The sequence below is a fragment of the Desmodus rotundus genome, chromosome 4 (assembly GCF_022682495.2).
Source record: "Desmodus rotundus isolate HL8 chromosome 4, HLdesRot8A.1, whole genome shotgun sequence".
Classification (NCBI taxonomy): domain Eukaryota; kingdom Metazoa; phylum Chordata; class Mammalia; order Chiroptera; family Phyllostomidae; genus Desmodus; species Desmodus rotundus.
In genome coordinates, this window is record NC_071390.1 from 154,322,467 (window position 1) to 154,610,824 (window position 288,358).

General features: G+C 37.1%; 1 protein-coding gene across 1 annotated transcript; it reads left to right on the plus strand.

Moving 5' to 3' along the window:
- The first annotated feature begins 5,735 nt into the window (after positions 1 to 5,735).
- Positions 5,736 to 206,858, plus strand: KCTD8 (potassium channel tetramerization domain containing 8). Its single transcript, XM_053923235.2, has 2 exons — positions 5,736 to 7,121; positions 204,727 to 206,858. Exons 1-2 carry the CDS (start codon positions 6,170 to 6,172, stop codon positions 205,185 to 205,187), a joined length of 1,413 nt encoding a protein of 470 aa, XP_053779210.1. The 5' UTR covers positions 5,736 to 6,169; the 3' UTR covers positions 205,188 to 206,858.
- Positions 206,859 to 288,358: the final 81,500 nt, after the last annotated feature.

Consider the following 288,358-nt stretch of genomic DNA (forward strand, 5'->3'; position numbering starts at 1 on the left):
CATTTATGTTAAAATTTTGATTACTTCTTTTCGGATTTAAGATAGTTGTCAAGCATTTTGCTAAGTGCAAACCTTAGATTGAAAGGTTAAGTTTTAGTTTTATGTTTTAAGTTTTAAGTTTATAGTTTTATGATATAGTCAAACTCATCAATCAATAGTCAGTCACTGGTCCAAATAACAAAATAAAAGAAAACCTTTGGAATGAGGGCATTCCAAAGGAAACTTCCGTTAGTGAGCGGAAATTAACATTACCATGCTTTATATTTCAAATTGTTTTCTAACCAATGAAACTTTTTAAAGTACGGCACTGAATTGATTATATCTATATATCATCTATATGTTTATCTATATATAATGCATATGAGATTACCAGTTTTAGGTTCTTGGTTTATGTTACCTGAAAGGGCTTAGAATCCATCCTGGATCAGAATATTATCTTCATTCTCCAGACTAGATTTTTTCCTCAGATATCTTAATGTTATGAGAAATTAGGTTGTCCTTTACCCCTTCGCAGAGCTAAGCAGTGTTTCAAGGAGATGACCAGTTGGGTAAGATGAAATACTAGACCATATTTTACTAAAATATCCTCAACACATATATTCCCACCTGCATACAATTAAATAGCCACCTCCCAAAACATGATCTTTACATCCTACATATCGATATGAAAATGGTTTATAAATGATTATAAACATCTGTTGATTACCTTTTATGTGCCAGGCATTATATTAAGCACTCGGATATACTGAATCATAACCTATACAAGCTTTCATTAATTTCTTTGGGTATTTAATGTCCTAGATTTTTACCAAATATCACCCTAACCTTTAATAGTGCTTCTGTAATCATTGTCATATAGGACAAGAGCTCATATCACGTTATATTAAGATATCTAAATTGCTGGAATATGCCATATCACATGTATGTCAAGCACTGATACTCAGTCTCCTAAATACCTCATTTGCAAAGGTTTCTATTTCAGCGCACCATTGAAATTCTCAAAACTAGTATGTGAGATTTTTAGGTAAAGTAGATTCTACAGCAGTTGTCAAATTTATAGAAGGTCATTTCCATCTTATATTCAGCCTCATTTGTACCAATGTTGGCCCTGGTCTGGCAGCAAACATTTTACTTCTTACTTTGCAAAAAGCAATAGGCTTGGCCCACTTGTCAAAAGAATAAAAAGTAACCTCACTCAGATTTCACTGTTATGGGGAGTGTGATGTATGTGAAAGGGAAACAAATCAAAATTCTTCCACTGAAAGTGTATGTATCATTTTCTTTAAAGCTTTTCCTCGCTTTTTTGTCTGGGGGCTTTCGGGGGAGGTGGCTAGAGGAATGCCTCAAGGTCGCCCTTCCATGTGTTAATGATTCTTTTCAAGTGTGAAATTCCAGCCTCCTCTCATTACAAGTCCTGTCATAAACCTTTTAAAATGCATGTTACCTCTCCTAATTCTCAAGACAATTTGGTATTTAAGAGTCAGAGCTCAAGAACTGGGCTGTACAAAACAATAGCCACTAGCCACAGTGGCTATCGAGCATGTGACGTATGGCCAGTCCAAATGGAGCTGTGTTAGAATTGTAAAGTACATGATCTAGTGTGGAAAAATCTAACTTACATCAACACGTTGTCCTCTTGATTATATGTTGAAATGATAATATTTTGGATGGGCTAAGTAAAATATACTATAAAAGTAAACTTATATCTATTTCATTTTTACATTTTTAATGTGGCTACTAGAAACTTTAATTTTGGATATGTGGTTCACACATTTTTACAGGACAGTAGTGCTCTAAAAACTGCAAAGCTTCTTATATGGAAAAAAAATCAGGCTCCTTAGAATTATAAATACTTGAGGATTTTTTTTGTAACACTTCCAACTGCCTTGTCCAAGATAAATAGTTACCAGATGGGTTTCCGAAAATTAAAAGTGCGGTTGGCCTTGTACATAAGCAAAATACAGGGATAATTAGACCATAGTCCACAGACTGAACAAAGTAAAAAAGAAAACAGGACCAAGGTAAATTATGTCAGTGAAATTATATCAATGTCTAGGGTGATAACGTGCAACAAGAGAGATGGCTCCAGGCAGCAAAGGGCATGCTGGGGGGACTGTGGAGATGTCTGTGATGGTGGGGTCGTGTTACCTCAAACCTTAGGGGCGAGACAACTGGGAGGAAGGTAGGTAGAGTTACTGTAATCAGTCACCTGCTTTTGGATCTTAGATCTATCTGCGTAAGATGTGGCCCTGTTCTCATCCCCCTGGAAGAATGGTATAAAAGAGACATAATAAATACAGTACACTCCATCAAACTTGAATGGTACTCTTACTGTGGCATCATCCCGGTGAGAAGTCTATGGTATTCATTATTTCCATTGTACCCACAGGAAATAGGTTCAGGGAGGTTAAGCAAATTTCAGATCACAAAGCTAGTAAAAGACACAGATTTTAACACAGTTCTCTACCAGAGCCTCAGCCTCACTGTTATCTTCCATGTTCTCCTTGCCCTAATCAAACAAGGTAGTCTCTGCCTTTAAGTAACTCTCAGCCTAGAGAAAAATATTAAATGTACTTTAAATTACAAATTATTTGTTAAAACCTGGACTCAGTATATCCTTTTTGGTGAGTTGGTGGTACTTGTAGAGATACACAGGTTTGACTATGTTATTTTAAAGTGTGTTGGTTATGTAGAATGATCTAGTATAGTTTGTAGTCAGAGAAGTTTGATTATAGTATTTGGTGTTGATTACTGAGTTCAACAAAAATAATTGTCTTAAAAGAGCCTCTTTCTTGCTTTCCCTTCTATTTTGGATCTGAGCTTTTATTTATCTTTAATTAAATGTATTAAAGTGACATGGATTAATAAAATTACGTAGTTTTCAACTGTGCAATTCTATGATACATCATTTGTGTATTGCATTTTGTGCACACGACCCAAAGTCAGATCTCCCATCATCATATATTTGATCCCCCTTTGCTCTTTTATTACCACCCAAGCCCTTCCCTCTGGTACCACCACACTGTTGTCTGTGTCTATGAGTTTTTGTTTTCTTTTCTTGTTTTTTCATTTGTTGCTGTCAGTTTTATATACCATGCCATATTAAACCAAATGAACATAATTGACATTTACAGAACCTTTCACCCCAGAACACCAGATTACACATTCTTCTCCAGAGCACATGGAACACTCTCAAGAATAGACCATAAGTTGGGACACAAAACTAGCCCCAACAAATATAAAACTGAGATTGCTGTAATCAGATTCTGTTCTCACTTTTTCTGACTTTAATTGTGAAAGGCGGAGTCTTACTCATCTCTGCAATCTCATCACTTAGCCAGGTGCTAGCACATAGCTCATGATTTGTCATGCCTTCCTGACATGAACACATGTCTATGCAGTAAGCATCCAATGAACAGAAACTGTTTCCGATTGGATAGGCCCCTAACCATGGCATATCCTTGTGATAAACATTATCCATGGGTAGCTGTAGGTGCTGGGACACCTTAGGATGGAACTTAACCCAGTTTGGTAAAAAGATGTCCAGAGAAGTGTTATTCAAGCTGAGGCCTAAAGGAAGAAGTGAAAAAAGGAAAAAGATTAAAGAATTTGTGGAAATTGAAAGACATTTCTAGCAGAAAGAAGAATGACAGGTAAAGACATGCTGGACCTGCAATTTGTTCAGTTTGCAGTTTGGTTGGAGGGTATAGTTGGGGGAAGGGGTGAGAGTAAGAGGACTATGGGGAGGGAGGGAGGAGGGAAAAATGTTCAGTCAATGTTAAAGGGATTATTTTAAGAAGTAATGTATCACACAAAGCAATCCATTAAGAATTTTTAAGATGAATCATTTAAAATATAAATTTTGGGCCATTTTATCTTATAACACATTTTATGAACTTAAAAAAATTAAGATGGATTTCCCCCTGTTAATTTTGGAGACCTGATATTTGTGTATGCATATGCATATATATTATATATCCATTTTGTTACAATTCTATGGTCTGTGCCATGCTTATCATTAGGGATATTTGCCTGATGATCAAAGGGCTTTATTAGTGGTTTGAGCTATTATTATTTATTCATCTATAAAGGTTATAAAGCTCCTATTAATTCATTTTTCCAGTAACTAGTATTTTAAATCCCAAAAGGTTTCTGATTTTAGCTTTTAAATAAAGAAGGGTAAAGTCAGTTCTCCTTATTAATTTGATCAATCATTTTCTAAATTTGGGGAGACAATATACTTAAATGAAAGGATTGCATGAAGATACTAATCACAAACCCACTTTTAAGTCTTAGTTCTTTGGCAAATATACAGTGTTTTTTGATTGGTAATATAATTTCACAATTGGTGTAACATCTTCTGTTGAGGTAGGCAATAAGGGTTATTGAATTGAATATAGTTTGTAAGGCTTGAAAGAATAATGTGCTACTTATAAAAATTTTTATCACAAATCCAGTATTGTTTTTAATGGATTCAAAGAGAAGGAATCCAAGGTAGACATTAAAATTATTTTTAAAAAACATTAAAATCTTTGTATTACTTTAGTCGTTTATGGATAAAGTTTATCTCTATTATTATTATCATCTATATTATTATGATAATGTTTGAAGAAACTTTGTATCACAGTATACTGTTCTCACTTTTGCACTTTATAAATGAATGGTTCTTTATTCTATGAACACAGAAGGATGGATAGTAGGTTTGATTCTCCCACGCCATAAAGAAAATTATCATTTGCATTTTTACCATCATTCTTTCTGACAAATAATGCTAATCTTGCAGATTGAACCTTTGCCATATACAGTGGAAATTAAGTTTAGCTTAGATTCATATAATTTTGATTTGTGACTTGATCCGTGGGGTTAAAAGACCAAGAAACAGAAGCCCTTTCTCTTGTTCTATGGAGTTGGAAGGGGAGTGGGGAGATTAACAAAGAATGATGAGTCCTGGAAGCTAGGAACAAATAGAGTTGTGGATCCCTGGCTCTGGCCCTTCCTCCACAAACGTTTACTAAGCGTCTCCTATGGATCGAAAGCTGAAAAGATGGAAGAATAACCACGTTACATACAGTCCTTTATTCGTTTTGGGAACCAAAACCAGTTTTTAGTTCTAAAAATTCTTCAACTGTATGTAGCACCTGTAGTTAAACATCTAATCGTGACATATGATTGTAATAGACCTGCCCTGCCGGCATTTCGCACTGCACTTTAAAAACTACGGTAAATCCACTGTAAAGGATTCACCCCCACTGGGTCTTTTTACAATCACCGCTCTCAGCCAACATAGTAATTAAAGATAGAAGATTGGCTTTTTTTGTTAGAATCCAACGCTCCTCCCCTGCACGCCCCAGACCACTTTACACTATAATGTAAGAGGGAAAAAAACAAACAAACTAGTTTTACTGGGGGAACGGGGAGGAGGGAAGAAAGGACGGGAGAAACGTGGAAGAAGGAGCGGGGGAGGGAGGGACGGACTGACCGAAGGTGGGAATGGAACGTGGAGGGGCCCCGTCCTTTTCCCCATTTGTTTGGTAAATTCCCGGCTCGCCTCCCTGCCCCCAGCCCGGAGCGCCTCCGCCCGGCCCGGACCCCGGCGCCGCCCCCTAGCGTCGCGGCCGGGCGCTGCAGCTGGCGCGGATCTCTTTAAATGACAGCGGTGGCTCGGGTCCCGGTCCGGGGCCTGACGTCAGTGCCGCCTCCCCGGCTGCGCGGAGTAGTTAGCGCCACCGTCCGCGCTCGGGACTCGCGGCGCGCGGCGAGCGGCTGGCGCGGCGAGTTTTTCTTCGCTCCGACCCCTCCCCCCGCCCTCCCCGCGGAGAGCCGAGCGGCGGCGATCGGAGCCCTCGCAAGTCTCTCCCGCACTTCCCCGCCGTCGCCCCGGAGGAGCAGCCGCTCCTCCCCGCGCCCTCACCGCCGTCGCCTCCGCCGCCGCGGCTCCCGCGGAGCTCCTCTCCCGCGCTTCGCTCCCCCGATGGAGCCCGAGCGCCGCCGCCGCCACCGCCGCCCCGAGCCCTGAGCGCGGCCGCCCCGGCGCGAGGAACGCGCGGTCCGGCCCGAGGGCGCCCCAGGCGCACGCCAAGGCCGGGGGCCTCTGGGGGTGCAGGGCGCGGGCTTCGGGAACCAGAAAGTGCGGCTCTCCCGGGTCCCCTGGCCGGCGGCGGGGCGGACCATGGCTCTGAAGGACTCGGGCGGCGTCGGCAGCACCATCCTGCCCATTAGCGAGATGGTCTCCTCGTCCAGCTCTCCGGGCTCGTCGGCGGCCGCCGCCCCCGGGCTCTGCGCGCCCTCGCCCTTCCCGGAGGTGGTGGAGCTGAACGTGGGCGGCCAGGTGTATGTGACCAAGCACTCGACGCTGCTCAGCGTCCCGGACAGCACCCTGGCCAGCATGTTCTCGCCCTGCAGCCCCCGGGGCGGCGCGCGGCGCCGGGGCGAGCTGCCCAGGGACAGTCGGGCGCGATTCTTCATCGACCGGGACGGCTTCCTTTTCAGGTACGTGCTGGATTATCTGCGGGACAAGCAGCTGGCGCTGCCCGAGCACTTTCCGGAGAAGGAGCGTCTCCTGCGCGAGGCCGAGTACTTCCAGCTCACCGACCTGGTCAAGCTGCTGTCGCCCAAGGTCACCAAGCAGAACTCGCTCAACGACGAGGGCTGCCAGAGCGACCTGGACGACAACGTCTCGCAGGGGAGCAGCGACGCGCTCCTCCTGCGGGGGGCGGCGGCCGCCGCGCCCTCGGGCTCCGGAGCGCCGGGCGGCGGGGGCGCGCTGGACAAGCGCTCCGGCTTCCTCACGCTTGGCTACCGTGGCTCCTACACCACGGTTCGCGACAACCAGGCAGATGCCAAGTTTCGGCGGGTGGCGCGCATCATGGTGTGCGGTCGCATCGCGCTGGCCAAGGAGGTGTTCGGTGACACGCTCAACGAGAGCCGCGACCCCGACAGACCTCCGGAGAAGTACACGTCCCGCTTCTACCTCAAGTTCACCTACTTGGAGCAGGCGTTCGATCGCCTGTCCGAGGCCGGCTTCCACATGGTGGCGTGTAACTCCTCGGGCACCGCCGCCTTCGTCAACCAGTACCGGGACGACAGGATCTGGAGCAGCTACACGGAGTACATCTTTTTCCGTAAGTTCGCGGTCTCCGCCTTTCCCGGGTGCTCCCGGAGTCGGGACGGGCTGGTGTCCCAGCGGGAGCTGGTTAATTAATAAACGCCGGAGGTTTTCCCCGCACGCCCCTGTCGCCTAGCAGACAAGGTTTGCGCTTTCTCCCTTTGCGATCTCTCCCCTCTTGCCCTTCAGAAGCACTCAGTTCCCACTCAATCCTCTTTCTCATCTTCACTGATCTTGCCCTCTCCCCGCCCTGCATCTGGAATCTCTGGGCTCCCTTCTACTGCGGAGGGCAGGGAAGGGGCCTGGGAGCACTGGCTGGGAGCATAGGTCCTCCTCTCCGCTTCTGCGGGACTCCTGGGGATCAACTTCTGTGAATCTCAGTGCTTCCTCCCCAGGGGGCAGGTTGGCATGGAGGCACCGCCGCGCACCGCCAGGATAACCTCCTCTTAGTGCTGGTCTGGGTCAGGAGAATCCGATTACCGGTGCTTTCGGAAGGGGGCAACTTGAGAAGCGATAAGTGTGCCTCCAGAGTCCCTCCGTGGGCCGGGGTATGAGAGCGGCTGGTGGGAAAGAGGTCTCCATCGACCCAGAGAAACCTCGTATTTTCCCCGCGCCACTCGTCATCTGTAATTGCTCTGTGGTTTGGACAGGGGAGGGTGGAGGGAACTGAAGAGTTTGGGTGGCTGTTGCCAAGCAAGGACATGGTGTGTGCGTATGCCTGCGTGTGTGTGTGAGAGAGGGAGGCGGGGGGGTGGGGGGAGACAGAGAGAGAGAGAGAGAGAGAGAGAGAGAGAGAGATTAAGATTGCGTTTCCTTCTGGGCGTCTCGAGTGCGAAAGGGAGTTGAGTCTCCTTTCCCAGGGGAAATAATCCTGGGATACTCTGAACCAAGGGAAGGAGGGAGAGGATTTAGAAAGCGTTTGGCTGATGCTCTGTGCAGTGCACTTAGGGAGGGGGCCCTGTGGATCAAGTTCAAGAGCTCAGCCAAAAATCACTGGGGCTTGGGGGATGGGGAGGCGGGGCAGGCTCAATTCTCAGTGGCGTTTGAGAAAGCGAGTAGGACCACATCTAGAGAGCTATTTGGGAAAATGAAAAGCCAGCTGGGATGCAGCATTTGGCTAATGGATTTCCTTCTGCAAGACACAAGAAGCTTTGAAATTTGCTATTAGGGAGAGTAGCATTGACCGCTTATGAAACAGACCAGCTTTAATTGCATTTATGTATTTTGGTAATTTACTCGTTGTTTTGGAACTAGACAATTTTCTGCACTTTATTCTGACTTGAGAAGTGGAACAAATGTCTCCTTGCAGAGCCGCCAGCTGGACTGGAAGGCGCTCACTGTATATTCCAGTGGCCCCGGAGGCAGGGTGACAGAACGCGGCAGGCTTGGCCTTGCAGTTAGGTTGTCTCTTACAACAGTGCTGGATATTTTGAGAAAGCCATTTCAACAGAGAAAGTGTCCCCTGAAGTGGTAGCTAAGAATCCAGTTGTCTTAATTATATCAAAGCATTATTTGTTGTTTGCACGATAAAAAGAAAAACCACCAAAACAAATGTAATATTTTACTGCTTATATATAAAAAGTTCTCTCTAATATATATTAAATAATTAAACTCAACTATATCATTACTCTTTACATTTTATCTGTTATCAGTGAGACCTTTACTAATATTTTAGATCTTAAACATTTATGTGATTTCAACCTGGATGTATTTTCAAGCATTTCAGAAGATGAGATGAAACGAGCTTTCGACTTTCTTGTGGTTAGTGACTTTTGTTAGAGGAGGTAAGCATAAGTGTGCTGCAGTTTAGTTTCTTGCACATAGCAATCTTCCAGTTTGGGTTTTTCTTGTTCCTTGAGAAAGGTATGGGCTTAAAAATGTTCATTAGTTTGGTTGTAAAGAGGTAATAACCGGTTATCTCTAAATTATGAAAAAAATGCTGTAAGATAGTGTGCTGAAGTTGGAAACTTAGTCAATTTAACTAATGAGATAATTTGAGAGATATTTGGAATTCAGAATATTTCACTTCTGGAGCAAATAAAGAGCATGTAATTATCTTGTTTAGTGGTCTCTATTTAAAATGAATATCAGTGTTATTCATTAGACACAAAATTATTGGATGAACTTCCCTTTTGGCACAGTACTTTCAATACATACTTATGTAGTATATAGCATGCATAGTCATCTTAACACCTTTTTACATTCAGGCTATGTGAACTTAGTTTGAGCCTTCTCTAAAATCTATGGGATTGTAGTTTATACACTTGCTATTTGCCAAATGTGTGATATTGGTTCAATTATTTATTTGTTGTATGTCTCAGTTTCCTCATCTGTCTAATAGTACCAATTTAATAGTATTTGAGAATACATGTAAAATGCTCAGAACAGTGTTTGACCTGTAATAAAATCTTGATAAAGGTTAACTGTTAAGAATTATAATTAAGAGAGTACAGGCTTTACTATTCTTATTGATATTAAATTTTAATTTTTATAGTAAGTATAGTTGATTCAATTGTAAAGTTAATTGGAAATTTATTTGGCAACTAAACGACAGCATAATAAACTTTCAGAAGTGTGAAACATGCAATTTAATACTTAATTTAATATTTGGAACTGTGATTTTTCAGGCCAACTTCAAGACACCTAGCTTTGCCAATCATATTCCAGTTAGATTTTTTGGATTAACTCCAGCAGAATTCTTTCCTGATTCAAGGCCAAGAAGTGTTTTAATACTCTCCACCAGAACCTGGAACTTTGGCAGTATTTTCTGACAAGCACTGAGCTAGATTTACATCTCCTTAAGTGCTTGTATCCAAGTCACTGGGTTCTAATGTTAAAGGTTATATACAGGCTATTAAACATTTCATACCAGCTTCATTTGGCTACATGGACACATCCATTCTGAGTCTTGATTACAAAGATTTATTTATATATTTTTTAAAAAAGAGGGGAAGGGAGGGAGAAAGAGAGGGAGAGAAACATAGTTGTATGAGAGAAACTTCCATCCATTGCCTCTGGCAAACCCCTAACCAGGCATGTGCCCCAACCAGGAATTGAACCACCCACTTTCAGTTTGCTGTATGATGCCCAGCCCTCTAAGCCACACCAGTCAGGGCTATTCTGAGTCTTACCTCATTATTTTACCAAGTCTTTTAGACTCTGCAACATACACTAGTACTATTGCACTTTACATTACTCTTCTAACACTTAAGATGGATTGTCCTTTCTTGAAGAAAAATAGTGATTTATTGGGCTTTTTTTTTTAGTGTGTCTGTTAAATGTATTTAAGGCTGTTTTTAACAATATCTGGGAGACAAAACATTGCCATTCTATTACATAGACAATACATAGTTATCGGCTTGGAATGTGATACATGGGCCACTGATACTTAAAACTAGCATTGCACGTATCCTTTTTGTCTCACTCAGTAAGCTTACAGACACATAGTCCTGATTAATTGGTCTTCTCGTAACAGTGCTTCGGGTTTTGTTGGCTGAGTAATATGTTGTGCGAAAGTACACTTTTCTTTAGCATTGCTCTTCATATTCTTTAAGTTCAGTGTATCCTCTTTGTTGTGATACATGAAATTAATTAAAAATTCATACTATTACTGAACTAGGCTGTGAAATCTAATTTGTCTTACTACATTTTTATGTCCTCTCTTTCAAATTCCGATTTAATTTATTCGGTTGGGTTGAAGAAATCCAGTCAAGTTGGAAACGTTAAAACAGCTATTCAATCCTATATTAAGAGGGCTGTTGACTTAAAATCTTTCTAAGAAACATCTTAAAAATTACAATGTTTCTAAGAAACGGTCTATTTAGATGAATACGTTTAAAATTACTTACTATTTTCCAGTTTAAAAACACATCTACTTTTATCACTATACATTGTTTTATGGAAAACAACTTTGTTAATCACTTTTTAAGTTGGTTCTTTTCCTCCTGAAAATGTATTAGCTATTTTTATAATCATAATGTAAAAATTTCTTCTGCAACCACATGGTTGAATGACCTTTGGATCAGAGGAGAATAAGAAAAAGGAAAAGACAACTTTATAAAACACCAAGACTCTTGTTTCATGTAAATAATTTCAATAATAAAGCAAACAAAAATGACAAAAACCTTGGAGTACAAAAACTTTGTTGGCTGTGCTATGACATTGCTTCCTATGTGAGGGTATTACACTTTTCTGTCTGGCATAGTACTGTCTCTAAAGTTGACCTTTTTTATAGTGTTGGGTGTTACCTTTCCCTGCTGCCATGTATACAGCTTCTTGCTGGTCCATTGTTGTGCCAGTGGAGAAGCTGAAAGACTGAATGGTATTGCAAGCCGTATTTGGCAAAGTCCTTTCTTTTATAGCTTAGCATACTAGGACTCACACTTTGTGTGTGTGTATGTGTGAGGGTGTGAGTATGAAAATGGCACAGGCAGTTTTAGGAATTTTACGCAAGAAAAGTAAAATTTTAAAAATGATCACCAGTAATTGCTAATAAAATCTTGGTTCATTTCCTTCCAGTCGTGTTTATATGCATGCATAGATGATAAACACTTTTTAAAAGTCATGGTTTATACTATGTCGATGGTTTGTCTGCTTTGTTTTGTTTTATACTTGATACATTTAATAAGTTGATGCATTTAATGACATTTCCTCCATGGTATTAACTCCTTTATTATCTTCGTATATAATAAAGTATAATACAAGTCTTTTTGCCACAGACAGTATTATAAATATTAGTATTGAGTATTTTCCCTGCAAGGTTAGGAAATATTTGGTCGCTTTTAAAGTACAGAATGTGTAGTAAAAAGAACACTTACTAAGTACCTAAATTGGTGATGTGTTTTATGTACAACTTTGTTTACTTTTTGTAACATTCCACTCAAATTTAAAGTGTTGAGGTAGTTGTATGCTTTTCTTATGCATAAAATTAATTTTACCTTGTGTAATGAAACACATTTTTTTAGAAGGTGGTGAAATAAAGAGGGTATTTTAGTTGAAATCAATTTTCTTAATTATATACTGTTTATCAGCCCTAAATATTCATTAATGCCATTCAATTATATACTCAGTATCGTTAGGTTCAAAAATGTATCATGTACCCGTTGAGCATTGGGATTGGCTTTAATAGTTCTGAAGCCTTGAATTATTGTGGAAAAATATATATTTACATTTATAATGCAATGTATATGTATAAACTTGAAATACTTGAAAATTAGCATTTTGGATTACTGTTTAATCTATATTTAATGACACGTATTTTAAAAGCCCCATATAAATTAACTTCAGGGTATTTGAGTGAACGTTTAGCAGTTAGCAGCTGGAATGCTACGGGACATCCTGGTGGCATCTCTAATGAGTTCCTTCTTTCAGTAGTGGGGCTCTACCACCTGAGGTTTTGCAAGGACTCACCTAAAGAAGAGAGCAGTTTTATTCCCAGGGTTTCAAAGTCAGTACAACCGGAAGTTAAGTACGTGAGCTCCAAGGGTAAAGGTGAACTTCCAGCTGCTGACTTGGATGCACATGCTCTGTGCCCGTCGTCTGTACACTTCTCACCATTCGATTCCGCAAGCGAGCATTTCATAAAATGTAATTATCCTGCGAAGTGAACTGTACTTTACACTTCAAAAAACAAAGTATATATGAAGTATTTTATGATGAGCTGTACAAACCCATTGGTTTTTAAACATGTAGCCAAGCCATATAATACTAGGTGACCCCATGCTATAGTCTCTGTCTACATTTAACCTCTGCACTCCTTTCTTTTTAATAGTATACTGAACATAGGGCCTCACTGCATTTGCTACAATTTGAAATTGTCTCTGCTTCTCTTTCTTGATGTATCTTACCTTTTCCAGCTTTATTGAGATATAATTGACATATAACATTGTTTAAGTTTATGTAATACATGATAATTTATCTGTTGTGATATGAGGACCACTGTAGTGTTAGCCGACACGTCTACCACATCAAGTAATTACCGTTCCTTTTTTGTGGTGAGTACATGTAAGATTCACTCTCATAGCAACTTTCAAATACATACTACAGTATTATTCACTGTAACCCTGATGCTGTGCATCAGGTCCCCAGAAATCACCCCTCTTTCTACTGCATGCTGTGTCCTTTAGCCACCCCTGTGTCCCCCCAGACCACTTCCTGTCCTTTGGTAACCACCATTCTTACTCTGCGTCTATGAGCTCAGCTTTTGTTAGATTACACATGTAAGTGATATCACTCAGTGTGTGTCTTTCTCTGTTAGACTTATTCCACTGATAATGCATTAAAGTCCATCATGTCATCACAAACGGCAGGATTTCCTTTTTTCTCACAGCTGACTAATATTCCATGGTGTGTGTATCACATTGTCTTTATCCATTCAGTCCTTGATGGGCTCTTGGCTGTTTCCTTATCTTAGCCATTTTGTGTAACACTGCTATGAACGCAACAGTATAGATATCTATAAGTGATCCTGTTTTCATGTCCTTTGGGTATATATACCCAAGTAGAATTGCTAGATAATATAATTATCTATTTTCATGTCGATGTTTCTGCTCAGCTTACTCTCCTTGAGAGTTGGCACCGGGTCTTACTTTTGTGTTCTCAGCTGCTAGTGTAGTGGCTAGTAGCACAGTAAGAACTCAGTAAGTATTTGTTTTTCAAATGAAAGTGAAAACTAATGACTGAACCAGAGGTGTTGGAGGTTCCATTAAGGTAGTTATTGAATTGAGATTTAGTTTCACTTTGATTTAAATTGTACTTATTGAGCAATTACCAGGCTGCAGCTTGGGGAAGACATATAAATATGAATGACAGAGCCCTTTTCTTTAATGTGACCACAGTAGACTTTATGTCATAGTGAATTATGTTATGAGGAGGTATTCTGTGTATTAGTAAAAGCAGAGTAATGGCATAAGAAGTTGTTACACAGGTGCCTATAAAAGTGAAAATAAGTGAAATGTTAGCTAAAATATGGACAAATTAAAATAATGTTATGAATGAAGTTGTTAGAATTATAAACATATGCGTGGATTCATACATGCAGGCACATCCATGCATTTATTTATAGTTAAATGGTTGGTGGAATAGAAGGTATAAGAGATCCAGAGTAGCTGACCTATCTTTTTAGTGTATGCAAGATGTTGGGCAAATGCCTAGTGCTGTAGCCCACCTGCAACCGTGTTGTCCAGTACTTGCTTTTCAAAGAATCGTAGAGTGTGGAGTGGCTGCTGCCCTGCGACATGGCCAGGTCTTCTTGCGGTGTGACATAAGCTCAGGAAGTATCTGGCTATCCTGACGGGTATTTGCAAAGGTGAGGATTGTTAACATTATGGTGTTATCTCTACTCTTATTTTTTTGAAAAGTACCTTAAAATAAACCTAACAGGTATTACTGTTCCATGATCAATAATACCATATCAAGTTCACTTACATCCATTAACCTCGTATTGAGTCTTGTTGGCAATAAGAGCACATAGTTTCATGATAACCAGTAGGATGCTCATTAGTTCGTTTATTCACTAGTTAAACTTCGAATGCTATTTCTAACATACTGCAAAAAATTTCATATGGGGACAGCTGTAATTGAACAGCAATAAAAAAAATTAAAACCCCTATTATATAGGAAAAAACATGTTAAAGACAATAAAATAATGTAATAAAGAAATATGTAGTGTGGACTTCAGGTACTAGAATAGTAAGTGATTTAACCATTCAATTATGCTACTTTCAGCAGTTATAATAAAAAAAAAAAAACCTTGAGCAAAATGAAATTGATAGATATTGCTCTTTCTCATCATTTTGTATGATTGGGCGTGTCTGACTTCTGGTACAAGCAGACTAGGAAAAGCTGTGTTACACTGAAGGAGCGACAATACCAGAATCTATGGGCCTTATGCCTAAGAAGCAAAACCTCTCAACACTATGAATAGTTTAATATTTCTTAGTCAGATTGCTGCTCAGATTCTGGCTTGAGCTTTGAGATATTGGAAAAATAATTCAATCTCTCTCCTGAAGGGAGAGTGAGGAAAAATACAGCATGCATCTCAAAGGTTTGTTATGAGGATTCAATGATGTAATACATATATATAACACTTAGAAGAATATCAAACACAAATTAAGTGCTTGATAGGTGTGAGCTATTGCTATTTATTAACTTAAAGGACTCAAAATACATAACTAATTGAATTTCTGTACATGGTAATTCACTGTACCACATTTTACTTTTTCTTTTTGAGGAATTTGGTAGCTCTATCTATTCAAAATTGCTCTATAGCATTATTGGTTTCCATTATCATTATCATTAGTACAAATTTCAAAAAGTCATTCACCTACCAAATGTAAAGGCAGTTGTAATTTATTATTAAAATAAATTTGTTCTAGTTGGATCATCACTGCTTAGGGAAAAAATGCATCATCTAGGTCTAGTGCTGGGTAGTCCTCAGTTTTGATATAATTAACAGGAATACTGGTATTCAGTGGTTATTGTGTCAAACCATGGGTTGTATTTAGGCAAATCACCTCTCCATCATATTCTATATATTTCTGATGAAGGCTTTTAGCTTTGATTGTTAGCAGTTTTGTGCAAGAGAACAAATTGTCAAAGGGCCAGGTGGGCTCACACATTGCTCAGAGTTTGGGCATTTCGCCAAAAGTCTCAGGCTAGGTTTTTGGATTTGAGTACGTACGTATCTCCACAATCTTGGGAATACTATGTTAGGTATCAACTCAATCAGCTCCTATTGAAACTGTGCTACCCACTTTGAATATAAGTTTTCTAATTGCTGGAAGTCTAGGTATCTGAAGAAAGATATCCAAGGCAAATGCTGGCAGCCTTTTGGAGATAATTCTTGGATGTTTTGACCTGATTCGGTTGGTGAAGGCTGCATCTAGAATGTCTCTTTGCAGAGGGTAAACATTTTCATGCATGTAATTGAGTTCTCTTTTTCTAAAATTTAAGGTGTACTGCATGTTACTTTGATATATTTATGTATTGTTATATGATTGCTGATGTAGCCATACTTATTACATTACATAGTAATCGTAAAATAGTATTGTCTATATTCATCACACTGTGCATTAGATCTCTGTGGCTTATAACCACTTGTTACAAGCTTGTACCCTTAAACACTGGTACAATTATCCCTGCCCCCCATTCCACTGATAACTGCCACTTTACTCCCAGCCTTTTACGGGTTTAACATTTTTAGATTCCACATGTAAATGATATCATACGGTACTTGTCTCTGGGACTAACCTCACAGGTGTTGGTTGTCCCATTTTTAGTGATAGTTAATCCAAGGGCATGAGGCGTGTCCGCCTGATTCTCATCAACATTTTCTAGCAGTTTCATCACTGATGATCATTGCCTGGTGCAGATATTACGTTAGGGACAGCAAAACATTGATTTTTCTATTTTTGTCATTTCTTCCACACTTCTGGGTGGAATTTTATAATGAACTTTTCCTGAAAAAAAAACCCTTAAAGTATAGTTCATAGAGGGAATACAGGGAAAATGCACAATTCTTTCTTATGTTTTGCCATTTTTCACAATAAAGAACTTGGTTCTCTAGGAACTTCTAATGATACTCAGTTAGTTGTGCCTATTACTTTGGTGTTCCGATGGTTCTTTTTCTTTTTTCCTGTTGTGTAGTTTTCATCCTTGTTTCCCTCTTTTGTTGCTGCTTATTTTTCCGATCTCTCTCTCTCTCTCTCTCTCTCTCTCTCTCTCTCTCACGTATGCTGTGAAATCATGGATATTTTGTGTATTTGAGCATTTCAGTCAATGATGGTTATTGTTTTGGATGCTATACTGTTCAGTCTTTGACCAGTGAGAGACTGTTCTTTTGAAGCAACATAGTAACACCTTGGTACATTACTTGCTACTATGTAGCCACAACCTTTAACTGCTTGGGTTTGAGATATAGAAATAGTTGGATTGGTCAGCTCCCTAAATTTCCAAATTTCTCCTTCCCCTTCTCTTACAGGCTGCAGGCAAAGGGATTAAAAAGCGCCTCCTTGAGAAGTGCTGTGTTCTCTTCTACTTCTTTTGGTGGGTTTGCTAGGTGGGTCTTTGTCCCTTATTAGACTCTGCTGAAGAAGCAGGAAGAAAACACTACACACAAATATTCTGAAATTCCCTGGCATTTTCTCTCATGCTATAGCTTTGGTTGGCATGTGCCTACCTTCTAAACTACAACAGATCATAATGTGACCAAATGGTCACCATCATATAATAGACGTTGCCAGTTTTTCCATCTGCAACATCATTATCCTGTGGCCAACCACCTGACTGCATCCCTGCCACATTAAACTGGTACCATATTTTAGGTTTTGTTATTACAGGAAGGATCCATATTCTCTAATCCAAGTTATATTTCTGAGCTACATAAAACTAAATGCACCCTAGTTAAAGCTGAAAGGATTTGTTAAGGATCTAGATATCTTATGGAATCATAGGAAGAGTTAAAAAAATGGACTCTAGACTGAGTTTGTAAGACTTCAAATCACTCTGGAGAACTGCCTTTGCCACAATTAGGGAACTCAGAGTAAAGAATCTACCAGCATAGCTACAGGCCACTTCCCCCACACCGCCATGATGCCCCGTGCCCACGCTCCCCGGAACAATGAATGAAAGTCCGTGGGAGGCTGAGTGGAAGAACGGGGACCAGATCCGGAAGCCCACTGCATTGGAATCAGGAAACTTAGTGTTCAGCTGTCTAGCCTCTTCACGCCGGTATATATATAGCAGGCCCATTCACTGCATATAGCACATCCTGTGTCTCATTTGAATTTGAAAAGAACATCTGAAAGATAATATTTTTATAAAAATACCTGCAAATATAGTACTCATACACATCTCAGTTTTGCAAAGACATCATCGCATAACTCTCTTTATGCCTGTTCCTTTATATACTGATGTGTGTAAAGTAGAAAGGAGACTAGTAATTTTGTTCTCATCACTTCAGTGCAAATTGTCTTTCAGGAAAAAGTACAGGAAGTAGGATCAGACCCCGGATAACAAAAAGTACCTGAGGAGTGTTTGTACTGTGCAAGCATGTAGTTCTAAATGGGAGAGTCTCGGATAAATGAATGAATGCTAAGTTGTTAGCTGCTGTTGTAGTGATGTTCTAGGGTAAGTGGATTCTGGCAAAGGCTAGAGAAAATCAGAGGATTTGGGGACACCTTTTGCTTCTGTCCCTTTCTAGTTATTGACTCCATGAAAATCACTTAGGTATTCTGAGATTTTTCTCCCATCTCTCGTCTGAAGAATGATCTGAGAGTAAAGGAGATGATACTTGTCAGGGGTTTTTAGCACCTCAGTTGAACTCTATGGTGTAAATTGAACCAGTAGTAACAACACAAATTATTTTGAGGTAAAATATGAAGAAAAATCTGCTTCAGGAAGAAACTGTCTCATTTTTCTGGATCAGGTAAGATACAAGCTGAGATTCTGCCCCAGCTATTTATTTGCCACATGAATGACTTCTGCCTGGCATGAAATGTGAATTTAAGTTTGAGGTGTAGGACAGGTATAGGAAAATTATAGGCAACAGTAATAATGCTTGTGCATTGTAATAAATATTCCCACAAAAACTCATGAATGAGAGCAATTACTAGTGACTTCAACTCCCCAGAGAAGTTTTCTGTTAAACCTGATGCAGATGTGGCCAATCAAGTTAAGGGGATGGTTTTGTAGTAATAGCTCTGCTCAGTCTTTCCTGTGCAGTGTTGCTCTGAGTCTGGTGCTCCGTCCCTACTTCTTGATTGAAGTAGTGAAAGGTGTGATGGACTAAGTAGGTCTTTTAAAATGAAATTGAAACTCGTTCTTCAGTTAGAGAGGGTGATGTTTTAAACATTTTATTTACTCTCCATGCCTTGTTCAGGGAAGCCTCACACTGTCTCTGGCACCAAATTGTCACTTAGCAAATGTTTATTGATTTTAATTAGGGAGGCTGTGTGATGGGTGAGTAGAGACATATTATGATGCGGTTAAGGACGAGGGCTCTGGAGTAATCCAGGGCTACCTTCACATCTAACCCTTTTAGTTCATAATTGTGCTTTTGGGTAAGTCATTTATTGTCTCCAAACCTTGGCTTCCTTTTTTTGCAAAATTAATAGAATGATAGTATATATTTCAGAAGGTGCTCTGAGGATTAAATCATATGATTCACATAAGCCACTTGGCTCAGCAACTTGTTCAAAGTCAAGGTTTTCTAAAGTTAACTATTTTAATTGTAAATAACAATGGGAATACAGAGGAGTTGTTTATTACCTGAACTAAATGGAGAGAGAGTTCAGGGAGATGTTAGGGAAAGGGGGACATTGCCGATCAGTGACAGAATAGTAGGCATCCCACGTGAGTGCTTGGGAGTGTCACCAGGCACAGCTTGATAGAGACTAGTTTGATTTGGCTAGAAAATGAAGAGTGTGTTGCGGGGGGACCTGGAAATGTAGGCAAGGGAAAGCTGATGCAGTGCATTTTCTATCAGGCAAAGGATTTTAAGACAGAAAGGGACATAATCAAATATGTTTATTCAGGAAGCAACTGTGGCAGCAAGTGACACAAGGAGTTGGGGAAACTGAAGTTACTCCGCTAGTTGGTGGTTATTGCAAAGGTTCAGGCCAGCCAGGAGCCACCATGTTCTGGTAGGGACAGGGAAAAAGAGATGAATTCTAGCACTGTGTAGGTGGTACAATCAACTCAACTTTGAGGGGAAGGAGTTAAACCATCTGGCAGTCATGATTCATTTATTTCTTTTACCTGGAGGAAACTTTGGGAGACAGAAAAAGGAGGCAACCTGGTCTAATCTCCTTGTCAACTGGCTCTCTAAATAAATAGATGAATGCTATTTCTTGGAAGAGGAGGTCCTATCTAGTAAGGGCTTTTACCAGATGACCCTGGCTAAAGGATGACTTACAGTAAATAAGTACAAAAGGCTTCACTCCCTGGAGGATACCATGTAAGTTATTCTTTTCTCTGAGTATATAAAATTTAGAAGCTTTATAACTTACATGTTTTTGTCCATGTGAAGAGCCCCATAAAACCTCCCTTTGATTCTTCATCTATCATTCTAGGGCAGAGAGTGAATATCCCATGTGGAAAAGAAGGAACTGGAGAGCCACGCGGGAGGTCCCAGACCACTCTTTGTTTTATCCATGTCTGTAGCCTCTAATTTATTGATGAAACTTGATAGTCTGATCTCTTTCTCCTGGGAATCAGTTGTGATGATCTAATTTTGTGTCTTAGCTCAACTTTGTAACCTGTTGGATGTAAAGGATGGGGAGGAAGTGATAAAGAGGGTGACTCCAGAGTTGATGTGATTGGGTATACTGGAGGGGTCAGGCCCTGCCCGTGTCTGAGAAAGGAGAAGGTGATAAGGTCAGTGTTAAACCTGTTACATTTGAGGTATCTGTGTAACTTGCAGGTGGAGGTGTCTCAAATGTAAGTACTAGAGATCAAATGAATAATCAGTGAGTTTGGAGAGGGAGGGGGCTGTGTTGAGGCTGTTGAATGAGTAGATACAGAGGAGCCAGGGAATGGTTTTGAGAAGGGCCAGGTGGATATTGCAAATATCAGAAGAGAGAAGTGTTTGTGCAGTGCATAGGAAAAACAAATTTTAAGCACAGAGAAGTGAGTTTTAAGCATGTCAATGTAATGCTGCAAAGGGTTTACCATAGATTTAGATTGAAAACATCAATTAGATTGACCAATTAGGAGCTCATTAGTGATTTCAGAGATGATTGAAGAAAATTATAAATTTATAGTGGTAATGAATTGCGTGACCGGAAGACAGTCCCTGGTGTGGATGTAGAAGTAGAGAGGGTAGATAACGTGATTCATTCAGGCTCGTGGATTCTTAGTGCGGTGCTATGAGCAGAGCATAGCTGGGTAAGGATGATGGTGAAGGAGTAGTAATGCAACCAGTTGCTTGTGCCACGATGGGTCAAGAAATCAATAAGCTTTTCTTGTCTAAAGAACTTGTAGTAGTATCAACTGGGATGTTGGTTAAAACAGAATATTTGTTCCCAACTGAATTAGAATCTCTGGGGGGATAGTGCTTGAGAATATTCCTTTTAAAGCAGCTTTCCAGCTTAATGTTCTTTATTGTATTTTATTTTTTTATGCAATTACAGTTATCTTGATGTTTCTCATTTGCCCAGCCACCCCCGCCGTCCCTCAGGCAATGCCTGTAGGGTTGTCTGTGTCCTTGGATCACAAGTATCTGTTCTTTGGCTGATCCCTTCCCCTTCTCTTATCCAGCCCCACACCCTCGACTCTGACATCTATGAGTCTGTTCCATGGTTCTGTACTTCTATTTCCATCAGATTAATGTTTAAGAAACTTTTTAGTTATAAACAAGAGAGTTCTGAGAAAAATTATGGTCTTGCTGAAATATTAAATGAAAAAACAGCAGATCTGTATGCCTAGAATGCTGTTAATTATAATAAAAAATATGCAAGTAAATGGTTATACATTAAAAAGGCTGGAAGTAAATGCACTTAGTTATTTCTAGATTGTAGGATTTTAAATAACTTATTTATTCCTTGCAGATCTTTTCATCACAGACTATATTTGTTTTATGATTAAAATATACTTATTAAAAATTAGTAGATATTAAATTATATATATTTTTTAAAAATTGTATATTTCTATATACTGGAGTTTAGACACAGATATAGAGAGACAAGACAGTGCCTTAAATAGTATATTTTGGTAACAATAGAAAAAAAGAGAGAACATAAAGGCATTGTATAACTGAATTAGATTTAGAGAGAATGATATCTGAAAGAAACGAAGGAAAAGCACAGCTTTGTGAAAAACAAATTCCACGTACTTCGTAATTCTGCCCAGGGTGGTCCTTCCTCTCCCACCCTAGAGACTACAGATGTTCAAATAAAATTACAGATCGCTCGGTGGAGTCAGTACACTCATTTAGTGGAACCTAAGTCTGAGAAAAGCCTGGATTCATGGATCCAGCTGTATTAGGAAAATCCCAAAGGCTATCTCAGAGAAACGGCTGAAGTCTGGCATAGATTCCCAGGCACCTAGGAGTAAATCTTTCAGAAGCTATCCTGATAAAAATTAAGTATGGGAGATCAGAATACTATTCGCAAGACTTAAACTAAAGAATCTGGTTTTTTTTAAATTAAGGTTTTTTTACAAGGCTGGTATTATACACAGCACTGTGAGAGCCAGCTGACTGTGTCAAATTCATAGATGTCTATTGAGTAATTATGATAGGCTAGACTTTTTAATGAGGGATATCAAAAGGTATATGTGTGATACTTTACTTCAGGGAGCTTACAACATGGGTAGGGAGACGGAATAAATGAGACCTCCATTCTGAAGATAATGGCAAATGTTAAAGACACGGAATCAAAGGAAGACACAAAGGGGTAGATTGTAGCAAGAAAGGTCTTTGGGAGGTGATTGTAAGAGTCTAGGCATGAGACAGCCCCAGCGTGACCTGAGTCGATGGTAGCGAGACTGGAGAAGAGGAGGTGGACATCGTGAAGAAATAATCATTAGGGCTGTGGGCTGTTTGAGTACTTACGAGAGAGAGAGAGAGAGAGAGAGAGAGAGAGAGAGAGAGAGAGAGAGAGAGAGAGAGAGATCCAGTTTTACTGCTGGAAACTCACAGGAATGTGGAGGATGAGAAGAATGACTAATGAAGGGGAGGAGGGAGATGATGAGTCTAGTTTACTATGTCAAGTTGGTCATTGCGGTCATTAGCCCTATCCAAGAGACTTTGTACTTCTCTCTTCAAAGCCCGCCTTTAAGGAAAGAGGATGATCAATAAACATGTTAAATAGCTAGATCACCAGGTGAGACACAAAGGTTGGGGATGGGGCAAATGTTGACTCCGAATATTTTTCTGGTCATTAACTCAGGACAATAAAGATAAACCACATGCCATATTCACGTAGTTTCTCTACCTCCAAACTGTTAATTCAAAATCTCATGGAGCATAGCATTCTCTCCTACCAGCTTGTGGGATCACTCTATTATTCCTGCCTTCTCTCAAATCCTCGGCCTTCTTTTGTTCATTGCCCTCATTTTCTTGTTTAGGTTACAGGTTTATAATTGCAGTCACTTTCCTGGAAATATTCTGAACATTCTTTTTTCTTTTTTTTTAGCTGAATTATTTATTTATAAAGACCCAAACACTTGTACACTTCTAATCTTTATGGTATTTTTCTGTTACCATTTAGTCTCTTTGTACTCTCCTTCTTATTCCTCGTATTCTTTTCAGTCCCTTTTGTGACTCTAGTGGACCCAACTAGCAACTTTTCCCTGCTCTAACCAAACAGCCTAAAACTGCTGGAGAAAGTTATACAATAGAACAGATAATTTCTACTAAAAAATCCATGGACACCAGTTTCTTTTTTCTATTATTGACACTATTACAGATGTCTCTCATTTCCCTCCTTTTGTCCCCCTCCACTCAGCTGCCTGCCCCCCACCCCTGGCCTGGAGCCTTCACCTCATTGTTTTCTTTGTCCATGGGCTATGCCTATATGCATATATGTTCTTCGACTAGTCTCTCCCAGTCCCTCCCACAGCCCTTTCCTCTGAGATCTGTCAGTCTGTTCCATGTATCCATGCCTCTCGTCCTATTTTGATCACCAGTTTATTTTGTTATTAGATTCACAAATAATTGAAATCACTTGGATAGGGGAGGAGGGACTAAGCAAAAAGGGAAAAGGACTCATGGACACGGACAACACTATGGTAACTGCAGTGGGGAAGGGAACATAAGGGGACTAAATGGCAATGGAAAAAATGTACAATAAAAGAAAAAAGAAAAAGACACACACACACAGAAATCACATGGCACTTGCCTTTCTCTGACTGGCTTATTTCATTTAGCATAATAATCTCCAAATCCATCCATGTTGTTGCAAAGCATAAGAGTTCCTTCTTTTTTACAGTCTGTATTTTGATGTCAATATTTTCCTGTTTTCACTTTATGTTTGCAGCACAGCGCACTCCAGTGTGGCTTTTGGTCCTCAGCACATCTTTAAAAGAGTTGCTTCAAAGGTCTCTAGTGTTTTCCATCTACGCGTTAAAATCAGTAACTATCTTTCTTTCCTCATTTATTTCCTCATCTTATCAGCATTTGCCATGTTGACTGTTCTAATAGTTTTGAAATATATTTTCTTGGCTTGTGTGCATATGGCTGTTCAGCTTGTGCCAAACTAGAGGACAAAATCTAATGTGTGACTCTCTACCCCAGCCTTCTACAAAAGCATGGACCAGTGTCAGAACAGAAGAAAGAGGACATTTTTTGTACAATAATTCATAAAGGACGCTTTTACGGTTCTTAATTTTATGAAACTACAGTATGCTTATCTGTTTGGCTCTTCCTTTTATTTCCTTTGTGGGTTTGTCATTCTCTACCTAGCATTTAAATATTAGAATTGTTTTGTTCTATTTCTCCTCTCACCTTTCCCATGTTACTCAGAGATCTCATCACCATGACGCACTGACCACTTACTTACATGCTAATGGCTCTCAAATTTAGGTCCATAGCGTAGACCTCCCCTTTGTGTGACATACCTACCCAGCTCCTATCTGGAATTTCTGTGTGAACACTGCGAGCAACGTGTCTGATTCATTATGTCCAAGTTAACAACAAGTGCAAAATTCACAATCTTCTTCCTTCTTCTTTCCCACTCCTACCAACACATTGCTATTTGCGTTGTCAGTAAATGGTCATCTTATGCACTCTAATACACAAGCCAGAAACCTCATAATCCGTCTTGGCACGTTCCTTGTTTTTCTTTTGGAGTTGAAAGGAATTGTAGCTATTCGCTCATTTAGAGATGTTTAATCTGAATGAATCCTCTGACATTTGATTCTCAATTTTGTTTGCATAATCTCTGAACTTTTTTAAGAGAGAAGGAAGTCCCTAGTATTCATGAGATTATCAAAGGGATATATGTATCATTATTATATACATATATATACATTATCATAATAATGATAATCAGTGTTTTGCTTAACTTCTGCATTCATGGATGAGGAAATTGAAGCCCCGAGTGGTTTGCCAAGGTCACTATACTGCTGGAGTCGGAGCAGGACCTGGAGCCACAGCTCCTAAACTCCAGACCACTGCTCTTTTCTGCCACTACTCTTTAGTGGCCAAAATCAAATTACTTTCAGTGGGATTATCAGAAATGAAACTGCACTGATAGTAATGCAAGCCTGAAGGTACCTGTTTTTACTGTGCATGAGCGTTGGAAAATTCTGTCAATAACGCATTTCAAATTCAAGCAGGTTATACTTATATGCAAAATAAGAAAAAAATGTGTGATGTATTTTATCAAATTTTATATGTATATTTAAAAAATATGATAGCAGGAGCTTCTTCTTAACTTGCTTGGGCAAATTAGTTCCCATTATGTATCATATGTACTGATCTGTTTCTGACTTAGGATTCCACTGTCACCCAGCCTAATTGCCTAGGTCTGTTGTACTGTTCTGTAACATCTGGGCTTCTCTCCCATCACAGGATGTCAAAAATGACAAGGGGAACATTGTACAAGGTGCTTTTTTTTTAATTCAGTTTTAATTTTTATATTAAGGTCCTTTAACCATCTGGAGCACCGTTTCATATGTGGTATTCAAAGGTAGGAATGCATTTTTATTTACTTTTCTATCTACTACATATAAAATATATCCATTATTAATACAAAGAAATTTATCCTTTCTCCCTTAATTTCAGCTACCACATTACTCATCACTGGATTTGTGATATGGCCTCGTTTGTATATCGTCTTCCATACTTCAGAGTCTTTGAGTCTCTTTACTACATTCCATTTGTTTAGTTTTTTCATAGCATAGTATTTTTATTATCATGGTTTTATATATATACTCTTCCTTAATTTAATGTTTACTTTGTAGGTTTTAGTTTTCTATTATGAATGGTACTTTTCTTCATCAATTTTGTATTTGATTATACCCTTGTTAGTTTTAATAATTTGTCTATCTTTTGGGGGGTATTTTAAACCACCATATTATCTAAAGGACAGTTTTATTCCTTCCCTTCCAATATTTGTACTTTTATGTCTTTGTCTTTTTTAATTGCAGTTTTGTATGAATGCCTATCTTAATTGAAAAATGAATGTGTCTAAAGTTTTCCCCTTAAATGTAGTGTTTGAACATAAGGTTTGCTTTAGATATTTGGTTCATAACTATAACCAAGTTTAAGCTATTTCCTTCCATTCAAAGATTTATATGAGTGGATTACTTTTTAAATCATAAACAGTTTTTAAATTGTATTCAATTTGTTCTCTTTTTATCTCTTAAAATAATTATACATTCCTCTTTGTTATGTATTGATATACATAGCATGTAGATAGTATTAATTGCTTAGTTGGTACTAAATATTCTCACCATTCTGGGATAAATCTTACTTGATCATACTAAATTTTACTTTAATATACCCTTCACTTTTTAATACATTATTTTGATACTTGCACATACATTGGTAATTGAATGGGCCTATCATTTCCTTTCTGTACCGTCTTTACCTAGTTTTGGATTTACAACTACACCAGCCTTGTGGAAAGGGCAGCTTTCTCTTGTGCCGTTTTTCCTTGAAAGGTAAGAATCACCCGTTCTTTGATAGTTCGGTGCACCTAATGCACCTAAATCACCTAAAAATGCCCGTAAGAATCAGCAAAGGCCTGGAATTTTGTGGAGGAAGAGATTTTGCCTTTTAAATTTCTTTAATACTAACTAATTATTCAAATTTTCTCTTTCCTTTTATACTAATGTGGCATTTTGTATTTTCCTGAAATATGTAGTTTGCCTATGTTTCCAAATTTAGTATCATATGGGTGCTCATAATATTTTTAAATTATCATTTTAATATCTTTTTGTGTCAATAGTTATTTGTCACACTTTTTCTGCTATCGCCTCTTCCTTCTTTCTCTCTCCCTTCTCCTTCCCCCATTTGCCTCTCTCCTCTCCTTCTTTCTCCTTTTCTCTCCTTTTCTCTCCCAAAACTAATTGCCAGAGTCTATTTATCCATTAATCTCCTTAAAGATTTTAATTTTTCTCTTTTCCCTAATTTTGGTGGGGTGGGTTTGTTCTCTATGCATTGATTTTTGTTAGTGTGTGTGTATGTACATATGCATGTATGTGTGTGTGTACATATGTATTCATTTCTACTTTCTAGGTTCAATTGATTCATTTTCCCCCAATACTTCTTCTTACTTTATGAATGTATTTAAAATGTGTTCTCACTTAAATCGTACTTTATAAGTGTCTTATACAGGTTGAAATGTATTATTCAGTATAAATTATTTTATAATTTTTCTTTTCTTTTTTAGTATATGTTAGTAGTATTTTACTTGGTTTCCAGACATTTTTGTATTCCTCTTTTTTGTTGATTGATGATTTTTATGATTTTTGGTCAGGCACCTTTGATAGAGATATGTTATTACTGCTGGTTCCTGTTTGGTGAATGGTGTGGGAAAGACAATGATTCTTCCAAAACCATGTTTAGGAGAAGCAAGAGCAGAGTCCCTCCCCAAATTATCCTCTGACACCCTGCCCAGCCACACTGTAGGTGTTAACAATCCCTCCTCAGTTTTTTCTCAGTTTTTACTGTGGTTCTGCTTAATTTTCTGTCTTTTGTCCTAAGGCTAATTTGTGGGGAAGCAGCAGCAGCATTTTGTCAGTAACAAGTAGAAGCTGTTCTTTGATTCATTCAACATTCAACTGTTAGACGATCAGTGACAATGTCCAGAATAGTTCTAGGTGCTGAGGATTAAGTGGTAAAAAAGACACAGTAAACCCCACCTGTTAGAACTTACACTTTTACTGAAAAAAAGTTTCCAAACCAAAATGAAACATTTTCTTATATGTATGAACACAAAACCAACCGATTTGTCAGACTGACTTTACTGTGAGCACCTTGCTGTGGCGTGCGGTGCTGAAAAAAGAGGGAAGACCTGCTGAGGGCGGCCCTGCTTCATCGCCCTTTGTCCTTTCAGACGCAGGCAGGCCAAAATGAGTAAATCACAGTTAATTGTGGAAGTGGGAACTTTTCTTTCTTTTTAAAATTTTTCCAAAATCAGAATGTTTAGGCTACCTGCATGTATTATTTTGCTAGTGCTCTCTTAAGAAAGCACCACAGACAAAGTGGCTTAAACAACAGACATTTATTGTCATTGTGCAAGGCGGAAAGTCTGAGGTCAAGGTGTTGGCAGAGTTGGTTCCCCCAAGGACTCTCTTTTTGTCTGGGACATGGGTGTCCTCTTCTGGAGTCACCCCTCTCATATGTCCGTGTCCTGGTCTCTTCTTCTAATGGGAAGACAATCATCTTATTAGTATCAGATTCGGGCCTACCCTAATAATCTCATTAAACCGTAATTACCTCTTTAAATTACCTCTTTAAAGACACTGTCTCCAAATATAGTCCCATTATGAGGCATTGGGGGTTAAGACTTCATCATATGCCTTTGGGGGTCAGGTGGGACACAGTTCAGTTCTTAATGGGAATCATGTAACAATCAAGTGTTCCTTTTATTTCCTTTTTATTTTCCAATTACAGTTTGCATTCAATGTTATTTTGAACTAGCTTTAAGTGTACAGTATAGTGGTTATACAATCACATGCTTCACAAAGTGGTCCCGATATTTTGAGTACCCACCTGGCTCCATACATAGCTCTCACAGAATTGTTGGTGATATTCCCTATGCTGTACTTTACACCGCCATGACAGCTCTGTAACTACCAAGACACACTTCTCAATCCTTTCCTACTCTTTTTATAACAAGTTTTACTGGGAGATATTCTCTATGATTACATGTTAACTTGAGTTAACTTTTAGGGGTATTTTAAATGATATGACTATGTGTTCAGGTTTTCAGGGATAAAGTGTGAATAAGTTGCTGAACTTATTTTTGATGGACAAACCTGATTTGCAGAGCGAACATCTTTACACAGTAACATCAAACAGGATTGTTCCCAATTGATGTTTCTCGAACAGTATTTAGGGTCTTTACTGTTTGTGGAATGTTATTCTGTTCTGAATTTCCCATTCCTCTGTACTATTTTTTGCCTAGAAGTGTAGAGGTGACATTGACACAGAGGAGAGAATGGCTATTTACATTGTGTGTGTATGTGGGAGCCTATCGGATTATGTAGAAAAGCAGCATTGTTCAGTAGAAACAGCCCTGAGGATGCTGCGCGGGGAGTGAGAACAATAGGTAAGACTCCAGGAGCTGGTATTATGGACAAAGACAAATACAGACAAGTGGCCCCGCTGGTGGGTGACCAAAGGAAGAGTTCGGGGAGTTCGTGGAAGACGCCAGATAGTCAGTCTCCTTAAGGCCATAGATATATGTACATCTTTAGAAAATAATGACCAGCTCTTTTTGGTTTAACAGCATCTCCCTAGACCTGAAGAGTAGACAATGTTTAGTGCATAAAATCAAACTGAAACCATTTGACTGGGTTCAATGTGGAGAGTGTTAGATAAAATCTATAGGAACTGTCTTAGTACTACTTTATTAGGTATAATTCAATATGAAATTATGATATCATTTCATATTGTTTTTACCATCAGCACTTGAAAATGTGTACACTCTCTGAGTGAGTTGTACTATTATCAAGCAGCACTGATTATTCAGAAGTCTCATTAAACTTCTCTTTATGATACACCTTCAGAGTATATGAAAGGTGTATGCATACGCATCTGCCAATTAGGCACTCTTTTTTTTTTTTAATGTTTGAAGCAGTTTACCTTCTGTTTGTAGCTCAGTGGGATTAAAAAAGTTTACGTATCTTCATCATTGTTGATTGAAGTAAACATAACCTCATGGTACATTTAGTACTTACTCCCCTTCCCTGCTAAATTTCTATCTCCCTTTATTCTAGTCTAACTTTCTGTAGAATCCTGGATTTGCCTTTAGAAGGAGATGAAGTTCGTTGTCCCCTGTGGACTGTTCTCCGCATCAAGAACTTTTTTCCAGCTTGAATTAACAGAAGAATTGGGTCACATTTTATTAAGCAGGCAGATTTGTAGACATTCTCTGGAATCACAGCTGTGTCAGTTAATGAACTGCAGAGAAGCTCTTATTTCACTGATGTCTTGACAATTCACGAAATAATTAACAGCAGGGCTGCTTTACTAATGGAATATGTTGTGTTCAGGGCGTTATGACTGCTTACTTCAAAAGTTGCTGAAGGATGGGAAAGCATGCCCCCTGCTCTGTGTGGGGTGTGCAATGAGGACGCAGTGCAAGCGCATCAACTTGACTAATGTAGGTCAGGGGTTCTCAGCTTCAGGTCTATTGGCACTGTGGGTCCACTGATGCTCTGTCATGGGAGTTGACCTCTGAAAGATGTTTAGTACTAGTTCTGGCTTCTACCCAGTAGATTGCAGTAGCACACCCATCTTGCTCCCTTCGCCCATTGTGACAACCAAAAATGTTCCATGATGTTGCCAAATATCTGGGTGTAACAAACCCCTCCTGTGAGTCCTATTGCTCTGGTTCTTCTGCTCACTGCCAAAAAGAACTGTGGCTCTCAATGCTAGAGTTTGGTAAAAAAGAAAGGTACTATTTATTCAAAAGTTATACAGGTTCAGAATAATGGCAGAATACCACCATTAAATCCCAAAGTCCCTTTAAAACACCCACAAACACACACACACAGTCCTGCCTCCCCTTGCCAAACCAGGCCAGTCAGTGTTACTGTATCTAAGGAAGAGCAATAGAAGTCTGTAGCTTAGCTTCGCAGATTCCTGTGTGCATTCTGGCTTCCTCCAGCAGTCTGTGGTCCGCTACTTGGGCTCCTGTTCTTAATCCCAAGCTGCATCTTCATGGTGGACCAGTGAGTGAATCCTTCTGCATCCTTTCAAACCACATGACCAAGACCCTGCATTGCTGCTATGTGGTCAAGAGGCTTCTCCTTCCCCAGCCACAAGGTCAAGAAGAGAAAGTGAGTAAGAGAGAGAGAGAGAGAGAGAGAGAGAGAGAGAGAGAGAGAGAGAGGTGGGGTGGGGAGAGGGAGAGTGCGAGCTTGAGCTTCTCATAGCTCTCCTACTTTCCTTCCCTCATGGTCCAGAGCTCTAGCATGGCTAAGAGAGAGCATGGCTAAGAGAGAGAGGGAGCTCCCTTTCTGCTCCCAAACCACATGGTGAAGCCCACGCATGGCTGCCATGCCTGGGCTTAAATCCCAGCTCAGATCTTCCTCTGTAACCCCATTTCCGACTCCTCCTACGCTGCGTTACACCTATCAGTAGTCTGGTTTCTTCTGCCTTTCTCCTCTGCCATTGTTAGTCAAGGCTAGTGTGGCCCTGGTAATGGAGGAGCTGCCTCCCAGCTACTCTGGCTCACGCAAGAAGCCGTCTGGCTATATCGCATCCCAGGTTAGAGTCACGCCCATCTCCCCGACTCTGAGCAGGCACAGCTTTAAACATAACTAAAGAAACCTTGCAGGCAAGAAGGGGCTGGAAAGAAGTATTCAAATTCATGAAAGGCAAGGACCTGCAACCAAGATTACTATATCCATCAAAACTATCATTTAAAATGGAAGGGCAGATAAAGTGCTTCACAGATAAGGTCAAGTTAAAGGAATTCATCATCACCAAGCTATTATATGAAATGTTAAAGGGACTTATCTAAGAAAAAAAAGATCAAAATTATGAACAGTTAAATGACAACAAACTCACAAGTATCAACAACTGAACCTAAAAAAGCAAGAACAAAAATGAACTAAGCAAACAACTAGAACAGGAACAGATTCACAGAAATAGAGATCACCTGGAGGGTTATCAGCAGGGAGGGGAAGGGCAAATGGGGGAAAAGGTACAGGGAGTAAGATGCATAAATGGTAGGTACCAAACAGACAGGGGGAGGTTAAGAATAGTATGGGAAATGGAGAAGCCGAAGAACTTATATGTATGACCCACAGAAATAGACAGGGGGATGCTGGTGAGAGGGGAGTGCAAGGCAGAGGGGAATAAAGAGGAGAAAAAATAGAACAATTGTAAGAGCATAATCAATAAAATATATTTTAAAAAATATAACACTGGCTAAGTTCTTCAGATACGCAGAGTAGCTCTCAATGGCCCTGCTCTGCATCCTTGAAGGGATAGCTGTGGGGGTTTGGGGAGTTGGAGGGAACTCTAGCTCAGCACCCTGTTACATGGGAAAGGGACAAAATTACCCTAATTAAGAGCCGCTGACTTAGATCAGTGTTAAAATTTACCCTGCTGATTGCAGTAGTTAAATATATGGTAGTTAAAATGGAGTTGTGGTAGGGTCCAAGTCTTTCTTAGCCCAAAACAACAACAAAAACAACAGCAGCCATCACTACTGCCCTTGGACTGAGGGGATGGAAAGGAACATTTGCTGGATATAAACTAAGTGCCAGGTCCTAGGCTTTGCATTTTATTTCATTTACTCCTCCTAATAGCCCCACGAAGAGGGCATTTTGGTTCTCATTCTACTACCCTGAGAATTGAGGCTCAGCATGCCTGAGCTACCTCCCCAGGGTCAAATACCTGACAGGTAGTGCGGGCAGGAAGAAATGTAGCTGACCCATCTCTAAACCCTGCTTTTTCCACCTCTTTCCACTGTGCCCTTAAGCCATCTTCTGTAAGTCTCGCTATTTCTGTCAATGATAACATGGTTCTAAGTATTCAGAATTCTGTTCTCTTTTTTTACAGTTTTTATGTATTAACAAAATAATTAGCTCTACTTTTAATGTGATATGGCTTTCTGTTTCAAATGAATGCATAAAAACTTTGCGATAACTTTTTCAAACATCACCTCTCCAAATAAGTCTCATACAGATTCTTTCATGGCTGTGGGGTTGCTTCTAGCTTCTTCCCCCACTCCTGTATACCAAAATTGAAAATCACCCTAACAGAGGTATCTCAAAGATATTTCTCTTCAACAATTGACAATGAGGAAAAAAAAATCTCATACTACAAACACCTCAGTTTCTATATTTTAAGACCTTCTTTCTAATGACAAAGTTTGACGGGGTTAAATTCAATACTCTTTATTGTTCCCTTGGAGAGAGGGGTCTGATCAAGAACCAAATATCTAATGAGTAGGTAGAAACACTAAAGAGGGGTAAAATTCTAAGGTAAAGTTTAAAGATATAAATGTCAAGTTTGAGATTTCTATTCCACTTTAAAGAGTGCAGTGCAGTACATTAAGCATAGACATATAGAAAGAGATCGTTAAGTAACGAAAGTAAAATAAGAATAAATGGCACATATTTTAGGAACAGTTAATTAATGCCCATGCTTGGATCATATAATTGCTTTTAAGTACAAAATAATTTCAATGAGGAAAAAAAGGAGATTCATAGTTAAAATTGGAAACCATAAGCATTATTATGAACAAGCCATTGTGACTTTTTTTTTAACATTATAAGAATTCTGGGCTTTCTCCCAATAATTGCTACATCAAACACTGAAACATCTGAAACAGATGTTGCATCTTTTTTTCCATAGTTTACGAGGATTTTATCTATCACAAAACGTAGCTGATGGTAGAGAGTTATCCAATACCTCTGTCATACGTATATTGTGATTGTGCTTTTGTGAATCTATTTGGATGGTGCTCTTGAAGTCCAAGTCTCAGAAGTTTATTCCATTCTTTGGAAGAAAATATATACTATGTCACACTCAGTAAATATCATAAAATCAGAGGTTATGAAGAAACATTTTGCTTTCAGGAAAATCCACTTCTGCTATATCAGTTTTTGGAATTAAACAAAACATAAAAATGACCCCCCAAAAAAAAAGAGAGAGAGGAGAGAGAGAGAGAGAGAGAGAGAGAGAGAGAGAGAGAGAAACAGTTTTAAAAACACCTCCACAAAGGGATTCCACACGTCTCTTGCCTTTCTGTTGGAAATTCATTACCTTCTTCTAAAAAGCAGCTTAACTTTTGTCTCTGGATGAGGGTCATTCTAGATACTAAAGACCACTTACTCTGTTTTAAACTATTAAATTGTAATTCCTTTACAGCCGTTATTTTCTGACTCTGCTAATTAACTTCCTGACAGTTTTATAATCCTTCCTTATATCTCTTTAATATTACCTGAACTGTTCTGTTAGGAATTATTGCTTATTTCATGAGAGAGCGCTTGTCAGGATTTTCCCGCTCTTTTCTCTGAATTCCTGGGGAGATGCCTGGACAAGGATACACACTCACCTGTATTTACAGCTCACAGGGGCGTTATGCTTCCCTGCTAGCACACACGGTCTCCAGCAATTCACCAAACGTCGAGACTAGGGTTGGCAAACTGTAGTCTATTGTGATTTTTTAAAAACTAAACTTCTATGGGAATGCATCCATGCTCATTCACTTCCTTATTAACTATCTGTGTTTTTAACATAGCTGAGTAGTTGTGACCCAATCTGTGTGTCCTCCAAAGCTAGAAATACTTACTTTCTTGCTCTATGAAGAAAACATTTGCTGACCCCTGATTTCTTCTTACCAGTGCCTGGGTGTATTTTGGCCAGGCAAAATTAAATCACTGCTCACCACTTGTCTCTCCTTTGATTTGGGCCAGTTGGTGGCTCTGTGATAGTAGCTCTCGAATAAGTTCATGTTGTTAACCTGCTGTTTGTTCCCTGCTATAGACTGAATGTTCGTGTCCCATCGAAATTCATGTGATAAAGCATAATGGCCAATACATAGTATTTGAAGGTGGGGTCTTTGGGAGAGATGGGTACATAAAGGCGGGACCCCCATGAAGGGGATGAGTGCCCGTACATTGAATAAGGGTGGTGAAAGTGGATATCCCTGTCTTGTTCTCACTCTGAAGGGGACATTAGTGCCCTTCTAAAAGAGGCCCCAGAGAGCTCTGTCACCTCTTCTGCCATGTGAGGACGCAGTAAAAAGAGGGCTGTCTATGAACCAGGGAGCTGAGTCTCACTAAACACTGAGTCTCCCAGCACCTTGGTCTTGGACTTCCCAGCCCCCAGCAGCGTGAGAGAGAAATGTCTGTTGTTTATAAGCCATGCCGACTGTGCTGTTTTGTTACAGCAGACCAAGTAAACTGAGACATTTGCCATTTTTTTGCTGTTGTTCACAGTTGGAGGGAAGTTCTATCAACCCTCTACATCCTCAAGTGATATCCCAAAGCCTCCATTTCTCCCTTGCTCGTTTTTTTCACCCTTACAATTTACCTGTTAAAGAACTTGGGTTATGTGGTAGACTTTCTCTCTATATGTTGTTTTTTGTAGCATTAACATAATTTGGTTCCTTTCTTTTCTGGAAGCTTTTTTCTAGCTTGGTTCCCAAACTCTACTTTTTTTGTTTTCTAGGCCTTCTCATTTCTTCCTCCCCTTTGTCTCTATTCTGCTGTATTATGATTCTACCTCCAGCAGCTTTTTCTCTCTATGGAGTCCTGTCTAGAAAGACAGCTTGGAAGATTTCTTTTTAGAAGTCACTTGGAGATACATAGTATTCCTTTTTACCAATTTACACATGAGGGGACCAGGCTTGAAGAAGTTGAATATGATTGGCTCAAGGCAATACACTAATAATTAGGAAGATGGAATTCTGTCCATTACAAATACAAAAACCATGCCTTGGTCGCTGTAATACACTTGCAGTTGTTCAGCAAGACTTGTTTTTATTCTCTTCTCTCTTCTCCATGCTCATACCCACTGCCTTAATCCTAAGAACTTCTAAAAATAACCCCTGGCTCTTTCCCAGCTGCCTCCACGATGCTGATGCTGATCTGATCCATTGCTTCACCAATAGAATACAAAACAAGAGATGTTAAAACCTCTGTGATAAGTTCTAACTGGTCAGAAAGGTATGTGAATGGACAACATTTCAATTCACATTTTATTGCCATAGAAGAAATGCCAGCAGTTACACCACTGGTGTTTGCTTATTTTGTGCCCTGTTTCCGTGACTGCCCATTAGACATTATTTGTTCTAGCCTCATCCATCTGTTCACTTTCTGTAGTAATGCCATTTAGCTTCACCCTTGTTTGTGCTCATGCTGCCCTCTCTTTATATAATGTCCCCTCTTTCCACTGCCATTTTAAAGCCAGACGCTTAGGTGGCCTGTTTTGTGAAGCCTCCCTTAGTTTCTTTCAATGCTGAGTTAGAATTTATGGCTTTTTAATGGGCCTCACATGGTCATTCGAAAAGATCTATATCATAGCATTCATCAGAGTGTGCTTAGGTGATTTATTTGTGCATCGTCTGTTCTGCTAGACTCTGAGTTTACGGAGGAATGGGGCAATACCTTACTCATCTTGTAATCCCAGAGCCCCACACTACTTGGAACGTAGTACTTACTTAAAGCAGTTTTGTTACATGAACCCTATTAGTATCAGTGGTATTATGTTGCTATCGTAAGACAAGTTTTAGCCTCTTGGTTAGAAAACATACATAAAAATTGCATACTCGTTTTGTTTTTCTGTTTTTACGTATCTAATAACATATACTCAAAACTATAGCTAAGTAAGCATAGATAAGCAGGCGGACAGCATTTTGTTTTCTTATATTTGCTCCCAAATTAACCTTCCATTTTGCATGCCAGTTCTCTGAGAGTTATCCGAGTGTGAATAATATTTCTTCATGTAGCTCATCAAAACCAGCAAAATTAAATATTTTAATTAACATTTGTAATCAGCTTTTCCTGTTCTAGGGTCTAGTGGTTTATATTCATTTAAACAAATTGAATTTTAGAGATCAACTAAACATTGCTTTTATAAAGCCGCATTCAGACTGATCTTCTTTTCTCTAACCTCGCATACTGCATACACGTACACTTCCATCATTCATTTATTCATTCACTCACTCAATAAATCACATACGTATTGACAGCTAATAGCTGTCATCTCTAGATGGGTCTAGGATGTGCCCAAGTCAGGGGTGATGGACCCCTTTGGAAAAGACTGTGCTTTAATTTCTTTAAGTCACAATAAGACAGATGTTTAGGACATTAAGAGACACAGACTATACAACATTATTTTACTATTCATTTATTTTCCAATCAAATACAATCTCAAGCAATATTCAGAAGTTAATTGAACTGCTTCTGGTCCTCCACCTAAAGGTCAGAGTATTCAGTTACCCCCGTGGGTCTAGACTCCAAGTTATCTCTGTTCCCTCAACGACTGGCAGCGATGAGAGAGGATGTCTCACCTTACAAATGTGTTGAATAGTTTGCTGGCTTAGAGGCTCTTGTTTCAAATGGATGGTCTTTTGGGTCCTTCTCAGGGAAGAAGTTATGGGTCTTTGGATGACATTCAGACATAATTTTCTTACTTCACTTGTGATATTTCACAGAAAATATATCTCTTTTTTAAATAAAAATATAACAGCGAACAATTTCTAGGAAACTAGAGGATACTTGAGGTTCTTCTTCCTTATGGCAACATGCAGTCCCTAGTTTTGGAATAAGACCCGTAGACCTTAGGGAGACTGGTTCAGGGAAATAGGTGCAGTATACACCGTGTGCTGAAGTCACCAGGTTCCCATGACAAGAGGAGGCTTGTTTCTGGTTGGTGGTGGTGTTGAGTTGTTTTACACAATGTTGAATTTCTCCAACATTGTCAGAGGTTCTCCATGAAGATATGCCAAAGACTGGGATACAAACCCAAATCATGCATGCTTCTTTCCCCAGGCAGTTTACTATCTAACCGGTAAAACATATCACCAATGGTTATAAAAGAATGTGGCAAGGTCTTCTGAGCCAGTAAATTGCTAGAATAGATGTTATCATTATGTATTTTAAACTGGTTTTGAAGGCAAATGTTTTCACAAAACATAATTTGTAGATAAAGTGTTCTCCTATAGAATAAAATTTTAAGTTATGATTTGGACATATTTTAACAAGGTTATTTTTTTTCCTAATTTTTGTGGGATATATAATTTAGAATCTGAGAAGTTAGCAAACTCCCATAAGACACCATTCAGGAATTTTTAAAATCTAGCTTTTCAGGACAATTCGCTGTGAGAGTGCAAAGTCACAAGGACTTGAAACCCCAACAACATGGTTGTGTCGTAGTTCAGAGATTGGTGATCACAGTTCAGAGACCGGGGCTTTGAGGTCAGACACACGGGGACTCAACTTCTGTCTCCTTATTAGTGCTATGGCCTTGGACAGGTTACTTACCTGCATTAGGTATCATTTTACCTGTGTGTGATGCCTCCGAAATTATCTTGAGGATTGAGAAAAGATTATAATTGTAAACATTCATAGTATATTGCCTGGCAGATAGCAAGCTCTCCAAGTACATATACTATCTATGTTACTAGAATACTGTCCCTGAATCAGTTTTGAAATATTTCAAATAACTTGCAGTACATCTAGTCAAGGAAGTGTCACAAGAAGAGAGAGACAGAGGTGGTACAAAGGGATGGTGGCAGGGCACCCAGAGGGGCCATCAGTCCAATACTCAGCCACGAGGGCCAGCACTCAGTTTTGTAAAGATACATCTCTGCGGACAGATTTGGGTTTATCACTAGATGCTCGCTCCTTCGGGCTCAATTTTATAATACAGTTCACCACCTAGAGCACTTTCTTCCTATTTTACCTCCTATGAACCAATTTGGTCCTTACAAGTTTTCATTGTGGGCTCAGAAGTTGATCAAAGGAAATTACATTGTTTTGTGTGCTTTGTCTCTTGAGCTGCTTGAAAACCCAATGAGGTCTCCTGACTAAGAAGCATATACTTGTCCAATAGCTAGTGTACCTTTTCTTTAGGTCAGTGTCAAGTAAAAAAAAAAAAAATCTAACCAGTCTTTTGCTTTACTTCAGTGCTCTTTTTCAGTACCGTGTGAAGTTCACCATATCAGTCTATTCCTGGCCCTCTTCCCACTTCAAAGCCCGCAGAGTAACACTGCCACCGGTCTGTCTGTCTCCGCCTCTTTCTCCCTGTCTGACTCTCCTGGCACTCTCTTTCACCGATAATGACCCTGGTGACTATATTGGGCCCATCTGAGAAGTGCTGGAGTATTGTCCCCTTCTCAATATCCTTAATCACATTTGCTAAATCTCTTTTGTCACATAAGGCAACATATTAACAGGTTCTATGGGTTTGGAGGTGAACTTTTTTAGGGGGGCTTTATTCTGCCTACACTAATACCTAGATAGTCTTTCTCGGGGTATGGTCATGCTGTTCATTACATCATGACCTTTTTCACTTTTAACAATGATGCAGTCAGATTTTCAGATTGCTGCTTAAGTACTGACTAGGGAGAAATCTAGTTCTTTAGGCAGGTTACAAGTTCATCTTACCCCTTAAGTGTTAAATTTACTAGTTCAAGTATTTTTTTTTTATTTTTTAAAATTTTTTATTGTTTTTCAATTATAGTTGTCCCAATTTTCCCCCTATTACTCTAACCTGCCCTACCCACCTCCACCTGCCACATTCCATCCTACATGCCCCCATTGGCTTTGTCCGTAGGTCCTTCTAAACAAGATCCTGACGACCCTTCCCCTTCTTTCCCCATTATGTTCCTCCCCTCTGGTTACTGTTATTTTGATCTTTATTTCCATGTCCCCATTTCTATTTTGCTCTCTTGTTCGTTTTGTTGATTAGGTTCCACTTATAGGTGAGATCATATGGTATTTGTCTTTCATCGCCTGGCCTATTTCACTTACCATAATGCTGTCCAGTTCCATCCATGCTGTCGTGAAGGGTAAGACTTCCTTGTTTCTCTCTGATGAGTAGCATTCCATGGTGTAAATGTACCACAGTTTTTTGATCCACTCATCTACTGGTGGCATTTAGGCTGTTTTCAGCACTTGGCTATTGTACATTGTGCTGCTATGAATGTACAGGGCGCATAAGTTCTTTTGAATTGGTGAGTCAGGATTCTTAGGGTATAAATCCAGCAGTGGAATTACTAGTTCAACTCTTAACAACTAATATTTTATTCAAGTTCTAATACTTCTTTTATTCACCAATTAGAAATCACAAAACTATAGTAATACATTAATATTTAGAGGTTTCCATCTATGAGGATGAGGTTTGTCTTTTAAAATGGAAAGTTTCAGTTACCTCAGACATTTGCTTCCATGGAACGGCTCATTTGCTAAGGCTGCTAACCCAGTTAGATATTGCTGTACCTTGTATAGGAATCCCTTAAATTCGACCAAGTACTTGAATCTGTCTTCTCACTTTAATGTACTCTTGCTTTTCATTGTCAGTTTAGGTAAATGATGCAATGAGTTTTTCTATCTGAATGGCTTTTACATGTGGATGCAATATTTTTGAATTGACTTGATGTGACACAGTAGGAACTGTTAGATAGAATTTCCTATATTAATCAGCAAACTATAAACACAGAGTGGGCATCTTTTACCCGGGTGTGACTTCCAGGAGGCGCGCACTATCAGTGCATTTTACAGACCCTAAACTAATGAAACGAATTGCAGTAGCAGGGCGGCGTGGTCATACCAAGTGTGGGAAACTGGGAGAACAGGCTCAGGAGAAAGTAAATAAATATATGTTTGCGCTTTGTATCAGCTCTTTGAATAATTAAAAATTATCTACACTGAATATTAAGGAGATAGCTTTGTATTACATTAGATAATTTAATAAATTGACAATATGGCTCTAAAATTATAGCATTAATTTTAAATAGTATTTTGAGTATCATTGTAGTAACTGTTTTTATTTTTCCATTCCTTTATCTACTTGGAATCTGTTCTGTTCAATTAGATACTCTTAACATCCGTAGTCTTAGGCCAAGCTTTGCCTGACAAATTTATCAAAGAAATTGAAATCTTCTAGGATCACTTTCATGGAAGGCCAACTTTCAAAGACGTATGGCTCTATGCTGTCTTCTTATAAATGTGGTGTTTGCAGAAGTTGTACTAACTCTTTGAGCCCTTTAGCTAATGCATAGTATCTTACGGATACTATGTTTGAGATATTGTAATTTGGGAACCTATTCATAACATCAATTCTTTCTTTGCTAGAATAACACTTTTGCAGCGACTTTGGAGTTCTCTGAGATAATGCACAGAAGGGGTCAGCAAAATGTCCATGGCTAGAGGTGGCTGGAGAGATAATTTTGGTAATATGAAGTAGCAAGTGTAGTAATTTATCTTGATTGCTTCCTGATATGCTATGTATCTTAGTTAATCATCATCATAATCTGGTAAGGTAGGAGCTGGTAACTCCATTTTCCAGATGAGAAAGTTGAAGTTCAAACTGATGTTTAATTAGTTACTGTAGATGAGTTTTCAAATGAAATTTATGCCATAGCATTTGTTAATAAGATAATGTAGGTTTCTAGTGTACATTTCTATGGTACATCATTTGTATATGGCACTGTGCACTCACCACCCAAAGTCAAGTCTTCTGTTACCATGTATTTGATTCCCTTTACCCTTTACTACCTGCCTCCCCCTTCCCTCTGGTAACAACCACACTATTGTAGTCTGTGTCTGTTTTGCTTTGTTTTCCTGTTTGTTCATTTGTTCTTTCAGTTTTATGAGTATATACCACATGTGAGTGAAATCATATGGTTCTTAACCAGATGATTTTTTAAAATTAATAGAAACAAGTAGATCTCCATTGACCACATGAATATCTACTCTCAAGTCTTTTCCCACACTGTTTACTCTGTCCAATTATTACACAGTGCTTTACTCTAAGTGCTCTACATTCTATTCCACATTCAAGGTATTGGAATTTTATCCTCTTATAAACCATACCTGTTATTTGTCTAAGGCTACTGTAACAATGTACCACAAATCAGGTGGCTCAAAACAGCAGAAATGTATTCTTTCATAGGTCTGGAGAAGTCAAGGTATCTCTAGGACCATGCTCCCTCTGAGACTGCATGGGGCCCTCTCTTCCCAGCTTCCGGGGCGGCTCTCAGTCCTCGGCATCTCTTGCAGCTGCATCGCTCTGGTCTCTGCTTCTGTCATCTCACAGACACACATCTCCTGATGTGTCTGTGTGTCTTCGCATGGCATTCTCCTTCCTCCCCTTCTTGTAAGGACACCAGCCCTATGAGAATAAGGGCCTACCCTAATGCAATGTAACCTCACCTCAACCAGTTACAACCTTATTTCCAAATAAGGTAATATTCTGGAGGTTGGGGAGGATTTCAACATGTCTTCTTTGGGGGTCACAATGCAACCCATGACACCATGTGTACCACATTTGGAAAAATATAGAGTTATGTTCATAAGTTGTATATTTCGACACTGTTTTCTCAGATTTATATTAAAGGATGTCACAAATAAGGCTTGTATAAAAATAACTATGTGCTTTCTATACATAAGTTGCTTCTCCAAGTTTGTTTCAAGAAATACATGTTTTTCAAGATGCTCTAATAAAAATGGAGTGTTATTAAATAACTGTGGGATATTCTGAACATTATTCTACATTTTATGTAGCCTAGTGCACCTTAGGTTTTTAAAGTCACTGAGAAGTCCTGTGTAAAATCAATGAATCTAATCCTAAATTCCACAAATATGTTTAATGTTGGAAACCCTTTATCTTGTAACAATTGTTGTTCTGTACAACTATCTTAGGAAATGCTGAATTACAAGATCACATCATAAATACTATTGTCCCTTTTTATCAAGAACACGGGCAGATTACTTAACCTTTGTATGTTCAGTTTTCTGAACTGCAAAATGAGAATAATTGCAGTAATATCATAAAAATTGTTGAGACTATTAAATGAGATAAAGCAGGCAAAGAGCAGGATGCAAAAAGAGCTTGATGCATCTGTTGTTATTTTGACTAGTATTATAGTCAAGTTTCTCATAGGCATTGATCCAGAGTGATGTTGAGATCCATCAAAACAGAGTGCCGTACTTACTAGATTGAACACAATTTGTATACGGTTTACAGAATAAAGAGATCATATATTCTACAAGTATTTAAGCTTTTTGGTTGTTTTATAGCAATACTCAGGAAACAGGAAAAAAGGTTACATTAGAATCAGTTTACTGGGTATAATAAGAGAGGGAACCATGCAATACATTTTAGAAATAGTTTCATGGAAATGATGCAATTAAGAAGGTTCCTTATTAAGAATACTAGTCATATTAGTCACATACTAGTCAAAATGATGCCCTGGAGCCATTGGAATGTATACACTGAGAGAACTTGCAATAAAAGCCCCAGAATGCCATGCTTTGGATTTTTGTCTGTTTACTTTTTGTGTGTTTACTTTATCTCAGGTGATCAGTTGAGATTTTTTTTTTCTGTTTCCTGGGTATTTATTCTATCACTTATTACAACCCTTGCTTTTTAAAAATATCCAATAAACTGGAAAGCTGATGATGAGTTGTTTTTAAAATTATAAAAATGGCTGAAAGGTTTTTTCTCTCCTGCAAATCTGTGAGCATATGTTTCTACATGGTTTAAATTGCCAGCTCAGTGGATAACATGTTACTGCACTGTGTCCCATAAAAGGAATTTTTTTGTGTGTAAGCTAAAGAAAGCTCCTAAGTTGCCACTTCACCCTCGTTTGTGAATCTCTAAATGCCCCTCTTTCTCCTTCAGCTCCTCATAATTTCTCTGAATGAGTGCCAGCCTGGATACCACCACGCCTCTTTCAGGTCCACCACTGGAGTCCACTCCCGCCTGTTTCAGCATACAGACTGCTTTCCCAGTACAGCTTTAGGCTGTGTGACAGCTCTGTCTTAGAGGCACTGCAGGCTATGCCTAGGTCTCTCTTGGATGTGTGAAAGTGTCACTCTATTCTTTGTCAGTCATTTTACTCAGAAAAATTATAATGCTAAAAGGAGTGTTAGAAATTTTCCATACAGGTAGGTCTGCATGAATTCAAAAATCTTCGCATTCATTTCCCAACTTTAAACTATATATAGCTCTTTCTAGCTGCTTGTGGCTATGCCTTTTAAGGGGATGGTTTAATGTCTTGTTAATGAAGAATTCTACTTAAATGCAGTATATATGCCAAGTATATATTATCAATTTTCAAATAGCCCATAATACCGAGACTATGTGGGCAGCAATTAAAGTATGCCACAGAGACTTCCTTTTGGTGTAATATTTAGGGGTCATTTACTGAGTCAAGGTCATAATTTTAACAACTGCCTTTTGACTGTATTTAGAAGCATGGGTTAGTATTTCATAGACTGCTTACCCATTCTTGTGCTTCACAAAGACAGTTTCATTAAATCTTTCATTGGCCTTATGAGTTTAGCTTTATATTTCAGACATGGAAGCTAAGGCCCAAGGACTTAACTTGTCCTTCATAGTAGATGGATGATCGGGCTGGGATTTGATCTCAGATTTGCCGGAAAACTCAGAGTTTGTATTTCCTACTCTATTACACTGCTTCTGGTGCCACAAAGGTAAAGAAAACTCAGAGAAGACCTAAGACTGGATTAACTCTTATGAAGTACGAGAATTCCGTAGGCAATGGAAAAGTAGGAGAGAGACCATTGCTTGTGCACAGTGTGGGGTGTGGGATAGAAAATGAGGAAGTAAGAGAATTAGGGTTGTCTGCAGTATTTGAAGAGAATATTCAGATCATCATTGTAGGGTTTGAGAGGACAACATTTTCTGTAGTGTTAGCTTCAATAACAGACTGGGAAGCAAAACATTGTTTCAGTAGGTGACGGAGAATCCTTGAAGGATTTGATCTTGGGTGATAGAATATCATGATGAAAGTGGTGAATAAAAAGACAGGATGGCTATATCAGTATAACTGGAAAGTGGTAGACTTTGACACATTCAATGATTAGGAGTTTATTGTAGTAATTGAGATGGGAATGATGAGAACTTAGGCTAGGTTGATAAAATAGGAGATTTTTGAAGGCTGTCTCTTTAGAACTTGTTTGGGAGTGAAAGAGAAGAATGAGAGAATGATGATGCTGATTGGAAGAATTGTGGTAATATTGATTGACGCAAGGACAATGCAGAGCAGTACATTTTTGAGGACGAAAAAGTGATGCATGTAGGGAATTGTGGCATTATGGGAGGACAATGATACGGCTATGTCTAGTGGGCTGTTACACAGATGGACCTGAACTCATGTTGGCCGAGGCTTGAGGAGAAAATTAGATAGTCATCTATATTCATTTAACATCCAAGATTTGTGTTCTCATGTTTATTTAGTTGTCATGATTAATTAAAACATTTAACTACCCAACTTGAGCTCTTAAAATTAACCTGAGAACAGAAACATTTGTAAATACAATATGTAAATTTGAGGATGAAAATAATGTGACAAGAAGCACAGATGGGATCTTCTTCACTGGAATCATGAATACTTTTTCTCTGAAAATTTTTCTTCGCTTTTCCTGTGAAGCTATCATTTCCATAGATATTTATGCTCTTAAATCCTTTTCTTAGACTTGATGTTTTATAGATCTTATTTGAGTTCAGAGAAGAGCCATATCTTTTAATACATAAAATTATGCTTTGAGGTTGACTGTCCAAGTTATATTTAACTCACAAAAGATATTTATTATATACTCTGGATGTTGTGCTGACTACCAAGACTTGTCCCTTTTCTACCTTCACTCCAGAACTGATAGTCACTGCATCCACCTCCTCATCCTTGGATGCTCTCCCAGTGCCGAAGAGAAAAAGGGTATCCAGAGCAATATAAATAAAGCGGGATTGTCTCAATCTACAGGAGACATGATACATTTTTCTACTGGCTGTAACTTTCCAAAGAATTGCCTAATGCAAATGTTGATTTCAAAGAAAGCAAAGTTGCCAAAATAATCATAGCTGTCTTGTAGCATGGCCACCCATGGCTGCTACTCTTGTCCACTTCCCTCAAACCAAAACTGGCTAGAGGAACGGCTCAGAATGTAAAGACATGCTTTGGAACGAGAACCACTGTACTAGTGCTTGTGCTGTGGAGGGAACAAGCCCTTCACAATACTCAGTTAGAGGAGTGACTGACGGATCTGATTCCTTGGTCCAGAACTGAACACTAACCACCGTTTGACTTTCTAGTTTTCATCTGGGGTTAAGATAAAAGTGGATAACATAGTTTTTCCTTGGCATTCGGGCTACTTGAATAGCATCACAGGGAAGAAAACAGAAAAGAATGAGAAGAGTGACACTAACTAACTGTGGCCATGCCTTTCTCTACTCTTCAGTGACTTTAAGGACGTGGCTGGTCAGATCTTTGACCCTTGGTAAGAACATGTTTTGCAAGTGAGGTTTTTTAACTCAAGACCATGTATGAGTGTTTAAAATCCTTTTTCTTTTTTCAGATGGAACAAAAAATGTAGAAATCCAGATCAAAATTAAGAAGCCTCATGAAATTTAAATTTAGAAAAAATAACATTGCAATTATTTACTTTGAACCATAATTTCATTAGGCTTTTCAAAAGAGCTTTGTCCTAAGAAACCCAAACAAAATATTTTCCTTCAAACATTGCCAAGTGAAGGTGAATTGCAATTATTATGAAACAAAATAGGCATTTAGCACCTGAAAGTTTGACCTAAATTCTCAGCGTTTCAGAGAACCTTCAAGGCGAGATTGCTCGACATGCTTGGTTACATTGATGTGACTTCAAACATAAAGTAAAATGTAAAATGATAAAATCTAGAATGAGTGTGAGGTAGGGGATTTCTGGAAATGAAAAACATGAGGATTTTATAAGTTAGATAACCAGTTAATTTATCTCATTATCCTGAAAGGTATCTGACAAACAGGCCAGCTCTTGAGGTCATTCAGCTTATTTTCTCCTCTGGATTCTATCTGTTCAGTCCCGAGGCAAAACTCGGATCCTGCTGAAGGGCATGCTGATGTTCCAGGAGAAAGAGCGTGCACGGGGTTTCCCCAAGTAGTGCCCCATTTAAAATGATGTATGGACTTTAATGTAGAAATATAAAATGTCATACTTAGTTGTCCTCTTGCCAAGGTCAGACTCATGTAGATATGGTTGGTATTACTAAACAAAATTTTCCTGATTGGTACTGAAAAACATTTTCCCACATATGACATTTACATATAGAAATAGGAACAAAATGTGACATATGATATGAACAGAGTAAGGAATTTAGTATTGGGACTTTAAGGAAGGTTGAGTAGTAGGATAAAAAGCCACCTTTTTTTGGTCTTTGTAAGGAACAGATTTATTACATGACATTTTAAAGGTGGCCATTTCTTTTCAAAATATCACTTTATATTGAAATGGAAACTGTGTGTTCCTCAATGTCAAAATGATTTTGATTTTAGAGATTAATCAATTGAATCCTGACACTTTATAAAGATATAGAATTTATGAGCCAATTGTGCATCCTGGTTTTGTAGGGACTGAATCCAATACAATATGAGGGTGACAGCTCTTCTAAAAGAATACAAAACAAATTTTAAATATAATATTAGTACAAAAGTGAACGTATCTTCCACATGAGGCAATAAGTTGAAACAAATGCACATTTAAAAACATGACAACTGCCAGAAACCCCACAAAATCTATAAAAAACATCATAGTTTAACAAATTATTAATTACCTGCAAAATTTACTTTTTTCACTACATTTTATGTCTGTGTATTCTTAGTGTCTCCTATGGGCTGAATTTTGTTCCCCTCGAATTCAAATGTTGAGACACTCACCCTCAGTATTTCAGAATAAAAGTGGGTTTTTAAAGATGCAATTAAGTTAAAACGAGGCCGTTAGGGTTAGTTAGGGTGGGCCCTAGCACAGACTGACTGGCGTCCTTCTGCTGAGAGGAGACAGGACACAGGCAGGGAGACCAGGGACGCGTGATTACGGTGAGAAGTGGCCACCGGTCAGCCTGGGAGAGAGGCCTGCGGAGAAGCCAACCCCGCTGCCTCCTGGGCTTGGACTCCTGTCCTCCGGATGGTGAGAAAATGAGGTGCTGCTGTGCGTGCCACCCAGTCTGTGGGTTTCGTTATGGCCGCCCCAGCAGTCTAATGCAGTAGCTGTGGCTTCTCCCTACTGAGATGATATCGTAGCTTTTTCTACAGAAAAAATAGAAAGATAATTCAGCTTTTTCTCCTGTAGGATTGATTAAGTATATATTTTATTATTGGGATGCCTAAACCACGTGACTTTACACACAGATGTGTTTGCTTTATGATCAGCAAAGAGTAATTCGGATAAATTCTATATTGCTGAACTCCAACCCCTCCAAAATTATGCATTTATAAATATATATTCTTCCCTGTTGAGTATCTTGACAAAAGAGAAATTCAGTTTTAATCATGTGCTGATACATTTTTAATTTTCAATTTTACATTACAATGTTTGATAAATGAAAGAATTTCTCACAGACTAGCCCCGGCTTCATTCATTTCCAGTCTTGTTTCTCATTCACTGACCACACACTTTCAGTGCTGGATTCCAAAAGACAGAATTATATCATGGTGTAATCTTCCGCCTGTGCCTTTGTGTTCTGAAGATATGTGTTCTTAGAAGTCATTTCTACACGGGGATAACTAATAAAATGGAATCTACTCAAAGTCATTTCAGTGTGCCCAACTACATGTATCCCCAATTCAGCCTCCTTTCGCCAGACTCCTGAAGTGTTAACGACACGGTAGTAGCCAGCCGACACGGGAAGGGTGACAGAAATCAACATGTAAGAAGATAGCGATTATAACCAATTGCCGTTAAAGTATCTCTTGCAAATGTTATGAAAAACTAAATGTACATATCTTTCTAGGGCTTCTTGGGCCAAGGAGAGAGCCTTGAAGCTTAAGCTTCTCTGGTTAATTTGGCTTTGAGGATGCAAGGGGTTTGCCTAAATTCACACAGTGGTTAACCAGGACACTACCGTAGGTCATCCTCTGTGTAGTTTTTATTGTCTTTTTTAAAGCATGGATTTATGCATTTTTATTCTTTCTGATATAATTAAGTGTCACAGCAGCCAATGTCAATTATATGATTAAATACTGCTATCCTTTTAAAGAGGAAGTTGTTGGAATATTTGCATTAATAGTTTATTGTTTATGTATCTCTGTTCAGCTAAGGTTTTCTGTGCTTAAAAGAGAAAACCAACATTTGAGGTTGCACAGCTTAAATTTGGCTGACACTACAGTGAGAAATCAAACAGCAGCAGGACTGCAATCTAAGAAGCAAACATGTAACCACCTGGACTGTCCTTCATCCGGTGCTCCTCCCCGGGACAGCTGTGTGCTCATTCCACATAGTCATTTCTTTTTGCTGTAGAGTTATTAAAAACCAGGTTTACTTTACCTTTGTGAATTCAATTCTTGCTCTAGAGTATGGATTTGCATACTAGAATTTAGGATTTAAAAATATGTTGGGCTTGAAATAACTAAAGGAATCTTTGTGGACTACCTTGTGCTTTATCGTGTATTTTGGTTTGTGCAACTTCACGGCCCTCTGTATAAAATATTTGTAGATGTTTATGTTGCTTTCGGAAATATGAAAAATAGAATTCCTTTTTCAATACTGTAAAAACATTGCAATGTCTGGATGGAGCAGTGTAGGCATTTTGAGTAATAAGAGGAAATGCCTACCGAGACTAGTAATTGTTTCCATTTATTTGAGATTTAGTGTCCTCTCTCCTGTGTTAAAACATTCTACATGTGTTAACTCATTTAATCCATAAAACAACATCAGCATAAGTAGTATGTCCATCTCCATTTCATGGATGAGGAGTCCAAGGCTCAGACAGGTAAAGTAACTTGTCCAAAGGTGATCAATCCAGCTATTTCTGACTTCAGAGCCCTTCAGAGTGTGCGTAGCCTTTGACCTACACTGCCCCTTTGTCTTTGAGAATGAATCAGTGACAGCTACAAGACGGGGCACACCAGCAAAACACACTCAAAACAAGCAAGGATGAAAACTCCAGTCCTTCCACAGACTTCTAAAGGATTCATGATTCTCTGATATGGTGATTTAGAAGAAAAGTATTGAAAGTAGGAATTGAAAAGTCGTCTTTGAAAGTACTCGGCTCCATAAGACTGTGGCATTTACTTATCCCACCAAACTGTACCTTAAGAAACACATGATCAAAACAAATCATGAAATATATTAATCGAACTAAAATAAAATAGCTGCATAGTGAATTCCCATGAGAAGAGTTGAGCTTGTGGAGTTGAGGGGGCTGGAAGGACAGCGTTTGACGTGTCATATTTCCCCCTTCTCTCAGGTCTGAGCAGGGGGCACAGCATGCTAGAAGAGAGGGAAACCAGGGGACAGGAATATGGTGGTTTAGACCTGACATCACTGTCTATTGAAGCAATAGGAAAGTCGATGAAATTCTATGCTTCAAAAGATTTTTAGGTGTTTTATGTCTGATTCAGACACTCAACAGATGCTACTGGGTAGACAATATAGGTCTTTATTTTAGCATTTGAAGAAACTTTTATAAAGTTATTCTCAGAAATAAAATATGACTTGAGAAATTTGAGCCTATGTTCTGCCAGTAATGAAATAATGCAGATTTATTTGAACAGAAACAGGTATCTGAAATGTCAATCACACAATTTCAAAATGTACTGTGAACAGTAGAGTTGGTAGTATAGTAAGTTTTCTAGTTTCTAGGTAGTAAGGACTCTTTATCACCAAAAAATAACGCTGGGTTTAAGAATGATAGAGGGAAATTCAAAGTTGTTTCAGAGCCCACCTGAAATGTGATGAGCTGGCCTAACTAGGAAGGTTATATTTATTTGCTGTGCCATCTAGCATAAACTTACCCCATCACAACTGAAGAGAGAAACATCTTTCCTCTTGAGTTTGGGCCGTTTTCTTCTGCTGTGTGATTATTTGTTAGGCCTTTACTCTGACTAGATTGCTTTAAAATCATCTTGTGAGGGAGCCTGTGATATTTCATAGCACATTTTCTCCTTGGGTCCCCAAGCCATATACTCTCTGTTGCTTTATTATATGACCTTCGTCCTGCTGGGGGACCATCACTCCTGAATTGTACTAGCTTTTTCTAATCCTTTAAAAATGGCCATTGGTCTTCTCTTCCCTTGAACCTTGCCCAGAGCAATTCTTCCTCCGCTGATTCAGCGCTCCTCTCCTTCTGCCTCCTCTGTGATCTAGCTTACATCCTCCGTCCCTCCCTGCGTCACTGGTTCTTTGGCTCTACCTGCATTCAGACTAAAATTTCTGCATGCCCACAAGTGTTTCCCCACCATTACTTCCATCTGAGTGGTGCCTCTTCACTGTTTATTTTATTACCTTCACTTGCAAAAGCCAGTTTCCTCAATTATTTGAGTAATCAATTATCTTTTACTTCTCTCCAATATAGCTTCTGCTTGTTCAATGTTTTATTGAAACTGCTCCATGGGAACACGGAATGATCGCCATGATGAACCTGTAATGGGTGGCAGGGTAGATCAGCTCCCTTGTCCCCACCGGAAATTCTCTTCTCCTTAAACTCTGACATAGGTGTGCAGTGGTTAACTGTACAGTGCCTGGGCTCCTGGGTTCCTTTTCCTTCTCCTCTGTACCAGAACTATGAAGGCACTCTTGAAGGGTTTATCATCAAATCTCTTCTCCCATTTGTTTATTGACTTAAAAGTAAGTCCAACCTCCTTCCCATGATCTGGTCCTGGCTGCCTTCAGACAATCTCAGCTCATACTTCTCTTCTTTGGCATCGATAGGCTTCCATCAATCACTCTGGCCTTTGCTCTGTTCCGAGAACCACGTGTGGTCTTTCCTCCACATGTGCTTAGTAAAAGCAGTCCCTGGCTGCGCCCATGCTTCTGTTTCTTCGGGCGTCAGTTTAAATGGCTGTCTTACACAGAATAGGCCTGCTTTCTCGCTGCCCAGTGAAAGCAGCTGTAAAGTGAACTTGCGCAAGATATCCTCTAGAGTTGTTCTGGGTCTTTAGTTCTGTGGTAGCCCTTAGCGACCTAAGATGATAGGTTTGAAAGGCCACTATAATGTCCATCAGGTGAAATACCTTCAAGGATCCCCATCACCAACTCTGTGTCCCCTGCAGACAGAATATAGCTGAAGCACAGTGGATGCGGAATGAATAAATCACTCGTCACTGGGTGACTTATAATAAGTCACTTCTCTTTGGACTCCATCTTTGATGTTTATGCTTTAATTTTGCTTCTTTAATTTTGGGGGAGAACTGACAGAGAGAATCTGATCCTTTCAGGACTAAAGGTAGCAAGTATTAAACAGGACACATTAATTCCGGTAATTGGCACCATCTTCCTAAATCTCTGATTTAATGGACTGCAGTGGTTGACTTTGCACACTTACTTCCAGGGAATAACTCTTAGGCAATAAGGAAAACAGATGAAAATAGTTTGGCAACTAAAGGCACAGAGCTATATAAATTCCAGTTATTTACCTGAAACACGTCATTTAAAAAATTTTATGACTTTTATAAAATGAAATATATTTTCTAGTTTCATTCTCTGAATCTAAAAATAAATGTTTTAATTTTCTATCAGTGATTAATCTACAGGAACATGGCAGTGAAATGTGTCCTTTGTATTAAAAAATACACATATGCAAAAGGAAATTTAGTTTTTCTTTTTAAATGTCGATTTAATTGTAATTCATTGTGCCAGAACTGCTTTGTAACCATAAACAAATTAATTCCACTTGTTGGATATATAATTGCAATAAATTGTGTTTGAAAAAAACAGTTCAAAATTCTTGTGCTGTTTTCTCACATAGTAAGAACATTTGCCAGTCAGTATATTTTAGTTCTTACACATTAGCCATAATAAATCCTAACTTCTTTTTTTCTAAAGAATGACTTAATTCCTTTTGTAAGAAAAAGATACAATCTCATTAATAAAAAATAGATAAGCAATATAGAAACACTCAAGAATAATAATAAAAGCTATTCAAATGTAACCACTCAGAAAATACTATTACAAAAATTGTGCAGATGACATTCTAGTCATTTCTTTGTAAGACTTGACTGCTTAACTTCATTTCTAACCACGAACATAAATTCCTATGTTCCAACTAATTGTTGTCTTCTACATATTTGTATATATGTTTATATGTGTATGTCAGTGGGTGTTTATACTACACACAGATGTGTACTTTCTATCTGCATATATACGAGCATGGATAAATATATGTGCACATATTATCAATGTTTACACATATAAATATTAGAGAAATGGGCTTCATATGTGCTACTTATGGTCAAGGTACTTATAAATCAATAAAATTTGTTTCACTGATAGGTATCTGACCTATAAAATGGGCTATTGATTCTTTATATTTCTGTGGTCTCCTTTTTATATAAACTGATTCATTTAGATTTGGCCCGGTATCTTTATTTTATGTTTGACTAATAACAACTAATAAGCTGGCTAAAAGAACCTGAAAACTCACGGCTTAAACAAATTAAAGGTTTTTAAAAAATATTCATGTATAAGGTCGAGATAGAGGCACCTAGGAATGATATTGAGACCCTGTTGTGCCCCCAGAAAGCAGACTTCTCCTAGTTTTCTCAGCCTCTCCCCTTAGAGCAGGAATCTTCTCCTGTTTGTGAATTGGCTGCTAGAGTTTAGCTACTGGGTTTTCACTGCAAGCTGTAAATCAGAGGAAGAAAAGGGGGAAAATGGGACACACCAGCTGAGTAGGTGCCTTTCGTTTGAGAAGCGGTCTTAACTTACCCCAACAATGTACATGCCATTGCTTAGTCTTGCAGCATGTCATAAGGCCATTCCTGGATGCTAGGGAAGGTGCCTCTCCTAGTATAGAGGTGGGAAAAGAAGACAATCAGTCTGAAAGTAGTAGACTCAGAGTCAGATATTTGCCTAGTGGTTGGGGACAAACAAAAATTGACATATTTTTTCCCTTTTGAAGTTAATGAAATTGTTCTTTGTGTTAATTTCTTTGGAAGTTGCATGTTAAGAGAAGATCCATACAAAATTGATTAGGTTGTCTAAGATTTCTGTGACCTGATTTTTAGGATAAATAAAATTCCAGGTATCTCTTTGAGCCTAGCACATTTAAAAACCCTCCCTTGTAGTTGTCAGGCAAACACTGTACTTGGGTCACGTATTGACCCTTTGTCACTTCCTTCTCTGCTTTGTGTCTTTTCTAAAGGGTCTGGAAAACCGAACATTCCTTTTTCCCACCTTTTTTGCTGGTAGGGTTGGAAAACTCACAGTTCTGGCTAATAAACATTGGAGGAATTTGGCTAGCACCGTGTTCCGGAAAGCTTTAGTTTCCTATTAAAGGGGGAACATGCAGGGGACTTACCTCTCTCTCCCCGTTCTTGCCATAAGCTCAACGAAGATGCCTGAAATCTGAGGAGCCTTCTTGGGAACATGCAGGACCATTCATGAAGGAAAAGACTAGATAATGACAGATTTAAGCCCTAGTAATGTTGAGCTACTGGGCCAAGCCTGTGTTAAATACAAATGACTTCCTAATGTAAGAAAATGTTTGTCATTGCAAGTTTTTCCATTATTTATAGGTAAACTTCTGCCCAGTTGATGCAGTATCCAATTTTTTACTGAAAGAAACTAAAATTTTTATTTTTGAGACTTTGGCCTGGTTTAGAATTATCATCAAAAGCCCCTAGAAGAAATGCTTCATTTATGTTGTGATGCATTCGATAGCAAACAGGTATTTGTACAAGTTACCTGACTTGAGGTCACTGTGCTTTTATGTTGTTAGACAGACTTGAGTTTGAAGCCAGGATTTGATCTTGAGGAATTGAATTTACAATAGGAATAATAATGACTACATCATGGGGTTTTGTGACACGAAATATGATAATACGGGAACACATTTGCACAAACATTAGCTTTTTCTTGGAGCCTTTGCAAAAAGACCAAAAATTTTTCTTTTTTTTTTCTTTCTGAGTTTGAGGGGGTTTTTTGGGTTTTTTTTTTTTTTTGAGACATATGATATTTGTGTTGGTATCATGCAATTTGGCAGCTCAAAAAAAGAAACTACTTAAATCCCACTTCTCTGGATTGTGTACTTGGGCTAGTTACTTGATCTTTCTGTTTCCTCTGTTTCTTTGCTTGGATGAGAGGGCATAAAAGCACATACTCTCAACCAAATGAAATGATATATGTGAAAACTAGTCCTTGCCATACTATTGCTCAGTCAGTAGATGTTATTTTCTGATTCATTTGAATTTGATACTCGTAATTATATTTTAGAAGAAATATCCTATATTTTGAAATAAATATCACTTTTGATGCTTTTAATGACTTGAGAAAGTAAACTGACAGTTAACTAAACACACAGAATAATTGCAAACTATTATGATCTCTTGAATTCTATATTCTCCTTGATAAAACTGTATTACATGCTATCAAATTCAAAGTATTGGAGAACTATAGGTAATAATACTGGCATACTAAATACCATTATTTTTCAATGAATAATTCATAAGACACTTTAATGTGCTGATAATAGCATTCAAAAACTACTTTGCTCATCACAGTGGTTTTTAAAAACATTCTCACTTGAACTTTATGCCTGGATTTTTAAAAATTTGAGTTTAGTATTTGTAATGTTAGGTAGATAAGATATATATATATATTAGAGTGATCATAATATATATTAATATACTATATATTAATATATAATATATATTAGAGCAATCATTTAGTAGCTTCTCTGTTTTGAAAATATAGTACATTAACTAACATTACTGATGTGATTTTAATTGCCTATTTTTTGTGGGGGTTTTTTGCATTTTTTTATTGTTGTTCAAATGCAGTTGTCTCCATTTGTCCCCCCACCATTCTCCCCTTCCCCACCTACCCCCACCTCCCACCCTCAACCCTACGCCCTTTGGCTTTGTCCATGGATCCTTTATACATATTCACATACCTGTAGGGCTAAAAATAGGTAACTAAACAAACATAAAAAATAATTGCCTATTTTTTGTTTAATTACCTATTTTAGCCCTACAGGTATGTGAATAACTGTAATGTAGTTTTAGAAATTTTTCACATTTTTGTAAGGATTATGTTATTTGCAAGACCAAATCTATATTCTTCTTTTAACTTTCTTTGTAACTATAGGAAAATAGCATAATCTTTGGTTTTGTCCTTACCATGCCCCCTTTACTGAAACCTGATCCTACATTTGAACAGCCTGCGAAGCTGTAGTTGGTCGCGGTGATGCTCCTGTTAATACTGTACTCACCCAGGGCCACAGGGCTGTCCTCACTGCAGCCAATGCTCATCTGTAGGAGGAGGAGGACTCTGCTGTTGTCACGATGTGGCATTTCCCCCACATTTAGTGCCACAGTATTTTCAGCAGGAACGGGGACTCAGTGTCAGCACTTTCTCAGCTATGACTTAGCAGAGATCAGTGTTCTTGCTTTGAAGGCTGAGAGGAAAGTGCTTCTTTGCCCTTATCTGTTCTGACAATCTGATATATTTAGCTTTATCTCATGAATATCATCAGATGATATTTTTGGCATTTCATAAAAATAGCTGTTTTTTCAGCTGGATAGAGCTATAGTTTATAATAAACTTTATATTGCAGTGTTCAAGAAAGAAATTATAATGAATCAAGACCATCCCCTGCCTGTAAGCCAAATGTCACCATTTCTATTTCTCACATAACCTGGAAAAGAAACTGTATCCACTATTTGGCATTATATCAACTGGCTATTTCTAGCTTCCAAGGTTTTTTTTTTTATCATCAGCATGATCAAAAATACTTATTAAGCATCTTTTTATGGTACTTATGTGAGTGAATCAGCTGCTAACCTTTAGATGCTCATGAATATTGGCAGAAGAAACCAAGGTGCTTTGGAGCAGTTCAGTCTTCCCCAAGTACACTCAAGCCATTTAACTAAGGTTTGACTTTGAGGTCGTGAGTGATCTCCCTCAATGATGGTTGAAACTGTAATGACAACTAAAATCTCAGCCCACCAGCTCAACTTGTGTTTTCTAGGATTTAGTGCCTTGTTTTGCAGGTCACGTTCATCACTGTAGAAGGTTGCTGTACCACTTCCAAGACAGGAGAGGGCCACATGATAGACCCACTCAGAGGACCAACTCCCTCTCCTCCCGCAAATCTTAGTGTCCTTTCTCTGCATCCACTTAAAATAAGGATGAATTTTGAGTCAAAACCTATACATCCAATTTTATTGGTTAGTGGAATGAACACCAGTCTAAATAATAAGATCTGTGTGGTTTTAGGCAAGATAAATAGGGGTGCTTGACCAAAAATTTGTTCTTAACCTGCCTGCCAAAGATTCTGAAATTTGCACTATTGGCAAGACTGTGAGAGTCTTCTTTTTGGATCGTACTGAGGTTTGGCATAGACCTTGAAAGTTAGACTACACCTGCTGTTTGGCTTTTGCTTCAGGCTCAGGTTTTGGAAGACTGATTTGCTAAATGCCGTAGCTGTGTCAGTTTTGGCAACCCTGAACTTGTGTGGGATCACGAAGATTATTAGCATGTACAATGGTAATTCAAACAAAGTACAACATTGATGTTGATTTTAAAAATCTGAACATGTTTCATTATTTAAAAATTTTAATTGTAAAATATATATCACAAAATTTATCATCTTTAATTATTAAGTAAACAATTCAGTAATATGAAGTTACTCACATTTTTGTTCAACTAGCTCAGTCCATTTTGGCTGCCATCACAAACTACCATAGACCAAGAGGGTTATAAAACACCAGAAATTCATCTCACACAGTTCTGGAGCCTGGGAAGTCCAAGATCAGCAGCAAGCAGAAGTCAGATTCAAGTGGGGCCTAGGAAAAAAGTAGGCAAGAGAGGCAGGAAAACTGAAAGGAATGAGATGGGAGAAAAAATCCTCTCATTTATTTTCTTTCATTTATTCAAAATATATTTATTATCTGTTTGGTGCTAGGAATCTCATTAGTCTTGGGCAAACACTGATGATTAAATAATATTTAAAAAACCAGTTAAACTTGTATAGTACTTTCTATGGGCCAAGTCCCAGAATAAATACTTTAAAAATATTAAATCATTTATCTCCATAACATCCTGTGAGAGCTATTGTTAAAGTTCTCATTTTATAAATGCAGAATCTGAGGAGTAAACAGACTATGTGCAAATAGTCACCGAGCGTCAGGGCCTGGATTTGATCCAAGGCAGCCCTGCTCTGGAGCCCTTGCTGTTAATCACAGTATTGTACTGACCCTTCTTGAGGATCTGTAGTCCATGAGCACTATAATGAGAGGGACATGAAGGAGAGGGACACTTAATAGACATTTGTTTGCATGGAGAGCATGGGAAGATAAGGGAACAAACAGGAAAGGTTTCTCTCCCCGGGTTCCAGACTTGGGAAAGGATTTATTCCAGAGGAAGTGAGGTTTATGCCTGCTGATGGTTAAGTGGAGTTCAGTCAAGTGAGGGTAGGAGGAAGGAAGCCCCCCCACAAAATGAACCCTGTTAGAAAGACATTTGTTTTTTGCATTTACATTATATAAAGGAAATAGTATTTGCAACAGCTGCATCATTCTATATTATGGAATAAAAAAGTTTCCCTCCATATTTTACATGAGCTGCTAAAAGCTATCATGTGGATTTCAAAAGCCATTGATACAGCTGGGATTTTAAATATAGTTGTGCTATAATAACAGATAATGCATTATATCTCTGCACCAAGCATGCAACTTGTAATGGTGTCTCAGGGTTTTTTTGTTTGTTTGTTTGTTTTTTAATTGAAGCAGTATCTCTGAAATGTGACCTGATTTTCAGAAGTATAAGTCAAGCATAAATCTGTGCCTGGGAAGACACCCTATTATTGGCTTTAAGACTTTTTCTTTCCAACATAGTGAATGATGTTTATTAATCAGAACTTGCTGGATTTTGAATTGGGTTTGGGAGTAAAGTGACTGAGGGAAAAAAATAACTCAGATTTTGTCTATAAAAATGAATAAATGATGGATGGTCTCTTTTTCTTCTTCTTAAAGGCTTTACCTCCCTTCCTTTCCCTTTAATGTCTACCTGTTTCTGTAACGTGTCTGCTCTGCCATCGCCCCCTCCATAAAGCTGCCTTGATCTCTGTCTCTTTGCCTCTAGGTGGACCTGTAGCCTTTCTCCTCACTTGTACCCATGCCCTCATAATGGCTTTAGTATCACCAGTGCATCTTCCCTATAATTACACATAATTCTTAGTACAGCTTCCTGCATTTTTTCTAAACTGTGAGCCCCTGAGGGTAGGGATTGTATTATATTCAGTATAATGGATTTCATGACAGTCTGTCCTTACTAAAAGACTGGATCACCTGATACCATTAAACTACTATCTAGTGGGAAATAATGCTATTTTAACTAAAAAATCAAATGCATGGCTCCCTAGAAATACAAAGATCATCACCAATATTCACCAATATTTTGTCTTTTTCTAAAGCCATTTCATGGTCAGGGTCGGCCTTATGTATGCAGAATATAACTTTAATCTTCATGTATATTATCTGGAGCAGAAATTGGGGGAACCGTGTGGGAAAACAAAGATAAATCACAAACAAAATTTAAAAACTAGGCAAAATCTTTTCAAAGAATAAGGAAGGGAAGAAAACAGAGTCATTTGGGTAACTAACAAGTAAGATGTACTCATTTCATCTCACTATCATAAAGACATTGTGTGTAGAACTTGTTACCATTGTGCAGTGTAAACACTAAAGCCCAACAATGTTGTAATGCATAGTAATACTAACTAGAGAGAACCACGCACTGATCTGGAATTTATTTTCCGACTTGTTTGTATGAGGTCATACAAGTTCCCTTTCTTCATATAATATTTATTGGGAGCAAACTCCAGTGGCCTTAATGGTCTTTGAAAAAATATTTTCAATGACTGTCTATATCCCACTCATTTATCAATCCATTCACTCATCACTCACTTAATGAGCACTCAGTGTGCCAACCAGTGTGTATCCCAGGGATACACAGCCAAGTTCCTGTTGTCGTGCAACTTATTTCAAAGATAAAATTTCTGCGGTCAGTCCTGTTGGTCAGTCCTATCCCAACAGTTATTTCCACTTCCTTCTCTCTATCTCCAGGAATTAAGGCTGGAAAAGACATACTTTCTATACTTCTCTTCCAGCTAGGGTTGGTGGGCAATGTAGCTCATTTTAGCCTGTGAGATTTAAGTAGAAGTCTCCTGTTGGATTTCTGGCAGATTTTTGCTTTTTTGATGAGAAGGACTGATATATATTGAGATTTTGACCATTTTTTCTGCCATAAAAGATGATGTCTGACATCTTTCAACTACAAGGATGCAAGCAACATTCTAAGACTGTCAGAACCCAAGTATGGAAAAATGTCTGGGATCCTTGTGGCATTGTTGTGAACTTAAGGCCATGTCAGACACTATTTATCAGTACACTTACCACGTGAGAAAAACAAACTCTTATTTGCTCCAGTCTACTTTGGTTACATTTCCTTTTGCTAGAGTCATAATACTACCTATTATTTAGCCAACTTGCTATTTTGGTGTCTTTTCATTTTTTCCAATTTTTAAAAATTATGCTAGAATGTCTAATAGTATAGGCAACATTTTAAGCCCACTAGTAATTATTTTGATAAGGTTAATTTCTAGATATATAATTACTGGCTATAAGGACATGACTTTGGATGCCTTTTGGCCATATTTCTATCTTGACAACCTGAGATATTTCATAATCTAAAATATAGGAGAGCGTCAAATTGAAATGAATGGTACTTCTTAACTATACATTTTCAATTCATTATGTCCTTTAAATGATAGTAGAAATAGATTTGAGTTCTTAAATACCTAGGTAATTTTTAACCCAGACAATGTGATGAGAATTTGTGTAAATTCCAGCCAATGATATGATATACTTATTTAAAAAACCTTGCAAGAAAGAAAAGAAATGCCAGTGAATGAAAATGTGTTCATCTGTCATCGACTCTTATTCCTTTTATTGAAAAATAATGGTTATCAAATAAGTCTAGCAAAACTCTGTGGAATAAGTGCTCTACAATTTCTATCTCCAGCACATAAAATGTGTACATCCTACTAGCAGGTTGGAATGGTTGCTGTCTCTTAAACATGCTCTTCTGATTTTGAGCTATGGAGACTAGTCATTCATGTCCAGCTCACTTATGTAGAAGGGAAAACAAAAACTTTCCTTTGGGAACTGTTTTCTAGCACACTGAAAGTTACCTAGGTAGAAGTACAGATACTCTTAAAGGAGCTTAAATGACCTGTCTCCAATCAAGTACAGAAATTATGTTAAAGGAATACTTCTTCTTTAATGTATTTCTTTTCCAATACAGAGTCATTTTATGCCACTAAGTATTCCAAATTTTCCCCTCAACTATAAAGGAACATTTTCATCCTATGTTCTTTATGCTCATGTATATTCAGCTACTACCTGAGTTGAGTCCTGGGTATAGAAAACCGGGATGACCAGTTTACATATAACTTTGCAAGAAACAACAGAAGGAGCTGGTCAGTGTCTATAGTGATGACTCACTAAAGCCCGGTCAAGTGTAAAATCAAGTTAGAAACATTCCAGTCCAGATACCAAAATGTATCGGGAGGTGAGATTTCTAGAAATTGTGTTTTCTTACCTTTAATCTTTTCTCAAAATATCATCACTGCCCTTCCTATTTATTATATGGTTTATAGTTGCTTTCTCTGAAGCAAGTGATTTTGGAAATACTGAGGTATGAAGATGAGTCCAACAGGATTTATTGTTTGTTGTTTCTGAGCTTACCTCTTTATTTTATAATTTACATAACAGCTTTTCCCCTTAAAAAAAGACCTGTTCCCAGTCTGGATGCCAAAATTCATATTTATCTTTCTTCTGCCGCCTAATGCCAATGTAAAGGGATCTGAAGCACAGTGTGCCCTATCTGTATTTACAGAGGTTCTTCTCATGCTAAATGTGGACCTCCACTTAATCTCACCAAAAAATAATTCTGTGTTTGAGCAGCCTGCTGTTAGTTTAATGTCAAGAGTTTCAGCAGTCATTGGCTGAATTCAGAGTATGGCTCATGCAGAATCTGATTTGACTTCAGAAAGATAGAAACCAGACACTGATGAAGCTGTTGAAGAAGCTGCATGTGATGTTTTTGAAACACTGCTTTTATCTTTAATCTCAAAGATTGGGCATGGCCGCCTATATCAGGATTTTGGCTCAATGCCATCTTGATAATGCAACCAAAAGATTTTCTTAAGAAAAAAATTTTTCCTACTGTGTCAGTTCATTTTTTTTAGATCCCTATCATAATTTAAGGCAACAACCTACAGTGATGGCTTTAAAGATTGTATAAAGTTGTAAATATATTTGGATGGTTGATGGGTTTTATGGTGCCATTTGCTGCATTTTATACATCCAATAGCTGGACAAATATTTAAACATCATCTGCCTACATCATCAACTACATTAATGTGTGGTTGCCTCTCACATGCCCACCACCAGGGTCCTGGCCTGCAATCCAGGCATGTGTCTTGACTGGGAATCGAACCAGCAACCCTTTGGTTCATAGGCAAACACTCAATCCACTGAGCCATACCAGCCAGGGCCAGAATTTATTTAGTAACTTCCCATTTTGATGAACATGTGTGTTACTTCTAATTTTCCCTACTATACAAGAGTGGAATAAATATCCTTACATATAAATATTTTATCTTTATTTAAAATTTTAGATGAAATTATGGGTGTACACATTTAAAATTTCAATATATTTGTGACTTATCTGCCCTTCAATAATTTTTAAACAATTTAATATTTATCAGATTTGGAGATCATGTCTGTTTTACAACATCTTTCTCGAGTGGATAGATGAATTATACTCAGATTATTATTAGTATGTTTTGCTATTCTGAAAGTTTATGAATGATAGTTTTACTGGTTTTGATATTTTTTAATGGAAAAAGGGACTCATGGAATGAACAGTGTGGTGATTGTTGGGGGGAAGGGGGAATAAAGGGACCAAATGGTAATGGGAAAAAATACAATAAAGATTAAATGAAAAAAATTGATGTCATTTTTCTCAACAGCTTTGTGTCATATTTTTGTGTACTCATTTTATTTTAGGAATTCACTTGAAATCATTCAATATTGTTAAAATATTTCAGTGTTTAATATAAGATATGTTTGTGGATTTGGAGTTATTTTTTTTATTATTCAGGAATTCTATAAAATTTTTGGTGGAACCAGATGCAATTAACATTATAAACACACATTTTCCTTGATGCTGTTCTGCAAAGTCCTATATTTCTCAATAGTAAACAATTTACAGATGTTTCTTTCTAACCTTTTAAAAATTAATAAAATTTATTTTTCTAAAACTGTTATACAGGTTTGCAGAAAAGTTGTGCCCACCACCATCCCTGCAGTTTCTCTATTACTAATATTTGCATTAGTGTGATGTATTAGTAGTGTTATAACTGATGCATCAATATTGATACATTGTTGTCTGTGCTTCCTAGTTTACATTAGGCTTCGCTGTTTGTGTTGTACGTTCTATGGATTTTGGAAAATATATAATTTCACACGTCTACCATAACATTTTCATACAGAATGGTTTGCTGCCCTAAAAGTCCCCTGTGCTCCACTTGTACATCTCTCCTCCCTTCCCTCATTCCTTGCCTTAACTCCTGGACGCCACTGAAATTTTTACTCCTTGTTGTATTGACTTTTCTAGAGTGCCTTAGAGTTGGAATCCTAGTATGTAGCCTTTCAGTCTGGCCTCTTTTCCTCAGCCATGTGTATGTAAGGTTCTCCCATGTCTTTTTGTGGCTTGATAGCTTAGCTTTTCTTACTGCTGAATAATATTGCAAACCAGAGTTTGTTTATCCAGTCACCTATTAACCCTCTCGGTTGCTTCCGCACTTGAGAAATCATGAACAGAGTTGCTATGAACATGTGTATGCAGGGTTTTGTGCAGACATGCCTTTTCAACTCATTTGGATACAGTGCTGGGTCATATGGTAGGACCACGCTTAGCTGTGTAAGTAGCTGCCACACTGTCTTTCATAGCGGCTGTTACCATTTTGTTTCTCCACGATCAATGAAGGGTTCTTTGCCCATGTCCTCCATGTCCTTACCAACATTTGGTTTTGTCTGTGGTTTGGATTTTGGCCATTTTAATAGGTGTCTGGTGGTATTGGTATCAGGTTATTTTAATCTGCAATTTCCTAATGACGTATGCTGAGCACATTTTCATTCACTTGTCACCTGAGTATCTTCTCTGGTGTAATGTCTGTGAAAATATTTTTACCAATTTTTGACTGTTTTTTTATTGTTGGACTTTGAGGGTTTTTTGTATCTTTTCAAAACCAGTCTTTATCAGACATGTGTTTTGAAAATATTTGCTATGGCTTGCCTTTTAATTCTTTTAACGGTGTCTTTCAGAGAGCAAACGTTTTTTTTGATTTTAATGAAGTTGAAATTTTCAAATTTTTCTTTCATGGACAGTCTTTTGGCATCAGATCTAAAAAAGCCATTGTCACAACCAAAGTCATCTAAATTTTCTATTTTATTTTTCAGGCATTTTATAGTTTTGTCTTTCACATTTAGCTCCATGATTCATTTTGAGTTGATTTTTACAAAAAGTGTAAGTACTGTGTTTATATTCGCTTTTTCACATGTAAATTTTTAGTTGTTTAAGCACCACAAATGTTTTGTGTTTATGCTTGAAACCCTCAAACATCCCTGTGTAATTGATACTAAGTTATACATGTGGCTATAGATGTAGGTATAGTTGTGAGTATTTTGCTACTTTTCAATAGTTTGTTTGAAAACCAATAAAGTGATTTCAGTTTATTCTAAGAGTCTTCAAGTGAGGATGCAATCACTGGCAGGAACACTTCCATAATATCCAATTTTCATAGAGCTGGTGTGTTGTTTAGGGATACACTGAAAACTATTCAAAAGTTGGTGCCTCATCTTCCTTATGAAATGATCTGTCGAAGGACTTCTAGTTTTCTTCTGTATCTTGGCTGTTGTGAGTAGTGCTGCAGTGAATGTAAGGTACACATGGCACCAAATAGACTACAGATGCATTATACAGTTGTACCGCTAAAATTTATATACTGTTATTAGCCAATGTTACCCGAATAAATTTAAGAAAAATGCTATCTAATATGTCTTCACACATACAATTTTTTTTAAAAGTTGGTGAAAAGTTATAGGTGTGCCTAGAGGAGAAGTTCTGCTTATTGTATCTTGCCTCCCTGCCCCTGTCCTCCTTGAAGCTTCTCATTTCCCACAAGCCTGTAATCTTCGTCTTTGGTGGCTTGCAGTGAACTTCGTTCTCTGATGCTGGAAGCAGGAAGTTTTTAGTTAACGCTCTAGCTCCTGCTCCATGCCCCTGGAGACTAGCTGTAGACTCAGTATTAATATATGCAGGAATACATCAAAGATATGTTTTTTCCATGTCCTCCTTTAACCTTAGAATAAATAAAATGGGAGTATTTCTCTTAGTTTGTAAGCTTTGATGTGACTTACAATGGAATAAAAGACCTAAGAGTGCCAGTTCTTTAATGCTTCTCTTTAATGGTTCTGTGGTTTGATACCATGGTGACAAGCGTCGAGGAAATACTTAAAATTAATGATGTTTTCAGTTGATTTGAAAAAGAAATGTATTTTTAATTCCTCTAGCATCTTGTTTAAATTATCATGTTTCATACATATTCCTTTTACAGCATAAATGAAATAAACACAAATTTCAAGAATTATTTTAATTAATTTAACACCATGCTTATTTTTTGCCTAGTTTTACCAGGTTATTTTAACCCAAATTATAGAAACATTGAAAAAATAAAACATATGGCTTAAATATTATAAATACATCTTATAACCCTATGGTGTTTACAGAATTATGTTAGGAATTTGCTGAGCTGTTTCTTAGTATTTAAATATCTACTATTTCTTACTTATATATTTACTTATTTTTATTATTGGTCTTAACTGGGCTAGAGTTTTAAAGAATTTTTTTCATGGGAAAATCTAGCCACTTGAAGTTATTCTGGTATTTCCTTTATAATTCAGTAAAGAAACTCTGTAGCTTCTTTGGGGCATTATTTGAAAAATCTCTCTTCTACTGCATTTATTGTAGGTTTCCATTTCATCTCACCTAGACTGTTTTTGATAGTAGCTTCGTGATATCCCTGACTTCAGCCTTTTCCTTCACTGTTTTGCCCCACACCGTACACAGTATTTGATCTTTCACAAGCACGGCACAGCTCATAGTAGAGTAACTGTTCTGCATTCCAGTGTAGAAACAGTGTGGGTTCAGAATAAGTACCACTTACTATCTCTGTGATTTGGGGCACACTCTCTAATCTCTCTAAGGTCCAGTGTCCTTAGTTATAGAATGGACTATTATTAGCAAACTCATAAAAGTTGGGATTATGATGAAGTGCATATAATTCTTGTTCACTTAATACTTTTCATCTGCCTAAAGAATAAATTCCCAAAACTTGGAATACGAAATGAATGAAAATGGGGCTCAGACAACTCCGAACACTTAAATAACTCACCTTATGTGGCCAGCATTTTAGCCAAAGCCCATTCAGAGATCTCCTACCCTGTCCTTGGCTTCTCTATTCCTGGACCTCCGCTTCTATTTATAATTCTGCTGTCTAGAATTTCTGTCCTGCCCACTCATTGAAGCCAACAGATTGACAGGTCCAAACTCCGAGTCTACGACATTGCCAAATCCAATCAAGTGCAGCCAGCCTAGTGTGACCTTTTTTCTTCCTGATATTTGTGGGGCACTGATTTTTCCTTTCTTATGACACTTAACAGTTACTGCTTTGAATGGTAGTCATTTGTGTACATATTTTCTAGAACATCGTGAGGTCCTCAACATCAAGGCCCATGTTATGCCTATGCATGCTTCTGGCCCTTAGAACTGTGACGTGGACATGAGGAAAGTTTTCAATAACTTATGCTGAATTAAGGTATCGTTTACTTTTGTAATACTCATAATTATCTTCAGGATTACCTCTCATATGGATAATTTTTAACTCATTAAACCATTAAAATCTGGTATATTTGTATTCTTCCCATATTGGCCTGAGAGGACTTATTTGACCATTTCAACAATGCAGAGTGCGTACGTATCACTGAATATTTGTATTGCTATTATCCAGAAAATTAGCTCAGTTGTCTCATAGCAAAAAGGTGTCCCCCCAATGTGTCAGTTTCTGACACATCTGAGGCATTTTTGATGAATACTTTATATTTTTAAAAAGTCCAGGTTATTTCTGACCCCAAACATCTGGGCCTATGTGGTTCTACTGTGTTGCTACATGAGTATGTTTTTGTGTAGAACATGTTGAACAATGCCCAAAAGAATGCTTAACATCTCATTATACACCATGAGGCTAAGAAAAGCTTCTTAACTTGTCTAGTATTTTTCCATATTTTCTAGGCAAGTGTTACCTAAACCATTTCTGACAGGAAGATAACTCTTCTAGTCTTAATTACTCCAAGGGAAGTTGGTTTCATAGCCTCCCTTATAAAATGAGGATCTTCACAAATGAATGTGGTAAATGACCCCTAGAGCCATCGCAGTGCCAGATGCAATGTGTCAGGGAGAAACTTGGAGTGAGTAAGATCAAGGAACAAATTCCCCCCTTGCCTGAGATTAGGTAAGCATGAAGCAGGTGTGTGGGCTCTTAATGATGCCTCACAGGAAAATTCTGCTTTGAGGTAGAGGATGAGGAGATAATGAACTGCGATGGAAGGGGAGAGGAAAAGAGAAGAGCATTTGAGAAAACTAAAGAAGAAATATTGAGAGTTAAATGGAAAAAAGCCATGTGGAAAGAAATACTCTATCTATGAGTAAATGAAATAGAAAGGGCGCAGAAGGGTGCCCAAATAGGAGGGTTTTCCAGATTGCATCTTTAAGAGATATTTGATATCTATTGATATGAAGCTTAAAAACTGTGACCTGTGAATTTATATTGTCTGGTCAATCTTGAAAATTTTTAAATCTATAAATACTAAACCTTTATGATGGCTTTCCTCAAAGGATTCCTCAAGCATTTCTCTACTTTCACTTTGGTTAATTTTTTAACAAATGAATTAAATATAAGGATTGCCTTGTATTCTGCTTTCTTGATACTCCTGGCTGTTTGAAAAAACAAACAAAGCTTTGATTCATTTAATAAGAAAACACTTGTTCATTGTTCCACCTCCCGAGACCCCCAGCAGATGGAAGGGTAATTAAAACCATCCGCTAGCATAGTTGTTCTTTTCCTTCTGGCCGCTTCAATTCTATTTTTATTTGTCTGCCTCTAAGTTTTCTTTAAGAACTTCATGAAGTTGTCCATGAAGGATAACTCAATGACCCTGAATGGAACTGAAGTTAGTGGGTTACGTTCGCTACATGCCCAAAGCAGAACAGGGAGCAGGGCTTTTAAAAATTCTTTTTATCTTGCCATTTAGGCCAGGTGTACAGAAAATAAATAAATATTTTCTAGTTTTTTAGAGAATTTGGATGGTGTGTATGAAAAAAATCTGGATAATCTACCTTTCCATTATGTTTTTAGAATAAACTAGTTTATTGAAATATAAAAGAAAACATTAGTTGTTGAATTGCTGTTAACTTCTATCTACTGAAAAAAACTCAGCGCAACATCCCCAGCCCCCTGTGCCCTAGGGTAAATAGTTTTGCTCCTGAGAAGTGTGGGTATGTTCCATGTCAGCATAATCATCAACTCTCCTTTTAACCTTGCTGAAATAACTCATTCCTCGTTTTTTAAAAAGTCACTTGTGTATGTATTTTCACACTGCAAGAATAAAAAGATATCTGATTTGTTAAATGATAATGTCTCAAAAATACTTAGGAGAGAACTACGTGCAACTTTTTAAGTAATAAATCACTTATCTGGTTTCAATCTTGCAGTATCTGATCTTGATCTGATCAGCACCGAATTTATTCAGGATGGTGTTTGGTGCTAGAAATATTGTCAAATCCTAGAGGTAAGATAACTGCTCTACCTGGGCTTACTTTGAGTGAAGTCTCCAAAGCAGTAAGAATAAAAGGAGAGGTCAGTAACTAAAGAAGTCAATGGTATTTGGCGTAAAATGAGTTAATGATGTTGGGTGTTTTGAATATTATGTTACTGCAGTACAGGAGAATGTATTTTCTATGTATTTTATCTCAGTCTCGGAGGTATGCTTACTATCCAGTCTACAAATACTTGATGCTTTGGGTGATCATTCGTTTTGTAAATGACATATTCAAACCTTAATTTATTTTATTCCAATGACAAATTTTATCTTGCCATTAATTTCAATAAAATATCAACAAGGTAAGAAAGTCATATAATTTTATATGCTAGGGAAAGCCAGTTAGCAAGAGCAGGAACAGTATTAAAATCTTGCTAAGTGCATGATTCTAGGCAGGAAAGTCAAAACAAAACAGGCATGTAAAAAATTATACAATCTATTTCATTAGTATACATGGAACTTTGAGACTTAAAAAAATTGTAATTTAGAAAGTAATATTTCTCATTTTATTTAATTTTCATTTTTATTTTTATTGTTCTTACTAGAGCATGCATTCAGAATAGTCTCTAAAGCAAAATTGTATACATGATGTCACCGTTGTAAAGCCAGGACCTACAGAACCGCATCTGGGACAGAACATGGACCTTGGCCCTCTCCATCCCTGTCTGTGCTTCAGTCTCCGATGAATTTCTGTGTTGACTTTGTTACTTATTTATCGGCTAATTTTCTTGCTTTTTCTTTAGAGTTTTAACTCTTAGGTGTGCATCCCTAACCATTTTTAGTTTACCATCATTTAAAAAAATGGAATGCGTGCCCAGCTTCTTTCCCCCAGCATGATGTTTGTGATATTTAGTAGAGATGTTTCATGTGGCTGAATTTTTTTTTCATTTTCATTGCTTTATTGTATTTACTCTACGGCTCTTTCACAATTGTTAAATCCATACTACCACTCATGGACATTCCAGTTGCATCTAGTTTTTATCTTTCTATCCCTTGGGCTTTTGTTCAGGTGTGGAACTGCTAGGTTATGTATATTTTCAGCTGTAGTAGATAATGTTGAACCGTTCTCCAAAGTGGTGTAACTATCTACTCCCATCTCGTGTGTGATGTTTTCCCACTGCTTCACCTCCTTAGTGACCTTTGGTATTTGTCAGGTTTTTGTGCTCTCGCCATTCTGATTGGTGTGTTTTAGTGGCTTAGTGTACTTTTTATTTGTTCATCTGACTAATTAGGTTGAGTTCCATTTGGCCATGGGTGAGGGATTTCTTTAAATTTCTTGCCATATTTTCCATTTGAGTTATTTTTTCTTTTTCTATTGATTTGTGTGATTGACACATACAGAGAGCTTAAAAATCCTGTGTTGGTTGTTATTTGTAAATTTCTTCTCCTAATGAGTGGTTTATCTTTTAATTCTCTTAACACTATCTTCTGAGAACATAAATAATTATTTTTATGTGGTCCAATTGATCAATCTTTTTCTTCATAACTATTGTGTCTGTTTAAGAAATCTTTCCCTGTCCTAGCATAAATATACTTTTCTATATTCTAGAAGCTTTATTATTTTGCCTTTCACATTTTGCTCCATAGTTTACCTGGAATTGATTTTTATGTATTTTGTAAGGTAGATGTCAAGTTATTTTATTCCTAGAATTGTCCTAGAGTCATTTACTGAAAATGTCCTTCCCCTCTGTGTAAAGTGGTAACTTTGTTTACACCATGTCCTGATACGAATGCGTCCAGACATGAACTGTCCACTTTGTTTCATTTGCTCACCACTGCGTCCTTGTGCCATGGACATCGCCTTACAGATTGTATTTCTGTAACTCCTGATATCCTGTAGAGCGTGTCTTTCTGCCTCGCTCTTCCTCAGTAGTGTCTTCGCTATTTTTGGCCCTTTGCAGTTCCTGAGGTTTATCTTTCCACCCATGCTGTACACGATGGGAAAGAGAGCAGAATACAATTCCTCAAAGAAAACCTGGGTGCTTTTTAAGGTTTGAATGTTGGAGAACAAAATCAACAAAAAGTCACTCCTCCTTAGAAGATAATAGATGACAGTTTGGCACCCACCAAGGGGTGATGTGTGAAGTTTAATAGTAAATGCTGTTGCTAAATGTGGATACGTAATGTAGAGGGTTTGGGGCCCGCTATATTGCTCTCTCTCTCTCTCTCTCTCTCTCTCTCTCTCTCTCTCTCTCTCTCTCTCTCTCTATATATATATATATATATATATATATATATATATATATAATTTTATATATATATATAAAATTAATGTTAATGTGCCAATACGTGATACTTTATAACAAAAGGCTTTAGTGAAGCAGAGGATTAGAGAAGTAAGAAGTTGTCTTGGTATAACTGTTTTGCGTTATTAAATGAACTAAGAGAAATCTACCCTGTAACTTATTTTCTCCAGGAGTTCAAGGTATATAAATTGTATGTTTTTTGACAGAGCAATGAAGTTCAGTTAGGGTTGGTACTTAACCCTTTTTTCATTCCCAAGGGTGCCCCCAACTTCAGCTGCGTTCGTCACAAAAGGAGCAACTCCCTGTGCAGGTGTCCAGATGTGTTAAGCTTGTGGAGATTAACTGCATTTAGAGTAATGTTCATATATGTGCAGGACTCAATGGTAGAATGGCAAGGGAGTCTATTGTACTTCCACGAGACTTCAGAGATCTTTTAGTTCAACCCCTACCTGAAGGAGGAGCTTGGCCTATATATGTCTGGAATATAATTGCCTAGTCTCCATTCGAAGCTTCCCAGGATGACAAATGCTGGTCTCTGAGAGAGACTGCTCCATTACTAGGCAGTACTAAAGTCACTTTCTTCATCAATTCTTTAAGATTTCACTACTTTACTTACCTTTTATCACCTTTTTTCCGCAGTGATTTTTTTCATTCTAAAAACACCTTTTTAAAGAAATGTACACAGGTAGTATTGTGTGAAACAGGAAGTGAAAGCTTTGAAGTTTATTCTACTGCTCAAGTAATTCCCCCCCTGTCAGCCCCACTTACCTGTCTATGTTTGGCCTTCGGAGGCAAGACATGTGTGTGTCTATTTCCTTTTCATGTGGCGACACTGCAGGGGGTCCACCAACAGCTATCATGATCTCCTTTAGTGTTTTTTTTTGTTTTATGTGTCATGTATTTTTAGTTGTTACAATAAATGTGTTAAGTATAAATCAGGTATCTTTAAAGGAGAAAATGGAATTGTTTAATATGCTTTCATAGTAGCACTTGTAAGACATTTGTGGAATTTGATGTTATTACTAAAATTCAGGACAGACCTGAAGAGATCGGCTTGACATTCTGAATTAGGTTTCAGCTACTCCTGAATTTTTACTTGAATTCTCGATATGAATACCTGTGTCAGTAGAGTATATGTACACAGATGCCATTTTTGTTAAGGACACTGATGCCACAGAAAGGAACATCAATTTGTCATTAAAACGTTATGTGCTTATTGTAAAAGTTTTCTAAATAATGAAAGCGGTAATCATAACTCTCCTTCTGATAAAAGACAAGCGAAAGGAAGCATTATTTAAATTTGTAAAATCACTGCATTGGAAGCTTTTTAGAGAGCCCATGTCAGTAGGTGCCTCACCTTGTTGATGAAGAGAAATGCCATTTCAAGGTCACATGCACGGAATCAAGTTCCCATGTAAACAGCTAATAACACATATTGCCCACTCTTCTAAATAACAAAGGTTTTTATTGAGTATACAACATAATAATGGAATTAAGAAAAAATAGTTATGTCATTGAGATACATTTCTTAATATTGCCCTCCTAGTTGTAGAATTTGTAAGAAGATGCTCACAGTATATAACTATTAGGAAATGTGTTTTTAAAACAGTGATGCATATTTGTATTGGTAGAGATATGCTGCAAAAAATAACTGCTTGTTTTTGCATAGCTTGAGTGTTCTACAAACTCACTATTTTCTGGTTTTAATGAGCATATTGGTCTTTTGATTATTTATAACAAATAATATTGCAAAAACTTCTTTGTATTTCCATAACAGATTTCTCGAAGTGGAATTGCTGGGTTCAAAGTGTTTGATTTCAGCTTCTGACATACAAGGTCAAATCGTTCTCTGATGACTTTGTGGGTTCCACTCACACCGGCATGGGGCTTCGCACACTCATTTCCTCACATTCTCTCCAACACTGAGTGATAGTCACAATCTAGTAGTTCCCATCTTTTTATTTTGGGAAAATCAATAGTCAAAAAATGACATCTTGTTTTAATTTGCAAAAATTTTTGTTAAAGAGATTGTAATTTGGGGCCATTTTAATATCTTTTCCTCGAAATATCCTTTCCTCATTTTTAATTGTATTTGTCTGTTTATTATGAAATTATTAGAACCCTTTTAAAATTAGGACTGTTATACTTTGCTTATTATGTACGATGCAAATATCTTACTCCATGTGGTATTTGTTCTTTAACTTAGTTTATGGAGGTATTTCTTGCAGAATACCTTTTTTTCCCTATACTCTAATAAGCTTATTTTTTACATTATGATTTTCTGTCATGTTTAGGGCAGCTTTTTCTACCCCAATATTATAAACTGTTATTCTATTATTTCTCTTTTTTATAGTATTTCTTTTTTTAAACTGGACGCCGAAACAAATAAATGGAATATAATAACTGTTAGTACATATTATGGGCTGCTTACTGCATGGCAGGAGATGTCCTAAGATCTTTACAAACCCTAATCTATTTAATCCTCAAAACTATTTGATAAATTAGGTTTTCCCCCCTTGGTGGGGAAGGACACGGAAACAAGAAAGATTAAGAAATTTACCAGAAGTCACTCAGCGGGTTGGTGGCGGGTCAGGAATCAACTCCCTGCAGTCGGCCCCTTGAACCTGTCCAGTGAACCATAATTAATTACTTGCTAAGAGAAATTAATTACTCACTAAAGAATTACATTTGAATATCTCTTTGTTTCCAGTACTCTATTGCATTCTGTGGGGAATATAGTAGACATTTAAGTGCTCTTGTCTTTTACATGAACTGCAGAACAAAGAAAATTGTGTAGTAACTTGAGAAAGTAAAGCAAAACAAATTATTAGATCAAACAATCAAGAAACAAATTGTGCACTTCAGAAATGAGAAGCTCTTGGTGATAAAATTAATTGGTTATATATAACAAAATTTTGTTTTTAAATGTCCTCCTTACCTCCCTCTGAAACATCAAATATATGTTGACTCAGAGAGGAACTATGGAAGAACAGAACTCACTTATTTGGAATATTTTTTTAAAAACCTCAAATAAGAAAAAAATATGACAATTCAACCCAGTACCTCATAGCACCTTAGAGATTTTCTGAAATCATCACTTTATCTTAGCAAAGAGCAAAGGAAACTCAGGAAAGTGCTGTTTGCATGGCACTTGGCTGCGATTCTGGGACGAGAACTCAGTTCGAGAGCTCCTGAATCAGCATACTTTGCACTGCTTCCTGTTATTCTGCTACATACTGTTTATACTGTAATGACCTTGACTGAAATAATTTTTGACCTGCTAATTAAGCAGTGACCCTCCCTTGAAATTGTAAGCAACATGTTTATGCTCATATAAATTACAAGAGTGTTGCTTCAAAGGGATGGGTGGGAACCCTGACCTTGGGAAGCCCTTCCTCTATGGATTTGGTAGAAATTTCCAACTGAGTTTCATCTTCTATATTTAGATACTTTAATAGCATTCAAGGTTACCATAACAAACTATTTCTGGCACTATTTATTTCCTCTCACCTATTGTTTTTTTTTATTCTTTTTTCACTTTACTGCAAACTAAAAAAAAATAGAACAGATGAAATCCAGAATATCTATTTAAAGAATATTTAAATGTTTAGACAGGATCTTGAATCTTATGCCTGATATAATTATTGCTTAACTTTCACATTTTCTCTTAGTTTGGTGATATTTATTTCGATTGCATTTATTCAAATGGAAGGTATAATGCAAAAATAATATATATACTTCCACATATATACAGCATTTGATTTTTTTCTCTTTCACTTTTAGGTAAGTTACAGAATCATGAACTGCTCCCACTCACACCCTCTCTCTGATATCCTCCATTCTGGTGATTCCTTTGAGCAGAATCTCCCACACTTGAACTTAATGTCCTTGTTCCCATTTGTCAAGGAATTTGCTTTAGGAGGGGAATCCTCTGCCATTAAATAGTGATGGTAACGGACCCGTCCTCAGTCAGAAATATTCTCGTAACACATTTCAGCTACTTGATCTTTTGTGTTGAGAGCAAGTATAGTTATTTGATGGAATTATATGGCCTTTGGATTGATCTTAAGAGCAGAAGAATGCTGTATTCATTCATTCATTCACTCAAACTTATTCCTCTGAGCTGGCAATGATGGAGGAGGTGAGGAGAAGGAGAGGGGGTAGACTGGTGAAAAAGGGACAAGTGCTGGCCCCCAGTACGGTCTCTGAAGTCAGGCTGCCTGAGTTCCCCCACTTTACGAGTGTTGCGTTTATCCAATTATTTAACCTCTTTGCTTCTCCGTTTCCTCATCTTTAACAGGAGGACAGAATGGCATGGCAGGTGTTAATTCAAGCATGTAAATAATAACTTCTGATACCCTTGTTTTGAAGATGTTTTTGTTTTAAATGCCTTTTCTTTAGGTTGAGTTCTGTGAAACAGCATGACATCTACAAAGGAAGCCGTACATTATCTACAAACCATACAGTTTATATGAATGTATTAAAATATCTACATTTTATACTGTTCCAAGCTTTCAAAATATTGTTCTAAACACAGCATTACTGAGTCTTATGACACTTTTATGTCATATCCATTACAGTCATTAATATCCTCCTGCAGACAAAAACTCTTATTCAAAGTTACAGAAACCACGAGCGGCTAAGACAGAAATGGATTAAGCATAACATAAACTGTAGTACTCTGCTCTTTTTATTTGATACTTCCTCGCTCAGGATCTAGGCACTTGATAACAGGTAGACAAAATACAGATTTAAGATCATGTTAAGAGATCTATGGATTGGAGCGATCACTCTTTAATAATTGTCAACTAATAATGCTTAGTGGGGTTTTTTTTTTTCGTTTTTGATTTTCAGGAAGAAATGAAATGGTGCAAAGAAATGTAAGGAGAGAGAGTACATCTGTTATTCACTCAGAACCAACTGGTTGAGATGTTTAGGATCTTAATCAATTTTAGGTAAAGTAAAGAGATAAAAATTGAGTGAGGGGCATAAAAAGGCTTTTGATGTCAAATTAGACATTCTTAAGCTGTCATCAGAAATCTGAAAATTATGAAGCATTGAGAGTAAGTTAGAAGGATACATACAACTGAAGCGTGAGGGGCAGAGACAGTACGGGGGGAAGCTCTCCGCGGTGTATCTGAACACATTGGGTTCAGTGTGTGTTCATGTGTTTGTGTAATTATACCCCAAGTTTAGACAGTGAAGAGTTTGCAAATTATTGTTGATGATAATATTCAGATTTTGTATTTCCTTGACTTTTCTATAAATTGTATTATTTTCTACACTTCTGTGAATTTTCTTCAATGGTTATATTTAACTTTTTAGTAGCTATGTTCACTTATTAAATATTTTAAGTAACTACACTGTGCCATATAGAAGACAAAGATGAACAAATCACATTCTTGGTTGGAGATTGACATTATTGAATGGTGAGAGTGCTAATCTGCATTTTTCAATTGATAATGTTTATGCCCTCAACACATAGACCAAATAATTTTCTCTAACATACTGGATGATAATTTATTCTAGTTATATACATATTCTATTTGTATGAGTCATATTCTGAAATTCTGACAGAAAAAAACAAATTTGCCAGGAAATAAATGATAACAATTCCTCAGTGAAAACGTATTGCCAAGTCCATATAGGATTATAATAGAGTAGAGCCACCCATAATGGCAGAGATTATTTTTTAAGTTATTTGCACGGTTGTGTTGCCTAGTTAATAAATTTGACATCACAAAATATTAAAAGCAAGACCTGAGTTACTGGCAGCTGAAACCCTGTATCTTGGTTCCTAATGAGGACAAGACACCAGAAGCAACATGCTCAGCAATAAAGCGAATGTTTTCATCAATCTCATTAACTCCGGATGGCATGGTCTTCTCACTGCAGAGTTTAGCAATCAGTATTTCTAGTAAGTATATTATCAAGACAAAGGCTAAACTACATTTTGTTATTCCTGATTTAAAAGACGGAGGAAAGCATACACGTTTCAAGAATTTTCTCAACAATAGAAAAATTTTAAATAATGTTTTGTTGAATAAAGGGATAAACTTTATCTCTGAAAACAATTTCCAACAAAACTGTCAGCTTTTGAGGTTTTCTCAATTGACTCATTTTTTCATAATTTTCTATTCCAGTTTTTATCTGGAGTAAAAACAATTATGCAAGATAAAGTGTTGAGGCAGCTAAAAATATTATTTACTAACTACTTCCTAATTCATGTTCTTATTTATTTTGCCACAATTATATCAACTTTTAAAAAGAGACTAACGTTTCATGGCCATTATTTATCACCCTTTCTGTTTTCCAGAGCATGAGCCAATACTTACTGTAGTATACCTGTCATATGCAAGGCCTTTGCTATGATGCTTTGCAAAGCTGCTGCCCTCATGGAGTTTATATCTATGGTACTGTGAGGGCGTACTAAATAAAGCAACACAGCATAGTGCTTATAAGTAGAGTAACATTAGACAACTTGTTCATCATCCCTGTGTCTGTATTTACCCATTTTCAAGGTAGGGATAGTAATAGTACTTACCTAGTTGGAGTTTATGAAGCTCGAATAAAATACTTTTCCCTGAATACTTAGACAAGTAAGTGGCACATGCTCAGTGCTTAATAAGTTAGTAAAATAAGATTGTATTATAATGGTTCAAAAGAAAGTGGTTACATCTTCAGGCTTCAGGAAAAGCATTTCCTGAGATGGACTGTAAGATGTGATTTTGACAGGTGGAGAAGGCAGGGCTCTGGCAGAGAAGGGTGTTTCAGGTGGGAGAGCCAAGATTTGCAGATGGGACTTTGTGTCACACTTAAGGAAAAGTCATCAGTTGCATGGGTGTGAAGAGGAAGCGTGAAAGCATGTGGTCAAACTAGATAGATGCATTACGTTGGGATCAGGAAGTGGGATTGCTAGGCCAATCTAAGATTTTAATTAATTTAGAAATTACCACAAAAAAAGATGTGATTAAACCTGGAGGCTGATATGATTAGTTTTTTATCTTAGAAAATGAATATGTTTAGTTTGTTTAAAAAAAAGATTGGAGAGAAACATGGTGTATGTTATTGCTAAAAAACAAAGAAGATGAGTGATATTACAACTAAAAAACTGGGCATTATGGAAGGATATTATGAAATTACCTTTTGTGTGTATTGGGTATCTACTAGAATTTTCAAAAAAGGTTGGTTGTGGAGTGACCAATAAAAATGCTTGGAATACAGCAAGTTTTCCAACCACGGTCGCATAACTGGGTTTGATGTAGTTGTGTTTCTGTGAACAGTGAGGACACTGGCTCAACAGGTTAAACAACTGCTTTTGAATGTTAAGCAGTGGGAAATCTGGGATTTCAATCACAAAGAGAGAGAAGAAAAGGAGGATGGCTCCATGATTACTTTGGCTTTTTTTTTTTCCTTGAAAACACTTTCTTAACCTTGAGGCAAGCAGGAAAAGCCAAGGGTCCAGTAGTCTCTCTGGGGTGAGGTGACAGAAATAGAGTTTGGGGAAGCCCAGATATCTGGAATTTTGAAGGCAGGAGGGAGCTATGGAGAAAAACGAGCTCCAGAAATCTGAATAGTGGGTCATTGAGACTGTCGTTGAATACTAAGCCAGCCCGGTGTGGAGGGAAATTCCACAAGGCTGTTAGGGAAGGAGTAAGGGGCTATACAACATGATCAATTTTGGAGACCATATAAGGCTAGAAGATGTTTGAGTTTCAGCAGTCTAGAGTACGAAGAACTGTTAGAAAACCTTAGCCATCTATAATGGACCCCATAAGGGTCATGCCTTAGAAACAGAATTCAATCTACCATAAAATAAAGTCTACATGAGACCTGCTAGCCCCTCCCCCCGAAATCCATAAAACAACCTCAAAAGGGTAAGGCTGCCCATTGGAAGAAAAGTCTAACAAACTTTTTAAAAAGTCAACAAAACATGGTACTCAACAACATTCACGATGTCCAGAAACAAATTACTAAGTATTCGAAGAAATATCTAACCCTAATCTCTTCAAGAAAAAATGTGGTAAAAGAAGGTAGAAATTATAAAAGTAGTGAAAATATCAAAAAATCACTTAAGTCACGTGTTATAAACATGCTCAGGACTTAAATAGAAATAGGAACAAAATAACAATAGATGAAAAACAGGATTAAATGGGACTTTTAAAGCCATAATGTAAAATAACTGAAAAGAAAATTCAATTAACTAGATTAATAGCAGTTTACAGAATGCAGAAAACAGCAGTGAATTTGAAGACATAGAAATAGAAACTTCCAAACTGAAACACAAAAGTAAAATGTTAAAATAAAAATATAAGGAGATTCTCAGGAATCTTATGGAACCTGTGAGACAATATCATGCGGTATAAAATGGAGACAGGGCAGAGAAATTTTTGAAAAATTCATGGTCAAATTCTTCAAATATGATCACAATTATAACCAACAGCACAAAAACAAAATGAAATAGGATAAAGGAAAGCCAAATAAGGCCATCATAAGCTAATTATTGAGAACAGTATTAAAGAGATAATTATATATATAATTCTTGTAGAAACTGACAAGCTAAATATAAAATTTATATGGAAATGTAAAGGATCTAAAATAATGAAACCAATTTTGTAAAAGAAGCAAAATGGAAATATTTAAACTACGAGATTTCAAGAATTATTATAGTCACAGTAATCAAGAACAAGTGGTATTGTTACAGAACAGATGGGGGGTGGTTCACAGTATATTATTACAGGAAGGATCCCCCCTTTCTCACTCTAGGGTCCCCCCCACACACACACCTACTGGTTCGAAATGCCCGCCGCCAGAGGAAAGACGTCTCTCAATGCCAGAGACTGGTGAAAAGGAAAGAAATTATTTATTTAAAAGTTACACAGACTTAGAGTAATGACTTAATGTCTTCATTAAGATACTAAAGTCCTCTAGAATACCCGCAGAAGCACAGTCCTTCCCTCTCCCTGTGCCCAGTCCGGGGTACCGTATCTCAGGAAAAGGAGTAGAAGTCTGTGATTCAGGCTCCCGGCACCATCAGCTGTGTGGCTGCTGCAATCTCCAGTTAATCCAAAGCCATGTGGCACCTTCTCATGGCCCACCAGCAAGAGTCCTTTCTTCTTGTCCTTTTCTTCCCAGCAAAGTCTCTCCTGCTGCCTAAGCCACATGGCAAAAAGGAGCACCCCAAAACCACATGGTCCTCCTTCCTCTCCTCCAAAACTGCATGGTCTTCTCTATGGCTGCCATGCCTGGGTTTAAATCCCAGTGCCTGTTTTCCTCTACAGCCCTATTTCTGACTTCTCCCACAATCAGTTACACCTGCCAGCATTCCCTATTCCTCCAGCTTTACTGGGCTACCATAGTAAGTCTGGGCAGGTGTGGACCCATGGCATGGAGCCAATTTTCTCCAAGCTCTCACGCAGGCCCTGTAACCAGGGGAAGTTGCTTACCATCTTGGGTGGAAGTCACTCCCATCCCCCAGGCTCAAGGCATAGCTACAGCTATTTAACATATGTATGAAACCAGTTAAAGGTTATAGATATGTTAAATCATCACACCAGGGGTTAGCTGCAAATCTGTTGCTATACAAAACAGCTCTGAATGGCCCTGCTCTATGTGTCCCTTCCCCCAGCTCAGGCTTGTGGGGGTGAGGGCATCCTATATATTATTTTTCTAATATTTCTAGGACACCTTGAGTTCTGGACCCCATGATAAATCCCTGTTTGGGGCCCCCTCTTGGCTGCACCCTGTTTCAGTATTAGTACAAATATGGACACAAATATTATTGGAAGAAAATGGAGAGTCCAGAAATGGACCTGCAAAACGTCGCTAAGGCAATTCAGTGGAGAAAGAGAGTGGGAAAATAGTGACAGGACAATTGGATAGACGTGCCAAAAATGAATCGGAACCCTTATGTCACACCTCAAGGGGGTGGAAGGATTGGGCAAAACAGAAAAAGGACTCATGGACGTGGACAACAGTGTGGTGATTGCTGGGGGGAGGAGAGTATAAGGGGACTAAATGGTAATGGGAAAAATACTATAAATTTTAAATTAAAAAAATCAAATCGTTCATATAGCCAAATGTAATAGTGAAAACAGAAACTTTTAAAAGAATGATTTGGAGAAATCTTAATGATAATGGATTTAACAAAAATTTCTTATAGGAATTTTTGACATAAAAGTCATGAAGTACAAATAAACAAATTGACAAATTTGACTTCATCAAAATTAGACACTTTGCCCTTCAATACTTACAGATACTTACAGAAATGAGAAAACAAGCCAAAATCTGGGATAAAACATTAACAAAGTATAAATCTGACAAGGACTTTATAAAAAATATATAGCGATGTTATAAGTAAATAATAAAACCCAACTAACTTGGAAAAAAGACTTTGAGATATTTAATTCATATATATTTATGCACTCATACAAATACATACATTTTATATGTGTACATATATATCTCATATGCATACACACACACTCACACACACACACACACTGCTCCTTTCTAGTCCCCTTATTAGTGAATTTCCTGTCCTGTGGATCAGTGGAGTAGCGCCTGCCCCTTCCTAGTCATCACCCTGTACATCACATCACAACTTAACCACGTCAGCATCAGCACTTCACAGGCAGCCAACAGAAGAGTGTGATGTCAGTGTCAGCCAAAAAGGTCCGTTTAAAATGGCTAAGGAAGTACTCAGTTGGGTAAGCTGGCTTCATTTAATGAAAACTGGGCTGCATCCAGGGTAGTTACCCACAGTAAATGAGCAAAAGCGCCAGGGTTCACAGAATGGGAACACAATGCCTTTGTCCCTAGTGGTGAGGAGGTGAGACATCTACAGCTATACCCTCAGTCCCCTTCTTTTCCTTTCAACTATGTATTACAAAATGTAAAAATACGATACATAAACAATTAATTTTTTTTCTTTTTAGACCATCAGTGTATAGGCAGAGGTGAATGGACATTTAATGGAGTTTGAATGTTGACTGTATAAATTGAAACTAAAATGTTTAATCAAGAAAAATGATTATTTTCAGCTCAATTAAACAGCTGTAACTAATGCCGTCCCTCTTACTCAGCAGTGTTCTAGGCAGAGACATGATGTAAAGTTACTGAAAGGTCAGATCCATGATTTCAAATGTTTTTGTCCTATTATGTAGCATTTTGATGCTTTGCATCAATGACAGTTCCTGGATTGTTACAGTGTTAAAGTAATGAGCCCTTATTTTATACCACCTCATCTAAAATAAGTATAGGATAGTACTGCAATGTATAAATTATTTTTAAAAGGGGGAGTGGAAGGGGGTGTGATCTGGAAGACCTTCAAACTCAGAACTCAGTGTTTTACTCATTTCAGAAATTTGTAGAGAGTGATGTTCCTGCTGAGAATCTCAGAACTCCTTGGAATTTATGGTCCATGAGCAAGCAATCTGAAAATCAATGGAAAAAATAATTTTTCAGCAATCTATATTACGGTTTTTAAAATTTTTTCTGAAGAAACGTAGCAGAAACAATAGGAACATCTAACTTGGTTGTAATACTAACTAAATGGATCTGTTCGGGTAATTTTAATGTGCAAAACTCCTTTTTAATAACTAAAAATTAAACTAATTTAGTCTTATGTTGAAAATATCGAATCAGCTAACCCATAATGTTATTCTCAGAACATCATTTATTCATGCACGACAGTTAGTTGCTGGCAGCCTGGAGCTGTTGTAAGTGCTGAGGATAAAACAGTGAATAAGGTATAGCCTGTGTCCTTATGAAATTGGCCTTTTCAAGGGAGAGAAAAAATATCAAACAATTTAGAGTTGATATGTAAATTGTCAGAAATTATCAGTATGTAAAAACCAAACACAGTAAAGGAATAGAGTAAATGGGGAAAGTTCTATTTTAGATTGAGGATCAGGGGAGCCGATGAGCTATATTCGGAGAAAGATATGAATGCAATTGAGATATGGAATGAGTTAGAATTTACCCTGCAAGTGTTCTGGGAAGCCAACAAGGGGCCCTCGGGATCGGTGTGTTGTGGCTGCAATGGGCAAATTCACATGGACTATGGAGTCCTGTGGAGGAAAAGGTAAGGCACAGGCAGTCTCTCAAGAGGAGAGAGCACGAACTCCTGCCTTGACAGGCTTTTATTGCTTTTCTGGGCACATTACATTGAGGATGGTCCTCACTTACTATGCATGGGTTCACTTTAGGTGGTTACCTTTTACAGAAAACAAAGGAGAGGATGTTGCTAATTACATCAAAAAGGAAGGATATTTACAAATGTAAAGGGAAAAGTGGTTGAACTGGTTACACTGGTCCTTGGAAGGTTTAGCATAGATTTTAGGAAGTTACTTTATAGATATGCAGTAAACTTAATTCAGGGTGAGGGAATTTTAGCAAAAGCAAGCCTCATAGCAGCCTAGGTAGAATGCAGGCCTGATTCCCCACGGGAGAACCTATCCATGGGTGTGGGTCCTGTGTGCCAGACCCCCCTCCCCACTGGCCTTTCTGAGTGGGAGCTGGGCCCACACCACACTGAAGGGTCTCCTGTAGATGATGTTATATTGAAATATTTATTGAGGATCTGCTATTGTAAAAGGAGTGCTAGAAGCTCCAGTCTTTATGTTTCTGCAGAAAAACTGAACTTGACCTCTTGATCTACATATTCTAGAAATAAATGAAAACAAATGAGCATAAAAATGAACACATGGCAGATCATGAATAGCCCCCAGAATGGTTTGTTTTGTTTGTGTTTCAGTCTGAGTGATGGGTTAACATCTGCCTGGGGTGATGAGAAGGTTTGGACTTCAGAGGATGGGTAGGATTTTAATAGGTATTGGGATAATGGTATTAATAGGTATTGGGGTAATGGTATTAATAGGTATTGGGATAATGGTATTAATAGGTATTGGGACAATGGTATGGTGCAGAGAAAGATGTTCAGAAGGGCCAGAGGTAAAGCATAGGCAGGAAAGTATGAGGCATACTCAAGGCGTGAATGATCTGTTTGGACACATGCAGGGAGAAAGAACTGTGAAGGGGAATTAAAATGTATTAAGGGCTTTTTGTGTCTTAAAATTATCTTGGTAGACTTTTGCACAATCCACTTTAAGTTTTCTTGTTTCACTAATGGGGCAATTGTGGTGAAAAATTATACATCTAGTAAGTAGTGAATAAAGGCAGCATTTCAAAGCTTATGTCTCTGCCTCTAAAGTGTCTATCCCACTGCAGTTTACTGTCTCTTTCATAAATACTTAAAGGATATTAATTTCATTACTAAATAATAAATACACAGTTTGAACTAGGCAAGTCCACACATACACGGCTAAATTAAATATACACTTCATGTCTCAGAGTTTCACATCTGCGGATTCAACCAACTGTGGATCAGAAATAACATTTTCAATCTGCAGTTGTGGAGGGATGACACACGTTAACGCAGATTTTCGATTGGGCAGGTGGCCCTAACCCCCACCTTGTTCAATGGTCACTGTACACAGCAATAATAATATTAAATCCTATAGAAGGATTTTGAATAGGCATCGGTACAATCAGGATTGTTCTTTGGAAAATTAATTGAGTGGCTGAGCCTAGACTGTTTGTTTTGGAGAAGTCAGGACAGAACACAACAAGTGTGTCAAATGCGGTCGTGTCCAGGGTGAGTGTGAAGAGGATGGCAGCCATGGAGATGTGCTATCCAGTCTCCCTTCTAGAAAGAATGTCCCATGCAGCTGAAAGTTGTACAGTTAGTAGGCAGATTCCTGCTGTTAGTGCCTTCAGTATCCACATTTGTGTTTGATCCAAAGCCATGCTTTTTCTGGGCAGTTTGTTAGCAATGACCGAGCAGCCAGGGGTTCTGGTGCCTGACCATGTCTGCCCAAAGTGGGGCTCCTGTAACGGGAACACCTTTTTCCATAGCCTCCCCGTGGGATAGCCAAGACAGTCAGATCTTTGCAGTGGTTTGAGGCTGAATCCTGCTTCTCTTCTTGCCACAACTCCTTTTCTTAAATATTTTTCAGATCTATTATCACAGTCCAAATGTTTTCCCTTCCTAATGTTTCTTCTTCCCCTTTTATTTGTCACAGACTTTATTCCCAACTGATCCCACGTGCTCTAAATTCCATCTCAAGAATGTTTGTCCTCACCCTGGCCAGTAGCTCAGTTGGTTAGAGCAGTGTCCCAATGCGCCCCAAGGTTGTGGGTTTGATCCCCGGTCAGAGCACATATAAGAATCAACCAGTGAATGCATAACTAAATGGAACAACAAATCCATCAATCAATCTCTCTCTCTCTCTAAATCAAAACTATTTATTGATTTTTAAAATCAATAAACACTTTTTAAAAAATGTTTCTCTTGAGATAATTGAGGTGTGAAAATCAAAAAGTGAAGATAGAGGGGAGAGATGTTGCTAGGTGATGATGATGATGGTGATGTTGATAACAATGATACTAAAGATTGCATTTATTTTAGCATCACTTAAGTTTTTTTTTTAATAGTAACACCATGAATACAGCTTATAAGTGTGCAGTTTCTAGAACTGATAATGTATCTAAAGAGGTGGAATCCAAGGAGGCTCAAGGATGTAAGAGAAGACTTGGCCAACAGAGAAGAGAGAGTTTTGGTGAGGAGGAGGGAATCAATATACAGCGAAAGGGTCATGTTACCTGGTTTTTGTTTGCTTGTTTGTTTTTGAAATGTGACTTTGTTCTTCAATGTAGCATGAATGACTATGGGAAACAGGATCAAGAAGGGTCACAATCTCCTAGAATCTGGTATCCAGATCTCAGTGATGTCAAAAACCCTGAGTGAACACCACTTGCCCTCTGACGCAAGAAATATATCTTTTATGAGTAGTATTTTTGATAAGGAATTAATAGGAGGGTAATAACTACAGTTGAGACAGATATTCATTATTAGAGTGAATATTATGGATCGCAAGAATAGAAACTTTGAAGATAGGCACACACATTTAGTTTGTCTTTCTCTTTGCAGTTCTGACCAGTTTGCATTCTTTTTCCACTCTGGCTGAAGTTTCATCTGGTTTGCACCTATATTTTCCAAAGTATGACTTTCAGATTGATGTTACATGTGCCATCTGCCTTATTATACTTATTTAAAACTGTTAAGAATGGGAAAGTAGAAAAGTAGGGCTTTGCATAATGACTTCACTTGTGTAGTATTTAGCTCAATTAACTATGTCATTTTCTTTGGTGTTTTTCACAGCTGATTTATAGTTTTTATCATACAAAGTTGTATGCTCAACTTTATGTAATGTCATTATTTAAATTATGGTCGTAACTCTGTCCTTCTATGTTATTTGAAGCTAGACATACTCATTAGGAAAGAATAGTGTATTTCCAAGTAAAATTGGGCTATAATTCCTACAACCTGCTGTGTGTATTCAGAGAACAGTTCTCCAACTGTGATTTTAATATTACGTTATTTATCATGGAGGAAACTTGCCGACTTATTTCAAGCGAAAGGCCAACATTATGCTTTATGGGGATAATAATGGCATTTTTTTCTGTATAAAAGTATCGATCTAATTATTTCTTTAATGATCTAGAAGAAACATGTTGTTGCCTGCATTACCATTAGCATGAATCTGGTTTATATATATAATATTAAGGTATATTAAAACTAGTTTTAAAATCTTATAACTGACAATACAATACACAGATGATACATTATAGAATTGTACAACTGAAACATATGTAATTTTATTAACCAGTGTCACCCCAGTAAATTCAGTTAAAAAATATTTGATAATGTTCCAAACGGAAACAGACTCATAGATACAGAGAACAGATTCATGATTGCCAGAGGGGAGGGGGTTCAGGGGATGAGTGAAAAAGATGAAGGTATAGAGAAGTACATATTGGTGGTTACAAAATAGTCATGGGGATGTAAAGTACAGCATAGGAAATATATAAGGGGGGACCCCCCAAAACCAGAATTTATTTATAAAAAATTGTGTATTTATTCTTACATGTTTAAACTTCAGTCACCTTCAAAGTACTCTCCATTTGATGCAATACACCTATCGAGAGGTTTTCCCACTGCTCTAAACAGTTTTTGAACTCATTGATTTTGGTGCCTTTTTAGCGCTTTAGCCATTTTTAATTTCACCTCTTCCATATCAGCAAGACGTTTCCCTTTGAGGACTTTTTTCATCCAGGGAAACAACAACAAAAGAGAGTTGCTCAGGATGAGGTGGGGCATAGGGGTCGTGACATTTTTGGTCAAGAACTGCTGAGCACTCAGCATGGCGTGGGCAGGTGCGCTGTAAATCACCCATCACTAAACGGATGAACATGCCGAAATAGTGTTAAAAAAAATCACTGAAGCTGAAAGCAGCCTCTCCCAAGACTGCCAGCTGATATACTGTACAGATGGGTTCCTAGAACACTCAACTAGTGCGGGAAGCCTGTACTACAAGGGGCCACCCTCCAGAAGATTATTCTGGATTTTGGGGGTACATCTTCATAGTCAATAATATTATAATAATTATGTGTGATGCCAGGTGGGTACTGGAAATATCAAAGGGAACACTTTGTAAAGTGTATGATTGTTTAACCACTGTACTGTACACCTGAAATTAAAGCAAAATAGAATTGAATGCAATGTGGTGATTGCTGGGGGAGGGGTTATAAGGGGACTAAATGGTAATGGAAAAAATACAATAAAGATTAAATCAAATATATAGAGAGAAATGTAAATTAAAGAAAAGTGTAGATGCCCTTTGGGGCACCTATAGACACCTAAAAGATCTGTGACTTCTGAGTCCTAGGCTGTAGAAATTTTTCTAAAACAGCCTACAATGTGGTTAACAAGAGAGAAAGGGAGAGAGAGAGAAAGAGAGAGAGAGAGAGAGAGAGAGAGAGAGGTTTGACAATGTTCTGGTTTCCACTACTGCTTTTACCTAAGTGACTTCCCGAGAACCTTTCTTCCTGGTGGTATACACCCACTACTGGCTCACCACTGGGGCACAGTGTTGTCTGGTGCTCCAAGAAACACAGAGAAGCCCTTTTACCAAACGTGGGCAAGAGAAGAGAGCTGCAATTTTTAGCCCTTACTTGCTTCAATGGCCTGTGTATTAAAGCCTTGATCTCAGAACCTTGTTTTGAAGAACCTTAGAGCACGTGAAAGACCAATGTCCCCCTGGTGGATGTTATACCTGCACAGCAAAATCAATGTAGAGATTTTCATTGTCTGTTACCTATTTGCTAAGATGGTCAACTGGATTTTGAAACATGAAAACACTCTTCTCTATTTCAAATCAGTTCAGTTAGAAAAGGCATTTTGAACAAGCAAAGAAAGTGCAGACTAATTCTAAAGAATGTGGCTTCCTTATTTTTAGAGTTTAAATCAAATTAGTGGATCTCATAGGGCTTGCTTAATGAATAGATAATAATTTGTTATGAGCACATTAGGTAATTAGGGCTTCTGGAACTTTTGAGAATGTGTGAAAATTGTCCCATTCTTTAAGTAATTTTAAGCATTCTTCCCATAATCTTATCTATGATATTTTATCATAATACAGAAAGCTTACTTAAAAAAAAAGGAAAATCTGAGCTTAGACTCTGTTAGATACTGATTTTAAAAATGTGACTTAGTAGAGTAAAAAATAAATAGGAGGTGTTTGCCACAGTGTCGCAGACACCGTTGATTCCCTATTCCTATGCCTCCCTTATTCCCAAAGTTGATAGATACTCCAGCTTCCTCACTCCTCACAGCCTCTCAGAGGTCCTGGGTGGGACTGAGCCCATAATCCTCAGCTGAAGCCCTCTCATTAACACACCTAATACTGACCTCTTTCCCTTCCATGTAATGTCCCTGTCCCTCCAGTTCTGCTTCCTGGGGTCGCCGCCCAGTTCAACTACTTGATCTCAAATATTTGTTACAAGGTTTGCTTGGAGGGAACCCAACCTAAGACAATTTGATATAGGGAAATCAGCATCATCTTTTTAGGTTGCTTTTTGCTTAGGAACCAATCACTTATAAAAATGATGTCAAATTTATGAAATGCATGAAAAATAATTTTATTCACTATGTTGACATTTTTAACGCAGAACAAAGAGTGAGTTTACTGCAACATAAAGAAAACTAGCGTGTAATCCATTAAAAATACTACTGTCTTTTGAATCAGAACATATATAATTAGGCATTTTCTCTAATTGAATAGAATCTCCGCAATCACACTCACCTTTCTTTTTCTGTTTTATCTTTATCCATAGCGCTTATCACTCTCTGCCAAATCATGTAATTTATTTAGGTTTATGTTTGTCTTCCTCCCTTAGCATTGATCATTTGCTGATGTACTCCCTGAACTAGAATAAAGCCTGGCCCATGATAGGCTCTCAATACATGTTAGTGCAATGAGTGAATAGATAAATGTTTTTATATCGTAGCCAAATTGTAATCAGAAAATTGCTTGGTAAGCATGGAGTCAAAACTAGAGAAAATACTATTTTTGAAGTATAAATGATATAGATTCTTTTCTTTTCTTAAAATAAGCTTTCTTTGAAGGACTTGAAATTTAAAAAGCAATCTTATAGTTGAAAGACTTTATTTATATAAAATTCTTTTATTGATCATAAATGTCAGAGTGTTGATAATGTTGATATATTTTTACCTAGTATAATTTTCAAAAGACCCTGTAATGTGGTGGCCAGTTCAACTTTCAGGTAGGAAATACTAATTTAATTCAGCATAACAGCATTATCTGTTTCTTTATATTAATGTGAATATTAACATGTTTTATTACTTTATGACATAAAGTATATTTTTTGTATGTTTGTATTTTATTGTTGCTAAAGACCTAAAAGCTTAGTAGGTTTACACCTCATTACATGTTGTAGATTTTTTATTTTATTGTATTAAGATAGGATTCACATACGGGTAAATTCATAGATCTTACATATACAATGTAATAGGTTCTGGGAAATACATACATTTACATAGTATACCTCCTTGTTAAAACATGGAATATATCACACCAGAAAGTTCCATCCTGCCTTCTCCTATCAATCCTCACCATCACTCCATCTCCAAGGTAAACACTCATGATTTTTTATCACCATAGATTAGTTTTGCCTGTTTTTAGACTTGTTCTAAGGGACTATACGTTATAGGCTCTTGTGTATTCATTTGCATTTGCTCAGCATATTTATCCATGCTGTTGCATTATAGGTTTATTTCTTTTTGTTTTTAGGACAATATTTGTTAGAACATTTTTAGATTCACTGTAAAATTGAAGGAAGGTGCAGAGATTTCCTGTATAGTCCCTGTCCCCACACATGTGTAGCTTTCCCAACGAACATTCGACACAGAGTGATATATCTGTTACAGCTGATGAACCTACATTGACGTGGCTTTGTCACTCAAAGCCCATACTTAGCATTAGGGTTAACTTTTGGTGTTGCGCATCCTATGGGTTTGGACAAAGGTAAATGACATGTATTCATCATTCGGTTATTATGCAGTGTTTTCATTGCCCTAAAATCCGCTGTCTTCTGTTAATTCCTCTCTCTCCCCACCCTCCAACTCCTGGCAACCACTGGTCTTTTCACTGCCCCCATAGTTTTTCTTTTTCTAGAAAATCATAGAGTTGGAATTATACAGTATGTAGCCTTTCAAATCAGCTTCTTTCCCTTAGTAGTATGCATTTAAAGTTCCACTATGTCTTTTCATGGGTTGAGAGCTGTTATTTTTAGCATTGATAATATTTCATTACTTGAGTGTACCACAGTTTATTCATTCGTCTACCGAAGGACATCCTGATTTCTTCAAAGTTTTGGCAGTGATGTTAAAGCTGCATTAAATACCCGTGTATAGACTTTTGTGTGGTCATGTTTCCAATTCCTTTAGGTGAATGCCTAAGAGAGCAATTGCTGGATTGTACGGTAAGAATATACTTACTTTTGCACAAAATTAACCAACTGTCTTCCACCGTTACTCTACCACTGTGCATTTCCGCCACCAATGAATGAGATTTCCTATCGTTCCACATCCTCACTGGTATGTGGTATTGTCAGTGTTCCAGCTGGGGCAAATTTGCCAATGACATCAAAGGATAATATATAAACCTATCTTCCATAGTATTGAATTCTGTCATAATTTCTATCTTAATTGGCATTAAATTGTTAATATCTATAGTTATACTTCATTCAATATTTCTCATACTTCTAATAGTGCTTATACCATAAGTCTGATAACTTTAGTGTATAAATGATTATGAATAATATATATTTCTATGAATATTAATTTTGAAATATACCAAATGGTTTGTCTCTTTTCCTTAATTTCTTTGGCAATCAATAATACAGCCACTATTTCTAATATGTGGATTTGCCTCGTGTTATTGTCTTTTGTTTTAAGCCTTTTCGGTCAAAGGGTGTCCATCTGCCTGTCATCAGTCTCATTTCCTTGAACGCGTCATGCCTTCAGCTCCATCACTATATTATTTTATTTTTAACTTCTAATCTCTTATATCTTACTAAATAAAATGATCACTTAATAAATGCGTGAAGGAATGAATGAATGATGGGGTCAGTTAGAAGCAGTCATCAAGACATTCCATGGGGAAGTCAGTTATGACACACCGCTAGGTAATCATGAATGATGTGACCTGACCTGAGATCTATCTGCCCAGCGTGTGCTCAGTTTTGCCCTTGTGACCTGATACTACTTCTGGGCACCGCCTGGAGGGTGTGGGTCAAGTACAGTGTTTGGGAAGTACTGACTAATGCCTTTAATTTAAGAGAGTAGTCCAAGTTTTCATCCAGAACATCAACAAAAGTCTTATTTGGTTTACTGATGACTTATTTAAGCACATAATATTTTGTATATGGCTTGCTACTCTGTTTAATTTGAGACAGCAGTATTGATTATAGGCTTCACATGTTTCCTGGTCGCTGTGTTAGATTTTCTATCTCTATTGTCAATATCAATGAAGAGATCATGTTTTCCAAGGCCTAATAAAGTACCTGTATATTCTAAGGAGTTGTTATTCTGCTGACTGTTCATGATCAAAATGAGAAGTATCCAGTAAATCTTGTTGGTTATTTGGGTCATTAAAAAAACAAACAAAAAATGGCATTGCTGTGTATTAATTCTAGACAATCATTCAATATTTGTGAATATAGCAGGCATATTGAAATTCATCAGTCACTGCACTTGGCCTCAATGTCTGTCTATCCAGCTGTTCTCGATTTTCCTCCTCAAGAGACATTTCACAATGTTTGGAGACATTTTTGGTTGCCGGAACTGGGGAACGACAAAAGGAATGTACAGGATGAAGGCCTGGGATGCTGGCAAACATTCTATGGTTCACAAGAACAGCACCCCACAACTAGGAACTATGCAACCCAAAATGCTAATAGTGTCAAGAATGAGAACCCCCGTCCTATCATATAAAAAAAAATTTTGATATGAATGTGGAATGTATGTGATATGTGGTGTTATAAAAATAGAATCATTCATGATGGAATTAGTGTGATGGATTTGCCATTTTTTAGCTAGTGAGATTTCTCTTTTAAAACAAAGCTCAATACAGTGAAAACAAGCTTACTCTTCTTTTATTCATTCTTGTCTTGCCTACTTCATTAGTAATGAAAACAAGCGACATAATGAGATCCTGTGTGAAAGTGCTTTGTAAGAAGTAAAATAGTACACAAGGAGAATAGCAATTGAAGGCACTCGAGACAATAATCATTTATTGAGCACTTATATACTGTATGATTCTACCGAGGATGAAAATATTGTCTACTATTCCATTTTTCTGTGTTGAAAAACTAAAATTTGTATATTTGGGATGAATAACTTTGAGAAGTGGAGATAATTGATTTGAGTCAATGTTTAGGTTATTTGTATAACAGACACATTCAGCAGAGGAGCGGCCTGGCCCATCTTCTCTCATCTTCATGGCAGCAGAGCGCATGCTCTGTCGTCTCTTAGAAACACACTGACATGTTGTATTGTCTGCGATTGAAAAAGACGAGTTTGCAGCTTAGAAGACCAGTGGGGAAACACTGTAGTTCAACTCCTTCCATGATAATTAAGAACGCAAATGTAGAGGGTGAGTGACTTACTTGAAATTGTGTATCTAAAAATAATTGAACAGGTGGTGAAATTTAGGGCTTCTGACCCCATAGAGTATTTTTTAGCATATTACATTGAACTTTAAGCCTGTAAAAGGTGATAATCTCAGAGAATTTAGTCTGTGTATTAATTGAGGGCATCTATAAGTACCTTTGGAATAACTATATATAATAATTTCATAACATGTTTGTTTTATTTCAGTTTTTTTAATTGGTTTTAGAATGATAGTTATTTTCATGGGCTCTTGTAGGGTCTCTGTGTATATACACATGTGTACATATTTATATATACATATATATATACACACACTCATATATATACACACACACACATACACACAAGGCCTGTCCAGAAAAAGTCCAGCCATTGTTAACATAACAAGTACAGTATGTACAACATCAGTGCAACCTCGAAGCCAAGGACAGTGGACTGGAATGTGCATGTGTGAACAATGACGACTTCACTGTACTAGTCAGTGGGGGTGGTAGATGCTGTTAACAGCATATATACTGTGTGGCCATCACATTCAAAATGAATGAGCAAGTAGAACAAGGAATCTGTATCAAATTTTACATTAAGCTTGAACATTCCTCTGCAGAAACTATTCAGATGATTCAGGAGGCCGCAGCTGTGGGCAACTGGAGATTGGCAGCTTCATCATGACAATGCACCTGCTTATGTATCACATCTCGTGCATAGATTTTTTGCCAAACATCAAATCTCCCATGTGACTCAGCCCCCCTACAGCCCTACCACCCAGACTTGGTGCCCTGTAACTTCTGGCTTTTCCCAAAACTAAAATCACCTTTCAAAGGGAAGAGATTTTGGAGCAACCATCAGTAAGATTCAGGAAAATATGATGGGACAGCTGAAAGCAATTGGGAGAACTGTGTGAGGTCCTGAGGTCCCAAGGTCACTACTTTGAAGGGGACTGAGACATCATTGTCTTATATACAATGTTTCTTGTATTTTTTTAAGATTTTTTTTCTTGTTAAGATTTTATTTATTTATTTATAGAGAGATGGGAAGAGAGGGAGAAAGAGAGGGTGAGAAACACCAATGTGCGGTTGCCTTTCACATGGCACCCAGTGGGGTCTTGGCCTGCAACCCAGGCATGTGCCCTGACTGGGAATCGAACCAGCGACCCTTTGGTTCACAGCCCTCACTCAATCCACTGAGCTACACCAGCTAGGGCTGTTTCTTGTATCTTGTATCTTCTTCAATAAATGTCTCAGTTTTTCATATTACATGGCTGGATACTTTCTGGACAGACCAAATATATATGTATATGTACATACACACATGTATAGTTACATAGTTATGTATATAGTTACAGCTACAAAGTATATGTGACATATAACTTAGGTAAATTGCTATCGCCTCCAAAATCAACAAAGAAGTTTAGTAGCAAATTTTCTACTCAAAAATGGCAGTGAGTTTTGTCTGCAGGTTGATATGAATTCACATCTTGTCACATTTATTTTATAAAAATCAGTATGTTTATTCTGTTGCTAAGACCCTACATATGACCTCTTTGTTTTCTACTGAGTCCAATTTTTTGTGATTTATAATAGAATAAAAATATTGTGTATTGAGTGGACACATTATTCTAAAAGAAAATAATTTAACAATACTATGTTTGTTAAAGTGTATTGGAGTTAATTTTATTCTTATCATTAGTGAATTAAACTATCCTCAACTTTGGTGTGCGTGAGTGTATTTCACACACTAGTCTGCCTTTGTTGACATTATTAAAGGATGCACTGTTAAGAATGTGTATTTAGGGCCTTACAACTGGACCGATTCTTTTCATCAAAAATTTTTGTCAAACTGAGACAAAAAAGATAGCTACAAAGTGTATATATTTTTCATGTTTTATTTTCCCCCGGGTTTTCTTTAGAAATCATGTGAAGCTATCGTACCTCTGTCAGTTTGCACAGTGTACCTAGGATATACAATGGTTTATCCACTGATGAAAAATGTTCAGCATGTAGAATCACGAAAAGTAAAAGTCATCTTATCATGAATCATCTGTTCCTCCTTCATGACATGTGAGGGGGGTGGAGTTGGAGGGACAGTGTCACCATGCAGTGTGCCTCCTCTTGCTCTAGGAAAATTATTGGTGCCAAAGCCTTCGTTTCTCTGACTCAAACAGAAGAGGGATGGAAGCTTCGCATCAGCTTAATTGACACGCCCTTGTTATCGTTGAGACCATCGTCATCACCATCACAATCAACTCTGGTACGAAGTTGTGTACCTGTATTTACTATGTGCCTTGCATGTATTTCTTCACTTAAGTTTCACAGCAACCTTTTTTCTGGCTCTTTTTTCATACCCGATATGGAGACACATTCACTAAGGCTCAGAGAAGTTAGGTGATTTCACTCAAGTTCACACCTTTGCTAACTTTGATTTATACTCGGGTCTCTCTGAATTGTATTCTATTTTTTTCATAATGCATGCCACAATTAACTACTTCTTTTGTGTCATAAAAGCTACTACAAAGGTGGGCTAGAAAAATAGATAACACCCTGGCATCCTGATAACATCTGTGAATAATGAAGCTAATGACAACCGCAGTATGAAACTAAACCTGAGAGAGAAAAACTTTCTAACAATGTCTAAAGTAAGAAGCGAAGTTGATGTATTGGAGAAGGGCACAACCGAACAAAACCTGAGAATGACCTCGTGACAGTGTTGTTGAAAGGTGAGGACAGAGCCGGTCTGAGGTTTTCAAGCTAATCGTCAGTGTGGTTACAGTTCTTGTAAGCGGATACTCACCTGAGGCCCGACCCGCACTTGCACATGTTACAGGAAAGTCTAGCAGCGTGTTACTGATGGCTGGAAGGCAACCCAAAAGCTCTCCCTACCTGCTGCGTTTCAGACATAACTAACCTGAAATGCAAGGCTTTCTGTTACACCGGAAAACAGAAGGACAGTAGAAAAAACTGAGAGGTCACGTGCATTGTTTTCTGTAATTGGAGCATTTCCATGTGGAACGTAAAGTGGAGGCAGAGGCCAGATTGTGAGGTATTGAGGCACGAGGTTTCATGTTATATTTCCCAGGCACTCCTGGGAAATTCCATCTGTGTTCACTCCCTGTTATTCATTCTCTCTGTTGCCTCCCGTGAGGTAAAATTTAAATTTTACATGGAAGAGTTTATGCCAGATATACAGACGGTGATTTATTTGAATTATTAAAAGTGATTTCCAGATTTAGTGTAGGCTACTCCATGAATGTTTCCCTCTGTATCTTGTGCAAAACACAGCGACAATATTAATCACATTTCTTAATCTACATTCCTTCTTCTCTGACTTTCACCACCTACCCATGTGGGCAGTATGACACTGAGAAATAAAAATTAGTAATTAGAGCCCTTTGTAACCAAAGAACATGACTCTGGTAGACTGTTATTAATATTACACTTAGAACAGGTGATCTACATTCTCAAGTCACTTTTGTTTTTCAGTAAATAAATTTGTATTAACCGCTATAATCTAGTACAAAGGTTTGTGTTGGGTTCTCATGTTTTAATCTGCACAGAACAAGCTAAGGGTTATTTGTATCTCTGATTAGAATCAAGAACATGACAATAATGGTGTGTCGCATTTTAATGACCTTTACAGTTAGCAAACTACAGTTGACCTTTGAACAAGGGGGGTAAGGGACACCAACTAATGCATAGCCAAAAATCTGCATGTGCCATTGTACTCTCCAGCCCATCCCTTGGTATTTGTGAGGGATTGGTTACGTCTGTAGAGGCCATAATCCATGGATGCTCAGGGCCCTTGTACAAAATGGCATAGAGCCATGCCTGCAGACAGCCCTCTGCATCCACAGATCTCAACCATGGACTGTTTTCCATTTGTGTTTGGCTGAGTCCGTGGATGGGGAGCTCAGGAATATGAGGGCCTCCTGGATATTCACTGAAAAACAATCTGCTTATAAGTGGACCCATTCATTTCAAATCCTTATTGTTCCAGCATCAACTGCACTTTTATGTTAATTTCATTTGTTTTCTTCATCATCATTTTCCCCCCATACCCTCTTCCACCTCCACCCTCCCTCCCCCCACAGTCACCACACTGTTTTTTGTATTCATGAATTCTTTCTCTTTTCTTTTGCTCAATTCCCCATGCTCCCAGCACCCCCAGCCTCCCCCCAGAGTTGCCAGTCTGCTACTTTGTCTCTGTTTGTCCTGTTAGTTCAGTTTGTTCACTGGATTCCACACATGAATGAAATCATATGGTACTTACCTCTCTCCGACTGGTCTATTTCACTTAGAATAATGTTCTCCACATGCATCCATGCTGTCACAAAGGGTAACATTTTCTTTTTTTTATGGCCGAGTAGTATTTCATCATCTCATCTTTTCAACACTTTTCAAAGTTCAATCTACATAAAAATCATTTGAGGATTTTGATAAAAAATGTCAGGTCTGATTCAGCAAGTATGGACCGCAGTCTGAGATTCTGCAGGTCTTACAAGGTCCTGGTTGATACCAGTGTTGCTGACTCACTCCTAGTAGGGAAGCACCTTTCCCACCTGTTCCTCCTTTGCTACACCTGAGGCACCTGAGGCTGGACAGGTCCAAGGACAACCTCACAGTCCTGTGTTGACACCCGGTGAAACTAGGCTAGGAGCTGTTCAAGCGGGGCTTGCTGCAGACCAGCGCCCCTTCCACCTCCCATGCTGGCACTAAAAGCAGTGCTTATGGAGAGCCCTTCTGAAAAGCAATAGGAGCAAAAGTGACAGAAACCTGTTAAAAACACGTAAAATTGGAGAAGAAACTTTTTTTCTCCCCTCAGAGTTTTCAGAATACTCAGAAACTTATCTTTGCCAGAAATGCAATTGATCTGTAAATGATCATTTTTTCCATATTTTAACAAGTTATTTTTAAATAGAACAGATTTTGGAAGTAAAAAAATAGTGAGGTTATTTCTATCGAAAAACTGTAGAAAATTTGTTCTTAACAATATTAAAACCCATTAACTAGTTCAAGACACTAGGGTAATATTTAATTCTTATGTAATGTTCCAAAGGAGCATTTAGCAGATCATAAAAGAGATGTTTAGTGGCAGAATGTCGACGAAAATAAAAAAACCCTGGGAGGATACATTCACTGCGCAATATCTCAGCTAAGTGAGGGCAGAATGGGGACTAGAACTCAGTCCTCCTTTTCTCTGCTCTCATCTCCTTAGCTGCAAGGAAGTGACAAGCGAACTTAGTCTCCCCTGGCAGTCCATCATGAAGTAAATCTGAGAGCTCTCTAAAGAGGAATGGATTCTCCAAAGTAACGGGTGGGTAGTTACGACTCAGCTCCCTAAAAGTGGAACCTTTTCCCCTTGCTCCGTTCAGCCGCATCTGTCATTTGGTGAATCCTGAAACAATCCCCTGGATGGCACTGATTTTTTTTTTTTTTTTAACAGCTCGACTCTCATGGTCTTTGCTAGTGCTGAATAGTTAATAGTTTTGTGTCCCTGATGGAAAATCATCTGAAATTATTTGTATTGAGTACTTATTATGGGCAATAGTGTGTGCACATTTTGCAGATGCACTGCGTGCGCACAGTGAAAACTGCCGTCAGGTGAGAGAAGTTACGTGTGGTGCAGCCAAATCACTGCGATTGCCAAAGCGTCTATATTCGCCGAGGGGTCATGCAGCTCTCTGTTGTGCAAAGACTTCTTCCTGGTTTGAAAGTGTTTGCTGGAGTCAGAAACAAAACATTCAGTTGCTGTGAGGGAAGATCCTTTAGAAAAGTCAGCGCCAACATGGTTGCCTTTGCCACCAACACACTGAGCTACTATGCAGTCTATATTCATGTAGATGCTTTATGCAAACTGCCTTCTACAAGCAATAATTCTAACTATTATGTGTTTGTCTTTGAAAATGAATACAAAGTTAGTTAAATATTAGTAAAACATATAAAATTGGTACTTGATGTGAAACAGAGACATTACATGTTTTAACAGAAGTACCTCTGAAGGAATGTGTGTATTCTGAATGGGCTTAGAAAATGAATATCTTAAATTTTTCTTAAAATTACCAGTTTTGAGTTATAAATTGCTTAGAACAGTGTCTGATGCAAAGCAAGCGCTCAGGAAATGATATTCTTTGTAGTGATGCATTCAACCTTCCAAACAGCTCTATGAGCTAGGAACTGCTTTATTTCACCCCTCCCCCCAAGCCCCCTCACCCCCCAGGTCAACAGATGAGATTTCGGAGGCATAAGTATGTTATTTGCCCAAGATCACACAGCTCGGTAGTGGTGAAGCTAGCATGTAAATACAGAAAATTTTACTCCAGTGACTTGATATTCTTAATTCCTACCCTGTGAACATTTAAATAAGATGATAATCATAGTAATCACATTAATGATAATGATAAGTAACTTTATCTCAGATTCCTATGTTCTTCCAGAGCCCTGATTATTTCACTAGATCCTTGGGGTTTTCTCTCAGTTCCAATATTTACGGCCCTGCAACCGGCGCTACTAAGGAGAACATTATGCAAACATTCTTTATTACCCCATGTATTAATTAGAAAATATTTTATTTGCCAGGAAATGTAAAACAGAGACCTGTAATTATAAGAAAATAGAGATGCCGAGGCTGAAGTTAATGCGCCTAATACTTACTTGGATAAAAATTGGCTTCTGAGATTAATGTGTATGAAGAACTGAGATATCAAAATCAGACTTAATTTGAAGTGGCTTTCAGATGAATCGCCCAAACTGTGAGAGGTAGCTGCCAGCAAACACTGTTTGCATGCCACTTCATATGCAGTTTGAACCTGTGTGCTGTAAAAATAAGACAGTCTTTTGCCCCCTGATTTTTTATGCTTCGTTTGTTTGAACTGCGTTTTTATTTTATCACAAATTAAAAACCATATCTTTTGGCCAAGAGCTCATTAGAGGAACAAATCTTCCTTGAAAATGTTCTGAAACAGGCTTCATTTTCATCCCTGTGTGATTTTATTTCCAGACTGAGAACCAGCTGAAGCATGTCAGAAACAGCTGATGAGTAGATGAAGTAATGGCTTCTTACATAACAAGATTAGGGTTCTCACTTGGAAGAATAAAGGGACAAAGAATACCGGCTGGTTCATTTCACTGTCAGAGTACCTACTACTGATGCACGGGAACCTTTCTGGAGTACGGCTTGCTGTAGAAGGTGCAGATATTAGAAAGGCAGGAGAATCAGTCGTAGTAAATGACAAGAAGAGAGAAAGCTAAGTAGACAAACAACTTGGCAACAAATAGAGAAAGAAAGATACAACTTGTTTATACAAAAAAACAAGAGAGCTAAAATGTGAAAAATAAAATTATGCTTATGCCAGTCTGTTTACACAAATGTGGTGGAGAATGGAGACAATTATCCTGATAATTCAGGCCCTAAACCCTACAGGTAAGTAAAATATATGGGAATAAACCTGAGGATTTTTAAAAACATACCAAGAGCTTTAAGTAATCACATTCGTTAAATCAAACTATTTTACTCATAATTCTAAATTCACAGGGATTCAAGGCATATGGAAAAAAAATTGGGATCCAGGTTTTTAGAAAAGAAATTAATCCAGATGGAAATGCAGCTACCAAAATACACAGGCACACGCAGAGTGACAGGCAACCACAGTGTGGTTAGAGCTGTGCCTTTGTTCCCGCAGGTAACAGTGACCCACAATATGAAGAGTTCCAGGGTGACAATACACATGCTCGATTTATTAAATGAGAGAAGCGAATAAACAAAACACTGAAACAGTACAAGTCGTGGACACAAGAGAAGAAGGAATTGCACACAAGGGATAAGCGCTTCCCACGGAGTCTCTGCCAGCACTCCTCCGATCTGGACATCGCACAGTGGCTGTCTGGCTCACTTCTGTCTTCCCTTTCCATCAGAGGTTCTGTTTGCAGAAGGTCTAGACTTTTCCCATGGCACCACTCTTTGAAGGAGGTGAAAAGTGTATCATGAATCGTACAAATTTCTTTCTGCCCTGATTTGAATTTCTTGTGCCTTATAACATACACTGATTTTATCTTCCAAGCATTATGTATATGAGGATACACTCTTTATGTAGGGATATATATATGTGTGTATAGATAGATAAATAGATAATTAAAATATACATTTTATTATATATAAATATTTTACTTATATATAAATTATATATATTTTAATAATGGGGAGAGAATAAGACTAAGGAAGCATGCTGCTAACATTTGCAGGCCTGGTGCAAGAATATATACCATATATACATACATATGTATTATATATATATGAATACCACATACATATTAATATTGAAAGTTATGTCAAAGTAGTAAATTATTGAATAAAACATATTTTATCTTCATCCCTTGACCAATATATTTTCTTAAAAACCTAGAAGGCCAGGTTTAAATTTAGACTTCTTGGATGACTCGCACTTCTGTTCTAGAATAGGACAGGCCATGTTAGGGGAGCTGGTTCTCAGTGCCGGAGCTGCAGGTTCCATCCTATTCTCTTCACCTTGGACTACTCCTGTCTTTTCAAGGGACTTACACACACAGACACTCACACAACCGAAGTTTCCCAGATTAGACATCCCAGCTCCCTTCCTCCCTCCAAATAAGCAGCTGTGGCTAGCTATCTGCATTGGGTATATTGAAGCAGACAATTGTATTTCAAGCTCTTTTGCCCAGAATCATAGAAATTTAAAGTTAAATGATACTTAGAAATTCTTCTTTCAGATGATTGATTATTTTTACCTAATTTTTCTTATGCCTATAGAATTTTTAAAAATAAGCTTGATGAATACATCACTGGATAAAGAAAATGAAGTTTAGAGATGTCAAGTGAGTTGCCTAAAATCACTTTTCGTGAGAGTACATCCCACCTAAATTGGAACATTCAGATTAAAAGATTTTACTCTTAAAAAAGAGAATAAATTGGTAATTTGTTGCTGAATGTTAAGCAAACAAGTGTTCAGAAATTTAAAAAATTCTTAGATAATGAAAGTAATACATTTCTTAAAAGGGTCCAAGAGAAATGCAATATCAATACTGGGCAGAAGAATTTTTATTCATAAACCACTATTAGGAACAATTACTGAGCCTAAAGGGCAAGTGAACAAAAATTTATCCAACAAAATTTGAAATATTTTTTGGTGGATATTTATTAGTCAGTTTTAGATTGCAAACTAGGTATAGTCTATTACATATATTCTTTGTCAACATTTTATGACTTTGCTGAAATATCTCAGGAGAACTTGGGAAAAAATGGAAATGAAATTGCTTTCTGAGAGTTAAACCGTGAAGTCAGCACATAATATATCAGATCAGAGATATGCAAAGTTGCCTTAGAGAGAAAGATTAGCTTCCTGAGTTGCAAGACTAAATTAATGTAATCGAATGCATTAAGATATCAAATGAAAGAATATGTCCATCAGGAAGAAGTTAGAAAATGAAGTATAGACAAGAGAAGGTCGTTGAATTAAGAGTTGACTGTGTCAATCCAAGTATAGTCTAGGGGAGAAGATGCCTTCTGACCAAATGGAACATTCTTATCTCATTGGAAAAGCCATTCCTAACGTGGGTACGCACACATCAGGCTGTCTCAGCCTGCCATCAAATACTTCTTTTATTAAACTATCTCTCTTTGTTCTAACTCAGTACTTATCTAGAAGAATACTTGTTCTTCTGATAAATATTTTTTAGGAGGTCTATATGGCTGACAATGATGTCTTTTTGTTGTTATATATTAATTAAGAGGCATTCTAGTGTGTACATGAGAATATTAATTCTCTGCTCAGCTTTCTTTCTTATTAACAAGACCTCGATAGTTTGATATTTTTGTAGTATTTCCAGCTTAAGCAAATAAACAAAAACTATATTTTCCAGCCCTTCTTACAAGATATTAAGGCTGGAAAACCGAAAAATCAAAGGATCCCAGGACAGTGGTAATGGAGCGTTGTCATACCGTCCTGAACTACTCTCTGGAGAACAAAACAAAACAACTGTCCCCTTTGGATAAGCCACTCTAGAGTCCCTGCTGCCGAGACCCAAACACAAGCGTGAACTACACAGTCAATCTTACAATCAGCCTTTGGAAGACAGTTGTCATAAAGCTGAGCATGACGGATTAATTAAGTCAAATGATAATCAAGTACATACTCTGTAGATTTCTTGGTGGACAGTAACACATGAAATAACATTGTTTCCGACTGAATTCTTTATACAGTAAAAATGGCTGTTAAAGAGAAGACAGACAGAGTGAGAATAAGTGATTACAACTAAAACTGGTATTATGGTAAATATTTGAAGGAAATAAGCAGAGTGAAGGGATGGGCCTAGGAAGTGTTTGCCTGGCGTGGCTGGTGGAAGCTGCTGTGAACAAATGGCGCTTTGGGAGCAAAGTGGAACAAATGGAGCGCGAGCACTGCAAGGAAGACATTTCAGGACTGTGGACAGGCAGGCACAGATCTCCCTGGGAATGCCCTTTTGGGAGGTCTCCTAGTTCATTATCAAGCTTCTCCTGTCTCTCTAATCTTGTTGTTTTGCTTACCTTCTTAAATATCTTAAAGCAAAGAAAGGACATTTGCAAAGAGGAGATATTGATAGGCTTTTTTTTTTAGGAATCAGGAATGAACAGTGGATTTTTTTTCCTTTCCTTTTCTTCCATTCTTCCAGTAACCATTGCCACGGATTTATCGATTCATTAACATTGTCTCCATTTTCTCAAACCAAACTACTGCTTTACTGTTATGCATCCTATTCTTTCAATTTTAAAACCTTTCCTGGAAATGAATTCTAGCAGAGTCTTCTAAGGCTGTAATTATGCTCCCAAAATAAAAATGTCTTATTTGGTGAGATCTATTTTTCAGTGATTTTTTCTCTATACTACCAAAATGTATAAAGCCTTATTTCACAATATTTACAGGGCAAAAAAATACCCATGACTAGGCAGAGCTATATATCTGAATCATAACATGTCTTCTTGTAATTTAAGACAGTACCAGAAACTAAAGTGAGATTTCTATTGAAGAAAATTATGAAATATCCCCTTCTAAGTGCACTTGAAAAAAGCTTAGGTACAAAAAAAAATTTTCCTCCAGCTCAGGGTTCCCAAACTTTTCCACAAAAGGTTCATTTTCTTTACATGAAATTATGCCAGAAAGGTGGATAGAAAGTGCAGGAGAGAATAAGAGTAACTTCCTCCAAGATTTAATGATATTCTGTGGGAAAAGGACACAGAACTCTTATCCTCTACTGATATCATTCTCAACGAAATGTCACTGAGAAGCGGGGAGAGTATGAAGAATGCAAGATTGACTATAGAAACACCTGTCCTTTTCAAATTTCAAATCTATTACTTTGGGGCATGAGTAACCCTTCGCAAGTTACTATTCTGACACTCAATTTTTTCATCTCTGAGAGAAATTGAACAGTAATTCTTCAGCTTGGTGTGAGAACTTAACTAAGTAATTCATTTCCACAACTACATGAGGGATGGATCCTGACATAGAGGTGCTTTATTTCCATTACTTTAAATTTAAACGTTCTATTCTCTAATCACAGCTCCTTTTCCTGCAGCTCTCATACTCCATGTTCTTTAACTATCTTGCTTTTTTTTTTTTTTTACCATAAACGTATTGAATTCTTAAATCCTCTACATTTTCTCTCTGTCAGTTACCACATATTTTTACTTCCTTCTTATTCATCTTAAACACATTGGTCAAATTTCCCTCAGTCCCTTGATACTCTTCCAGTTCTTCACTGGGTAAAACCCCAAGTCTAGGTGAATCCACCTGGATGATTCTTCAGCACCCTTATTCTGATTGTGGAAAGCTCTTATAGAAATTTACAAACTGAAGCTTGTTTCACTGCAAAGGAGTGATACCTACCCTAAGTTGGTTCCGCAGTACTTCCTCAATATGTCAGTGCTATTTAAATTATATCTTTCTTTTATTGTCTATGGCAGCAATTCCAACCTTCTGAATTTCCTAGACTAGCGAACACCTAACATACATTGTCAGCCAGTAATTTCCATGGATAATAAAAGTGATAAGATGGACTTTTATGAACTACTGCTATCAATTTTTAGATTGTATTCACACCCATCCTTTCCTGGTTTCCTCCCATCTCCATCTTATCTAAAGTAACTTCTTCTTGTGATTGGGATTCCATTCTTTTCAACCACTTCCAGGATATGTTTCACAAATTATGGTCTCTCCCAATTCTTTCTTCAACTAAACTATCTTTCTGTCTCAAGATTCTTCCGATAAATTTTGTTTGATATACTCACTTCTATGTTTAAAAGGAAAAACATCAATGAACAAGCCAAGTTAAAATGAACAGTTTAATCACATATTCCAAGCCAGCCACATACCTGCTTATTCCTCTCCCTCAAAGTCAAACACTAGAAAGTTGTATATGTTAACTGTCTATTTTTCAAATCTCAATTATTCCCCAGGCTACTGCTCTCTGCCCTCTTGCCCTTCTACTCTACTTAACCTACTATCTCCTAGGTAACCAAGGACATCTTGTTTCTATATCTGGAGTCACTTTTCCACCCACATCGCACTTGAAATCTCTGCAGTATTTAGCAATATTGAGTATTCCTTCTTGTAAAACTTTCTTCTTTTGGAGATTCACATATTAGATGACAGTTTGAGCACAAGAATCTAGCTCACTTATTTCCAAACGTTTTATGGACCCATCAGACGTTTCATGAAAACAGAAGATAAGATACAGTTACAACGATGATAAATGAATAATTTGTGCCAATAGTGAATTGGCACAATAGAGATTTTATGATAGTTGAGATATAGAAAACAGACAGCATAGGATTGACACAGAAGACACTGCGGACATCAGAGACAAGTAGGGACTCCCCTAGGAAGCCCAGAGATGTTATAGGTTCGGAGTCAACAGATTTAAAGGCCACTGGGAGCTAACCCTTTAGACTACCTGAGACAAATACCTTTCTCTCCTCTTCCTATTATAAATTAAGTCTAGCGGTTGGAATTTTGGGCATCAAGATGACACTGAGAACCCTTCTCTCATCAGAAAAAGCAATCTGCCTGAGCATGGCTACCACTGGGTGTTAGAGGACGAGCAAGGCTCATCACAGAGGTTAAGGGTACTCCTGACCTGGCACGGGTAAGCATTTTGTCCACGTGGTAAATATTTTAGATTTGGAAGACCAGGGTCTTGTGAAGCAACCACTCAACTCTGTCATTAGAGAGTGAGTATAGGCAAAGTGTAAACAAATGGGTTGTATTTTTATAAAATTCAATATATATGTCAACTCCTGCCCTAGATTCACACACACACACACACACACACACAAATAATAATCTAAAGAACGAAATGGGAGAAAAACATAGTTTCATCTAATACAAGATTATTTGTATTGCCAAATTGCTTTTTCTCCATTCCGGTATGTGTAGATATTTGACTTCCTGTTTCTTATCTGTGCTACCTACAGAGACATTACCTTTTGATATGCCCAGATATTTACTCAAAAACTGCAGTTGGTTTTCCCATTCAAGATAGATCACCTGGAAGAGACATGCACACCTAGTGAGAAAACGAAACATCCACACGCACTAGTAAAACCTAACACTTCGTGTATATTTATGAATACACAACAACAGGTTATATGACATTGGAAAAAACAACAGTATCAAAGGGGATATCTAAGACAAATTAAAAAAAAACAAACCTGGAGGATTAAAGATAACTCAGAGAATAAAAGAAAACTTAAACATAATTTTAATTGCCCTTATGTAGATTTAAGTAAATTTTATTTTTTTGAAAAGTAGTTATGAATTTTTTTAATGAGTATGGAAGTAAAAAGGATATTTATAATCTGAATGACAAAAATACACCACATTAAGGTGGAAAAAATATATCAGAATGAGCAGAAAGTCATCTGAAAGATGAAAATCAAGGAAATCTGACAGAATTTAGACAAAAAAGAAACAGTGATGAAAATTAGGAGGAAAATTCAATGACCAGAAAACTAAGTCAGAAAAGTTCAGTGCATGTCTAAAAGGAGTTTTAGAGGGAGAATGGAGAGCCACTGATTGACCTTATGTGACCTTTTAACCTGCTTCACGACATCTCGTCCACAGCCTACACGACCACGTGATCATTGCATTCACTATGACCTGCTCTAACTCTGGAGAAATATCTCCCTTTGTTAGTCCGCTCCATCAAATGCTATTAACAGGCACAAAGTAGTGGTACGCACCTCACACCGGATGCCGCTGATGCACAACTCTGTGAGGCATGTGCGAGTCAAGTGTCACCTTTCTCCGACAAGCTCTTGGGCAGATCACAGGTGTAAGTCCCCAGCCTTCTTTCAATTCTGCAGAAAGCAGCCTTGGGCTGCTTGGGCTGTGCTGTTACGTGAAAGTGACACACCACCCAGGGGCTCTCGTTTGTCTGTGAGATGAGTGTGAAAGCGATCCCAGACATGGGAGAAAATAGTCCCGAGTTTGGAAAAGTAGTCTGGCCCAGGATATCAGCTAGTGTTGGCGTGTAGAGAATTCCAGCTGCCTGCCACCTGCAGGCTTTGGGGAAAGTTAAGATCTTAGGCAGCAGGCCTTGTTGGGAGAGGAGGAAAACCCTGGTCTCAGCTAGTTCCTTGCCAGGCAATTTCTGGACAGTACCTGGATCGCTCGCTGTAACAATCCTGTTTGCCTTCCTACAAACATCATCGCACATGCAAAACACCCACAACAAATAAAAGAATCAAATAATCTGTTTAAAATGTGTCTATAAAATGCACATATTTATGCATAAAGAAAATTGTGGAGGAGTATATATCAAATTTCAATCTTAAAGACAGCCAAGGGTGGGGTACAAGTAATGCTTGCTTTGTAAATCTTTGTAAAAGTTGAACTTTACTTTCTAGGTGCATCACATGCATTTAGAAGTTAGTTCTGTATTCATATAGTAGATACATTTCTCTATTGGTACTTTTTTCAAGTTTTATGCCTTGGATAATTTTCATTTATTATTGCTTTGAAAAAATAGTGAATGATTAAAAGGAGAAAAATAATATCAGTATCAATCCTATGTCTTTACTGTAACAAAAAAGTAACAGATTGGATCCCAGTGATTTAAGTCCTGACTTGAATGACCATTCTGTTCGCAGAGTAGGAAGTCTATTCTATTCAATGTCATAATCCATTCAGGTGAGTTTACCTGGCTTAGAACCCCCAACACTTGTTGAGCAGCTAAAAGTGTTTTGAGAAACAAAGATAATTAAAATGTTCCCTCTACTCTTAAGGACCTCCCAAAGATCTACATATTTTATTTGAAAAATCTTTGGAAAACATTTTTGCAAGGCTTAACAACTTCAAAATCTGAAAATATACCTCTCCCCACACTCGTGTTTCATGTAACCTTTTAAAAAGCATCAATCAAGACACCTAACATTAAAAAGAGAATGTGGGTTTTGGTATTGAAAGGGGAAGATGACACAGAAAATAATTACTATCCTTTGTTCCTGATAGGTGTCTACAAAAAAAACGAGTGAGCAGTTTGCTTATGATGACAGGTCTCCTTCGATTTTTCAGTCATTCAGTTTAATTATATATTCTCTATGATAATGATGCAGAATTAGATAATGACAATGAGGAAACTAAGAAGAATAAAAATAGAGCATTCGTGTTTAAAATTCAATTTAAGGGTTGAGAGATGCAAATAAATTAATTTGGCCTCTTTTTTTACATATCCTAAATCACTTTCATCTCAACTATTCATACCATAAAGCACTTTTGTTTATTATCCTCTCCCTTTGGATTTGTTTGGAACTGCCACGTTTTGTGGAATACTAAATACTGTACGTATTCACGTGGGTCCTGATGCTGTAGCCCCAGGCTCTCTGTCCACGGGCAAAAGGGGTGGGTCTTTCTATATTGTGATGGACATACCATGGCATCATTTGTTGACCCTGGGATTTGAGAATATAACTTTCTTAAAACTAAGGTGGATGGATAATACTATTTGCTGTATGTAAATGTGGTTAAGAGTTGAATAAGTGATTTTCGTTTTCATTTTACTCATTTGCATGTATCAGATAATCTGTGTGGTAGATTATCACCTTTTGTAGTGAAAGCAGCTTCTCTTATTCTCATAGAAACTGCTTTGGAGATTGAAACCTACTCTGTGTAAGACAGGAAGTTAATATAGAGAGAGAGCTCATTGCAGATATTGTCTTCACTGTCATTTAAACTGTGGATATAAAATAATTTTGAAAAATTTGGAAAAAATAATGGGAGAATGAGGCTATTAGGACTAATGTTTGTTTATGTAGCTGATTCTAAGTGATTGGTAGGAATGTTATTTGTGGAAGAATTTGAGGGTCTAATCTTGTCTTTAAAGGAGAAATATGAGACAGTTGTTTACCTTAGAGGGTTTCCCCAAGGCTGAAATTCAGACCTATATTAAAATAGTACAAAGGAGAGATGGGCAGTCCACGTACAGGTGGACTCTAAAGAACAATATAAGCAGACAAACAAAACAGAAACAGACTCATAGACACAGGGGACAGAGTGATGGTTGCCTGAGCGAGGGAGTTGGGGCCCTGGGTGAAGAAGGTGAATGGGTTGAGCAGTACAGATTGGCAGTTACGAAACGGTCACAGAGAGTTGGAAGCGCAGCACAGGGAGTGCGGTGATAGTACTGTAATATCTATGTGTGGGGCCAGGTGGGTAACTGTAAACACCAGGGGGAGCACTTTGTAAAGTTTATTGTCTAACCACTATGCGGTCCAACTGGAACTAATTTAAAATAATATTGAATATAAACTGTAATTGAAATTTTTTTAAATTACAAAAGAAAAAGATAGAAAAATAAACAAAACAGAAAATAAAATCAATGAGGAGGCATCGAAGTGTGTGGAAAATGATATGGAAGAGCTCTGTTTGGAGAACTGGGGGTATGATCTGTACTTAATATTCTAGTCAGTGGGAAGGAAATGGGTTTGTCATGTCTGATCTCTTGTAGTGAATTCAGAAAACAGTTGACTTGTACACGATTGCACACGCATGCACACAAGTGAGAATAAAAATAAATTCCACACAACACCAAGAATGATCAAGTCAAACGATTTTTCAGAAATTAAAGTAGGATCGGTGACCGAAACATGTGTTGACCACGTCCGCAAGGCCCTGCAGGCTGATGGTCACAGATCATGTTGGATTGCTTGGGTTTTCTCCTTAATCTGGTCACTGTTCCTTATAAGGCAACTAATGTTTCCAGGAAACATTTCAGAGTTTAAGTTTCTAATGGTAAGATAGAAAGCCTATCACAGTGAAGTGTACTCTTTACCCTGGAGGTGATCAACCACAAAATCAGTGGTTTAGACCAGATCAGGAGCCCTGGTTGATGAATTTGTGTTAAAATTTTGTATTTTGATTCTCAATGTTAATATTTTTTATTATTTCATAAAACAGTCTGTAGCTTCTTTAATGTAGCACTAAAAATCATCTAGTTCAACAACACTTAATTAAACAGTGATTCTTGGTCTAGAAATATGTACTACAGCTGTTTCTATATTCAAAGCTACATTATTCACTAAGCCTTCATTATAAAGCAGCATCTATACTGTCAAACCATTTATTTCATTGGACTACATATAATTCAATTTCAAATAGATATATAAAATGTCAAGTGTTTCTATGGTACCTATAAACAAAAACGATCATAGTTCTCAATTTGATATAACTTACTAATACCTGGCTCTATGCACTTATTTTTTAAAACTATTTTTCATGAAAAGCATCTCGCCAAGAACTTACAAGTCTCAAAAAATGATACAAATCCTATGATCACATTGTCTCCTAAGAAACAATACTTTGTTAGGCAACTGTTCTTCATATTATTATTATTTTACAGATGCAATTATTGCAGAACCAAATTTAAACAAAATTAAGTGTTGAGAATTGGGAAATAATTGTGGCAATAGTCTTATGAAGCTTAGCATCAAACTTCTTGAAAACCATAATTAGCTCCATTTTATCTCAGCTACACAATTCTATGAGTTGCAGAATATTTTGTGAGAAAGAGAATATAGCCAAAAGACATTGCTGGATTTCCAGATTGTCAGTGCTCAGAGTAATTCAGTTATGAGGTATGTATCTCCCAAAGAGACTTACAATTCTCTAAAATATTATGTTAAAGTTATTGTAACTAAGATAGCTTTAAAATTGAAATTCTTTTAATTAAAACACATGCTTTTAAATGTCAGATTTAAATTCTTCAATTTGGTTTGTCAAAGATGAGTCGAGGAAACACGTTATTCGCCTGACCTGTATTCAGTTTTCCGATCATTATTTAATACATTCTGCCTTCTAGGGTTAATGTGCTGTTTCGGGGCAAACTCCTAGAGTTTCTAATTGATAACTGTATCATGAAACCCACATGTCCGTAGTTCTATACTTATTTCTTTACATATTATCAAAAAATTTTAGTGTCTTCGTGCATTTTTGCTGGTCTGTATTTTTGTGATAGATTAATGTATTGCCTTATTTTTAAATTGCAATCTACGTTTGACTGTATTTATGTTTTAAAGTACTCAGTAAGGGACAGGCCAGCACATTAAATGAGATGTGTGCATAGATGTACGCATATTTATTCTCGTTCAATACTATGTTTTTCCTTGTGAACATTACAAGCTCACAAAAGAAGAGGCATCCATCAAATCAAACTAAAATACACACAGAATGAAGCATTGCGATACTACATCATACAGATCTTGAACATAGAACGGGTCAAATTCTACATTGTTTTCTCTTACTTCTTCCTTTCCCATTTACATAGGACTCTTCTGCCAGTTTATGATTAGTGTACAACCTAGTAAACCAGTGAAATTAGATTTAGATAATCTTGTTAGTGAACTGTCGGAATATGGAACAGTTTCTACATTTTTAGAGGGATGAAAAACGTTTTATTTTTATAATTTAATGTGGGCATAGATTTAGTGCTTAATGAGCACTTGCTGATTGATTATACTACACTAATATATCAGTTTGAAAGTTTTGTTACCATAGCCAACTATGAGACATCATATATATTTAAATGTTATTCCTTCATCTTGACCCATGAAAGGTTTTACTTAACTTTTAAATGTATATCACTGAATTATATATAACAAAGTACCTGCACAGAATGGGGAAGTATTGCATTTACATATAATAGTAATTGGATACTTGAAAAACAGACAAGGACTATATTTCAGTATGTGGAAATAAGCCACAGTGTCTGTGGCAGTGGGCTATATTTTCATGTCTGTAAGTTGCTTAAATAAATGATATTGCTTTTTTCTAATTAATGAATCTGTCTTTGGTCTGGGTGTCTTTAAATTATGCATAAAACTCCCACATTATTTTAATTTTATGGATTTTTGAATAGAGATTTTATTTAAGTACATAGATTTATGTGCTATAAGACTTTGCATTTTCAAAAGTTATCACCTATTTTGTGATAACTTCTACTTTGCTCATTATATTAGTTGCTCTACAGAAAGCCACAGGCTGATATGCAGCTTGAGTCAAAGTATTTTTTCTTGTGGTTTGAAACTTAATTATGCAATTAATTGGAAAACAAATTACAATGGAAGGATCATGTTAAACCCAGTGGTTTATTATTTTTTAAATAAATGTTTGTGTTCTTTTTATAAAATGACATTATGTTGAACTTCAATAAATATTCTTGTCTTACTTAACAAAGCTTATTAACAATGTGCATCCTCGTGCTGTACTATTTCTTTAAAAGTGATATTCCTCTTGAAAACAATGATGAATAAACAACCATAGGATGACTTCCCAATGTGAAAGCGTTTGGGCTTTGCCCATAACAATAAAACAGTTTTAGATAACAGATACAGATGAGTTAGCTTAATTCCATCTCCATAAGTCTGATTAGTTCTGGGCATTATTTGCAAAGAAAGTATGTGGTCATCATTACTAAAACTTGAACATGGACTTGGAAGACCTCTTCAGTTTTCCTTCTCTGCTCTTCCACTTAGACATACTGCCCTTGTACAATATCCTTAGCAAACATTCACCCTGACTGTGGTGAAATTCTTAAGGAACGGGGGACTTTTTCACTGGCTTTGCTAGTTATGGCTGCTGTGGTTAAAGAATTCATCATATATTTGAAGGCTGCTGTCAAGTCACTCTCTCAAGTCATATGTGTGTGGTACCTGTAACAATTACTTGTATCTTTTGGAGTTTCAGCTCTTCTGGTTATTCTGTTGCGAGTCTTGTATAAAGATATCTAATTTGTTAATTAGAGGCTTCTTGCTCTGCTTTTCCTTCTCCCCCTTTTTAACAATATCGGCAGAGAGCACTAGTAGCCTATTAAAATTCACTTCCTTCTTTACTAACAGAAGGTTAGGTTTTTTAAACAGAATTTATTTATATATTTTTAGAGAGAGGGGAAGGGAAGGAGAAAAGAAGGGAGAGAAATATCAATGTATGGTTGCCTCTTATGTGCCCCCTATAGGGGACCTGGCCTGCAACCCAGGCATGTGCCCTGACTGGGAATCAAACTGGCGACCCGTTGGTTCACTGCCTGTGTTCAGTCCACTGAGCTACACCAGCCCAGGCGAGAAGGTTAGTTTTATCAGAGACAAATTTAATAAAATTCACATTTCTCAGATTGCTGAGATGGCCATTGACTAACTTGTGGCCAGATTCAGGCAGAAAATGTTGGATATGTTTCCATGAAAATGCCTTCACAGCGAGATTGACTCTCATTAATGGTCATTTTCCTTGTACTCTTCTTCTTATTATTGGTTATAATTTGAAATCAAGAGATAGATCAGTCATTTTGGGTTAATCGGCCAGTAAATACTTGCTAAAAATTGTGAAACAAATTGACATTGTAGAATTAGTATGCATTTTATGTCTAAATTACTCTTGATATGAAAGAAAAAATTCACTAAATTGTTTAAAGTTCTTTTTGTTAAGGTTATTGTTAATATAGCCAAACAATAGCTAATGCACCTTTTAAAGACATGGGTTTATTTCTGGGCTCTCTATTCTGTTCCATTGATCTATGTGCCTCTTCTTATGGCAGTATGAGATTGTTTTGATTATGGTGGCCTTGCAGTATAGTTTTTTTAAATCAGATATTGTGATCCCTCCTACTTTGTTCTTCTATCTCAAGATTGCTGAGGCTATTTGGGGTCTTTTTGGTTCTATACAAATTTTTGTAATATTTGTTTTAGAGCTGTGAAATATGCTATTGGTATCTTAATAGGAATTGCATTGAATCTATAGATTGCTTTGGGAAGTATGGACATTTTAAGATGACAATTCTAATCTATGAACAGTGCATATACTTCCACTTATTTGTATCTTTCTCAATTTCTTTCTTCAGAGTCCTATAATTTTCCAAGTACAAGCTTTTTACCTCCTTGGTTAAATTTATTCCTAGGTGCTGTATTTATTTATTTTTTTTGTTGCAATAGTAAATGGATTGTTTTCTTAGTTCCTCTTTCTGACAGTTCATTATTGCTGTATGAAAATGCCATCAGTTTCTGAATATTGAATTTGTATTCTGCTACATTGCCAAATTAATTTAATAGGTGGAGTAGATTTTTGGTGGAACCTATAGGATTTTCTATGCCCAGTATAATGTCATCTACAAATAATGACAGTTTTACTTCCTCTTTTCCAATTTGGATGCCTTTTATTTCTTCTTCTTGTTTTATCTCAATGGCTAGGACTTCCTGTACTATGTTGAATAAGAGTGGCAGAAGTGGATACCCCTGTCTTGTTCCTGATCTTAAGGAAAATACTTTTAGTTTTGCCTATTGAGTATGATGTTGGCAGTAGGTATGTTTCCTTTTCTTTTTTTAAAATTTTTATTGTTATTCAATTACAGTTGTATGCCTTTTCTCCCCATCCCTCCACCCCACCCCAGCTGAACCCACCTCCCTCCCCCACCTCCACCCTCCCCCTTGATTTTGTCCATGTGTCCTTTATAGTAGTTCCTGTAGTAGGTATGTTTTCAGGTATGGTATTTATTATGTTGAGGCATGCTCCCTCTATTCCCACTTTGATGAGTTTTTTATCATAAATAGGTACTGAATTTTATCAAATGCCTTTTTTCTGCATCTATTGACATGATCATGTGATTGTTGTCTTTCATTTTTGCTTGTGTGATGAATCCCATTTATTGTTTTGAGAATATTGTACCATTTTTGCATTCCAGGAATAAATCCTATTTGATAATAGTGTATGATCTTTTTAAGGTATTGCTAGATTTGGTTGGCTAATATTTTGTTGAGGATTTTAGCATCTATGTTCATCAAAGATATTGGCTTGCAATTTCCTTTCTTTGTTGTACCTTTACCTGGTTTTGGAATTAGGATAATATTGGCTTCATAAAAAGAGTTTGAAAGTCTTCCCTTTTCTTGAATTTTTTGGAATAGTTTGAGAAGCAAAGGTGTTAGTTCTTTGAATGATTGATAAAATTTACCTGTGAATTTGCAAAGGAGGTAAAAGCATACAATGTAGTAAGGACAGTTTCTTCAATAAATGGTTTTGGGAGAGCTGGACTGGTACATGCAAAACAATGAAACCAGACCACCAACTCACACCATACACCAGAATCAACTCAAAACAGAAAAACGACTTAAATATAAGTCTTGATACCATAAAAACCCTGGAGGAAAACATAGGCAGTAAAATTTCAGATATCTAATGTAACAATATTTTTGCAAATATATCTCCTAGGGCAAGGGAAATAAAGGAAAAAACTAACAAATGGGACTACATCAAATTAAAAACTTCTGCAAGACTAAAGAAATCATCATCAAAATGAAAAGGGAACCGACTGTATGGCAGAACATATTTACCAATGATACAACAGACAAGAGTTTAATCTCCAAAATGTATAAAGATCTCATATGACTCAATGCCAGGAAGACAAACAATCCAATTAAAAAATGGGCAAAGGACCTGAAAAGATACTTCTCTAAGGAGAACATACAGATGGCCTATTGACATATGAAAAAATATTCAACATCACTACCATCAGAGAAATGCAAATAAAAACCACAATGAAATACCACCTCACACCTGCCAAAATGACTATCATTAATAAATCAACAAATAAGAGCTGGCGAGGTTGTGAGAAAAGGGAACCCAAGTGCACTGTTGGTGGAAATACAGATTGTTACAGTCACTGTGGAAAACAGAGTGAAATTCCTCAAAAAACATCAAAAATCAAACTGCCTTTTGATTCAGCAGTTCCACTGCTGGGAATATAATCTAAGAATCCCAAAACACCAATTCAAAAGAACATATGCACCCCAATGTTCATAGCAGTGCTATTTGCAAGAGCCAAGATTTGGAAATAGCCTAAATGCCCATCAGTAGATGAGTGGATAAAAAAATTCTACATTTATACAATGGAATACTACACAGCAGAAAGAAAAAGGGAACTCATACATTTTGCAACAGCTTGGGTGGAGCTGGAGACTATTATGTTAAGTGAAATAAGGCAGTAGGTGAAAGACAAATACCATGTGATCTCATTTGTAAGAGGAGTCTAATGAACAATATAAACTAATGAGCAAAATAGAACCAGAGGCATGGAATCATAGAATAGACTGACAACTTATAAGGCGGGAGGCGGGAGATGGGGACTGACTGAAAGAATTTGAAGGAATTAGTGAAAAATATGGACAACGACTTGGGGACTGACTATGGAAGTGTGGGAGTGGGCTGGGTGGAGGGGAGGAAGGAGACAACTATAATAGCATAAATAATATAACATTCAAAAATAAAATATAGCTCTGGAATGAGGTCAGTTGTGAAGATACAGCATAATTTGGTGATCTTGCCAAAATATGGGCATGCTACTTCTAAGTGTGGACATATAATTTTGAATGTTACATTTATATATATATATACATACTTACATTTGTCTATTACCATTCTCAGGTCTTTGGGTTTTTTTGTCTGTTTGTTTTTTTACGTGAACTACCATTCAGCTACGTCTTCTTACATATGGATGCGGTTTTCTAAATCCAAAAAAATAAGGTGTGTCACAGGAGCAGAACACAGGGCGTTTGGAGTCAAACAGGCCAGAATTTGGGGCTTCATTGGTTTATTGTGCGATTTAAAAACCTAGCACTTTGAACACCACATAGGTTTTGAGCCGTGTTCTAGCTTACCCAGGTCTTTGAGAACCTTGGTTTTATTCTCTAATACGTTAACTTCTTCCAACACTAGATGACTTGATCATTTGATGTGAGCACCCCACGGGATTCTTCATTCAGTGTGGTTGCTGGTGGAAGTAGGGTGCTTGCGGTGTCACAAGAAAAAACATTTTTAGAGACCCACAAGGTAGGATGAGGTCTGGTGGTAAGATTTATTTGGGTGAAAATAGAAGGAGGCCCATAGGTTTCCAGTGTCCCATTTCCATCTGCCCTGTCATGAAAAATCAAGACCAGAAATAGGGCCAATGTCCAGAGATTCTGTGCCATATTAAATCTTAGTCCTTTGGATCCCCTGTGGTGTGCTGCTGGCTGCAGGCTGCTATACCACATGGCCACTGTGGAAAGAAAGAAGGTGCCAATGAAGGAGGAGGTAGATGATGGAAGTGTTGTTGAGTGCATGCTAGAGAGATAGAGAGGAGAGAGAGAGAGAGAGAGAGAGAGAGAGAGAGAGAGAGAGAGAGAGAGAGAGAGGAGAGAAAGGGAGAGAGGAAGGGCTTTTCCCTGGGATTACATTATCTTGAGTTTGGGAAGGGCCAAGTGTTTTTTTCAAAATAACCAATCAACTTCCCAAGCTTTCCTGGGCTTCTGATGGGTCAACCTCCTAACCAATATATCTCTTTTCCAGGTTAGACTTCAGGCCTCTATGGTTGCCGTTTTGGCTCCTATTGCATATGCTGCATGGAAGCACCTCTCCTTGTGCCATTTTGACTTCTGTGCTGGGCTTACTTCTTCCTGCCCTGCTCCCCACAATCTGGTACTGGAGGGCAGACTGCTCCCTACATTGAGGAAGAGAGTGTTAATCCACTTGGAGGGAAAATGCGGTGATCTCTTGGGGAGTGTGTGAAGCGGTAGCTTCCTGTGAAGCAAGCTGGCTTCTTAATATCAGATGCCCTTTGCTTCCTTCCTTTATTAATAACTAGCTTTCTATGCTAACACTATGAGAATAGATGAATAATGAATTGTATAGCACAATGTTCTTAAGCATTAACATGCCCATGAATTACCTAGTCATCTAGTTAAAATGCAGTTTCTGATTCATAGATTTAGGATGGGCCTGAGCTTCTGCATTTTTAACAGTCTTTAAGGTAATGGGCAGTTCATAGATTATCTTTTGATTAACAGGGTTATAGATAACTTTATGATTTTGGCTTCTACATTCTATTTTGTGAAAACAATTTTTAAAATTACTTTACTTGACCATGTGCCCATGCACATGGCAAAGCATAAACTAAAGAGACAAAATCAATTGACATTATTTTTGATACAAATGAAAGATACTTAAAGTATTTAGAAAAATCCACAGCTTTTGGATATAGGAAGACTTGTAGAAATTTGGTGGAGTACTGTCTAGAAGTTCTTGTAAGTATGGAAGTCAGTGTTTACTGTATTTACCATTATTAACTATTATTAACCACAAGTAACCATTTTAAAGGGGAAACCAAATAAAGAGAAGTTACTCTATGAGTTTGGCTGTAGTCTAGGCTTCAACACATTGGATTTCTCTTCTTTTTCAGACAAATCTATTCATTGAGGCTGATTTCAAATGGTTGTTGATTTTGTTAAATAGATGATCACTTTTTGTTACTTGCTATCATTGGGCTAAGAATAACCACTGGTACTGTAGCTGGAGTTTGCATAAAGGAATTTGTTGACCTAAATGATGCTTGAAGTGGTAGAAAGGTTAAGGAAAATATTTTTTAAATGTGGGCCTTCCACTTCTCCTCAAAATTCTGTCTTTTTTACATTTTTTACTTAATGAGTAGTTATTGATCATGTGTTCTGTGTCAGAATTTCAATTTTTATTCAAACCTAGAATTATCTGTATACCACTTACCCAACCTTTCTTATTTTTTGTTTTATACTTACTAGTCTTAATAAATACAAAAAGGCTTTAATTTGGGGAAAGTGGAGTCTCACAGAACTAGGGCTATAGATGATCACTAGGTGATATTTTAGGTAATGTCAAAATTCAGTTTCCTCACCTTCGATAATGGAGCTTTCTTAGTACACAGGCCAGTGTTAGAGGCTGGACTGTTTGCAGGTGCCCTGCCATAGCTCAGTGTTATATGAAGTTTTATCAATGGGCTTCATACACCTTGCGATATTGAGTTGTAATCTCAATTTTCATTTGTCTTGCAGCTGCAATTTTGAAGGACTATACTGTTTCTGCTAACAATCACTAATTTAAAGAACTTCTGATTTCTTTCTCTAAGAAAATCTAAAAAATAGTTAAAAGTCTTTGTTGATAATCATTCTAGCATAGATTAGCTTGAACTGAACGTTTAAAAAAGTACCATAAAAATATACATAGACTACAATAACGTGATTACCAGAGCGAAAGAGGATTGAGGGGAGGTAGAAGAGAGTAAAGAGGGAATAAATGGTGATGGAAGGAGACTGACTTTGGGTCGTGAACACACAATACAATATGCAGATGATGTATTATAGAATTGTACACCTGAAACCTACATAATTTTATTTAACCAATGTCACCCCAATAAATTCAATACAAATGAAAAATTAAAACATACCATGAAAGTGTTTAATTTATTACTAGTTATTACATATGACACTATTTCCTTTGCTGCAATCACATTGCAGAGTTGATTATATCTGCCTCACTTAATAGAATCTTTCAAATAAATTTTCATTTAAAAAGAGATAACAACACAGAAAATAATCTTCTCATAAAATATGTGAGTGAAATCTTTTTCCTGATAACATGATTGGAATCAGATCCATTTGGAAAGGCTCTTTACATTTATTATTATCTTATAATGCTAGTGATAAAAATCATGATTAAGGAACTAAAACAGAAGCTATGTCTCTAATAAATACCAGACCTTTGAAGCGCTATAATCTCTTCTAACTTGCCCATAAATGGAAGACTTAATTATACTGCAAAACAATATATTACACATCTCTATATGTCATTTTAGACAACTGAATTTTCATTACATATTAAAAAGAGATAAGTCAGTGATTTTTAAAAATTGCCCACTTTATTTCTTTTTCAAGATGAAAGGAGCACACGGTGGCCTTCTGCCTCACTTTAACCTTTTATTGGAAATATCCTGGAGATTCATCACGTGAGAATGCTGTTCATGAAAGCAGCTTGCTGGCCAGCAAAGCATGGTGACGTACCCACTCGTCAAGAGAAATAAGGAAGTTTTGCTTTGAAAGTGAGACTGAGAAGACTTGCAGACATCTGTTGCAGTGTCTGATAAGGGTTTTAGTGGTACTTATCTTTCGGTCAAGCAGCTTTTGCTGTTTAATATCCTGTTTTCATACATTTCTGTTTTTCACACATTTTCACAAGTGTGTGTTCAGTTCCAAACAAGAAAAAATGGTACCTAACTAATGTACGTTAAAATGAAAGTTATCAATGTTAATGCTTCTAACCTAGGTGCGTGACCATTTTTAGAGAACCTTAGAATAATAAGATTTTATTGCCACTGAAAATTTGGAGTTATTATTTTTACAACTATATGAATTTTACCATGTAGGCTGTTTATTTACATGAGGTAAATGACTGTTTCAAAAGACCATTCACTTGTTACTGTATTTGCTGTTATTTAATACATATTTATTTCATGACTGACTTCTATGTTGAGTACTGTTTTTCTGGATCCAATGAGGGATATTGAAAGTAGAAATGTTTTCATCTGTCTTAAAAAGGTAGTATTTTGTCATTTAGATACAGATCCAGTGGCTGTGCACTTTAGACTTCTTAGTACTTAAAAACATTCTGTCAATTGAAGGAGTTGATTTCTGATTACGACTATCAGGATGACTATTAAAAAGCAATTCTAGAAAGTTCTGCAGGGAGCTCTTTCCTATTGTTGCTGCAAGGCTGTCAGCTCTTCCCCTGAGGGGATTTAATATATATTTACACCTTACTCCTGCTTAAACAAGAAATGTAGGTAAAGCCAGTGGTGGGTGTGAAGCTTTTTCCCTCTTTTCTCACACATTCATTTTAGCTTAAACTTGACTTTACAAAAAATAAAGCAGAGTGCAGGTCATTAGCGTGAGGGAGATCTGGGAGGAAAAGTAGAGAATTTGCCACTTCCATTTGTGTTTGTGGGAAACATAGGGCTCTTCAGCCTTGCTGGACCTGGAAGGACCTGTAAATCCCAATGTGAACACAAAGAAAAAGCAACTTTGGACCCAGTGGCCTTTTATTATTCCTGCACCATCTTAGTGTAGGTTTCATGTATGGACACTGTGTGTATATTTCCATTACAACTCCTTCCACATGCCTTGCTGAACACTGACATATCTGCACCAGGCAAGTGCTCCTTGTGAAGGGAAAGAAAGAACTACGATGCTTCTTTACTGCATTGAGTTCAGTCTAATGAATGGCAGGCTCGGAGATGAATACACCAATTACAATATGTACAATAAGAGGATGCTGAATCTACTATGTACTCAGTGCTAGCATTGGTCACTGATTACTAGTGGCAAAAATTCCTTGAAGAATCACAAACTCTTGCCATGTTGAATTACTCAAATTATATTGGTGTCTGAAATATTCTTTTTTTATTTTTTTACAAATGAATAGAACTGATTTGTAAATTACAATGTCCCATAAATCATTAATATATCAAGTACAACCACCAACGATTGTTGGATCCCTGATTCTGCTCACAAATGTCTAATTAACCCTTGTGGCACTATTATGGAACTGTTTAAACTAATACCATTTATCTCATTAATTCTGTGGGAAAGTAATTTCCAAAATCAAACACAGGTCTTCTGTTCAGGGAGACTCTGATTTCCCATAGCCTTTCCTTGTGTTGGTTCTTGTGGCTAGAAGGAAACCCAGTGTGGTTAGGATGGAAACAAAGGCAGAGAAATTGCCTTAATCACAAGATCAGAAAAATGAGGGAAGATTTACTGTTTTGCTTTTCCAGTAAAGGAAACTTTAAATTCTTTCATGTAATATGTGTCTAGATTTTTAAAATGTTTTGTGATATACATTTGCACTCTGCTGCTGATTGAATAACAGGATCTTAGCATTCTTTGTTCTGCTGAAAAATTGCTTTTTAGTAACAAACATGATAGGATATGAATTGGAAATATTTAAACCAAGGAAAACTATTATTGATGGCCAGGCAATTAAGGGAGAATAGGTAGAGGAGTTTCAAATATCTTGGCACTTACAAAACTGTTAAAATTGAATGACTATTTACTGAATTGCCAGTATTAATAATTGTATATCAAAACAAAGAAAGATAATACTTAAATGAAAGTTTAAAGAATGTGGATATACTCAGATACAAATAAAATATGTATTTACCTGCGACATTTAAAATATTTAAGGTTTTTTTCTTTGCTTTTCTTCTCTTCTCCAGAAACTGTCAAGTAAATGATAAGGAAGACATCAAAGGACCTGAAAAGAGGTCTCTCTCCTGGGCTTCCCATTTAAGAGCTGTTACTCCCAGGGCCAAATTTAAAATTTACAGAATTTTAGTTAGTTCTAGAAGGCCCTGTCAGAGAACATGAGTGTAGTCCTCTAGCTTTTCCTGTCCCTGCTAGCCTTGTATTTCCTCTTGTCCTAGAACAGTTTGTCTTACTTTCCCCCAGTTCTGTGGGGTTTTAACTGACTTCTCCTTAGCCTTCAGATTCAATGGATATGCCTCAGGGTGTCACAAGAAAAAAAGTGGGACTTTACATGTGGAAGGTGCTGGTGTTTCACTCTGCTTTTTAACAAATCAGGTATATTGGGCTCTGCATAAGGTTCACTCAGGAAAGCAAGCCCAACTTTTAAAAATGGAGGTTTGAAAATCCACGCACAAATCGATGTGCAGGAGTGAAGCAGAGCCAGCATTCTCCACTTCTACCGAAGACGATTCTGGCGCGAACACAAGTGAAACCTTAGGGGATAAGTTGTCAAGAAAATCAGACGCCATGAGGAATTTTTTTCAGCATTCGTGGATAGGTTCTCTATGTCACATTGAGCCAATGCTTTCATAAATCAAAACCAGATAATCTCACCAGTTGCTATGGTGCTGAGGGTGATGAGGAAATGGATTTGAACTAAAAATAGATTTTCATATTTCAATGAGAAAATCTGGTTTTGATTTATAACAGCATTAGTCAGAACGTGCTCTTATATCCTGATCTTGCCAGTACTTTGATGGCTCCTTAGGTAGCAGTGGGCAAGTGAAGCTTGTAAAATCTATTAGGTTACTAAGAGTCAGACCAGCTTCCATTTCTCCAACATCACCACAGGACTCTAGGAGCCCAGATGTTTTATGAGGAGGGATGCCCAAGAAGGAGTAACGTAATTGTTCGTTTTCCCTCCTGTGTATGCACTTACACGTGTCAAGCCATTCTGTGATTTCGCTCCACAACACAATACTACATATATATCATTAATTTGGAATGTCACTTTCACTAAAACCTTGCCAGCCATAAGAATTATCCTTTGTTAATTTTTAAGTAAAAAAAAAAAGCATGACATTACATTAACTTAAATAATTATTAGTCGAGCTAAAGTTTTGTGTTGATAATTTAGATAATACAATATTTTTCAAGACTGTTGAATGAATAAATAAGTAAACTTACCTCTCAGTGCAATAATGTTTTTAAAACATTTCTGATAAAGAATTATCCTTTTTGCTGGTTTTCCATAGGTGATTTGATGGGTTTTTTGGTAGAACCTCATCTTAAACTCCAAAATGCCAAAAGAATTTTCAAACTGTGCTACAGGTTTTTTAAAAGTTTGTTCCATTTTTTGGTCTGGGTTAAAAAAGTTGTTTGGTTCTTTTCTTCTTTTCTCTTCATCACCAAACAATTAAAATACTGTTAACTGACCTACCACATTGGATTCTCAGGGGGAAAAAAGCCTAGACTTTGTGAAGTGATAAATACCTTTTGCTTATTGTTGCTTTTCCCTGATATTTTGTTTTATGGTTCATATGTCTATCCTCGAAGTGCTGAGTCTTACAATTACACCTTTACAACCTCCATGCTTGACTGCATAGCTATTTGTGACTGTTTGTCCTGACCAAACATAAATTGGGATGTACAACTGAGTTCAGAATCCTGGTAGCAGTTTAGGTTAATATTCATCAATAAGTATGGGGGGAAAATTAATCTGGTTTTAAATCTGGAAAAGATGAATATTATTTTGAGAATAATTTGAGCTCAGTAATTTGGTATATTTGATAACTTGACTGAATGGGAAAAGGTCATCAACAAATAGGAAAAAATCCTTAAAATAGTATTCAAAAGAAAATTACATTTTATAGAAAAAATCAAAATAGAAAAACAGAGATGTTAGTTTCCATAATAATTTTATACTTGGATAAGTTTTCCATCTGTTCAGATTCTGGTTAGTTTTTAAACAAGTTGAAAATTTATTTATATTTTGTTTGTGGTATTTTATCAATATCTCTTGATCTACAATGATAATTTACAATCTCTTAACAATTAGAGATTTGTATGTAAGAAATCTTGAAAAGGACTTCAACTATAAGAGGTACAGAAAAATATTTCTTTTAATTCCTCTGTAAATATATAGAACTCTGTTGAACCACTTTAGAATTAGAAATTACAATTAAAAATTTGTTTTGAAATGACTGATATTTCTGAAATAAAATTTAATCCTACAGAACACTCTATAATAAATAGAAAACTATAGGCTTTTTCAAGTTAAAGAGTTATAAATGAAGACCAAATCTTACTTGATATGTGTTGAATTTTCTACCCAAATATACCTAATTCTGATAACTGGTCACTAAAGAAAAAAATATATATCTAATTGTATTTGAATGATAGGTAAGTAGGAACGGGGTTGGCCTGTCTAAGAGCAATTATACCAACTTTATAATTTGACTTGTATTTAATTTTTTTATACTTTGGTCTGTGATTACTTATGCCAGGATGATTTGTTAATATATTGTGAGAGATTATTGGTACTGAAGCGTAGAATCCTATATAATGTTAATACTGTTATGTTGTATTACCACAATATTAATATATGATGTATAACAATTAATATATAACATCATGTTATAGTAATATGTTGTATATATATTGGTATATATGCATATATAATATATTATATATATAGTTGTATGAATATGAAATACTTAACAATTTAGTGAACATTTTACATGTATCCATTTATTTAAAGTTCACAACCATCTGTGTGATAGCATCCCCATTTTACACATGGGAATTCTGAAGATATTCATATAAAACCAAAATTAAAGTAGAGATTTTGAACATATTTTCAGTGTACTTTGTTGTCTTATAAAAATTAATATCTATTCACAAGAAAAATTCAAATAAGACTTAAAATCTGTCTTTCCCATCTTCTCTGAATGTGTTCCACATCTACGTCTCTCAGTGCACACCTGTGCATCGAGAAAGCAGGCGGGAAAGTTAAATAGCTTGTCAGGATGACTTCATTTTTGAAAATGAGATGATATGATACATTTTCAAGTAAAGATGGAAAATATTGGTTTAATTTTACTTTGATGTAACTACAAGAAGGGAACAAAAGTAAAATGGAAAGAATTATTGAATTTGAATTTTTCTTCATTAAAAATTTTACCTCTACATTTAAAAAAATAGCCATGACCCTCTGTTTGATATCAATCAATGTTTTTGACTGTTTCAACTGTGTAAAGTATTCTCTGGCTCCTTGATGGGAAATGAAACAAGACTATTACCCTACAAAACCCATAGTTACTTAGTTTTCATACTGAAACAGACTCAGTAATCAACATTAGATGTTTTTGATTGGTCACTATTTTCCATTATTGAGTTATTCTGATTAACCTCCTGGTTGGCCAGATTGTATTTGTCAGTTTAGAGGTCTGTGTGTTTTTTTTAAGAAAAGCTTCCATGGGCTAAATTCCCTAATGTCTTGCACAGTTGCCAGAGTGTCTTGATTGTAGCTGAAGGAACACGTGGCAGAGTACACAATCCCCGACGTGCACTTTCACGTTGGAGCTGTGCAGCCGCTGCCCAACCGTCTTCCAAAGTTGCCTATGTGCACTCCTAAGTGCCTTTTACACAGGAAAGAATCAGAAATCTTTTTCTAATTTGCTTTAACATTTTCTTTTAGCAGATGAGTTGGAAGATACTAAGGACATTTATCCTGGAGAAAGAAAATCATATATATATATATATATATATATATATATATATATATATATATATATACACACACACATATATATGTGTATATATATATGTAAAATTTACTTTTTTGTATATATATGTGTGTGTGTGTATATATGTATGTAAAGGGCTGTTAGCAAGAAGGCCACTCTTTTTTACCTTGTTTAATCTAAGCCAGGTGTCCTTTTCTGTGTTTTTGTAGTATTCTGTGATTTCTCTTATATAGTATTTGTGAGGTTGTTTTATAGTCGTCTGACAAATGTGTCATTCCCAAACCATTTTTTAATTACACTTTTTAACTCTAAAGTGGTTCAACTGATTGTTTCAAGTGATTTATGAGGTTGTATTATAATCATCACATAAAAGTTTAGACAGTGAATACCTTGAGTTTGGATAAATAATAAGCACCCAATCAATGGTTTTGATTCAGAGGGGTTAACTTTACCTTCTCTTGATTCATAATGGCTCCCAAGGACACTGTGCTGAGAGCGATTCTGAGGTCACTGCTGACTCAGCAAGAATGGGTGCAGTGATCAGTCGGGCAATGCCTGCTCTGAGCCTGCGAACGGAAAGTGGTGCTAAAAGTGACAAATATTGTTCCTCCTAGCTTAGATGCTATTTATTTACCACAGACGGCAGAATCAGGACTATTAGAGAAATACTCCAGGAGGTAGCTTGTGGCTCAATATGAAGATCAATGTTTAATGAGTAAATAGGTTTAAAAAGTGGCTTCAGTGCTAGAGTCCCTGGATAAGTGGCCTTCCTTTCCCTGGAATTTTTAGCAACATATTTGAAAACCATTGAACATGATGGACACTTTCCACTGTATGATTTAAGCTTGTAGGAAGTAGTTTATCAATATGACCAAGACATAGTATGAAATTAGTTTTAAAGCAGAGAAGTATTTTTAGGTATCTGAAATAATTTTTAAAATTTCAGTGTTTATTGAACTTAAGCAAGTTTTATGGTCTAACTCTAGAGACCATTTAAATAAGAATAAATAGTCTTTGGGTTATATGTTTGAATATGCCACAAAACTACAGTAAATGAATATTCCTTAACTTAGTGAAAATAATATTACTACCTACCAGGTTATTTAAGCTAAGAACCCAGTGGTTATATTGTATCCATCAACAAGTCCTGAAGTTTCTACCCCAGACCTGAATCTGCCTTCTCCTTTCTGTGTCCACTGTTATCACCATCTCTCCCTGGTCCATAGAAATGCCTCCTATTTAATACCCCCTTTTTAAACCCTTGCTCCAGTACCATTCATCCTCCATCCAGGAGCAAAGGTATCTTTCTTAAAACACAGGTCAGATCACATCATTTTTTTGCTTGAGATACTCTAGTATCATAGTAGCATAAAATTTACCCAAGTTTCTTATATCTCTACCTAAAAAGTTCTCCAGATGTCTATCTCTCTGAGTACCCTCTGCCCCTTCACTCAGATGCCCAACCACACTGGACTTTTTATCAGCTAGGGACTATTGCATTATCATAATATAAGTGAGAAACAGGGTTGGTAGTATTGGAGATGATAAGTAGTCAGTTGTGAAATGCTTTTTGAAGGTAGAACAAACAGCAATTCCTGACAAGCTATATTGTGATAGAAAGAAGATTTACAGATGACTCCAAGAATTTTGGCCTGAGCAGTTAGAAGGACAGAGTTGCCATCCATTGAAATGGGGGAGGCTAAGTCTGGGGTATATTTGGAAGAGAAGATCAGGAGGTTAGTTTTGGAGATGTTGAATCTGAGATGACTAAGAGTCAGCTGTATGAGCGTGGAGTGGAGAAGAGAGGTCTAGGCTGGGAAGAAGCTCTGTGAGTTGTTGGAATGCACTTGGAACTTAAAGTCATGAGACCTCCTATGTTTATGAAGGAATGTGGATGACAATGAGAAGAGGCCCAGAACTGAGCTAGAGAGCACCAGAATGTTAAGATGTTTTAGAAAAAGAGAGTAAGTCTGTAAAGGAGTCTGAGGAGGAGTGACCGTGAGATAAGAGGAAAACCAGGAGAGTGTGGTGTTAAAAAAAAAAGTCTAGGAAAGAGCACGTAACAAGAAATAGGAAAGATTGCCCATGTCAAATGCTGCTAACCAGTCAAGTAAAATGAGAACTGAGAACTGACCATTGGATTTGGTAACAGGTTCTTGACTACCCTGACAAGACTAGTTTTGGTGGAAATATGGGGGTTAAAGTTTGAATGGGTTTAGAGAGAATAGGAGAAGCAGAATTGGAGGCAACAAATATAACCACGTTTTTATTTATTTATTTTTTTTTAGAGAGAGGGGAAGGGAGGGAAAAAAAGAGGGAGAGAAACGTCAATGTGTGGTTGCCTCTTGCACACCCCCTACTGGGGACCTAACCTGCAACCCAGGCATGTGCCCTGACTGGGAATCAAACTGGCAACCCCTTGGTTCACAGGCCAGTATTCAATCCACTGAGGCACCCCAGTCAGGGCTAACCATCTCTTTTAAGGACTTTTACTGCACAGGTGAAGGAATGATGTGGGTTATGACTGCAGCAGAAAATGGAGTCAAGTACTGTTTTTGTTTGTTTGTTTTATAGATGGAAGAAGTTATATCATGGTTGTATTATTTTTCTGTCGATGGAAATGTATGTGTAGAAAGCAAAAAGATGATATGGAAGAAAGATGATAAATACACGAGCAAAGTATATGTGAGTCTGTGAGAGAAAATAGGATTTAGCATACAAGTCGGGAGAATGGCTGCAGACAGGGCACGGGCGGCTCTTCACAGGGACGCAGAGAAAGTGGGTGCAGTTACTCAGGTTGGTATGTGTGGAATTTTATGGAAATCCTATTTTTGATTTGTGTGATAGCCAACAGTTATCACTAATTGTTCACGTACTGAAGAGAAAATGAAAGAATATAAAGGCAAAATACATTTTTATAAAGAACTCGAAGTATTTTGACTGCCAGATAAAAAACACAAATGCTTTTTATTTACTTGAAATGATTATTTTCTTAGTACTACTTTCACTTTATAGTCAGTTGGAAAGCTCAAAGAGCCATAAGTTATCAAGTTTTTTATTAGTATGGCTCAAAATAACTACTCACTTCTAAAACATGTTTCGTTTACTATAGTTGCAATATTTAGTAGGCTGTTGTACTTTGACTCTTTAAATATTGTTAACTTGCTTATTTGTAATAGCACATCGGTCCTGAGTGCTTACCATAATTTCATAACCATTCCAGATGAGTCTATTGCTGTATGAAATGCAGAGCAACTCCTTGTAGGCTTGATATTGTTTAAGCAATGGGTACTTTTGCTGGGTGCATGAAAACTCAGAAGAATTCAGCTGTGTTATAATGAGCCATATATAGTTAAGCAAACAAGATTATTCACTGCTTTCTTTCTCATTACTTCTTATTCACTTTAGAACGCTTTCAGCATGCTATTTATCCTCAGGGCCACTTTCTCTGAGGACATCCTTTGTGGGATGGATATTTCAGATGCACTAGGACCAGCCTCTTTGTTGTACAGACAAGGGGATGCAAGCCCTGAAACGCTAAGAATGTCTGCTTCTGACTCTTTTATTGTAAAGGATTCCTCCCATTATTGATAGTGTTTAACACCATTGGTATGCTATTAAAGTTGCCCAGTGTTGGTGCAAGGTTCTTTATAGTAGCTCTCAATCTTTTCTCTGCTGGTACATTTTTAAGACTAATTTCTACTAGGATTCTGGGCTAATTGAATGATAGCAGAAAAGAATTTTCCGTCATTACCATTGGAGCAAGAACAGTAAATCACCACTGGTGCAAATTGGGAACTCCATCTTAATGTCCTTAGACAGAAGAAAGCACACGGAAAACTCCCATCAGTCAAACCCCAGTATTCAGTGGGTGTGCACGTCAGCTTGTTCAAAGCGGTGTCCAGGAGAAGTAGCTGGACTTGGATGTGCCTGCAACCTGAGCCATTTGCCATTAATGTGTGGAAGAGAAAGAGCAGAGTACATATTCCTTCTAAATCTAAATAGAAAATGTGTACACTTTATAAAAGGAAGACTATTGTGTTGCATTCTATGTGAAAAAAATTACCCATAAGTTAAACTCTGTTGAACCAACAAATACTCAATGACCAGCAATAGGAATAAGATCAGAGTTGGTTAATTTGGGTGCAGAAAAACGGAGACAGTTTTCCAAGTTGACTGAGGTTAGCAGAATTATAAAGGGGATGGGGTATGTTGTATAGTGGACTTAATATCACATTGGCCACCTCCTTGGATGGATCCTTGCTAGTCCTGATGAAGCTGTGTCACCTAAGGAAAATTACTTAATGTCTCCTAGTCTCATTTTTAAAATGATATAATTGGATTAGGTAATTTTGAATCCCATAGCTCTGAAACTCTATCATTCTTGTAACAATGACAGTTTTTTGGAGAGATCCAAAAATACTGATACTCTAAGCTACCTCTAGAAATACCATCTGACGTTTCACATTTCTCCTAGTGAAATACTGCAAGCACACATCCTTTTCTCTCAACTTAAACTCAAACTGAAATGATGGACATAAATCAAAGAAGCCCAAGAAGAAACCCACGGGCATCATCTCGGCAGTAGGGAGCGAGAATTTCATCTAGATTCGGCAGGTGCTATGGGATCATAACGGAAGGAATGTCTGTAGCATAGGGAAACTTCCGGAGTGTGCAAAGAGTGACCATCAGTGCTATTCTGGCCAGCCAGGAGGAGAGCCGTATGATAGGAACCACAGTTTGATTCCCTGAGGTAGTCTCCCTAGACCAGTGTACCTGGGAGGGAGGGTTTAAATTGGAAGCTTGGACTCCTTCCTCACTCTGCAGGATCCCATTTATTTCCTTGATCCTTAGTAATGAGATTACTCTTTGACATCAGTGAAGTTTGAGTATCTGGATGGCCCTAAATCTGAGCAGAGGATGATGCTACTCTTAAAAGTGATAAAAAAAAGTTGAGTGTTTGGGGAGAGGAGAAGATTACCCCAATTGCTTTAAAACTTGAATTAATATTCCAAAGGAAAACATGCCCCAAGACTAACACTATAGGTTGTGTTGCCCAGCAGCTTCTGCCTGTTTTAAAAGAAACTTCTAGGGCTGTCTTATACCATTGTATTGGAGAAGATAAGCCAAGGCCCACTTTAGTTAATAGAGTCCTACTCTGTGAGCTTTGGGCTCAGCAAGCTTTTCAAAATTTCTAAGTACTTCAGAAAGGTAAGAGAAATCTGTTTCCCCAGCAGTTCCTCTCCACGAGAAATTCTCTATGCTGGGAATGATAAAGGTTTCCTGAAGTCTTGTCCAAGGTGATTGAAATTTCCCCAAACCTTTATCAGTCCTAGATTAAGGTAAGAGCAAAGGATTTAGGCACCAGTTGATCATAAAAACTATTACTAGTGATTAGCTAATTAATTTTTAACTGACATCTAATTCCCCCTGGCATGGTTACTTGTTATATGATTGTTACTCAGTAAACTTTTGTTGAATGAATGAGTGAATGAATAAATGAATAAATCACTGTCAGGAAGCCTACTCCTCACTTGAGCATGCAGAGTACAGCAACTGCTAACACTGAAAAACACCTTTTTCCATTACGATATACAGGAAATACAAAGCAGGTAAAGAACACTATAAAGAGGTAGTTGCTTTTATGTTTTAAGACCATACTCTGTATTTTAGTAGATTCTTGACATTAGTTAAACTGTATTTCAGCTTCTTCTAGTTTATACACAGAAATCTGAAATAAGCTTGCGTTCTCATTTGTGCAGTTTTTGCATAACTAAAGAGCCTCTCCTCCTAAAACTTTGGAAATTACCAAAGACTCTTGATCTCTTCTGCTTTCACGACTATATACCTGTTGTGGCTACTTTATCTAATCTCTTTGTGAATGTTTACATTAAAAAATACAGGGAAAGAAGGGAAGGGAAGAGAATGACCAGGAAACAGGAGAGAGAGACAGACAGAGAGAAGGAAAAAGTAAAAACATCACAGAGATAACTTACTTATATTCTATCTCTTCTATTCCTATTGCCCCTAGCCTCTTTAGTCCTTAGAGTTTGAGGTTGCCTAGTCTTATATCTTCCAAGTGATTGGTGTCTAATTCCCATGTTCCACTTTTAGAATATGTTTCCCATCTTTCCCTACCTACTATTTAAGGAGCAGTGTCATGTCTTTATTCTGCCTCATGCATAGAAGTTTTATTGTTTGAGCAAGGCCTTCCAATATTAACTTTTATTCCAAGCTCTCTTTGAGACATATTTTCTTAGTAAATCACTTCATCTTCTAAAAGCCACTCTGGGTAATAAAAATGACTTTATACCTTTGTATGCATGGGCCAAGGAAGGACTGTATACACATCAATACAACATAATGAAGTTCAGATACTTAGAGCCACTCCCACCTGGCATTGTAGCATGATAAAACAGAGTGAGATCAGAAGACTAACTCACAAGAGCTAAGACATGACTTCAGTATGATCTTAAATTCACATTTTGTCTGACATGGAGCTTTACAATTTACTGATTCAGGGGAAGCTGGAAGACTTTAGATAAGGATTATGGAGATTAAAAATTGAAAATGTTAAATTAATTTGAATACCTTTGGGAGGAAAAGAGAAAAGATGAGGTGTCCCTGAAAACACCTGGTATCATTCACAATAATACTACATTCTTACATTTTCCTGAGGCTAGACGGTGCAGTCTCTTTAAATTTCCGCAGGGTGGGACTAATGTATTTAAAATAATTTATTAAGTCTATGAGAAATCGTTGTCTAAAACTAGTATTATAAAATCTTTGTCACTGTCTCTAAATTCTGGCCAAACTTTCAATTTTATTCAAGTAATCTCTAGTGTAAAATTTAAAGAGTACAGAAAGTTTTGAAACTGGCATTTAGATCAAGTAGGATTTTATAATCTGTTTTCAAGTTTGAAGAGTAAGCTGAGTATGACTTTCTTGTTCTGTTGTTGCCTATGTAAATGATTTCAAATAGCAAAAGGACTCATACAAAAGAAAGGTGTTAGATGGAAATCATCGATTCTTTTTCTTAGACTTCTCTATGGTTTTTAATAATATAACTGGAAACAGTAGGGGGATTCCATAAAAACATTAAGAGTGGAACTATCTATGATTCAGCTATTCCATCTCTGTGTATTTAACTGAAGAATACAAAAACATTAAGTTGAAAAGATATATGCACCCCTATTCTCATTGCAGTGGTATACACAATAGCCAAGATGTAAAAACAACCTACAGGCCCATGCAATTCATGAATGTATAAAGAAGCTGTAAGATATATATTCATACTATGTAATACTACTCAGCCATAAAAAGAGGTGAAACTTTGCCACTTGTGACAACATGGATGGATCTTGAGGGCATTATGCTAAGTGAAATAGGAGAGATTGAGAAAGACAAGTACTGTATGTTTTTACTCATACATGGGATTTAAAAACAAAATAAAACAACAGCGAAAACACAGACAAAACAAAACAAACTCATAGAGGCAGACAACATATTGGCAGTCACCAGAAGAGAAAAGGGGTGGAGGGAGGGCAAATGGGTACAAGTATCAATTGTATGGTGACAGAGGGAAGCTGGACTTTTGGTGGTGAGCATGATATAGTATATACTACATATGTTGAATTATAATGTTTTACACCTAAAACTTAAATAATGTTATAAACAAATGTTAACTCCAAAATACCAAGTAAATAAATAGACATAATGAAGAAAATCCAACAAAATATCTATCTCCTCATCTTGAAAAGATAATTATACATGGGGAACCACCAAAAAAGAAATTTATTCATATTTATTGTGTATTGATTCTTACATGTTTGAACTTCAGCCACCTGCAAAGTCTCTCCATTTACACTACACTATACACAGTGCAATCAATACACTATAGAGACATTGTTTCCACTGCTCAAAAGAGTGTTTGAACTCATCTATTTTCATGCTTTTTAGTGCTTCTGCCATTTTTTGTTTCATCTCATGCACACTGGCAAAACGTTTCCCTTTGAGGACTTTTTACATCCTGGGTTGGGGGTAGTTGCTTGGGGGCGAGATCAGGTGAATAGCGAGGGTGGAGCATGGGGGTCACGCCGTTTTTGAGCAAAAACTTGAACAATTGGAGCCATGTGGGAAGGTGCACTCATAAAACACCCATCACGAAATGGGCAAATGCAGTGAAAGAGTCTTCAGAAACTTCGGTGATGTCCAGTGCAGCCTCTTCCAGCAGCATCAGCTGCAGTCTGATACAGATGGGTTTCCAGGACACTCACCTAGCAGGGGAGGCCGATATTACAAGGAGCCCACTCTCCAGAAGGTAACTCTGGGTTTCTTGTGACCCTCTTCTCAGAAACTATATTATCATTATAGCGTTTTTATTATGATTGATCATTTTTATCATTTTGCAAATATCTAGATTATTTGGCTTAACTAATGATGTTAGGCTATGCTGTTGCATGTATTTTTTCTTTTAACCACACTACGTTTTTAAATACAGATTTCCTAAAAGAATTATTTATCAGTGGAAAAAATGAAGACGTGACCATATGTGAAGTGTCCTGGCCATTCAGTTTATGAGCCGGTTTCCTGACTTTAAGAAAGATGACTTCTGTTTTCTGAAATCTTCATTTTTTCCCACATGGATCAACGATTGGAATAAGAGACACGTTCAACATATTATACTGTTTCTAATTCATATTTCAAACCTTTACACAATTTCAGTCATGAAAAATTCATTAAGGTTTTATGATGCTAATATTGAAAATGTCTTATTTGTTTTCTCACAGAAAATGTTTAGGTAGAAGTCTGTTAGAATTCATGAGTAAAGTACATGCATGTTTTGTTTTTTTGTTTTGTTTTGTTTTTCGGTTTTAGCTATACATTTGCTACTGGGAGAGTAAGCTTTTAAATCCAAATGGGCAGTCAGCACCCTTTTGATGTATGTGTTTTTTACCAGTATACTGTCAGCTTGGATAAAGTGGTCGCTTCTATAGGCAAAAGGAAAACAGTGTTACCTTCTGAACATTTACAGGCATTTGATTTTTTTAAAATTGTAACAATAGCCAGAGGGGAGTGGGGAGGGGATATGGGGAGAGGGGTCTATAGGAGCTACTATAAAGGACCCAAGGACAAAATCAAGGGGGAGGGTAGAGGTGGGGGAGGGAGGTGGGACTGGCTGGGGTGGGGTGGAGAGATGGGGAGAAAATGCAGACAATTGTAACTGAATAAAAATAAAAAAAAATTAAAAAAATAAAATTAAATAATAAATAAATAAATAAATAAATAAAAATTGGGAAACGTTTCTTTATAGGAAAAAGCCATTGACGAAATGATCTGTCATATGACTTTCAGAATTCTTTAAGCAGATTTGTGATTTACCTATTATTCTGTTTTCCAATTTTGTTTTTAGCTATCTAATTCTTCATTTAAGGACTTCTGAGGTTCTTAACATGGGATGTGTCTCATAAATATGAGATAATTCTCTACATAGGAAACAAGCACTCTCCCTGTTTTCAGAACTATCGACAAGGCTGACCCTACTGAATAGTAACAGTGAGAAAAGGAATTTGAGTTTTTATATTTGAAAAATTCTTGATTCTCTGTGGCATTGTGGTAATAAATGGATTTCAGCAGTTCCGAAGGTCCGGGCCCCCTTGAGAGTAGAGACCCAGCCTGTCTCACTCACCATATACCCAGGGTAAGACTCTGCCTGATGCATGGTTAACATGAAAGGAGACCCGTAAATTAATGTATGACCCAAAATGCACAATACTATAGCCGGTGTTTCTCTTAAGACAATTCATATGCACACACTCCACCAATTTATGTGAGCTTTTGGTAACACAAATTCATTAAGAATCTTTAAACGGCCCTGGCTGGTGTGGCTCACTTGGTTGGAGCATAGTCCCATAACCCAAAGGTTGGGGGTTTGGTTCCTGGCCAGGGAGCATACATAGGTTGCAGGTTTGGTCCCTGGTCTGGGGGCATATGACGGGGGAACCAATCGATGCTTCTTTCTGACATCAACATTTCTCTTTCTCCTTTCCTCTCTCTCTAAAAGCAATTAAAAAGATGTCCTCAGGTGAGGATAAAAAAAAAAAAAGAAAACTTAAACCATTACGTAAATTTTATACACTGATTATCAAAAAATCCTAGATTATCACTTTTCAAAGAACATCAGTACATGAGAATACACTTCTCTACACATATTTTAAACATCTGATGATTTATATTTCTTTACATTTAAAAATGCCTCATTTTGAATTGTTGTTGTACATTACTTCAGACTGAGTATAAAAGACAGGAAAAATGTATACTGATTCCATATTATATCCTAGAAGTCCCTTTACTGCTTTTTTTCTTTTTTAAAGTTGGCTAATGTGTTTATCAGTTGGCCTTCTGAAAAAATCTGTGGGGGGAAATATTCCTATTGCTAAGTTTTGTGGGGGTTTTTGAACATTATGGAGATTCACTCTGTATGTGCATTTATCAGACTGAACCATAGAAATGTTCAATATTTGACAGATATTGACTTCGCAGCCTAAGATATTATATATTCATATTAATGATATTGTAGCTATTTATCGATGGACTGTTACTATTTATAGGCAATTAGTGTTTTATCTCCTCATTTCATACTAACAAAAACACCATGAAGCGTAGACAATCATGTTCTCTGCATTTGATACAGAACTTAACAGGGTAACACACTCAGTGAACTGTGGCATTGGAATTTTGAATATTAGAATTTAAAATCCAAATCTGTAGATTCTTAAGCATTATGCTTGTCTGTCTCCCAAAATGAAACAATTATTATCAAATTAATTATCTGGTGTACTCAGTGTATCCCTATCATGATTGATTACTATTCATTAGGTTGACTATTTCTTATAGAGAATAGCAATTATATGTAAATATGAGTGAAGATGAACTCCAAATGGAAAGACTTTGAAATGAAATGCATTACTTCTTCTGACAGGCAATGGTGGTTATAATAAATTGAGATTTTAATTAATAATCTAAGTGTAAACACTTGTATAACTTGCTGTTACTCTATATGGATTTTAGTCCAAATTCGACTCCTAAGTTTGTACGTTTCTATGGTCTGTGGAGGAGATAAATACTGTACAGTCATCATTACTCTCCCTAACGATTTAGTTATAGTCCATATAGTCAATTTTTAAAGTGTGAATACAAAAATAGAAATGAAAGAAGAGAATGATCAGAGGAGGCATATTGGGAAGAAAGAATAATATTCTGTGAATAAACGGGTTTAAAAGGGAAACTCTTCTTATTCAAAGGGAGCACAGATTTGAAGATGAAATTTGAACCATCTTGACATGGAAATCAACTGGAACAAAATAAATGTTAATGTAGATATAAACACATTCCTTATAAAATAACGTTATTGTTGAAAATAATGGCTTTCAACAAACCGTTTGTGCTTTCAGCAGTTTCTCCTGATCTAGGATATACAACTTACATTTTTTTGGAATAACATTATACCAAATTATTTGTGAATTCCAAGTACTAGAACAGAATAAGTATGAGAAAATTTCCAATAAATGCCCAATACTGCTTCAAGAACTTATAATTTAATATAGATACTTTGATGAAGCTTGGCAAGTGCCCTAATATGAAGGAAATAAGAAAATTTGACATTGACTCATAAAAGTTCTCATAATGGTTTAGATTTTATGTTGGTTAAGTAATAAAGGGACGAAGTACTGAACTCTGATTCAAATACTCAGGCAAATTCTGAGTAAGTTTCAGTTTTGAATTTGGGTGTACAAAGGAGTGAGTCTTCTTTATCTTAGGGCTAATTGTAATTTTAATAATAATTAATACCATTTTTATGTATTTTGCATGATAACATTCTACAAAGATTTGAAAAGCATATACCAAGAAGGTAGGATTTGTTATTTATCTTGGTACAAAGTTGTTGAACTGGCCATGAATGGTCGATGTTAAGAAGGAGATTCAAGCTATCAGAAACTTCCTGGTTGAAAGGTATAAAACCACAGTACATTTTCCTTAAAAAATAATGGCAAATCAATATTTTAGCTAGTTAAAACAAAATGAAATTTGAACCACTACACTGATGAATAAAAAACTTAAAACAAAAAGTAGTTAATATTTATTGAGTACTTTGAATGTACTAGATACCATTGGGGTTTATCTTCACAACCACCACTGAGGTAGAAACTACATTGTCCCAATTTGACTGATAAGAACATTTAGGCCGAAGAAGGTGAGTTAGTATCTCTGAATTACTGTCTTTGGACAAACTCAAATGAGGCTGCGTGTGCCCATCACTCGGAAACAGTGAGAGTGATTGGCACTGTTCCCTGCAACGAAAAGGAATGACCATTGATGTCATAGCATCAGGGACACAGATGACTTGTGGAAGGCTGGGGAAATGAGGACAGCTACATCTGGGTATTACAAACAAGCGTGTTGATGAACAAGTGATTCTTCTTACTGCCCTGGTGGGACATTGAACTTCATTTGAAGACTGTTAACCAGGGATGCATTTTAAGACATTAGTAATCTTCATAGCACTTTTTAATAATTTAAACCATTTTCCCCAAACTGGGTATTGCCTTCCCTTCCTTTCTGTTCTTTTTCCTTTTCTTTTTCCTGTCTTTCTATTCATGTGTACTACTCTCTGTTCTTTTTAACATAATGTAAAATAAAATAATGAACTGTATATTTTATTTCTATCTGTAGACAGAAAGAATACAATGTTTATATGTTGGTTTTAAAAAGCAACAACAAACAATTATTTTTAGGAGCCAAAATATCGATGCATTCACACAGAAATAACTCCACTAATACTGATTTGAGCTCGTGATAACACGCTGTCCCATTTATTCTCTTGGAAAGAAGCCAGAAACATAGTCAGGGTTTGTGTAACCTGTTTTCTTTGAAAAATAAAACAACTCCATCCCTCACCTACCTGCATTTTAATATACAAGTTCATGTTTGAAAGAGGGAAGAAGCAGATTTTCAACTTACTTGTTATGCCTAAAAGGTAATAATGTTAAGATTATCAAAGCATAGAGGTAAAAAGAAAAACTACCATATAATTTCCATTGATGCAGTAGCAGAAGAAAGAACATGTCAGAGTGAAATTCTGAATAGTCATGGGCAGAGTCTTTCAAAATAAATCTCAAATGTAACTCCCAATTCCTACTCCTGAGACCTTAGTTTAGCCCTCTTCCGTGCTTTAACTCAGCAACTGGTCTCTAACTGGTCTTCCTGCTTCCGGTTTTCTTTCACTGAAGTCTATTTTTCACAAGCAACCAGAGTGATGCCTTTTTAAGCAAAATGCATATGATGTCTATCACCTGCTTCCTAAGTTCTTGGCCTATATGCTGTGACCCATGTGATCCATTATCTAGGTCACTCTCACAGCTCATTTTCCATCACTCTCCTTACTCACTGTGCTCTAGCTACACTGTCGCTGCTGCTGCTGCTGCTGCTGCTGCGGCTGCTCATTGGGAATTGTAAACGTAATGACAGCAATCCCAAGGCTCTTTGCTTTTCCAGTTCCTGAGCTAGAATACTTTCCTTGCAGATGTTTCCAGGGCTTAACTCTCTCTCCCTTTATTCTGGCCCTTGCTAGAGTGATAGCACAAGAACACACCTTGACCTCCCAATCCTAACTGGTATCTCTCCTCACTGTCCCCTTAACCTGTTTTATTTCTCTTGTGAAGAGCTTATCAGTGCCTGACATTATGTCTTGTATAGCTTTGTTTATTATTTTGCTGTTATCAATCTCTCTGTCTGGGAGGGAAGTCCCATGAAGTTGAACGATTTTCCTGATTTATTCTGTGCTGAATCTCCAGCACCTAGAACACAGTAGGTGTTCAGTTTATATATGGTGAATAAATTATAATTATTACTTCCATATCTCCCCTACATTTCTAATTGATTCAAGATATTTTCTAATTTTATCTAATTTACTTTACTATAACTATTCCTATTTTTGTTTAAGAATTGCTTTTGCTTCTTAACATAAAATATTTATTTCCATTTAGTGTTATCTCTTTTTGATTAAAACCAGGGTAGTTTTCTCAGGGTTTCAAATGTTAGTAATTCATTCTATTCCTTTTCTGGCAGGTTTGCTAATAATGCCTAAGTAACTTGTGGGAAGCTGAAGTACATATAAAAGTTGAGTCTTCATGTAAAGTTTCTACCAAATACATGGAATTACACAAATAATATGTTCAAAAAATTACAAAAATTAAAATAAATATTTACAGATTGGGGGGAATGAAAAAAACTGTGAAAAACTCAATACTTCAAAGAAAAGATTCATATAGAAAAAAACCTCTCTTAGACTCCTTTGCTTCCCCCCAAATTTCTTGTATTAATGGCTTCTGACAACTTACAAAGTGACGATACAATTCAGGCAGCTTCTAAGGAATAAAAAGTCATGTGCAGGGAAAGGACAGGAAATAGAAATGTGGTCAAGGTTTTTACTTCTGAATTTTCTTTAGAAAGAACATTTCACTGTATGGATTATAAGAAATTAGAAGAGGTTGCCAAAGAAAAGCACACTTCCATCTCAAGGGGTTTGGGAGAATAACATAGATTTATTGGGGAGACGGCTTAGGTACCTGGATGTGAGAGGGTGAACATTTGCTTTCTGCTCTATTGAATCTCTCTTTCTATAATCCTGTGGCCATTTCTACTTGCAAAGGGAAGCAGAAGCTTTATTTACAAGATTTCAAGTGGTCGTATGACATGTCTATAGATTTAATATAGGAACCTGCTGATGACAGTTGAAGAATATATAATTTCCTCATGGCTCAGGAGAGAATCATGGAATTACCATCTCTCTTCTTATCCTGCTACGTGTAGAGGATAATGGATGATAGATAGATAGATAGATGGATGGATAGATAGATAGACAGACAGACAGACACACAGACAGATACATAGATAGATGGATGACAGACAAAAACCAGGCAAAATTAAACCAAAGAATCTCCTTTGTAAAAAACAAACAAAATTCCTGAAGGTACTATCCCAGACCCAGTACAGAATTTGTAGCTGCAAGTTTAAATGACATTGGTAGTGGGCATTTTGAAAAGGCTTCTTTGCTGTACAATTTTTTTTTTCCTAACTCACTCCATTAATTGTGAAAACGGTGCATTTAGAAGTCATTGGCTCTAAATGGCACAATAATTGCTAACATTTATCAGTGCTTACTACGTGTCAGGTACTTCACACCAATTTATATTGTAGGTATCATTATTATTCCAATTTTAGATGAAGAAGCCGAGACACAGGGCAGTTAAGTAACTTACCAAAGATTACACAGTACATACGTAAGTGGTGGACCCGGATTAACATCCAAGCACTGTACCTAGAGATCCCCCAGTTTAAGGTATTTGACTGATACGTCAATATAGGTATCGAAGACTATCCTTGCAATCAGTTCAGATTAAAGGAAGGGCAAATGTTATAAACACGGAGTGCAGTATTATCCAGAGAAATGTATTAAATATTCTGGTGCAGTTTTTATGAAAAGCAGTGTCATTCAGGTCACTTTAAGTTTAAGATGTTTTATAACAAAGGCATATGTGACATTAAGGGAGTGTAATCACTTTAATTTGCAAATACACAGAGTCAAAAAGAAATTGCGGGCACTCAGATACTTCAGTTGGGTTTTAGAAAGATACGGCAAGTTCATTTCTGGCCTTCACCTGCTTTTACCTACACACATGAATTTATTAATCCCTTCTCTAGTGGTATTAATAAATTAATAAAAAGAAAGCCTTTGTTGAGATATAATCCACATATTATAAAATTCACCCACTTATATAAGGAAACAATTGTAAGGCAGAACTGTCCAGCCATTACTATAATCTATGTTTAGAACATTTTGCCCTGGCTGGTGTGGCTCAGTGGATTGAACCCTGGCCCATGAAGGAAAGGTCACCAGTTCGGTTCCTGGTCAGGCACATGCCTGCTTTGCAGGCCAGGTCCGGTCCCCAGCTGGGGGTGAGGCAACTGATCAAAGTATCTCTTACACATTGATGTTTCTCTCCCTCTCTTCCTCCTTCCCTTTTACTCCTTCTAAAAGTAAAGAACTAAATCTTTTTAAAAAGGACATTTTTATCATTCCTAAAGTAATTATTGTACTTAGGAGTAGTCACTCTTTATCCTCACCCCTCCCAGCCTTGCATAACAACTAATCTGCATGACATCTCTGTTGGTTTAACTCTTCAGGACAGTTTCTCTAAATGGACTTATACAATCCATGGTCTTCTATGACAGGCTTCTTTCACTTCGCATGTTTTAAGGGCCCACCCATGTTGTAGCCTGTGTTAGCACGTCATTCCTTTTTATTGAAGAATAGCATTTCAGTGTGTGGATATACATTTCATTTATGCATTCATCATTAACGGACACTTAGGTTGTTTGTACTTGGCAGTTATGAATACTACTACTGTGAACATTTATGTATAAGTTTGGGGGGGGGCTATATCTTCATTTCACTTGGATATATACCTAGGAATGAAAATCCTGGGTCATAGGGTGACTCTATTTTTAGCAGTTTGAGTAAATGCTAACCTATTTTGTAAAGTGACCCAACCATTTTACATTCCCACCCCCATAAATGAGTATTCACTTTTCCCACATCCTTGTCAACATTTGTTATTGTCTGACTTTTTGATTAAAGCCACCCTATTGAGTGTGAAGTATTAATTTCATTATCATTTTGATTTGCATGTTTCTTATAACTAACGATGAGCATATTTTCATATTCTTATGGGTAATATATATTTTCTTTGGAAAAATGTCTAACCATATCCTTTACTTATTTTTAAGTAGGTTATTTACCTTTTTACTGTTGAGTTACTTATATAGTCTGGACACTAGTCCTCGTCAGGTATATGATTTGCAAATATATTTCCCCAGTCTGAGAACAGGGCTCTGCTTCTAATGCGTGACAACCTGGCCTTGTTTTGCATCGACCACTGCTTTCTCCTAAGATTCTCCTTTATATCTGCTGATTTCTGCTTACTTTAGTTTTGATTAATAATCTCTTTTTATTCACGTTTCTCATGACTTCCTTTGCCTCAGACACTGCTTGTCTGCCTCTACCTGCTCTCAACTTCTGTTTCTGGTTTATGTATCTCACACTTACACATCCCCTAGGAGGTTTCTAAGACAGATTATCCGCAGTTTAGGTGCCACCCTTCTGGTCCAATCACCTGTGTCTGAGGTGATTTGTTGGCTCCTGTGAATGGACTCGCCTGGAATGGCTCCTTGAACAAAGGCGGTTCAGGTAGGTGGTTTTCTTGAGGAAGGGTGCTGTGGGAAATGCAAATCCCCAAAGCTTAATGGAACGCAGTGCGGCACTGGGCGATAAAGGCAGAAGAACAGAATGCTGAGCGTGACTGCTTTATTTCACTATATAGACACGGAGACGTTATAGAAGTGTTTACATTGTTTACTTTTCCTGTCTTTTAATTTTTATTTATTTTTTATTGTTGTTCAGGTACAGTTGTCTCCAATTTTCTCCCCGCCTCTCCCCCACTCCTCGCCCATCCCCACCTCCCACCCTCGATTCTACTCCACTTTGGCTCTGTCCATGGGTCCTTTATACATGTTCCTTGATGACCCTTCCCCTTCTTTCCCAAGTTATCCCCCTCCTCCCTCCCCTCTGGTTATTGTCAGTTTGTTCTTTATTTCATTGTCTCTGGTTATATTTTGCTTGCTTGTTTTTTTTGTTGATTAAATTCTACTTATAGATGAGATCATATAGTATGTTTCTTTCATTTTTAGTTTCAAATTCCAACTTAGAAATCTATCTCAAACTGAATTACAGGGAGTAATAGTTTTTGCTTGATTCCATTATGTCACAATTCAAGACTTGGTTGCATTAACATTTAACATGTAGGATTGTAAGCCTGCTTTAATATAGATGATGTACAATACAATATAAGTGAGGCACACTCCCATATAGATGATGTACAGTGATAATATGCCTGTAAGTAAACTGATTTTATATATTCTGTATATTCTGCATATATATGTGTGTGTGTATCCTGAATTTACTAAATTTTTAGTGCTTCAACTCCCAATTCAAATCTTTTTTATTAAATGTTCCAGATATTCCCATAAACTTAAAACCCTGAAATGAATTGGAAAATACCATAATAATATATTTGTGTCTGTGAACTGTGACTTGCCTTTCCTCTGAGCATCTGGTTTCTTCCAGGGCAAAGACTTTGTAACTCATTTTTGTTACCCTTTTAGTTACTTAAAGCAGCAATTTCTACTCATTAGGCAACTCAACATATATTACATTTAACTGAGAGGAAGTAGTAAACTGTAAAGAATTTAGGAAGACACAATTTAGTAATGTATCTTTCTTCTTGTGAAAGGTGAGTTTGCCCATGGATATCAGCAGCCTGCTTAGCTACTTGGATCTTAAAAAATGGGAATTCAGGTCAAAGGACCAGGACTTCATATCTAGACAGTGGGACTTTTCTTTTTTTCTATTTAGAGGTAAAGAGGGATAATAGCGACTCTGTTCATTACTCACAACTTATTTTTGTGCTGAGATGTTGTCGGCTGCCTTGCATCCTCTCCTCTACTCTGCAGGCAGAGAGCATCAGCGCCGACTATCGGTGTGTCCGGAAGGAGAGGTGGTATAAAACAGTGAGGCTTGAAAGGCCTCCAACTAGGAGTGACTGTAGTTAAAAGTGGAGCCTCTGTTAAGATTTCCGTCTCAATAGGGACATATGAACAAATAATTAGCAAGGAAAATATTGCCATTGTGTCAGTTTTGGGAAAATTTTCTGTGCATATTTCAATTAACTCTCCGAATAAATAGGCCTGGCCTCATGACAGAACCCTAGGGACGGCCTTGGCCTCTGGCTAGGCCCTCGGGCCAGGCCCTCGGGCCTCGAGAGGAGCTTCCATTTTTAAATAAGACCTCAGAAAGACCGTGGTTAATATTTGTGATGGATTTATCCAAAGTAACTTTTTAAATCACTTCAATTTTTTCAAATATTTAATATTTTCCACAGACTTTAATCTTCCCTGTTGTCAATCGAATGAAATTTCTGGATTATATTTTAACTATGACTTTTTATTGCAGTAGCAAATGCTTACAGAAAAATATACAGAGAAAAACTGATAGATTTTCACAAACTAAATACCCTCATATAACAGTCACTCAGCCTAAGGAAACGGGCCTTAACAGCGCCAAATACACCTCTTTTGTTCCCATGTATGTTCTGTGCTGCCCCCCAGGGGTAGCCAATCCTCAAATTTTATAACTATAGTTTTATTTAATTTTTAAATTTTATTTAAATAGATTGTATGGCATTTACTCTTGTGTGTGGAGCCTCTCTCTGCCAACCTTGTAATATGATCCCTGTTGCTTCATGTGTTTATAGAGGGTTCATTCTGATTGCTACACAGTATCTTACTGTGTGACTACACCCCAACTTATCCATTCTTCTCTTGGTAGGTTACAGGTTTCTATCTTTCTCCATTTCAAATAGTGTTGCAATGAATATTTTAGTATCTTCTTAAATAAATTCATTCCCTGAAACAGAGAGACTGAAGAAAAAGTGGTTTCAGAGGGTGAGTTTTGTATTACTTCTCCTGTAACAAATGACCACAAACTTAGAAGCTTAAAACAACTTTATTATCTACACTCTCAGAAGTCTGATGCCCCAACTGAACATGTTGCTGGTACCTTGGAGAAAGATTGGGGTAGTTGGGGATTGAGGAGATTTGCAGTCTTTGGGACTTTGGCAGGTTTTAGCATCCACAGCAAAATAAGGAATGGCATAGATTCTGCAAGAGTTGACATATTGGGGCCACCAATTCTTAGCCAAAAAAATGTCTACAAATCGTGCAAGGATTATTTAGGGGGAAAAAAAATCCAGTTTAGCCCTGGCTGGCGTAGCTCAGTGGACTGAGTGTGGGCTGCGAACCAAAGGGTTGCCAGTTTGATTCCCAGTCAGGGCATATGCCTGGGTTGCAGGCCAGGTCCGCAGTACGGGTGCACCAAAGGCAACCACACATTGATGTTTCTCTCCTTCTCTTTCTCCTTCTCTTCCTCTCTCTCTAAAAATGAATAAATAAAATATTTTTTAAAAATCCTGTTTACCATCACAGCTAAGAGGCTGTTATGGTTTTTTTGCTTGGACTTGCTGTTAAAAACAAATGTCTGTTTACTCACTGAACTTACACAGGTTTTAGGTGATTTTCCTCCTCAACACGAAAATTATTTCTAGGGTGGTGAGACCCCTTGGACACTGGTGGAAACAAGTACAAAATTGCTTAGAGGCGATTTCCTCCCAATCCAGTCTTAAATATTCTTACCTAAAGCACACACAAATGTGAGCTCAAACGTATTATGTCTCCAACCGTGACAGAGTTCACGATACCAGACTTTCCCCACTATGATAACAACTACAAAACTGGACTAGGTGTTTAACAAAACTGTCTCAGGCACCAGACAATAGGCAGCGAGGCTGAGATTCTCGAGACAGGAAAAACAGATGAAGGGAAGCTCATATTTGCCCAGCCTCTCCTTAAGAGAATACCTTACCACAGTCCAGGGAAGAAACACCCGAGTAGAGAGGTGACCTGTGTTGCTGAGACGGTGAAGATCAGAACTCAGGGCTGCCGGAGTGTCTGAAACTTGCAGGACAGAACTGCAGAAGATAAACTTTGCACTGGGAGGAATCAGCGGTCTGGTTGGGGGTTCACCACAAACCTTTGGCCCAGGGCTGGGCTGTACATGTGTACGTAAGAATCTGCAAAGTCTCATGGAGACTGGATGCTGCAGACTGAGAGCTGGATGCAGGTCTCCCTGGCTGAGCAGCCAAGGGGTCATCAGCATCTTGACCCTATACTTCCTTATCAGGGCCTGCAATTGATTTCTTTCCCTAAGACCACTCATTGTTTTAAAATATTTGTCTAGGACAGATTAGAAATTAGACACAGTTTTTTTTTTTTGTTTGTTTGGTTGGTTCTTGCAAGCCCTACGTAGGAAATATTATTATTTCCTCTAGATTCTGCGGAATAACTGAACAGTTTGTTATTTAGTTCATCTGCCTTTCTCCACGCCTTAGCACACAGCTGAAAGAAGCCAGCCAGAATTTTCAGTATTCTGCCTGGAAATCTTCTTAGCCAGATCCACAAATGTACTAGATATGTTTTTCATTTTTAATACTATCGTAGGCGACGTCGTTCCACATTTGCCAGCCCCGCACGCCACAGATTGTCGTTCTCCTCCCTGCGACAAAACGATGTCCCTGCCCTTCCACTGCGCACTAGCCCTTGAGGCCCAGGCAGCACAGCCCAGTACCGAGAGCGCAAGTTTTAGGGTTTTGTTATAGTTGTGCTCGCTTTCAGGACCGATTTCTGTTTTGGTTACTTACTGTGACATTAAAAAAAAAAATCCAAAACCCAATGGCAAACTCAAAAATAATCATTTCTCATCTCATGAACCTCTGGTTTAACCAAGTCGTTGTTCCCCTGGGCTCACCTGGGGTCACTTAGGAGGCTGCAATCAGCAGGCAGATGGGGCTAAATGAGCCGCGATGGCTTCACTCACGTTGCATTCTGGAGCATTCGAAAGGACCAACAGAAAAGGCTGCTACCTCCCCACATGCCCCTTTGGGCTCACGGTGAGCGGGGCTCCTCCACGCGGCCTTGGGTAGCCAGGTTGAATGTTGGAAGCTGTGAGCCGTCCTACAGGCTGCTCCCGGGCCTGACGTGGCCCCGCTCCCTCCTGCCGAGTTCCCTGCGGCAGAACCAGCCCAAATGTAAAGGTACAAGTTCCACCATAGGTCGCGTAGTGACGATAATTTACGGACGTTTTTAATCCACTAGTGACAAATTATTTCAAAATAACTATCAAAGCTAAAGAAGGAAAAAAATAAAAATATGACTAACCTGTATCTACTAAAACATTGAATTTCTAATTAAAAAAAAAACTTTCCTATAAAGAAAACTTTGGACCTTGATGGTTTCACGGGTAAATTTTATGAAACAAGGAATAAAGATCATCAAACCTAAAACTCATTCTTTGAAAGGACTAGTGAACTACAAAACCTCTAGCAAGACTGACCAAGAACAAAGGAGAAAAGTTATTAACTTAAAAATATGAGACTATTAAAAATAAAAGCGCACTATGCTTTATTATGCACAAGTTTATTTCAATGTTTATGCAGCTTTAACAATCTGATTCAAGAAAATAATGGAATATTTGAAACAACTCTTAGCCTCTAAATTAACAAGATCAGTACATTAAAGGCTACTCTCAAATACAAAACTAAACACGAGGCCAAGGAGGTTTTACAGGTCACGTATGACAAGCCTTCAAATTGTCATTCTCTGTAATATGCAGGCTGTGTCAGAAAACAAGGAAGCACTTGCTTTCAATGTGCGAGACTGCTGTGTAACTGAATAAAATATTTAAGTATGTTTTATGAAAAGAAAATCATAAGCCATACCATATGTGGCTGTAGATGTAAAAATGTTAAGTAAATATTAGCACATCAATCCAGGAGGATCTTCTAAAACATGCACTAGGACAAGGTAGACTCTATTTCAGCAATTGATACTGGTTTAATATTAGAAAATTCTATTGTAAAATTCTGTACCTTAATAAAGGGGAAATAACTTTCTAGCACATATAAGAAAGCATTTAAAAGTTCTACAACTGATTATGACTTAGAAAGAAACAAAAATCTTAGCAAATGAAGAATAAACCAGAGTGTTCTTAACTCCATAAAAGTTATCCTTCAACACTTATAAGATATATCATACTTAATGAAGAAATGTTAGAGACATTTTATTTTAAAAGAGGATCAAAATAAGGAAGTTAATGTCGCAAAAATCTATAGTGTTCTTACATGCCAGCAATGAATAATTAGAAAATCTAACTTTAGATAGGTATTATTTATAATAATGGAAAAAAAAAGTTGTTTAAGAATAAAACTAAAGAAAGTTATATGGAACATTTATGAAAAAATATACCAAACTTTAAAGAAAGACAAAAAGACACAAATAGAATGAGAGATTCTAATTTTAAAAGCATTTTGGGACAAGATTGAATGTACCCTTAGTACTCCACATTTCCACTTTAAACATGGGCATGTGTAATTTTAGACATACAAATTTTATGCAAGTACACCAATATATCTATAGCCACGTTGTTCTTTAGAGTTAAAAAATGTACAAATTGTCAAAGAGTGAAGAATGGTGAATAAACTGTAGACACACCAACATATTATAGAGCAGTGAAAATGAACTAATTCAATCTACGTGGTTAAATTTCAAGAGACAATGTTTGGTGAAAAAAACTGGCTGCAAAAGATTGTGTACAGAAAACTTAGTATTTGTGTAACTTTAAAAACAAGCATGTTAACCTGCATCAGCTGGATTTGGGCACATGTAGGGGAGGCATATACATCAGCATAAGAAAGACAGGCACTAAGTTTGGAACAGTGGTTACCTGTGGGTGTGATGAAGGAAGAAAGGTCTGAGGAAAGGATAGGAAGTGTGACATGGGCTGTATCTGTAATGTTTTATTTATATACAGAGAGAGGGAACAGGAGAGAAGGAGAGAAGAGAGGGAGAAAGAGGAGAATTTGTAGAGACAGACAGAGATGGAGGGAAATTTTGGAGAGAGATGGAAGGAAAGACAAAATATGAATATAGTTATTTCTGTGTTGTTTATAAGGTACTACGTATTTGGGTATAGATTGGACATTAGAAAACTACAACTTATGAGCCAAATTTTGCCTGCAATTTGTTTATGTAAATAAAGTTTTATTGGAGCACAACCATACTCATTTTTTTACATATCATCAATGGCTGCTTTTCCATTTTAATGATAGAGTTGAATAATTGTGACAGAGCTCTTATGAACTTCAAATTCTAAAGTATTTCTTATATGATCCTTTACAGGAAAAAATGTGATGCTTAGTATGAAGTGCAATATTTGCTTTTCCCTTTTATTTAAAATATTTTATACTTTCAAAAATATGCATGAAAATGCATTGAATTATAAAAGGAATTAAGTTTTGGAGTTGTTTTATTCAAAAGCCATGATAATGGTAACTTATTAACCTCCAATTTTGTTCAGAGTTGGAAGTCGGAAGTGCTTATATTTAGTCACGAGAAAAAATTCATTAACCTCTATGCCTTTGTTCATAAGAAATAATGAAGATGTAGTCTTCTTACATTATAATCCATGTCCCAAATAAAATTTAATGGAAGTCTTATGTTTCTCAGTGCAGTTCTTAATCCTCAAAACCATCAAACCTCCTTCACCTACTCTCCAACTCCTTCTGCAACCCTATACCTGGCAGGCAGAAAAACCTTGCAATATTAGGTACTTTTTTTTGTTGTTGTTAGCTGAGACCTGAATGTAATGGAAGATAGTGAATTAGTAAAATAAGCTATTTAGATCCTGAACATAAGGACCCAATCACAGTACAATTTTTATTTATTTTTATTATTATCTCTTTCTCATAAAACGGTGTGAGGCAGGCGCACCAGGGCCGCAGAGACTGTTCCACGCGGTTTTGCAGGAACCCAGGCTGCTGGCAGATTGATTACCATCCGTATGTGGATGGAAGTTCCCTCTCTCTGTATCGTCATCCCAAAGTACACGGAAGGGCTCTCTTTGGAAGTTTTACAAAACAGGGCTTGCTGATAGCACAGAAAGCATGTTGTCCAATTTCATTGGTGATGATTTGATCACATGGCCACACCTAACGGCCAATCCACTGAGAAGTGGAGGCCAGCTGGGCAGACGGACGTGGAGCTACTGCAGGGAAGGGCAGCGTGCTGGAGAGTTGGCATTACACGCGAGAAAGTGTAGTGTTTTAAAAGACTAGAAGGAAGAATAAAGTAGGCCAGCAGTTTAAGTTTTTTTATTTTTTCTTTTGGGGGCCAGTTGTACATTAAGCCAATAGAAATGAGTGATTAATTGGATAATTGAAGCATGGATCACTAAAATGGATCTAAGGTGACTTTTTTCCATTTATAAGCATTGATACCATAAACAAAAATGAAGAATTACAAAATAAAAAGGAAGGAGGTAAAGGGCAGAGGCACTGGGGGAGACATAAGATGGCACGTTTGGGAACAGGATGATTTTAGTATTACGCAAGGTTCTCAGGTAGCGACGACCAGTTGGCACATACTGTGCACAAACTCTTTTGTACTCCTGTGGGGTCTGTGGACCATGGGTGCAAATTGGAAGTGTCTGCTCTACTACAAATAATGAGAACTGTCAAGTTAAAGGAAAAGGCAAAGGGCCTGCAGCATAATTCTGTGGACTGCTACAATTTAAGGGTATGCAGGGCAAGATGATTCAGAAGTGATCAAATGGAATAGCAAAGAGCAGGAGAAACAGGAACAGGTAATGGCAAAAGGCCAAATACGTACCTCCCATCTCAAAGGCCACAGGAGAGCATAAGGAACGAGAAACTGCCACTGGGTTTGGTGACAGTGTTCATAGCAGGTTTTAGCCAGGGTATTTCCAGAGGAGGGTCTGGGTTAAAGGGGGAGGATGAAGCAAGATAGGTAACAGAGTGAGTGTGAAGTGAGGAATTAAAAGCAACAAGAATTGAATGTTCTCTAAAGAAAATAAATTAGGATAATTGGGAAATAGAAAAAGAAAGTAGCTCCAAGCCACGAGGGATTTATTTTCATAGTAGAAATAACTTAAACCTACTTCTTCTGAAAGAAGGATGTTTGCAGATGAAAGATCTTTGCGAAATTAGTCATGGTCAGTGGAGCACGTTCCTTGAAGAAACAGAAAACAATGGGTTAAAAACTGTAGGTGGGTTGACTAATGGAGACAAGAGGAGAGGTACCATATCTTGAAAGATGGAGAAAAAATAGGATAAAATGTAGATGTGTTTGGTTGTTTGGAGCATTGTAGTTCATACCCAATGACTTAAAATTCCTTTTTAACCAGGAGGTAGAACCATTTGCCAGGAATGAAATGCATTTCTGGTTGGCATATCTGGAGGATTGTTGCAAAGGTTTGGGTTCAATTTCTAGCAATTCCAACTGATGAAATGCTAGGATAGATCAGAAGGAGTTCTTGTGTGACAGATATAAGTACACCGTCCACATGTTTTTATATGTCAGAATCCATTGTAACTTTCTGTCAACAATTGTAGGGGCCAACCATCATATTCTCCTTTCTGATACTGCTGCAAACTAGTAAGAAATTGTTTTGCTTTTTCTAGAATTTACTATCCTCTCACAATTAAAAAAAATAAAATGTCAGCACATATAAAAACCACTGGGAGGATTACACAAGTTATATAATATGTTCTGAATCCTTAAATTATTCAAATTATTTCAAGCATTTTATGGTTTATCTGGAGGCATCTTAGTTCTAGAAAACTAATTCCAGAATGTTTCATAAGAGTCACCTAATTCTTCCACAATCAGTCTTCTACTTGATTAATTGCTTCATAAGAACAAATACGAATTAATTTGATTTTACTGTTGGAATATGGTAATTGTAATATTGATATTTGAATACCAATTAAACTACACACTTAATCTCATCTTCTTGATAGTCTCCTTTACCATTTTATTGAATTATGAGGATAATCTTATCTTTTCTACTAATATCTTAAAATAATTTTTCAAAAAAAATTCACATACCATTAATAGCTGCTATAAAAGCCATAACAGTATAAAAACCTACATGTATGTTAACTTAGACCCTATATATATTATTATCTTACTATAACAGTAGTTTTTTTGTCAGATCATTTCTGAGGTTTCCAGACATAAATAGATACCTACATGTTGATAGCTGCCAATCTTAGCCTCGTTTGCATACTATTTTGAGTATGATATAGCCTACTTTTGCAGTTCTTTTACAGTGATACTAATATTTTTGTATATTTTAAAACATTCCAAGGACTATTAATTTCATTTCCAATCTCCTTACTCCTTTCCCTTCTCCAGAACACTAGCCAGTTCTAATAGCCCCTATTCTTACTTTCCTCATCCATAACACTCCTGTTTTGACATGTTCTATAGAGTTTTGAAAGCCACACATTCAAAAGTTCGTATTTTTTCCTACTTTAGGGAGTTGCTAGAGGAAAGAGGGAAAGGTTGGGTATGTTTATTTTACTTTAAGGAAAAGTGGGAAAAATGTGCATGCTCAAAAAGCTTCCTGCAATCAAATTTCATAATCACAAGAGAAATCAGGCCTATAAATCTCTTTGTGGTGACTATGGAGATGAAGCCTAGGGAAAAGGAAGTTTAAAACTGTTTGTACTGGGAGCAGAAGTGTCAATAATAGAACGTGAACATTGTGCTCAAATTAATGGCTCCTGGTAATAGGTTGACAGATTTAGTAAACAAAAATACAGGTTGCCCATTTGGATTTGAATTCCAGGTAACTTTTAAGAGTGATTTATAAATATGTTCCAAATATTGTGTGGACCTCTTGTATTTTAACTCTGACTCTACCTGGGAATAGTCAGAGTACAGGTGATAAAAGAGGAACAGTGCAAAGCTGTCTTCTGAACTCCATTACCGAAAGACAGGAGTTTGACTAGAGTGGGTGGAGGAAACTGTGTAGTAGAAAGATGAGCTGCGGGACAGCTGTTAGCTGGCAAGCGGTAGTAACCCCTGAGAAGTACTCAGGAGGGCGCAGCGAGGTAATAGACGGCACCGTTTCTACCACCAGCCATTCGCATTCTCTTCCGACTCTTCTGCTGTCTCATGACCAGGCAGCTGTGTGGCTTTGCAAAGAGATTTAGGTTTTTAATTCTGGTAGTGTCACTTCTTTTAAGTTGATGATCCTTAGTCAGGTTAATGAACATATCGTGAGTTACATTTGTCCCCACTTGTAAAACGAAAAGGTTGTTGTGCAAACCAGATGAATTCTTAAAGGACTTGAATCAGGTTCATGACCAGACCCGGTCAAAGGATCCGTGATTGGGAATTCAGAAGGGTCACTTGTCCAAGCCTCACAGTTATGAAGACCTCTGCATTAAGACTTTGGGAATTATGTCTAAAAGATTTTATACAGATAGAGTTACAGAAGTGGAGGAATTAATGGAAGATAATCATTTTACCCCTGTAAACTCAGGCTCTGTAGCTGGTGTACCATAATGTTATAATATTTATCAATACTGAAATTATTCTCTAAATTCAAAAATTGTACTTTTCCTTGAGGTAGCAACAGGATCAGCTTGTCAGAATACACGTTTAGATTTATTAAATGTGAATGAACACCAGTCTTTGACTGCTACCTAGCACTTCTCCATATTTATTTGGCTGGAATCTACAAAGCAAGCTTCCTCTCTTGACTTCAAAACTGTCAGCTCCTTTCTATCTTTGTTTCTTTATTTCTCCATGGCTCTCTGTTGTTCAGTCAACTTCATATCCATATTCTCTCTCTCTCTCTCTCTCTCTCTCTCTCTCTTTCTCTATCTCAATTGATTTTGGATGAGTTAGTCAACTTTTTTTTTGCTTTGGTATTCTTATGGACAAAATGGGGGGAAAATCAAACCTATCACAGAAAAGGTTGATATGAAAATTAAATAGTATAATACAGTTAAAATATTTAAAATAGTATCTTGCACTATTTTAAACATTTGTATCCAATACAGGTTTTGCTTCAGAGTGGTCAGTGGACTGGAGATTGTAAACGCTGAGCTGAGGGGCACAGTCCACCCACACAGTCTAGGTATGAAGAGCAGGCAGGTATCGTGGGCCATCTCCTTTGCCAACCTCATAAACAGTGTTCATACTGGGTTGACTACACACACACACACACGCACACACACAGTCTTGTTAGCATTTATGAGAGAAGTTTTTATTTTTCAGCCACGTATAGCCCTACACATTTTTGGCCTTTTGTGGAGCCCACCAGTGCTATAACCGTGATTTAGTTTTCTTTCTCCTCGATGGAAAGAGAAAATGCATGTAAATCTCATAACCAGTGCTTGGCACCCGGTCTAGCAGAAAGTAACTGAAATACAGATTAGGGATTTCATAATTGGCAAAATGAGGTCAGAGCAACATTGAGCTTTGAAACGGAGCTCAGGCAGAGTTGGTATGGAGGGAACTGCAGGAAAATAAAGTGTGGGTTTTGATCTCAAGAGTGACGGTGTCTCTGCCTGAGACCATGGAGAAAGGAATAGAGGGGGAAGACCTTGTCTCATGCCTTCATCCGAATGGCTTCGGACAGGTGGTGGCATAAAATAGAAATTCCTGTTTATTTCACTGCAATTGAACAGTATCCTCAGGGGCTACAGGGACCTGCACATCCCTAACGGCATTATTTCACCCACGGCCTGCTGGTCTTTAGAATTGTCAGAGTGTCAGGCTCGGGGGAGTTTCACAAGCTGCTGCAGGAATGCATCTCGCTCCGGGTTCCTGGAGATGTGCAATTCCTGTTCTGGGCCTTAGAAGGACGACAACATCATTCATGAACACAAACAAGAATAAAATCCTGTGGCTGATAGTAATTTTGATTCATGGGTGGAGTTAAAGACATACATTAAAAACCTGCCGGGAGTGATACACGACGGTAATGAGAGTGTGTGTGGCTGCACAGCCTGCCAGCTGGCAATCACCGACTCGCAAATCTCTCTTTAATCTCCGCAAAGTGAAGGACCAGGAGAAGGAGGTGCCAGGCAAATGCAGGATGAAACAAATGTGAACGGTGAAGGCTGTGGGTCTCTTAAAGGCAAATCATGTAAAACTCATTCAATTGCTGTTTTGGTAGAGGAACATCATTTATGGGAGCTGAGAAAGCAATTGTTATATCTCAATTTTGGTAAATCATCTGTGAATGTCTCAGGCAGCTTTAGAGATTGATTTAAACAGGCTTCCAAGTGAACCTGCTTTCCACAATGGAGACTGGCGGTGGAGCCCTGATGAAGGACCCCATGCGAACTTCCAGTGGTCTCTGCAGGAGTCAGTGTTAGGTTGCAACTCCAATTTCTTTATTACTGTATCTGCATGGGTGGGTGCATAGTACAAAAGGAAGAAGAGAGCTTCCCAAATATTAAAGTGAAGTACCCACAAGACCAAGAGAAACCAGGCAGCAAAGTCAGAGACCATACTCTTTGAATAATATGGAGAAATGAAAGTGCAAGCCCATCAAAAGAACCAGGCCCACCTCTCATTGTAGGAGAAGAGAAAGAAAATGTAAAACAAAAAGACAGCAGACTAGCATTTCATTATATATATATATCACACCTTCTTTGTTCAGTCATCAAAGGACACTTAGGTGATACCCATGTCTTGGCTATTATGAATACTGCTGCAATGAACAAAGGGCTACATGTATGTCATTGCAAACATATGTTTTCGAAGTTTTGGGGTAGGTACCCAGAAGAGGGTCTGCAGCCATAAAAAAGAAGAGATACTGCCATTTATGACAACATGTATGGATCCTGAGAGTATCATGCTAAGTGAGATACATCAGAAGGAAAAGGACAAGAACCATATGATTTTACTCACGTGTGGGACATAAAACAGAAAGCAACAAATGAAAACAAGCAAACTCATAGACACAGACTACAGTATAGTGGTTACCAGAGGGAAGGGAGTGGGGAGGATGCAGAGGGGAAAGGAGGTCAAACAAAGGTGAAAGAAGGACACTAGATTAAGGGTAGTAAGCACACAGTGGAATACACGAGTGATGTATTGTAAAATTGTACCCGTGAAACTGATATAATGTTATTAATCACAGTTATCCCAATCCCAACAACTTTGATTTTAAAAGGCTATAAAGATAAGTAGTAAATGAAAATGATAAATGTCTTTTAATTAAATTTCAGTTAGCAACATTATATTTCCTTTGATAAAATATCCTTGAAGTGTTAAGTAAAGAGAGAATTCTTTTTCCATCCAAAAGGCTGCATGTGGAATCCACACCATTCAATGTAAGGAATCAGTAGATCAGTGAATTCTTCCACAGCACTTGTCTCATGAATAATTGTCAATACTTCACTGATTGTCCACTCTGTGCTGGGCACTGGTCTTCAGACCTTCCATGTGCTGCTTCGTGTCATCTCCACGATAACACTGTGTGCTATATGCTGTTCTTGCCTTCACACTACCAAGGAAACAGAGTCAAGGAGAGGTGAAGCAACTGGTCTGGCATCATGCAGCCATAACGTGAAGAAGCTGGAAGTTGAGACCTGCCATCTCGGTCCTCATATTTGTTTAATTGCCACTCACTTACTCACTTAGGTTGAATCAGTTTAGTGCATTCCAGGGAAGATGGTTGCTGCTCTGTAAAGCAGCTGAAAGTCTGAGTGCCAAGGGCCTGCTTTAGAAAGGAGTGTGTGAGTGGCCTAATGGGACCTTAAAATCTCAAGCATATGTGTTTTTTAATTTCAGTTTATTTAAACCAAAAAACGCTAGTTCGCCCATTTGTTCAAACCACCCTCACCCCATCTATGGCAAACACCAATTTGTTCTCTGTATCTATGAGCTTGATTGATATTTTTTAATTCTGCATGTAATAGAGACCATATGATTCTTGTCCTCCCCCGACTAATTTCACTTCGCACAATACCCTCCATGTCCATCCACGTCATTGCAAATGGTAATATTTCATTCTTTTTTATGGCTGAATAATATCCCTTGTGTGCATATACCATGATTTCTTTATCATTTCATCCATCGATGGGAACTTAGGATGTTTTCTTATCTTGGATATTGTAAATAAAGCTACAATGAGCATGAGAGTACATACATCTTTCCATGTTAGTGTTTTTGTTTTCTTCATATAAATACCCAGAAGGGCAATTGCTGGATCATATGGTGGTTCTATTATTAGTTATGTGAGGAGCCTCCATATGAGCAGAAAGTATGGGAACTGCACCAGTTTACCTTCCCACGAACAGTGCACAGGTGCTCGTTCCCCGTTCTCCTTGTCAAAACTTGTATGTCTTGTCTATTTGATAATAGGCATTCTGCCAGGTGTTGGGTGATAGCTCATGTGGTTTCAATTTGCATATTCCTGAGGATAAATGATGTTGAGAATATTTTTGTGCACATATTAGTCCTGTGTATATCTTCTTTGGACAAATATTTAGATATATCTGCCCATTTCTAATTGGATTGTTTGGTTCTTTGCTGTTGAGTTGTGTGAGTTTTTACATTTTGGATATTAGCCCCTTACTAGATATCATCTGCAAATATTTCTTCCCATTTGGTAGGTTGCCTTTTCATTTTGTTGATGTCTTCCTTCACTGTGCTGAAGCTTTTTATTTTGATATAATCTCATTTGCTTATTTTTGCTTTTGGTGTCAGATTCAAAAAATCAATGTTAAGACCTACGTGAAACAGTTACTGCCTATGAACACAGAGGCTGCATTCTTACTCCCAACACTCACAGGATTTGGAAGAGCGCAATGCAGCTTCAGAGTCCACAACGACATCAGCATCCCCTCTGAAATTTCATAGCACAGGGACGGCCTGTGACTGAAACTTGAATCATGCTTTAGAGTTCGCCGGAATGAGGCCACATCATTTTATACCTAGGCCTGTCCAGAAAAGTCCAACCATTGTTAATATAACAAGAATGGTTTGTGCAACATCGGTGTAACCTGGCAGCCAAGGAGAGTGGACTGGAATGGGCATGTGTGAACAATGGGGACTTCATTGTACTAGTCAGTGGGGGCGGTAGATGTGTCGAATGAGCATGTGTACTGTGTGGCCGTCACATTCAAAACGAACGAGTGAGTAGAGCAATAACTCTGCATCAAATTTTGTGTTAAGTTTGAACATTCCTCCATGGAAACTATTCGGATGATTCAGAAGGCCGCAGCCGTGAGCAGCTGGTGATGGGCAGCTTCATCATGGCAATGCACCCACCTGCTCCTGCATCACGTGTGGTGCAGAGTTTTTTGGCCAAATATCAAATCACCCGGGTGACTCAGCACCCTACAGCCCAGATTTGGTGATCTGTGTCTTCTGACTTTCCCCCCAAACTAAAATCACCTTTGAAAGGGAAGAGATTTCATACCATCAATGAGATTGAGGAAAATACAATAAGGCAGCTGATGGTGATTGGGACAATTGTGTGAGGTCCCAGGGTGCCTACTTTGAAAGGGACTGAGGCCTCATTGTCCTATGTACAATTTTTCTTGTATTCTCTTCAATAAATTTCTCTATTTTTCATAGTATGTGGCTGGATACTTTCTGGACAGACCTGGTCTAACTCTCCCCTGGTGGAGGAGACAGAACAGAGAGCATTTCCTTCATTTACACAGATGTTCAGGTTGTTTAAATTCACTCTTACACATGACTAGCAGTTTGTGGAATGAACTAGCACCTAAGTACTCTTTTTCCCTCAAAGCAATATGCTTTTCCTATTCTGCTTCCCAGCATCTTATGATTTTCTTTTATAAATCAAAGCTAATATAAGACTGTTGAATATAAAGCTTTATTTTGGGATAATTTATCATTTAAAAAACTCACTGGAGTGTCTTCATAGGTAAGGTAGTATGTAATAGTGCTAGCATATAAGTGGCTTATATAGGATTTTAAAATGGGATAATCATGCAAGTAGAAAATAAATAATGTCATTTTACCATGGCGGAGATAATTTTTTAAAATTTTATGCCTCTGAAATAAACCTTTTTGAGGAGTAGAAAGCAAACTAGTAAAATCTAACATAAAATTAATTTACTTTTCAACATGAAATTTTGTCTTGAAATACACTAATATCCTATGACCTAAGACCCATGAAATCTATTTTATCAATATCTCCTCATGTATACTCATGGTATAACATGTGGATGGCTATTTTTTATTAATTTGCTTTTGATCTTTTTTCATTAATTTAACAGATAGTTATTAAGACTCTACTAAATTCTATTATAGGTTAGAGGTGATCAAAACTACACATGGTCTTTCCCTTCATGAAGCTTGGTATGGATTGAAATAGTTATTAGTCACATAATGCCATTGTTAAGTGAAACATCGCAGTTGGTTTAGTTGAGAGGGAGAGAGAGAGAGAGAGAGAGAGAGAAAAGCTAGAACGATGAGAACCTATAACAGTATCAGCAACCTAAGCTAGAGAATAAATGAAGATAACCTGAAGAAGGGAAGTTTAATCCTGAGGAACAGTTAACTTATGATAAGGATGGAAAGACAATTCCAAGTAGCACCAACAGCACATACAAAGGCCCTGGGACAGAAAGGAGAGTGTTGGTTTTGAGGAATAGAGAACACAGGGAGGAGGGAGACTGTGGTACACAATGAATCCTGAGTGGGAGAAAGCCCAGAGCTCTGATCCAGGCAAAGATGTCACGCTTCATCTTGAGAGCAAGGGAAGACAATGTTTTGTTTTGTTTCTCCTTAGTTTGTTTTGAATAGAGGGAGTGGGGGCAGGAGCAGATCTGAGTGTTACGTAGGCAGGACTGAGAGCTGTGAAATTTGGAACTCAGCTGTTTCATAGGCTTCCGCATCGTCTCCCAGCAGCGTTTCTCCCCTCCAGCACCTGAGGTTTATGTAACGAGTCATCTCACTGCTACGATGTGCCTCCTCAAACCGAGGGACAAATTAGAGGTCTTACAGAAATGTGAATGTGCTCCGGGTTAAATAGAGAATCGGGAAAGAGAGGTTTCTTACGTTACTTCACCTTGCAGTATAGAGGTTGCTGAGCTTCTGTTCAGGGTGCAATCATAAAGATCGTTCTTTTCTTCTCTTTCTAAGCTGCAAACTAATTGGAATGGTGTGAGTGTTAGACAGATAGAGATCAACATGCTGGTAAATCTGAGTTGGAGAATGCAAAATTTACATCTGGGCCACAATTGTGACCTGATAGGGTGCCAGGAAGTAGCTTTACTCACCCACAACCCCAGGCCACTCCACCCCATCAAGCACACTCCCACCTCCCACATGGCAACCTGTACGGTCAGAGGGCGCTCCAATAAACTCAGCCCATACAGGAACAGCAGCTCTTCTTCATCTCACAGAGGGAAATGGGAAGAGAGAGGGGGGAGAAGTGAGAGATGTACCCTCTAGAACCATTCACCCAGCAGATGTCACACCTTCCCTGAGGAGGAGTGAGAAGGCCAGAAGAGAGAAGCACAAAGGATCCTTCCCATGTTGTTCCTCCTAGGAGAGCGGTGGAAATTCCTTCCCCACTACGGAAACAGGAAGTCCACCCTCCACCACAGCTATTTCATTGTGTTTTCATTTTTCTTTCTTTTATTTTGTGTCTTCGATATTTCCCAAGGGATCTGGTCCTTTCTACTTGTCCTCCACATAGACATATGTCAGTGTGTACATTTCAGGCAAATTTAAACATAGCATCCCAGGTGGAGAAGAGTAATTGTTATATATACAGGGTACGGCAGAAGTAACGCCTGCTTGAGTGTGGTTGTAGGGTAATAATTTACAGCTTCAATTTGAACACTTCACCTAAACTGTCATATGGTGTGCTTGAGTGTGATGGTATTGTGTTACAGAATTACATGCTTATGATTTTGTAATAAGATTGTAATAAGAGGGATGTTTTTTGTGTCAGACCCTGCATTTATTTTTTCTTCAACATTATATGTATGCACATGTAAGAATTAAATGGCACCAACTCACATTTATCAAAACCATAAGAAGGATTGCGGGAGATAAACACTCCTTCCAAAATACAACTTCTTTTAAGTTGATACACTTTGTTTTAAAATGTATCTTTTCGATGCTTTTTAAATCCATACATCAAACATCTCATGTTTCTCTTGTAGATTCCTTTCTGAGTGAGTGTCACAACCACTGCCCCTTGAATGGCCAGAAACCACCACCCGCCTAGACTTTTTCCTTCGCCTCACCCTCCAGACCCCAGGAGGCTGACCTTTCTGCCTTGCATGAGCAGGCTCACTTGCACTTGCACTCTGGCTTCTGACAGGGTTCAGGCAGAGGGAGGCCCTGCAGGACGGCAGGAGCACAGGGGCGGGATGAGGTCAAGGCGCTGATTTCCAGGCTCCCCTCGTCAGGGCTGCAGGTGGACAGTGCCTGTGAGCCTGGACCTGGGGCCAGAGCCCCTGCAGCTTTAACCTCATTGCAGACACTGTTTCCAGGTCGGGGTAGCTGTGCTCTCTTTGACCCTTCAGGTTTGGAGACACAGTAAAGATCCCCTCTGTTTCTAGCCCTGTAGTGCTTCAGGATCTCATGTTTGGTTCCTTTATTCCCCTTCACCCGCTGTTGGTCGTCCCTTTAGCAACTTCTACTCCAGCAACATCTGTGAGTGCTGTTTGCTGCCCTGACCTTGACTGACACAGGGAGTCATTGTAGTAAAGGTGAACTTTATATAAAATTAGAGCCTAGAATACTTATGACGTTACAGAATGTTTGGGGAAGAACTGATTCATCAGATTCTGGATAAACCAGAAGGCGCCACATAATTGAGAGATGTATAATATTACTTCTCTATTAAACTGTGTATTATTTAAAATATCATAATCACACATAAAACACTGTAATAAAACACTTGTACTGATAGGCTGAAAGCTATGTGGTCCATTCCTTGCTTAAGAGATTGGATTTCATCCAAGCTATTCTCAATTTATCTTAGTATTTCTTTAATCTTTATTGTATTTTTTTATTCCATTACCATTTAGTCCTTTTATGACCCCCACCCCCAAGCAATCGCCACACTGTTGTCCATGAGTGCTTTTTCCTTTTTATCTTAGTTTTAATGACATTCAGAAAAATATCATAACAAATAAGGATGTAATCTGAGTTTTGCCTCTTGCTGAGTGACTTTAGACTGGGCACCTAACTCATTGAAGTCTCAGGCTTCTCAGGTATGAAAGGTTTTCAGGGTTGAGTGACATACTGTGTATGGAATATCTAGCACACTGCCTAAAAAGTTTTAAATACTCATTCATACCTCTATTCTTATTACTACTGTGTTATTACCATCATTATCATTGTTATTGACCTCCATTGTTCAATGCTGATGCATGTTTTGATTTACTGATTTTAGGATTCTGATTTGTTATTAAAGTCGGATAACAAGAAAACATTACCTTCTGCCTAAAAACACTTTATATATTTTATTTATGCTTTACACTGCTCCGTCAGTCTAAGCTCCTCTGGAGATTCTATTGTTAAAAGAAATGTCAATTAGAAATGAGCCTGAGTCTGCCTTTTCTAGGCTATTACTTAGAAAAATATTTTTCCCTGTGCAAGCGTGATAATGTCAGTAGAGAGGTCTTCAGTTTTTGGTAGATTCACATGGTAATGTCTTTACCATGTCTTCCGGCTCTGAAGCACGCCTGTAATATCCCCTGCTATTTCCCAGCAGGCTCTGGCATACAGTAGTCTCCTACATGTTCACTGACTGAAAGGAGGGAGGATGGACAAAAGGAGAGACTCTCTGTTCTTCTCTGAGAGTCAAGGCAGAGAGATGCAGACAATCGTACCCTAGTCTGCCCTGGACCAAGGCTGGACTCCTCTCTGCTAACTTTCACCTTCCAGTTGGCACTTATGAATAATACTAGAGAAAAGGTTGGATCCACATTCTCTCTACTGATGCTAAAAAGCCTTTTTTTCAACTCTCTCCTTTGGTATCCAACTACCAAAGGACACCTACTGAGTCCATCCTTATTGTCATCTCCAGAATTCTCAGGGAGCTTGGTTTTTATCTTCATCAAATGGGGCCAGCTCTGAGCTGATGGGTTTTCCTTCACCCTCCAGAGTGGGTGGGAGCATCATGCTGTCCCCTGTCACCCCCACCCACGTGTGCATGCCCAGACAGTAAGCACACTGGTTTTGATGGTTTATTTTCCATATTTTATACAAGCTCTATGAGAGTAGAAACCATACCTGTTGTTTGCCATCACGCCACTGTATCCAGCTACCCAGCATCACTTCCCTCACCTGTGCAGTTCAGGTGCTGATCAAAGAAACTCTCTCACAGGCTGTTTTGAGGATGAAAATAGGATATGACACCGGTGTGTGCTCTGCAAAAGTATTAGCTATAGTATTCATTCATTTAATCTTGTAGTGTTGATAGTATTTTAACCTCACTTTACAGAACAGAAAATTGAGCTATGGTTTCCACAAAGCCATGAAGCTCATTGGAAATAACACACAAATGAATGAGAAAATATTCAAAACCACCCTAGTTACAGATCATTTCTTTATTGACATGTAAACATTGTTTTATGTCAACAATACACAATTTTAAAGAAACCTTGATTCTTAGGAAAATACTTAAAATTCTTAAGGACTACATTATGTTTTTTCAGAGAATAGAATTCGTGTGGTAATAGTCTTAATCTGAAGGTTTAAAACCCTTGTATTTCCCTGAGATACAGAATTTATATAAAAAATAAGACAATGAATGACAAAGCAACATCGTATATCTGACAGTTCCATGTGACAGCAACCCAGTTCCTATCCTTCACTTCATTGTATTGAAACCTGGGGCAATGGTATGTGCTACATTAAAACAAATTTAATCTTAATGAAATCAGGTGGGACAGATTCAAATGCTATGCCGAATGCTGAAGTGGTAAACAAACCCAGCGGATCTGGGACATCGCCAGGCATAAGAGGAATTAGGAAGCTCCTTGAAGAAGGATACATTGTCTTTGAGACTACTAAATTCACAGAAAGAGAAACACTCTGAACTGAAATGAAAGATAAAAAATGGTAAAAGAATTGATCTGTAATAAAATATTTTGTGGTTTTGAAAAATTCTGAAAAGGCAGAAAATATTCAGGCAGATTAAAAAGCTTACAGAAAAACAGAATAGTGTAAAAATAAAAACCAAAATGAATAATAAGGAAAACACATTTCTTTTTTACTCCCTCTCTGGAAAGAGTGTCATAAGATAACCGTTTAAACTGATTTGCTCGCTTCTAAAAAACAGCAAAAGAAAAAAATTAAACACCAACCAAGCAAAAACATTAGCTAAATTAGTGTCCAATACAAATTTTATCTAAGTTTTGCATGCATTGAGCAGTGCGTTGTGCAGTTTAGAAGGTCAACTGGTGTTACAAGATTTGTAACAAAAAAGCACGTTTCCTGTGTCATCATCTGCTTCTCCAGTCCCAAGTTCAGCTCCTCAGAGGCATCATTTTCTAATTATCTCACCATCTACCTCCATGTTTCTGGATACATATCTAATATCATTTTACTTAAATATTTAGTTAAATCAAATAGATACAAATAACGTAATGAAGCCATGTTCCAACTTTAGAAATAAAACACACCAGTCACAGTTGGGCTGCCCTTTCCCCAAAGGAAATTACTATTTTTATTAACCGATCCTTGTAAGAGCTCAATCTATTTTGTCATCATATTTTAAAGGTAAAACTAACGCAAAGTTGTTTCTTCTGTTAATAGAAGGAAGATCACTGAATTCCTTTTTTCTGTAAATTCGGTGGCCCGCCGTTGTGGGCTACTTCATTCTCCAGCTGTGCTAATGACTCTTACAGCGCTGTTAGTCAGAGTCCATGCTAAGTAGGCTGGCCTGACACTGCATCCGGGTGACAGAGAGTGGGCTCCAGTCTCTGATATGCTGCTCAATGTTTTGACAGCTGCCTTAACCACTCCATCATTCATAAAGGAGGGCGAGATTTTGGCCATGGGAAAAATAAAGACAAGATCTGGAGAAATTAATCAGGAAGAAACATATGAAGGAATCTTTGAGCAATGTGAAGGAAACTTTTACTCTGCAGATTACTTCTGAAAATGTTGTTTCTGGATCTCTTAATACATGATCATTTAAGACTCATGGAGTTATTTTCAAAATATAGGTCACACTTCAGATCTATTGAATCAGAATCTCAATGGTTGACGCCTAGAAATTTGTATTTTAACCAAAATACTTCCTTGGGTGAGTTTGATATAAAAGTTTGGGAACTATGATAGTGACAATATTATCCCATTTTAAACTGTTTCCTACTTCGTTATGCACACACCCAGAGATATTGAGGAGATTTTTATTTTGGTCATTGACTTTTAGAGCTGCCAATGCGATTTCATTTCTGGAATCACTGTCTAGAATCAACCTGGTAACAACTTGCTATTTCACAGATAGACACGCAGAAAGAAACAGAGAGTCAGAGAAAAGGAGGAAGAGAGGAGAAGAGAAAAGAGGAGAGGAGAGGAGAGGGGAGGAAGAGGATTGATTTATTCCAGGAAAAATTCTCTGTAAAACTTGAAATTAAAAACATGTATTTTAACAGTTAACTTTTAGTATATCTTTTGGATTCATGAAGAACATGAAAATAATTTAATTAATGGGATACAAAATTGAGTTATTAGCGCTTCTAACATGATGCTGATAATGTTTTAACAACAACAATTCAAAAATAACACCCCAATTTGAAATACAGCTCCATCATTATTGTTTGAGAAAATGAGATAAAGGCCATAGGTAGTATCTCAAATAAATAAAATAAAAACCAAGATTGAAGCATTCATCAAGTCAATATTGGTTAATGTCATAGGAAGTTTTTACAAATTTTGTTATATATAAATCCATTTTGTAGTTGAATGCTTTGCATCAACATCTCCAGGCTTACAGTATTTGCTAATTATAGTGTTCTGAATTGATTTTCCAGAAATAGCCACTTGATGTTATAGCATTGATTGAAGCAATTATAGAAAGACCTGAAGATCAGAGATAGGGCCTGGGCGGGGAGAAATGGGGTGAGGTGCGTGGTCTTTTCCTGCCCCATAGGAAGCAAGTCCCCTGGCATCTGCGGGACAACTGAGGTTGTTGACTGTGGACTGACACTCGGCGCAGGTGTTTGGAGTCCAGAATAATCACCTAAATGTGCATATCTGGGTCTGTCATTACCACTTAGTGTCTCTGCTGCCCGGTTGAGGAACACTAAACAAACAGAGAATTAGGCCCCAATTTATAAATTTGCAAGCAAAATCAAAATTTTCAGGGTGTTTGCTTGGAACTACCCAGCACAGACGGCCAGATGGCCCAGAAGCAGCCCTCCATTCCAGCCATTACGCTTGAGAGTCTGGGTCGCTCCAGGTTGTAGCTATTGAAAATGGAGCGTTCTCATAAGATTTCTAAATCCTGAGGACAAGCTTTAAATGTTAAGAGATTTTAATGGCAAAGCCCCTAACTGTTTGGCTGAAGTCTTTCTTCCTGAGAAAGAGTACCCAAGAGTGTAAGCAGCACAACATATTAAACCTCAATTTTGGGTGCCTGCTGCGAGGCCCTGAGACATCCCGCCTTCTGTTCTAGACTTCTCCCAGTCATTGGGTCTCTTTGAAGCATTAAAGACCTTTTTTTAAGAAATACATCAAAAGGAGTTAATTTGTAAACTCTAGTGAAGTCCCTTGTAAACGGTGCTTCTTGGAACAGAACTTTGTAATCCAGATGATGAGAAATGGTGAAGCAGTACCATTCATTTGGCAATAACTATATGATTCATAATTGTGTTAATTATATTAATTTCTGTTATATTGATTTCCCCAAATATTTTACATTTTCCTTGTATTGTCTCATTTGCTTTAGGTTGGTAAGTTGAATTGTATTTGAATAACTTAATTTCTGTAGTTTCTTTACCTATATGATAAAGTCCTTGTGGGCAGAGAAAATGGCCTTAATCACTTTTTATCAACTACTGCAGATAACTATACCTTGTATATCTTTAGTGATAATAATAGCAACAACCATTTATATAGTATTTACCCTGTGCTGGGTATAGTTCTAAATATTTTACATAGAATTATTCAATCATTATAACAATGTAGTGTCAGGAATATAGATATTACCAACATCTTGCAGATGTGGCAATTGAATAACAAAGAGGTTATTCAATGTACCCTAAGTCAGAGTTATGAAGTGATAAGGCTGAGTGAGATTCAAGCCCAGTAAGTCTGGTGTCAGAATCTGTGTATTTTAAATCCAAAAGTTGACAAGTAGTTTGAAAATATTTGATAATTTATTTAAGTAACTTTTATATTTCATATAAGTCAAGAAAAATAACCATTGTTTCACCAATCATATATTGAGGCCCAGTGAGGTCTGAGTCATTATGTTATGCACAGAAGTCCAAAAGCAACAGATGAATGAGACAAATACCCCACCTCCTGTAGGTTAATTTTAAAGAGGGACGCAGACAATGAATATGTTGACCGGGGTTAAGAGGGGGCACAGCGGGCAGTGGTGGTGCTTTAGATCTGTTGGCCAGGAAAGACTTCTTGGAGGAGGAGACAGTAAGAATAAAAAAGAAAGAGAAAAAATCAGACATGCAAAGAGCAGAACAATTCATTATCTCTCAGTTCTGGACGCTAAAAGTCCAAAACCAAGGCGTCAGCTGGGCCACGCCCCCTCCTCCCTGTCCCACCTTCTGCTTGCCCAGCTGTTTCTCGAATTATGGCAGCATCGTTCCAATTTCTGCTCTATTTTCATTCTGCCCATGTGTTCACATCTGTTTTCCTCTGTGTGAGTCTGTCCCTGTGTCTGATTTTTTTCCTTTTTATAATGACACCAGTCAGTAGAATATAACCCACCCTAACAAATTTATTTTAATTTGTAAAGATCCAACTTCAAATAAGGTCACATTCTGAAGTACTGCTCATTAGGACATCAACATATCTCCTTTTTTTTTATCCAGGGTGGGATGGGGGAGCACAGTTCAACCCAGAGCAGTTCATTTCTGCAATTGTATAGCCACACATTCTAAAATGCTCATGGATTAGTAGTAGGATCTGTCTATGAATCTCACCCTTACCTCAAGGATATTGTCTCTCAGGAAACATCCCTGACTCCCTTTCCTCCCGCATCATCCAAATATCAGTTTTGCTATTACAGAGACAGGAAAAAACCTGGATGCCTCGCTCTAAAAATCATTTTCCAAATAACAGATTTAAAATTCAAAAATCCTTAACATCTAGCACACAGGTCTGCCACTCTTCACCACAATGAACACAAAGTCTATTGTGAGACATGTAAGGTCAGTAAAGGATATTGTCAAAAAAGTAAAAAGAGAAATTAAGTTAAAAACAGTAGTACAGATAGAGATACAATGAGTACTGATAAACCACGTTAAAATGCAATGATAGATGGTGTTAAAGTGCTACAGATGTTAACTATGGAACAGAGCTTATCTGATTAGGAAGGTAATGCGGAGATGAATGTATCATGAAAGATAGTGTGGCAGGGACTGCTACGTGCCCACCAGATTCATGCTCTCTGCTGATCCGGTAGACTTAGTACTGAGGATAGATGGTTAGCCTGGGACCGTACTCCTCAAATACCCTTTAAATTAGCTGAGGCCCTGTAACTAGTTCTCAGCAGTGAAATACTGGGAGAAGCAATGTGTGTGACTTCTCTGGGATTATAAAACAGTGTCCCTTCTCTGTCATCTCCTCCTGACCTGCTGGCTGGTCCTTGATAATCAGGTTGAACTTGAAAGACTTGTTTTGAAGATGGGAAGCCTTGACTGACTTTGTGGAACAAACTACCACTCTTCACACTTCATCTCATACCAATGACTACGAACACCTGCATTGAACTCTTATGTGGATGAGACAAATTTGTGTTGTATTGAGTCATTGAAATTTAAGTTTGCCTGTTTTAGAAACACTATCCTAACAAATGCAGTTGGATATCATTGAAACTGCAAAAACAGAGATGGCAAGAAGGGATGTCTGACAGAGGGAATGACAGAGGAGTAAAGGCACAGAGAGGAGAAAGCTCTAAGGCAGGAGACCAATTCGGCTGGAGTCCCTCTACTGAGGTATATTTGGAGATAAGCCTAAACAATTAGGTCTGGATCATATATAATGGAGACTTTTCGAATCCCAGAGTGGATGTTCATGTTTAATTCATGAGGTAGTAGAGGGCTATTGAAGAATTATGAGCATGGGTGTTATATATTCAAAGGTATTTTAAAATATTTTTCATATTTATTTAAGAATGCCATGTTTCATTAAAGAAAGGATTATAGCAACTTTTGAGATACTAATCTAGCAGGATTGCCTTGAGGAGAGAGGAAACAAGAAACTCACATAAGAAAGGGTATTTTAATACTTGGGCCTAAATCAGGGGTCTTCAAATGTCTCTTAAGGTTAGCAAATAAATAGTTCAGGCACATAGGCCATTGTCTGTGTCGTGACTACTTAACTCTGCCTTTGCAATATGAAAGTAGTCATAGTACAGAAAGGAATAGCTTTGTGTCAATAAAACTTTATGTACAATAACAGGTGAACAGCCTGTGGACTTTTAGTGTTTGCCCATCCCCCATTTGATGGAAAAGTAACAAGATTTCAGTTTTTTTCTTGGGGTGGCGGGTGATGGAAGGACAAAGGAGAAGAGGAATATAACACTCAGAGATCGATGAAACATACTTTGCAGACCTAGTGTAGCACTTTCAATGCAGACTCCATAATCAACACACCCCTTTCTCTGCTACTACTCAGCCAGGAGCTCCATGAGGCAAAAACTCAATTGATTCGTCTGACTATCAGGAACATGGTAAGAATTTAATGAAATATTTGCTTAATTAATTAGATAAATTTTGACTTAGTGAATATGAAGAGTGACAAAGAATTGATGAAGGCCCCAGGTGATTCAGAGTGACTATCAAGCTGGAGTTAATGGAAAATAGTCATTCCATGATTAGAAATATTTATGACTTTGAACATGGTATTTAACCTTTCTCACCTGGATGTCCTGGAGTCATCTCAAAGTTGGCAGGTATAAATTCAGCATTTCATTTCCCCAGTCTCATCTCCCCGTGTTCTCTGTCTTCATCAGTGTTGTTGCCATTTATCCAGTCACTAGAAACAGAAATTCTATGAGCCAGTCTTGTCTCCTACCTTAGAGGAATACAATTTTAGAATAAAAATCTTTTGCAGGTTATACATCTGAGTTAAATTTTTAAAAATCCATTTATTTCTCCCCACCATCATTCTTCATATAGATTACTGCAGAACAAACATGCTTCCTGTATTGATACGCTCTTTGCAGTCTCGACATTGTTGCTACATCAGTTGCTTTTCCAGTTCAAACTGCTCGATGAGTTCCTATTGAATCTGGAATACATCCATACTCCACATCATGACCTGGATATCCATAATTAATCTTTTGCCCGCATTACTGATCTCGTGTCAAGGCTGCTCTCCAGCTTACCCAATAGTAACCAGTCACTGCTTATGTCGTTTCCTAAAACTCACAAGCCCTTTTTTGCTTCCAGGTGTTTTTGCTTTCTTTCTCTCTCCCTGGTTCTCCCCACCCCCAACCCCGCCTTTGCATGATAGGCAGGTGTAGTGGCTTTGTGCTCAGTTGACTCAATCAGAATTCCCAGATTTCCCTTCTGTGAATAGCTCCAAGTCACCTTTCATACTGTATATGTAGTATGAAACTTGGAAAGTGCTAATGAAGCAGCAGCCACATTTTTTATAGGATCAAGGTTGGAGTTCTTAAAAGACACCCACGGTTTCAGTAGTCATGGTCATTTCCAGCTTGTCCCTGCAGGTTCCAGTTTGTGTTTACTCTCATCTGCATGCAGCTTTCCTTCTTGACGTCCAGACTTCATGACCAATAGCAGCTTCAGGCTCAAGCCGGAAAACATAGGCAGCCGACTGCCTAGACTGTCCCACCAGCTCCCACACTGGCATGAAGGGCTAACCCCTTATAAGTTGCTACAGAATCGTGAAGACTGGAAGTCATGAGGAGAGCCTACTATACATTCACAGGTCCAAGGCATTGAATTTGGAATAAAAAACCCAGACTTGTCTTCTCTGACATACACATGACCAAGGCCAGTGAGGCCGTTCTGCACAGAAACTTTTCTTATGACTTTTAGGGTGAACCTTTCTAGCTTACACACAGATAACAGCAACTCCCTACACAATGTCTACTCATTCTCTTGTGTTCCAGCTCAAAGGCCCTTCATGCAAATCTGAAATAATTCCCCAAGATAGATTTAACAGTTTCTTATAGAAAATGCTTTATGTCTTGTGTTTTAAATCCTGCTTAGTGCCTAGTCCCATAGTTATAGTTCTGTTTCTAGCATGTGATCTCTTTGCCCTTTTAAAAAGGGTTCATAATATTGAGGCTTCATAAAAAATCCAGCTAGTAATTTCACTAAGGATTTTTAGAAAACTTTTATTGATGAGATATTAATCTCATTCTGCAGTCTGAACATCCAGTATGAAATTGAAGTCTTCCATTTTTTTAAATTTTAGCATGATTTCCACAAAAGTCTCTTTTAGTCTGTATCCAATTAAGAGACAGAGACCATAGATCAATTTATTAAAATATGATGGAAGAATAAGTGTGAAGATGTAACAGGAACTTTAAAAGATGCCCTAAGGCTAGGAAAGAATATCTAAGGAAGGAAAAATTTAGAAGAAATTCTTCATTCTTGTTAGGGGTCAAATTGTGTCCAAGATGTTGAAGTCTTAAGCCCCAGTCCCTCAGAACATGTGACTTTATTTGGAATAAAATTATTGCAGATTTGATTAATTAAGTTAAGATGAATTCATACTGGAGTGGGGTGGGCCCCTCATTCAACATGACCGGTGCTTCTATAAGAAGACCATGGGAAGACAAAGACACACGGAAGAATGCCATGTGATAAAAAAGGCAGAGACTGTAGTGAAGCATCTGTGAGACATTGTGTGCCAAAGACGACTGGCAAGCCAGCAGAAGTTAAGGAGAGGCAAGGATAGATTCCCCTACAGTTTCAGAGGGAGCATGGATCTGCCATCCCCTTGGTTTCAAATCTCTAGCCTGCAGAATTCCAAAAATATACATTTCTGTTGTTTTAAGCCACCCAGATAGTGGTACTTTGTTACAGTAGCCCTAGGACACTAATACACCCTTGAAATCTGGGACCAGATCTCCTTGGAGAAGGTGATGCTGTAGCACACAGGATGGAGGAGTTGTCCGGGAAAGAGGCCCTCTGGCGTAGGTGGGCAGAAGCTGGTGGGTGGCAGGCAGAGGGAGTAGAGATCTGGCCATGAGTCCTGAATCAGGCATTGTTATATTCTGAAGGCCATAGTAATGTCATCCCTGGACCTTGCCAAGTCTGTGGGATCCCCAAGGAATTGCCTTTCTGGGCACATGACTGTGGCAGAACACCACTGGATGTCCCTAAACACGCAACTTGATGGACCATACATCAGGAGAGCAAGGAAAAGCAAAGGAACAAGAGCTTCTCCATTCCTCCTGCAGTGGCCCACCACCACCGTCTACTGTTGGTACTTAATATCATGCTCATTGTAAAGGAGGCATGCGAGAAGTGCTTAAAGAGCCCAGTGGGGTTTAAGGAACCGCAGGTGAGTTTGACGCTGTGAAACTGTAAATTGATAACGGCTGCAGAGCCCTTTTGGAGTCTTGGGAGCATCCCAAGGACAACCATGAAGTTCCTGCTGATAATTCCCCTGTTCGCACTCTTCTAAGTCCAGCATTAAGCAGTGATGATGACATATGTTTCTAGCTCATTTCAGGATTATAGATTTTTTCTGTTTATTCAGGGGTGTGTGTGTGTTTGTGCCAGCTATTGGCACTTAAGCCTAAAATCCATCACAGGTCTCCCAAAATATACCAGGTAGAAGCCAGAACCCTCATAGTCTGTACTCAACAATGGTTATATTTCAAACAAAAACAAACATTTCAACCAAAAGTAATTTCTTAAACACTGTGCAGAGGTACTTAAAATCCAACTTAAATTTTCTTTTTTTATCTTCAGTTTATGTTCGTCACATACCAGAGTAGTGAATCCTTCATTCCAAATACTCCAGAAACTTCCCTTGCATCTTTGCCTGTAGTTCCAAGTAACTGCTGTTCACCTCTGACCACGCTTATGTCTGCTCAGTGACAAGGTGCCTCAGAGATCTTGGTGTGGCCAGGTTTATCCTCTGAGGAGGGAAGAATACCCAGGAGTCAAAATCCAAGTGCTCCTTAGATGGTAGCAGGAGCGGAATGTCTATTACTACAGACTTCATTTCATGATAACATCTTTCGTACAGAACTATGGCAGGGGCAGTGAATCATTCAGTTTATGTTGTGTATCTCTAATTCTCTAATTCTTGGGTCACTGACCCAGTAAGGGTGGAAGATGGGGCTTAAGGAAGTAATGTTGAGAAGGCCTTTGATTCAGCAGCAGTAACCAAATGGAGATATATTCCATGTATTTTTACCTTTTGAAACTAGTTTGAACTGCTCTTACACATTTCCATGTTGGTGCTAATGTTCCCTTGTTTCTTCCACAAATATTCCTCTTCTGGCTAAAACAATCCTTATGCTCCCCGAGACTCACCCTTAATTCTGGCTCAAGAATCATAATTCCTTTGGTCTGTCATTCCAATAGACGGGGCCTTTTTTTCCCCAGGAGTGTTGGAGATTGTTGGGGAAATGATGCTTTGTGTAATTGGACCTGATATTTATGAATTAAAAAGTCAATTTAATAAGAATAAGAAAACCAAGTTGTGAAATTGCATGATATATATTCTGATAGTCTTTATAACATGTTGAATGCCTGTATTTTCACAATCTCACTTAGAGTTGCCATTCAGAGAATTAGTAACAAATAATTTTCATACAAACTAGTTTCTGTGCTATTTTCTTTTATTCAGCCTCTCTATATTAAAATTCTGAGTGCTTTTTGGATACAGTGAATGTTAAAGTTGCTTATTCCTGCTCTTCACCATATTATCAGCCTTGGAATATTTTTTAAGCTTCTGAAAAGACATGGTGCCCTACAGGGGTGCTGCTTCTGGTTTTACAACCAAAGACTTACTGGTTTGAGGAGACACTCCACTCTTCTCCCATTTGTGGGTTCTTTTTTTTCAGGAGAACTGGACAGATTAATATTGTTGCACTAGTTTATAAAAGTCCTTTTTGTATTATATATTTCTGAATTAAATCTCTGTATACGTTTAATGAAGCATTTCAAATTAGGAAAGTAACCATATCTTCAAAATAGATCTTGGCTAAAATTCATGATCAATTCCATGCAGCATTTTCTGCAACTTCTTTAAGAATTCTGAATTAAAGATATAACTCAGTGACCTCCTAATTAAATATAATAGTGAAAATATATACATGTGAAATTCAAATGTCATGGTTTTCAATTATTAATATTTATAATTGTTTCTACATAAACATAAATTATTTCAAATAATGTTATTAAAGTTTAAATAATTATATTACTTTATATGCATTTTATTTAAAATTAAATTATTCTTGTTTATATTTATAATTGAAAAATAAAACAAATTTTTGTTATGATATTTTATTTTTTATTTAATAAATGGCTTGCTATCTATTTAATTTTATTCTAGTAAAATACTAAGCTGTACATTATTGTTTGTATTACTCTATATGCAAGTCATTAAAATGCTTGATTTCCCTTTTAAGCAGAATTAAGGAGAATTTTATATGGAAAATATTGCACTTTTGTATACGTCAGACATTGCCTCAAGCAGAAAGGGAAGAGACAGGGTAAAGAGTGGGAGTTAAAGTGTTTACATAGGTCATATTGAGTCATAAATGTTCAGTGAACAAGTTGGTCAAGAAGAAATTAATTCCTTAGATATTCAAAGGATAAAGAAGTAAAGGTATAAGGTCAGGTATGTTGCTTCATCTCAGGGATTTTCCAGTTTATTTATGGAAACAAAACTGATATGCTTTAGAAATAAATTAACTACACAAATGATCATAAATTAAGTGATTATGAACTGGGTGTTCATATTATGTTACACTTTGAGTTCAAAGGAGCCAATAATAAGGGAATTTATTCATGAGAGTTGTAATATGGCAACAAAGGGAAAAAATATTGGAATTAGAATTAGAAATCCCAAGTTATATTGCCACCTCTGCCAGTTTTTACCTGTATTCCTTTGGAAAAAAATCATAATCTCTCTGACTTTTAGTTTCCTAATCTATAAGATGAGCTAGCTAGAGGCCTTCTTCCTCATACCAGTAAAACCAACCATATATTCATTTTAAAGAATGAACTTTCTACAAGTAGGTCAATAATGTTGGGGACTCTTGGGCTTCCAGGGAAATCCCCAAGGGTCAACAAACAAAAGAACAAAGAGGTGGAGCAGGAAAAGATGGAGAAGGGGATTTGAATAATGTCTGTAAGCCAACTGCAGGCAAAACCTGTATGGAGCAAACACCAACAAAGAGAGCTAAATTAACTGAGAACACATAGGAAGGTTAAGCCTGCATTACCCCAAGGTAAAGAGGCAAACTTGATATTCTGCATTAGTCGAGGGCTATTTAAGGGAAGAATGTCAAATTTGGGGCAAACTTAACCCTACTAGAAGGAAACCCAAATGCTTTTTTGCAAGAACATAATCTAAATTTAAGTCTTAAAGATTCTCATATAATAATCTAAATAAAATATGGAGCCACATTAAAAAAATAACCAGCTTATAAATATATGAGACACCATTAATGAGGATTAATATAAAAAGTAACAGATTTAATACATAGATACTTCAGATTTTGTCATGATTAAATTCAGAAGATAAATATGCATAAATATTGAAAGAAGAAATAAAAATTAAAATTAAAAATCAGAAAGGAATAATACAATATCAAAAAGTAGCTGGCAAAGAACACAGTAGAATGCTTAGAAATAAAATCAGGACAAAGTGTAACTTAGAAATCAAAGTAGAACTTTTAGAAATAAAAAACATAATCAATGACAAAAAGGAGCCAATATATACACCATCTATAGTAATTTACATGCAAATGAAAAGAAAACTCATGAAACTGTAGATAGGAATGGAAAAATGACCCACAATGCAGTTTTTAGTTTAAAAGGAGATTGAACTTCACAAAACATGGAATGCAAAATCGAAAGTCCTATCAATAGAAAAAGTAAAGGAGAGACAATACTTGAAAAACAATGATAGAAATTATTTTTAAGAGACCAAACCTATAAGTTTACCAGCCCAAAGTTTGAGTTATGTAAAAATGAATAAACAAAATAAACACCTATTATGTTGTTAGAGAACCTACAAAACAAAGAAAAACAACAAAAAAGCAAAGAGGCTTAAAAGAGAGAGAGAATGAATGAATGAATGAACAAATGAATGAATGAATGAGAGAGAGAGGATAGGCTGCCCTTAAAATTGGCAAAATGGGATGAAGTTTAGCCATCTTTTTCTGAAAAGGGTCCCAAAGTAAATGTTTTAGGTTTTGTTTGTTAGTAGGATTCCAGTCTCATAGTCTTCTTTTTTAACTCTTTAAAAATATAAGACCCATTTTTACTTTGAGGGCCATATAAGAATAAGACACATACCATGGGTTACAGTTTCCCAACCTCTGTTAAAAACACCTGGACAAAAAAGAGCAACTAAATGACAACAGACTTCTCTACAGCCACAATGGAAGTCAGTTAACATTGGACAAATACATTTTAAAATGGAGACAACTGTACTTGAACGACAATAAAAATAAATAATTAATTAATTTTTAAAAATTACTAAAGTAATACAGTCCGGCTGGAAGCATGTCCTCAGCAAAATTACTTTCTTGGAATACAAAAAATCTTTTAAAAACATATAAGTGAAACCAGAAAATTTACTATCAACAAATTCTTAAAAATATTTTCTAAAATAAATATTTTAAAAAGAAAGTAAATCACTTTAGCAGAAAAGATCAAGGGCATAGAAATTAGTTTACCTGTATGAAAAAAGATATAAGTTCCAAAATTAATAATGGTAATGTCTAAATGGTGAAATTACAAAAACATTAAAAATAAAATGGGAGTCAATACTACTACCAAATATGTAGAGAAGATGGTGGTCACAGTTCAAATATTCTAGTTATTTGTTTTGTTAAAGAGGGTAGCCAAAATATTGATTAAACTTGGACTTGAAAACTAAATGTATGAAATATTCATGGTAAATTTTTATACCTAGTAAAAGAATAAAAACATTTTATAAATCTCAAAATAGCTGAATGAAAAATAAGTACAATTAAAAATTTCAATCAATAAAGAAAGAAAAGAGGGAGGGGAGGAAAAGGAAATTTAGAAAATATAAAAATTAAAAAGTAATATGTCAGTAATCCAAATAAATATAAATGGAACAAAGTTGTCAGCTAAAATGTATAGATTTGGGGATGAAATTAAAAAGTGAAAATCCTACCAAACACTGTTTGTAAGAGTTATATTTAAAACATAAGAAAATATAAATTTTGCAAGAAAAATAATGGAAAAACATACCAGGTCAAGTTTAACCAACAGAAAACCATGAATTGATGGATTTTAAAATATTAAATATTTCATTTTAAAATTATTGTAGATTTATATGAAATTACAAGAATAGTACAAAGAGGTCCTATGTACCTTTCAGTTTCTTTCTTCCAGTGATAATAACTTATACAAGTATAGTTCAATATCATAACTAGGAAATTCACATTGACATGATCCATTGACTTGATTTAGATTTCACTGGTTTTGCATGCACTCATTTTGTGTGTATTTATTTCTATGCAATTTCACCACATATGTTGATTTGTGTAACCAATAGCACACTCAAGATACAGAACTGTTTCTTCACTAGAAGTAACTCTCTGTCTTTTAATAGCAGCACCGTAACCTCCATCTCTAACCCCCAACAACCATGAGTCTGGTCTTTGTCTCTATAATTTTGCCATTTTAAGAATGTTATATAAATGGAATGAGACATAAGTTTTTAAAGCAACAAGTGTATTAGGTATAAACAGGAATATTATAAAATTATTAAAATGTGAAATTACCAGGAAGTTATAAATATCATAAAACTCTACAACAAAATATAAAAATAAAATAACTAGTTTTATGGTTATGGGTAGTACAAAATATATAAATAATGAGCAATTTTACAGAATACTAAAATAACAGAAGATTTTTATTTCCTGTTTTAATTATATGTAAGTCAAATAGACTAAAATAATTGGTAAATAAATAAAAGGTAAACAAATTATGTGCACTGTCTAGTAAGTTATTTCTGCTTGTACTCAACAGAATGTGCGTGTGTCCTACTCAGGAGATAGAAGGCTCGCAAAGCCACTGTTCGTAAGTGCAAAAAGGGGGCAACTGCCTCAATATCCGCTTGTGGGAGAACTGATGGCGTGTTTTTACACAATGGCATAGTAGTCCCATGTGAAAATGGACAAACTACAGCAGCTCACAACAACACAATACGTCTAGAAATAGGTTGGATTGAAAAAGACAATCATTCTGACATCATTTTCAGAAAGTTCAGACACTAGGGAACCAAAACCAAATGTGTGTATGTGTTCACAAACTACTTTTAAATCTATGAAAAGGTGTTTTGAAACCATTTTTATAAATGAGGTAAGTTATATTAAGGCTAATAGCACTCTTTGGGGGTTAGGGGGATGCACAAGAGAATGGCATCAGAGACATGCCACGTGCCCTTTCAAGGCGATAGGTCAAATTTTTCTTTTAAGTTTGATGGTGCAATCACAGTTGTTCGGTATATTATGTTTTATTACCATAATACATGTGTTTTGTATGTATGAAATAATGTATAATAATTTTAGATGAATAAAATTAGTCTAACAATAATAATATGGTATTTCAAAGACATTTTTAAAGATATACAGAGCAAATGGAAGGGGGAATCTCTGTCAAATATAATATTTATCAACATTAGGTAAAACCATAATGAACGCATTTCTGCCTCCAGATGACTGGTGAATCCTGCTTCTGTTAACTGTCGCAGCTTGCCCGTGTGCCTTGCTCTGCTCTTGCATCCACACTGATACCAGTGACTCTGCCCACCCGCAGAGAGCATGCTTTCCTACTTCTCTCCGTTGACTGGAAGTGGAAACCCCCCTAGGAAATGCTCTGCTTAGTGCCGCTGTAGACCCCAGCTTTCAAGCACATCTTAAAACAGGAAATCGTGGTCCTTCGGCTTCCTGTCTTCCAACCAGAGATGGAGGCATGCCCCATCTCCATCTTCCTGCAAGCAATTGATTTTATTCCCTCTTCCGGCATTTGCTTTTCAGATTTAACTGAAATTTTGTGGAGGTTTTCTTTAGTGTGATTTTTTTCTATGTGATTATCAAAACCAATAATGGAGAGATGCCCTGTGTGGCAGACAACAATAATGAAATAGCAGTAGGACAGCCACTCATTTTTACTGCAAACTGCTTTATAATGTCCTAATCACATACACACACAACATAGGTTGCCATGCATAATGTGCATCCATGTTTTGTGTGCATTGTACATGGGATTATGATACCCATGGCATGTAATCATTATACCCATGAATAATGCACATTCTTATTTTTTCCTCAAATAATTGAGCAAAAATAGTGTGCACTATACATGAATATACACATACATGTCCATATGCAGATATATACACACCTAGGTATATATAATCTCCCCATTTGATAAGACTCATTTCTTATTTTTTGTATAAGAACATTTTCCAGATTATCTGTTTATCTTTTTCTTCCTTTCAAAAAAAATTACTGTGATTAACAGGGGATAAATATATAAGATGAAGAAAAAGGCTCAGCACTGTGATCATCTGACTTTGTAAAACTCTCTTATTTAAAACAATTTAATTGTGGTGAAAACAGAAAACATCAGATCTACCCTCCTAAGACGATTTTGAGTGTGTAGAACAGATTGCTAGCTCTCACCGCAGAGTTGCGCAGCGTATCTTTAGAACTTACTCATCTTGTATAACTGAAACTATACCCACTGAACAGCAACTTCCCATTCCCAAAGCTCTCAAAGGGTTTAGACACTTTATGTTTTATACATGTGAGAAAAGACTTACAGGGAAAGAATTGTGAAGCAAAAGTAAGAGACAACTATGATATGATTAACTGTTACAATGTTTACACAATATCAAGAAAAATATATATGTTATGCATTCAAATAGCTCTTAACCTGAGTTTAGATAGGCTAATTTGCCTTCTGGTCTCTCTTTTACCTCTGCTTTTTATTATACCATTCCTCCACTCTAGAACTCGCAGCAGCTTGCACCTTGGGAAATTATTTAGCTAGAACTCCGTAACCCGCTTCAGTCTCGGTGGTGCATTCCTCCACAGCTATCCAACTTCACATTCTCACTACCCAATCTGTCCAGGGTCTTTAATGGGTCTCTGCTCATACATATATTTTTGTTGTTTTGCTTTTCATTCACAATCTTACATTTTTATTTTTATGTTATATATGGTGGAAGAAGGAGAAAGAAGACATTTTTTCTAAGGTCTGTAAAATAAAATGTTTACTGACTTGAAGAGTGAACTCAGAGATGAAAATCACATTTGAACCTGATATTCCCTAGTGGGTATGTTGCCTTTCAACAGGAATTCTGAATCTCATATATTTTTATTAAGTTCTCCGGCCCATCACATATCTTTTTTCTGTTTCCCATCACAAGAGAAGCCATTTTCAAGCAAGCCCTGCTGTGTGTGCACAATAAAAACCCTTCAGAAAAGCCCCATTTTAACAGATCATTAAATTTATTGCCTGTGAGGTGGTAAAAACCCAAGATTCTAGAACAAACACAATTTTATTCTTTTTGTTTTAATTTTTCTATTAGGACACTTAAAAAGAAAGTGAATGCCTTTTATGAAATAACAAACCCTCAAATAAAATCAGCAAGCAAGGAAATAGAATGCCTCCTAATAAGCAAAAAATAAATTTTCCTATTGCCTAGAAATGTATATAGAGAATTAAAGATGAACCTTCAATTGGTTTGTAATTTTCTATTGTCACATCAGTTATTGATCTGAGTTGACAGGCACTGTAGAAATAACCATGTCCTCCCTAATGTCATTTCTAATTCCTAATATGATGATGCAGACTTCATTTCCCTCATTTGCCAAAATATTTATAATTGGGGGAGATTCCTATGGAGTTTTATGAGGACAATTGAATGGAAGGGCAGGGCAATATATCAGTGAAAGTTGAGAGGCACAAGGCTTCAATAACTTCAGCCCAATTATTCTACTCCTAGACAAGGTCTAGGATGAAAAATTGGCAGCCGTGGTAGTTTTGGAGTATACCAAACTTCTTATTTAGGGTTCTTCTGAGGTTATCGATATGCTTTGTAGTTTTATCCTGTGGCCTGACATGATGACTCTAATTAGGGAATGCTTCATGTTTTGGAAGTAGTGATAAAAGGTGGAGGTACAAATTCAAAGGTTACTCATAGGATGCATTCTGGTGCTGGCACCGTTCTCTGAAAGTCCCTGTGATTGTGCTCCCAGCTAATTACCTCCCCCGCTAACTGGTCCGTCGCAGTGCCAGGATACACAGGGGCAAATTTGAGCGGTGACACCAATTGGTACTGACTCAGTAAAACTGCTGTAAAAGTAATTAGCAACAGTGCCTTCGATGCAATGACTGTATTACAATTATGGTAATGATAAGAAACTCTGTTTCCACAGAGAATAGAAATGAATAGTGCAGAAATCATTGCTGGGTATATGCTCAAAGACTAAAACTCTATAAGAGACACAGGATTTTTTAGCCTATCACCATTTCCTGGGATTAAACACTTGTCTCCTGAATTCCACAAGAAGTTCGTCTATTTATGTGTAAGGAGTCCAACATATGAAGAGTTCAAGTAACTTATTCAAGGTTATACGGCTGTGAAGCAACCACACGAGTACTAGTTATCAACCATCTGCTATCTCCAAGTATGTTCTCATCTGGTTCTTGGGCACAAATACACTGTCTCCCAAAGCTATTGTAAATACAGCTCTTAGAAAAGGAGTTGACAAACAGTAAAAGTTTATGTCGAGTGGTTATTATTGTTATTTTAATCTTCCAACTCTTCATAAAGCGAGCCTACCGTGTGAAAAATGCTCACCTGCATGGTATATCTCATGTAATCTTGTGACAACCCTTCACAGATGGAGACACTCATTGTAGGGGGAAGTTTTAACAACCTTCTTATGGGCACCTCCAGCCAAGAAGTGGCCAAGCCTGAGTTTAATCCAGACCTGTCTGTCCTCAAAGCCTTGGCTTGTGGCAACTATTCTGGACACAGTTCCTTCTCATTTAGTTTGCAGTCTAATTGGGAATGAACAGAAGCTAATGTGAGTTTAGATGACATGATTTGGGGAGGCATCTGGCCCCCAGAGCAAGGACAGGAAGCAGCAGGTCAGACTAAGGACTGCCTTGCTGGAGAGCTTGGGTCACGGGACAGACTGCATTCTTTCCCTTTCAGCAAGCCACACGAGACCCTCGTCAGGTGCACCCATAACCTGGGTGTTGAGGGCGGAGTGGAATCACCGTGATTGCCACCAGTTGTGGACATTGTACACACGCTGGGAGCTTGTGGCTGGAGGTTGTGGTTAGTTAAGGGGGTAGATACCAGAGGGAAACACTGGGCTCTAATTCCCCATATCCTTCTTCTGGCAAATTTCAGAGCTGAAAAGGATCCCTTGTAACGTTTACCCCATTGAAACAGTAATGCATTAGGGTCCACGGAGGAGTTCCTTCGCAAAGGGCATTCTGCCAGTAGCCCGCAGAACTGAGACTGGAAGCCAGCTTCCTTATCATGTCTCCCCGCCTGCTCTTTTAATCACCAAGCAATGCAAACATACTCAGTGCAAATTTTAAAAAGTTAAGTACAAAAGAGAGCTCAATTCACTTCTCTCAATGCCATGGTCTTCTCCCTGGAAAACTACCCTTATTAGATTGGAGTGCTCCCTTTCAGCTTTTACCGTCTTTTATTTGTGACCTGATTACTTCCAGGGAAGATGCATTTTGCTTTGCTGCTCTGTGCTGTGATCCTTAGAGGGCCCCAGCCCCACAAAGGGGCAGAAAAGTGTCTGTAATTGTCTGGTTCTGTCTGCAACATGGTAAGTTTATTTCTGGAGTGCAGTGATAGCAAAATTGTCTCTCACACTAATTCTGTTTTCCAGCAGTTTTATCGCAACAAATATGACATTTTGATCTCCATCAGCCTATTTGATTTATCTCTCAACTGGGTCACAATACATTATATTCTTGAGTTGCTTCTCAGGTGGTCACTAGTCTTTAATTTTGTGTTGGAATCATTACCCTATAGAAAGTTTACATTTTTACAAATCAGTTTGACATATTTTACCTTTATTGATTCTGAGTTTTATGAGTTATAGTACCAGCATAAAACTATTTTCCAAAAACTTTATACTTTCTTTAAGTGTATTCATAGTTTTATTATTTATATTTGGCCCTTTAATTAATCCAGAATTTATTTTTATATCTAATGTGAAGTATAAACATATATTTTCTTCAAATGGATAGCCAATTACTTTAACAGAGTTAATTAAGTAGTGTGTTGTTTCCTCACTGAATTGAAATATCAAGTTGCTATAAATACATGGTTTGGTTTCTGCACTTTTAATTCCATTTCATTGACATAATTTTCCACGTTGTTGCAATACTGATTAAATGTTAAAATCTAATTTGATATCCAGGAAGGCAAGTCCCTTCGATTTTTTTGTATGTCTCAAAATATCGCAGGGTGTGTGCATATATATGTATATACACACATATACACATATGTATGTATGTATATGTGAACATATATATACACATATCATCCTCTAAATTATTTTAATATCAGTTTGACAAGTAATGTAAAATATAGTGAGATTTGTATTCGTTTTACATTGCACTTATACATTTATTTGGGAATAATTACATTTTTACAATGTTATTCTAACAGGGAACATATAGCTTCTCTTCATTTATTTAGTTTCTCTGAGTCCCTCAATAAAGTCCAATAATCCCAAAGTCTCTTCATCTACCTCTTATGGAATTATGTACAGTTAATGTGAAATTTTGCTTCTGTGCTGAGTGCGATCTGTTTTCTATAGTATATGTTTCAATTAGTATTGTTATGTAAAAGAAAGTGGTTGATTTTCACATGTTAATCTTCTATCCAGCCTCCTTCTGAAACTCTTGTTAGTTTATCAGTCCTGCTGGATGGTATCGTATCACCTGAAATAATAATGTTTCTTTTGTCTCTTTCCAATATTTGTACTTATTTTTTATTACTTTTTATTTTATTGACTATATTCTTCTGTACAACACTGAATAGCAATAATAGTAGGCATATTAGGTTTAATTTACTTCAATACAAATACTTTTATCCCTTACTATTAGGTTAAGAAATTATTTTTCTTCCAACTTTTAGTCTGTTATTTTTAAAAATAAATCAAGCATGGGTATTGTATTCTGTCTAATATTTCTTTATGTATATTGGGATGATTACATTATTTTTCTTATTTTATCTTATATGTTTTCTAGTGATGGACTGTCTCTATTTTTGAAATAAATATTACTTGGTTATCATACTTTATTCTTTGATACATTATTGGATTAAAGTTGTATAAATTTAATTTAAGATTTTTACATCTCGGTTCAGAAAGTAGATACATCTACAATATTCTTTTCTGTGTATATTTCTCTTTGGATTTGAGATCAGGGTTATTGATGCTTATAGAATTGATTAAGAATTTATCTTTCTTTTATTTTCTGTTCTTTGGCTTAGTTTATATAACATAGATCTTATCATTTCTCCAGAGATTTGTTTGCTATAAAACCATTGGAATATGCTTCACTTTTATACTAGATCTTGAACTTATTTCCTTTAAAAAAATTTTATTTATATACATCTGTACATTTTTTATTAGTAAGCTAAAGTTGTTAATTTATGAATTTTAGAACATTACTAATTTGAAATTTATTTGATTGCATTGACATTCTATTTTTTAATTTTTTAATTAGAGTTCACATTGAATATTATTTTGTATCAGTTTCAAGTATACAACATCGTGGTTGGACAGTCACATACTTTACAAAGTGTCCCCCTGATATTTCCAGGACCCACCTGGCACCACACGTCGTTATTACAAAACTATTGACTGTATTTCCTGTGCTGTACTTTATATCCTTTGATATCGTAATTATCACATTTTTCAGACTAATGATGTCTTTTCTGTTTTCTCATGATTAGACACACCACAAGATTGTTTAATTTTTCACTAGCCAGCCTTTCATTTTTTTTATATTCTATATATTTTTCTTCTTTGTCAGTTTCTACCTTTCTTCTATATTAAGCTCCATTTTATTTTGAATTATTTTGCTCTATTCCAGACCCCTGAGTTGAATGCTAGGTTCAAAAAAATATTTTCATTTTTAAGTTTTCTATTAAATATATTTAAATCTGCCTTGTTTTTCTTTCTCTGATATTGCTTTGGGAAAGTCCTACAGATGTTTGGTATGTAGTAGCCTTATTAGTGTACATTTTAAAATAAACCAGTTAAAGTCTTTTGTTGACATAACTTGCATGGCACCATGCCAAATGAAAATAAGAGGTCCCTTTCTTTCTTTCTTGCTCTCTTTCTCACTGAACTCAAAATCACGAGACACCCAAACGCTATGTGCAGATAGAGTGGCAAGGGACTGAGACCCTCACACTATCTCCAAGGCTTACATACATGGGGAGGGCAAAGGTAGGTTTGTAGTTGTGAGTATGCAAAACACAAAGTTTATTCTTATATTATTATTTATGAATTATGGCATTATTTATTTGTATTAAAACTGTAAACCTACTTTTGTCCACCCCTGTATTTGCTCCCTTTTCTATTGGACTTTATTCATAAAACACAAGTTCAGAACAGCAAAGCGTTAAACCAAACATGAGGCCTGTCCGAACACGGATTGTAAGACCATGAAATCTGCCCTGTCCTTTGGTTGCGGGGATCATCTGTCTTCTTTAGAGCCCCACTCAACACATCCACTCCTTCACCTGTGGCAGAGATCCAGCATCACCTCAAAGCCCCACCTCTTCATCCAGAAAGGCAGTTGATTCCTTTGGAGAGAAGCTGGTTTTCTGTCCCAGAATACAGCGCCTCTGCTGCCTTCTGCTTAGTGAAATGGGCCAGTCCAGCCATATAGACAAAACTCGGGTCTTCTGACAAAGGGACCCAAGATTCCTTCCATCTATTTCATTAGTTTACTCTGGGTGTTGGGTTCTACTGAATCATTCTTATTTTTTTCCTGTGAGTGTGTAAAACTGTTTAATGTTCTTTATACTGATTCCCTGTGCTCTGTGTCACCCAGAATTTCCCCAAGATCTCTTCTTTCTGAGACATTTTTCTTGTTTTCTAGCACTGGCAAGGATTTGGTTCACTGGTTCTCTCTCTCTCTGCACTTTTCTATTACAATTTCAAAGGTTTTGTAAAACATTGAGAAATACAACAAATAGTCCAATATTTTGATTCAATCTCCTCCATTTCCTTTCTGTCCTTTCTGGACTATATTCCACTAGAGTAGGATCTACTCTATATTCTTGATGCCTTATTTCCTGGTGATTTTCCATAAATACATAGTCCTAATAAAAGTGATGTGACTTTGATTCATTTTCCTCATAATTGCTTGAGTTCTCTGGAAGGCACTGTGCTGAAAGGCCTTATTTTTAATAGATTATGTATTACCAAAAATTGAATTCTAAAGCAACTTTTTTGCCCTGGCCAGTTACAGCATTGTCCTGATAGGCCAAGGTTGCAGGTTCAATTTCTGGTTGGGGCACATATAAGAGTCAACCAATGAATGCAGAAATAACTGGAAAAACATATTGATGTTTCTCTCTGTCTTTCCTCTCTCTAAAAATAACTGATATATAAAACCTTTTTTCTTATTGATAAAGTAGGTGAAATATAGTGCCATTTAGACAAATGATACTGAAAATTTTGATTATAAAGTTTTTCTGGTTAAATGTACATTTTATTATTACAAACACAAACATGACAAAAATTGATAGAACAAAATCAATAAAAAACAAACATTAACCATTCTTATTTCCTTCTTGATCTACAAAATCAGAATCATCTTACTCTTTTGTATAATCTTTGGCTTTGACCTTGCAGTTTTGCTGGCAAAACAGGTCACGGTCTGTTAAAGGTAAATGGAGCAGCCTGCCATTCAAGCTGCTCCGTTCTGAGTGTTCGGGCATTGGCTAAACACCTTTTCTTTTTTATTTCTCTAATGCCACTATACAATCACAATTGTATTAAAAACCAATCACAATGTGATAATTCCCAATTAATTGGTGATCTTTACATATAGTCCTTGTAATAGAGTAATTAATGGTAGCTTTAGTTTAGATCCTCGTTATGGACATTTTTGCCCTAAAAGCAGTGCATATACTTGAATTTTTTATTCCAATTGTATTTTGCATAAGCAATTTTTGTAAAGTGAATAAAAAGTGACCACCCAGGTTATCCTCAATGAACTACATAACTCGAAGTAGACCATTGATTTTTTTGTGAATCCTGGGTTCTCAGCACTTCCTGGAGCGTCATTCAACAGGCATCATACTGGGAGCATATTCTAGTACTAATGCTTCATATAGTAAACAATTTTCTATCTTCAAGGTTTTTAATAAGTAATCATTAACATATATTGTAATTACACATGATCTCTCAATGCATTCCCAATGCAAATGCTTCTTTTACATAGCCATTTGATTGATCCAAGTAAAAGGTGGTACCAGTACATCTTTTTATCTTGTAATGGTTTCATTAGCACCGCTTTGCAAGTTTTTGCTTTAATCTTTAAGGCTTTAATGTCAGAGAGAGAGATTGATGTTACCACTGCTATTGAAATATTCGGTTTAGACTGAAGTGTTCCACAGAGTGACATGAAAAGTTCAAGGCTCCCCCGCCCTGACAGAACCTATTCATTATTTCATTAGACTGTGGAAGGTCTCGGCAAAAATGCCTGGCCTGATGTCAGAGCCTTTCCTGAGCAAGGGGCACATGTCACTGGAAGGCTCAGTCTTAAATATGTCTTCTTGTACATCGAGAATTCTGATATTTTGGAAATTATAGTACCTGGCAAGTCATGAGTGTGGAGATAATTCTCTCATCTTCTCTCTTTCTTCTCTGCTATAATTCTACATCATCTTACCCATACTTATAATTACTTTTACTCCATAAATTTTATAGTTGGATTTACATTCTAAATATCTTCCTTTAAAAGATACTTATTTCTCGACCTGTACCAACCAAAGTAAGAGGTTTGTTGTTTGGGTTTTTTTTTTTAATCCACAAAAATATGCATTGTAGAAGACACTGCCACATAAACTGGATTGACATGGGAAAGTCTTAAATCGAGATTTCCTGGTTAAAGTGACTTGGTGCCTGTAATGGTCACAAGGAACTGAGTTAGAACACACAGTTCACATTTTCATGTTGTTAGCCTTTTAAATTTATCCTTTGTTAAAATAAAGTTGCAAATAATCTACAGAAATTCTAACACTCAGGTACAATTAAGAACTTTTACCCTCATTTTTTTTTACAGATATGCATTTCAGTTTAATTTTGTCAGGGATTAATTCATGAGTAATGTTAGCTCTAGTTTAGTATTTTGGGGAAGCTGGCTTGCACACCACTCTCAGAGTTTTGAGGCAGTGTCTCTCAGAAGATAACGCAGCATACACTTAGGAGTCTGACCGATCTTCCTCTGAATCCATCTCTTCCAAATGGACCCATCAAGTTACAGAACCTCTCTTAGCCTTGGTTTTCCTACGGTGTAACACAGGCATAATAGCCACTAAGCTTTATGAAGTTATTGCGAGATGTGTATGAGTTGCTACATATAATGTGCTTAGCATGGTTCCTGGCCCATAGTGAGTGTTCAATAAATGTTCCTTATTACAATCTTGCACTCACTTGGTGAAATACAAAATAAGCAAAACTGTCCTGGTTGCATTACTAAGTTTGTTTCTCTAAGCTCATTATGTCCTGTAACTAGTGGCTGCACAGGAAAAGATGGCACAAAGTGACATGTTGCCTTGGGATATGTGAGACACTTACATGATTACTACAAAACATCTTGATTTCTGTATTTAACCACACTTACCTAATAAAGTATATAGTGTGTGTTAGTGTACGCATCTTTGCATTTACCTTGTACCCCTATCCACTTTTGGAAACAGAATTGCACCCCCAGGACACAGGAATGGACTCGGGCCTCAGTCCCGGACAATAGTAGTGCCGTCCCCACCCTGGTCACAGGCTCTAAAGCAATGAGGGGGCACATGTCTCTGTTAGTAGAACAAAAGTAAATCTCCAGGATTTCCTAAATGATATATATTTTTATCATAATGATTTGCTCACAAATATATACTGATTATATTTTTATGCTCGACTCACTCTAACATCCCCAGCTTTTTGATCAGTAATGTAAATATGTATAAAATTAAGTTTATGCATAAAGCGCTAAGTGTTACAGTTCTCCCATGGCAAACGCAGCCCACAAGTCACTCAACTAGCTTCAGCAAGAGGGATTTCAGTTATATTTCAACGTTATTTGTCTCTAATAAAATATCTAAATAGGTTTGTGAAAAAGATAATTTCTGTCGATATTACTATTTTATTTGTTTTAAAATACCTCTTTTATAGGTTGAGCTGGCCAGAGGGATTACTGAGCCAGACACCCAAATGTGACAACTCCCTTCGAGCTGTCAGTCTCTTCTACTTCAGCTGGGGCTGGAAGAATTGTTTCCTGCGGTCATATCTGAGAGCTTTTTGTTCAGACTTGTAAAGGCCTTCCTTTCCCACACGCCTCCCCCCGCCCCCCATCAACAGTTCAAAAATATCCCAGGGGTTTTCTGTTACTGAACTACCCAGATTACTTGCCTCCCATCCTGCACTCTTGCTTCAGATTATGGGGCTGGGTTAGTAAGGTATTATAATTGGTTCAGTCTAGGTTATAATTTCACTCCTATAGCCTGGGACTTGGGGTCTGTTACATAAGATAAATAGTAGCCCCAAGAATGTTTTCACACACACATACCAGCCAGTGAAAAATGTACTCCATGTATATAAGAATGATACAAAACAGAAACTGACCTACCATTTGCATGGGTGGAGAACTGAAGACAAGAATACATGTGGTCTTTAGGAGACTATTTGTTTGGCTTGAATAGAGAGAGGGTAGGGGTAATTGAAAACGAGTTTTGGAGTTTAAAATGGAACTGTGGCATGGAACGTTTGGTTTATGAGGCCAAGAGCTTTGGATACGTTTCTGAAAGCCATTGACATTCCCTGAGAACAGGAACTGGAATGTCTCTGTGGTATGTAGCTGGGATCTTAGTGTGGAGAGTAAGGTAGAGATTAGAGATAAAAAGATCTCTAGAAGGTCATTGCAATAGGGTCAGTAAGAGGTTAGAAAGTCATTGCAATGGATTCAGTAAGAGTTACTGAAGATCATAACTATGCAGGTGTACACTGATGATGAAGGAAATATTTGAGACATTATCAAAGTAATTTAATGTTTCAGTAGCTATTTATATGAGGGAAGCAACAGAAGGGTGGAATAGGAATAATGACAATGGTTCTAAGATTTCAAACCTACTGATTGAAAAGACTGTGGTGCTTTTGTAAAATATAAAACATAGAAGGAGGAACTGGTTTATAGATAAAAATAATAGTGCAGTAATTTTTCAGAACATTGTATTTGAAGTTTAGGAGATGTCCACAAAGAAGTGAAATCATGGGCTTGGAACTTCAAGGAAAGACCAGGTGCTAGACATGTGGGTGGAATCAGTTATAGATGAGAGACAGCTCTATGATAACATATATATAACATGTGTCAGGGGTGCTGAGCGTGTGTGTTGGTAGAGAGAATATAACATTTTATGGGAACAAATGTGACTGACATCAGGACACTAGCAACCTTATTATGCAAATACTGGTTGATTAGTATAACTGGGGAACACTTTGACTAGATGTGATCATTGTGTTACAGAATCTTAAAGGCTATTTTTTGGAAGACAAAAAGGATTACAATCTGGCAGAGACTGAAAGAGATTGCATTTTAATGAGGAAACTAAGATATTATAATTCAGATTCTATATCTAGTTATTAGGAATAATATCGTGCTCACTTATGTGAGATGCCATAATCCAACATTTACCAAGTGCCAGACATTAGACCAAGTAGATTTGTATTAGTTTCAATGGCCGCTACCACAGATTACTACCAATGATGGCTAAAACAACAGATTTATTTGCTTACACTTCCAGAGGCCCAGAGTCTGAAACTGTTGCTGAACAAAAAAGGGGAGTTCATCTGCCTGCCACTGCAAAAGCCAAACTTGTGAAGCCTGTGCTGTGTGAAAGGAAAAAGGTTTTATCAGATGCTACATGATCTGGAAGAATGAGGGATTCCCCATCTCACAGCTCATCTCCTACACAAAAATCAGACAAGGCCCAGCCATCCTCAGCAAGACCAACACAAAAAGCAGTGCCCAGAGTTCCTGCTCCATTTTAAGGTGCCATTGTTTGGAGCCCACATGTATCTGCTAAGTAGTCATCCAGGTAGCTTAGCTTGCTCCCCACTGCTGTCTGCCTTCAGGCTCCCTCTGGAAGCTTGCGTGTGGAGCTGGCGCAGCCATAGGCCATGCAGTTACTAAGGATGCAAGTTCACATGATTGTATCAGCAAAAGCTTCACCAGATCAGTGAGAGAGAGAAAGAGACTCTCTCCTGGAGGCCATGGGTCAAGCAGCTACTAAGGCTATGTGGCCCTTGGAGAGAACAGGCCAGGGTACCATCCAAATGCAGGTCCCAAGTAGCAAGCAATAAGCAAGTGAGAGTGTTTCTTTGTTTCCCTGGGACTATATCTTTTTTAAGTGTGGGGAAGACCAGGTGCTTTTCCAAAACAATCAATTAACTTCCCAAACTTCACTGGCTTTGGGTGGGCTTTCCCCAACCAATCCCTTCTTTCCCCAAGCTAGACTGATAGGCCTCTTTGGTCCAGCACCTCCTGCCACCATCTTGACTTCTACTGCATGCCTGTCCACTCCCAATCTGGTGCCAGAGGAGTAAGAGGTCCTTTACCTCCATCCAATTATCTTGCTAACCTTGCAGTTCTAAGAGTAAGAACCATCCCCTGCCACTACGCTCGGCCATGGAGGGTACTCCCCTGGTGCTCTGTCAACTCTGCACCTCCTATACTCTAGTCCCTGCATGTAGCAAGTTGCCCACACTCAGGGCCCAGGGCAGACAGAGAGCTATCAAACAAAAGTCCTAAGAAAAGGGACCCTGGATACCTGGCATGGCTTCTCAGGCAGCACCTGATGGCAGCCTCAGCAGGAGGGGTGGGGCATCCGCAGCCAGGGACAGGACCTCTGACCCCCAGGTGGCGGGGGTGCAGGTGGAACATGTACCAGGGAACGCAGCCTCACGTGCAGAAGCTGGACTGTAATACTCAATGTCCTCCCACTGGTCCCAGGAGGCTCAGGAGGGTATTCTTTTTTGTCTGACTGCACGCCCTCAGTACTGGAACCTCCCGCCTCCGCCCCGGGGGGTGTGGCTAGGTGCACTAGCGTCTTCCACATCCCATTTCCATAGCCTAGATTTCTTCAGCAGCCTCCCCGCCACCCCCCGCCCCCGGCAGCCTCTCCTGTTCCTCACCACCAGCCTGCTCCTGGCAGAACCGACAGGATGTCTATCAGCATCAAAATCACTTTCAACAGCTGAAATCCCTGTGTCAGCCGGGCCACGTCCCCAGAGGTTCTAGGGGGAAACGCTTGTGTGCCTCACAGCTTCTGGGGGCTGCCGGTATCCCTTGATTTGTAACCAAATCCCTCCAGCTGACTCCGTGGTCACATTGCACCTCCTCCTCTATGTATCGAATTCCCTTCCATCTTCCACTTACAAGGACACCTGTGGTTGATTTGAGGTCCATCTAGAAAATCAAGAATAATTGCAAAATCTCAAAAATGTTAATCTCATCTGCAAAGTCACGTATAGTGAGATTTATAGTTTTCAGGGATTAGGACCTGCTGTATTTTCTGGGGCCACTACTGCAAGGCTTTCCCTCATGCATAACTTTGCTTAAAGCAACTCTAGGTGAGAGGCACCATATTTTTACTCCCTCTTAAGCAAAAGGGAAAAATGAGTGTTATAGACACGCTTGACATAGCTGGTAGGTGTCAGAACTTCACTTAAAGCACAGTTTTACTGTTTGCAAAGGCTGAGTATTTGTTCAAATGGTCGCACATGAAATTAGACTCTGCTGCAAGCATATATGTTTCCATTTTGTACCTCTTATAGTGAGTGCTCATCAAGCTGCCTCCATAATAGGTACACTTTCATAAATCTCAAAGTGAAAAGAGATGGCACTCACATTAAATAGTCTGACAGCTTCACAACGTGGCATCTCGCTGACCTTGTTGGGAGTACTTGAAAACGTTTATTGGCAGGCAAGCACTCAAGCTCTGAAGAGGTCTAACAAATAACAATACCCTCAGCTGTGACTTTCTGCCTGCAATTGCTGCCGCTCCTGGAGCCTCAGTATTAGCCGGGTTTCTGTTTGTTTGTTTTTTCCCTTCTCACAATCTCTGCATCCCCATTGTCACCAAGACTTTTTTCCTCAGGCCTGAGACAGCTGTTTTGTATTTTATAACAAGCAACAGTAATTTACAACCAGCATGGTTTTATGTTCATCTAAACTTGTTATACACGGCACATCATAAATGCACCCCTAATTTGTATTTACAGAACATCTTTTTTCCTCCCAGAATCATCGGACATGTTGTAGATATAAACTCTCATCAATCTTGCTGAGCACCATGTAGGTTTTCTGATCCGCAGTTTATGGGTACGGGACCATTAAGAGTAGGCTTGTGCTCACATATTGGAAAAACAGTAAATTGTCTCTTTCGTGTACTGTGTGCTTGTGAGACCAGAGGTCATTAGAAAGTATGTCGCAAAAAAACCCTTCTGACAATAACAAGCAGTGGTAGATTTGAAATTAAGAACCTGGGAATTAGCATGTCTTAATTCCAGAGTCTAAAAGGAACCTGAGCATCTGTGTGGAGATTTGTTTGGGCGGGAAGGCTGACTGTTTCTGTTTTTAAACACAAAATGGTGAGTGTGCCACAGAATCCTGCCTCCCCTGAGTGAAATGCGCAGGTGTCTATAACCGTTCTGCATGTGAGAAGCCTTCTGAAAAGACGTTTGAACACCTAATACCTTTTCTACTACAGATATTTGTATACAAGTAGCAGGTAATCACTTAAATATGTGAAGTAATCAGATAATCACATAAGTAGTATAAAATTCTTTAGCAGACAAAAGAAAAATTTTCCTCATTACTTATGGTTCCCAATAGTTTGTATTTCACTTTAATAACATGAAAAAACCTGCCCAAAGGAATCTTTTTACTCTCTAGAATGACTGTGAGGTCCTTCTAGATCAGTGCTTATGGCTCATCTCCTCTCCAATTTTTCTTGTTATGGTTTGTTTTTGTTATGCTCTGTAAGCTCAGTTATACTTGGGTTTATCATTTTTAGTTGATACAAAACAAACAAAAATAACTTCCTTGGAACTAAAACAATTCTCTATATGATTAGACATTCTTTAGTTTTTAGTGCTAAATTTCATTTAATTCAGCTCAACAGTTACTGAATTGTTAGGAGCCTAGTCTCAAGAGTGGGTACTCCCGTAAATACAAAGATAGAAAAAGAAAGAAAAAAAGATCCTTTGTCCCAGACTGACTAATGTAGCTTGTTTGTGCGTTTTGTTTCGTGGAGCAGAACACAGGGATGTAAGTTAAAAGTTAGTACAGAAATAACTTTTATTTAAGACAAAATAGATTTCCGGCTTTGAGATAGATTCAAACAAAGTGCCATGGGTCATTTAGAGAGTGAGAAATCACATCCAATGTGAGAATGCAAGGTTTTATGCTGAGTGTGCCATTCGGAGCAGGCCGTGCAGGGCATGGAGCGAGGGGAAAACTACCCAGACAAAGGGAAACAGGCGTGGATACAGCAAGGCATTTGCCCGAAACAACCAGTGTATTTTGGCTGCTCTGTGCAAAATGAGTTGGGGTCATAACAAATGGAAGACAGTCCTCAATGCCAAAATGTGGCGTTCAAATCTTACTTTCTCAGGCAGAGGAATCCTTTAGTTTTTTGCACAAGGGACTTGAAGGAATTAGACTGCAGGGATATTTATTTGGAAATGTAGTAGAGAATTATTCGAAATGAGACTAAAGTGGAGTCAGAAAACTGGTTAAGAGACACAGCAAGAAGTAATGAGAAACCTGTTATAACCAGTGATTACGGGAACAGACGTGAAGTGCTAGATTTGGGAGGCACAGCAAGGCTAGAATTAACAAGACCTAGAAGTTAATTGAAAATAAAAGGTGAATCCACTGGGTTGCCGAAGGTGATCTTGGACGTCATCTACAGAAATAATTAATAGGAAGACACAAATTTATAGATTAGGAGACAGGTGAAAAGATTACTTTTGAAAACCTCCTCCATTATATGTTCCATTAAATGTATATTCTTCCACATTTCTCCTAATGCTACAAATGCTTATTCACTTTATTAAGTGTCTTTGACCCGAAGATAGAACAAATCAGTCTCCTGAAATGTGTGATGCTAGGAAACTTAAGACACAGTCTCTGGTCTTATTGAAATTATAAGCTTTTTGAGGAAGACAGGAAACCAGAGATGTGCTATGGGGTGAACATTTATGTGGAGATGATGGGAAAATTCTTTATCATCTAGGTGAATATTTAGTAACATAAAAGGTAGTGATACTAAGTACCAAATGAAAGATATAGTCGGTAGTAAATACTACAGGAATTTACAAGAGTGACAATCATTTTATTATTTGATAAAGTCTTCATGATAAGTAAAAAAGACACAATTTCTGCCTTAAAAACATTTACAATGTCAGATTGAGAGACACACATGTAAATAAACAAGTACAATAAAAAGTTCAGTACAAAGAGAACCACAAGAGCATTTCAGTGACCAATCATGTCGGGATGAAAAAAGGAACACCACAACTGGATTTTCTTTTTAAATTACTTTTTTACTTTCCCTTTTTCTTTTATTTTCCTTCATTCATAAAAGTGGTTAAGTAATAATAGTAAAAACTATATAAAAATTAATTTTATTCATTCCATTAGCCTTTTTACTCTATAACTTTTTCATTTCAATTTACTATGAAAATTTAACAGATAAATTAAAACTAATTCCATTTCTTCGCTCACTCTAATCACAGCTTATTCCTGTCCCCTTCTTCAGATTCTACTCAAACCTTAGTTACAGCGGCATTACTGTGCTTGTCTCCCTAAGCCTGCAATACCCGATATCGGGGAGTGTGTGTGTGGTGTGTGTGTGCCCTTCATCTTGTAACTAACCCTATGCCTGGTACATAGTAGGTGCTCGACAAATGTTCAATAAAAATGGAGTTTTTTCCCCTTTGACTCAAGCGCTTAATACTCAAAGGCATGTAGTGCTAATATTTGAGATAGATTGGTTCATTCTGTTCAAGTACCACATAAACATTCACACACTATTGAGTTTAGTACTATTAAAGGGTAATTTTCTTTCTGGGAATTGTGTCTCTTGCAGACACATTTTACATAGCCAGACTTTTTTTTTATTGTCCCTAGGCAGGTAAAAAAAATTAAAATAAAGGCTTCTCTCATGGGTGCAGTTGTACGCATAGACTTCCTTTGGAAATGCCTATGTGTTCCAGGAAACAATACGAGAGCAATCTTATCGACGGTGCCTACACCCACAGCTGCCTGGAACCACGCATCTTTTTTAAAGATGAAAATATTAACATTTAATTTCTGTACTACACTCTCCACCCAAAAGACTTATTAAAGCTATTACTTCCTCCTTTGTATAGCAAGTAATATAACCCAATGGAATTAATTGAATACCCTTATTTGCCCAATTTTACAAATTTTAATTCATTGTGATACCTTCAATTTGTTTTATTTTGCCTAATGTAATGGCATACTATTGCTTTTACACCACACATTTTAATAGCTTCAAGAGAGCTTTTGTTTTATTTTCTCAAATAAGTTCCTTTTAGTACATGAGAATTTAATGCTTAATAAGCTCTCAAATCTGTTACAGAGAACTTTACAACAAAATTGCTTTGACAACAAATTGCTTTGACATGCATTATCTCTTTTCTTATTATAGCCATGTAACAGTATCACGATTCTTATTTTAGTTTTAATAGAAAAGAAACTGAGGCTGAAATAAGCTAAGAGACTTTCCTGCAGTTCATGTGTTCATAAGTACCATGTGTAGAGCCAGAATTAAAATGGAAGAATTTGTATTCTTCATTCAGTGCTCTCAACATTTAGATAAGCAAATATGCCACACTATAGCAAAATAGCGCCAGCTATTTATGTTGCATAATAATAATAAACATTTTGAGCATTTACACATGCAAGGCACATCTTAAGTACTTTACATATATTGGCTCATGTAACCTTTCCCAAAACTCTATGAAGTTTAAACTTAAGAAAACAGAGATCCAAAGAAGGTGAATGATTTGTCTGAGAAAACCTGACAAGTACTTGAACTGGAACGTGAGCCCAGCCAGTCTGCACCGTGTTGCTTTCAGCATCGTTCCTATTGCTGGCATGGCTGACAAGAACAGACTTAATGAAACAAGTGGGAGTCAATGGTGTCTCCTAGGACTACACTTCCCATCAATGAACTTAAAGACTTTATCTTTGAACCTGTAATTCTGTGAAGTCCTTTAGTGGAAATTGATTTTTTTCCCTATTCTAAGAGATAATTTTTAATAATGGTAAGCCTTTAATGTTTTATATTTAATACTTGAATAGAATTTTACTGCCTGGAAAATTCCTTCCTATGTATTTCACAATTTAGGACTATAGAACTTTATCACATTTACAAACTTAGGACAATCCCAAAATTGTAACCAAGAACGACCAAATATTAGGGAGGCTACATAACAGGCCTAAAAGGGCTTAGAAAGAGTCTGAGCCAAGGTCAAGCCCAGATTTCCAATGCTATTCCCTCTCTGGAGGAAAATATGAGCATAATAAATGAGTATAATATGACTATGTGTACACTTGTGTGTACTGACTGTGCCTGAAAAAATAACTGTGGAGAAGCATGACCTAGGCAGCCGGCTTGCAGTTCGGCTCCATAGGGCTTTAATTACCCCTGAAAATGATCACCTCTTGGATAAAAACCCTAGTCAATTTAATGGTAAATAGCCAAATGAAAAGCGAAAGGCTTCATTGTCCAAATGCTCTTTTGAAAGTTTCTAGGTGTACATGTGAATTGAACACCTTTAAATAATTAACTTCTTCTAAAGTTTAAATCTCAAATGGGTATGATATTTGCTTATTTATTTACCTGTTGCTTACTTTAGTATTTAGTGACGATTTTCTTTAGGTGATGGAAGAAAGCCCAGCTGATAGGTCTACCATATCACATTTTTTTAAAATACTAAGTTTGTTTGGTGCTCTAACTCAGAGCTCAAATTGTTTTTAAGAAGATCATTTAGGTATATATTTGATTCTATTATTAGTTGGGGAGATAATTTTCTTGAAATCAGGCTGTTCCCACATATGCAAGATTTAGTGTTATTTATATAATTATTCACATTATGTTTAAGAATTCCAAATGGCTTTGGACCGAATGTGATGATAAAAAATTAAAGTTTTCAGTTATCCTTGGAAACTTACAATTAACAGGTATCTACAGGAAAACTAAGCAACTAGAGTAATCATTATTCCCTTTCAATTCATTTATTTTTCTTAAATTTCATGTCATAAAAACACATAAATCATTTTGTTATTGTATCTTAGTTCCAATTTGAATCCACTAAGTTTTCGGTAATGATTTAAAGGATTCTTAATCTAATAACAACAATAATACATAATATATTTTGCATTATTAAGAATTTTAACACAAAATGAGATTTTTTGTTATACCTAAGCATTTATACAGAAAACCGTCATCGTATTCTATATACTGAAAGTGCGGACAAAATAGAGCCAAGCATTCCCCCTTTGGTCATACAGAAACATCCAAACCCAGTTAGTCTCCCTGTTGGAGCCCACCTTGCCTAAAAATAGCTTATGAAACAGGACAGAACGAAAGCCTGTGTTTGTTAATTCTTGCTGATACCTGTACCTATTTTAAATTCTTTCAAAAAATTAAAAAAATCTCTTAAGATCGTAGTAAATTCAGGTGCTAGCTTCTTTTTGTTCATAGAGTTGAAAGTGTACATTGGGCAATATTCCGATGTGCCCCATGCGCTAACAATGTTATAAAACATCATAAAATAGCCAATGAGCTTCACCAGAGCATCTGCTACATGCCTCTTCCAGCTCCTTGCACAGACCATGGCGCGTAGCAGTGCTCAGTCCGATTCTCTTGACTGAACCGATGAATGCCCTCTGAGAGATCTTCCTTGATCTTATGCTAAAAGAACAATTGATTGCATCACACATGCTGCATTCTATTCATTTTCTTGTGGAGTTTCTGCATTTGTGTGTGTGTGTGTATTGGATACAGAGGTTTATTTTCACAAGTAAATTGTTATGTCATTAGACATAATAACTGTATACAATTTATTTAGCTAATGCATGGACTTTAAGTAACTCTGTATTCTCCCTAGTGAATGCCATTAAGCTTTTCCTCCCAGTGATTACAAACAGAATGAAGCATTTGCTTCTGTGTTGCCTGGTCCAGTTGACCCGTGACAGGTTTGGACTGCGCAGGTCCACTTATACACGGATAGTTTCCAGCAAACACACACTGAAAAGGGGTTTTCTTTTCCTTGTGCTTTTCTTAATAGCATTGCTTTCTTCTATCTTACTTTATATTGTAAGACAAAGTATATGGTACACATAGCATACAAAATATGTGTCCATCAACTGTTTATGGTATCAGTAAGGCTTCTGGTCAACAGTAGGCTATTGGCAGTTATGTTTTGGGGGAGTCAAAAGTTGTCCACGTATTTCGAACTGCGTGGGGGCTCGCCCCAAACCTCTGTGTCAACAGGGGTCAACCTCAGGGGTCAACAGTGTCCTTTTTCTGTACTATCTTCCACTCTAATATTCTTATTTTTTCTGCTTGAATATCTCCATCTAGTGCTCTATCCCCATGGCTTTTACATAAAATGACTTCTCATTAATCATTTATCCTTAAATGTAAATTGGTTTTCTCAGGTATTTGCAGTGCAATTCCTTAGTCACTACTGGGAATGGAAATTATAGATTCCTTTTTAGAGGTGTATGGTTAGAGTAATGGGGAGTAGTGACAGAAAGGATAAAAACATTGATTTGTATCCTGTGTCGTACTGGGCTCGTACTGGGCATCCAGCTAGCTCGGATCACTTTCAGCCATAATGTTCGTTAGATGAACAGGTGCTGCGCCTCCTCCACAGACCCCATCACGGAAACCTACACGTACCAACCCTTCAGCAAATGCGAAATCTCCAGAGATGGGTCTGGACATCTGTGTCTTTTTTAAAAATGACAAAGATTTACTCTGATTGTTGTGAATTATTTTGCTTGACCCTTTTTATGGTATTTCATTTCATCTCAAAATAATACAATGAGGAAAGTAACTACTGCCCATTTTAAAATAAGGACATTGACATTAAAGGAGCTAAGTATCTCTCTCCGGGCCACAAAGTTATTTGCTAAGGAGATAGAATTTGATTCCAGGCCAGAACCATTTTCGGTATTATTGCCACTAAAATCTGGTAGCACTAAAATCTGATCCTACAGGTAACATGCCCTTAGTCAATGAAGAGGGTGGTTAGGGACCAGCCAGGGTCTATCAGTCAGGGTTCCAGAAGAAAAAGAAAGTACATTGACTTGGGTGATTTGAGAAAAGTTAAATATTGACAGTATACATTAGTGTGGGCAATACCCTTATTCCATTTACAGTGATGTGGTTAACACCTGTGAGCCTGAAGATATGAGGCTCAGTTTAGTGGACTCTGGAAAGAAGGAGAGCAGAGGGAGGGAGAGAAGGAGGAAAACAGGAGAGGAGGTAGAAAGAGTTGCTAAACAGTGCTGTGCCTCTTGGTCCAGGGATGCAACCAGATCATGGAAATCACGGGACAGGAGTGGCGAGGCATAATCTCGCATGCTTTGTCATTGACTGAATCCAACTGAAAGCCAGAGGGCACAGGTCCCCAGAACATAATCTGTGCCCATCCAGCACATAGGAGAAAGGAGGGCTCAGAATACCTCTGGGTAAATCTGTCAGCAAGAAGTGTTAGGAGTGCACCTTCTTCACCCTCACCCCTCAGGTTCATGCCCATTCTCGCTCTACCAGAGATGGCAGGGCAGAGACAGGAAAAAACAGCTGTTTGCTTTTGTTTTCTTTAACCCACAGTTGCAAATGCTTCTGAAATGTACTAGTGCACTTTCATATTAGGCATTCATGAGCATCAACATTTGTTTTAAGTTTCCTACACTGCAGGCAAAGCAAGTATGAAATAATGGATAGGCCTTCCTTCAAATAGGTACATATTCTTTACGGAGGTGTTTTGGGTTTTTTGTTTGGTATTTTTTTAGTGGCTAGGTATAATCAAGATATAGTTTACATACAAAAATTCACCCATTTTAGCTATGTAATTTTGTCAGTTCTCACAAACGCATACAATCCTATAGGATTGTAATGTTATAACTAACATTATAATCAAGATACAGGATATTTCCATCATTCCAAAAAAGTTCTAAAGCTCTGACATCTTCAGTCCAACTCAGCTGAATGTTTGGTATCAATATTTGTTTCTTGTGATTTTAAATAGGAAGACTGATGTTAGCACCCAAACAGTAAGTTGCACACAGTAGATGTTTTGTAAAAAGTATTTCTGTGGTTTGTTTTTATACCCCTCTGAATAATATAAACTACTCATATTGGTTATGAACATTTCATATGTAATAGGCTGAGGAAAGGTTCATAATTTTAGCTGCTCATTGAAGTCACCTGGATCTATGAAATGACCCAATGGCCAGGTGACACCTTCTTTAAGCAGGATGTCTTGGATTGAGACCAAGGCAGTAACAATGTAAGCTTTCCAAGTAATTCCTCCTGTGCCGAAGGTTGACACCTTATGAACTAGACCAATTTTTATTGACTCTGGATGCACAGTGGATTCCCCTGGCACTTGCTTTAAAAATACTGATGCCTTTCCCTCCATTCTGATTTATATAACTCATTCGTAAAAGTTGACCACAAGGAAAAAATGAGATTTGGGTATCTCGATATTTTGGAATGGTTAGGCTCCAGTTAATCAAGGTTTTATTATAGTTCTGGGTATGTGGTGGTGTTCAATAAATGTGAAATAGATGTCCTAATCTCACAGCAGAGTCGAGGAAAATAAAATATGCTCTCTCTTGGAAGTAAACTGTGTGTGCATTTGAAGTAATTATCTTGGCAAACTACCACTTTCTGAAAATTGTCCTCCTAGGTAATTTACCTCAACTGGTAAGCCTTGTATTTTAAGAGAACACCATATTTCAACTACATTTTTTTCACCATACTATTAGGCACATATATATCTTACAACACTTTCATAATTCTCTCCAAAGAAATAGACAGGAAACAAGATTAAAAGACTGAAGATAAGATTTAAACTACCACCCTCTTGGAAGCAAAAATGATGCTATTGCTCCTCAGAGCCTGGAGAACACCGCTGCTTTATAGAATGGAGCAATGATACTTTCTGCTTTCAGGATGGCAAAATATATGCAGAATGAACACCTAATGTCAATAACTGGAACGGGAATGAATGAATTGTCTAATTAAATGGCTATGGAATTAGCAAAATGTTTATATATAATAACTTTTTCAGACTTCAGGAAATAATAACTTACGAAAATCTTTTAAGCATAGAGTTAGCGATGACCTTTTCAAGGCAGAAATGCTCATTAAGCAAACCTCCCAAACCCTATTTTATAAATGATTAACCAGCATGCTGCACAGCTTCATGTAGACTGACCGCACTAGGTGTTGTGCTTAATCCCTCAACAAACAACATTTTTCTTAATATAAATGTTCTTGGTTTAAAACAAAGAAATTACAGCCCTGATTGGTGTGGCTCGTTGGGCTGGGCAAAGTCCTGCAAACCGAAACACGCTGATGTCTCTCTCCCTCTCTTTCTCCTTCCCTTCCCCTCTCTCTGTAAATAAGTAAATGAAAAACTAAATAATCAATCTTAAAACACCAAATAAATTACAAAGTTTACTTAATTTGACCTTTTCTTATTCAATTGTTCTACTTTTTTTTTCCTTTTTAGGGCCACCTCAGAAATTAGTGTCACCACAACAAGAACATGCAGACAGGAGACACGACAAGGTCACAGATAAAGGAAGTGAAAGTGGCACTTCCTGCAATGAGCTCTCCACTTCCAGCTGTGACAGCCACTCAGAGGCAAGCACTCCCCAGGACAACCCGCCCAGCGCTCAGCAGACAGCAGCTCACCAGCCTAACACCTTAACTCTGGATCGGCCTTCCAGAAAAGCTCCGGTGCCGTGGATGCCCCCTCCAGACAAACGCAGGAACAGTGAACTCTTTCAGACACTCATCAGCAAGTCCCGGGAGACAAATCTTTCCAAAAAGAAAGTCTGTGAAAAGCTCAGTGTAGAAGAAGAAATGAAAAAGTGTATTCAGGATTTTAAAAAAATCCACATTCCAGATTATTTTCCAGAGCGCAAACGCCAGTGGCAATCTGAACTGTTACAGAAGTATGGGTTATAGTAACGATCACGTTCCTGCGGTCCTCCAATGACATTCGATGTTTACGACAGTGTCACTACCTGACTGTGTCTTCACAATGGTCAGCGTGATTCTTGCTGCTCTTCCGTTTTGTGAACAGTGGATGTGGGACAGTATTTTCTTTTATTCCTTTTGTTGTTGTTTTTAGAAATATTTAAAAAAGAACAAAAGAAAGTCAATAAATATGAATCAAAATGGTGTGTCTGAATCCAACCACTTTTCAAGAATGAAAGTAAAATGTGCATGATCAAGAAGCTTAGAATCTTGATTTTTGAACTGTGGTCAACTGGATATGTTTGTCATTTGGTAACTCACTAAAAACAAATCATCGTATCACTCCAAATAAAATGACAATATGGACGAAGCAACATCAAATGTTAGATGATGGTTTTAGGACCCAAATCCAAAACTGTTTAAATGTTAATGCAATAACACAAGTATTATTTTTGCATGAACACAATGTTACAAATAAATCACAAGACATAGGGAAGATCTGTTTGATGCTTGAGAAGAAAAAATATTACAAAAATGTAAAGGAAACAACATGTTTCAGGCAAAGCCTATAAATGTAAGCTGTCTCTAGGAGAATGAATTTTATTTGTCCTGGAGCTGTGAGTTTTTTGTGTATGTATATGGTGTTCTGTGTGTTACGATGGTGTAAATATGCCTTATACTGTTGTGTTATGGAACTGACATTCACCCATTAATGCTAGCCATGATTGTTTCTGTGAAATGAGTGCTTACATCAGGCTGTGAAAATTGGTATAATGATGTTCTTCTGAAAGACCCTACTATCGTGTTAATCAAAATAATTGAGGGAAATGGTCAAGAGCTTTATGTATTTATTAAAAGGGGAAAATATATTAGAATTCCTTGATTTCTATTGACTCTTCTTTAAAAATATTAAAATTTTACATTGTCTTCATTTTTTTCTTTAAAATCTCAAGCCGGAGTATAATATATTCAAACTTAATATTGACAAATTAGAGTTTTAGTATATTTCAAAAGGGAGCTAAAGTCAGATCCAGATGGTATTGGTGTTGATTAATAAATCCTCAGACCACAAAGGAAAAAAGACTTCCTCTGAGAATGCACTTCATCTTAGATTGTCAGCTAAATTTTCTTTTAGCTGACAATCAGATTTGAAGCCTCTCCAAATACAATTGAGAAGTTACCTCTTACATATTAAGAGACAGAAATGTCAATAGCAAGCTAAAAGTTCAACCTGAATAATAAAATATTTGTTCCTGGTTGCATATGTAGAAACAAGTTTTTATTTTTATCTTTTTATTTTTTTATTGTTGTTCAAATACAGTTGTCTCCATTTTACCCCCACGACTCCCCCTGACCCCAGCCATCCTCACTTCCCATGCTTTCATAAGCCATACAATTTTTACCTTATCATCCCTACAAAAAGAAATGCATGATACCATGAAATCTCATTAAAGACTGGCTTTGAGAGGATAAAAATATCCTCAAGAATTATAGAGCTCAGTCTCTGGTGTGGTAAGTTGGAAGAGACATTGAACAGCACTTCTGGATAACAGAGACAGAAAAGCACTATTAACTCAAATTTTTAAAATCTACATTTATTTTTGGATATATTTTTAGATTTCTTACTATACTAGTATATAAAACACTATCAACAATGGGCTACTTATAAAACCCCGGATATATGACTTACCTTGAATTACCAATCTGGATTTAAGGAAAGAACTACTCTCAAAATCTGCCTTGCATTTTGGAAAGGTTGGCAGTCCCAACATGGCATCATAGAAATGCAAGGCACTGGATAAATGGATAGAGCTCAGTGGTTAGGTTGCCACAGTTCAAATACCACCTTTACCACTTGCCACCTGTGTGATCTTAGTGATATGGGGATAGTCATAATATCATAGAGAAGATTTAAGTGATGTAATTGAAGTAACATCAGTACTCCTGGAAATGTAGGGAAAAGGTGAGGTGGTGGTCTCACCAGAATCCAAGGACCAAAACTATGAGATGGGGAATTCGGAATAGAGAGGAATAAGATCTCCAGTAAGAACTATAGCCACTAAGAAGTCATAGCCACTCTCAAAGATGCCTCCCAAAGTAAAGAGAGGGGGGGAAATCATCCTAGCACCCCATGCTCCAATTTCCCTCCACTGCTTACTATTGTCCCAATCAGAAGCCTGTTGACAAACATCCTAGGAAATGTAATTCATAGAGGTGATCCCCTTGTGATACAAAGCTCAGCAGTGAAGGGTAGTGTTAAGATCTGAAAAATTCCTTACACTCTGTTCTGCTTTTTCCCAAAACAAAACTTCAAATAGAATCGCAATGGCATAAGAGAACTGATGCTAGCAAGAATATTTATCCTTACTCTCCTTAGTTACTCGGAATCCATTTCAATAATAGACTGTTGAGCACTTACCACAAACCTAGCATTTGGCTCAAAGATTAACAACATATTCAAGGGTATGGGGGGATAAATAGTGACGGAAGGAGACTTGAGTTGAGGTGATGAACACACAGTGTAGTGTACGGATGACTGTGGAATTGTGCACCTGAAACCTGTATAATCCTGTTAACCAGTGCACCCCAATAAATTCCAAAATAAATAAATAAATAAATAATAGGCAAGGAAATAAAAATTTTAAAAATTACCAGTTATTTCTTTTAGGAAGAAGCTTATGTGGTCTGACTTTCTCAAACCATTATTCTTTCACTGAATGCTAGAAGCTGGGAGACCCCATATGGAGTTACGAGAGGATCAAAGGGGGCAGCTAGAGTGGGGCCTCCTCCCTATTCTCCCTGAAGGAAAGGAGACTTCAACATTTAAGGATAAGTGGTCTAGAACTGGTTTATAAAACTCCTTTTCCACAGGATTAGGAGACAAAATATGGAGAGCCACAAAAGTCAAAATTATTGGAAGCAGGCAATGAAGTTGAGTATACATGAAAAATAAATATATTTTGGAGCTCACATGGTATGCCTCTTGTCTGATATACATTTGACACTCAAGCTATGATCTGCTATATTATTTTTGTTAATTCAAGTAGGAAGATATTGAGTAGTCACTAAGATGGGAAAAGACAATAAATGTTAATTGTCAAATTTTTAACTTTAGAAAAACGTAGTAGACAAACTTACCCTAATTCCTCCCACTAAGTATAACTAAAAACCTTAGAAATTATATCTAAACACATTCAGGAGGCTCTGAAAGGCTGAGAGAAGGGAGGCTGGCTAGGGAAATCGGGACCCAAAGTACTATATGGTGATGGGTTTCGGGGATTTTCTTTTTGCCTCATCTATTGCAGTCTTGCAGCTGAAGAAACTGGTTACCCATCAACACTAACAGGTGTGGACCCAACAAGCACCAACACAATCCTGCTCTCTCTAGCCAAAGACCAGCAAAGGACAGCCAGTCAACCTAGGAAGGCAGATAAGCTCAGATAATAACTGCTCTGCTGTGTGTCAGCTTACAGGTAGGTGTAGCACATAATCATTTAAAGGCTCCTCACTTTATAAGATTTTTTTAAAGAGAAGTTTTAGGTTCAAAGCAAATTGAGAAGGTACAGAGATTTCCTCTGTCCTCCCTACCCCCACACATGCATAACCTCCTTTATGACCAACATTCCCCACCACAGTGATGTATTGGTTAGAACAGGTAAACTTACCTTGACCCATTATTATCACCCAAAGTTCATAAGTTGCATTATTGTTCATTCTTGATGTTGTACATTCTGAGTCTGCCCAAATGTATGATGACATCTCCATCATTATGGTATTCACTGCCCTAAAAATCCCCAGGTTTTGCCTAGTCATTCCTGCTCCTTCCCTCAACTACTGGCAAAGACTGGTATTTATGTTATCTCCATAGTTTTGCCTTTTCCAGAATGTTATACAGTCAGAATCATGCAGTGCATAGCCTCTTCAAATTGGCTTTTTTCACTTAGCATTATGAGTTTAAGTTTCCTCCAGGTTTTTCCATGGCTGAATAAGTCATTTGTTTTCAGTGTTGAATATATTTCATTATCTGCATAGAGAACAATTCATTCATTCACCTACTGAAGGACAACTTGGGTGCTTTTGAGTCATGGCAACTATGCATATAGCTGCTACAAACATCCATATAAGGGTTATTGTGTGGACATAAACTTTCAACTCTGTTGGGTAAAAACCAAGGGATATGATTGCTGAATCATATAGTAAGACTATGTCTAGTTTTGTAAGGAATTTCCAGACTGTGTCCCAAAATGGCTGTACTTTTTGCATTCCCACCAACAATAAATGAGAATTTCTGTTTTTCCACACACTCACCAGCATTTGTATTGTCAGTGTTCCAGATTTGGACCATTCTAATAGATTTGCAGTACCATGTCATTGTTCTTTTAATTTGCATTTCACTGATGACATATAATATAAAGCATCATTTTATATTGGTTTGTTTTTTTTTGCCAAATGCATATCTTCTTTGGTAAGAAGTCTGTTAAGATCTGTACCATTTTTTAATTGGGTTGCTTGTTTTCTTATTGCTGAATTTTCAGAATTTTTTTTGTATATTCTATACAACAGTCCTATATTTTTAAAATATTTTATTGCTTATGCTATTACAGTTGTCCCATTTCCCCCCTTAGCTTCCCTCCATTCAGCCTGCCCCCCACTTCCATAGTCAATCCCCGCACCATTGTCCATGGCCAGGTGTCCTTTATATGTGTTCTTTGACTAATCCCTCCACCTTCTTTCAATCAGTCCCTGCCTCCCCTATCCCATCTCACAGCTGTCAGTCTGTTCCATGAGTCTATGCCTCTGGTTCTATTTTGCTCATTAGTTCATTTTGTTCATTAGTTTCCTCTTATAAGTGAGATCATATGGTATTTTGTCTTTTCACCAATTGGCTTATTTCACTTAGCATAATAGTCTTCAGTTTCATCCATGCTGTTGCAAAAGGTAGGAGTTCCTTCTTTCTTTCTGCTATGTAGTATTCCATTGTGTAAATGTACCACAGCTTTTCTATCCACTCATTTACTGATGGGCACTAAGGTTGTTTCCAAATTTTGGCTATTGAAAATAGTGCTGCTATGAACATGGGGTTGCTCAACTGCTTCTGAGTTGTTGTTTCAGAATTCTTTGGGTATATTCCCAGCAGTGGGATATCTGGGTCAAAAAACAGTCTTATTTTTAGTTTTTTTGAGGAGATTCCATACTGTTTTCCATGGTGGCTGCAGCAGTCCACATTCCCAACAACAGTGCACCAGGGTTCCCTTCTCTCCACATCCTCGACAGCACTTGTGTGTTGATTTATGAATGATAGCCACAGAACAGTCCTTTATGATATATTCCTTTGAAAATATCTTCTCCCAGCCTGTGACTTGTTTTCTCATTCTCCTGAGAATGTTTTCATAAAGTAGAAGTTTTTCAGGTTTATCAGGTCCAGCTTATCGATTACTTCTTTCATGGATCATGTTTTGGTGTAATATCTAAAATGTCATTGCCATACTTGAGGTCATCAGATTGTCTTCTATGCTGTCTTCTGGGAGATTTATATTTTTGCATGCTACATGTAAGTCTATGATACATTTTGAGCTAATTTTTGAGAAAGGTGTAAGGTCTTTGTCTTGGTTTATTTTTTATATGTGGATGTCCAGTTCTTTCAGCACCATTTGCTCCTTTGTCAAAGATCAATCGGCTCTATTTCTGTGGGTCTATCTGGGGGAATCTCTATTTTGTTCTGTAGATCTATTTATCCATTTTTTCACCAATACCATACTGTCTTAAAAACGGTCACCCAATAGTAAGTTTTGAAGTTAGATAACATCAGTCCTCTGACTTTGTTCTCCTTCAATATTGTGTTGGCCATTCTGAGTCCTTTACCTCTCCATATAAATTTTTGAAAATTTGTTGATATCTACAAAAAAAATACTTTCTGGGATTTTGATTGAAATTGCATTCAATCAACAGATCAGTTTAGGAAGGACTGACATCTGGACATATTGAGTCTTCCTATTCATGAGTATGGAGTATCTCTGCATTTATTTAATCCTTATTTGATTTATTCATCAGTGTTTTGTGGTTTTCCTTTTATACACACACACACACACACACACATAGTGAGATTTATAGCTATTTCATTTGGGGGAATACTAATGTAAATGGCAATGTGTTTTTAATTTCAAACTCTACTTGTTCATTACTGGCATATTGCAGCTCCCCACCTTTTGAAGAATGAAGTCCAAACACTTGAGTATCACATTACAGATCCTCAATAAAGGGGCTCTATATCAGTTTGTCTTTCATGGGCAATAAAGCACTTCCAAAACTTAATGACTTAAAAAAAACATTTATGAGCTTGCCATCCTGAGGATTTGCAATCTGGGCTGACATCAGCCGGGCTGCCCTTCCACCGATCACATCTGGCCTGACTCTCCTCTATAATCCGCTGCTAACTTGTCAGAGGCCAAGTTACCTCTGGAGGCCTCTCTCCTTACTTGACAGGCTTGAATCTGGGTGCCTCAGTTCCCTGCAGATCCTCTCCTGTAGTCTAGCTCAGATTTACTCACATGCTGGCAGTGTTCCAAGAGTATGAGAGATTACAAGGCCTTTAGAGGCCTGTCTCCAAATTCATACAATACCACTGCCCCTGCGTCTTGTTGGTCAAACCAAGTTATTGCAAAGTTAAGGAACATGGAAATACACTGTACATCTTCATGGGAGGAACACTAATTTGTGGCCATTTGTATTCTACTAGAAATTCAATCCGTCTTTCCAGATTCACACCTACAAGCAAACTCTGCACACCAGTTCTTAGTGACTTACTAAGAATCTCCCCACACTCAAATTAGCCAACACATACATACAAACTTCTTTCATACTAGAAATCTTACCCATACTACATGTTTTAATCCAAATGACATCCATTTTCCAAAGTTTTCATTAATCCCTCAGGACAGAATTATTAATCATTCCACTCTTACATATCTTAGAAACATATCTTTAAAAACATTCTATCTTTCTGTATGTATTATTTGTGTTCTATAATATGTAAGAGTATGAATGTACATTTGTATTTTTCATTAATTGAAGAGATTTTTTATGTAAGTGAATTAACAGAAACAATGACTAGACAGTTTCTGGTGCACAGTAGGTATTCAACTATTTTGACAAATGAATAAACACACTTTTCAATGTAAGAGTCTCGACAGTCCTTGATAGATACTCTCCCTGCCTCATTAATTTTGCTGAAAGCTATTTTACAGTGTTTTCCAGCCAAACTCCATTCACTGGTCCTGTATTGCTAATCCTTTACAGAGAGATGGCTCAAATGAGCATTTGTCAAAATATTTCATGGTTTGTTCCAGTTTGTGTAAATGAGCTTTAACATCTCCTGCTAGACATGCAATGACTCGGCCTTAAAATTATCCTCCCCCCACACCATTTACCTTTTGTTTGGCATACAGTAAAAATACTCTGTGACTTGTACGTTAGTGTTTAGTTTAACTTAGTTAAGCAAATATTATCAAAAATATTTATGGTCATTTCAAAAGGAAGCAATTTGAGTGAGTTTTCTATAAAACCCTTAAATGTCAAATCTATTTTCAAACTACTGTATATAATTTAAAAAGCTCTTCATTTTCTGCCTCCTCTCTCCAGCTTTGTTCACCAGGTAGCAACACACACACACACACACACACACACACACACACACACACATTTTCCCATCTATTTCTAACTGCTTTTAACTCGCAACTAGAGTGAGCTACTTCTTTCTTTGTGCCCACCAAGATAACATTTATTATGACAGGAATAAATTGTATTAACTTGTTGAATATTCCTTCTTCTGCTATTCCCAAAGGAAAATTAAGATTTGAGACCTATTTGGTGATACAGAACAAAAAGATTGAGAATAGAAGTCACAACCCATTCTTACCATGTTTTTTCCCCTTTTCTCTTAGCTTTGTCTTCATGGCAAAATAAGTAATATGAATACAAGATCGTTTTGCATATCTTAATTAAATAATGGATCTAAGCAATGCATCCATTACTGGCTGTTAAAATTAGTACATAGAAAAATTATGGGAAACTAGACTGGGTGGATCAGACTGAGTGTGCAACCTCAGTGCCAAACCTTAACATCAGGCACAGGGAGACATTGGGCGTTAGTGCCACTAAGTGTGATACAGGAGGCACTAGGAAGCTCTTGGCACTATATCCAACTGCCAATTTGCTGGAAATAAAGGAGATAAAGAAACCTTTTAAATGATGACAAAATGCAGTCAGTAATTTCTAAAAGGATGGAGTCTACATGACAAATTACCTAGGGTTTTTTTTTCCATTTTTATTAAATTTATTGGGGTGATATTGGTTAAAATTATACAGGTTTGAAGTGTACATTTCTATGATACATGATCTTATGGGATTGTGTTCACACCATCTAAAGGCAAATTATCTTCTGTCACCATATATTTGACCCCCTACCCTTTACTACCCACTTATCACCCTTCCCTTTAGTAACCACCATACTGTTTGTGTCTGTGAGTTCTAGTTTGTTTTTCTTGTTCATTCGTTTGTTGCTTTTAGTTTTATATCTCACATATGAGTAAAATCATATGATTCTTAAGTTTTTTTTTTAACTATTTTGCTTAGAATGATATTATTGAGGTCCACCATGTTTTAACAAATGGCAGTATTTCATCTTTTCTGATGGCTGAATAGTATTCCAATGTATGTATGTACCACATCTTCTTATCCATCCATCTATTGAAGAACACTTCGGTTGTCTCCATGTCTTGGTCACTATAAAAATGCTGCAATAAACACAGGGATGCATATATCTTTGCAAATAAGTATTTCAAATTTTATGAGTAGATACCCAGAAGAGGGATTGTTCGGTCACATGGTAACTCTATTCCTAACTTTTTGAGGAAATGGCATGTTGCTTTTTATAATTACTGTGCCCTTTACATTTTCACCAGTAGTGAATAAGGGTTCCTTTTTCTACACAACCTCTCCAACACATTTTATTACTCATCTTGTCGATAACAGCCATCCTGACAGGTTTGAGGTGGTATCTTATTGTAGTTTTGATTCGTATTTCCCTAATACCTGGTGAAGGTGAGCATCTTTTCATATATCTAATTGCTATTTGTACATCTTCTTGGTCATCAAGAAGTGTCTATTCAGGTCGTTTGCCCATTTTTCAATTTTTAATTGTTTGGTGTTGAGTTGTATGAATTCATTATATATTTTGGATATTTTCCCCTTTGTGAGAGCAGTTGTTTGAAGTTGTTATCTTCTCCAATTTGGTTGCTTGCTTTTTTGTTTAGCTGGTAATATATTTTGCGTAAGTTTTTTACTTTGATATAGTCTCATTCATTTATTTTTGCCTTGCGTTTGGGGTCAAATTCATAAAATCTTCTCTAAGACTAAGGTCCATGAGTTTAGTGCCTATGGCTTATTTTATGTAATTTATTGTTTCCAGTCTTATATTTAGGTCTTTGATCCATTTTGAGTTGATTTTTTATTGGGGGGTCAAATAACAGTCTAGTTTCATTCTTTTGCATATGACTTTCCCATTTTCCCAGCACCATTTATTGAAGAAGTCTTCCTTTCTTCATTGTGTGTTTTGGCTCCTTTGTCAAAAATTATTTGCTCATATACAGGTGGGTTTATTTCTTGGCTCTCAATTGTGTTCCATTGGTCTCTGTGTTAATTTTTCGCCAATACCATGCTGCTTTGATTATCATTGTTTGCAGTATAATTTGAAGTCAAATAGAGTGATATCTCTGTTCTTTTTTCCCAGAACTGCTTTGGCTATTGTGGCCTTTTTTGGTTACATACCAATCTGATAGGATTTTTGTTCTATTTCTTCAAAAGATATCATTCAGATTTTGATGGGGATTGCATTAAATCTGTAAATTGCTTTGGGTAATATGGCCATTTGAATGATGTTGACCCTTCCAATCCATGAACACAGAATATCTTTCCATTTCATTGCTTCTTTTTCAATCTTTTTAAATAATGCCTTGTAGTTTTCAGCATAGAGGTTCTTCACCTCCTTTGTTAAGTTTATTCATGGGTATTTCATTTTTCATTGCAATTGAAAGAGGAATTTTTTCTCTTATCTTTTTGAAATTTCATTATTATTAGTGTTTAAGAATGCAGTGGATTTTTGTACATTGGTTTTGTATCCTGCAGCTTTACTGTATTTGTTGACCTGTTTCTTATGTTTTGGGTGGAGTATTTAGGGTTTTCTATATAAATAATCATGTCATCTGCAAAAACAAACACTTTCACTTCTTCATTCCTAGTTTGGTTGTCTTTTCTTTCTTTCTGTTGCCTGATGGCTCTGGCTAACACTTCTACTACTATGTTGAGTAAGAGTGGTGAGAGTGGACACCCCTGTCTTGTTCCTGATTTTAGAGGAATAGCTTTCGGTTTTCCACCATTGGGTATGATGTTAGCTGAGTGTTTGTCATACATGTCATCTATGGCCTTTACTATGATGAGGCACTTTCTTTCTATACCCATTTATTGAGTGTTTTAATCACAAATGGATGTTGTACTTTATCAGATGCTTTTTGTATTTCTATATTGATAAAAAAAGGTGTTTATCCTTTATTTAGTTACTGTGGTGGATTACTTGATTGATTTGTGCATGTTGAACCATTCTTGTGCCCCTGCAATGAACCCCACTTGATCACAATATATTATTTTTAATGTACTTTTGTATTTAATTTTGCTAGCATTTTATTCAGGATTTTTGCATCTCTATTTATCAGAGATATTGGTCTATAGTAGGTTTGTTTTTCTTGTTATTGGTGGCGGTGGGGTTTTTTTGGTATGTTTTCCTTGCCAGGTTTTGGTATCAGGGTTTTATTGGCCTTATAAAATGTGTTAGAAAGCACTGCCTACTCAATTTTTATAAGAATTTGAGAAGAACAGTCATCAAATCTTCTTTGAATGCTTGGTAGAAACCATCTAGTCCTGGACTTTTATTTTGGGGAGATTTTTGATGTTTTTTTCAACTTCCTCACTGTTAATTATTCTATTTAAATTTTCCAGTTCTTAATGGTCAACTCTAGGAAAGTTACATGTTTCTAAAAACTTGTCCATTTCTTCTAGATTATTGAATTTGGTTGCATTTGGTCTTTCATGATATTCTAGTATAATCCTTTCCATATCTGTGATGTCAATGGTAACTTCTCCTCTTTTATTGCTAATTTAGTTCGTTTGGGTCTTTTATCTTCTTTTCTTAGTCTAGCCAGGGGTTTGTCAACTTTATTAACAATAAAGTGGTAAGGAAAACAAAGAGGAGGGAGGAAGGGCCCATAGTCAAAAGATACAGCCTGTACATTCTATGTTTGTATCCTGATTTTAACCAAACCAGCTGTAAAAATTATCACCATCATCATCACTATTATCATCATCATCATCCTCAAAGAGTTTAAAGGTCTATTTTTAATAATAAGAAATTATTATTTTATAACAGTGATTTTATGAATGTTAAAATATCCATATCTTTTAAAGACATTTTCTGAAGTATAAATGGATAAAAACAATAATAGACCCCAGTTTATTTGTAAAATAACACATGTAGGAGGAGGAGTATGTTGACCTAATGAAGCAAGTTTGACCATGTTGGTTGAAGCAAATGACAGATACTTGTGATCCCTTTCCACTTTTGCATTTGTTTGAAGCCATCATTTTAAAAAATGTAAACTTCTTAAAAAGGACTTTAGTAAGTGTGAAACTGTTGACTTAATAAATAGTAAATATAAGCAAAGTTGAGAGCATTTTTGAGGTCAGTGAATAAGAATTTAGAGTGGCACCAATTTATCTTTTTATGTGACTCTCTGAAGCAGCACTAGACTCCTGAAGTGGAAGATTGGTGTGAAAATACAAGGAATTTGTACAAAAATAATTATCTTCATGTTAGCTTTTTTATCCATTAGACTTATGTAATGAAATACAGAGAGGAAAGGGAGATAAGAGTTTTGGGAGAGTGTTAATGAAATGATGGACCTTACAAACTCAACTGGATTTTTAAAAATTAAGTGAATAGAGAAGAAAGCAATACACTTACAGGTTGGATAAGGGAGTAAACAGTGTCTGGAAATCTCATGAAATCAAATCATAATCTCAGAAAGAATGTTTGTATGTGCAATCTAAAAGGAATGGAGAGTATGGTCACAGAAAACAATTCAATTGGTGATTTTAATAGAATAGGCTGTAAAGGGGCTCCATAATGGCCAACATCATTTGGATGTATTTATTCCAACATTCTTTGCTAAGGATTTGTCTTCCATAATTCTCTCCTTATGACATTATTGATTAATCACCCTCTAATAGTTATCCCAATATCCTCTCAAGAAAACAAGCCATACCAGGCAAGCTTATTTTTCATAAACTCTTTCGTACTTATACTCATTCCCTTACTCAAAACTGTCAGTGGCTCCATGTTTACCTCCAGATTATATTTAAAATTTGCATCCTGTTATTCTCAGTACCTCTCTCAACCGGCCATACTTTGTTCATTTCACCTTCTTAGTCTCTAATTCATATCAGTCTCAGAGTCAGTCAGATATATCCTCTTCCCATTTTTTAGTTCTTTTTATTCTCCAAATTTGGAATTCCCTTTCCTCATAATGTTTTTTCATACAAAATCAATAACTTCATCAACATCCAAATGAACACATCATAGAGAAGTCTGCCTGGGTTCAGACCCAATGCCCACCACACAGTAGTCATACCAATAATGGTGATAATAATAACTGCTCCCCTTCAGACTTGTTGTGAGGCTTTAATATACAAAAGGCACTTTAAACAATGGTCAGTATTCCTCAAAAACTTCTGCAACTACTTACGAAAGATCTCCTTACCATAATCATATTTCCTTAATTAAATTTCTTTAGTAGGGATGTGTTGCTGTTTATCTCAAAATGTTTCCACATGTTGCTTTAGACTTGTTCCATGAAAGAATAGCTATAGCCTTTGATATTCTTGTATTCATTATAGTTAAGCAGTATTTTGCACCATTAGCTACTTAATAAATGCTTATGATTAATAATGAAATATCAAAATTGAAAAAAAGAGTGAACAAATAGATATATTAATGAATCAGTGAATGAATAACAGAGATATTAAGCAAAGTAGCATGAATGTGTTAAGCAAAACTCAGGAAAATGTATCATCTCAAATTCCCAACTTGTTCTGCCATAGAATGTTAATTTTTCACCGAAGCATCAACCTTAAAACTCCAGACTGTGACCTCCCACTAATTATTCATCACCATTCTGATTCATAAAACCAAAATATAGCTATTTTTCACCATTATAGCTGCTACTTGTTTGTTAGTAAAGTTAATTTGCTTTACAAACTGTCAAGAAATTATACTATTTTACGGAGATTACAAAGGCATAGCTAAACTTCATAGAGCTCTTCCATGTACTGAGGACATTTTAAAAAGTAAATTCTGAGCCCTGACTGGTGTGGCTCGGTTGGTTGGGTGTCACCTCAAAAAGGAAAGTGTCGCTGGTTCGATTGCTGGTCAGGGCACATGCCTGGGTTGTGGGTTCAGTCCCAGTCAGGGTGCATTCAAGAGGCAACCTATTGATGTTTCTCTCTTACAACGAAGTTTCTCTTCCTCTCTTTCTCCCTTCTTCCTCTCTCTCACACAGTAAATAAATAAAATCTTCTAAAAAGGTAAATCTGACACTAATCAATGTTGATATTTTAGATGCTTCCCATGTACATATTTGCTCTCTCCAATATTCAGACTTACCTATATCAATGTAGTAAAACTGAATTATCTGAATGCTAATATACTTTGAGATTCTGCTGAAAAAGTTTTGGGAGTGTTGCTAGTGTTCCAAAGATAGTATTTCTTCTAAACTTTTGCTTAACATTACATTATCTCATCTGATAATTTTGAATATATATAAGAATTGATATCAAAGTGAATTTCTTCTTTAATAAACATGCTAGCAATGTTGTTTTTAATTAAGATATAATTCAGCACCACAAAATCCACCACTTTACATTATACAATTCAGTGATGATTAGCATATTTACAAAGCAACACAACCATCACCACTATTTAAATCACAAACACTTATTTTCATCCTATCAGTGAACCCAACCCATTAGCAGTCATTTCCTTATGCCTTTTCTCCCCACCAGTCCCTTAGAAATTATTAATCTGATTTCTTTCCTTATGGGTTTGCCTATTCTGGACATTTCATACATATGGAATAATACAATATGCGGTATGTTACATGGAGCTTGTTTACATTTAGTATAATGTTTTCAAGGTTTGTGAATGTTCTATAATGAGTCAGTATTTCATTTATTTTTAAGCTGAAAAATATTCTACTGTATAGATTAGGGCATTTTGTTTATGCATTCATCAACTGATGGACTTTTGGGTTGTTTGAGCTCTTTGCTATTACAAATAATGCTGCTGTTGTTACCATAGGTAGTTAATTAGTTATTAATAAGAGAAAGAGCAAAAGGAATTAGACATTGAGTTTAATAAACTGAGGTGCATGAGCCTATTTGCTTTACCAAGAAGGACTCCAGGGGATCATATCATTTCTCCATCAAGGGTATTAACACTCCTCCTTTTCCCCATCCTGTACTGGTACCAGATTTTTGGGGGGCTGCAGGGAGTGGTGCTTGACCATAGAGGCCTGTCATTCTAACTAGGGGATGGCTCTATCAAAAGCCCTCAAAAGCTTGAGAAGTTAATTGGTTATTTTGAAATAGCACCTGGTCCATCCCAAACCCAAGCTAATATAATCCTGGAGGAACAAAGAAACTCATTCTTCTCTCTCTCTCCTTGTCTCTCTCTCTCTCTCTCCCTCTCTCCCTTCCCTCTCTCACTTTTGTTCACCCTATAATGCACTCGCCCAGTTCATCATTTGCTTTCTTTCACCTGGGAGATGCTACCATGTGGGTCTAGAAGTTACCAGGGCCCACAGCAGATTGTCTGGGCTCCAAAGAACTAAACTTAAAGATGAACCAGAAACTCTGGACATTGCTTTTGTTTTGGCCTGATTTTCTGTGGTGGGACAGACAGAGAAGGGACATTGGAAGGGCATCCTTTTGGTTTATTTCCTGAATAAATCCTACCACCAGATCTCATTCTCTTTTGTGGGTCCCTGAAAATGCTTTTTATCACACCTCAAGAACCCCCTTTTACTTGCAAAACTATGTACATTTGCTTACAATTTTTTGAGTAAACTTATATTTTAAAATCTCTTGGGTAAACACTCAGTGTAATTACAGCATCCTACAATAACTCTGTTTAACCTTTTGAGGAACTACCAAATTATTTTTCAAAATGGTCATGACATTGACTAATCCTGCAAGCAATCTAGGAAGGCTCCAGTCTCCGTGTCCTCAACCATACTTAAAATCTGTATTTTTCATTACAGTCACCTAGTAGGTGTAAAGTGGTAGTTCATTGTCGTTTTGATTTGGATTTGTCTAATGATTAATGATGATGAACACTTGCTTATAAGCTTATTGACCATTTCTATATCTACTTTGGAAAATGTTTATTTAAATCCTTTGCTCATTTTTATTTTTTAATTACATTTCTTGGTGTGACATTACTTAATAAGACCATATGGTTTTCAATTATAAATTTCTATGATACTAGATCTGTATATTGCACTGTGTGCCCACCAGCTAAACTCCAACCATCTTCCATCAACATATTTTAGGTCTCCTTCCACCCCCTCCTCCCAGTGCCTTCCCTGTGGCAACCACCAAACTGCTGTCTGTGTCCATGAGTTTCAGTTTTATATCCTACATAGTGGATTCTTTGAATTGTTAAGTTGTAAGAATATTTCATATTTTCTGGACATTAGATACTTCTCAGATAAAGATTTACAAGTATTTTTATTAGATGTTTGTACCAATAGTTTTCCTACCCCTTGCCAAGAGTCTGTGTGTGCACATTAGAGCTCTCCTTCAACACCAGATTATTACTCCATCTTGGCCTTAACTTACTGCTTAAACAGAGCCTGAAAGTCTGCCAGCAGCAAGTGTTTAAGAATTGCTATTTGGAGGATCTCCAGTTCCTTCCAGAAGATGTCCGGGTGCTGGTTTCAACCCTGTGGGAATTTGGTTTTCAAGGTGACCACAAGACTGGAGGTAAGGGGCCTGGGACTAGGATACAGTAAAATGCCACAAACTTTTTTTTTTTTACTGAGTAAACATTCTCAAAATTGATGATGTGTTTGGTTAATTTCTAGACTTTAAAAAAAGTTGTTTTTGACCATTTCTCCAATATTCTCATCACTTTTACGGAGGAGGGGACTTTTGGAGGTTGTTATCCATTCCTTTTTTATCAGTGTTTTTTTACAATTCATATAATCTTTAGGTTTGTCATTTTCTATGGAAATTTTTAACAAATAGGAAATCACATTTTCAGTGCACAGAAAATCTGTGTTCATCCCATGGCATTATATAGAATCTTACGGGGTCAAGCCATACCTCCATTGTTTTCTCAGAAGCCCCAGTCTAAACTGAACATAATTTGATCACTATGAAACAGAGACTACAAGAACAATTATTTTTCTCTTTCATTATATTCTTGCTTCTTGATTTTATCACTCTGCGATTGTGTTGTAATCTTATGATGAATTGTGCACCACACCAAATAAGACTGCAGTAGAATAACATAACTCAAACAATATGTGATATGTTGAAAGTTGTATTTCTCATAACTAAAAATATTGTCAGTTCTGATCTTGTGATAATAATAGAAAAAACTGACTGAGTGTCTAGATTTCCTTTCCTGGACAAAGAATGCTAGTAATCAGCAAAAAAATTATTTTTCATAACCTCTTCTATTGTTCTAGAGTTCCCTGCATTCTAAACAGCATAAGAATCACTTCCCTGGGTACCTAGAAATCTTGTGCCTGCCTGATAGAGGCCAAGCTCAAAGCTGTCACACTAAGTAATAAATCCAATTACTTCAAAAGAGCTCATCTCTTGGTCTTGATTAGATCAGGCTGCAACAAAAAGTTTTCTTTTTAGAATAGTCACCTTTCTCAAAACACTTGTCAGTGGAGGAATTATTTAGCTTGGAAAATTCTGTTAAGGAAACAAAATCACCAGTTGCCAGTGAAGTGCAAGTCCAAAGCTGTGGTTTCTGGGCGAGAACCTGGTTCACCTTGAACAGGATACATATGGCTATTTGCAGCCTGGCTTGCAACAAGAGAGTATCATGTCCTTATAGAACCTTTTTTATTTTTAAATAGCCATTTTCAATTAGAAGCCCAAACAAAATGATTTTGATATCACAATAAGAAACTCTAAATCCAATGAAATCATTAGTATATTTGACAGGCTGACTTCCTACTTCTCTCTCATTACATCAACAACCTCAGATTTTTCCTCTTTGAAGTAAAGACAGCAGAAAGGCAGAGATAAAACAATAATTTCATAATACATGGAACTGCTCATAAACAATCTTAGCAATATTTGGGCATAAAATTCTTAATCCACCTATATATAAAACACAGTGAAAGAAATCTAATCTCAAACTGGTATCTCCTTAGTAATAAATAAACCATCAGTGAAAATGCAATTTATTTCTACCTGGGGACACAAAGAAAATGAAACATTTCCATAAACATTATTTTATATTATACAATCTCTCTGCTAACAATCATCACTGCAGCCCTATATAAAGGGTACTTATTATCTCCAAGAAATGTGCAGGTTATTATTACTAGAATTGAACAAAATAAATAAAATATCATTAAATTTTTACTGCTCTAAATGTTTAACTGCAAAACCTTAAACTGTTCCCTTTTTTTCAAAGCAGAGCTTCTTACGTCCTTCTATGTGAGGGTGCACATCAACGGCGGACGGAAGGCAGACAGGATCTATCTTCAAATTAGGATGAAATTTCCATCCCACACCTGCTGTTGTCAATGTCTATACAATGAAACAAATGCATCTATAGCACAATTAAGGACATGGGCAAAATTTTGATTACCAGGAATCAAAGTTTCCCACATTGCTACAGTGTACCTTTCCACTACCTCCATCACTGTGTCTCTCTGTTCCTTATTTGCAAAATGTCATATATGTTAAATAGTCATTGCACAAAGCATGACTAGTGTAGAAATACCCCATAGGTTGACATTATGCACTTGTCATGTTGAAGCGTTTATTTTTTAATTGGGCAATTTTTAAAAAAGCCAATAGGACCATGGCTGGTGTGGCTCAGTGGATTGAGTGCCAGCCTGCGAATCAAAGGTTGCTAGTTTGATTCCCAGTGTAGAGCACATGCTTGGGTTGCAGGCCAGGTCCCCAGTAAGGGGTGTGCATGAGGCAACCACACACTGGTGTTTCTCTCCCTCTCTTCTCTCTCCTTTCCCCCCTCAAAAAATAAATAAAATCTTTTTTAAAAAGTCAACTGGAACCCCAGCTTGAGAACTATTAGTCCTTTATTCATATCTGTAGCCACCATATTATTTGCACATTCATTCATTCATTCATTCATCTTTTTTTTATTTTTGGTTTTTATTTATTTTTTATTTGACCTACCAAATAAGACATTGCTAGTACAGTTATGAGTAAGACAGACATGGTGACCTCACACAGTTTGTCATTAATAAGTAATTCTGGGTCTAAAGAAAAGGAAATGAAACAGAACCTCACATGCCATAGGTGTACATCACATGTGGATTTCAAGTGATTAGGGACAAAGAAAGTCCCTGAAGACCTCTGGCCTGCATCTGAAGAATTAGTAAGAATTTTCTAGACAGGAAGTAAAATGATATCACAATGCCTTTGAAGAGGAAATGGTATCTTCAAAGTCAAGAAAGGCTTATAGGAACAAGATCCAGAATGAAATCGAGAAGGCAGAATGTAGAAAGCTGAAGCTGTGGAAGTCAGTGGAGACCTGAGCCTCTTAAGCCACATCATACACACAATAGTCCAAAGCTTATGGGACACAACAAAGGCAGCCCTGAGAGGGAAGTTCATAGCAACACAGGCGTACCTAAAGAAGATAGAAACATTTCAAATAAACAACCTAACCCTAAATCTGCAAGAACAGGAAGAACAACAAACAAAGCCCAGAGCAAGCAGAAGGAAGGAAATAACCAAGGCCAGAGCAGAATTAAATGACATAGAGACTAAAAGAACAATTCAAAGGATCAATAATGCCAGGAGCTGGTTCTGTGAAAAGATAAACAAAACTAACACTCCTTTAACTCTATCATCAAGAATAAAGGGGAAAGGACCCAAATAAATAAAATCTGAAATGAAAGAAGAGAGATTGCAACTGACACCACAGAAATACAAAGGATTGTAAGACATTGCTACAGACAACTATAAGCCAAGAAATTTGAAAACCTGGGTGAAATGGACAAATTTCTAGTAAAATATAATCTTCCAAAACTGAATCAAGAAGAATCAGAAAGCCTAAATAGACTAGTAACAGCTAATGAAATTGAAGCAGTAATTAGAACACTCCCAGCACACAAAAGCCTTGGACCAGATGGTTTCACAAGAGAATTTTACAAAACATTTAAGGAAAAGCTAACCCCTATCTTTCTCAGACTATTCCAAAAAATCCCAGAAGAGGGAAGACTCTCAAATTCTTATTATGAGGCCAGTATCATCCTAACTCCAAAACCAGATAAAGAGACTACAAAAAAAGAAAACTACAGTCCAAAATTGCTAATGAACATAGACACTAAAATCCTCAACAAAACATTGACAAACCACATCCAGCAATATGTTAAAAAGATCATACACCATGAACAAGTAGGATTCATCCCAGGGATGCAAGGATGGTACAATATTTGCAAATCAATAAATATAATACATCACATAAACAAAAAGAAAGACAAAAATCATAAAAGATCATATCAATAGATGCAGAAAAAGCATTTGATAAGGTACAGCACCTATTCATGATCAAAACACTCAGCAAGTGGGAATAGAAGGAGTAAACCTCAACATAATAAAAGCCATATATAAGAAACTTACAGCCAATGTAATACTGAACAGTCAAAACTATAAGCTTTCCCACTAAGATCAGGAACAAGACAAAAGTGTCCACTTTCACCACTTCTAATTAACATAGTAATGAAAGTTCTAGCCACAACAATCAGACAAGAAAAAGAAATAAAAGGCATCCAAATTGGAAAGGAGGAGGTAAAGCTGTCATTGTGTGCATGTGACATGATAGTGTACATAGAAAGCCATACGAAATCCACCAAAAAATTATTCAACCTAATAAGTGAATTTGGCAAAGTGGTGGGATACAAAGTCAATATTCAGAAATCAAGACATTTTTGTTCAGCAACAATGAAATATAAGAAACAGAAATTAGGAAAAAATTTCCATTGGCTATAGCAACAAGAAAAGTAAAGTACTTAGGAATAAACCTAACCAAGGAGGTAAAAGACCTGTACTCAGAAAGCTACACAACACTGAAGAAATTAAGGAAGATGAAAATAAATGGAAGCATATACCATGTTCATGGATTGGAAGGATTAACATCATCAAAATGCCCATACTACATAAAGCAATTTATAGATTAACCCAATCCCTACTAAAATACCAATGACATATTTCACAGATATAGAACAGTATTTCAAAAATGCATATGGAACCATAAATGACCCCAAATAGCCACAACAATTTTGAGAAAGAAGAACAAAATAGAAGGGATCACAATACCTAATATCAAATTTTATTACAAGGCCACTGTAATCAAAACGGCCTGCCACTGGCCTAAGAACAGACACATAGATCAATGGAACAGAATAGAGATTCCAGAAATAAATCCAAGTCGCTATGATTAATTAATATTTGACAAAGGGGACAGAAGCATAAAATGAAGTAAAAATAGCCTCTTCAACAAATGGTGTTGGGAAACCTGAACAGCTACATGCAAAAAAAATGAATCTTGACCAGGAACTTACACCATCTACAAAAATAAACTCAAGATGGACAAAAGACTTAAATATAAGTTGTGACACCATAAAAGTCCTAGAGGAGATCATAGGCAGGAAAATCTCAGATATTCCACACAATAATATTTTCACCAACATGTCCCCTAGAGCAAGTCTCATAAAGGAAAGAATAAACAAATGGGGCTTCACCAAATTAAAAAGCTTCTGCACAGCTACAGAAAACATCAGAAAATGAAAAAGGTTACCAAACATATGGGATAATGGGGCAAAGAAGGGGAAGGGCCATCAAGGAGCATGTGTAAAAGACCTGTGGACCAAGACAGTGAGGGGGGAATTGAATATTGGAGGACAGGGTGGGTATGATGTGGGAGAATGGTAGGGGGAAGATGGGAACAACTGTAATATCACCACAATTAAAAAAATAAATAAATAAAAAAGAAATAAAGGCATTTGGTTACTAAGAAAGCAAACAAAAAAAGCTACAAATGTCTCCTGGGATCATCAAAATGGGAAGTCAATGAACATTTGGAAAGTCAAGAGCACATGGAGAAAAAATGTTTAGACTATCACTGTGCTTGCAGAAGAAGCAAGATAAGCACTTGTGTATGACCAACAACCCAATAACCCAATAACACAGTAACCCAAGGGGAGAGATTATGTGCTCAAACAGGGTAATGTACACTGGGTATTAAGAGAAGTCAAGTAATTTGAAAGACCCAGGGCTATTAGAAATATATTAGCAAACAAATATAACCAGAGTCATTGAAATTAAGAACAACCTAACAATAGCCAGAGGGGCAAGGGGAGGGGACAGTGGAGAGAAGGGTTTTCAGGAACTACTATAAAGGACACATGGACAAAACCAAGGGGGAGGGTGGAAGCAAGGGAGGGAGGTGGGTTTGGATGGGGTGGTGGGGAGGAGAAGGGAGAAAATACAGACAGCTGTAATTGAACAACAATAAAATAATTTTTAAAAAAGAAATATATTATTTTCTTTGGATATGCTGGCACATCTATTACAAATGCCTCTAGTGGGTTTAAATCTTTTTATGAGCTTTTTATAACCATTGCAACTTAACTTTTTAGTGGGAATTAAAACTGTATGTGAAAAGAACAGCAGATACTAATGGAATTCCAGCTGCATTATTAACTACCTCCTGGCAAGTCACTAGCTTTTTGGAATTAGTTCTTCCTTGGCTATATAATGGAGAGTGGAGAGCCACACTATCTAGGAGATAATACATGCAGAAAAGTACTTTATGAACTTCAAATAAAGATAACACTGTTATCACCAGAAATTAAATTCCAGTCAGTTAGCATTGATAATTATGCATCTGGAGGAAGAGAGCAGTGTAGATAGGGGGAATCGGTTATCTTAAAGTGACATTTGGAAAGGGGAAGTTTAATAGCCCATTACACATTCTAAGTCCAAGCCTTTTGACTATTTTACCTGCTTTCACATCAAATATCTGCAGAAACCCCATTATCTTGCACAACCCAGTTTAGAGGCTAGGTTTGCAAATGTAACACCAGTGCCTCTTTCTGTTGTATATTCTGTGAACAGGAATATTTCCTTTCCCTCCTTTGAGGACCGCCAGAGAGCTGACGTCACTCTGTCTAGCTGATGTATCTGTAACATATATGTCATTTATATCCGGCATCTCCAGGGCCAGATAAATGGACATCCAGGGACTCAAGTGTCCCATTGTTAGCATGTCTACTTCCCATATTTTTCTTAGGGAAACATTCACATATATCTGATAGAATTTGATTCTACAGTTTTCTATCATGAATCCACGTTTTTTGAGTTCCCAATTAAGAAATAACTTTAATGACTGTGGATTAATCTTGAATCTTTTTAATTAAATCACACTTTGCTACAAGAGTTATTCTAACTGACCGTATGCAACAACCTCTTATTATTGGGGATATAAGGCCATTGGAATGTTTCTTTGGATTATATTAATTCATCCTTTGAATATAACTTAAAAGTAACAGTCCTTAGATATAAAATGTCAGGTTGCACATAGAGAGATACTCTTTATTGCCAAAATCTTTTATCTTTACTGATGGAGATTTGTGCGTTTGCTTTGACCAGCAATTCAATAAATCACAGGTTAAAAGCAATTATGTCTTTGATTCTAAAAATGCACCAGTTAATGTCACTGGAGTAGTTATAAAAGATTTTTTCCATGTGGTTTGCTTTTGCTTCCCTGCTTGACTTAGCTGCATTATTCATGGTCACCTTTAGTCCATCTGGCAACACTGTTTCTCCTTAGTTCTACCTACAAGAGATATCATCAGCAAGCCTGACAGTGTTTGACTGACATCTTCTAGCACAGAAAGCAACCAATGGATGCTGTTGGGTAGACACCCACTCTGCTGCCTCCTCGCCATGTGCACATCAGTGACAAGTTGCTTGGACAGCAGTCACGATAAATCCATTGTCCCTTTTTCTGAGATGGCTTATTCTTAAATGTGATTTCTGGTTTATTCCCAGACAACCATAGCTATTTAACTTCCCTAGAACTTTCTCCAGGTCAGATAATCAGACCTGAAGAAAGCTGAATCTTCCTCTCTAAATGGTCGTACATAGATAAATACAAATTCTGGAACAAGCACTACGGCAATGACTCATTATCCTGCATCCATACGGAATTGGAGGTGTGGACTAATTGAGCTATTTTAAGTGCCCCTTTCATTTTAGATTTTATTGCTAATGATTTTTTTAGTTTGTTTTTAAATAAGTCATAAGAAAGTACTTTTCTCTCCTAGCAAGTATGTTAGAATGTGATTGACACACTTCCTCACGAATAAGGATTTTGCTTCAGCTTTAACACTCTTACAATTTCGCCTACTTCAATGGATCTATGTAGGCAGGCTAAGATGGTCAGTTGAACATTTATGGGCCTCCCAAAACAATATTGAAACATAAGATTAATTTGCTATAATTTTCCTTGTATTTGTTTTTTATAACACTAAGAATAACTGCAATTTTATCATTATAGCAAGTAATTACACTAGAAACTTCTTTTTTAAATTGTTCAATTACAGTTATCCTGCCATTTTCCCCATTGCTCTCCCCTGTCCTATCTCCCCACTCTTCCCCCACCCCTTATCTGTGCCCACAAGTCCTCTATTCGTGTTCCTTGGCTTGCCCCTTCCCCTTGTTGCCCCTGTTATTCCCCTCCCTCCTCCCCTCCAGTCACTGTCAATTTGTTCTTTATTTCCAAGGCTCTGGTTATATTTTACTTGCTTGTTTGTTTTGTTGATTAGGTTCCAATTAAAGGTGAGATCATATGGTATTTGTCTTTCACCACCTGGCTTATTTCACTTAACATAATATTCTCCGGTTCCATCTTATTTTTGTTAATCAAATATATTACTATAAAAGCCTTTATACTGTTGTCATTTTTTCCTCTTTTCCATAAGCACAAAATGAACCCTGAACCCTTCATCCATGAAGAACAAAAATATTTAATTTTTGTATGTCATGATTTGAGGGGCTTCCTGAGGCCCATACTGTCATAATAGCTCAATAACGCCTATTCTGGTCCCAGAGTCTGGAATTTTCCCACTAGGAATTCATTCTTGTTTCTTTTAATCATTACTTCTTCTTTTATCTTTAAATATGTAAATAAAGAAAGATAAATTGTTTTACAATAAAGTGTGAGTGAGCTGGGTCAATCTCATTCTCAAAGGGAGGGGGCAGTTGGAATGTTGGTCATATGTTACAGTGGCTAAGGTCTGAAATGGGGGAAGTGGAGAAATAGGAGTTGAAGTGCCTCTAAAGGACAATTAATCTATTCTAAAGTGTTTCCTGGTGCCCATCTGATTTTAACTTCCCATTGCCTTTTGAGAAGAAAAGTGCTTCTCACTTGGACCCAAGGATAGCAGTTCAAGATCGCACTCAAGTCCAAAGTAAGAAAGAAGAAAGGGAAGAAGGAAGGAAGGAAGGAAGGAAGGAAGGAAGGAAGGAAGGAAGGAAGGAAGGAAGGAAGGAAGAAAATCCTATGAGAGAGCTTGGCTTCAGCCATTTTTAGTTTTCCCTGCATAATCTCCAGTCCAACCAGTGAAGATTTAATATATTCTTTGGCTAGCCTATCATCTTAAAGTTAAGTACAGTCATGAACTGTGTCGCCCTTCTTTCATTTCATAATTTTAAGTACATGCAGATTTTCCTGCACAGGAAATCTGTGCTCTAACCCCTTCGTTGTTCAAAGATCACCTACACATGTATAGATTCAGTCGCTGTGTCAGAGCGTCCTCAGACAGTTTAGCCTGGGCAGGCTGAGAGAGCATCTTGGACACTTGCCACAAAGCAATGTTTCCCTCAACTGTGAACAGATAGACTCAGCAAACTGTTCCTATGAGTCAAGTGGTGGTATAGCTTAGGCCATTCCATTTCCAAGAAACAATTCATATAATTTATAACAGGGGTAAAAGAACTAAATAAACCATAGTATTTCTTCAATGTTTCCATCTTTTGCTGTCAAGGGAAAATTTTGTTTGCCTGCAACTCTATAATATCTCTGTTAACAAATAGAAGAATTCCACTCCTTCATGCACCAAATTTTTTAAAAAAGGAAAAGATGTAACTAGACATCATTCTTGCTATTTGGAAAATAAAAGAAGAAAGCAAGTCACTGAAAAGGAAAGAACAACGACTAGGGCATGTCCTTTGACTTTGGATGTGGATAGTTTGCTTGGGTTTTGGTAACCGTATAAGAGAACTACCTGGAAGTGGTCTGAAAAAATGGTAGGTAACATTTGATTATTACTTGATGTTATTGCAAATAGAAAATGAAGGGACTTTGCTGAAAAGTTGCTTAAACTGATGTCTGTTGCATGAATGAGTGAAACTTCCATTCAGTGCCTTATTAAAAACTAATTAATTGGAGGCTTCATCAGGACACGCAATTCTTCCCTGCTCTTAGAAAAAATCCTAAAACATACTCCGTGCTAATTAAGTATATTTATTGCATATTTCTTTCCACACCTCTGTTTATTACCTTTCAGTATTTTTAGCCAAACACATTGCATGCTACTATGTTTTAGAAATTTACATGATTTCCTTATATTACTACAGCATCATCGGTTTCACCTTTTTGGTAGTTAATCATTAGCAACTTTGCTGCAGAGTATTTCTGAGGACATTCACAATCACTCATAAGGTAAAACCACTTGCTCTTTTTTCATAAAATCTATGAAATGCTCTCCTAGTGTTGCACACTTTGGGGAAATTAAAGTCCAAATAGCCACAGACAAAATGTTAACCTCAACATTATTGAATTTATGTGTTAATTTTTCTGTACATGTATATGATGTTGTTAGTGTAGGAAAATCACAGAAGTGACATTTCACTTGCTTTGCTGACAATTGATCAATGATGAATGATCACTTGGATGACTTCAGTGTAAACACAACACGCAAGTTCCTAATACAGGACCTTTAGTGGCTTCCCAGTTGCTTCCTGGTTAAAGTTGTCCTCAAGTGAGAAACAACGGCTCTATATGCCAGTATACCTCCTTTCTTATCTATCATTTTATATACTTTACATTATAGCCAAAGAGGATTAATCATCATTTCACAAATAACCCCAGGTTTTCTAACTATATCATTGCTTACACTACTTCACCACTTAGAATTTCTTTTTGCACCCATAAAGAGATAACTCTTCCTTCAACTTTTTCTCAAATTTAAAGGAAGAGTTATCCATGTCCCGATTGATAAAGTAAGACCTAACCTATCTCTAATGTGAATGCCCACAGAATTTTATTGGCATGTCTATTAATTAGAGATCCATGATGCTTTATGTTAATAGTCATTTTTTGAAAGGTAAAATATAACTTTATTTCTTTTATTTTATCTTTATGGTGTTTTTTATTTATATTACCTTTTAGTCCTCTTATATGCCCCTCCCCCAAGTAATCACCACACTGTTGTCCATGTCCATGAGTCCTTTCTCCTTTTTGCTCAATCTCTCCACCCCCTAACCTCCCCACTCCACTAGCTGTTGTCCTGCTCTCCATCTGTGAGTCTGTCTCTTTTTCTTGTTAGTTCAGTTTGTTCATTAGCTTCCACATATGAGTGAAATCATATGGTATTTGTCTTTCTCTGACTGGCTTATTTCACTTAGCATAATGTTCTCCAGGTCCATCCATACTGTCACAAAAGGCAAATATTATTTTCTTTTTACAGCTGAATAGTATTCCATTGTGTAAATGTCTCATAGTTGTTTTATCCACTCAACTATTGATGGACACTTGGGCTGCTTCCATTTCTTGGTTATTGTAAATAATGCTGCAATGAACATAGAGGTGCTTATGTTCTTTGGAATTAGTGTTTTGGGTTCCTTGGGATGTATTCCCAGAAGTGGGATCACTGGGTCAAAAGGCAGATCCATTTTTAGTTTTTTGAGGTATCTCCATACTGCTTTCCATAGTGGCTGTACACCTGTCTGCATTCCTGTAGACAGTGCAAAAGCGTTCCCCTTTCTCCACATGCTCACCAGCATTTGTTGTTTGTTGATTTGCTGGTGATAGGCATTCTGACAGGTGTGAGATGATGTCTCACTATTTAATTTGTATTTCTCTGATGATTAGTGACCTTGAGCATCTTTTCATGTGTCTATTGGCCATCTGTATATACTCCTTGGAAAAGTGTCTATTGAGGTCCTTTGAGCATTTTTTAATTGGGTTGTTCGTTGTTGTTGTTTTGTTGTTGGGTTTTTTTTTCTTTGGTGTTGAGTTTGGTAAGTACTTTGTAAAGATTGGATATTAACCCCTTATCAGATTATCAGCAAGTATGTTCTCCCATTCTGTGCGTTGTCTTTTTATTTTGTTGATAATTTCCTTTGCTGTGTAAAAATTTTTAGTTTGATGTAGTGCTATTTGTTTATTTTTTCTTTTGTTTTCTTTGCCTGGGAAATGTTTGTATCTGATAAAAAAGTGCTATTTTTGATCTGATAAAAATTTGTAATAACCTTGATAACATGCTTTAATACCATGTTTCTTTAGTAACATGTTTTCGGTAAAATTTTTCTATTTTTTTCTCCTTTGAATCATATGCACGTCCTGAGTTACCAAAATTCATTAAGCAAGGCTAAATCATCATTTTTGTCTAAAATGCTTCTACATTGTTTATTAATACCTGAAACTACATTTAGCAAATATGAAAAGTGAAAAACAGTAACTTGAGTGGGAGCTGTGATAGTCAATTTTTTGCTAGAAAATCAGGATTATGTAATAAAATGTCAAATAATTTCTAGATGCTTCTGACCTGAAAAGGTGAATATAAAAAGACAAAAGCATAGAACTATCTTTGAGAAGAAAATCTTCAATTGCCCGAGCTGATAAGCATAAAACGTCTCTACCAACCTTTTCCCTTAAGATTCTTATTTATATTTTCTATTTCAACTTGACCTTTTTTAAGAGATATCTTCCATAAAAATATGCTTAGATCTTTCTCTTCATATCATATTTAAGGTAAAAATAAGAAACTAAACTTTAGTAGACTGTTTTAAAATTATACTTTAGTTAACTTTGTTTTAAAAACTAGAAATGTTTAGTTTGTATCTTACATTCTTAAAATTTCCAGTGTTTATTTTAATTACTTTTTTCATATTACCATCTAATTTTTTATGTAATTTAAATTGTATATTTGGGTGTTTTACAGAATGATATATTTTCTTTGTCTTGTCTTTACCTAAAATAATTGAGAGTTCTTCCATTTTAATAATTGTTTATGTTGATCTTGTAGCCAATGGTGGAATGTTAATCAGAGCACTGTGTAATCCAAACCCAGGTTATGGAACATGTGACCAAAATAAATTGTAATAATTAAGTAATTTGCAAACATTGATCTAGTACCTACATATCTACCAAACAAACCAACTCTCTTGGCTTCCTTCCCCTTTGACCCATCTTTTAAATGGCAGTATTACCTGAGTTTCTTTGATATACAGGTTCCATCACTCCACACATATTCTTCCTCATACTTTCATGGTTTTTTCTTTCAGGTGAAAAGTGCCATTGCTTTCATCCTGTAAATCTCTGTGGCCCAGGGGTGTCCAACCCATGGCCCACAGGCTGCTTGTGGCCTAGGAAGGCTATGAGTGCGGCTCAAAAAAAATTGTAAATTTACTTAAAACCTTTTTTATGCTCATCAGTTTTCATTAGTGTTTGTATGTTTAGTGTGTGGCCCAAGACAACTCTTCTTCTTCCATTGTGGCCTAGAGATGCCAAAAGGTTGGACACCCCTATAACCTTTTCATGTGAAGCCACAGGAACCACAAGCACTCTGATCTGCACTGTGCAAGCATCTTACGGACGGCGTGGCATGAGACTACTCTCACATGCCCTCCAGGCTATTGACACCAGACTAGTGTTTGCCCTGCTGTTGTGGGCAAGAAGCAGGCTTTGTACCACTAGAAATCTCTAGAAATGAAACTGTAGTCTTTGTGTTCAAGTATACCTGCAATATTCTCCCCTAGGCCTTCTCTCCTTGACTATTTTAATAGAGGCACAAAGGAAATATAGCTTCCACAGGTCAATATTCAGCCAAAAAAGAAATTGTGATCTTTCCTTCTTGTGAGTATCCTAAATGTTAATTAGTGGTTCTCTTGAAGTCCCCATCACATACCCTTGCATGAGAGAGAAGGAAGAAATGGCAGAGACTAAGTTGTCTTCACGATGCTACATTTCCCCCAAGGCTTAACTTCTTGTAGTCCTGCTTTTAGGTTAACTGACTGGGTGAGGATGAAGAGGAAGATTTTGTGCTATTCCCATGTAGCCCAGAAAGAACTCAGTGCTTGGAATGTGGGAATAGTTAAACTTTTTTCTCATCAGATTCTGGCCTTCACTGAAATTTTGGTACTAGAGGAAAAATCCACTCACCTGTTATTACAGATGAAACCACCATCTTCTAGGCATGTTCAGGGTCCTCAGCGTCACCAGTACCTGACTCCTCATTACTTTGTCAATTAAGACTCATGGTCATAGTTATAATTCCTAGAAGTGTGTATTAATAGTATTTAATGTAGGTGCTTTTGGTAGCTTCTACTACTCTCAAACTAGCATGATTATAGTCATAAAAATATCTGAAAAGACAGAGGTAATGTTTAGAGAGTGCTGCCAAAACAGGCCTAGCCTTCCTGCAGATTCCATGATTTCGAGCCCAGCCAGTTCTTACTGGCCACAGTCTCCCTGGAAGTAGCATTAAACAGTCAAGCATATTCCTAAGAAGATGACTTATTTCTTAATTCAAAAGCTTCTGGATATAAATATTTCAATCTTAGCAAAGATTTTAATTCTTTATTACCTCATAAACACTGATTTTCCTCCCTACTTTCTCCTTCCTTCCTTCCTTCTTTCCTTCCTTCCTTCCTTCCTTCCTTCCTTCCTTCCTTCCTTCCTTCCTTCCTCCTTTCTTTATTTTATAAAACTGACTTCTTTGTTTTGCAGAAAATGTGGTGCCCAAGTTGTAAAAAGCTCATCTGTGGCTTTTATTTTGTAATTACGTGGTTCATGGGGCAGAGAAAGTGAAGCTGGAAAATAGAAGAATTGTGAAGACCTTGTTTAAGGTGCTTAACTGAATATGGATTGTAAAATGAAGCCTAGAAAAAATATCTCTGGCACATTTATCTTACACTCTGATTGGTGGTTCTGATGGTAGGGAATTCCCTTGCTAAACTGTTCAAAATTTATTCTCCACTCATTATATTCTAAACATTACACAGACTTTACTAATGATGTTATCATTGCTTATTAGAATTTAATATGCCTAACAAATGAATTATAAAATTCAGAACAAAATAATCATTTAAGTGTTGAGAGAGATAGAGAAGGGACAGTAATGAAGCATTATTGGGACTAGAGCAAAGAAAACCATGACATAAATTTATTTTTTAATTTTTAAAAAACGTATTATTGTTCATTTACAGTTGTCCCACTTTTTCCCCATTGCTCACTCCTACACTGTACCCGACTCCGACAGTCAATCCCCCCACATTGTCCGTGCTCATGAGTCCTCTGTTCATGTTCCTTTGCTTGCCCCCCCTAATTTCCCCCATTATCCCCCTTCCCACCTCTGATCACTGTCAGTTTGTTCTTTATTCCCAAGTCTCTGGTTCTGTTTTGCTCATTTGTTTGTTTGGTTGACTAAGTTCCACTTACAGATGAGATCATATGGTATTTGTCTTTCACCGCCTAGTTTATTTCACTTAGCATAATGCTCCCCAGTTCCATCCATGCCATGACACCATTTTGTATGATGAGATGACAGACAGAAACAAAAAGGAGTGAGAGGGGAAGTCAGAAAAATGTAGAAAGCACTAGATAAAGGGAAATTGTTGGGAAAACACAGTACACTGGAGGAAGTGCAAATGGTAAAAAAGTAAATGCAGATGAGAATTGTTTGAGGAGAATAAGAAAGGTAAAATATCTCAAAAAGTGAAGCAAAAAATAAACAGAAAAAACAAATAGTAGAAACAGTAGAGAAAAAAAAGAAAAAAGAAAGAATGAAATACTGAATTTATCAAATCAAAGGTGTTTTAATGAGATACTAATGGAATGAATGATATAATAGCCAATCCTTTTTATTTTAGTTTATATCAAAGCTAGATGTGTTACTGCACCTGGAGCCATTGTACGTGGGGAAACAAACAGAATGTGCCCTTGCCATGTGGCTCATTTGGCCGGAGCATCACCTAGGTTGTGAGTCTGATCCCCAGTCTGGGCACATACCTGGGCTGCTGGTTTAGTCCCCATTCAGAGCATGAACAGGAGGCAACCGCTGGATGTTTCTCTCACATCAATGTCTGTCTGTCTCTCTCTCACTTCCTCTATCTCTAAAAATCAATACACATATTCTTGGATAGGGATTAAAAACAAAATATAAATAAACAAAATGCAAACTATGCAAATTATGCTTTCTCTGATGAAAAAAATTGTGTTCATTTTTCTGACTCCCCAATATTTTGTTTGCATGTGGGTAGACTGTGTGCGTGTGTGTGTGTGTGTGTGTGTCTATTCATGGATTCAAGGCTGCGTCCCCAGTAATGTTCAGTGATATCTTCATATTTGACAAAATGAATATTTATCTGGAATTTTCGCAGGGAATTAACATAGAAGAAGGAGAAGAAATTAATATTCATTTCAACCACACAAGATGAGGTTTTGAAAAGAGAGGCCTGCCTGATTTCAAACAATTAAATGATTAATTAAGTTTCCCAGTAGAGTGAAGACACTGCTATTAAAATTAAAAATTGTTTCATCAAGGAATAGCTATTTGTAACCTCTAAATGCAAATAACTAAAAGCAAAAAGAAATCAGAGGAGAAAATAGCCTACAAGAGAAATAAAAAGCATTTATTTTAGAGGCAGCTGAGACCTAGAGCTTAATTTATTTCACGAATACAATATAAGACATCTATATAATGACAGGAGCAAGGCAAGTTTCAAATAGCCAAAGTGTTGCAGGGGTTTTATGATTAGTTAGATGGTGCATTTAAGTGTTTTGCTATGTAATTAACACTTTCTAATGACTTAAGATCTATGTGATTAATAGGCCATTCTCTCTGCAAATTTGTTTTCTGTCCTGCAGAAGGAAATACTAAGCTTCAGTGGTGAAAAAAAAAATAATTAAGGCAAGAACAAAGACTATACCAAGAATGAAAGCAAAATCTGTCAAAAAGAACTCTAGAGCAAGTCCAAGAGCAGCCAGCTTTCTTTCTGGATGTTGCCTCTAATAAGAAACAGGGGAGAAAAGCTTTACCCACACTCACTGGAGATTTTAGTTTGTTTCAACAGAAGCACATCCAAGATCACTGATTTGTAAAATGTGCCCAGAGCTGAGCCCTTAGGAGCACTTCCAAATAAGAACGCATCATTTTCCTCTTTGCCAAATCTATTTATTATTGAATTCACACAATGTACTCATCCCTCTGGCCTCAGGAACGATTTTTTTTAAGGCATTAGAAAGAATCCCAGTTATCTGTCTTAGCGTTAGAAATTGTAAGAAAGGTAAATACACACATGTAAACACAAAAGCTTATCCTGTCCGGGAAAATACTTCTAGAACCAAATGGCTTCCTCCTGGTGCTCCTGCAGCATCAAATGACGTCAGTGGAAATGCATTGTGTCTGGCAGCAGGATTTGGGAAGAAAAAGGATACAATTTTGAATTCTGCCTCACAGACACCTGGGGCTCCTATGAATTACTGAATGTGGGTTGAGATGAGGAGAGGCAATTGCCCAAATCCTTTCCTTTGACTTCCACAGGAACCAGCTGCCACAGCCACACGACAGGGCTGCCTGTTCTCATTTGCCAAGTAGGAATGGCCGTTGGGCAGAAGGAAGAAGAACCATGACAAGTGGTTAGTTTCAGGGAATGAGTTTATGCCTTTTGGTTCAGTGTAGATCAGTTCATTGAACCCCACACTAACTTTGTTAGTCTTCTCCTGTCTCTAAATGTATCGTTGGTGCAACAGAAGTTTTTTAAAAAATGTTATCAATGCAAAGGAAATTAATACAGGAAAGCAAACTATTGGTTTGAATAAGTCATACAATTCATTCACAAACACTTGAAAAGTGAAGAAATACCAGGCCAAGGCAAGCAGCTCAGAAATCTAGCCTACTGTGTGTGCTACTATCATGCTATTCCCTGGGGATCTCATGGGGGCTCCTCTAAATCCTGCATCAAAGGGAATCAGGAAAAAGAGAAAGCCAGAGGCCTCAGTGTTCCTTTGGCACCAGTTCTGAAATCAGGGCCCAGATGCAGTACAAGGATGTCTAGTATTGTGGGCTAGGTTGTGTTTCTGCATGTTCATATGCTGAAGTCCTAAACCTCAGCATCTAAAAATGAGACTGATAGTGACTTTGAAGAGGAAATTAAGTTATCATGATGACATTAGTGTTGGGAGTGTGTGTTAGTGGATAAAAATTTACATCAGGGATAAGGCGCAGGCTGCAGGGGGTGGGATTCTGGTTAAACCAACCTAATAGGATTCTTGCTGAAGGTAGGCAAGGGTGATGAGATACCATACCACCTAGGGGATAAAAGAAAATGAGAAACCTCATCAGATATCCAAGGTGATCAGATGTCAAGGTTGGGGTATTCTGGCTAAACCAACTTAGCAAGATTCAGAATTCTTGATGAAATTGAACAATGTAAAAATGAAAACAAAAGCCCAAAAGTCACGATCTCATTGTAAAGAAAGTTGAGGGAACTTAAGTAGAGTTTGACCAAAGGGACAATGTTTGTTGGCCCTAATCTAATGAGACTGGTATCCTCATAAGAGATGAGGATAAGAACAGTGACAGAGGGAAGACCAGGTGAGGACACAGCAAGAATCCTGACCATCTACAAGCCAAGGAGAAAGGCCTAAGAAGAAACTAACTCTGCTGACACCTACTTCTTGGACTTCCAGCCTTCAAAACTGGGAGAAAATAAATTTCTGTGGTTTGAGCCATCTAGTACTCTGTTCTGGCAATCCTGACAAGCTAGTACACCTTGTAATGCCCAACTCCGTGTTATACATGCCCAACATGTGGAAACTACACATCTTCGAGTTCTCATTCCATATCCTTCTTTGAAGCACTGACCAGACACTATGTTTCCTAGATGTTCTTTCATCATCAAGATAAAGGTTCATTCATTGGTACAATGGGTGGGGAAATACATGTGATAGGGCTAAATGTGCCACAGAGCAATGTAAGGAGAAAAAAAAAAAAAAACACTGCAGGAACAGGAAACATTGATTTGGAGATAGAAGAACACTTAATTTAGGTTTTAGATGTGACCCCAAATTTTTCTATCTCTAGGTGGGTCCATAAATTGAACAAACTGGGCTAGGTTTTATCAGCACCCAAGGACATGTTGACTGAAGAAAACGAGAAGATTAACAAGTGGAAAGCCATGCATTATTTGCAGCAAATTTAGGATGAATTTACCCTTTCTGTCAAGTACAACATATGCTAAAGACAGTAAAAATACCTCATGGTTAAGAAATCTAATGTCCTGTTTATGTTTGTTTATTTTTCCGTTTGCTTGTTTGTTGTTGCCTGGCTCCTCCAGGACACTGATTACCAGTATTTATCTCGGATATATTCCATTTTCTTCTTTCCTCTATACATTCTTGTTAGTAGTTTTGGAGCTCACCGAAAACTAGGTGGGAGTAACTCATGGTGTGAATCACTAAAGAAAATGGAGGAATTGTGTGTCTGAGTGCCTCTTCCTGCTCCCTCCTTTATCCTGACACCCCCATAACATTTTGAGTCAGGGCACATTTAGCATAGCACTGATTCTATAAACTTGTCTGGGCCAAAGAGGTTTGATATGCACTCTTTCATTTAATCCCCTAGCTTGGATGAATGGAAACAGTTTAAATTCAAACACACCTCAATTCCAATCTAGATTTTTCTTCTTTCTAGCGGTGTGAGTTTGAGCACATGGTATAAGTTTCTGGGCCTCAGTATTGAAGTGAAGGTTATGCAACATAACATAAAAAATGCTTAGTACTGTCTTTGGTATATAGTAAGATAGGCAAACCTCAAAAGATATTAGGTGTAATGATATTGCAATGGTATGATGAAGGTAATAAGGATGTATGAGTGTCCCCTTTTCACTGATATAAATATTAAAGCTCAGAAGCATTATATAATTTGTCCAAGGTCACACAGCTAGTAGATCATAGTACTGGAATTTTAACCTAAGTCTGCAAGTTTAACCACTTTGCTATATTGCCTCTTAATTCATGGTTCTTGAATGTCCACTGTGCAGTATGAATGATGCTCATTCTAGAATTACCAAATAATGCTATAAATCTCTAAAGTAAAGGAACTTATGTATTGTGTTTTATCCGCTTATACACTGGCCACTGATGTCAAGATGTATATTACACTTTTATTCTTTACTGTAAATGGGCACCATCATTTTTTAATGAAGCTATACAATCATTTTTATCTCACATTACTTATTTACTTTTGCTTTTATGAGAGGGTATGACCTAAGGAATCGTGTGAATTGACTCTGGACTTAGTACTATGTTTAATAGTTCTGGGCCCCCTTTCAAGCTTTCAGAGTTCCATACCAATGTTTCTTTGATTTTTCACAGGATGGCTTATTTCCTAGATATATTCAAGGATGCATTTGGCAGTATAAATGCAAAACAGTATACACAATTATCATACACTCTACTCAGAAAAGTCAGACAGCTATCTGAAGAGAATGAGGAAAAACCCTTTTTCATTATTAAATATTAAAAACATAAAAATTCCAGCAATATTGTAAGCCATGAACTAAAGGAAGGCAACTGAGAATCCAGACTGCAAGCCCGTCAGTAACTCATCCCGAGAGGAACTGCCGTGTCAGCGCACTGAACAAGGAAACATAACACAGTTTCTTCACTCTCGAGACACAGTGAGTTAGAGACGCTCTCGCCCAAAGCCGTGAAAAAGGGCCGTTGTGTTGCTTTATTTTATTTTTGTTCTTTAACCAAGCATATAAAAAATCATTACTTTGTACTGAGATTCTATGACTTTTATAAACTGAAATTTAAGAAGAATTACTTTGAGTGTAATAATACATCTGGTGCCACTTCTTGATAAGAGTCTTTGTTTAGTAGTAAATTTGGGTTTATATACATAGTAAAATGTCAAACTCAGGACAGAACAGGTTTTTAGATCATTTAGGAAATACAATAAAAAAAACAGAATTATTCTTCGGTTGTTTTAATGATAGAGGGGAAAAACTTAGGGAAACGTCAGGCCTAGAAAATCTGGACACTTTGTGCCTTGTCTGGATTCCTCTTCCATATTTTTTCTCATTTAAAGGGAGGTAGTAGAATGAAAATGACATTTTTATATAGAAAGCATCTTGAAACTATTCAAATGCGTTTAAATAACACAGCAGAGGCAAATTCTAATGTTTTATTATTAGTAACAGTTAACCTGTAAATCTCCACCATAAATGATGCCTCACCAGCATATCAAGAGCCAGTGGAAAAGAAATGGTGGAAAATAAAAAGTATTTATACATGTGAACATATAACTTCTAGGTATTCTGACTAATATCTGTATAGGGCACAATGCAGGCACCAGTGGGTGGGGGTGGGCATCACTCCCACTGCATTGCAGTCCTGGAAGGAGAAAAGACACATACCAAATAGAAGCTGGTGCACACCAGGTGGGATGGGATGTCAAAAGATCATCCTGGGAGAGTAAGCAAAGACACTGAGAGACACAAAAGTAACATGATGCACTTGGGAATCTCCAAATATTTTAGAATGCTGACCACTCCTTTACTGATGTGTAGGAAAATGCTGTGGAAGTTAAAATTGAGCTGGATCATTATTATTGAGAGACAACTCTCCAGAGATCTCTAATATTTCTGCACATCTTGCAGACAAAGTAACTAAGATATTTTGTTGCAAGCTATTTTCTCAAGGATGTTACCAAATAGACTTGGAGCAGAGATAAGGTTTCCTCAGTGTCCAGGATAATAAAGATAGTATCTCCAGGGCAAATGTTTGGAAGGTTTGCTCGCAACCCATTATAAAAGGTTGATTCGTCTAATCTGGGGTTCTTTAGGTGTGATGCAAACCCACTACATGGGCAACAACCACCTGGACCCACATCAGCATTGGTGCCAGGGGAGTTGGGAAGAAGAAGAAACCATTATGCACGTGAAGCCCATTGCTTTCTGTACCAGAAGCGATTCAATTCTTTGTCCCTTTGGCCAAGAGGTCTCATGCCTTCTGCCACAATCCATGAAACTGTGGAAGACTAACTTGTTAACTTATAAGTCGGGTAAAATCTCAGACCCTTCACAGTTCTTAACAATTATATTACCTTGAATTTTATATCTGTTCCATAAATATTTTTGAAGGATCTTTATGATCTCATTAGTGTTCTAGGTTTTGGCAATAGAACATTTAAAGAAAAAAAATCCATTCTCATTCATTTTATACTCTGATGGCATCAAATGAGAGACATAAGTGGGAACACCTCAATAAGTAAGATGTATGATATTTTACATAGTGATTAGTGCTTTAAAGTAAGGGCAATGTGTAGAGAGTTTCAAGGTCATTATTTAAAAACAATGACTTGGCAATTTTAAATAGGCTCATTAGAGAAAGCCTGACTGAGAAGGTGATATTTGAATGAATACCTTGAACAGTTAAAGAAAACTTTGGAAGGTCATTTGACAGTTTCTTAGAAAACTGTTAATCGCTGACCTACATAGCATCTATCAATAAAACTTCTTCTTTGTCTAACTGAGTTGAAAATTTATGTCTACACAATAGTTTACAAACACATGTTTATAATTCATAATTGTCCAAACTTGGAAGCAACAAAGATGCCTTCTGATAGACAAAGCGCTGCATCCAAGCAATGGAATATAATTGATGAAAGAAAATATACTAACAAGACACAAAAAGACATGGAGGAACCTTAACTTCATACTGGCAGGTGCAAAAGTTAATCTACTAATTTCCTATACCTACCATATTTCCAAGTATATGACATCCGAGAAAAGGTGAAATCATGAAGAAAATAGAAAGGTAAGTGGTTGCCAGGAATTTGGAAGGAGGGAGGGGTGAATATGTGGAGAACGGGAGATTTTTAAGGCAGCAAAACGATTCTGTGTGATACTATAATGGTGTATTCATGCCATTATGCATTTTTCAAAACCCATAGAATTCATACAGAGTAACGCTAATGTAAACCTGCCAATGGTGCCTTTTAATTAAAAGTATTGTATCATTATCATTTATCAATTATAACAAATTTACCACACCAATGCAAGGTGCTAAGAATCAGGGAAACCAGGGAGGGGTGTTAAGTACGTATATGAGAACTCTATACATATTCAATTCAATTTTTAGGTAAAGCTAAAACTGCTCTAAAAAATAAAGTCTATTTAAATTATTCTTTGAAGTTAAGGAAAAACTCATTTGGACTAGTCAGAGGGAAAAGAAATGTGAAGACCTTGAAGCAAGAACATTGCCTACGTATCCGGAAAGAGTGAGGAGGGCAGTGTGGCTGGAACAAAGTGTAGTAGTAGGGAGAGGCTGGGGGCAAATGAGCTCAGGGCCCTATTGGCACATTCTATAGGCAAACGTGGAGAGCTTGGCTTTTCTGAGTCAGATGGGGAGCCATTAAAAGTTTCTAACATAAGAATGACAGTGATCTGTGTTAAATTTTGATCGGATTATATTCACTTCATTGTTGAATATATCATAGTGAAGGATAAGGGTAGAAGCAGGTAAGCTAGTTAAAAGGCTAAGTCTATTGAAATAGTCCTGAAGAGAAACGAGGTGTATTTGGACCCTAATTTTTGATCTGAGCAACTGGGAGTTCAGAGTAAAGGTCTACAGAGGTGAAGAAGATGTAAAGATGGCACTTTGGAGAGCAGCAGAAGGAATCATGTGTTGTCATAAATTTGAGACACCTAATAAACATGACAGTGGAGACATTGAGTAGGAATGTGTGCATTCGATTCCAGGAAGATAAATTAAATATATGATTAAATTCGTATTTTAGGAAGATCTCCCTCACAACCCGACACAGTGTGGGTTTGATTGGTGGAGGCTCCTGCAGGAGTCCTACTTCGAAGTACTGGGAAAGCCTAGAAGAGAAAGTGAGAGAAAAGTGAATAGATACTAGAGGCGCTAAGAAAGGAGAAGTGCTAGTACTTGGTCACTGATTACATCTGAGGCACTGAAATAGAACAAGGTCCTAGAACCATTGTCAGTTTCTGACTAAGGTAACTGGGTAAATAATGACCAAACCAAGGAATAAAAGAAAAACAGAGTTGGGGGGAATGAGGATGAGTTTCCTTTTGAGCTCACTGGACCTAAGGTTCTTGGGGGACACTGAAGTGAAGGTAAAGACAAGGACGAAATCCAGGATGACCTGTGGGTTCCCATACTGTGTAACTTGGTAAATGGTGATATTTCATTAACTGAGATCAGGAATACATAAGATTGATCAAGTTTGGAGGAACATATGATGGGCTAATTTTTTAAAAAGATGGACTCTAAATACCTAGAAATAAAAACATTCTGTATCAGGTTCAGAAGAGTATCTATCAGATGAGGTTCACAAGATTATATAACAGAAACTTCCCCCCACATGGTGACATCACCAAGATAAAAATTCCCTTCTCTCTCATGATAAAGGAACATGAAGGCTGGTGGTCCAGGCATAAGAAAGGAGATCACTAAGCCAAATTGGATGTACCTAGATTATAAACTGTTGTTCAGCTTTCAGTGTTAAAATATTAGAAGACAAAGAGCAAACATACAAACTTTCCCATGGCAACCTAATATGTTCAATACAGTTTAGCAATTTGGACATAACTAACCTTTTCTAGATTTCTAAGGTGAAGTTACTTTTATCTTTACTTTTTAATGAAGGAACAGACTCAGAGAAGCTAAGTGACCTGCTCACAGATCAGCCAGTTAGCAAATGACAGAAACGAGTTATGTGACTGTGAATTCCACGCTCTTTCTTTGTAACCTGCTGCCATTCTCCAGTTTCCTGCATTAGGTGTGGAGTTCCGGGGAAAGGTATTTCTAACAGATAAGAATAATTGAGTATGGCTAAGGTATGGGTTATAGAGGAAAATGAATTATTGTACAAGCTCACAGAGTTCAGGGCCAAAGAGTGGGGATGTTTCGATTGTATATGCAATGCTTTCGCTAGACTATCTGTTAGTGATGTTTCCTTATTGGAACTTTCTATGAATTTGTCAGTATGTCTTCTAAAGCAATTAAGGAGAGATTAAGTTTCCAAGGCAAATGAATATGTTGGTATGTATAAATTTCCTATCAAATAATTTGTAATTTTGTATAGGTTTTCTAAGTTTGAAGACCTAGCTTATGTATACTCACCACTTGCATAGGTAGAAATTAATTTTTCTCTCTTATAACAATACCTAAGCCTCTTTTTGTGGTGAGAGGTAGAGTAATAATTTTCTACTGACTAGACAACTGCTATTTCTATACATGGAAAAACTACATTTTAATGCAATTTAAAAGACACTATATAAAACTCTAAAGTGTTAATAAAAGCCTAATTTATAATGCATTATTTTCATTCTTTCAAAACAATACATACTAATCAATCTTTGTTGGAATTTATAATACTTTTTCAACTACGATCACATATAGAAACAAATATTAGTATATGATGCACTTCCTGTGAAGGTCGTTTTTTAATAATAGCTTTCTGTTATGCAGTGTCTGTTATAAGAAAGAAAAATAAATTCTATTTATGCAGGTTGTGAGTATATATGTGTTAAGCTACAAGGTTAATAGTATGCCTATAATAAGTAAAAATTATCTTACTATGAAACTAACATAATCTAGATATTATCTGTATTAATTGCATTGACATCATTTAAGAAGTTATCACTTAGAAATTGCCTAAAGGAAGAATTGGTTCAGAGTAATTGTAGATATTTGAAAAACAAACAAAGAAAGCATTTAGAAATTTTTGGAAACCAACAAAAATTTTCAGTTCATTTTAAGGCAAAGGTATTTATTTACTCACTTACTCATTGATTCATTAATTTACCCATTACCCATTCTTTTACTTACATGACACACTTTCAAGTACCATCTTTAAACCATGTATTGGAGCTGTGAATAAGTAGTAGCATCCACATAATGCACATAATGAGCATTTGGAAATTTGACTTGGTGTCTTACAAATATTTGGCTGGGGCCATGAATTCAAAATATTTTCTAATGTTAAGAATATTTGATGTAAAGGAGAATTAACCCACCCAAAATATTGTTAATAGCGCTAACATTGAGAAACACTATGTGTACATAGTACTTTAAGGGATTCTGTGAAACTTCAAGGAACTCATACATTAACAGAAAAGATATAAAAAGAGACCAAAATTTGTTATCCTATATGGCAAGTGCTCTTAACGGAGCCATTCATGGGCTATTGCAGGAGCCCAGGCCAGCAGCGAAGCAGAAAGAGCATGAAAACTTGCCCAGGAACACAGTCCACAAAGAGCCACCAGGACCAGCCAGGAGGTGAGGAGAGGAGACAAGTATTTCAGGCAGAAGATTTGCAATGGCAAAGCCAAGGAGTCATGAAGGAGAATGGTGAGTGTGTTAGGAAAGTGAAAGTTGTTGGAGGACTTTTCCCAGGTCAGTGCAGAGCTTGTGGGATGATGAGGCCTAAGAAGACAAAGTAAAGGTCATGAAGTGACTTGTGTGCCATGGAAAGCCTTTACGAAATATAAAGTGGGGAGCGAGTATGATAGGTTCAAAGTGTTTGACCAGCATCATCGTGGTAGCTAGACTTTAGAAGGTAAACATTAGAGATGGGGAAACCAGTTAAGCCGAGGTAGTACATCAATGAGGAATGGTAATGCCTCAACAAAGCAATTGCGGAGGAAAAGAAGTGAAGGCAATGGATTTGTGAAAACAGCATAGATTTCCTGCATTGTGCCTATACACTAATATATGACCAAATATAGCAAAGCAGTGCTTCTTCAAGGACATTGAGAAGGCCTCGTCTCCCCAAACAGATGTTTCACTATTTGTAGTCTGAAATATTTTAACATCAGATGAGTAAATTTATTCCAGAAGATCTGATTGCAGTAGAGATCTATTGACTTAGATGAGGACAGCGCAGCAGGTTTAGCCAGCAGAGATAGGAAGTATTAAGCTGTGAATTTACAGGAACATGTACCGATTACAACAACTTCACGAATTATCAGGGCAAGATAAAAAGATGAAGGCTACATTCGTGATTATAAAACTCAGATGAGCCAAGAATAAAGTATAATTGAAGCAAATGAAAGGGCAGATCTAACAGAGTCCAAACACAGGGAAATCTACATTGAATGTGCATTGGAAGATTTTATTTTATCATTAGTATTTTTTAGTGAACAAAGAATATGATGATTGTGGAATGGTCCTGGACTGGATCAATTGAAACGTATAGGATCTAAGTTTTTGTGAACTCCTAGAGACATGCAGACCTATGGAGTTGCCTGTATCTGGACAATCGTTAGAGTAAATAAATTAATTCTTTAAGGATCCATGCTGTGATATTCAACTTGCCCCACCCCCCGTGCTGTTAGGAAGTGGAAGAACAACCTAAAGGACACAGTGTGGGTCACAGGTGGCAAACACAAGGCCCTTGGGCTGAATCCGGCCCTCCACCTTGTTTTATCCTGCCCGGCACCTTGTTTCTACCCAGGCAGTGCTGAGTAGTTACATTGATACAGTCCTAAAATTACATTCAGCCCTTTGAAAGCAACCACGAGGCTGATGTGGCCCCAGGTGAAAATGAGTTTGACACCCCTGGTAAAGGTGAATCAACCATGTAAATACAACTGGGGTAAGCAACAAATTAAATTTATAATAAAATGCCAATTGCTAGCATCAGAATCTTTCTTAAGAACATGTTTTGATAATGGAAGAGAAATAACCAGGATGGATAGAAATAATGAACGAAAGAAAGTAAAACAAATGAAAGGAAGAACGAAATAATTCAATATTCATCTATATAATATTCTTAGATTACTGCTTATGAGAGAGAAATCTTAAATTATTAGACAGACCTTTGATAGTAAGCCTTAGCTCAGATTTGCATGAGATGTAAAATGTAGTAATAACATGAAGATGACAGGGATATTTGGTGTAGATACTTTATTTTACATGTAGAACCAGGGAGTTTTAATAAATAAAAGTAGGCACTTAATAATATTTTATTAAAACAATTTAGTATTTTTGAAACTCAAAATTGATTGTTTAATCTAAGGCTAAGTAAGTCATAGATTATATAACATATATATACACATATTTTATATGAAAAGATTTTCCATGTTATTTTCTATGAGAAGTCAATATCTCTAGCTATTTTCTCACCTTTCAAAATAGTCTTATATTTAGAGCCATTGTAAATCTTTTTAAAAAAATTTCTTTTTTATTCTTGGGTAATCAGCAGTTATGTCAACACATCAAGTAAAATGGATGTCAGGGCTGCAGATGAAAGTAAAAGTCTTTCACCATAGTCCTTGTTTTCCATGGTTTCTCAAAATTTATTACAATAGCTTTTGCAATCTCATCCGCAAGTACTCGAGACCTCTTAGACATGGCGAACAGTTGAGCTTTAAGATTTTTTTCTGGGGATCTGGGCCTGGACACTGAGATTTAAGTGTCTGGGTACTCTTGCTATAATTTTTCTTACTGGGGCTTAATTTGCTTTTAGTGATGTTTACGTTAGCATTTCCTGTTTAAAAATCAGTCTCCTTGGTTAGGAATTCCGAGCTTAGATGGGCCTGCCTTGTTTCCGCTAACCGTACAATGCCTAACAAAAAGTTGCCTTCTCACTTTCTGTCATTGTCTTACTTTTTAAAAATGTATCTTGAGTTTTCTTCTCATTATTGTAAAATGGTAGGTATCCAAAAATATGAGTGCCAAGTCAAAGTTCTATGAATCATTGGAACACTGCTGGTTTTCATTTCTTGGACATTATTGTATGATAGTATCCTTTTAGTGTTCAGTCTTGGTTATGTATCTCATTTCTCTACATGTTCTCTGGTAACCCGTGCTTTTAGAAAAGCTCACTGAAAAGCCACATTCATCTACCGGTCAACTCCTTTTGATGCTTTATTTGAATCATCAGCATTTATTTAATCACGTTTTAAGGGTCCTCTACCCCTTTTAAAATTCTTCCTTAAGATATTGACCAAGAAAGGAATTTCCTTTTGTTCTCTCCAGGTCAACTAAAGTTTAGACAGGTTTTTTTCCTGAGCGGGTCCCTGACCTCTTTTTTTTCTGGAGCATTTAGTTTAGGATGCTTGTAATTGTAAATTATTTTTCGGCCTCTTTGAGATGTAAATCTTTTAAAAAGCCTTTGCCAGTTTATAGCCCAGGGTCCAGGAAACTGTCTCTTTGAAATGTAATCACCAAGGAAGACACACCCCATCTCCAAATTTCTGTGGGAGGTAGGAGACGAACTTCAGGGGGCAGCCTTGCTCCAACTTGTAAACTTCCATTTCATCTAAGTTTACTTTTCCTTTGGGTAAGGGCACTGAAGACAGGTAGGCTACGATCTGTCACGCCTGGCTCTTCCAACTCTCCAGTCCTTCATAGCAGAGGTGCTGAGTTCAGGCTGAGTTCTGGCCTCACATCCCTAACGCCGTAGCCTTGAATAAAACCTTTCTCACTTATTTAACTTTATCCAGTGCCATTTTTACTTTGACAATATCTTACTGATATTTAAAATTTAATAATTCACATTCTTTAATTCTTAAATGGATGAATAAATCTCTGAATACTCAATCCCCTGTTCTCCTTTTATAAAATTATGGTAATTGTTTTTTCATGATTTATCCCCCTTCTTTCCCTCCCACCTACCCTCCCTCCCACCCTCCCTTTAAGTCATATAATATTCTTTGTTTGAAACTGTACTTCTTAAAGCAATTATAGGCTTAGATATAAAGTTCTTTTATAAATCTACTTATTTGTCTTATTGATCCACTTTGAGCTGAAAGTAGTAATTTCTATTGTAACCACGTAGAAACTTCATTTTTTTATTATGACCTTTTCGTTTTTCCTTCCTTTTGATTCAAACTGACTTCATCCAGCACCCTGACTCACCTGCCTCCTTCTCACTCGCATATCCACTCCCTTCATCATTAAGCCCTCAGGACTATGAGGCCCTGGTCAACATTAAACAATCTTATAAGGAAAGCCTGGGGTCTCTTGACCCCAGAGACAGAGTTTCTTTTAAACTAGAGATAACATTAGGCCTCAGTTGCGTTTTAGCTGCAGGCCCAGAAAAGTAGTGAAACCATACAAAGGAGTGAAACCATGATGCCATGGCTGACATCAGGACCAGATGAACTCATTAGGTACACCTACTCTAACACTGACCAATCAGTAATGATCATGACCCTGATCATGACTTAACTCTCTTAATCACCATGATTAATGATTTCCCCCCATAGAACCCATCCCCTGGAAGCCATTAGGGAGCCAAGTCTTTAAGCATTAGCTTACCTGTGACTCCAGGCATGGATTACGTTCTAAAAATAATCCCTTGCCTTTTTAGCTGCAAACTCCTGTCTTATTGTTCTTGTCTTATTGGGCTTTGATGCGTGCAGTTACTGTTTAATCCAGTAACACTACCATCTCTTCTTTACAAGGAAGGGGGGTTTTCCTGACTCATCCTCATGTTTTGCTAAGGGACTCACATTTCACTCTCCAGAGAAAGCACTTTGAAAGTATTTGCAAGCCTGGTTTTGATGGGTGGGAGAGTTTTTGTCCATTGAGTATGATGTTGGCTGTAGGTCTCTCATATATGGCCTTTATTATGTTGAGGAATGCTCCCTCTATTCCCACTTTGCTGAGTTTTGTTTTTTTTTTTTATCATAAGTGGGTGCTGTATTATTTCTTGTCCCCAGAAATAATCACTGGAAACACTTCACTGTATATCTTTTTCCAGACTTTTGCTGTATGTTTAATTTTCTTTCATATATATGGGATAAAACTCTACATACTGTTCTATAAGTTGATTTTTTATTAACAGTTATGTTGGAAATCTTTCTAAAATCTTTTTATTATTAAAAAGTACTTTTTTCTATCAATAAGCAAAAAAGAAAAAGAAAGTATTTGCAAGCCCTTTCTAAACTCCCCACACTCCTCCTTCTTCATAGAAGGAAGTGTCCTTCACCAGACTGGAGCTACAGGACGCCTTAAGGTGAATGAATGTGTTAAGTAGTGTGGGTTTGTCTATTCGCTTTTCTTGTGTTGCATATCTTATATCTGGAGTGTGAAACCGGCTCAACCTTGCACTCAGTGGGCTATGTATACGCACAGAGTTTGCTCTGCAATCACTGCTTAATCCAGACTTCCCCCGGAATCTAGGGTAAGGGCATTTTTTGAGAGAGGAGGAGGGAAAGGTAGAAGCAGTTCTACTGTGGATCTAGACTTAAACAACGTCTTTACCATATTTGGGGGTAACAAAGCTTATATTATTTTTTAGCTCTCATGTTTATTTTTGTGCTACTTCTTAAATTAAACACCGTAGAGGAAAAGGTAAAAATATCTAAAATCTCTATAAAACACACCCCTCCATTTTCTTAGTAATAAAACTATCATCAAGACAAGAAGTTAGAGAATGACTGCTTTTAGTAGAATTGATAGCATTACTTTAGATCCAGATCATCTCATACCCACAGTTAAATATGCAGTGATATGCACCTTATTTTCACTCACTGCATCAGTATTGAATACATTCCCGTTCTAAATCCAGATCCTAGGATTTAAATATTTATATCATGAAAGTTCCTTTGCACGAGGAGAAGGAAAAAAAGACATGAAAGAAATAATAAAAAGGTACAAACCTCATCTGTTATTTTTTAGATATGTTACTTCAAACTTCCATAAGAATATAGTATCTGATTCTCTCCTATCCTCATCTTTTAATTTCTGTCTTTAGTTTCCTAAATTTCTTAGCATAAAAGAGAATCCAACGAAAATTAAAGAAAAGCTAAAATGTACATCTACAATTAAGCTCAACCTGGAGTAGCACAGATTCTGTCTGGAGTGTGAAGGTTTCTTGCACTAGAAATATTTTAAACTATTATAGTTATACTATTAATTGGCTTCCTACTTTCCCCCAGGTTTGACAGTGAACTCACTTTGCTAAAGTGGCAAATCTCCTTCTCATCTCCATCTTCCCAAAAGACACAGCTGTGGGAGGAACGAGGGTAGGAAGAAAGAACAGCACAGTTATATTTATATTTTTTGTTCAGTACATCTTCTTTGCTTACATAGACCATGCCGTCCTGGTGGGTGTTTGCATTGGTTCTTAGTTCGGCCTCCTGGGGATGGCATTAATGACTCTTCCATAAGCCCTATTTTCCTGAGGTAATGGGCAGAGGACTTTGATGATACACTGGTATAGTTTGGAAGTCCTGATATTCAGTGTGCCAAGGATTTGTGATATTTATTCATTTAATAATAAATCAAAAGTAGCTGGGCTCTTCTCAACAATTGAGGTTCACATATAATCCAAAGTTTCCTCCCTTAGATTAAAAAAAATAGCTACCATATGTGCTATTCATGTAGAATATATATACATACATATATACATATACATAATGTAATAAAGAATTCATAACTTTGCTCTGTAGAGATTAAATTCATGAAAAGGGAAGATAAATTTAACAGGGGTTAAATTATGATCCTTCATTGCATTTATTTATAACAAGTATTTATTGAAAACCTAATATATGCAAGATACTCTAACATGTGTGCCTTGACATAAAACTTGGTACTTGTGCATTAGGCAATGTGTAAAAAAGAGAACATATTTTAGACTCTGCCCCCTCAATACTTGTATAACTTTGGGCATTATATTGTATTTAGCCTCTAGGTATCTCTGTCTCAAATCTAGAGTATGAAAAGTTTTGACACTTGGCCTGCCTATCTCAGAGGATGGTCCAGAGAGTCAAATAAAATAATGCATATAAGAACGTCACCAGAAACCATGGTCCCTAACTGAGGACAAGGATGCTTCATAAATGTTTGCCTGTGTAATTGAGGAGACTGTAAAATGCAATATGAATTTAAGGAAGTCAACTCAGCATAAAGGTTAAGACCACAGATCCGGAGTTGGAACCTTGGGTTTGCCATGCACTAGGTGTGCAACCTTGAACATTTTACTCAGTTTGCCTCAGCTTCTTCATGTGTAAAATGATACTACAACTAGTCCACATTAACATGGGAATGGTGTTATATCTAGTTTATATCAATATTGTAGGGAGTGTGTCAGCTTTGGCTTGCAAAACAAACTTGAAATCTGGTGGCTGAAATCAAATGGATGATTCTCCGGCTGCTCTCGCTTGAGTCACTAATGCAGCTATAGCCACCTGGTGATCCCTTAGCTGATCTAGAAAATTCACTCAGCTGTCTGATAGGTGGTACTGATTGTTGGTTGGCCTATCTCTCCTTGTGGTGACATCTTCAAGGAGGCTGAGGTAAGTCCCTTTACCTGGCATTGTCAGGGCAGCAAGAGAGAGCCGAAGCTCCAAGACTTTCAGCCTAAACTTTCAATTCACCAATGTCACTTCCACTGCCTTCTACTGCCTTCTACTGTCAAAAGAAATCACAAGGGCAACACGGATTTGAGGGGATGGAGAAATGAACTTGGGAAGCAAGGCAAAGTCACATTACAAAGCTGTGCAAACACAGATGGGGGAAATTGTTGCTAAACTTTGCAATTTTCCACAAGGATTAAATGAGATACCATCCGCAAAGTGTTTAGAGCAGAGCTTGGACATAGTGAGCATGATATAAATGCTAATTGAATAAGTTGTTAATATGTTTTACTGGAGAATAGACACCATTTACACTTGATACTAAATAAGATTCTATAAAGAGGGTCATGGATGTGCTAGCACAAAGGATGACTGTAGAGGAGACGGGGAGCTTGTCATGTGTTTGATGATGAACAGCAACAGTTAACACAGAAAAGGGCATTTGAGCGTGGCCTTGAAGGAAAGGCAAAAATTGTACTGGCAAACCAGGTTATCTGCAGATCCTCCTTCCTCTGAGCTAGAATCTCAGAGTTATTTTACCATCTTTAGCAATATGCCCACATCATTCTTCCTCTTTACTATTCTAAAGGTAAAATATTGGGCTTTAGAGGAGAAGCAATCATGCAAGTTAATAAGGTTGCTTTGACTGAGAAATGTTAGATGCCCTTGCTCACCTTTTTCTAATGCAAAATAAATCGTTCCAACCCCTTTAGGGTGTTTTTCATTTGGCTCATTTTTTTTTCTTCCTACTTTAAGCAGGGGAAGAAAATAATAACCGTTAATATTTATTGAGCATGTGCCTGACCTTATTCTAAGTGCTCTACATCTATTAATTAATTTAATCTTCACTCCAAGCCTATGAGTTCAGCACTCATCCCTAGATGAGAAAATTGAAGCACAGAGAGGTTAAGTAACTTGCCCAAGTCACACACCGAATATGTGTCAGTGACGTGATTCAACTACAGGCAGCTGGACTGTCCCCCCCCCTGCATCCCGGCTCCTGTGATCTAAGGCTACATGTTCCCAGTTTGCAAGTCTTCAAATAAAATGAAGTTTCTAAACACCATCCAAATCCGGACATCTACAAGAACTCTATTTGAGGGAATCACAGAATATGGAAGCAGAGAATATAATACCTGGAAAAAATCATAAAGCTCATCACCATAATTAGCTGCCATTTTTCATAGTTAGAGAAACTGAGCAATGTTTCATTTATGATACATTGTGAACTACAGACAATGGCTGAATGCCAAACAATGTTCTTCTCTTTGCACACGTCCCTAAGTGAACTTAGAGTCAAGGCGTCTGGAAGCTGGGATGGATTCAACAATTGCACTTGGTTCACTTTTTATAGACCACCTAGGTCATTATACATTCTAATGCTTTGCCATGAAGCTCAGTTTTCCCAGTTTGACTATTTCTGGTTCTAAAAATAATAAACTCATTTAAAATTTGCATACTAATCAACAATATAAATGCATAAAAGTACATAAATGCAAAAAAGTTATAAGATTATACATAATCCTACTATCTAGAGCTAAGAGCTGCTAACACATCGGTCTGGTTTTTCATGTCTTCTATCTGAATTTTTTTATGTAAGTAGTCCTCACACAAAGTGTCCTGAGTGTATGTCTGCAGTATAGTCTTTCCTGTAAGTCAGCCTTCGGGCCCCATTTTGGTCATCTGATCCAGGCCCTACCAACCGAAAGCGCCCAGACGCCGGTATGACCACCACTGGTCCTACAGGTGACACCAGCACTGAGAAGGGAGCTGACACAGGTGACTGTGCTATCACTCAGATTTTATTAATGCAGGTCCACTCAGCTTTTATTAGGGCAGATTTAATCCAAATCTATACTAACCTAATAACAATATTAATCACTCAGAAACAATCAGCAATAACATCACATGAGAGAAATGGGGGATAACGAACTGGAGTCCCATAGTCTCAGCCTGCAGGTCTGGCAGACAGCACAGTGAGCAAAGGAGCTGTCAGCGTCTTACAAGGAAGGAGCTCCAAAACCAGGTGGGCAGCCAGGCAGGTGAAGTCCTCAGTTCAGCAGGGCAGAGCCTCAGGTAGCTGATGCCAAGGGAGATCAGTGTGGCTTGGAGCAGCGCTCAGGTGTGTAGAGCTCGGCTGCGGCAGCAGTAGTCTGGAACCTGCCTCAGTTATACCTTGAAAGTGGTTGACTCCCCGTTTCTGGGTCTTCTGATAAGTGTCTTGGCACCTCTGATGACAAGTGGGGAATTTGCCCAGGAGTCTATCTATGGGTGGTCCTGCTCTGCAGACATGCCTGTTCTGATCATGTGTACAGATATCTTAGGTGTGCCTCCTTGCCATATGTGTCCAGCATGACTTAGGTAGTTTCTGTCCTGAACCAAAGTGTCATGGCTGACTGACAGCCATCTTGGTTGACATGAGTGACTTTGCTTTGTTTTATATACTTTATGCTATCCAGACTAGACCAATGCCATTTTATTGGTCCTGCTCTCCACAAAAAGATCCTACTTTCCCATTTAACACACTGCTAATGACTCTGAAGTTGTTAAATATTTTGAAGACAAAATTTATAATAGCTACATATTCCTTTGTTTTATGGATGTGACATCATCATGCATTGTCTTCACTTAATGACTCAGCTTGCCGTGTATTTTTCATGGTTCTGGCTTGAGTGCAATATCCTATTTCCCTCTAAAGCCTAATGCCAATGCAGATGTCACCCTCTCTATTAAATCTCAGGTTTTAATGCTGCTCAGGGCACCTTGATCGAGCCTCCAGAAATCGGAAAATGGAAGACTATAAACCTTCAGAAACCCACAGGAGAAAAGCAAGAGGTGGTATTTTGCATTTTAGCCTAGAGGTGAAATAACCTTTTAAGATGTAAATTTTTCATTCAAATGAGGTGCTGTTTTCTATATGAAAGCCTCATCAAGATCTCTGTGCATTTGTCATGTCAAATAAAGTGAAGGTAAAAAAAATGATCATGGCTATATTTAGATTTCAAACCTACTTCCTTATATATTTATTCCTGCTATATTCTACTCAGGCTTTCTGGAGGAATACTTATGTCCTTATATACACTAGTCACTATTTTCTTATTAGATAACTAAACTTAATTTTTTCCTTTCTTTTGTTAATGCTGCTAGGAAATTTTTGCATTAGGCATTATATTCAGGGTCACTTACGTGGCCTTCTATTTACCATATTTAGAGCATCATGCAGTATTGATTTCTGAATCCCCACCCCCTAGGAAATTATCCAGAATGACTAGAAACACATCAGTATGTTTTGTGTACATGATGGCTCTGCTCAAGGACCACTCTCAGCCATTAGAGGCAGCCTTTTGGTCCTTGCCGTGTGACTCTGTCCATTATCCTTCCCACAACCTGGCAGTTTACCTGCTCAAATCCAGGAAAGGATCATCTCTGTGGTTAAGGAAGGCTTAAATCTTCTAGTAAAGAGCCTTAAAACCCCAAAAGAATCTCCCTTTGATTAACTCAAAGTCAACTCATTAGAGTCCTTAATTACATCTAAATAAAGCCCCTTAACATTTTCTGTGTGAATTGAGACCCCCCCCCCCCTCATCATATTCACAGATCCTACTGACAGCTGAGGGGAGGGGATTCTACAAGGCCATGGGTCATTGGGAGCTCTTTCCAAGGTCTTCACCTTAGTTTCACTTATCTTTGACCTTTATAAAAATCAGATGTAAATTTGATCTGTGTGACATTTTTCATGACACATGGGGAAAAGTGTAAGCTTCAGATTTAAAGCTTTCCTTCACTACGTATAGGTTACTGGGGTAAGTTATTTAATCTTTCTGAGTCTCATATTTCTCCTCTAAAAATGGGGACATCTCTTCCATGGGTTATTGGGAGGATTAAATAAGATGGGAAATGCAAGGCATCAGATTTAGGATCTGCTATGTAGCAAAAACTCCAGGAATGATAGCTATTATTGAGTGTTATTTTTATCATTATGCTTTTATTTTGTCATGCATAAATAGTTGTTAGTCTTTGATAACAGTGCTTACTTTACAATACGAATTTTACAGGACAAAGATCAGGTATCTGTTAGTTTGCTCTGCTTTTACATATGTTTGACTGTAAAATTTATACTTTTTACAATTAGACTTAAAATATTAACCAACTAAATCAGTGATTCTCATCCTGTTTTATTTCTGGAAACACGTAGCTGATGACATTCACAAATGAGACATTCCCCTGGATACACCGAGGACTATAAGCAATTCTGGCTATAATTGCTGTTAATTCTATACTTTCCTCCTACTCTGAGTTCACATTTCAGAAAGCAAATGTGTGATATTATTGGATGGCTACCTAGAATTCATGCTCATTAATGCAAAAAAAGTAAAATCATAAAATACTTGTGGCATTTCTTTCCAGTTATCCAGAGACATACTTGTGGTAGAGGTCTATTGAACAAGAAGACCAATGTAGGTGAACAAAATGTTTTAATTTCTGATCTTTTGCCTCAAATTAATTAGGATTTACTTTCTGTATACTTTATTTTTAAATTTTTTTAAATTTATTTATTTAATTTTTTTCAGTTACAATTGTCTGCATTTTCTCCCCATCCCTCCACCCCACCCCAGTCAGTCCCACCTCCCTCCCTCACCTCTACCCTCCCCCTTGATTTTGTCCTTGTGTCTTTATAGTAGCTCCTGTAGACCCCTCTCCCCACTATCCCCTCCCCACTCCCCTGTGGCTATTGTTACAATGTTCTTAATTTCAATGTCTCTGGTTATATTTTGTTTGCTTTTTTCTTTTGTTGATTATGTTCCAGTTAAAGGTGAGATCATATGGTATTTGTCCCTCACTGCCTGGCTTATTTCACTTAGCATAATGCTCTCCAGTTCCATCCATGCCATTGCAAAGGGTATAAGCTCCTTCTTTCTCTCTGCTGCGTAGAATTCCATTGTGTAAATGTACCATAATTTTTTGATCCACTCATTTGCTGATGGCATTTAGGTTGCTTCCAGTATACTTTAGAGGGAAAGGCTACCCAGCAAGTAAGAATTGTTAGTAAATTCATTCATTATCTTCTTACATTTTAATAATGAGTAAGGCTTTCTGCTTTTATCACAAGTATGAGTTAAGAAAGAATTGTTCATTTAGACTGAGTTTGGCTTCCTACTGAGTAACGGAAGAGTTGTGAAATTCCAAAAGAGTTTCCTGTATTATTAAACCAATAAGCCAAGGAGAGTCTATTCCCTAAACAATTAGCTTTCCTAAATGAACTATAGAAAGAAAGGCAATTCATGAATTCTTTACTTGTTTTTCTTGGGTGCAGACGCTAGCTGGTGTTAAGGCTTGTGGAGTTGTGACATATGAGGTGTTAGTCAAAAGGAAGAATCTGATTGCTACCAGCCACCTGGGAAATCAATCTCAGCCCTTTATAGTGATGCTCTCATGCTCACTCTCTTTACAGGCGGACACAGTTTACCTGGAAAGTAGAAAACCTGGGATTCTGGCTTTTCTCCTCCTGCCATTCTTGACAATTTATGCCTTCCATTTGGAGTTCTCAATTATCAATATCTTTTATTAGCCATTGTTTGAGATATTCTCAGGAATATCCAGATGCCACACATAAATACTGGCATCCTCTTGTGTAGTGCGGATCTATTTCAGTGACTGTAAATCAGAGCCTAGAGCTGCAGCTGCAGTTTATTATGTTATTTGTACATTGCTTCAAGTGTTATACCTGGCTGGCCTGCTTTCCAGCTACATTTATGGCCTCAGCCAAACCAATTACCTTGAGTAAAGAAAAAGCGAATATTTTCACCAACTTAAAATTAACTAAATGGTGAAAGCTAAACATTTTATAAAATGTTCAAGGTAATACTTAGAACTGTTGCCTAGACACAGGATTTGGAATCATCAGTGAAAATGCTGTACCTGTCACTTCTTAAGAGTTTGACTTTTAAATCATTAAGCATCTGCAAATCTTATCTCACAAAATAGGATAACAATCCTATGCAAGCATTAATATTGTAAGATAAATGAAAGAAGTTGTCAATGTTTCTGGCACATAGAAATCCTTAAGGGAAAAGTGGTTAAGTTGTCTAGCACTCAGACTCTGGAATCAGAAGACATGGGTTCAAGACCCAGCACTGGCACTTACTAGGGATATGATCTTGGGCACGGTGCCTTGACCTTTGTTTCTCATTTTCCTTACCTATGATATGGGTATAATATGGGAACATTGATAATATCTACCCCACAGTCAGACATAAAAGTTAATATAAACAAATGACCTCAGACTGTAATAATTACTTAGCTCCTTGCTAGTAATATTATGAAAGTGTTATTTTGGTCATCATCATTACTGAAAAAAGCTTTTCAAAGTATTTATTCTCTCAGTCAATCAAACACTGTCATACCAATGAAACTATAGTTTTTATTTTTACTTTTTGTAGTATCTCATAGTGCTTAACTCTTCTTAAGCAACTAAGCACTGTCTGGGAAAATTATTTAAAGGAGAAAATATCTTCACATGCTTTACAATTATTTATTCTCCCTTATTCTTACACACCCCAAGTATTCTTTTTGAAATAATACACTCCAAATCAAATGAGAAAGGATTTGGTAAATTTCTAATCTACATATTTATAGACATATATGTGCAATCTTTGTGTGCTTATGTGTCAACAGCTTTATAGAATATCTTGTTTAATTATCTATTTATATTTTAAATTGGCATTAATCCTATGAACTAGATAGTGTTATATTTTTCATTGTTGTTCAAGTACAATCGTCTCCATTTTCCTGCCACTACATTCCCCTGCCTCACCCACCCCCACCTCCACCCTCAATCCTACCCTCCTTTGGCTCTGTCCATGTGTCCTTCATACATGTTCCTTAATGACCCTTCCTCTTATTCTCTTCCCCTCTGGTTACTATCAGTTTGTTCTTTATTTCAGTGTCTCTGGTTATATTTTGCTTCCTTGTTCATTGTGTTGATCAGATTCAACTACTAGGTGAGATCATATGGTATTTGTCTTTCACCTCCTGGCTTATTTCACTTAGCATAATGCCCTCCCATTTCATCCATGCTGTCATGAAGGGTAGGAGATCTTTTTTTCTTTCTGCTGTGTATTCGTCCATTGTGTAAATGTATCATAGTTTTTGATCCACTCATTTACTGACGGGCACTTAGGTTGCTTCCAGCACTTGGCTATTGTAAACTGTGCTTCTATGAACATTGGGGTGCATGAGTTCTTTTGAATTGGTGTTTCAGGATTCCTAGGGTATAATCCCAGCAGTGGAATTGCTGGGTCAAAAGGCAGTTCCATTTTTAGTTTTTTGAGGAAATTCCATACTGTTTTCCACAGTGGCTGCACCAGTCTGCATTCCCACCAACAAGGCACTGGGGATCCCTTTTCTCCACAACCTCGCCAGCACTTGTTGTTTGTTGATTTGGTCATGATGGCCATTTGACCTATGTGAAGAAGTATCTCATTGTGGTTTTAATTTGCATCTCTCTGATGGCTAGTGATGCTGAGTATCCTTTCATATTTCTCTGGCCCTTGTGTATGCCCTCCTTGGAGAATTGTCTGTTCAAGTCCTTTGCCCATTTTTTAATCGGATTGTTTGTCTTCCTGGAGTGGAGTTGTGTGAGTTATTTATATATTTTGGAGATTAAGCCCTTGTCTGAGGTATCGTTTGCAAATATATTTTCTCATAGAGTTGGTGCCCTTTCATTTTGTTGATGTTTTCTTTAGCTGTGTAGAAGCTTTTTATTTTGATGAGATCCCGTTTGTTTATTCTTTCCTTTATTTCCTTTATTTTTCTCTCCTGCTCTAGGGGACAGAACAGTGAAAATATTGCTATGTGGAATACTTGGAATTTTCCTCCCTATGTTCCTCTCTAAGTCTTTTATGGTGTCACAACTTATATTTAAGTCTTTTATCCATCTTGAGCTTATTTTCGTTACTGGTGTAAATTGGTGGTTGAGATTCACTTTTTTGTATGTAGCTGTCCAGATCTCCCAATGCCATTTGTTGAAGAGGCTTTTTTTTTACTTCATTTTATGCTTCTGCCCACTTTGCCACATATTAATTGACCATAAAGACAAGGGTTTATTTCTGGGTTCTCTATTCTGTTCCATTGATCTATGTGTCTGTTCTTATGCCAGTACCAGACTGTTTTGATTACAGTGGCCTTGTAATATAGTTTGATATCAGGTATTGTGATCCCTCCTGCTTTGTTCTTCTTTCTCATAATTGCTGAAGGTATTTAGGGTCATTTATGGTTCCATATAAATTTCTGAAATGTTTGTTCTACATCTGTGAAATATGCCATTGGTATTTTAATAAAGATTGAAATTTATCTATAAATTGTTTTGGGTAGTATAGACATTTTGATGACATTAATTCTTCCAATCCATGAACATGGTGTAGGCTTCCATGTATTTGATTCTTCCTTAATTTCAATCTTCAATGTTGTATAGTTTTCTGAGTACTGGTCTTTTACTTCCTTGGTTAAGTTTATTCCCAGGTATTTTATTTTTCGTATTACTATAGCAGTATAATTTTCAGAACATAAGACACAGGAAAAAAAGTGGTTCAAAGTGTTTAGTAAGTTTCTCAGTCACACCAAAAGATGGGTTTTTGAAGCCACATCTGCCAGGATCCTGAACAGACCCGATAGGTGACATGCACCAGAAAGCTTGTCTTGTTTACTTACGGCTAGTGCCAGTTGTGACCAGTTGCCTGGTCCCCAAGTTTGACTGACTAGAGTCCATGATGTACCCATTATTTATTGTTTCCATATCCACTCAGCTTTTAGTCAACGGACAATGCTCATTTCTCATAAATTTCTAAAAAAGAGATTTCTGTAAGTTTTAGGAATTTGAGGAGATCAAGCATTATTATTGTTTTTCCAGTAATCAGAATGAAGGAACTCAAAAATTGTGTAATTGAATTCTTTGAACTGGTGGCAAGAGTGTTAAGTAGAGAAATTTTAGAAGAAAAAGAGTGGGGCAAATTAGCTGGTGATCATTCACCACCAACTTGAAATTAGAAACTTGTCATGACCTGAATTTCATCATAACAGTGATTTCCCAACAGGCAGGTCTGATGATTATAATTTATTTCCAGTGCCGTTGTCAAGTTTTCTGGTAAGTCAATGAACCAGTTGTTGGCAAACACAGAATGTTGACTACACCTCCTCTTACATTTTTATAACAATTATTTGAATTAAACTCATTTCCAAAGTAAGTATTGTAGCTGAGAACTAAGGATTCAAATCAACAGAAAATCCAAAAATTACTAATTTTTTGCATATACCAGGTTGAAGTCTCCTAATTGGCCTTTTCCAAAATCAGTTGACAAACAAATACAAAAGTAGTGATTTTATTGTGTTTCCATGTATTTATTCAGTGTTCAGTGACGTGGGAAAATCAAAACATTTGAGGCCCAAGAGATGAATAGTTAGGATAACATATTGAATTCAATATTTTGCAGCTAATTTCTTTTGCAAAATAACAAAGTAAGAGCTTCAATACAACTAGGAACACCTTGAATAGCTCTAAATTTTAATATGTAGCAACCAGTTCTGAGTTTGTACTAGGTCTAAGTCACAAGTTAGACATCTGTTGGAGAGCTATATAACAGATATCATTTTAATAATATCCTATATAGTGGATCAGGCTAATAGCAGATATGAAAATCTCCCAGGACCTGAATGGTGAGTGAATATCCAACCTAGTGCATTTTTTAAAAATCCATCTACCCTTTTATGCTTTCTTCTCTCCTTCACATCAATAAACACTCATTTACAATATTGGTAGTTTAATTCAGAATCAGTTATATTTTAGACTCATGATATTAAACATGAATTCGTGGCTGTTGCGGGCTGAATCATGTCCCCCTACCTTATATTTATGTGTTGAAGTCCTAATCCCCAGTCCCTCAGAATGTGACCATATTTGGAGACAGGATTTTATCAGAAGTCACTAAGTAAAACGAGGTAAGTTGTATGACTTTTAAGAAGTACATCTTATATATTTATAAAAAAAGGAAATAGTGGAAAAAGGAATTTGGAATGCGTACCTAATCTCTTATAAATTAAAATGCAGCCTGCATGTGCAACATATGTATATAACCTAAAATTATGAAATTACATTGAAAACAAACACTGCAGATCGTAGTGAGACACACGACCTTGGCCAACTGCACGGTGATGACGGTGAGTGCTACAGAAAGAAAGGAAGTGGTGATGTGAAATAGGAAACGTTGTGGGGTAAGAGTCGTAACTTTAAATGCAGAGCAGGGAAGGCTTCAATGAGAAGGTAACTTGAAGAATGGGAGGACACTAGCTGTGTGGAAATCTGAAGGAAGAATATTCCAAGGAGAGTGAGCCACAAGAGCACATAGGGGGTGTACTTGGCATAGTAACCTGACCGATGTGAGTTTAGGGAGGAATTGAATAGATAATAGTGGTAGAGCATGGGCAAAGAGACATAAGTAGGAGAGGGATCTTTTGAGAGCCGTGTAATTAATTGCAAAAATTATGGATTTAACTTATGAAAGTTGGAATGTCACTGGAGAATTATAAGCAGAAGAGAAATATGATTGCCTTCATATGTTAAAGGGATCCATCACTCTTGTTGCATATTTGAGAATAAGCTTAGAGTTGGCAAAAATGGGAGAAGTGAGACCCAGTGAGAGATGAATGAGGCTAGTACCAGGTGAGTAGCAAAAAAGGTAGTGATAAACAGTCACATCTAAATACCTTTTGAAAAGCCCAACATCATTTTGTGGTGTGTGGGAAAACTAGGAGTTAAGAATAACTCATGTTTCTGACCCGAGAGAGTGAAATAGTGGAGTTGCCATTACTGAAAATGGGTAATGCTGGAGATAGAGAAGGTTCAATGGAAAATTCAAGATCTCAGTTTTGACAAGTAGGAAAATATAAATATGAACCTGAAGCACAAGCAAGGGAATGGATTAGAGAGAGAATCAGCATATACATAGTGTTAAAACCTCCAATGTGATGAGATTATCTAAAGTCCATGAAGGTAGAAAAGGAAGGAGTTCCAAGGATGAGTTGCAATGAGAAAAGGAGACTGAGAAGAATTGGATATTGAGCTAAGCAGAGAAACAGGATAAAAAGTGAGGCAAGTATGTCACGTCTGGTGATCAAAGCTTTAAAATGCTAAGATGTGTCTCTACCACAAATAAGTGCTGTTATAATGTATTCTTATCTCCCTAACATTTCTGTATACACAGAATCTGGATGGAGGGCATTTGTTTGAATATTTGTTTATTCTGTCATTTTTCATTTATTTAGTCATCATTCAGAATTGCCTTGTAAGCTATGTCATCTAAATTGTCTCTGCTATTCTCCACCCCAAACTGGAAAACTCGATGGTTGAATGAGACACTCTTGTCAGCTATTGCTACATAATAGCCACAAAATATTAGTGGCATGCTCATTTACATAAGAACAGGCCACATGGCCATGACCAAGTTCAGGATCAATGTATGAAAAAAGTAGAGAAAAGAGAATAAATAGTTTTCAGTAATTTAATCAATGATAAGCAACAGAACAGAAGACAAGCAGAGAATCTTTCTGGTGGACTAATGATTTTCAAAATTCTGCTGAAGACAATGATTATAATTTTGAGGAATATAATATGTAGCAAGTGAGAAACATGAAAATAGAATTAAAATAATTTCAGATTTGGGAAAATTTATAGAATTAAAATATATTAGTGATATATTTATTAGAAGCAAGTCACTTAATCTGGTCACAGTCAAGATGAGGGAGTCTAGGTCTTACCTTTTAGGGATAAGAATTTCAAATAATTTGTGAGCATATTTGAAAAGCGCCATGCTGAAAGCATCAAAAAAGAATTACATCATTTACCTACAAGAGTATCATATTTTAAATGTTTCTCCTGATGCTAGGCTGATGCGGATCCTGGCCCATAGGATCCATGTGTTGTGGTAGCAATGGACAAATTCACACAGACTACAGAGATCCTGTGGAGTAAAAAGGGATGGGATGGCCACTCTCTAAGTGAGAGAGAGGGCGAGACGGCCAGAGAGAGCCGGACCGGCCTGGACAGGCTTTTATTGCTTTTCTGGGCACATTACATCCAGGATGGTCCTCATTTATTATGCACAGGTTTGCTGTAAGTGATTACCTTTTACAGACAACAAAAGAAACAATGTTGCTAATTACTTCAAAGAGAAGGATGTTACAGATCGAAGGGGAAAGTGGTTGAACTGGTTACACTCCACACTTGGAAGGTTTAGCACAGACTTTAGGAAGTTAAAGATACTCAGTAAACATTTGCTGCCTCAATTCAGGGTGAGGGAGTTTTAGCAAAAGCAAGTCTCATAGCAGCCTAGGTACAATGCAGGCCTGATTTCCCACTGGAGAACTTATCCATGGACGTGGGTCCTACCTGCCAGACCTCGCTCCCACTAGCTTTTCTGAGTGGGGGCTGGGCTACGTTTCCCACGTGAGGAACGGTTCCCTATATTAGACCGTATTTTTTGGCCTTATTTGCCAATTATTGGAGAAATGACTATTGTAAATATTAATTTTCCCTTATGAAGTTAAATTAAAGACAATACTCCTCCAAATTGCTGCAAGCTATCTTGGAGTCAATTTAGAAATTTTATCAAAACAGTATGCTTAGGAAGTAAATACTTTTAAATTTATTTTTTAAGTAATAGAGTGTTTATACCCTTAAAATAAAAAAAATGCAATTTCTTTTTAATAGGTAGAAGCTGAAGTAAGTATTCTGGTCTTGCACTAATTGTTTACTGGACTGAGATGTGACTAAAGGATATGGCAACCTTAAAAACGTCCTTTTCCATTCTTATGAGGCTGCTGAATTTCCTTCCCTCTGTCATCCTTATCTGGGCACAGATTCTCTTTGGGAGCATGTCATTCTCAATCCTACATAGATTTATTTTTAATTTTATCTCTGGGACATTTTCCAGGACTACTTTGGCTGCAACTGGATAGTACATAAGTAAAAGGAAAAAACAAGTAGGTCAACAAGTCCAAAACATAATTAATACTTACATTTAAAATGTTTTAAATTAATTAGAAAATTCACGGAGTTGTATTCAATAGCCACTTAAATCCTTTTCAATAAATTATGTCACTGTAATCAAGACAGACTCAATTACATAAAGCAATTAAGAATCTTTTCCTAAATTACTAGATTGTAATAAAAATATAAAATAAAGTCTATATACATTTTAGCCATTTATTTTATGCATTTAAGTGGGATTCTGTTATTTAAAATAAGTGCATTGATTTTATGCAGAAAGAGGCACTAATTAAGTGTAATACTTAACTTTTTCCTGAAATAATTTATGGGAATAGTTAATCCATATTTAAAAAAGAAATGCTCAAGAAGAAACAAAAACAGTTTTCTATTGGGTCTCCAGATTATTTGGGGAATTACTCCTTCCACAGTAGTTTTTTTCTCTTTTCGTATTCTTGTTTTTTGTGACATGCCACTTCGTTTCTTCAGAAGTTTTCTCAAACATCAGATTTTCTCTTCACAATATGTCAACTGAACTATGAGATAGCTGTTTCTATTAGAACCCCCTCTAATCAATGTGTCCTCTACTTCTACAGCCAGAAAATGGAATCAGCATCCACTTTATTACCTGCTACCATTTCTAACCAAAATTTCCATGCTGTCTTTCAGTATTCTCTCTGTCTTTCTCTCTCTCTCATTTATGCCATAATTTGTGCTTCCTCAATGAAGACATAAATAAAATAAATTATTCCTCATCCTCTGAAAACATTTACTCCGGCAATCTCTTGCACTAGCCACATACATCTTTCCTCCTTTTCTGCTGTCCAATACTTAAATCATTATCAAATTCCAGTACACATTAACATGGCATGGGGAACTCATAAATATAACTCTGAAGGTGTAGGTTGGGACCGGATGTCTTTTCACAGCCCCTAAGGTAATGTTTTAGCACATGTCACCTCTGAAAACCACTCTATGTCAAAGATCTCAGGCTTCGTCTCCTCCAATAAACCCCTGCTCTCCTGCCATTCGTATTTCTTCTTCCACAAACCCTCTACTCCAACCTCTCCACGACTTCCAGCCTTCTATCCCTTCTCCATACCTTTCTCCCCCATGCAAACTTTGGTTTCACTCACTCTCATGGACCTGCGGGCTGATCACGTGAACTCCATGACCAATCATGTGAGGATGACAGTAATGTTCTCTTAGAAATATTCAGAGGTTTTCCTTCATTTTTACTTGCCATGCTAAAGATTGGAGCTATAATCTTGCCTTTAACAATATATATTTTTCTCATTATAATATTAGAACTTTTCATAATAATTTGGAAAACATATCATAAGTAGTATTTATAAAATTGCTATAGTCTCAGTAATAATTTCTTATTAATGATTTTTAGTATGAAATCAATAATGATTTCTTTAAACATTTTCATTTACTAAAAGGAAATATATTTTATACAAACACCAGGTAATCTGACTGTTATGGACTGAATGTCTGTGTCCCCACATATGTATGTCGACATCTGCCCCCCAATGTGATGGCGTTAAGAGATGGGGTCTTTGTAAGGTGACTGGATCATGAGAGTTAAGCCCTTAAGAATGAGATTAGTGCCTTTATTAAAGAGATTTTAGAGAACTTTATTGCTTTTTCTGCCATGTGAGGGCAGAGGAGACCCTCTCTAGACACCAGAACTGCTGGTGACTTGATCTTAGCTCCCCCAACCTCCAGAACTATGAGAAATAAATGCTATTTAATCCATCCAGTTTGTGGTGTTTTTGTTGTAGTAGCCCAAACTGACCAAGACAATTGTAGACTGTTGATTTGCTATGTTGGTAACATGCATAAGAACTTAAATATGCACATATACTTTTATCCATCAATTTTGTATTTGACAATTTATCTTACCACTCATTAGTAGTCAAAACATACAGCTCTGATGAGTGAGTCTACTGAACAATTGCGTTATACATTCTTATGTAGTCCACTTAAGCTACACAGCAGTCTGCTCACTCATCTTTGCAGACGCGAGTTCATGACCTAGGCAACATTCAAAGTGTTTGATCTTTTCCAAACTAGTTTCAGTTTCATTCTCCTTTCCAACTTTATCTTGTCAATCTCTCTCTCTTTGCCAATTTCTCCAAAATCTCTGAAGCTTCCACCTCTTCCTTTAGAAATCTACCTTTAGAATCTTTTAATCTTCCACTCATGGACTCATACAACAATGTTGTGAAGGCCGGGGGGGGGAGCAGGGGATGGGAGAAGAGAGACGGGATGTGATACATCTGTAATAGTGTCAACAATACAAAAAAAAAATTTAAAAATCTCTGCTCCCATCCTGTATTGACCCTTCTGAAACTACTTTATTCACTCTTGTTTTTACCCTTTTCCCCCAAAAAAACTCCTAGAAGAAAACATAGGGAACAAGCTTCTTGACATTGGCCTTGGCAATGATTTCTTGAATAAGACACCAAAAGAGCAGACAACAAAAGCAAAAACAGACAGATAAGAATGAAAGAGTATGGTCATTTCAGTTTTGTAAATATTATAAAAATAATTATGGAGCTTGTAATAAGTTACCAAACTTTACAGCTTATCAAAGTGGATCCAAGAAGAAAAGAAAATAAGAATAGTTTTTTAAACTACTAAAGAATGTAAAGTTATTACTTAAAAATTTACCACAATGAGAACTTTAGTCTTATGTGGATTCACTAGCTAATCCATTATGACCTAATGTCATTCTTACACAAATTCTTTCAGAGAATAAACTGAGAGACTTTCCAATTCATTTTATGAAGCCAGCATAAACTCCACACCAAATACCTTAAAATATGTTACAAAAAACAAAAGTCAAATTCACCCTTGAATGTTGCAGCCAAAATGATAAATGTGAGACTGTATAAAAATATAATGTATTTTATTAAAGTCTGTATATTTCTAAAGGCAGGGCTCATTTAATGTTATAAAATAAATTCTTTGAAGAAAGGATAAAAATATAAAACTATTTTAATTTAGATAAAACAAGTAATAAAATTAAATATCAATTTAAAATATCAATATTAATAAATGTCAACTCTCAAATTAGTAGATTCAATGCAAAGGGCCAGGAATAACCCAGCCACTCTTGAAAATCAAGATTGGAGGAGTTTCTATGTGGTGTGCTGGTATGTACGTATATTATATTGTAACTTGTGTAAGAGTAGACAAATAGACCCATGAAACAGAATAAAGTGCCCAGAAGCAATCCCATACCTATGTGGACAAGTATTGTAAAATACAGCTAGCACCGCAATACAGTAGAAAAAGGATTGCTTCTAAAGTAATTGATGCCGGATCAATTGGGGATCCACATGGGGAAACATAAAACTCGATCTCCACCTCACAGGACACCTACATAGTAAATCAATTCCGATGAAATGATTTCCAAATGTAATCTTTTAAATGAAGAAATAAAAGCTTGACTTTCTTACTAAATGGATTTCGAGACTTACAGAAGATATTTTGAATGTGGCTGGCAACAGAGTACATGACAAAAATCAATATGTGGTCAGTATATTTTTTCCATATTTGATCATTTTGCAATAAAAGAGATGGTATTTACCAACCAACCTAAAAATGACCATTTGATTGGGTCTGTAATGATTATTAGTCACTTGTCTTTTTAGCAACCGTTTCCTCCTCCTTCCCTATTTTTAGCAAAACTTCTTTTCCTGTGTGGCAGTCTGTTGTATGGGTGAGCCACCCCTAGCCCTATGGGGGTACACTGATGAATGTCAGCGACTTGGCACAATCGTAATCCCTGTCGCTAAAGCATGCATTTAAGGATGAGCAGCAACTGAAGCATAAGCAGATGACCATGTACTATTTTCTCTGGTTGCAGTTTTTGGCCCTGTTGGTCCAATCCAGTGAAACTCAGAACTGTCATCTGACAGTTGCAGGCTCTTGCTGCGTAAGTGTAAATAAGGATATCTGCGGTGGTAGCCTGTAATGTCTGCTGGAAAACAGTTTGCAGTAAAAAAAGGCAACCTCAGAAAGAAGCCAACCTAAAAAGATAATTATGTCATTAAAAATTCTGCAAAATTAACTACTTTTCTTGATAAAAATAAACAAAATGAAGATCCTTTGTTGTCTAGCTGAGCTCTGTATATCTCTGCATTCTCTCTCAACTCTCACTTCTCCCTCACTCCATACTCCCCACCAGACTTAACCAAAAAGTGTTTCCTTCCATCTAGTCAACATTGCTTTCTTTGGAAACTCAGACAGCAGCCTTCTTGTTCCACAATGAGGGTGTCTTTTCGCTTCAGGTCCTCTGCCTGGCTTGGGTAAAGTTACTGCAGCATCTTTGCTCTTCTAGTGGAAGAAAGCCAGAGGAGGCTGGCTATTTGCAGAACTGGTTTGGAATTTCAGAGCACAGGGTAAAGGACTGGGAAGGTCATTTATGAAGTTACTCTCATAACCTCTGTGGATAAAATAATAACAGTCATGATAGTGGTTAAAATGTATTGATTCTTTTTTATTGTATTTTTCCCATTACCATTTATCCCTCTTGTAACCCCCTCCTTCTACAATCACCACATTGTTGTTTCTCCATGCCCATGAGTCCTTTTTCCTTTTTGCTAGATCCCTTCATCCCTAAACCTCCCCCTCCCTAGAGATGTCGGCCTGCTCTCCATCTCTGAGTCTGTCTCTATTTTGCTTGTTAGTTCAGTTTGTTCATTACATTCCGCATGGGTGAAATCATGTGATGTTTGTCTTTCTCTGACTGGCTTATTTCACTTAGCATAATGTTCTCCAGGCCCATCCATACTGTCGCTTCTGTGTTCAGTATTCAGTGGGCACCTTTCCAACTGTTTTATGAGGTAGATGCTGTTACTGTTGTCAACTTATATTTGGGTAACAGAGATTTAAAATTTTAAATATTTGCTTGAAGTCACACAGTTAGTGATGAGAAATAAAGAAAGGATTATACAAATTAGTGATTTGGGCTTAATAAAAACTCTCTCTTACTTTGGAGATATTCAAAATTTATATAGCCTTTATCATGCCTTCCAGAATTCAAATGATTCAGGGAAATTTTTTTTTTTATTTACAATGAGAATAGCAACAAAAAATAATTCCCTGGAACATAGCTATTTCCATCTTCCATTTTATCTTAGATTGCAGGGATAGATCGTGCATTTGGAACTGATGATACTCACTCTGGAGAGGATGTAAAAGAAAGGGTCTTTCAAAAAATAGACTCCTTCATTCTCAGAGTTAAAAAGGACTTCAGAAAGTTGCTTGAAAGAAATTGTTGAATATGGGGTTGAAGAACAATTAGACCACTTCTAGGCTCCTCCAGGACCATGTCTCTATAATATCCTACTGAAGACTCTTGTTTACACAGAATGTTACCATTTGTGTGGATATTGTCTATAAAGACTAAGTTGTATGAGAACAGGGCCACAACTTATTCAACCTTTTATTCCGGCAGCATGGAAGTTGCTAGGCTTATATATTCTCTTATTTGATTTTTAAAACAAATCTGTGAGGTAGCTGGAGGCATTTTTTCTTTTAAAACTTATAGGAACAAGAACACTAATTTTCCAATATCCCCCAGCTAATAAGTAAGAAACCTAGGTTTGGGACCCACATACAGCCACTGCGGTGTCAGAATTCTTTCATCTATACTGAACTTACTCAGAGTTTAGGCAGACTCATGATTCAATAAGGTTACACAATAGATAGCCTCAAGTAAAAAAAAAGAAGAAGTAACCCTTGCATTATCTAGTGTAATAAACAATGAATAAACAAATGGGACCTCATCAAATTAAAAAGCTTCTGCATGGCTAAAGAAAACAGCATTAAAATGAAAAGAGAACCAACTGTATGGGAAAACATATTTGCCGATGGTACATCAGACAACGGTTTGATCTCCAAAATATACCAAGAACTCACAGGACTCCACTCCAGGAAGACAAACAACCCAATTAAAAAATGGGCAAAAGACTTGAAGAGACACTTCTCCAAGGAAGACATACAGAGGGCCCAGAGACATATGAAAAGATGTTCAGCATCACTAGCCATCAGGGAGATGCAATTTAAAACCACAATGAGGTACCATCTCACACCAGTCAGAGTGGCCAACATAAACAAATCAACAAACAAGAGTTGGAGAGGATGCAGAGAAAAGGGAACCCTAGTACATTGTTGGTGGGAATGCAGACTGGTGCAGTCACTGTGGAAAACAGTATGGAATTTCCTCAGAAAACTAAAAATGGAACTGCCTTTTGATCCAGCAATTCCACTCTGGGATTATACCCCAAGAGCCCTGAAACACCAATCCAAAAGAACCTATGCACTCCAATGTTCATAGCAGCACAGTTTACAATAGCCAAGTGCTGGCAGCAACCTAGGTGCCCATCAGCAAATGAGTGGATCAAAAAACTATGGTACATTTACACAATGGAATTCTACACAGCAGAGGGAAAGAAGGAGCTCATACCCTTTGCGACAGCATGGATGGAAATGGAGAGCATTATGCTAAGTGAAATAAGCCAGGTGGTGAGGGACAAATACCATATGATCTCACCTTTAACTGGAACATAATCAACAAAAGAAAAAAGCAAATAAAATATAACCAGAGTCATTGAAGTTAGGAGCAATCTAGCAATAGCCAAGGGGGAGAAGGGAGAGGACAGTGGGGGAGAAAGATTTTCAGGAACTACTATAAAGGACACATGGACAAAACCAAGGGGCAGGGTGGAAGCAAGGGAGGGAGGTGGGTTTGGATGGGATGGGAGGGAGGGGTGGGGAGAAAATGTAGACAACTATAATTGAACAATAAAATAAGTTAAAAAAAGAGAAAAGGAAGAATGAATGGCTCAGTTCTCTTACCCTGTTCTATTGTGGTGAGGTTTCCTCTACTAACATCACTCATTCAGTCAATACATATTTTAAATCGTTTTGTTTTACAAGACAATTCTGGGAATGAATTGTTCACTGTTCTGGGAATGATGCAAAAAGAGAAGTCAAGCTTCATTTCCTAATGGAGACTGATCATAATGAAACTAATCTTTATTCCCTAATGCAATGGCACTCTTGCAGTAGGTTGCTTCTCAGAAGAAAGATTAGTTGGTTTTCCAGGTTATAAAATACTGAGAAAAGCTTGTTCTAAAATTACACTTGCTTGAGTGGTTTTATTCTCTTTCAGAGTCCTTTGAGGAAGAAATGGTATGAAGAGGTTATCCATTGAATTGAATTTTCAGAGTGTATACGAATGAAAACACTCAAAATTCTCTAATGCTTCATCTTTAAAATGGATGCTATTCCATCAGCAACACTTATTACCTTTTATGTTTAATGGTTTTGTGTTTCTTTCTGAAATATTTTTGGTTGTGAATGTTCAAAGACATATCACATATGCTTCCCATACTCAAAATATTTACTCATGTAAACTTGTTGAAAGCTCTTTCCTTCTCTTTCTGCCTTTCCCCAAAGTGTAGCTGGGACACTGTTACCAGTTTCTAAATAGAACAGACTCATTCAACATTTAGTAGAAAATTTCTACCGAACATCTCCTATGTGCTAGACACGTCTAGATTATGGAATACAGCAGCAACAAAACTTTAAAACATCTCAGCACTACAGAAACACACATTCTTGTAATAATTTTTTTTTGCCTAAAAATGATGAGGGGCCAGAATTACAAATATAGCAAGCATGTGAATAAAAGGATGAATAATTAATAACCATTCAGAAAACAAACAGTAACTGAATGTTAGCCTTGCAGTCAAATGAGCCAAATCCACTGGGTTTGCCCCTTCCTCCTTATTGCATGTTATCTTCTGCAGGCAGAGGGGCACTCAAAGCCTTCGTGCGGAGATCATTTGCATAAGAGCTCCTCCTTTTTCTTTTTTTCCTAGTAAATTGATTTAGAATATTCTTATTATTTCCAGCATTGGTCTGTTGGAAATCAGTCTCTGTGATTTGAAAAAGTATAGGAGATTTGTTTAAATATGATAATATATTGGTTCACAACCCTTGTGAACATAGGTTTCTGAAGTTTGTATTAGACCATGACAAGACTGGTGCAAGTGAAAATACATACAAACAGCAACAATAATAAAACAGCAAGAAGAACAACAAGAAATCACTTTGATTCTTTCATACACGATGTTTGTTTCTTTGAGCCGCCCCAGGATTCTTGCCTACCTGGGGATGGGTTGTCATAATTTTGCCAGTGATCATCTGAATGCCTGGAAACATGTGTTGTTTTTGCAAAAGGAGTCACGCTCATTTGTTATTATGTTTTCCTTTAGCATTTGAAACAATTAATGTAAATGGTACATTATATACCGGTTTCTATATCTTCCTTTGGTAAAAATTAAAATTTATAAAAACTTTAATTATTAGAGTTAGACAAAAGTGTAAGTTTCTGGGAATTTTGGCATCTCCCTTTTGCTAGGGTCCATGAAAAAGTTTAAAACTTGTCCAAAGTAGACTATTTTGATAAGGAAACTGCTAAAAAGCAAATAGCATTTCTGATAAGATGCAAAAATATTTCTGAGGGAAAAAAGAAGGGACTGACTCTTTTTCTAGGTAAGTAGTAAGCTAGCCCTCCAGAATGCTGCCAGTCAAGGAACATTTAACCAGACATTCCTTCCCCTGCCCCCTATAAATTCTAATAATGAAAGTTTTAATTATCAACTCTTTCAATGATTTTTCTAATTTGCCCCCTAAATATGTCAACTGAGAAATAAACATTCTTTCAGTGAATAGTTTGGAGACAATTGAATGCTCTCATACAAAAGAATGAAGTTGACCCTTACCTTACACTAATATAAAATTTAACTCAAAATTCATCATAGACCTAAATGTAAGAGCTTAAAGTATAGAACTCTTAGAAGAAAAGGGGAATAAATTTTTATGACCTTGGTTTAGGCATTTTTTTGCTATGATATCAAAAATGCAAATAACCAGAGAGAAAATAAATAAATCAGATTTTATTGATATTAAAAACTTTTGTGTTACAAAGGACTCCATCAAGAAAGCCAACTCACAAAATGGGAGAAAATGTTCTCAAAAACACATATTTGATAAGAAATGTCTATCCAGAATATAAAAAGAATTCATACAACTCAACAGTAGAAAGGCAAATAAACCAATTAATAAGCTGGCAAAGAATCTGAATAGACATGTCTCCAGAGAGGATACAAATGACAAATAAGCACATAAAAAGTTGCTCAACATAATTAGCCATCAGGGAAGTGCAAATCAAAACCACTATAAGATCCTCTTCACCCTCACTAGGATGGGTATAATTATTTTTTAAAGATGTACAATAACAGTATAGGTCAGGATGTGGAGAAATGAGGATCCTTGTACATCACTGGTAGAAATGCAAATGAAGCAGCTGCTTAGAAAATGATTTTGGCAATTTCTTAACAAGTTATAAGAAGGTTTTCATATGATCCTGTGATTCTACTTCTAGGTAGAAACCCAAAACAACTGAAAACTTACATCCGCACAACAAAACTTGTGCCCAAAGGGTCATATCAATATTATTCATAATAGTCAAAACATGGAGATGCCCAAATACCCATCAGCTGATGAATGAATAAACCACATGTGGGATACCCATACAATGGGAAATTACTCAACAGCAAAAATAAATAGAATATTAATTCATGTTACTGATTGAATGAACCTTGAAAACATTATACTAAGTAAAAGAGGCCAGGCATAAAAGAACACATATTGTATGATTCCACTTATTTGGAATGCCCAGAATAAGCAATTCTATAGGGATGTAAAGTGTATCAGTGGCTATTTAGACTTGGGTCCAGGGATGTGAGGATGATGGGAGAGAAACCATTGTTAATGGCTGTTACAGAGCCTTTTGAGGGTAATGAAAATGTTCTAAAAGTTCATAGTGTTGATAGTTGCATAACTTCATGAATATCCTAAAAGCCACCAAATTGTGCACTGATAATAGTGAATTTTATGGTGTGTGACTTATATTTCAATGTAGCTATTAAAATGAGAACTGTTTGAATTGGCCTGTTAGAGGCCATTTACAGTGAAGAGATATTACAATAAAACTTTGAAGTATAATTAGAAACAAATTATTAGTAAAGTAATTTAAATGTTGGCCATAACATATACAAAAACAAGAACATTAATATTCCTTAGTCCAATCGCATTGGAGATTCATTATTTTAAGGCAGCTTATTATCCTTCAGAAAAAGTGATGTATAGCATCTTTTTAAATAATAATGAAACAATCTTTTTTCATAATTATAATGATCATACATTAATTTTACCTGTTGCAAACTGAGACAACTACTTGGAGCCTAATGAACAAACTAAACTAACAAGGAAACTAGGCACAGACTCACAGATGGAAAGTAGGATGTCAGCTAGTGGTGGGGGAGGTTAAGGGGTGAAGGGATTGAGCAAAAAGGAAAAAGGACTCATGGACATGGACAATAGTGTGGTGATTGCAGGGCAAAGGGGGGTATAAGGTAACTAAATGGCAATGGGAAGAATACAATAAAGATTAAAAAAATAATAGAAAGAAGGAAACTAGGCTTTTCTGAATTGACACACATTGATTTTCAGTTAAGATTTGTTACATTAAAGAGAGAGAGAAACATTTTTCCCAGTAGACAAAAAGCACTATTTTTCACTTTCAGGGTCTGTTCTCCTTGAGTGTTCTCAACTCGCTTCTCAAACTTGATCATTTACCACCCTTGAAAGCAAAATCTGTCAAGTAATCTACCCTCTTATCTACAGACTCAGGTGCACAACCTAGTATGTTCATCAACCATAACTAGAACTTTGTCCCCATAGTAAACATTGTGTAAGTCCACATAATCCTTTTCTAATAACCCTCATCCCACCTGGGCACTCATGTCTATACAGTGTGACCTTATCCTCCTTAGCGTACATGATGGTCAAGGGATAGACACAAAACATAAGCTGACCCTATTGTATTCTCCAAAAGGGATCCGTGGAGAAGTCTGATAGATTGTGGTATGTGATATTTCATGATTAATGTATGGTTCTGTGGAAACATAGTATAGGTTCTTAACCCAGGCTCAGGACGTACATAACCAGGCCCAAAGAACAGAGCAAAAAGAAAGAAAAAAAATCAACAGTATTGAACTGTTCCAGGATCTTCCTTGCTCCAAAAAAAATCTGATATTTACAGAATCCATTCACTTTGTTTGGAAGTTTCTATCCTTCAATACAGTGGTGCCTGGAGAGTGGTAAGAAGGAAGGTGCTCTTCTGCCCCCTCAACATCACACGAACTTCTTATGACTGACTCAGCCATAAATCAGTCATAACGTAAGTCAGTCATTCACTGACTTACATTTACACCCCTAGGAGCCAGAGCAGGCCAGAAAGGTAGGGAAAGAAGAAAGCAGAGTATTGTGGGGATTTCCATTTTTGAAATACAAAAATTATAATTAAAAAAGTATAATATGCTTATTTTGGATACATGAGAAGAAAAGCATCATTGGAGCCAAGGTAAATATTATTCACATGATTTATAGTGCTTCAATCCCAACAAAAGGATATAAACATTACCTTTTCTTTCTGAAAATAAAATCAAAATCAGCTTTAGAATGCAAGAACAAATACAACTTTTGAGGGAAATAACCTATTGGGAATTGGAACGCACTTGAAAACTCAGATTACTAAAAATATTCTGATGCCAGTAATAAAATATGCTTGTTTAATTACATACCTGCACAGCTATTTTAGAAACTATACTTCCTTGGCAATTGAGAAGACAACAATTGGACATCATTAACCTTGAATGTCGGAGGGCATATGTTGTTTATGCTGAGTATAAAGTAATTGAATCCAAGTCTAGACACTCGGGAACAATTACAGTGTAAGCTGTTTACTTTTTATATTCTGTGATACAATTTGGGAAAGCCATTACTCTTCATCATAAAAACAAAATAAAATCCTCTTTAGATTTTTTTTATGGTCACCTCGCTTCATCTTCTATCTCACCTTTTCCTCTCTACCTTTACATACTGATCTCTGTTCATTAGCTGAAATGAATAAACTTTTTTCAGACGTATTAGTTTCTCTGCAGTATTTGATGCAGCCATCCCTTCACCTGTTTTCCATAACACTGATCACTCACAGCTTTCAGTTTTTCATTACTTTTCAGTCTTGGTTCACTCCATATAATTTAATTCCCATTTAGCTTAATTAAATTTATTTTCTGCAGAACTACTATATTATGCTCTAAGCACCTACCCAGGAGTTGGGAATATTAAGATCAATAAATAGGCATTTCCATTAAGTAACTCTCTATCTAATTAGAAAGATAACATGTCTACAGGCAATTGGCTGTGAAAGCGCATAATTAGGTTGCTTCTCCACAGCTGATGGGGTCAGAAAAGATCATTCAGGATAGATGGCAGATGATCTGATGGGAGACATTGTTGGTGACTTTGGAAAATAGAATCTTCCACATCTGCTTTTCCCTCGTACAATTTCCAAGATTTTGGACTTTACTTTCTTTCGTTTCTGCTTTTATTTTTTTATTGTTGTTCTATTACAGGTGTCCCAATTTTCCCCTGTGGATTTCCCCAGTCCTGACCCCTCCATGGTCAATTCCCAACCTGTTGTCTGTGTCCATGGGTCATTTATACCTGTTCTTAACTAGACCCCTCCCCTCCTTTCCTTCCTCATCCCTGTCTCCCCTCCCCTTTGGTCCATGTCAGTTTGTTCCTTGTTTCCATGCCTCTGGCTCTATTTTGCTCATTTGTTTGTTTTGTTCATTATTATAGGTTCTTGTTATAGGTGAGACATACGGTATTTATCTTTCACAGCCTGACTTACTTCACTTATCATAATACTCTCCAGTTCCATTCATGTGGTCACGAAAGGTAGGAGTTCCTTCTTTCTTTCTGCTGTGTAGTATTCCTTTGTGTAAATATATCATAGTTTTATTATCCACTCATCTACTGATGGGCACATAGGCTGTTTCCAGCACTTGGCGATTGTGAATAATATGGCTATGAACATTGGGGTGCATAGGTTTGAATCGATGTTTCAGGATTCTTAGGGTTATTCCCAGCAGTGGAATTGCTGGGTCAAAAGGCAGTTCCATTTTGTTTGAGGAAATTCCATACTGTTTTCCACAGTGGCTGCACCAGTCTGCATTCCAACCAACAGTGTACTAGGGTTCCCTTTTCTCCGCATCCTCTCCAACATTTGTTTGTTGATTTGTTCATGATGGCCATTGTCACCAGTATGAAGTTTTATCTCATTGTGGTTTTAATTTGCATCTCTGATGGCTAGTGACACTCAGCATCCTTTCAAATGTCTCTGGGCCCTCTGGATGTCCTCCTTGAGAAATACCTGTTCAGGTCCTTTGCCCATTTTTTAAATGGATTGTTTGCTTTTCTGGCATTGAGTTGTATGAGTTCTTTATATATTTTGGAGATCAAGCCCTTATCTGAGGTATCTTTGGTAAATGTGTTTTCTGATACCTTTTCCTTTTGATGATGTTTTCTTTAGGTATGCAGAAGCTTTTTAATTTGTTGTAATCCCATTTGTTTATTCTTTTCTTTATTTCTCTTGTCCTAAAGGATGTATCAGTGAAAATATTGCTTCATGGAATATTTGAAAGTTTACCACCTACGTTTTTGTCTAGGACTGTTATGGTGTAATGGCTTATGTTTAAGTCTTTTATCCATTTTGAGTTTATTCTGGTGTATGGTGTAAGTTGGTGGTCTAGTTTCTTTTTTCACATGTGTCATTCCAGATCTCCAGCACCATTTGTTGAAGAGAATTTTTTTTTACTCTATTTTATGCTTCTGCCCTCTTTGTTGAATATTAATTGACCATAGAGATATGGGTTTATTTCTGGGATCTCTATTCTGTTCCATTGATCTATGTGTTTGTTATTCCATTAGCAGACTGTTGTGATTACAGTGGCTGTGTAGCATAGTTTGATATCTAATATTGTGGTCCCTCCTACTTTGGTCCTCTTTCTCAAGATTGCTGAGGCTCAGTGAGACTCTCATTTAAAATGGAAGGCAAAATAAGGAGCTTCCCAAACAAAAGAAAGGCTAAAAGATCTCATCTTCACCAAATCAGTATTGCTAAATACTGATATAACAATACTAAATACAAAGAGATGCTAAAGGGACTGCTTTAAGAAGATGAAGAAAGAGAGAGAGACAGGAAGAGAAGTACAAAGGGAAAAAATGGCAGTGAGTAAGTACCTATCAATAATAACCTTGAATGTAAATGAATTAAATGCTCCAATCAAAAGACATAGGGCACCTGAATGGATAAAAAATAATTTCTGCTTTTAAACAAATTATCCCTTATAACATGCTTCTTACGATTATAATGAACAATTCAACCATAAGAAAAGGATGAAATCTTGCTATTGGCAAACTTAAAGGAATTTTACTAGGTGAAATAAGTCATGAAAGACAAATACTGTATCATCTCATTTATATGTGAAATCTAGAAACAAAACAAAACACACTCAAAAAAAGCAAAAACTAAACAAAACAACAACAACAGCAACAAGAAACAAGCTTACTGATACAATGAACAGATTGGCATTTGCCAGAGGTAGGAGGTGGAGGGTGGAAGAAGTGGGTAAAGAAGGCCAAAAGGTACAAACTACCAGTTATAAAATAAGTTATGGAGCTGTAAGTTACAACCTAGTGACTACAGTTAACAACGTATTGCATGTTTAAATGGTTTGGGGTGTAAATGTTAAAATCTCTCATCACAAGAAAAATATCTGTAACTATGTAAGTTACAGATATTAACTAGACTTCTTGTGATCATTTCACAATGTACACAAATATTGAACTATCATGTTACACAACTGAAATTGATATAATGTTTTATGTCAATTATACTTCAATAAAATACATAATTAAAAAGTTCTGTGATAAACTGAAAGAATATACTTGCAACAAAATGAGAGTTTATATTTAGAATTTATTAAAATTTTTATGTATTAGCGAAGGAGACTGGTAACTCAGAGGCTAACTGGGAAAATACAGGGTTGGGCAAAGGTAGGTTTATAGTTGTTCATATAGAAAATAATACAATAATTAATAAATAATGATACAAGAATAAACTATGTTTAAAATACTCAGAACTCTAAATCTAGCTTTGCACCACCTTGTATAGAACTAGAAATATTTCAGGAAAATCTGCAAATATTCCTTCTCTCTTATAAGAAGGTTATTTTTTTAAATTACCATTTTACAAATATCTGAATGTAAATAAATTAAGTTTGACAGCATGACATGCTGAAAAGTATCTGGATAAATGGAAAATTCTGAAATCTGATAAGAGCATTAATATAATCACTGTGGAGAATAATTTAATGAATTTTACTAAAAATATATATATGTATTCACTAGATATAGATATTCCATTTTTAGATATATGTAAAATGAATTTTTATAAATATTTACAAAGATGTGCCTGTTTGACAGAACAGAAACAAAGATGTACCTCAAAAATAAAGTGTTGAATAAAAAAAACAAGTATTAAAGCATAGTTAAAATAATATTAAAGCATATTAAAGGATACATATTCCTGCATATGTAATGGAGTAGCTGAGATTATATTCTGGTTCCAGAATTTACAATGTGCGGCCTTGTGCAATCGATTTCAATGTATTGCGCCTTGGTTTCTTCACCTAAAATATCTTGTTATTTTGATGGCTAAAAGAGTTAATATGTGAAAAGCACCTAAAGTCCCTGCCCTATCGTGAATGCTCCACAAATAGCGCTTAGTACTTTTTAATCCTCTTTCTTCTGCTCTTCCTTCTCCTTATTACAAAAATGTGGATTAAATAATGTATATCAATTTATGATAGTGCTTATCTGTGGGGATGGAGGTGAGAGAGATTAGGAATAAACTATAAATCAACCTCAGCCCTACCAATACTATTTTCTCTTATTAAATATATAAAACATGTATACAAGAAAATGTTAGCATGTACCTATCCCCTGTAGTGAGCTCAAGGATATTTACATAGTATTCTCTAAAAAAAGCTTCAAGACATGATGAGGCATCTGAAAATCTTAAATATTTGTTTTATCATAAGCCCTATTCTACCATAGTGAACAGTTTACAGATGTTTTACAGTTAGAATTTTGTTTATACTAAAATATTTTTAATAGTTAATGAAATGATCTTACACAGATAACTCATTAGAGAGTTTAGAAATGGAGTTTCTATGATCCCTATCATAGAAGTTCGCAGAGTAAACTGTGCGTCACTAATACAGGATTACGTAAGGTATGTTACTTATTCTGTTGTAGCATGTACTACAACAGAATATAGCCATGCTTGAAAAGGAAAGGGCTTGAAGTTACCACTTTTAGAGGAAATGCAAACAAACAGTGTGACATTCATTCTTTATTGTCCTTTGAAGAATTAAAATGCATCGAGAGAAGGACCTGCTCACATAGGCGGGAAAGAGCGAGCCGAGCCAGCGGGGCCTGTCGGACCTGCGGGAGATACTTGCATTCTGCTTAGTGAGCCTGCTCTGTGGCGAGGGCCCTTTTGTTCTGGAATCTAAGACACAGCCCTGATTGTAATGAATGTATCCTCTGTAAAAATACTTTTGTTTGTCAGAATGTTAGACTTGTTCCAAATTGTACTTTCAAAGCTCTCAACACGTTGTCTATGGTAAATAAAGTTTACAGGGATAAGACGGTTTGTTACGATTACATAGAAAGCAGATTGATTCCTCAGACCTTAGAAAACAAATGTTGATGTGATTACTCTTTTGAAAAAGTAAATCACATACTTTAGTTTTTGAAAAATATAGTCCCCCTTCTCTCCTTTTATGTTATCTTACTTTATATATTAAATATTAGGATGGTCCTGAGTCACTTTAAGTTGCTTCGTTGTTTGACAAAATGGAAAATGAGTGTGTGGCGTGAATGTTACCAGGGTTAATTGAATGGGGTTAGTGATTGAGACTATTTTCAGTAAGCATTTGTTAAAACCTCTATTATAAAACATTTGAGCAATTATAATTATATAGTGCATTTACTCCTTCAACCGGAAAGAACTACAGCTTGCTAAATTGAATAATAAATTAATGGCAACATTCAATACTCTTAAACTGAGTCTAATCAAAGTAAACAGGAGTATGTATGTTTTAGAAAGGCAAGGCAAAAGGAAAAAAAAAATATATATATATATATATATACAGGCCTAAATGTGGGCTTCCAAACCAACCAAGCCAGGGCTTACAAAGGAATCTAAGGATAGAGACTGACTACATCATATTTTATGAGTTAAAGCTTTCAAGGAAAAAAGATAAATGATTTTAACAGAATCTAAGGATAGAGACTGACTATATCATATTTTATGAGTTAAAGCTTTCAAGGAAAAAAGATAAATGATTTTAACAATGAAACTAAAAGCGGTCATTGTAGCCATGGGAATTACACAGAATAAGTAGGTCTTTTACAGTGATATTATGCAAAGAAGAATACTAGCAAGAAAATAAATGAGACATGAAAACAATATTGGCACTAAAATGTCTAAGAAGCCCTATTTAAGTCTTTTTTTCTACTATCTTTAAAAGACATATAAGATGAGATCTTGACAAAAAGTAACCATGTTAAAATAAAAGACATATGAAAAATAGGAAGATGTTTTAAGTGAAAATGCACATAAATCTTGAAGTTTGTCCAAATAAAAGTTTAGCAGTGAAAGGATCAATGCATGTTTTAAAAATTGAATGGCTTGTGATATTTTATAATTATGAGTTGTTAATTGAAGTGAGCAAGAAGAATTATGCTAGTATGAAAAAATGAAAACCTCCAGAAGATTATGAAATAAATATACAGTAATGGGGAAAATCTTCCACATTCTGGAGACCAATAGAACTATGATTATTTAGCATCAGATGCTTTAAAAAACTCCCCCCAAATCCAAATTTATTCAACATTTAAATTAACACACTAAACAATCACGCCGTAATTGGATTTTTAAAATTTTTGGATGGAGAAGCCCTGAGATTTTATTTTTATATTAAGTCTAATAAAGATTACATCATAGGAAAGAGCTCTATTAATGTCTGAAGGCCCCGAATTGCTTAGAACTGATGAATTTCCATGAGACTAAAAAGTCTTGTTGAAATGGTAAATAAGAGTTGTTTCACAGTTTCTGAAAAAATATTCGATAATGCAAAAATAAGCAAAATTAAGGGGGTTAAGCTCTTCTGCCCCAGATAATGAATAACGGGTTTACAGCTGGAGTTACTTTAGGGCGACATTATTTCTTTTTTTTCTTATTTAAGATGCATCGCATTCGGTTTGAGAGACTGAGAGCTCCTGGCTTCAGCAGGAAACTTCAGAGGAAATAGTCCTTAAAAGAAGATGGCTACAAGAATTGCTAGGTAGGGGCGCGGTTGGGAGAGCAGGTACAAAGTAAAGGGGCTACGTAATACTGAGAGTGGAAAATAAAAGATGAATAAACAAAAAGACCCTGAGTATGACAGCTAATGGAAATTGATAGGGAAATCAATATGGGTTATTTGGTGAGATTTCAACTTTGTACACAATTCATTTCAGCCCAAATAATGTTACTATGGATTTGACACTGTGCTAGACACTGGGTTTGACTTAAAGTGCTTGAAGTCTAAATTAAGTGCGATGAACTAAGTGACCTCCCCCCAGGACAGGAGTAGGTTAATAAAAGTAAAATGGGCTAGATGTCAAAGAATGGAAAAAAAATAGAGGATTATAGCAAATGTAAAGAGTAGGGATACCTTCTGAAGGGAACACCTGCAACTTGGAAGGAACCATTGTTGGCTGGAGTCCATGTTGGCTCAGAGGTACTTAAGTTCCTTGTCTTCTCTCCTCTCTTGTCCTCTGCTCCCCTCCCCTCTTCCCTCCTCTCTTCTCTCTGCTTTTCTTCTTTTTCCTCTTTTGCTCTCTTTTCTCTTTCCTTTCATTCTACCCCGCTCCCCTAACATTCTCTTCTACTTTTTCATCATTTTCTCTTCTTTTTTTTTGTTTCCATTTTTTAGTAGAAGTCCAGAAGCCAACTTTTATGCAAAGTCTCCCAATTTGCAAGGTTGCAAAACCACTGGGAGGCTATACGAAACACCTATGTGAGAGTAGACATACTCACGGACTGTCATTTTCAACCTTGGTCTAAATAACTTCGTTGAAATTCTGAAGTTAGCTCTAAATTGAGGATAATCCCAAGCACTGCTAGTGAGTCACTTGTTTCATTAAAATAACACGTCTTAATTAAATGGAATTAAGGTAATTCATAGGAGTCAAGTCTCTCTATTCCCCGATGACAGATTTAGAGAATGGCCCTTATGATGAATGCATCTGTTAACAACGTTTCACTAGCATATTAACAAAAGAGCATGGTCTTTGTTTTTAACATTACAAAATACACTGCGTGGCTCTAAATTGGGAATTGTCCTCGCACTATGACTAAGAGAATAAAGAAATTATTCAGAATATCTACAGAGACTTCCTGACAGTAAGATCAATTGGGTCAAGACTGCCATCTGCAAAAGACATTGTGGTAACCCCCGTACAGGCGCGTATGGAGTCGGACTGCACAGAATCAAAGACTTCGAATTATAAAAAATAGTCCTGCCGGTCCCCCAGGGTATGGCCCAGATGATGCAATAATAGTTTTCATCTTCAATTTAGGCTTTTCTCACACGGGATGAAATTCATTATTGAAATCTTCACTGTAACTCAATCTGATTTAAACTATGTATTTAACTAATCTGGTTACTCTAAGTGTGAACATGTAATTCTTTCCATTCTTATGAACACCCTGTGAAATCTTTATCCTGTGATTCATCTCGTATTATGAAACATACTCATATTCTCAGTCATTAAATGCCTGCTTCATGCCTAGAATTGCAAACAGTTTCATAATTTAACTTAAAGCTTGCTCTTCACAGGCCCAGTGTTCATCTTTTGTAGGTCCCACAGTCTAGCATGGAGCATAAAACAGCTAGGGGCGTAGTAAGTTGTTATCCAATTGACTTAAAATTCAGCTTGTGTAGCAGTCCAATGCTACTAGAAGTCACTTTGAGTCTAAGAGTAGATCAAAGATGAACTGGACATAAAGATACTTTTTATTTAGATAAATGATGTTTACAATTAAATAATGACCAGCATATTTAAAGTCTCTTCAGAAGTTGAAATTTATAACTGCTATAGTACATTATTTGTAATAAGAAAATCAATGTTTTATTTTACTTTTGAGGCAAGCAGCATATCCAGAGTGATGAATGATACATTGTTGTTGTTGTTTGCTTTGAATGACCCTCCCACAGTAAACTCAACTTCTTAAAGAGGCATAAGGATATAGTAAAAAGTATTTTTTAAAAAGTGAGTTGAAAATATGGATTCTGAACATTGTTTTATCACACTTTAATGATGTGGCCTGGCTATGTCAGTTACCTTTTTGAGAGTTAATTTCTCATTGCCCTAGAAAAATAGTTTTTACTATTTCTCTGTCTAAACTGGTTGGGATGTGGATCAAATGAAAAATTTATACAAAAGTCGTTTTACTATGCAAATATAAGGTTGTACTTTTGTTCCATAACCTTACCATCAATGTATTTGTGTAATTTTTAGGGATATTTGCCGACTTAAATAATCTGAGCACAGATGTGCGCAGCCACAACGGACCAGGTTATGTGCGCTACGGACAAATATCCTCAGTATCCCCATGGCTTGAACAAAAATGGTTTATTTTCTGCTCCTGCCATTGCAAGTCATTGAACCGTATGCTGCACCATACACCTCCCCACACACATACGAGGTCCAAGGCCAGTGAAAGCAGCCACTTCCTGGGGTACTGCCACTGTGGCAAGGGCAAAGCAACACGGACAGACGCCAATGTAATGCTCACAGTTCACAGGGTCTGACTGAGTTTGCCAGGGTTGCCATCACAAAGGGCCACAAACTGAGGGGCTTACACAACAGAAATTTATTTTCTCTCAGTTCTTCAGGGTGGAGGTCCAAGGTCAAAGCGTCAGCAGGGTTGCTTTCTTGTGAGACCTCTCTCCTTGGCTTATAGATGGCTGTCTTCTCCCGG

Bases quoted from the DNA above. Each gene is read 5' to 3' on its own strand.
- KCTD8 (XM_053923235.2), top strand. From the start codon at position 6,170: ATGGCTCTGAAGGACTCGGGCGGCGTCGGCAGCACCATCCTGCCCATT. The intron at 7,122-204,726 runs GTAAGTTCGCGG...TTTCCTTTTTAG, and splicing joins CACGGAGTACATCTTTTTCC to GGCCACCTCAGAAATTAGTG.